The sequence below is a fragment of the Brachyistius frenatus genome, unplaced genomic scaffold (genome assembly GCF_029030835.1).
Source record: "Brachyistius frenatus isolate BFR_SWC_R1_liver_20210118 unplaced genomic scaffold, ASM2903083v1 Contig_5, whole genome shotgun sequence".
Lineage (NCBI taxonomy): Eukaryota > Metazoa > Chordata > Actinopteri > Embiotocidae > Brachyistius > Brachyistius frenatus.
Window position 1 is genome coordinate 3,695,623 of NW_027210604.1, and position 240,131 is coordinate 3,935,753.

At 43.3% G+C, this 240,131-nt stretch overlaps 4 protein-coding genes and 1 long non-coding RNA gene across 11 annotated transcripts; 1 reads left to right on the forward strand and 4 right to left on the reverse strand.

Moving 5' to 3' along the window:
- Positions 1 to 12,171: 12,171 nt before the first annotated feature.
- Positions 12,172 to 140,910, reverse strand: LOC138631948 (rap guanine nucleotide exchange factor 6-like). 7 transcript variants are annotated; one of them, XM_069717175.1, is made up of 32 exons: positions 140,663 to 140,910; positions 122,326 to 122,396; positions 121,486 to 121,542; positions 116,929 to 117,012; positions 106,461 to 106,530; positions 98,823 to 98,966; positions 61,537 to 61,668; positions 56,727 to 56,907; positions 54,409 to 54,545; positions 52,836 to 52,994; positions 51,399 to 51,551; positions 49,782 to 49,946; positions 47,876 to 47,983; positions 47,048 to 47,251; positions 46,088 to 46,196; positions 45,720 to 45,963; positions 39,918 to 40,075; positions 36,444 to 36,458; positions 32,351 to 32,591; positions 28,910 to 29,077; positions 28,505 to 28,720; positions 26,741 to 26,952; positions 25,973 to 26,096; positions 24,781 to 24,804; positions 22,946 to 23,166; positions 21,940 to 22,113; positions 21,344 to 21,490; positions 20,989 to 21,108; positions 19,040 to 19,301; positions 16,414 to 16,961; positions 14,964 to 15,320; positions 12,172 to 13,918 (listed from the first exon to the last, which is right to left on the reverse strand). In XM_069717175.1, the coding sequence occupies exons 1-32, from the start codon at positions 140,735 to 140,737 to the stop codon at positions 13,896 to 13,898; spliced, it is 5,103 nt and encodes a 1,700-aa protein (XP_069573276.1). In that variant the 5' UTR covers positions 140,738 to 140,910; the 3' UTR covers positions 12,172 to 13,895. The 7 variants fall into 7 exon arrangements, with proteins under 7 accessions (XP_069573276.1, XP_069573285.1, XP_069573292.1 ...); XM_069717184.1 differs by lacking the exon at positions 24,781 to 24,804; XM_069717191.1 differs by lacking the exons at positions 24,781 to 24,804; positions 36,444 to 36,458.
- A 1,855-nt stretch (positions 140,911 to 142,765) lies between these two features.
- Positions 142,766 to 181,866, reverse strand: fnip1 (folliculin interacting protein 1). Its single transcript, XM_069717218.1, is given in 19 exon segments — positions 142,766 to 145,218; positions 145,441 to 145,556; positions 145,707 to 145,907; positions 146,202 to 146,367; positions 146,537 to 147,900; positions 147,902 to 148,299; positions 149,350 to 149,519; positions 151,705 to 151,851; positions 156,326 to 156,411; positions 156,892 to 157,093; positions 158,175 to 158,310; positions 160,061 to 160,132; positions 162,172 to 162,255; positions 163,312 to 163,403; positions 163,743 to 163,817; positions 164,188 to 164,288; positions 164,492 to 164,629; positions 168,433 to 168,562; positions 181,656 to 181,866. Coding segments are annotated over 19 exon segments (3,849 nt in total). The 5' UTR covers positions 181,748 to 181,866; the 3' UTR covers positions 142,766 to 145,139.
- Positions 181,867 to 183,488: 1,622 nt separating this feature from the next.
- LOC138635032 (uncharacterized) lies at positions 183,489 to 183,874 on the reverse strand. The gene is made up of 3 exons (XR_011312047.1): positions 183,833 to 183,874; positions 183,670 to 183,716; positions 183,489 to 183,520 (listed from the first exon to the last, which is right to left on the reverse strand). It is a non-coding gene; the product is annotated as an uncharacterized lncRNA (long non-coding RNA).
- A 5,405-nt stretch (positions 183,875 to 189,279) lies between these two features.
- On the reverse strand, positions 189,280 to 224,102 carry acsl6 (acyl-CoA synthetase long chain family member 6). The gene is made up of 21 exons (XM_069717322.1): positions 223,886 to 224,102; positions 210,033 to 210,253; positions 208,425 to 208,539; positions 207,013 to 207,077; positions 204,888 to 204,989; positions 204,511 to 204,610; positions 203,529 to 203,707; positions 201,876 to 201,908; positions 200,574 to 200,625; positions 198,249 to 198,322; positions 198,055 to 198,132; positions 195,824 to 195,958; positions 195,350 to 195,484; positions 194,479 to 194,574; positions 193,926 to 193,998; positions 191,902 to 191,990; positions 191,463 to 191,579; positions 191,154 to 191,297; positions 190,846 to 190,947; positions 190,667 to 190,738; positions 189,280 to 190,100 (listed from the first exon to the last, which is right to left on the reverse strand). The coding sequence occupies exons 1-21, from the start codon at positions 223,929 to 223,931 to the stop codon at positions 189,960 to 189,962; spliced, it is 2,169 nt and encodes a 722-aa protein (XP_069573423.1). The 5' UTR covers positions 223,932 to 224,102; the 3' UTR covers positions 189,280 to 189,959.
- Positions 224,103 to 231,683: 7,581 nt separating this feature from the next.
- Positions 231,684 to 236,039, forward strand: irf1b (interferon regulatory factor 1b). The gene is made up of 10 exons (XM_069717726.1): positions 231,684 to 231,813; positions 232,538 to 232,630; positions 233,334 to 233,433; positions 233,533 to 233,700; positions 233,896 to 233,936; positions 234,160 to 234,292; positions 234,467 to 234,586; positions 234,740 to 234,759; positions 234,934 to 235,045; positions 235,301 to 236,039. Exons 2-10 carry the CDS (start codon positions 232,544 to 232,546, stop codon positions 235,408 to 235,410), a joined length of 891 nt encoding a protein of 296 aa, XP_069573827.1. The 5' UTR covers positions 231,684 to 231,813; positions 232,538 to 232,543; the 3' UTR covers positions 235,411 to 236,039.
- Positions 236,040 to 240,131: the final 4,092 nt, after the last annotated feature.

A 240,131-nucleotide genomic window follows, 5' to 3' on the forward strand; every position in this document is an offset into this window, starting at 1 on the left:
ACGTTCAACCGCAGCTTTGTGACTTCAGAGATATCACCAAACAGTGCCGAGAGCATGTTTGCACAAGTACTTAATGTAGTTCTGGTGGACGGAAGATCCTGAAAGCGGCGCTGAAGCAGAGGCTTGATGACCAAACGCGGGTTTTTTTTTTTTTTTTTCTACCTCAAAAGTTGTTGTCCTGAAGCCTGCCAGCTTGTTGACGCTCCCATGCTCGGCAGTAATGTGAACAAACGCGGCGGAGTTCGTTTGTTTCTCTTTTAAGTCTCAAACAAACGACTACTGGGCCAAACGCCAACTGTTTACTACTTATTATCAAACTTGGGGAAAAAAAACAGAACAGAATGTTTTAAAACACAATTCTGAATTGAATTTATTAAAACAATAAAACACTGTCAAGGCCAGCATGAAATAACAGCATAGCAAGGGCGTTTGGGAGTATCGCAGCGTAGTTACGTAAATAAATTACAAAATAAATCTAGCCTATTTGTAAGCTGCTACAGTTAGGCCTACTGAAAAAAAAAAAAAAAAGAAATTACAGTTATTATTCAAAATGTTGGTGATTACCAAGGTTTTTTTTTTTTTTGTAAAAAAACAAAACAAAAATAAAACACCCTTAATGTACAGAGTAAAATATTTGTTCTGTTGTTTGCTATTTTAACAGCAACCTTCCAAACACTTGAAGCATTGCATAGCATAACACCAGCCACATTTCCCAAGGGACCAAACAGTAATCAATGGCAGAGCCAGTGGGTAGATGTGGTCACCTACGGGACCTTAGGTTGAAGTTCTTATAAAGGCAAAGCCTTTGATGGCTGGTCATTTACCATCACTGTGTACCTCAAAGAGTGACTCCCTGCTGGAGCAACAATGAGAATATAACGCCACTGCTGTGTAGTGGTGCAAAGGTGTTTTTGTCCATGTTAAAGAGTGCGTTGGCTGACATTTATTCATTATTATGTTAGATGAGAAACAATACTGTATAATATGTCATTTTAAAGATAAGAAAATGTTTGCATTCATGTCAAACTTTGTGCTGTTATTTTTGTTAAATTGCGTGTAATGATGTGGCGACTGAGAGCTAAAGATCCACACGAGGCTCAGGGAATCGGGACATTTTTGTGACGTTTACGAGTTCGGACACAGTGGAGAATACTGCAGCAGAGGATCCCACAGCCGGAGTTCATTGAGACGAATGAGAGCCGGAGAGAGGAGTCTTTTTCTCCGTGAGGACACAGTGAATTGGCCAATTCAGGAGAGTAGAGTTTGCTTTAAAGCTGAGGCATGTTTTGACGTCCTTGATGTTTTTGTATTTTATTTTTTTGTATTTTTGTATGGGACAGCTCAAGAATCAATTTGCTGACTTCAAAGACGTGGCCAAGAAGCTTGATGCTGGAGAGAAAAATGCCAGCTTTTGCATGTTTCTCAAGAGCCCGTGGAGCTGTGAAGACGCGGAACTGTTTTCGCACACTGCGACCTTCCTTAACCGTGGACAATAGCACTGACGCCACGAGTTATATACACAGCTCAATCATCTGCTGCAGAGCCTGTAATAGTGGCCCTGATGCCAGATGATGGTTCAGCTGTCTGATGCTGTTTGTTACATGTTCACGTGGTGATTGGCGAGCTGCGAGGAGGTGCGAACTTCTTCTTCAAGCGTTCTCTTTTACGCGCGACCAAACTATTTCTGTTCCTTTTTATTTGAACAGCTGAGCGCACTATCTTTCGGGCGACGGCCTGAAAATGTCGTTTTCCCCACATTTATCTCCTCCTTCTCTGTAATGCATATCTTTTAAGTTAAAGTCAGTTTTCTTTGTGTTTCCTTGTATGTCTTGCTAGATGTTTTCTCATTTATGTATATGACCTGTTCTGTCTTTTTGAAATTCAGAGCCGCTGACAGCTTGAGATCTTATTCTATAAAGAACGGAATTCATGATTAAATAAGCAAAGAAAACACTGATAAACTGCTCAATCAGGATGTTGGTATGGTTTGATCAGATTTGATTGACAAAAGCATAGAAATATAAGGCACAAAAAAATCAGCAGCTCGCCTCAGATTTTTATTGAAATGTTGTTACATTTTGATTAGTTCAAAGAAATACTTGACGGCGTCTTTTTTTTTCTTCTTTTTTTTAAAGAAAAGATAAAAGCCACAGACTGTATATAAAAGTGGATGTAACTTCTGGGTCCTAAAAAATGAGGCTGATGAAGAAGTGCAATGAAGTGCAATACCACCACAATTGCCACTAGGGACTGGCTCCAGACAGGCTCTGGCTCCAAAAAGGCTCTGGCTCCAGAGACCCCCATTCCCCTTCCCTCATGAAATACAAATACACTTTTTCCACAAATTATCGTGGTGGTGTTAGCTAAATTCCTTCCATCCTAGTTATTACGTTTTGCCAGTCCATCTGAAAATAATCCCATCATTAATTAGAAAACATGGTTCAAAAAGCATTTTTTTTTTTTTTTTTTTTTAGAGAGAGGGGGAGGGGGGGTGATAATAGCTCCAGGCTTCATAAAAGCAGTTAACAAACCAATAGGTGACATCACTGTTGGTTGCCAGAGAAAGCTTTTAACCATAGCTGCTCCAACTTTGGTGGTCAAATTGAGTGCATGTTGGACTCCATTCGTATGAGATCATACTGTGTGATTTCAGGGCTTTTAAAAGGGTAAGATTTTTACTTTCCTATAGCATCCATAATCTGCTGTGTACATGCAGGGATTTCATATGATTGACAGTTATTACAAATATATTTACATTTACTCCACTCAGAGATGAGATTTATGGCTTCAAAGACTCACTTTAAATTCCTTTCCGAGCTACTTTAGAGCTGAGAGCGGATCGATAAAAACATTTTCCCCTCTCCGTCGTTTTTTTCCTCGCTCTTTACACTAATGCAGCTCCGTCGCCGTGTGCTGATGGTGGAATCTGTCAAAAGACATAATGACTCACATTACAGTGAGTGGGAAATGTTTTCATTTGGAACCACGATTCACCTTTTTGGACAGAAAGGGACGACTGGCAACGGTCACGGACGTCACACAGCTGCACGTCTGCACGGCCTGCTGGACTAAGTTGTAAAATGCAACGCGGCGGACTCAGTTTCAACTCAAACCTCCTTGTGAATCTGTGCAAATAATAATGAATACGTCAAATAAACTCCGGAATGGGCCTTTAATCCTGTGCATCCGAATGGGAGAGGGTCTCCTACAGTGGAGTTAAATGAAGTGCAGGATCAAAGACCTGGCCTCAGCTCAGAGGCACCGGAGGAGGGTAGACCTTCAGTCTCTTCTCCTCTTCCTCTTCCTCCACTCTCATCTGCTCCTCTCCCTCTCCCGACATCTAGTTCAAAGGAGGGGCCTCCCACTAAGTACTCCCCCTCCCCCCCCCATCACCTCTCTCATCCACTTCTCTGCGGCTTTTCCCCAGTTTCCTCAGTGGGGGGGTATTTAGATTTCCCCCTCTCTCGCTCTTACTCTTTTTCTCCCTTCATCTCTCGTTCCCTTCCTTCTCTTCTTCTTTCTCTCTGCTGCACCTTCGACCTGCCTCTCTGCTGTCTTAGACTGGAACTATGCCTCTGCAAAGATACTTGTAAAAGTCTTCAGTGACCTACACAGGTTGTGGGTGATCAGCAGTTACCCATGAATGGCACCAACCTTTACTCAGAATATATCTGAACTTATCTACTTTTTTACTATCATCCAAATCCTTTTTTTTTTTTTTTTTTTTTTGCACGAGTAATCTTATACAGGTGGCTCAGTAAGTTCCAAGACTGTTGAAAAATGTGATGTGCACCCTCTGCACATGTCCACAGAGAAATCACCACGCGCACGGCGCAGCGCTGATAAAAAAAAAAAAAAAAAAACGGAAGCAACTCTGGCGCTTATTTTGATTAAGTAATACATTTTTTAACATTTCACTATTTGAGTTATACCTTCCAGGAGCAGTCTCTGAACTTCCTGATCCACCCTCGTATTTCTGTAAAGTAGCTGTATTTTTACGTATTCTTTCCATCCAATCCAGAATCATGCGAACGCACCTGATAGTCCGCTACCACGTCAGTGTCACGTTTTGCATTGCCTAATGGTCGTATGACCCTGGTCAAAGACCACCCAGACAATGACCCTGCCGTTCAGATCAGCTATAAACACTTTTACCTTTCAATGTGATCGCACAATTCTTCATACAAAACCAGTTCTGGTCGAGCACGACCTGATTTCAGTCCCGTCAGTCCTTTTACCTCCATCCTCTTTATCTCTACTCCTTCTCTGCCATCATCTTCTAATTCTGCTTTAGTCCCATCCATTCCCCTGTCACACACACACACACACACACACACACACACACACACACACACACACACACACACACACACACACACACACACACACACACACACACACACACACACACACACACACACACAATTCAACTCCAATCTCCCTCTTCTGTCAGCATTTCCCCTCCCCTCCATTTCCCTTCACCCTTCACCAGTCTCCACTTGCTCCCTCTATAAAGGGGCAAAAAAAAAAATTCATCTGTGTCCATCCACATTTGAGTTTGTGTGTGTGTGTGTGTGTGTGTGTGTGTGTGTGTGTGTGTGTGTGTGTGTTTGTGTGTTTGTGTGTGTGCATGTTTAAGTGTGAGTAACTCATGCAGGGCGAGCAGCTACAGTTGACAGAGTAAAGTAGCTTGATGCCACTTTCAGATAATGAGCCAGGTCAAAAGGTTCAGATGAGGAGGAAAAGGTCAAGAGTTTGAGCGGGACGATCGAACAAATCCAACCTTTGCATCTACACGGAGACACACCTACGCACACGCGCACACACACGCACGCACACACACACACACACGCACGCACAGTATACACGCTCACATACTCTCATAGAAATCCCAAAACAGATACACACAGTACAGTGTATAAACAGCGCACACACAGCCTTGTGAAGCTCAGAATCACACACAAACAGTTGCTTACACTGTGTCTGTCTCTCTCACACACACACACACACACACACACACACACACACACACACACACACACACACACACACACACACACACACACACACACACACACACACACACACACACACATTTTTAGAGTGATCCTTTGCCAACCTTGCTTAAAAAGAACAAGAGATGATGTGAACTGCAGTTTACCCCAGATATGACTTCTGTGTGTGTGTGTGTGTGTGTGTGTGTGTGTGTGTGTGTGTGTGTGTGTGTGTGTGTGTGTGTGTGTGTGTGTGTGTGTGTGTGTGTGTGTGTGTGTGTGTGTGTAGATTGGAGGATGACAGGAATGGGTGCAATTTTAAATGTGACCTTGTAAATTTTTAATACAGAAGAAAAAGTGCTGCGGACGGACAGACAGGCAGACAGGCAGACAGACAGACAGACAGACAGACAGACAGACAGACAGACAGACAGACAGACAGACAGACAGACAGACAGATAGATAGATAGATAGATAGATAGATAGATAGATAGATAGATAGATAGATAGATAGATAGATAGATAGATAGATAGATACTGTAGATAGATAGATAGATGGAGGCCCTGCTTCTTCAAAGGCCTCTCATTCTGTTGGTTAAGGTAATGATACAGATGATGATGATGATGATGATGATGATGATGTTGATGAGGCACTTACGTGCGGCCCCAAACTGCTTCTTCTACAGTTAGGGAGGACAGATTAGACTCCCTAATGAATTCTGCGTCTCTCACACAAACATAACAGTTTGACACAAATTCACATACACTCAAAACTCTGCACAAAGTCAGTTAATGCACACACACACACACACACACACACACACACACACACACACACACACACACACACACACACACACACACACACACACACACACACACACACACACACACACAAAAGCAGCCATTTCAAACAACAATTAGACCTCAGCATGCAGGAGTGGCAGATCCCCTTCAGGAACTAACGTTTTATAAATTACAGGGTAAAGGGAGACTTTTACACAGAGGGCAAAGACATTGGAGAAAGATGTAATCATCACCTCCACAAAGCCTGGACTGCGTTGTTCCAACACAGACAACGTGTTGGTAATTTGCACCTTAATGGGACGGCCAACCTCTGGAGGGAAATATGCTCCCCAAATAGTCTTCTTTCACTAATCTTGCCGGAGGCCTTCGGGCATGGAGATGATGCAGAGGGTGGGCTTTTCCAAAGTTGGTTTACTCTAATGCATCACTGCCCCCTCATGGTCGTCAGTGTAACAGCAGCAGAGAACAGTCTCATGGTCATTCGAGTCAGCTCGTTTCACTTCTTTTTAAGTTTATATTTCTTTATCCTTATCTTTGGAAATAAAAAAAAAATAAATAAATAAAAAACACAGGACGGTACCTGAAGATTGTATTTGAAAATGATTTTAAAGATAGATAATAGCAACAGAAGTCCTGTCATTTCAGAAACTTATATATTAAAATGATATATTTTAGTAAAACCTCCTCCTGTTGTTTTACAATATAAGGACTTGGTATATTTTTGGTTAAGCGATTGCAGCTTTGAATGGGACTTCAATTGTGTTATAAAATATATGATATGTTATATTGTGACCGCCAGAAACGTGATTAAAAAAATGTTTTGAAGAGGACTAAATACATTTTAAACACAAGGCCTTCTAATCTTTGTTCTGTTGTGTGTTGAATTGATTGACAAGTAAAACAAAACAAAAATAGATGCACAGTTTTAGGACAATGAATAAATGCCCCCACGCTGCTGCTCTAGCAAATGAAAACACCTCGTACATAAATCGAATCTCTCCAGCGAGTTTATAGAGAGTCACGCTTGACACCCGAATGTCATAAAAAGGTAAAATGGCTGAGAATCAAAAGGAGCTCGAAGGATTTTCTGTGGCCTTTTAAACATTGGGTTACATTCTGCGGGCTTGTCAGCTCATTTATCTGCGCTTGCACTGCTGACATCGTTGAGGACAGTGAGTTGCAAGGACGCCGACCTCAACCCTTTCACGAGCTGCGGGAAGCCTTGAAGACCGGTGACGAACGGCCAGGGCGACCCTGGACGGGCGTCACCTCGACACGTGACTCCGCGCCCCTCAAACCGTCCGGCGAGCTTTTCAAAGCTTCACGGCCTCTGTGAGGAACTCCTTTTTTTTTTTTTTTTTTTAACAGGAAGAAAAACTCCCGACGGAACCGGGGTCAGAGGTCGGCGGTGATCTGGTTGGGGTGAAAGTGGGAGGTGGAGGGGGGGTGTGTGGGGGAGAGAGCGGGGTAAGAAAAGAACAGCAAAGAGAGACAACTGAACACCGGCCCGGCCAGACGCTATATTTAAATGAAACTTAAGTTTCCATAATTACGGCTTCGACACGGAGAGGCGGAGTTTGAAGCGCCGGATCGACGAACGACTCGCTCGCTTGCGCAATCGTGCGCCAAACAACACGAGAGGTTCATGACGCGGAAGGAAAAACCGACTCGCTCAAGGGCAGCGCTGAGACTGTCGCGGGTGACAGAATATTTTCTAAACTGTTTTGCTTCACGAATTTTCATTTTGACAGGAATATACTAAAAAAAAAAAAAAAAAAAAAAAAAAAAAGCCAGCCAGCCCCCCACCTTGTCGAGCGCACAACCCTCAGGTGGTAAAGTTTCCGTTTCCCCACCTCCTGCTCTCGGCTCCCGACAAAGTCACAACTTCAAAGTCAAAACAGAAGACAGGTGTGACACGCACACACACACACACACACACACACACACACACACACGCGCGCACCGTGCACGCAGGCAGCACAGTATTTCAAGACCCAAGCGTCCCCGTTTTTTCCACATTTCCTCCGCTGCCATCCAGCGGGGCTCTTTCGCCCTTTGTGATGTATAATTGAAGCCGTGTGTAATTTCTCCGACTCGTTTCCCGGCTGAATCCCACTCGGAGCTGAACTTCCACTCCTCTAGTGGCGGTGGAATATTCTCTCTGAAGTGAAAGAGACCCGCTCTTTGAACATGCTGGTTAACATGCCTCCCCCCACCACCACCACCACCCACCACCTCCCAGACCGGTCTTCATTCCGACTTTATCTCAGAAAGAAAACAAAAGCGTCTTTAAGAAGCAGGTTAGACGGTGTCAAAGAAAGTTAACCTGAACTCGCTTGAATTGGTCCGACTTTCTTTTGTCGGACTTGGACACCGGCCTTTACTGCTCGGGCCCCTTTGTTGTCTCTTAAAACTCTTTTATGGCTTATCTGATACCTCGATTTTTAATTTTTTATTATTATTATTATTATTACACCTTAAACTTCGATCTGTAGTTCCTACGCCAACTGTTGACAGGGATATTGTTTCCGGAGAAAGCCTCAGGTTCGGATTTTGGTGGTCACCATCCTGTCAATCAAACAGACACACCCCAAAAATACCTAATATCTGATTAACGACGGTATTATTTTCAGATGGACGGCCAGACAATTATTCCAAAGGAGTAACTTTACTGAACGGCACCATAATGACTCTTTATTTTTTTTTTAAATTTATTTTATATTTCATGAGGAGTTAGCGCCCTTTTTTTTTTTTTTTTTTTTTAGAGCCACCCCCTAGAGGCACTCGGTGGTATTGCGGTTCATGGCACTTCTGCATCGGCCTCATTTTTCAGACCCAAAAGCTACGTCCACTTTTACGTACAGTCTGCAGTTTCTACAATCAGCGGATACCTTTTTGTCCCTCGAAAGGGACAACGAACCCAAAAGGTTGACACGCTGCCAATTTAGTCACTTCTGGCTTTAACAGTCGGCAGACAATGACGGTTGGGTTCAGTATGGAAACACTGACAAGCCTGTTGTCTTGAAAAAAAAGAAGAAAAAGGTTCAGATGCGGTTTTACCTGCTTGCTTTAGCCATGGGACGTGCACCCGCTGCACGCACACGCACACACACACACACACCCCCTCTCCACCCCCACCCCCACTACGAGGGGTCGAGCGGCGTGGCCCCGCGTGTGACAGTAAGCCTTTAATGAGTTATAAAAGGAAGCTGACCTTGAGCGCGGCGTGACGCCCCGCGGCTCCGATCAGATCTGATATAATGCTGAAGGCAGCAGAAGGTGGCGAGAGAGAGAGAGAGAGAGAGAAGACACCCGAACGACACGAGGAGAGACTAGGCGGCCATGTCTTTTGTGTCCAGACTTATTGGACAAACGCACGAGAGCGCCACAACTCGCAAACGGAGCCGCACCGGCGCCCCTAAAATGGTAACGAAGGGGCCGATAGGACATCCTGTTCAGTCTTTCTCGACTGAAATATATATGATAATCACGCGAGTTTTTAAATGGTACATATTACCAAGACGTGTTTCGTCGATATTCAAGGTCCCTTCGAAATGAACTTGCACTTGTACACTTGCGATCCCAGAATTTTTTTTTTTTTTTAATCACAATCTGAATTTGTCAAAAACGTTTTGACTCGTGACCCAAATACACGCAAAAACAAACAGTGTTCCCGTCAACGTTAGGACGCTAACTCGGTTAATAAAGATGGTAAACTGGGAGAGAGGAAAAAAATAAATAAAAAATGACTTGCTAAATGCTAAACATGAGCCGGTTGGCACGCTGATGTTCAGCTCAACTCACCACTGTGCTAAAGGACATCGTTGTAGAGGTGCTATCATGGCTGCAGGCTCAGACTACAGTATGTTCATTGAAACGCAAAGCGCTATTATAGAGAACAAAGAAAAACATTAATTCACTGTTCGCCATCATTGTTTCCAAATTATGTTGACAAAACCATAATCCAAGTAGCAGTTTATTCACTTAAAGCATATTTTGTACCATAAATTAATTATATATGCAGTGAATCTGTAGTATACGTGGTTGAAGCTTTTTTTTTTTTTTTTAATGTTTTAGAGGCCTGAAGATAAAAGTATTAAATATTCTGCAAATCAAACACACCAACAGTCACGAATGAATACAACAGTTTAGGAGCCACCGTTAACAAAACCATAGAGACACTAACTTCTCTCTGCTTAACATTTTATTCATTTGTCCAAATTCATATCAGTAGACTCAGAGAAATAAAAGGTACTTTTTCTTTTTTTTTTTTTTTTAAACATTCTCTTAAACAAAAATAGAACAACTATTTACAATCACTCGTAAAAAATACATAAAAAGCGTACAAGCAAAATCATGTTGTCTTTCTAAAAGACATAAGTTACGACAGCTAGAAGTGAGAGACGAAAGCAAACTTTTGAAGCCACAGACCGAGTTAATACCTCTTTGTACAGATTGTGCAGCTCACTCACCACATTTAAGCTTATTGTTGTGCATTTCTGCTGTAATGCCAAAAGACGTCGACATAAAACACATTCAAATCTCTCTTATTGCATTCAAGATAACACGGCGGGAGACGAGGGGAGGGTAATTTACAGTCAGACAGAAGGGATGCCGGGTCCTCTTTCAGGTGGAGGGGGGTTCGGTGTCATTAGAAACGCTGACATGTTGTGCTCACAGTGCCAGAAGCTGCTCACTGTCGGACCCCTCTGGGAAAACATGCCTACTGTGTGTGTGCAGGAGGAGAAGAGAAGAGGGTACTACTGCCTGAAATTTAGCCCTGAAAATAACAAAAACCCTAAAAAAAAAAACCACTCAGCAATTTTGGAGTTCTTATGACGTGAGGGATTAAAGAAACTCCGATAAAACCAACATGTGCAGAGAGTCGGGAGTTTGATTTCAAAGCAGAAAACAAAACTGCTGCCTGATGTTTTGTCCTCTCGATCCATTAAAAGCAGGTCAAAAATATAACTGGACTTTCTTCTGGTTGTTGACTAAAATCCTCATTTATATAATCTTGTCAGATTATCGAAGTAGCGTACGCTGCCAGGAAAAAAAAAAATTAAAACGTTAAGAGAACGTTAATACTGATTTGTGGTTCAGAATCTGAGGAATATAGTTGTGCAAAAAAAAAAAAAAAAAAAAAAGAAAGAGGAACTGTCGGTTTCTGACGCTCAGTCCGTTTCATAGTTTCAACTATTGAGATTTGCTTTAAAAAAAAATAAAGAATAGAGACTTGGGCGAGGGTCACAGTGGATACTCATGATTCATAAAAACCTCTTTAGCAATGGAGTGAAATCCAACAGACGAGGAACAAAGGTTGATTTAAGTCCTGCTGAGTTGACGGAGGCAAACGGAGATGTTACGCACGGCATCATAGCGGAGCTTGTTCTATTCAGTTCAAACAAACAGGGATATAATAACATAAAAAAAAATTTAAAAAAAAAACTCCTTTCAATTATCCCGTCAGTCTGAATGAACTCGCCTAGAAAGCGGCCGCGAGAAACTCGCAAACCTTTCTGCAGGCAGAAGCAATCAAAGCAAAACCGCAAACTAAAGAAGGGCTTTTGTCGAGTGCGACTTCTGAGCCTTTCCTTATGTGCTGCACCCCGACACTCAAAATGGGATTTTTAAAAAGAAATTCTATGTTGATTTCGGCCTCACAAATGTAATTCCACAACACGCACACGCACGCACACGCGCACACACGCACACGCACGCCACCACATCCCAAACACAGCAGCAATTACACTCAAAGAGCAGAAATGGCACCAACAACAGAGAGTGAGGGGAGAAAACACGTCACGAACAACGACAAGAACTAAAAGAAATTCCTTTAAAGACTCCCGCCCCCCCCTCCCACCCAAAAACAAAAACAAAAACAAAAACACGAAACAGGGCGATCACGACCTCGGATCATTTCTTATAACAAAATATTCAAAAATAGCCTTTATAGAGGACTCTCTTCTCTCATCTATACATGATCAGTTAACATTAATTTATGGCAAAGAAACGACAAAAAAATATACGTATAAATTCATATATATGCCATGTATATATTAGCGATCGATCATTTCAAGTCTTTCTGTGGCAAAAAAAAAACAACAACAACATCAACAAAAACAAGACACGAGAAACATCACGGAGACAAACGGCAGAGGGAGGAGAACGTCTCATTCCAGTTACATCCCGGCCGGACTGCGGAACAAAACACAAATCAAACACGCTTTCCGTTTGAATAATGTACAAATTTTGCTTCCGTTTTTCAATACAAATAAAACAATTTTCAAGCACGTCCTTTAAATAGTCTACAAAATATACTATGGACATGGAAAGGAAGATGCGAGGCAGGCGTTCAAATATCTGCTGATTTGTTGTTTTGCTTGTTCTTTTTTTTTTTTTTTTTTTTTTTAAATAAGAGGCAGAAAATCGGGAGACGAGAGAGGTACGCTGTGAGCACATGGTCAACGTTGATGCTGCGTCTGCATATTCCTGCTGCGTTATAAACAAATTTACAAGAACCTGGAGCGTTCTACTTTTAACATTTCAGCTTGTAATTCCATAGACAACTAGTCTAATAAACACTGTAAACAAAAGCATCGGTGTAAACACTGTACTTTGTCTTTACGCACACCAACTAACGTTTTGGTGCGCGTGCGTGCGTGCGTGCGTGCGTGCGTGTGTGTGTGCGTGCGTGCGTGTGTATAATGCATGCGCATTGTGTGACCACACAGTGCTAATTTATCGTTTTATTACAGCTGCTGCGTTAAAACAACAACACGCGTTTTACTCTACGGGAAGCAGCGAAGCATTTGTTCTTCAGCTCATTAAAAAAAAAAAAAAAAAAAAAAACAAGTTACAATACAGTTTTTATAGAACATCCAGGAGGCAGCATGCCGCTAAAGTACCTCACGTCAGACTGAACGAGCAATAAGAGAGGTGGGTGGGTCGGCGGTGGAGAGCGCGACGCGTAGACACCGAAAACTGCCTGAGAGACGCTGTTTGTCCTTTTTTTTTTTTGTTGTTTTTCTTCTATAAAGCTCGGAAAAGAACAATAAGTGCTGAGCACGAAACAGATTGGCTTCCTGTTGCTTTGGGAGGTTCATTTTTCTCCTCCTCCTCCTCCGCCTGGAGGCGGGGTGGGGCTTTCCTGACCTCTGACGAGGTCAAAGGTCAAAGTATTCTAGCTGTATTATTTTTTTCTTCTTCTATTTTTTTGGGAGAGATCTGGTGCATGTAAATTTATGTCATCAGTGCCAGGGTTTAAAAGAGGCCCTTAAAAAAGAAAATCTTAATTGTTTTTTTTTTTTCTTGTTTCTTATACACCTACATTCATCTTCTTTCGAGCTGACGACAAAACTGCAAACATCACAACAAAACAACAAATACAAAATTAAAAAAAAAAAAAATCCCCACACGAGGTCAATACTAGACTTGTGTCTGCAGATTTCTGTCCCTTTGTCTGCTCTTCTTCTCTATTCTAATATTAAAACTTCGCAAAGCTCAGAGATGCAACTGAAAAGAAGGAAAAAAAATAACCACTGTACACAAAAATAAAATAGAACAAAATCACTGTACAACAGCTTAAATTGTAAAATCAAAGAGAGCTTGGAGCGCAAAATGGAGGTACATGGCGGTCTGTTTCCAAGGAGGCTGACTTCTTCTCATGCGGCATCGTTATTGTCACTCTTTCCTTCTTTTGCAATCGTCTACGTCCGTTCACTGCGATACGATTCCATCACACCGCCTGCTTTGAGTTATTAAAAAGTATCTAAAATCGTTTCTTCTTTGTTTTGTGAAATGGGTTTTTTAAAAAAGAGGAGTGTGTTGGAGGACAGAGGTCACGTGACCCCGCTGCTCACTGTTCAGGGTTACGGCCTGTGGCGACGTCACACGGTGAGGGAGGAGGAGGGGGGTGGGGGTTGTGGGCGGGGCTTGGAGAATGTGCTCTGACACGTGATGATCGCAGGCCGCTCGCTCAGTCCGAAGCCTGCCTGATCAACACAACTTGGTCCGTGTGTGTGTGTGTGTGTGTGTGTGTGTGTGCACGTGTGTGTGTGTGTGTGTGTGTGTGCGAGGGTGAGGTCGCTGTCTTTACACCGCTGACACCTGTTCATCTGGAACAGAGAAAAGAGAGGACAACAATTGGCACCAAGTCTGCATCTTTTAATGACTAAAATTCTTCTTTTTTTTTTTTTGTATATATATTTGTAATGCAGTTTCATATCCGTTTCATCATCGCACCAAATTATACTGAAATTATGATGGAAAGCCAGAAGGAACAAAACAGCCTGGAGTTAGTTATATCATATTTTGTTCTGCATTTTTTTTTTTTTTTTTTTTTACAGTGTAAAACAATAAACCCTGATAATATTATCAATAATTCATGCGACCGGGACACAGAAGAGGCAGAAAACGGATGGATACGCAAACAACCTATTGATCATTAGGAGACGATAAGCCTTTGGTTGACAGTGTTCTGATGGTGCAGACTGAAACTCCAATAAAGGGGTTAAATAGGCCCAATCCGCGGTTCCAACGATCCTGTCTTTAGTTGATAAAACATACCGCATAAATCCTGCATTCAGATAACAAGGATTTTAAATCTGCCCCCAGCAAAAAAAAAAAAGAAAATATGTATGACTTTTAATACCTTCTAGAGCCATATTTTAAAGAAAGAAACTAATTAAATAATTTTCTAGGCCTGCACACACTCTCAAATTTTTATTTTCACTAATATCGTATGTTTCTTAAACAGTTTTTTTTTTTTGCCGAATAAAAACGGCTGAAGCTGTGTTGCATTTGCAAGGTCAAACATGAAGGACACGTTGACGGTTTTCAGTAATTAAAGACATGTTTCTATTTTCTTTGTCTTCTTTTCCATGGGTCTTCAAATTGAGCAGATAATATGAATCATATCACAGTCACACATACGAATGTGCCTTTGACTTGTTCATCTTCACTGGAGTCACCGGCTATTAGAAAAACGGTGAGATTTTGTTTCATCAAAAATTCTTCAATTTTCTGTCTTCATACATTTTTTGCAAGTTTGCGATCATTCTTTGATTGGAAGAATAAACGCCTTCACTCTGCACGCTGCCATATAAACAAACTGCTATTTAAGGGAACCAACAGCGCGCGCTAACGCCGGCGGGGACGTACCATCCTCACTGTCAGCCAGATCCTGCGGTGGGAGGCAGATGCTGGGCGGTCTGGAGTGGCCCTGCGCGGAGCCGGCTGTCCGGGCGTCTTGGTGTTGGAGGTGAAGGTTACCGGCAAGCCGCCGCGCCTCGGCCAGACCGCCAGCGGCTCCGGGGCTCTGCAGGAGTTTGCTTCTCTGCAGGGCCACGCTGTAGTCCGGAGGTCTGAGGTGAGGAGGCCTGGGGAGGAGACCTCCTGGCCCACCTACTACTCCGTCTGTGAGGCCGAGATCCCCCAGAGCCAGACCCTGGTAGCCTGGAGGGGTGGGAGGGGGAGCTCGGTAACGCTCATCCTTGGCGGGGGAGGTGACACAGTACACTGGATGGATGTAGGTGCCGATCAAAAAGAAAAAGGAGGGATGGAGATGTAGGAGGGGGAAGGGAGTGAGGAAGTGATGGGGAAGGTGCCAGGAGAGGGAGGTGCGTGTGGGGGGGGGGGGGGGAGAGTTGAGTGAAAAGGGAAGAAACAAAAAGAAAATAATGGAAAAAAAATCAAATCAATGTGTTGTTCCACTAACACAACAGGCGACTGTGCATGCAACAAAACGTGTCCAAAATTAAAAGGAAAATATACAACCGATGAGATGGATGGCTGCAGCGGATACAGACAGAACTACAGTTGCAACTAATAATTCTTCTTATCATCCATTAATCTTACAAGTATTTAAAAGATGAATCGATTAATCGCTCGGTTCTTAAATCATCGGAAAATAGAAAAATAACGCCCGGCATTTTCTGATCCAACAGTCCAAAAACCTAATTTACAGCAATATGAAACAGAGGAGCAGCGAATTGTCCCATTTGATGTGATGCGGGCAGAGAATGACTCATTTCAACGATTAATCGATCATCAAATTCACTTTCTGTTCATCCACTGGTTAAAATGCTTCTGCAGCGGACGCGACACCGTCCTGACTCCTCCTCTACAAACTCTGGGTAAACCGACTCAAAAGTTTTGTCGTCACACTGCACGGTCTTAAAGTTTATCACGAAACTACAGCGGGAGAGTCAAAAGACAAATTTACACTCTTGGCTAAAGAGTTTGTTCCGTAACTCCTGTCAGATGGAGAACCAACAGCGACAACCTGGAGATCTGTTTGGGATCTGGGAGCAAAGATGTGAGAAATGCCAAAGTGCAGTATTTCTATGACACCAGCAAAAAGCTGCAGTAATTCACAGACAACCACAGCAGACTTAACTTCACTAACGGGAATTTGAATACGAAGAACGGGCGGCCGTCTTGATATTCAGCTCCAAGAGAGATTATAAGCCTGCTGTTTGCTGGGAAAGCCAATTTACCACTTTAACTATCTCGACAGACGCTCGCGCACACGCACGAAGCGACAGAGTTGACCTCCGTCACTGCCACACTTGTGCTTACAGGGAATCGAACTCGCAACCTGACCCCTCACCTATCAGGCCCTTCTCTGTGCTTGATGTCACCGTTTTGTAGGCGGGATCTGTGCTTTGCCCTCCTTCCTCGTTGGCCGGCGAGGAGGGGTGCTCCGAGGTGTTTCGCCGCTTTATCGTCCCGTAATTGCCCTCGTAGGTGTCCGACAGCGAGCTGGACGACGCCCAGCTCTGCCGCGACTGATTGGACAAGTCTGAGCTGGAGTCTCTGGAGTGGTGCCTGGCGCCGTCCTCGTTCGCCCACGCCGGACCGGCGGCCTCGACCTCGGCTATCGGCCTGCTCAGCTGCGTGTGCTTGAAGCCGCCCAGGTGCGTGTGCGGGAGGGAGAGCGGGTGGCCGTGGATGCCGTGGTCCCAGGGCCGGCAGGAGGAGGCGGGGAGGCTCTGGAAGGAGTCGTGGGAGTTGGAGGAGCAGGACGTCCAGCTGCCGCGGCCGCTGTCGGCCACAGAGTCCAGGGAGGTGTGGTCAGGGGTCAGCTCCTCCGTGGAGATGGAGGAGGTGAAGGTGGAGGCTCGCGTTACGTATCCTCGGGCCAACGATGCAGAGCTACTGTAAAAAAAATAAAAAAAAAAATTTGAAATGAGATTTTAAACTGCAGCACAGTGACAGAAAAATTATGCAAAATATTAAAGTTGAATTATGCGTGCTGTCTGCCGTGAATAATATTATCTGTTTTATGATCAGGTTTTTAGAGAACATTATAACTACTGTATTATATCCAGGTGTCAGACATCTGGATATATCTTTATTTGCTTATTTGAAATCTGAACGTGCACGACAATGTAGCATAGGAACAGATATCCAGATATCTGATCACTTCCTGAACACATCAGGCGTGAAGGTGCGTCATCGACTCAAGTAATGATCGAGTTTGTCAGTTAAAAAAAAAAAAAAAAAGAAGATGATACACAAACTCCTGGTGACGTACGGGCAGAGGCTAAAGTAGGGAGAGGTGAGTCCGACTGAACTGACGATGAAGAGAGAAGAGGGAAGAAGAAGAAGAAGAAGAAGAAGAAGAAGAAGAAGAAGAAGAAGAAGAAGAAGAAGAAGAAGAAGAGGTTCAATAACTATAAAACACTGTTGGTTGGAGGACATACGGGTCAGAGAGTCGCCAACAAAACACTAACAAGAGAAGACGAGAGAAAATAGGATGAATTTCAATGTTACACAACTTTTTCATGTTCCTGCTGTGTCACCTGTGAAATATGGTCACTGTCAAACCTTCAGCCAATCGCGTTTACGCCTCCTCGGTACACGCGCTCCTCACAAAATCACAAAACAAAACCTTGACAGCGTGATGGATCACAACGTCTGGATTAAAAAAAAAAAAAATTATACTTGAAGAAAAGTTTGTCCTCCTCGGCCGCTTTTTTTTTTTTTTTTTTTTTTAATAAACCAGCGGTTTGATTCACTGACACGGTTTTACTGGACAAACAAGTCACTCAATGAAACCGAGCCATATTTCATAAAACAGGCCGGTGTTATACGGCGAGGCTGCCGAGGTAATATAATGAAGGAGAAGGAGATGGGTTATTGCGTCGGGCGATATTTAAAGTCTGCTCTTTATGAGACAGAACGGCCTGATCATGAAGGAGCAATAAACAAACAGCAGCCGGTAAAAAAAAAAAAAAAAAAAAAAAAAAAAAACTGCGTTGTTTACTCAGTCAGATTAAAAAGCCGCCTGCGTGAAAACCGATATGTCGTTAACGGAGGAGGAGGAGGGGGAGGAGGAGGAGGAGAGAGAGAGGAGGGCAGTAAATGTGGGATACTAATAAAAACCCGCTGCGTTTTACGACTTCCTGTTCTCTGAGTTTTAATGAGGGGAGGACGTAATTGGAATCCAGCCGGGAGAGGAAATGGAAAGGTAGCAGACGGTGTGTGCGGGGTGGCGGACACAAGGTTTGTGATGACACTATACGTTCGCGTCTTGGTGGTTTCGAGGTTTGCTGAGTCGCAGCTGAGAACCGAAAATATCTGCCGTCAGGAACCTGGACCACAAACGGAGAATGTTTGATATATTTTCAAACGTCCTTCAGACGAGTTGAGCCGCTGTCAAGGTTTGTCTTCTGTTGTCACGCCGTCTGTTGACTTACGGCAAATGACTTCATTTGCCAAGGCCCGGGGGTGATGTAACAGGGATCCAGATGGAATAAACAATCAGTGTTTGTCGAAGAGAGCTTTTATACACCACAAAATATTTGTTGTCGTATAATCTAATGTTATCAAGCTGGTTAAGCCCCATTTGAAAAAGCTTTATTTCTCTAAAGCAGAGGTCTTCAACAGGGGGTCCGTGACCCCTAGGGGGTCCGTGGTAGGTACTGCAGGGGGTCGTGACATTTTTGGTTGATTAGACAATTTTTCACATGATTTTTATATCCCCCCCCCACACACACAAATTTAAATACTTTCCTTTAAATACACATTAACATGAATCCAACATATTGTAGCGAATGGATAAATGGGAGGCAGGAGATGTTATCTTTCAGTCAGAAATGCCCACATTCAGCGACACGCAGGAGTTCTGTCAATATGACTTTCAAAATACAAGCACTTAAGAATCCTGATGTTCGATGCTCTCTTCTGGACTTTAATGAATTAACCAGACCGATCAGATGAACTGAACTTGCCTTGTGCTGGGCTGGTTGTAATCCGCGTTTAAGTGCGCGTGCGTCGCTGCCGTGCTCTCGGCGACCGCAGCAGATGTTGGAGCAGTAGATGTCGCAGGAATAGTGGCAGTAGTCGTACACGTCCTGGTGCCGCTGTTGCATCGGTCTTCGGGCCCCGGAGCCGGCACCGAGTCCACCGAACAGATACTGGAGCGGGACGAGATCTCACTGTGGCTCGAGTCCGACAGGTTGTCCGCTTTACCGGCCGGCAGGAGGGTGTAACCTGGACAGAGGAGCATTTCAGATGTTGAATATGCGAAGGTGACGTAAAAGGCAGATAATTGTACAGAATAAAAAATGTGAAGGACGGAAAGCGAAAGAGAAGACTGGCAGCGTTCGACTGAAGCAGCAGCATGAATGTAGGTCATTTTACTCTGTCTGCGTGGCAATGATGGTTATAGTGGCTAAACCGCAGCAGTGCTGGTGTACCAACAGCCCACAGGTCATCTCTGTTGTACAATAACTGCACTTCAAATCACCGTGCTCCATGAAGATGACAAAACCTAAAACAAATCCAGACTAATTTGCAATCACGAGGAGACGACCCAAAGTTTGACGCAACTTCGAATCAGTCTGAAACGTACACGACTGTCCGTTAGCATTTACACGGGACAGCAGGTGGTTTTGAGAACCGAGGCCAACGTCCCTACAGAGACACTGAACTGTGTTGAAATGACTGTGAAACACACTGTCGGGGTCACAGTTTCAACTTTATGTGACAAAAACTTGCAGAACAAAATCAACTGTGACCGCAGGCGAACATGAACATGAAATCCTGCATTACACGGAAGAACGTCACACACCACAACCTACACTCATCAACAATGACATGAAATGTGAAAGTGCATTTGAAAACGAATTCAGAAAAGAATGTGTCGTGGTGACAAAAGATCCTTCATTTTGTGATGAAAATGTTAAGTTGAATATGACTCCGGCTTTGACGGTGACATATTTCGCTACATTTGGCTCCTCAGTGAAGTTGCAACACTTACATATATATATATATATATTTTTTTTACTGTTATGCTGATGAACAAACAAAAAAAAAAAAGTTGGGAGACCTCAGAGAACACACTGATATGTTTTTTTCTGTCTGATGTTACTGCCTCGTGTGCTTCTTCTTTATCTGCGCCACATCATCTCCCTTCAAATATTCAGTGAGAACTCACATTTCTGTGACTCGCGGAGGATTTGAGGCGACTGTATCTCGAGCAACACTTACTTTAGTGCTTCAAAAAAAAAATGAAATGAGTTTTCATCAGTTTGAGAAGCTAAGTCTGGCGAGGAATTCTTATCAATACCACCGTCCTCCCTAACTTCACTCTGTCAGACAGTCTTCCTCCTGCTGCGTTTGTCTCTGCACAGCCAGATGAAGGGGTTGGGGCTGACCGACCTCTTGCCTCTCTGCTCTGCCTGTTCTTGTGTCTCACTCTGAGGTGAGGAGGGTTCACTCTCTCCCGTTCCCTCCCCGCTGTTCACACGTGGCCTGACTACCACTGGCCTCTCTCTGGACTGACTCCTCTCCCTCAGTATCCTGAATGGTGACATCAGCCTGGTCCTGATGGGCGACTCTGGAGGTTTGGGTCTCACAAACTGGGGCTTGGAAAGAGGTGATAGACTCATGAGCTCCAATCTGGGAGGAGACCCAGTGTGGACCTCTGGATGCGTCCCTGTCCATCTCTGTGCTGGGCTTCCTGCTCTTTCCCTCAGTACCGTTTTCCCTGCATCTGTCTTTGCACCCTGGTCGTTCTGCTGCCCGGCTCGTCCTCGTCTTTGCTCTGAAGGAAACGGGCCTCTCTGAACCGCCTCATCCTGCGTCCTCTCCTCCTGCTCCTTCTCTCTCTCCCTGCTTCTGTCTCGGCTGTGCTGCCTGGTCATCAGTGCGATCCTCTTGTGGAGGAGAGCCCCACCTATGCCGTAGCTGCGCAGGCTGACAGTGCCGGCCTTCGTGCTGGCGTCGCTGGTCAGCGATGACGAGGATCCCGACAAGTTCATGTGGTTGGAGTTGTGGGATTTGGCCACGCCTCCCACTGGCAGAGAAAACGAAAGTCGAAGGGAGGGATGAAACAACAGGGTGGTTGGAGAGTTACAAGGTGTCTCAAAAAAAGTATATATATGAAAACATTATTAACCGTAAAATGAGGTGTCGACTCTGAATAACTCGGGAAGATTATTAGAGCTTCACTACTCAAGTCAACTCTTTATCTATCGGATAAAAAAATTTAAAAAAAACGCAGGGTGAAAAGCACAGTTCCTGTTGCAGACCTTTGCGTGGGGAGCCCTGAGGCGACACCGTGGGGCTGGAGTGAAGCGAGGAGATGGTGGAGACGGTGTCGTCAGAAGGTCTCTTTGTGCTCCACTCCTCTGATGAGTTCACTGGAGGCTTCTTCACCACCTGGGGAGAGCTGGAGTCTGAAGAGAAAAAAGAGAGAGAGAGAGAGAGAGAGAGAGAGAGAGGAGAAAAACGTGAGTTCAGAAAAGGTAACTAACCTGTAATACACAGAACAGGAAAACAAAAATCTTTTGTCACACAAATGATTGTGAATACTGTGGCTCAACTTTTATGCTGATTTTAGGTATAGCCTTCCTAACAGATTTTGTTTTAAGAAGCAGTTTGTAGGATTTAGTGGCATCTAGTGGTGAGGCTACCTAATGTAGTTAATCACCATTTTGCTGTTGTTTAACACTCAATCAATGATAATCAATGATCAACTCCACACAACACGCGGAGGGATGTACAATACAAACAGATGTAGAAAATGGGAAGATTACAACGACATACAATGAATTTCTGACTAGAAAAGAGCATTAAGAAGTAAAGCACAGCTCGACATAAATGAGTATGATGGTGATTAACTCACTCAGTATACCGATGTCCTTGGCAGTGCTCTTCTTACGTAGCGGGTTCAGCGGGACTTGGACCTGGAGGACTTGTGACACCCTGTTCTGTGTTTTTCCCGAAGGCAGAGTCGATCGCAGAGACACTGGAGACATGTCCGACTTGGTGGATCGCCTCTCACTCAAGTTCTTAGACACTGCAACCGCAGGAAGGAGACGGAAAATGGATTAAAGAGGGATGCTGGAAATGACAAACACTTCCTAGACACATCTTTACGGGCTCTTTGTTTGAACTTTTCAAAATCTACTCCACTAAATATGATTTTTTTTTTTTTTAATTGGATTATGTTTTTCATTCATCTTGAGACTTGGATCTGAACAGATACTACAGTAGATTTGTCTTAAAGAGAACAAAAGCAACAAAAGTTTCCCTTTAGCATTATGACATTCTGTTGTCACACAAAGTGTGTGGTAAATTTAAAGATTTTCCACTTCTACGTTTCCTTTAACCTCAAAGAAAAAAAATGAATATTGCGTGCTTGCTTTGTTCTACAGAGAATTTGAAGGGCACATCACAGCGGTGGTGTCTGTCAACTGATCAATCAATTCCCAACTGTAATTTCCTGCAGGACATTTGCAAACACACTAGGTGGCAGCGCAAGCCAGAAATACAAATCAGATCAGCTCTCACCCAGTGAAAAACACTTTTTATATTAAAAAAAACAATGTATTCAATTTCATTAATCCTCTATATCAAGCATTACATGTCAAACATTTAAATTAAAGACGTAATTACTTCAATAATTACAAACGTGTCTTATAAATTGAATGTTAGAGAATATGTTACTTGTTCTTCAGTTTTCAGTTTCTTAACAGGCTCATGTGCATGCGGAACTTGTACAGTGCTATAATAGTGTATAACAGGTAAGGAGCAAAGGTGTTGACTTAAGTCGTACAAATATATAACCAATTAAGCTACTTATTTAAAAGAACAGATTCAGTCGGTGAAGCGGCTTGTGTGTTACTTACATGTGTTGTAAGACGGCTCGCACTGCAGCGACATGATCTGGTGCTTCTCCTCGTCCGTCTCCACCGTCAGGTTGGAGAGGTACTGCTTCACCTTTCGGGCCATCTGAGCGTCCTCGTACAGCTTCTTGGCGTTCAGAAGGGAGCTGCGACGCACTCGCTTCTTATGAGCGCCGCCCTGCACGTCCAGCATGTTGGAGTTGGTGCTGCCCTGACTCAGAGACCTGATGAGAAGAAGAGTGGAGGAGGAAGAGTGGAGGCAGAAGAATAGTCAGGACAGAGAGGAAGAGGAGGCGAAAGGAAATGCGATGAAGTAAGAAGAGCCAGACGGACGATGGGATGCGTGTGGAATTAAAAGAGGTTACAGAAACGGTGAATTGCGTTGAAGAAGATGAAGCAGCGGAGAAGAGAATAAATAAAAGAAGATGAAGGAGGGAAGACGAAATGCACGTAGAAATACAAAGACGGGAAAACAAAAAAAAAAGGCAGATTGAGAGAGAAAAGGGAAGAACGGTAAACAACAATCAGTACCGTACACAGTAAAACAGCAACTTTCGTATCAAAAAGCGCCTCTGCTACAAAAATCTGTTCACTTGTCTGCGAGCCGGAGCAGAGCATTTTAAAACAGGACCATGCAACTGGGAGGGAGGCAGCACTCCCTGGTGTGCCATGCTATCACAGTACAGAACAGCAGAACATTCTGTCTGATGGAGGCAAAAAGGGTTAGAGGGGGAGTATGGGGGCGGGGGGCGGGGGGGAGGGGCGGGCAAAAGATGCACAGTATTCGATATGGGGAATATTATGGCGGGATGCACATATGAACAAACACCAGAACCTGAGTCAGATAGTATCTGCAAATACTTGCCACAGTTTGTTTTAACCTGCCTATATTTGACAGGGTTCAATCACATTACATGAGCTTCAGGAGTTTGCCCGTCCGTCACGGAATTGCGGCTGTTCAAATTTTGAGGACTTCTTCTTCTCTGTTGGCTTGAAAAGTTGAAAAGTGCATTTCAAAGCTGTTCACTTCCATTTCCATCACACACGGCAGACTTCGCAGGCAGGCAGGCAGGCAGGCTGCTTTCTGAACTGCTGTCAGGTTTACAAGTGAACTTTTAACCCCATCTTTTCAAGCCAACTTGGGCAAGAAGTCTGAAAAAAAAAATCTGCAAATTTGACGGCAAATAAGGCAACGCCACCTGCTTATGAAGAACCTGATATGACCAGAAGATCCAGAAGAGGCTAAATGGCTTCTTTTTTTCTTTTTTTTTACTCATTTACCTGAAATATATTCTATTAGATTACATTTTTACATTCTATGCAGCCTCTTTGGGACCGTTTCGTCTGTAAAGTTGTGCTATCTTACGTTCCAATTCTTTTTCTCCTTTGGCCCAGAAAAGAACGATATTTTATCGAATGGTGTTCATGTTTGTGATCGTGTTAGAAGCTGTACTAACAGTAAATGCCGCACAGTCTTTATCACTATCTGTCCCTGTGAAGGTCTTCAGAGCCACTTGGTAAAAACAAACACTTAGTATTGTTGGAAGCTACTATATGACTCAAACATACAGTCTCATGAACAGGGCGGACAATTAATGGGTCAATGATGGACTTTGGTATGTTTCATGTGAATGGAGCACTGCAAATGGAAGGGGTTAAACACACAGCAGCACAGGCAGACACACATGTACACTCAGGTAAAGTCAGGAGGGGGGAGGGAGGGGAAGGGCGGGGGGAACACATGCAGATCTTAATGGCGGTGGGGATGCAGGGGTGGATTAAATTTCTGCTGGTCCAGACCGAAAACAGGATGAAACCGGTCACCAGGACAAACTTACCCTAAACTCTTCCACCTCTTCTTCCTGCAAGCAAGAGGCGTGAAGATTGAAGCGTGACTTAGAGACAAGTTCAAGGGTCGGGGGGGAAGGGGGTGGGGACAGGGGGGGGGACAGGAGACAAGACTATGTAGAGGTCATGCCACCACAAACAAACAGGAAATGATTGGAGATGGGAGGACACCAGACATAGGACATCTCCCCATATCAACCTAAAGAGTGTGTGTCGTGGCCTCGTGTCGCTACGCTGAGGATTTCTATGTGTGTAACTTAAGTCATCTTGTGAGCATCTTCTCCGAGGTCTTGGGTTTGTAGTTTGAAGGGAGTGCCTGCAGGGGGCAGTCATGCACTGAAGCAGTGACAGACTGTGATAAACACACACAGACTGAGTGATGCCAACTACACACTGCGGCTGGCATCAATTCCACCTCCAGTTCCAGTCGATCCATGCCCCGTGTCCTCGGGCGGTTACATTCCAGCACAGGAACGCAATCGAAAGACCACGGGGGCCACGAATCGGACAGGAAGTGAACGGGAATTGATCGAACCAGACCTTGAGTGTGCGCCCGATCCCGTAGGTGGAGGATCGAGGTTGGCCGGTGGAGGTATGGGTGTAGTTGTTCCCTTTTTGCCAACATTTGTTTTTCGAAGTTTTTTAAAACCTAGAATCTGCTTTGCGAAACTGGAGTTTCTGCATTCTCTTTCTGAGAAGAGTCCGTTTTTGCTGCAGTCTGACTGAAGGGGAACAAGAAGAGCCGGTTTCAAAGATGCCCAATGGATTTTTTTGTTTTATCACTTGCAAAACCACAAACTGTGTGAAAATGATTTAGCTGATCCATTAACAGTAAATTACCAAAAGATTATGCAAAGAAACTAATCATTGTGTCCTCTGATGATTTCTGAGCCTCAAAAATTCACTTGCATGTACCCCTGAACAACATTTTCATTACACTCATGTATGGAGTAATTGGGCTGATAAAAAAAAAAAGACCGATTTTCCATTTTGCTACAAACTTAAAGCTTCAAAAACAATTTGATTGATACAATCACACAAATCTACACATACGGGCTTTTCATTTCACTGGTGACTTAAAAGAGCTTCAGTGAGCCTGTATTTGGGAAACTGGCTCCAACAGCAGCGGTACATCTTGGGAAGAAAAAGGTTATTAGGAGTAGTTGTGTCAGAACAACCAACCTCTGTCTGAACATGAGGGCAGGATCCATGTTGGCGGAGGTCATCCGCACCACATGTCGGATCTCCTTGGCGATCATCCTCAGCTTCTCGAAGTTCACGAGGCCGTCAACACTGGAGTCGTTGCCTGGGCGCGCAAACACAAGCAGAACCACACACACAGATGCAAGCACAAATATGAAGTGTGAAGTCAGCTGTCAACATTGTAATGGATGTAAATTATTCACATTTTTTTGGGGGGGGGGGACATTTGCAACATGCTATTTCTGGCAATATTTCTAAGTCAAATCTTCAAAGTGAAAATGTCTTTATTCTGGTCTCTTTCGTGTCATTCCTCCGGCAGATCAAAGTCACGTCTTTCTTTCATTCTCAGTCGCGCTGGGCAATTTGAGAAATTTTTTTTTTTGCAACCTGCACAATTAAACATGCTTTCTGTTTCATTCCTCATACGGCCTCAAGTCGTCTTCTTTTTTTTCTTTTCTTTTTTTTTTTTTTTTAAGAATAAAGCCCTTAAGCAGAAGTCTGTTTGGGTAGTTTTGACCTGACTCTGTGGTATGTTAACAAGGCGAAATGGGGAAGCCTTTAGCAGAAGTAAACCTCCTGAGTGGGCCTCAAATTATGCCCAGAGGAACTAGAGGACATTCAACATGAACAGAATGAAATGTCAACCTAAAAAAAAAAAAAAAAAAGGTCTTTAGGGTTTTTAAGCCCCCTTGAGACAGGACGACGTCTGAGTGGATAATTTGAGGGAGAAGAAAAAAGGTCTTCTACCTTCGTGTAAGAAGGTGAGGTCCTTCTTGATCACCGGGAACAGCGGGATGATGGGCGGCTGCATGCTCTGGCTGCTCAGCACGTTGCGGTACTTGGCCATGTTCCTGGAAGGGTCGAAGACGTCCTGCAGGTCCCCGAACAGCTTCTCGTACTTGCTGGGCAATTTCTCCCACGAGCTCCGCAGTCGAGCCACCGGTGCCAAGTTCAGCCCGCTGCGTCGGAGAGGAACGAGGGTGCAAAGGAGGACGGCGGGAAGGGAGGCAGGGAGGCAGAGATAAATAGGTTGTGGTGGGAAGAAGAAGGAAGGGGAGGGGTAGCGGGGGGAAATGAGGGAACAGGTGAATGGAAACAAGGGTAAAGAAGAAAGGAGCCTAGTTTTAGTGTCATTTGCACCATTCCTACTTTTTGAGCTAACCAAGTCCAGTGAATGAGGTCCTCCTTTTCCAGAGCAGAAAAGCCCTTGACGCAAAGTCAGTTCTGAGCAGACTCATTCAGACAGCTGATAATTATGACTGGCGCTGCATTTATTTCTGCTCCCTTCCTTTCATTATCTTGCTGGTTACTGTCCTGTCCTTTCCAAAACCTTTCTGTTTCTTTGCAGTAGCTTATCGTAAAGGTTTGCTTTCCAACCCGCTTTGGTTGGCTTGGCTTGCTCTTTATTTCTCTGCCCGGCCTCTCTATCACGTTCCCTTTTCACTAGTTTCGACACACACACACACACACACACACACACACACACACACACACACACACACACACTAACTCAGCAGCAGCCGCACCCCCGTCACCAGGCAGGTTATGCATCACAGAGCCATATGCGCGAAGACGTCCCGCTGTGAGCAGGAGTGTAACGGGACACGGAGGTCAGACACTTCTGCTCTGAAGTGCCTTTTACAGCAGCAAACAGATGTTCGACATACTGCTGAGCTCCGTATAGTGCAAGTCCAGACTGGAAGTGGACACGGGTGCTGTCTGACATAACAAGTGGACAGTTTTTTTCCTGCTGTGTGAGAGAGAGAGACACTCTCATGTATCCCCTGGTGAGTTTTTTTTATTTTTTTATTTCACTTTATTAATCCCCGAGGGGAAATTTTGTTGCTACAGCAGGGGGGCTCTCGGGGGGGGGGAGCTGCTGCAACAGGCTGCCACTAGCGCGGCGCCAGGTAACCTGACCTGAGGTGCATGTTTTTGGATGATGGGAGGAAGCCGGAGAACCCGGAGAGAACCCACGCAAGCACAGGGAGAACATGCAAACTCCGCACAGAAAGGCCCAGGACTGGATTCGAAGCCGGAACCTTTTTGCTGTGAGGCGACAATGCTAACCACCGTGCCCCCCAGTTCAAGAGAAGAGAAGGTTGTACAGCAAATGTATGTGATCAATTCAATTAATCCAAATATATTCCATATGCAGTAAAACATCTCGCAGCTCCACAGCTTCGTACATTGATATTTAAAATGTTGCTGCAGAAATGGGTGTCATCCCTTATAGCAGAACCACATTTACACCCTCAGCCAAACCACACAGGCCAGAGGGACTCAGCGATCGCAACAAACAATAAGTGTAACTGTTGCTGAGGGACTCTTATTTTAAATGCTGTAAGGCTGCAGAGGCAGGCTGGTTGTCCTGAGGATGGGGGGGGAATGAAAAGCAGCCGCCCAAGCTCATTTGGCACAAATGCTGTCAGAGGAGACGAAGCGAGTGCTGGCCGTCTTCACACAATAAGAATCCTGTCGACAGATGAGTGAAACAATGAGTCGTCGCACCTGATAATAGCGAACATGGAGTTGAAGTTCTTGCACTCTCTGCAGTGCAGGGCGATCTTGATGAAGTGTTTGATGGTCTTCATCCTCTTCAGGGCGTTGGGCTCCTTCAGGATCTCCGTGGCGACCCAGAAGGTCTCCTGGTTTATCACCTCTTCAAACTGTTTCAGGTTGCCGCTTCCCACAGAGGAGTCGAGTTTAAACAAGTCGTCCACGTACCTGAGAACCAAGAAATCGAAGTTAAGAAATAGTGTACAACAATAGAAACAGTATACCACCAAAGAAATACCAACATCCTGTGATGCTCAACACACCATCCGGTAGTTACATTTTCTCTTATTTTCCAAACTGCCAAATGAGTCATTAGGATGATGGGAAGATGCTGAAATAAAATCCTAAACCACGTACTCTGTGGACTCGATGTTCCTGAAGAGTTCAAAGTCTCTCATGGAGAGCTGGGCAGCGACCTCCATGGTGCTGAGTTGCAGCAGCGTGATCTGACTCTCTCTGAGGAGGTCCTGGGCGTCCTCATCCGAACACAGCGTCTCCGTCTCCATGTTGTTCTTCAGGTAGTACCTGCCGGTGAAGAGAACAGGTGTGGAGAGGACAAGACGGGGCACGTGGGGTTTTATTATTTACTATAAATATTGTCTCGGTGTGGAGTCGAACAAATGATGTCACGGCACGGCAGGATGAACGCAGAAGTCTCTTACGTCCCAGACTTCTCTAGCCATGATGCCGCAGAAGCCCCATGAGTATTAACAACAAAACCGACAATAATTACAAAGAGATCAGGATATGCAGGATGTAGAATACTTTGAAGGTGATATCATCTCCGTGTATTTTTAGCACAGCAGGAACTAGATCTGCAGTCTCCTCAGATGCTTTAATAAAAGCTGCAGAGGCAGACAGGTGGGTGGACAAGATCCCGTTTTTTTTTTTCCCAGTCCACTATAGCTTACTGCACACATAAACAAACCCTGATAAATCTCTTGAATGTTCCTCTCACTCACATTTCATTTTAAACACGCACATTTTCTGTCCCCAACTTTAGATTAGTTACAGGAAAAGGCAAAACTACTCCGATACGAATGGAACTGGTGGATTATAGCCATATTTTACCTTCGGGTAAAGACTGAGAGAGACAGAACGAGAGAGAGGTGACAGGTGCCGAGTGAGGAAAAGAAGAGACTTTTCTCCATAGCTTGAAATCCAAAAGGTTTCTGGGAGAGCCTTCAGCAGCAGGCCATCTCTCTTATCTCTTTCTGCGATTCGATATTTATAAATCGCGCGCACCACCCTTAAACTCTAATGGAGCTGTAATTTGGTCATCCAGGAATGAGCTTTATAGGCCTCCAGAGTTGGCAACCCTCAGGGGTGAAGTGTTGGCATAGAATAGATGGAACTCTAAATTGCCCTCCATTACTGTGCCAGAAGAGCAGCGACAGGGATCAAGCCGATTTTTACATTTAGTATAAAGACATATTTTACATTCAGGAACAGATGGCGACATTTTTGATAGCTTAAAAAGCAGAATTGAAGACTTAAAAAGTTATATTTACATATATAGATATAGATATAGGGCATTTTAGAACTTTTTGAGAATCTGCAAATGCTGAAAAAGTAGACGACGGGATAACAACGACGGAACTTCTGTAACTCCTTCAAAACAGGAAGCGAAGGGAGGAGAGAAGAGGAAAGAGGAGACGAGAAAAGAGAGGGAGACAAGACGACGGAAGAAAGAGGCGAGGGAAGGAGATAAAAGGTGACGAGAAAAGTAGTTATGAAGAGACAATGAGACGAGAAGAAGAAAGGATACAGGAAGAGAGAAGAGGAGGAGACGAGGAGAGGAGTCTAAATTAATGATGGACAAAGTGGTGCCAAATAGAACCGGGCGAAGCGAAGTCACTGGAACCAAGCCACTGTAAATGGCCGTTGGTGGTGTATGTGGGAGTGTGTATGTGGGAGTGTGTATCCGTCTGCGCGCCGGGCTTCGGATCCCCTCACTGCATCTCTATGTATTTTGGCAGTTTGAACAAGGCCGGCTATTGGCTCGGCCTGCCCCCTCCTAGGGCCTTCTGTCAATCACCAACTGCGGAGCGGGAGAGACAGCAGGGCAGAGATTTTCCTTCTGCTGCTCCCGATACATACGACTACTGCGAACTGTGCTGGATACACTCTGCAAGTACATCCTGCCGACAGGGCACAATGTATGTGTATACATGTCGAAAATACGGCCAAACATGACACTGATTATAAACCATAAATATAAACTACTATAGGATATAAAATGGAGAGAAAAGTAAGGAAATAATATGTGTTTGGTCCATACCTCTACATGAGCGTGTGTGCATCCTGTTTCCATTTGTCTAGGTTTTGTAAATGCATTATTTGAAAGTCTGAGATGCGTGCCTGTGTGTTGGACGGTGATTGTCTGCATCTAAATCTTTGTATGTGTCTGCCATGTGAGTGCGCGTATGAATAATTCCAGGCGTGCCATGCTGTCTGCAGAGGCCTCCGCCCCTGTCAGAGGATGAAAAATTCATGCTAACCTAGTTGGGAGGGGACCGATGAGGGACCTCGGGAGACGAGGAGAGAGGGAGAAAACCGAAGGGGTGGGGAGGGAAGAGAACGACGGAGGACTCATTTTAAGGCTGACTTTTACGGCTGCAGTCCAATTATCCTTCATGTTCTCCTAACTTTCATCTTAAAAGTGAAATGCGTCTGGCATCGAGAAGAGGAACAGCGACTTTCAAACCGGGAGACATCTAAAAGAAGAAAATACACCGAAGCAAAAGAATGAAATCGTACAATCAAATAAAGGCTAAGTGTCGACTTAAGTAATGCTGAAACTTCCTTTTGTGTCCACAACAAAGTTCAAATGTCTTCGTTCAAACAGAAGCTGCTGTTTCAGAATGAAACTGACTCTGACTGGACTCCTTTAGAAAATCACCGCAGTTCACTGTAACCTGCTTTTAATGAGACAAACTGCAGCTTGTTTTTCTGCTCAGAGGAGCAACTACAAATATTTCCCAGCACTTTTAATGGGTAACGCAACTTCATTTATCATTCCATTGAACTAGGACATCGTTTCTGACTTCTGTTCCTCAGCAGCTGGAGTCCTGCTGGTTTCCATTCGAGCCACGCAGCCAGACAATGCAAGGCGAATTAACTACATCACCGAATAGTGCCCTGCACACCCAGGAGCAGGACTGAGAACCACTGCTTAAGAAGAATTTAATCGATATATATACGCACTGTACATGATCAACTTTCAAGCAGATGGCAGTGAGTCTGGAGCCGCTGTGATTTTTCCTGATTTGGGAAAGATGTAGTACAGAGCTGCAAATCTATTTAGGGGATAAAACTCTCGAGAATTTGAACGAGATACTGAAAGCTGTGTTCGTGTTTGTAATTTCAACCGGCCGAGAAATAATCTGAACAGAGAAAAGGAGGTAAAGTCCCTCATGTCTCGGGGTTCTGGGCTTCTTGTCCGGCCGCTTCGGGTCATGGCTTTGGTTAAGTCATTCAGGTCTATATAAATTCTCAAATCCTTTGTTCCACTTCTAGCTGCTCTCTGTCCAAGCTTCCCCACAGCGGCTCAGATGTAAGTACGCATCCATGCCATTTTCCCTGACCTTGAAATGTTGTGGCTTCCTGCTTTATTCAAGTATTCTTGTTTGGTGTCTTGTGTACTTTTAAGTTGACAGAAACACTCGGTCTGCCACAACTGGCCTCACTTTGGAGAAGCTGCTGACCATCCATCATCTTAACGCCTCTTAAAATGCATTCTGATGAACTTTTTAAGTCAACCAGGTATTCGATTTGTGTAATGTTTGCGTTTCCTACCTGCCGTTGAGCTGAATCCGATCAGCCAGTTTAGAGAGCTGGTCCGGCAGGCGGCGCTGTTTTATCACTCCCTCCGGGCTGACTGACACCTCGCACAGGGAATAGGTTTCAGGCGCTGCCAGGAGGCCGAACTCATGGACAGTGTGGGCGACGACATCCTTGGCAGTAGTGTCCTTACTGATGATGATGTAGCAGCTCTGCTGGTCGGCCTTGAACACCCGAATGACCTGGTCAGGGATGTCTGAGAGGAAAGAGGAGAGCGGTCAGGGACTCGTCAGGGTCGGATGAGCTGAAGGTAAAAGTATGAGACAAATGCCAATAATGCAATAAACAAACTAAATGTAATGAAGCCTCTGGCACAGAGGCAGTAACTCGTAGCTATTTTTGTACCAATAATGTGGTCGTTATAAAAAGTGGGCTGTGCGCTGATTGCGGGAAGACTTTATTAATGATTTCCATATTTAATTTTCATTATTTTATCATCAATAGCTTTGAATTGAAAAGACTTCTGTCCTGTACTACTGAAGCTTCTTTGGTGTAAAAAAAAAAATGGACAAACAGTCCATTTAATTCAGTAAATGAATTCAGTCTTCACGTGAAGCCAATTTGATAAGTACTTGCATGCTGATGCCAAACAACAGCTATATACATGCTTATATATATATATATAATTCTATAAGAGCATTTAACAATAGCAACACAGACAGGAGAACACATATACAAGTTACACACGCGTACAAACACACTGAGTGGATAGTCAGTGACACTGGGGATATTTTTTTCCCAAACAACTGGATCACTGATGTCACAGATTACTCATCTTTCACAGTAAACGTAAACATTTAGAGTTCAAATCTGAGCAAGGTAGATAAACAAGGACAAATGCACCCAGACAGGATGAGGGAAAACATGCATGCATGCAAGAAGATGCAACACTCTCACTCCTCAGCACGCATGTGGGCTTCATGAGCAACCAGCCCGTCGTTAAACGTGGGATTCTTCCACACATTCATCCCGAACGGTCCCTGAATTCACTTCTTCTTCTCATGTGCCGCAATTGCAGGTTTGTTTTGAACACCATATAATAATTATATTCAAGCTCAAATTTGTGTGTATTTCTTGCACCTTTTTACTGTTTGCACATGGAATGAGAGGAACACACGTAAGGTACAACACAGCCACAAACCCAGCACCGTTTTATAAAGATGAAGGTGTGCGTCATAATTTTTGTTCTTCATGCAATAATGAGTCACTTAAATCTAAATTATTTAGCAAACCATCTCATTAACGTTCCATTTAAAAGCTCTCAATGCAAAATCAAGCCACATCATCTCTCACAATGAGTCTGTTATTTCACGTTGGGTGACATAAGGCTTTGTTTAATTTAGGCCAAAACAAATGGTGGTGGCGAGTGCAGACGATTCCCGGGGCTGCTGATGCTGGAGCAGCTGCACATGACATACACGGTGCGATGCGTGTTAAATAATGGAGACGTTCCCCCTGAGTGAAATACTGCATTAAAGATCCCCGTGTTTGAGTAAGGAAGAGGGTACGGCCCATTAGCCACAGGCAGCCGAAGAGCTTTAAAAGAAAGAGTGAGTTATAAACGCTGCGCAGCGACAAGCGGAGAGAGGGGGGAGTCCAGGCAACCAGATGAAGCTGTCATACAGCTGCGATGTGTGCGTGTGTGTGCGCGTGTGTGTGTGTGTGTGTGTGTGTGTGTGTGTGTGTGTGTGTGTGTGTGTGTGTGTGTGCGTGTGTGTTCACATTTTGTATGTGGTTTAGTTCGGTCACGTGTGGCTGCAAAAGGCTGGAAATGTTTTGAGAACATGAAGAGAAGGTGACATCCAGAACAAAATAATAATAATAAAAGGTTAGGTATTCAGGACTTTGTTCCAGTGTATGTTCATGCAAGTGCACGCACACAGATACACACACGCACGCGCACCACTTCTTTTTTAATAAGCAGAAACATGTTAAGACACAAAGTCATTACCTTCAGTCTTATTAACATGGATCTCTGATCTATCTGGGACTGCGTGTGTGTGTGTGTGCGTGTGTGTGTGTGTGTGTGTGTGTGTGTGTGTGTGTGTGTTTAGTTGACAATAGCTTGGGCACCTTTATTATCATCATTACAGCAGCAGCAACACAATGAGCACAAACAAACTGCTGAAGGCAAAGCCAATAACAATATTGTTAAAGTGAATGTTGATAATCAATCACCTCTGCTTGTATAAGGTGCTGCATTTGTGTGTGTGTGTGTGTGTGTGCAGGGGATTCAGAGCGAGTCACTTGTATTACCTAATGTGATTTTGTGGTGGTGGGGTTGGTTACATTTTGTTTTCTCTTTGCAAGTAAAATGGATGTGCCATTTTCAGATGGATGCATAAATACTTTTTTTTTTTCACTATTTTTCTATGTATATATGCACCCAAATGCTTTTTAATTTCTCCCTGCTGACTTTGTGTATCGTACATTATTACATATTTCCTTAAAAGGATACTCAGACTGATGTTTTCTGTAACTTTACATGACATTTAACATGATTTGTATAGCTTAAATGCATATTTACAGTTTGTTTTATTTACTCCTTGATTGATTTCAAAGAAAACAATCACCTCTTTGATTGATTTCAAAGAAAACAATCCGATTTTTTTTTTTTTTTGGCTTTGTTTGATGTGTTTTTTTTCGTTTGTATTTGCTGGTTCCTAGAATGAGGCCTTATTGATGTTTTGATGTTGGCGGCCTTTCTTGGAGATGAATAACCTCTTTATGGACTGTGAGCTTATTGATTTCACTCCCATGAAATATACACTTTGCAAGTCAAGTGAAATGATTACTGACTTTTATGCTGAAGATGGAGACACGCACAAAAAAGAATCAAAGACTGCATCGGAGTTTTAAGTGCAGCGTTCCCTCCTCCCTGTGAGCTGCGGCAGTCGAATTCGAATGGAGCCTCTCTGTTTGCGTGCAGCGGGTTGACTGGAAGCTAAATGCTTTGTGTCTCATTAGCTGTGATTTGTGATTGGAGTGTGGGAAGCCCTCAGATAAATAGCTGGCTATCATATCCAGGATGGGGGGGGGGGGGGGGGCTAATCATGTTTAATCCTCTGGATGAGCTGCGACCTGACCTACACACACACACAGGATGACAATCGCTGCCCACCCGACCACACAGCCAATCAATTATCGTCTTTAATAAAGCTTCATTCATTTTCATCAACACCAGAGAATTTATTCATGGACTGAAGCCAAAGTAGATGACTACACTGAGAGAAAAGAAAAAAAAAAAAAAAAAAAAGAAAAAAAAAAAAAGGAGGCTTCATGGTTTTTTGCAAACACAGCAGTAAGAGAGGCTACACACTTCCCACAAGCCTCCCCCTCCCCCTCCTCGTCTCCCTCCTTTCTACGGCGTGCCAAAGATTTTCCCAGTCACTCCATCATACAGTCGGAAGGCATAAATCACATGTGAAAGCAGCCAGAGCAGAGGAGGGCTGGGAGTGATGGCTCGAGGTCCAGAGAGGAGAGCGCAGTGGAGGAGCATGGGGTGAAATACCAGAGCTCGAATAAAGAAAATCCAATGAAAAAATGATTAGAAGGGATGTTTAATTCCTGAACGGGACTTAAACCAACAATGAATCTATCCTGCCAAGTATCGTCTCTGACAGTTTGCATGCCTCTTTGGGGTAAAAGTCAGGTTTTACCCAATAACTGTGAAGAACACACAGTAAATTTGCACGAGGTGGCACATTCGTTCGTGTTCATTTTCATCCTTACGGCTACACGGGCGTGTCGGCGTCTACGTTTCGAGTGGTGAAAACCGACGGCAATGTTTTTTTATTCTGACATCAATAGGTTCTCACAAGACCAGATGACAAGTGGAAGAAGTATGAACACACGACAAACCCACAATCTGAAGGATGCAGTTCATGGATGCAGAGATGCAAAGATTAGTGGGGGGCGGCGGGGGGGGGGGGGGGCGGCAGGGAAGCTCATGAATTAAAGAGGAACGGTATCAGGATGCGGGGGACATTTGGGAGGAACATTTCCTGAAGCACAACCAAACTGTAACATTGGAGGTATTTATACTTACAGTAGAGTCCCATGGCTTGGCAGGCAGAGAAGAAAAAGAGAAAACAAGAGTGTAATGTGAGTGAAAGAGAGTGTGGGAGGAGCACAGAGAGAAACAGTGGCTGGAAGCATCGTGACAGAAGAGAAATGGAGGGAAGACCAGTGGAGTGGCCTTAATCTGCTCATGGGGGGGGGAAACCAGAGAGGCAGAGTATGAGTCAACATGTCGACACGAGAGAATCTGTTTAAAATCACAGCAAGAGAATCGCAGGAGGAAAGACCGAGAGAGAGAGAGAGAGAGAGAGAGAGAGAGAGAGAGAGAGAGAGAGAGAGAGAGAGAGAGAGAGAGAGAGAGAGAGAGAGAGCAAGAGAGAGGACAGGACTGTGGAGAGGAGAGGAGAGGAGAGGAGAGGAGAGGAAAAGAAACAAGGACACAAAAACAAAGAAGAAAGTGAAAGTGAGAGCATGTCTTCTCTTGGAGAGACATGTATGAGAAGACACAACGTTGCTTTGCAAACAGGAGACGCTGAAGAAAGCTCTTGTCGTCTTGCTCAGCGGCAATGCAGTCGTAAAGCTCCACTTCTCTGAACTGTTTTTTTTTTTTGTTTCTTTCTATTATTTTAATTTAAAGAATTTAACAACCCAGGTTTAAAAAAAAAAAAACTACCCAATTTAAGTTTTATTTATTTTTCTTTTATCAATGCTTTCTAATTAAGTGGCACTCCTCCAATCCATGGTCAAAATATATCGTGTTTTTTTATAACCTGTCTTGAACCAGTACAACGTAATTAAGAAAAAAGTGTCCCAGCCGAGTCATGCAGCAGTAACAATGACTTATAGCAGACAAAATACATTAAACCAAACGACACAAAATAAGCCACAGAGTCAGGCTTGAACATACAGTCATGAATAACGTTTCTAATACAATCATTAAAAAAAGATTTCACATAAAAAAATAAAAAAAAAAAAACATTATCAGTGCCTTAAAACAACCCAAGAGCTTTGTAAAACCATAAAAACTAAGACCAATCCAAAAAAAAATAATCTACAGTATCACAGGCAGTGGTGATTAAACAGGCTGTTCTATCCTCTGATATTAAACCTAATGGGAAGCCAGAGGACCTAAAGGAAACGTGATCTAATGGCGGATGATTAATGTGGCACAGTTGCATGTTTTTACTCGAGTGTAACACAACCACACGTGATGTATGTGAGCCAGAAGTGTACGTGCGGGAGTGTGTAAGTGCGTGTGTGCGTCTGTCTGAGCTCAATGAAAAATGTCTGGTGGAATAAATCAGGACCGTATTCTCCGTCACCTCGCCACTTTCTCTTTCTGGTTCTCGGTTTTTACTCTCCACGCACACATAACTAACACACAAATCCACAGGGAGCGCTCCGTGTTGGTTTAAATGATTACGCGCTCAGAAACCCGTCGGACAGGAAGGGGATTTAAAAAAGTTAATTCTTGTCAGATGGACACAATTCGGCGAAAGACTTTTCAAAAAGTAAGACCCCAGGATGTGTGTGTGTGTGTGTGCGACTGTGTGCTAGAAACCTCCACAGGCTTGCTTTGAGTGTGTGAATGTGTTCCTTTGTCAGCACAAGTGACTGTTTGCCTGAACCCAGCCGGTGCGCACTAGAGCTACACTTCACCAGAGGCTGCTTTACTTTATGTTCAGCTTGTTTGCGCCTCTCGGTACTCGCCGAGTCCTTCACTCCACCGGTGGCTTTCGCGGTTTAATGAGGCCAAGGTCTCAAGTCAAGTGTGACAAACGGCTTCAGAAGAGAAGCCCTGAGCCGTGACCGAGACACCTGAAACACTCGGGCGACGGCTGCGAATGAACGGCAGGGAAACTTTTGCTTCCTTGACACCCAAAGCTCTCACAGCTGTGTTGTAAAGAAATATGATTAAAGCAATAAGATCTGTTGGATGCTTTAAGGAATTCAGGTTTTATAATAGGAAATAAGTTTGCATGAATGTGTGCTGGTTCAATCCCTTTGGGTACGATGCCGCGTTCAAACGGCTTCGTATTTGCTGTCCCATTTACCGTCCATATGAACGGGCCCGCTCGTGGTATTCACGACGTCAGAAGTTCTAATTTTCTTTAAGCCGAGTTGTGACGTGTTCGCCGACGTTTACGGAAACGGCAGAAGTCATGGAAGTTCATTTTCCGTTTGGGTGTGACGCTAATGTGGAGTCATTTTTGTCATGCAGAGTTTGTCTTTATAACTTAGATAGTAGCCAACGTCTGAGGAAGAAGTTGATCGTCCCAACGGCCTCATTTTTTTCCAGCTGTGCCTTTGCATTTCCTGCATTGTTACATCGCCGTTAGCTTGCCAAATTGTGAGCCTCTGTGGCTTTCTAGACATCGCCCGCGTTGCCAAGCAACGGCGTCTTTACGACGCAACCGCTTGAACACCGAGCATACGCCAAACACGACTTCCCGCGTTGTAACCACGAGCTCACGAGTTCCATTTGAACGCGGCATGAGGTGACGAGTTGTTTATCTCATGGTAAACGTTCAACAAAAATACAATCAATACATTTCGTGAGAAATATTGTCCTTCTGTCCCCCAAGTGTCCCTCTCTCTGGGGACAATAAGGGATGATTTTGATTTATTGATATGATCTAGAAAACAGCAGGACTGTCACCGCACAACAGGACTTTGAGACCAGATCAGACAAGCTGTAAACAAACCTGAAGTGAGTGCAACCAGCATGTCATAAATAATCCCTCATTGGAGAAAGTAAGACAGCTGTGTCCTAATTCCATTCTACACACTTCGTTCTGAGCAGGTTTTGAGTACGTGGAGTCTTCATTATTGTGTCACAGGGCTTTAAGGATGTGGAGGAGCTGCGCACAGCTGGAGACGATTAAAACAAATTGGGAATGGTGGAAAAGCAGCTTTTGTGAACATCAAACCAGAAAACCAAAAAGAAAAAAAAACAACCAGAAATGAAATCTCGGGTAAAAACATTTGGCCGTCCATTTATGAATCTGAATTCGACGTGACGTTCTGATGTTGCAGTTTGTCCTTAGTGAAAAACTGTTGATATTTTCAATGCCAACGAAAATAAACAGCACACAAAGACAATTAGCACATGGAAGCAGTATAGAACTGGGACACACTGCGTTCGCGACCACAACTACATTTGAACTAAGGGGTTGTATAGCTGTATCGGACATTTACGATACAATAATTTCACCGATTTCCATAATTATTCCTGCCCGTCATGTTTCTTTCACTATCTGACACCTTTTTTTTTTTTTTTTTTATGAGAATGTTCCAAAATCTCAGCAATTTTCTTCAACAGAAAAAAACTGAAATTTGTAAAAAAAAAAAAAAAAAAAGAAGAAGAAACGTGGAGACAGTCTTGTCCATGATGTCTAAAATCTCAACAGGCACAACAAAAAGAACACCAGCAGGAGAATATTCCACAGTTGTATCCTCACAGAAATCCCTCGATTTCACTGCGTCAACATTAGTCTCCTACCTGCGGGGTTGGAGAAGTCGAGGACGCTGGTTGCCGGCTGCAGCAGGTCGGGGCTGCTGGACGACAGGTTGCCGGGGATGGGCATGATGGCCACGCTGTGACGACACTGCTTGGTCCCCACAATGCTGTCATCCTGAGACTGACCCATGCCGCCGTCGCTAGAGAGGATATCGGGGAAGGTGCAGTGGGATAAGAGGGGAGTGGGGGGGCAGGAGGGAGTTGCGGTGGAGGAAAAGAGAATAGGAAATAAGACTTAGTCCTTGAATATTAATGTTCCTTATAGGCTTATATTTTACAGCAGTAGACATTTGTTAAAAATCTGTCGCCAGTTTTTCTCCCTTTTATATGACTTTTAAGCGCAGGTGCTATGATGAGAGCATTTCCCTTCACCTTGTAGGAATATTAAAATCACAACTCATGCAGTGGAAAAAAAACAAACCACCTGAGATTTAATCAAAATGTCTACTGCTGCAGAATCACAACACAAAATATCAATATCGTATTTATCTTTTAATATGCAGCCGTGACACCGCTGGAAGTCACCCATGAGGAGGGTTCGTGAATGGCAGGAACTGCTCAGGAGCATTCACGGATAGAGACACACATGTCCACACACACACACACACACACACACACACACACACACACACACACACACACACACACACACACACACACACACACACACACACACACACACACACACACACACACACACACACACACACACACACACACACACACAGACGATGAGACAAAGCTGGCACAACAAACAGAGGAGCACATTTGGAAGTCATGAGTGTTTCAGATCAGGTATTTTTCCATTAATTTGCAGGCATTTGTTATTTCCACATTTGTAGGTTACTTTGCCTTAAAACACATTTTTAGCTTTCTTTGAGAGAGAGGCGCCTTTCCTGGCTACTCAGCTCAGCTCAGGGATATGCAAACATCAACCTTTACGTTAACGGTCTCATTAGACCGACTGGATCTGCATACATGTGATGGAAATGGCGACTCTTGGAGGAGACAAACAAGTGATTTTTTTTAATAGTCCAGCCTCAAATGATAAATGTGAACATCTGAATATTTAATAACACAGCTGTAATAGCTTTGGGAGAGCTCCAAGAATGGCTTAATCACTTTAAAACAGGTGAATTTAAGGTAATAAAAACTCAAACTAAACTATAAACAAAAGCAATATGATTGTAAATCTGCACTTGAATGCTGTGATGGTTTAATAACGTTAAATACAGTCTCTGTCTGTCGCGTCTGACACAACGAGCTCATCTCGTTCTGCCTGCATAGCAATCGTAGTTTCCCTCCAGGTGTGTGTGTGTGTGTGTGTGTGTGTGTGTGTGTGTGTGTGTGTGTGTGTGTGTGTGTGTGTGTGTGTGTGTGTGTGTGTGTGTGTGTACAGTATATGCTGAACGCGCTGCAGTAATGCAGGGTTTCCACTAACACAGCTACGCGCTGCTGTAGCGAAGCCTCTGTAATCTTTGAATCAGCAGGCGACAGGTGCTGCAGCGACAGGACGGAGCAGAGAGAAGGAGAGGAGGGGGAAAAAAAAAAAGATGGAGGGACGGTAAAGACACACACAGACGGATAATGAACAGGCAAGAAAAGGATAGAGAAGAGGTGGATTCAATACTTTTCAGCAAGGTGAAGAAGCAGGGGAGAAAGGCGAGGGACATTTAGAAAGCAGACGATGGGGAGATTGAGACTGATAAGGATAGCGCGGAGCTCATAAGACTTCACTAAGACATTGTTAGCTCTGGGGGTGATGACTGATGTAATGATATTCATACTTTGAACAATGAAAGTCAAGGCAGAACCAATAATGTCTGATAACAAGGATGTAAAGCAGTTCTGTAGTTTGAGCCACAATCATAAGAATTAAAGTCGAACATGGATCTCTCTTGTTAAACAATAATAAACCAACTCCTCTTTGTTTTTTCTGCAACATCCCTGCAGAATATATTGGGCTTAAACTGTAACTGAGTCTCCTGAAAGACGTGCTGAACAAAACCACAGCTGCAGAGTTTGAATATGAAAATGAAGAAGAGCTTCACCTTGACTTTGTGGAAAAGTGGGATTCATGTGTTGAAGGAATTAGCATGAAACCGACAAATGTAGTTCTCCAATCATTTTGCTGAAGGTCAGCAGAGCTGCTGTGTGTGTGTGTGTGTGTGTGTGTGTGTGTGTGTGTGTGTGTGTGTGTGTGTGTGTGTGTGTGTGTGTGTGTGTGTGTGTGTGTGTGTGTGTGTGTGTGTGTGTGCATGTGTGTGTGTGTGTGTGTGCGGCTGCCTGCTGTGTTGTGTGCAGCTCTACAGATGGATACTGAATCAAATGGTTGGAAGATGGGGAGTTACGCAAGAGGTCTTACCCAAACAGGCCCCTGAAGCAGCAGAGAGACAAACGGGGAGAGAGACGGCGTTGAAAAGCGTGAAGACAAAGAAAGTAAAAAAGAAAAAACAGAAGCAGGGCTCTGCTGAAGTGATTCAGCGATACCAGTGCAGCAGTGTGCGAAAAGACAAGGCCTCTTTCACTCACGCACACTTACAGCACAACAATACAAACAAACATGTAGGTTGACAGCATACAGGACAGGTTTGCTGAAATAAATAAGCAGAAATATGTCAGAAGCAATTTAATACAGTCAGCACAGAATCATACACAACATGAGACGTCAGTAAGCAGCAGGAAGCACATGAGGATTATTAACATTCGTCCACCCCAGTTATATCAGTGAGGGGAGGGTAAACGACACAATCACCTCTCTGTAATGTAATACAGTTCAACAGCACCACAAACTCCATTAAAGCTTCTGGTCTAGAAAATGTCAGACAGCTGCATTTTGAATGCTGAGGTTTAAAGCCACAAGATATTTTGTTTACTATCACAAAAAAAACGCAGCAAAGTCAAAAAAAAAAAAAAAAAAAAAGCAAGTTAACCAAATAGGTGCCGATTCATTTTCTGTTGATGATCAATTAACTAAACGGTGCAGCTCTACTGTGCTTTGATTACGATATAAAGAGCACACTGAACAAAATATAAAAATTATGGCGAGGAATTATGCAACAATTATGCCATGCTTCTATTCATTTTATGACATTGATGTTTCTGAGTCTTCACAAAAGCTAAACGAGCACCACTTTTTCCGTCCTTCCCACAACTTCGTGGCCACCTACCAAACAGTAACAACGTTTGCCCTGATGCCATCTTTTCAATAATGTCAATCCAAAACAATCTGATTCCAGAAACTGGGGCAGAAACTAAGTTGCAGGGAGTGCAGGTTCAGATTTCAGCAGGCTCTAGGTTACAGTTTGTTAAACTGTTGTTAGGCGGCAGCATTTTACCCACAACAGTCAAATTTCCACTCATGTCATCATACACATTGGAATGACTCATAGCCTGCAGTGTTCACTTTCCAAGACGTAGCAGTGGCCGCATTAACATGGAGAGCACATCTCTCAAAACCTCATATCCTCCCCAAAGTCCTGGGACAAAAGCACATTTTCGATCTACGGACAGAACGGCGACTCCAAAAACGTTCCTCCTGTCTTTCTATCCGCTGTCCAGTCGAGTCAATAGCTCCAACTAATTTCCTGAACAGTTCCTCTTGCTGGTGGAGCAGCAGGTTGGAAGGGAGTATGAAGTAAAATGTGGATGTCACACAGGCGAACACTGGGAGGCACAAACACTTAATAACACAGTTATTATTGTGTTGCACGTCATGGGTTACGACATGTAACCGCGTCACAAAGAAGTAGAGAGGATGAAAATGGGACGTGGAGAATTATGAGGTTGATCATCGTCTCACTAAATCACCGAAGAGTTCTTGGACAAACTGACCGGTGGCTAAAACCTAAGTGTATTGCTTTCCAATCTGTGGAGTGTAAATCAACTGTGTATGAAGGTAAACGCGCGGCGCTGGATATCTTAATTTGGCAGAAAAACAACTTGTTTATTGCCAGTGTGCCCTTGTCATATAAAATCCCAGTCTGAAGTGGAGTACAATGTCAGCCAAGAGGAGAAAAAAGAAGCAGCAGCAGCAGCGACGGCGGGTTCGTTATAAGTTTGCTTGCCGGGCAACTAAACTGCATTTTAAGTTGTGAAACAAGGTTATCTGCCTTAATTTAACTGGGCAGGTGTTTCAAAAGTGAGCAAAAGCATTGAATAAAGCCTTAGTGAGAGACTGCGCCATGGCAACGGTTGTCACGGGTTGCATCCTTGTGAGAGCCAATGTGTCCTTAAAGTGGCAGTTGGTCCCGTGCGTGTGCGCGTGTGTGCATGTATTTAAAACCGCCTGATATTTTAAACTATGCTGTCCTCGAACAGCCTGTACCTTTAGTATACATGCGCACACGCACACGCACACGCACACACACACACACACACAGTGGAGAACTCCACAACATTGCCTCAAATTTTCTCCCCAGAATAGACACTGATGAATCCTGATTGACCCGAACCACCCTCCTCATCTCCAGCGACTGTAATCAGCCATCGATTCCTTCGAAGCAAAGCTTTGTTTAAATGGTGGCAACTAAAAAAAAAACAACACAAAAAAAACCCCACTAGAAGTCCCAACGCAGCGGAGAGCCTCGTGAAGCCGTGCACCGAGTCGGGTTAATGGCCGTGTGATGGCGTGTCGCGTTATGACACGGAGCACATTTCGGCTTTCATGCAAACGGCGTGACTTTGTGAGAAGTAATCACCGCCGAGCCGGAAGCTGATGGAGCGGAGACAGCGAGGGAGACAAAGCGAGAGGGCGTGGATACCCATGACAGTCTATGTGCAAGCGTGTGTGTGTGTGTGTGTGCGCGCTGGTTTACACCGAGCGAGTCGGCTCTGTAATTAACAGGACGAGAAGCTGCGTCCTCTCTCTCTCTCTCTCTCCACCACTCACACAGTAAGGAGTTAAATGAGGCCTGAGGAGGCACGAAATGATGAAATGAAATCAAGTCTGTATCGGCACGCTACGGGTGGAATATTGAATGAGCCTCATCTGAACAATCGTTCCAGATGCTGCCGGTACAATGGCTGGTTATGGATATCACTGACAGCGGTTGTCTGATGATGATGATGATCATGATGATGATGATGATGAGGCCTTTTACATTCTTGTGATTTGCCTGGAATCTCTCTACATCACAGCAGTTGAAGATAAGCGAGAGAGAAAAGTCTAAAAAGTGCAAAAGTAAGTGTCACATTTTCAGAACAAGGTTCCTTTAGCTAGAGCTTGAATTGGGATGAAGGAGTGTGAACGGCCACTTTCCAATAAATGTGACTAAGTGTGACACTTGTGTTGAAATTGGTCCATTTTCTCTCCACATACAAGCTGAAAGGGAATGTTAAAATGTGCTTCATTGTCATTTTCTGAGCTGCACGGAGGGGTTCAAGTTCAGTCTAAAAGCTAGAAAAAGTTCTACTCATGCTTCTCTACAAACAGAAACAAAACATTGGAACGGCAGTGGACTGATCCGGTCAGAGCTGGCCAACAGGCTCTAGACGATGTTTTAGATTCAAGTAAATCCACCTGAGCCCACTCATCTTATACGGCACCTTTGTAAAGCTTCCTGACATTTAATTTAGAACACGTTATGTTTATGACTAATCCCCTCCCACACCTCAGAGAAATCTGTCCAATAAATGTATTGACATGCGTGTTCCTTCTTCCTTCTGTGTGTCAGTGCACGATTTTAACGACGCATTTAGATGGAAATACTTCTAACGTATTTCATCGTCATTCAAGCACAGCTTTCTACAGCTCCAAGCAGGTGTCCGCAAACGTCCGCTTACCTGAATGGTTTGGGTGGCAGTATGCTGAAGCGCGTCTTCTCCAGCATCTTCCTGATCTTGTTTCGACCCCCTGACACAGTGTTGGCCTTCATCTTCCGGGTGCTCTTGTGGTCAGTGGGGAACTCCATGTCTCCGGGAAGGTCGGGGATGGAGAAGCGGTTGCCCTTCTTCTCCTGGATCTTGGGAATGTGAGGGCCGCCGTTCTTCTTCTCGTGCACGATCCTGCTGAGGAGCTCTTTGAAGACTGAGATGGATGGATACAGAAAGAGGAGGATGATTGGCTAGTTTCTAACACCTTTAGTTTAGTATATTTGTCTTATTTTTAATACAATTAGCAACTGTGTAAATACAAATACGACTTTATTCACCAAAGATGTTGGTTTTGACCGTGAGGGAGAGGTGTGTGTTGTTTCTCAGGATGTCGACAGCTTTGGAGAAGGAGATGTTCTCAAAGTTCTGACCATTGATCTCCATGATCTGAAACACAACAGATGAGATGACAAAAAATGAAATGACTTCCCTTCAAAACAACCAACATTTAGATCACCCTTGACTGGAATCTGAAATACAAAAATATTCTGGTTTGCCTCTCATGATACTATTCGTAACTCCGCATAGCATTACAGTAAAAAGAAAGCCCTTTCTGAATGACACAAAAAAGGAAGCGTGCAGTTTAGAGTTTCGGGTGGAAAACTTGTCATCAAACATTCATCCGCGACGTAATAAGTGTGTCAAAACAGGTTTTCCTTTTGTTATTTATAAACCCGTTAAAAAAAAAAAAGCACATCTTTGTGTGCACTGTTACTGTTGTTTAACCACGTTGTCACATGATATCCCATAAATAAGACTGCTGACCTTCCGATAACAGAACTGATCAGATCGGGTCATAAGACTTTAAAAACTGAAAACCTTGCAGTAAAAAGTGGTTAAAGGTCTGCAGTCCTGTTGGAGTCTCTACACTTCAACTAATTCACTTCATAGGGATTCCAACAAATGCAATAAACTACCCGTTAGGACGACATTGTAGCAAAACCACTGGCGGTATATAAAAGTGGACGTAGCTTCCGGGTCTCAAAACCGCTCTGAACCAGCAAAATGGCGACGGCACTGAAGTCAAACTCGAGTCTTCGTAACAGCTCTCTACAAACCAATGAGTGGTGTCACTGTTGGTTACCGCTTGAGCAAACCGCAGGTGTTTTTTTTGTTGTATATTGTGAGAAAACATGAAAGACTGCTGATTGTCTACAGCCGTCAGTATTCCAACACAGCAGTGTCCTTCCTTCCACACGGTGTTTTACCACTTGATTGTCACATTATGCCCCTCTCACCTGATCTCCCCGTTTGAGTCCGGCCTCCGCCGCCTTGCTTCCTTCTTCCACCGACTCGACAAAGATGCCGAACCCTCTCTCACTGCCGCCCTGCACGCTGAAGTAGAGCGCCGCCTCCCTGGACGCCTTCTGCAGAGTGATCTGTCTCCACTTAGCCTTGGCTGCGCATGCGATGTTCAGCAGCCTTAAATGGCCCTTCATTTTCTGACGAGGAGGGACAGATAAGAAAATTATGAATTGGAGGGGAGCGGCATTTAAATGAGCTTTCGTGTCTTAAGGTCTGCAATGTAATTTTGGATGAAAAGAAATCATTTATTTTAGAAGAGAACATAAATAATAACTGTTTGAGCTCAAATTATGATGAGACAAAATGCAGGAGTGTCATCAGCGCATCTTACTGTGATGTAGGAAGTAATTATACAGCGATACAACTTTGTATGAAGTAGTGGTGTGCAAGTTTTTGCTATGGTTATGATGATTTATGTTTTTGAAACATGCTTTCCTGCCATTTATAGAAAGACCAACATTTGTGCATGGTACAAGGACAATAACACATAATACAACGATAAGCCAATGAATTCACCCCTTTAACCGTGGAAGGAATAAGGAAAATAAGTTATTAAGATAACAGAAGGAAAATATATAAAACATTTTCAAGAAGAAACAGGTATTTGCAAAGACTCAACAGGAAAAACATACAATATAAGTTTATGGGCAACTTGGGGACTGAACAGAGCTGAGAAAAAAACTGACAACACAAAAGACGAACAGAGCTAAAAGTGAAATACACTGAATTTAAACTATGTTCAGATTGTTAGTTGACCTTACTGTGGTTTCTAGATGTTTCTCAAACTCCTCCAGGAAGCGCGTCATAGCCGGATCACCCTCGAAGTCATTGAAGTGGTTGTTAACCCACAGCAGCACTATTCTGGTTACCTGAGACACAATGACAGCTTCATTCAGCACACGGAGCTCCTGCGAGGACACATTTTCACACTTCATTTCTTAGAAGATCTTAAACTATTTGAGTGTGAGCTGCTTTGACAAGAAATCTATTGAAAGCTTGAAGAAGAAATATAATGTCGGAGAGGTCACATTTAACTACTCTGCAGGTGTTTGGAAGCTGGCGGTACACAACATTAACACTTTAGCACCCAAATGCTTGGTTACATGAGTGCTCTCCATATTAACATACCGCCAAAAACCAGCCGTGTTAAGTGTTTCTTACCAATACGCTGTACAACACTTGATGATAACTTTAATCACATGTAAATAATGCAACTCTTTCTGTCGCAAAATACAGCTCCAGGGATCAGATTTAGTTTTTTTTTTTTTTTTTTTTTATTCAGTCCTATTATAAATCTATCTCCTTTTATTGTCTGGAAGTTTGTAACACATGAGAAACAACAGGGAGGCTCTACTGCATAATAACCTGGTGCAAGGCTGCAGAGAAAACCTTTAACCCGTTGGTTGACTGCTTCATTTTGTGCCACAACAATTAGAAGAAGGAAAAAAAAGAAGAAGCAAAAGTCAATGAGCAACAATAATGTCTGCAAATTTACACTGGTGAGGACATTGTTGTAACCTTTGCAAAAGGTCAGGGCAGCACTCGATACATCAACACGGAGCATCAATCAATGTATACGCACTCCACTTTCTAGTCTTTTCTGACGCCGTCTCCTGCCCTCTCCGTACACGTTCTGTTACTCTCTGTTCGTCCTGTACAACATTAGATCCTGTTGAAGGTTATAAGCCTGAATGACAACCACATCAAGGCTATTGACAGTACAAGGCTAATCTTTGGCTGAAGCAGTTATGGACGACGGGAGTGTCAGACATGAACAAATCGGTAGGCGGCTCAAGGACAGCTGAGCTTGCTGAGCTCGTATCGATCGGCACGTGAGCACGTGAATTCCCATCAACATGCATGAATACAGAACATCAGGAGTGCTGATAAGAGCATTTAGATCATCATTTAAAACACACACTCTGTAACGGTATGAATACATGTATGTAATTTGAACTTGAAGAAGACTCAAAAATACGCTTATAACCTCCAACACTGATACACAAACCTCTTAAACATTCTCATCTCACAAAACGGCCTCCCTGACATTTCCCGTCTCCTCTCACCCCAGTGCACAAATATCTTCCTGGTGCGTGCACACGCACGCACGCACGCACACGCACGCACGCACGCACACACACGCGCACTGCAGTATTTGACACACCCATCCACACACCATGCAAACAGTTTTGACCCTGAAATAAACCTTTGCGGATGTGTGAAAAAGTGAAGACCAGATGAAATGTCCTCACAAAGACAGATGTACAAGTAGACACACACACACGCACACTGCAGTCTTTGACACACCCATCCACACACCATGCAAACAGTTTTGACCCTGAAATAAACCTTTGCGGATGTGTGAAAAAGTGAAGACCAGATGAAATGTCCTCACAAAGACAGATGTACAAGTAGACACACGCACACTGCAGTCTTTCACAAACCCCTTCCACACGTACACAAACAACCCTCAATCCAATCCTTACCCCAACATATTTCTACCCTGTACCCTAACACCAATCCTGAAATACACCTTTGAGGGTGTGAGAAAGTGAGGACCAACTAAAATGTCCCCACGAAGACAGATATACAAGTATACACACACACACACACACACACACACACACACACACACACACACACACACACACACACACACACACTGACCGTGTCCCGGAGGCTGTCAACCTTGAACCACTCCAGCAGCTTCTTTCCCACCTCCATGGGACTTGACAGGAAGGTCCTGTAGGTCAGCAGGAAGTCTTCGATGTAGGTGGGGTCCACCACCGACGGCTCCTCCACCAGGTGCATGATCAGACGCTCCGGGGTTCCCTGGGGTGAGAAAATACACACACACACACATATAAGGATACCCAGAGGAAATATATAACATACTGCACACTCATACATACACATGTAAGACAGCTGAAATCACACATTATCTATACAGACAGACACAGACACACACAGACACACACACACACACACACACACACACACACACACACACACACACACACACACACACACACACACACACACACACACACACGGTAAGAAGCCGACACAATATGCACATGCACACAACAATTTCAATAAATTATGTCGACATTAATCATAAAAGTGACAAGGACAAGTATAGAAATGCAGCTATTGAACTGAGCTGTCAGTCCCCCATCGATAACACAAAGACACACACGCACACGCACACACACGCACACACACACAATTGCTCCTTCATTACAGCAAACTAAAGGATTTATTGCAGTTGCTGTGAATTTGTATGAGAATAAAACACATGAAATATTTTGGACCACATTCTTGACTCTTATGTCTATTTTTATTCCTAAATATAAGATTGAAAGACGCACAAACTCCACTCTTCATCTTTCAGTGTGTTTGCTAATATAACCACAGCGGAGGTTCCTGAGGGGGAAATGATTCATTTGACAGGGAAGAGAAACTAGAAAGGCATCCACTTTTGTCAGACACAAAAAGAAGAAAGCCAAAAACAGAAGCGGAAACGCTAACACTTGTGAATTGACTCATCTCCACTGGATGCGTTTTGGAGCCAACAGCTTTCCTTCGGAGCGGCAGCCAAAGAGATTCATTCAGGCCCATTATCTGATCAATACCTGGCTGCCTCTGGAGAACCGGGGGGGGGAAGGATCAAAAGGCTTCGGAACGCACCGCAATGTAGCGTGCAAGACAAACACAGATAGTGCTAACGGTGCCTCTTAACGATCAACAAAGAACAGCGAGCAGCTGCACTCTAAGTACTATATCTGTGAGGGAATGGTCAATTGATAATGATGCAGTACTCAAAGCAATTCAAGGCTTCTCACTGTATTTAGTGCATAATAATGAAAAGAGAGTGAAGATGTGAATTTCTGACCTGAGAAGTTTGTCATGTTAACACAGGCTTAGGTGAGGTTAACTGAGCTTAGTAGCGTAACCTTAACCTTGGACCTTAAGCCTTCTGGGTGTCTTCCTGGGTCTCATCTTGATCAAGAGAAGTTCTTGAACAAGGTTAAATGTATTTCTCTATTGAGGCTGTTACAGAAGTACAAGGGACGCCATCTTTTGAACCTCAAAAGTCCTGCAACCCAACTTTCCTGATCTTTGTTGGAAGGCGAGGTCACAAACAAAACAGACACTTTGGGATGTGGAAAAATTTCAGCAGACGCTTCAAAGAAGCAAAAAAAATGCCCCATTGAATCCCGCTTAAACTCCGGTTTTTCTAAATCTAAACAACGCTGCTCTTGAACATTTGAGATCACCAACCTTGATGACGATGTGCCCCTTCCTGGTCCCGCTGCGATCGAGCTCCCGGTGCTCCTTCACCATCACGATCTCCCCCTCCTCCTCCACCTTGTGGGTGTTCTTCTCCACATGGTTGAGGATGCGCCAGTAGTCCTCCTGGGCGATGCACACGAACTGGTCGAGGACGACATGGGGACAGCGCGTGAACTTGTAGTAGAGCACAACACTGCACTGCACCACAGTCGGGTACTCAGACAACAGCACAGAGGAAGCATGAGGGTTGGCGGAGAGAGGCATGAGAGGGACGGACGGGTGGTGGAAGGAATGTCCAACAACACTAATCTCCCACTGAACTAAACCTGATTAAAGAAGTCTGAATTGAAGTACCTGTGGTGGCGCAAAATCCCCTAAACTAGCCATTTAGGAGAAGCATCCTTCACTACAGTTGGACACCGCAGCTAAAATAACTTCCCATTATAGCACACAGAACAGAAAGTGCTCAGACATGACTCTTTGCTCCCCTGTAGCACTGACACTTGTGCTTCTGTCTTCACTAAATCATCTGTTTCTGCATTTGCAACTTCCTGTGTATATGAAGACAGGAAATGAAGCATGCAGCGGAGGAACTGGGCAGCAAGGACAGAGGAGCTGTCACTGCTTTTACCTTTTCACATTGTAGCTCCATATTAAGACTGTATAAGAAACCAACCGAGGCTATTAGTAAACACGAACTGAGAAACCCAACACCTGATGGTTGTACATGACAAGCCTGTGACTTACTTCCCAACCAAGACTCTGCATTTTAAAGCTGCTTGAAAAGCAACATGATTTTAATTATACCAATTTAAACTTTAAAACTGAAAAGGAAGGAAAGAATGGTAAAAAAAAAAAAAAAAAAAAAAAAACTTTAGATGTGTAACTGTTTTGCTGTGTTTGCAAACCTCTAGTTTAGAAATGAAAACAATACTTTACTTTGTGAGTTTTGAACGTTGACAGATTTTGCATAATAAGGTTGAGAAAAGCAAAAATCCTGCAAATCTTCAATAAATATTTGTACAGGCAAAAATTCTGTGATATCCCCCCCAAAAATGTGTAATTATAAAGACATTTGTTTTGCAAACAGTGGCGAAACGAGATTATTTTTGCTTTCAAAATAAGAGTCAATATTGTTTCTACTTGCACCACAAGAGACCAAAAAAAAAATATATATATATATTTTTATATATATATATATTTATATATATATATATATATAATAATAATAATAATTAAAAAAATAATATATATATATATATATATATATATATTTATTTTATTTTTTTAAAGGGAACCATGTCAGACATCAAATTCCAGGTCGTCCCACAATCCTTCAGTTCACTATCACACTAAGGCTGTAAGGTTTACCAAACCTCTTTCTGTGAGCAGCTCAACAAGTGGTTTTGTTCTTCTCTTCTTTACCTGGCAGTCGTCCCCCTTGGTGCGAACTTCTCCGTGCATGTACTGCTTGTCCAGAGAGGGTGAGATGCCGAAGCTGTTGCCCATGCAGAGAGTCTCCACCCTTCCCTCGGGATGGCTGATCTCAACCGCTCCATTCAAGATCACATACCAGAGGTCCAGCTGCAGACAGATGCATGAAGAGAAACGATCCAAATCATCAAAACACGCAACATTAAACCTTTTTTTTTTGGGGGGGGGGTTTCTGCAGAGGGGTCTGCTGCTCATCGTGACGCTCGCTTATGTATCTCATTCTTGCTCTTCTTTCATGTTCTTTTCAGCGGCTGAGTCAATATACTGCACGTCCATGCATACTTAATATCTTGTAGTGTTGAAACTACTAGTAACAGGGTAGAAACTACAACTGGAGTTGGCACACAATGTCAAACCTCCACTGACTTGACTGTGGATCAGACAACAGGCTCATCGTTAGCATCACTTGGCACGGTAACATGTTTAATTGTTACATGCGCACGAATGGTAACGTAAATGCTCTAACTGGTGTGCATTGTGTGAGGCATTAGTACGACGGTGAAGAGGTATTGTGTCTCTGGTGGTGGCTTTTGAAAAGGAAATGCTGGCGGGCATAATGCAAGAAGCCACTCATCCCGCGTGTGAGCGGATGGAGGGAGGGCGAACGAGCCCTCGGGTCCCTCCGCAGCGATAACCGATATTTCCTCCTCATTGCCTTTTCATTCTCTGGCCGGTTATCACCCAGCAAATCTCCGATTCTCTCCCCTCTGTGCTTCTCACTTTCTCTCCTCAGTTTCTGTGTTTTGTTATTCCAGTCAGCCTGTCACTCTCGTTATTCCTCAGCAATCATTAAAGGTGAAGAAAGGTAATCAAACACATACATACTGAAAATAAAGGGGCATTTTTTTTTCTCTAACATTTACATAAGTATATCACTTCTTAAAGCACACAGCCTCTGAATTTATATCATTAATGTTTACAGGATCCTGCAGAGTTCTTATTCTTCAAATAAAATCACAACTGTTTTTCCCTCTTCATTGTAACTCTTGATGGCTCCCTCATGTTCCATTTCCCTCCCTCCCTGTCCTCTGAAGCACTTTACCTCTCCCTCCACTTCTGTTAGACCACTTTAGACTCTTTATTTTCCTCTCCCTCTCACACTGTTGACTTCCGAGACGAGCCGAGTGCTCCTTTTTGACCTTCAAACGGGAGTCCGCAGAGACAGTGGAGCGCAGGAGAAAATGCCAGTCAACCGCCTCGACGTGGACAGCATGGAGGCACGTACACACAGTCGATGCCGACTCTCAACAACTGCGTGTGTTCATGGTTTTGTCCCGGTGGCGTGTGCTCCCGTCCTCGGCGGTCCATTGCCGTTTATCGCCTTGTCGGTTTCGATGCCGCTTCTTGTAACCAAACAGCCGTGACGGAGCTCCCGTTTCTCAGGCATGTAACTTAATTAATTAGCTGTGTAGGGGCTCGGGGTGATTGACGGGGGCTTCTTCCCTGTAACTCGAAATCAGTTGTGTTACACACGTGTCCTTGTGAGTTAATAGTCCGTTCATACCTCCTGTTTGTCGTGCAGTATGACTGTGCCAGCCTGCTCCACCACCTCGAACACCATGACGCTGCAAAGGTCCCTCCGCACAGACATGGTCATGTTGGCGAAGGCGGGCAGCTGGTGCATGAACTCCAGCAGTTGCTCTATTGGGCACGGAAATAGAGAGAAGCAGAGAGACAAAAAAAAAAAATACCCATTAGGCTTTGTGAACCATGAAAAGATTGTGTATTGATGTAACTTGCATATCCAAAGCAATGTGTCTCAGGTGTGCGCTGTAAAACACTCATTGATTTTTCCACAGACAAACAGCAACCTTTCTATAACAATCTATGGACTTTTGAATGGTCTCTTCCGCAAGCAAACAGAGGTCACTGGACTCAAACACAAAAACAAAACTTTTAGAAAATGTTGAACTCGCCATCTGACAGGTTCAGTGTTTAGAATTTAGGGGAATCTATTGGCAGAAATGGAATACAGTATGTATAATTATGTTTTATTAGTGTGTTTAACTAAACTAAACTAAGAATTGCTCTTTCATTTTCTTAGAATTAGCCCTTCATATCAATATAGTGAGCGGGTCATCCTCTACGGAGCCCGCCATGTTCCTACAGAAGCCCGCTAGGGACAAACCAAACACTGGCTCACTGGCTTTAATGGGTTTTTTTTGCGACTTTGGTGGATGAGCATTTAGAGGAGGAGCGTTCAATTGGCTGCAATCTGCAACCTCACCACTAGAGGCCACTAAATCCCACAGACTCCTCCTCTAATGTATGAGAATCAGTGCTGTCAGCAAAACTGTATTACTCCTCTTCATTTTATAAACAACTCTGGATCTATTTCCCTCTGAATCAAACATAACACAAACACACAGATCACTTCATCTGTTAATTATTTTCATCCAGCAACACAAAGCGTCAGTGGATCAGTGAATACTATCTGTGCTTAAGAGCTTCATATCTGCAACGAAAGTGTGTTCCCTCCCTACTGCTCCTCTCTCTGCTCTGTAGCTGAGAACAGAGTGACCTACAACCACACACAGCACATCATGCTGCTCAGTTTCTCCCTTTCATCCCCCCCCTCATGATGTTATCACCTCAATTTCTTCAATTCTATTTCTTCACTTTTTAAATAGTTCAAAGCACCAGATTGTTTGGAGTTTGTCAGATGAAAAAAAAACCAAAAAAACACTGAATCATAAAGTTTAGATTTAATTTAGTACATGTTTGTTATTAAGATTGGAAACTATCACGTGACCGATCAAGAATGTAGTAAGCTGCGCAAAATAAAGCTAAACCCTTCAAAGTTGTACATGCAAAACTAAACAGGGAGGCAGTGCAATGGTTTCACTCGGGCACTAATGAAATCTATGTAAGTTGTATGGTTGAAAAAATTCTACTAAATATGTTAATGGCTCTCCTGAAAATTGGCAAAATGACTGTTTGTTATCTTTTCTGGCTTGTGACACCTTAAGACAAAGTTGCGTCTTCATGCGACCCTTCGTCGTGTTTATGGGTTGTGAGCAGTTCACCATCAGATTGATTTTTCTTTCAAAGTTTTCCAAGTTTTATTTGACTGCTTTTTAGAGACACAATCATCCAGTAATTAATGTAAAACGTCAACCTAATATTGCAAAGTAGACATGTTTTCTCCAGCTTTACTATTCTTTACACTGGCCCATCAGCCCTATGATTTATCAAGCAACACCTTGGGATGCTGTTTGTCTTAACAAACACTATGGATAGCCAACCTTGAACATCTCTGGCTGTTTATTTAGGAAAATACTTCCAGAGAGTCTCTGGATCGGATAAATGGAGCTGGCGAAACACATTTATCAAAAGTGAATTGAAGTGAGTTCATTTTCTCCCCTCAGCTCCTCGCTGCATTGTGTCTTTTCCTCTGAATGGGCTGTGACGGTGAAGGCCACGAGAAGGCCAGCCTCCCAGCAGGCACACAGCAGGCCGGGCCTTTACAACTTCTCTCAGCTCTCTGATGTGGTCACCTTCTCCTCCAGGACCCCACTGGGTCCCACTAATGAGGTCACTTCTCTGATTGCCTGCTTAAAAGTACACACTGGAAGGGCACCGGTGTTTAGAGACCACTGCGAGGGGTCCTCGTGAGAGGGGGGCATCTGTGTATCTCCCTCGTGTGTGCTTACTGAATGATTGGTGGTCTAAAAATAGCAACGACTTCTCCTTTTCATTTTACTTGAAAATATGCTATTCATTAGCTGATTTAAGAGCGCTCATGTCTGACACTGAAGACCAACAAATGATAGATTCCAAGCAAAAGCAAAAGTAAAAGCAACATAAATAACTCAGACTGACCGATGTCGTCGTCATTGCGGTCGGCCGGATCTTTTTCCAGACACTCTCGGACCAGGTCTCGGCCCAGAAGGGTGTCTGAAGCTCTCTCCAGGTCCTCATCTTCCTCCTCCTCTTCCTCACTGTCCACTGCAGCTTCCGGAAGTCCGGACAGGTCCACGTCCCCCAGCTCGCTCTCAGTGGCCTGGGGGAGAAGACGGTGAACAAAGCAGGACATTGGTTGGTCAATAACAGTACAAGGAAGAATTGTTTAACTTAGAATGACAAATTAAGTCAGTGTTTTATACATTAGTGATGAAAACGCCCCTTTTATGGATTTTTGTGAAATCTAATAGCTTTTGATGGCCATAGGGATTATCTTTCGACTTAAAACTGAATATCTCAAGCGGTGACTTGGGTATTAATATTGGGACCAATGAGCTGGCAAGGAGGACAATAACAAAACAGATTTAAAAGAAAGCAAGTAAAAAGGAGCTTTAGGACTATTCGATATCTTTACAAGACAGTTTAGAAACTGCCACAGCTATGAATTCTGTGTGATAACAGAGATATGAAAAGAGATGACACAAAAGTAATTTTGAGGAAGTCGCCACATTTAAAGTGATCATCTTTATAGTCAAATATTTCACATGATTTCAGTTTTTGACCATTAACAAGTATGAGAGAAATTTAATCTATTAAATTGTCTTTCTAACTCTACAGCTCTATTTATTTCATGAGGGTTTTTGGTGATCCATCCTTCACATAAAACACAAAGAATAACCTTGGAATGGGCAGCTGTACCTGTGACCCTGAGCCAAAACCCAGACACCAAGTCCCCGACGAACAAACAGAGGCTAACGGCCAAATATTTAAATCCAGCAGCAATAATTCATATTTCGCCATATTTCCTCCGTGCAGGGCAGACAGGTGTTTGGCAGAGAATGGTATCTAGAGGGGCTTCTAGGTCAGCTGGGAATTGAACCATCAACCCAGAGGTGAAAAGAGGAACTCTCTAGTGGTGGTGCAAGCATTGCAGGCCATCTGTCACGGTTTGCAGGTTAGGCCTAAAAGCAAAAAGAACTGACTGGCAAAAATGAGCTTCAGACCTTTGTCTGTTCTCCGAATTAATTTGTATTAATGTGTTTATTTAGGCAGAGAATTCACCTCATTTATCATCCTTACTTAATAAAAAGGTGAAAGGAAAGGGCATTGTGCTGCATTTATGGTTTAATATCATACAGGTAACAATGATGGCCACAGGTTGTGCTGACATGGATCTTGAGGACAAATTGTGTTTGTGTTAATATTTTTTTTTAGCACAGAATTAATAAATGCCTCAGCGACTGTGTGGTAGCCATAATGTGCCATTTTCATGTTGACAAAGTTCTAAAGACATTATGTTTGAAGGGAGATTAAGGTGATCAATATATCACCATCTTATACTAGTTTGTCTTAACTTTTGACAATGAGAAAAACAAATAACAATGGCTACTTCTACTGGAAGTAATATCCTGGTGTGCCTGTTTGTTTGTTTATATGTTTGTTAACTACTTTTCTTCTACATTGTATTATTTATTGCCCATAACTGGGCGATAAGCATCGGTGTCCAATGGATGGCTAATATATATTTTTTTGCATTCTTTTAAGTGTAACTTTTCTCTAAACTCCACTTTGAAGGTTCATTGTGGAATAAAGAACAAGATTAAAGTGCAGAATAAAGCCAGTATCTCTTTCACCCAGCGACATTCTCCTGTCAATACCAAATGTTCCAATGTTTTGGGAGTAGCGACTGAGTAGATCCGAGGAGATTCAGCTGGAATATATCATTTGTTGTATCTGGTGGGGAAAAAAAAGGTTCATTTCCTGGCCCACGAGATGGACTCTGCCCAGCGATGCAATCGCGTTCTGGGGTTCTACAGAGGTTTGGGACATGGCCAAAAGGCTTTATGGGTTCCTCCGAGGCAAGGGGATTAACCTAACAGTCCATCTCAAGTTCAAGCACAGGTCCACTCCTGTTTTCATAAATTAGGTTGAACAAGCCATTTAGAGGACTTTTAAAACACACCAGCTGCTCTGTCCTTTCTTGTTCCCGCTGCAGCAGATGCATTTAATTTGGTCAAAGACATGAGAGAAGACAAGCCAGACTAAATTCCGTCCAAAATAATTTAGTTTAAACGCGGTTATTTTCTAACCACTCCAATAATAAATGACTAACAAAATAAAAAAGAATGACCTGAAATAATTTCATTAAATGGACTCTTTCCTGACTTGAACAACAAAACCAAGATAAGCACAAGGCAGGAAAAAAAATACTCATGACACTAAAAAGCTGGACAACAGCCATCCCGCTGTGTAACACAATGTAAACTCTGCAAGTATATTTGTTCTTTAGCTTCATCTCTGATTTATGAATTCTTGGACATTTGTCTCATGAATTCATCATGGACTCGATGTGAAGACAGGCAAATACCAAAAGGGCTTCAGGCCTTTTTTATAGATGTCAAGAATAGGGAACACTTTATATTGTCAGTTAGAGGCTGGCATCGAGGTTGTTAAGTAGTTGCAGAAATTCTTGGCCTTCAATATAAACTTTTATGGAAAAAGGAGGGATTAAGGTAGCGGAGGAGAACTGTGGCTCAGTCCAGAGACAACAACATCTCACTATATTCTCTCTCTCGCTCTAGCTTTCCCCTCATCCACTGTCACTTTCAGAGCTTCTGAGAGCCCGATTCATTCAGAATGCAGGATGCGGCCCCTTTCAGTCCAATACCCCCGGTATCAGAACGAGTTTGAGTCAGGAGGACATTTCTCAGGGACGGGGGACATCGGATCTGCAAGAGCCACTGCATTTTACAGAGCTGTGACAGGAGAACAGAGACAGACAGGAGAAAAAATGAGGGAGGATCGTACAAGTGTTCAGGATATATAGTAGCCAAGAGATGAAAGGAAAGAATGGAAGAATTATGAGGAGTGTGGGAAAGGGCGGCAAAGTTGGGGAGTGAAGAGAAAGTTTAGGAAAGAAAGGGAGTGTGGGTAAAAAAAATTAAAAAAAAAGAAAGAAAAAAAAAACAAGGTGTGGGAGAAATCCAGAACAAAAACAGTGGGTTGCATTGACAGCTGACGACCACAGCTGAAGAAAGGTCAGCGCTTTAAGACAGCTGTAAACAAACACGGAGTCGGGTCAGTGACAAGCTGATGGGATCAGATCCGTGTGATAAATACCTAATCTGAGGATGAGAAGATCAGGTCTCTGTGTTTAACGCCTGTCCCAGGTTGACCTGATTTACATCAACCTGCATTCGCTCACAGGCAGGCCGAAGAGGGAGGACAGGTTGGGGGGCAGATTGTACGATGGGTACTGAGGTAAGGTATCAGACTATATCAGAATTATGTACGTTGTTGTTTTTTTTTTTTTAGTCAGCCAAGTTTTTTGCCTTGACAATAATTTGCGGCCATTTTCTTGGTTGTGCTTTGCCCTGTTTCTTCGCTCTTTCATGTTTCTTTCTCCTTACGTAGATATTTTTTTTGTTGAGTGCATATCTTGCTTGAGTCAACAGATTAAATATAAACTGGCACCTGATAAAATGAGGACATCAGCATCGCTAGCATTCCTCCCTGAAACAAACCTCCTCATTAGCTGTGTGGCCAGCGGTGCCCATAGATCACAGCAGCTCATCAACGAGCTCATTAGTGTGGAGCGAACAGACCGCACTGGCTCCCATGATGAACGCTAACAATGCTATCAAGCTAGCGTCAAAAATAACTTTTCCTAGCCCCCCCCTACACACACACACACACACATTCGCAAACGTGTGCAGAATGTAGTTCGTGGAGAGGAATATAACAAAGCATCCAACTGCAGCGGTGTGTAAAGAAAAGTCAAGTCTAAAGATAATGTGGAGAGGTTTTCTGGATTTATTACGACTTTTTGTGTAAAGACGGGAGATTAGAGGAGCCGAGGGATTAAAATGATTAGATGACAGGCTTATCATGTACGCTTTATACGGGCTATTGATTTGCAGCCGTTTAGATACCCTCCACTCGACGGAGGCATTACATTCCAAAGCGCATTGAGCTGATGAATGCTTCGAAATGTCAAATAAAGGTGAGGCAGATACAAGAGGGGAAAGTAAAATGTAAAGACCCCCAGGCCTGATAATGAGGAATTTTAAATTTAAGAAATAAAATGTTATACATCGAGCTGAAGGTTTTTAAAAAAAAAATGCTACTGCAGAAAAATGCTCCCATTGAAAGAAGGAAGAAATAATTTTAAAATGAAGGAATTAACATTAAAAAGAGTTCAAAGGTCAACAGGTTCCTATTGCTTCTGTTAACTGTGTATGTGTGCTTTAGAGTATATATGGTCAGGTATTTTGATATAGGGGCTGTAATTAATTTGTTAAACTTTGTGTGCTATTTATTTATATATGTTCCTCATTGCATTTTTATGCATTTTTAACTGAATTGAACCTAATTTAATAGCCCAACAAACTGATTTATTCTCAACAGTTACAAAGGAAGAAGGTATGCAGGGAAATTTAGAAAAATATATGCAACAGGGCCAATCATGATCATCTTACTCTGCAGTATATACGTCTACTAACTGAGAGACTGATTCCTGTTCTTTGGAACAAAAGTTGCGGACACAACATCAGCATCAGCACACATAACGTTAGTGAGTGGGTGCAGACAAAATGACATTTTCTGCAGTTCTTCTACTTTCAAACCCCTAAACTATATACACCGTGCACCTTTTGCATCATTTAGGTTCGCTGGTGCAATTTCAGATAAAAAGAAAAGATAAAATGATTGAAAACAATGAGGCACCCACCTGGTAAATATCTGATAGGCTGCTGCTCCCTGAATCACTGGCAATGCTGCATCCTGACTGGCTGGGAGGCATATGCATCACCTGCTGGTGGGCGTGGTCTGTTAGGTGCATCTTATTGAGGTCAGCAGGAAGCTGTTCAGACAGACAGGAAGTGGTGGTAGAGATAGAGAAGAAGATAAACAAAGAGAGAAGGCGAGAGGATATGAGTTCAACAGAGGTAAATACTCTCTCATACACACAGTTCGGCTGAGGCAAACACACACACACACACACACACACACACACACACACACACACACACACACACACACACACACACACACACACACACACACACACACACACACACACACACACACACACACACACACACACACACACACACACACACACGGGCGATGTTTCATCAGCCTGAAAGCCAAAGCTGGTTTGGCACCGTTTGACATGTCATACTCCAGGATAATTAACCTGGGGAGGATGGAACAGTAGATATTTCAGGTGGTGATGAATTATGGTCCAGACATGCAGACTGGACTGATATGATTTCTGGTAGCTGGTATGCTCTTATATTTTTGGAGTGACCGCAACAAAATGATAAAATTGTTCATCCTGGATTTTCTATTACATGGACAGCTTACATGTGAGCTATATGTGCACGCTTGTCTACACATACAGACACAACAGAAAAGAATACACAAACATCGACAGACGGAAATATATTTACATCAACCCAAACAAGCACAAAACAACACAAGGACTCACACATGCAACAACGTGACATAAAGCAGCCACAAACAAAAACAAATCTGGTCTTGGCGGTAAATGTGTTGACTTCTAGATAAGAAGACAATTTGCACAAAGCAAAGTTTGAATATCGATACAAATAAAATCCAGTTGCTTCTATTGTTATTCCATTTTCAGAAAAGTGTACACACACACACTTCAAAATCCAAATTGCTACGGGTTTAATCTCAAATAATATGAGACAAATTTGTCGAGCAGTGAAGTGACTTCTAAAAACACGAGTACCGTAGCGCTGCAGTTTCATCCGAGCAGAAGCAGACAACTTTTTGACATTTCTATCGACAAAAAAAAAAAAAAAAAAAAAAAAATGCGTGGGCCCGGCGGCGCACATCTCATCAGAATAATACCCAACCTTCAGACTAAACTATCATGCAACTTTTAGTTTGCATTAAAACTAGAACTGCTGCACCTATAAAGTCCAGCTCAAACAATAAGGACAAATCAATAAATAGCTGAAGGATGTGTGATTAAGACTAATAACCGAAGCAGGCTAAATACATAAATGATATGCTTGAACCAGTTACTACACACGTAGGTGGTTGCAGAGATGTTGCTAGATCGTTACTGTTTTGTCAGTACGCGAGTCTGTTGCTTGTGTGTGGGAAATGTTTCAGCACCATGGAGAGTGAGATGAAGTGCTTCCCCTGAGCATCGCTTTTCTATTTTGAAATAATTACGCGTGTGAATCCCAGTTACGAGTTTACTTTGTCTTTTTACACCGCCATGTAGTACAGAAACACATTTTCATCCCCGTTGTGTGAGCTGGGTGAGGAAACTAACACGTCCCACTGAAATACTCGATCCACTCTTAATTAACAGACTGATTCAGACTATCATTTAATCAAGTCCTTATTAATTCTTGGAAAGGGAATTCATAACACTGGTGGTATTATGAGAGAGATTTACATCAAGTACATACAAATGAGTCCTCAAATAGACACTCATCAGAGGGAATATAGATACACAACCAACAAAATGCTCCCTTTTTCCCCACCATGAAGACAACTACAACAAAAATAGAATAAGTCTGAAATTGTCTTCGTGAAGCGGGGAAAAGCTCAACTCGACTCTTGAAAGACTCAACGTTAAAGGGTTTAGTACCTCTGCAAAAAAAATTGTTTGTACATGCTAGATACAAGAAGCTCAACCAAAGGTCAAGTCTAGGTTTTACTCCAAAACGTATCAACATAAGGTTGGAGAAATTCAGCGTAACGATACTTTTTCCCTCTACTGTGCAGCTGTGAACAAAGGATTCTTCTGCTACACCCGTACGTGATAGACGAGGATGAAAGAAGAACTAAAAAGCATTTCTGCAAAAGATTGCTCCTGAAAACAGTATTTACTGTCTGATTGAAGACGTTAAAAAAAAAAAAAAAAAAGGGGGATTTCTAATAGAGCAAGATATCTCGGTTCCGCCTCCGTTTCCTGTGCAGGTGTCCACTCTGTCTCAAGAAGAAAGCCAGACGACCTTTACGTCTCAAGCCTTACCAGTTTGGATCGAGGCAGTGTCAGGGTGAGGGAAGACGTCCTCCTGCGACACCGGGCAAACCTACAGCACACCTCCTCCATCGCCACATCAGACAGCGCCGGCCGTCCAAACACACACATATACATTCGCTTAAAACCCCCCTCACACCGGCAGTTGCACATGCAAAGTCGCACCGAGCCAAACTGAAGCTCGGAGGCGAGCTGAGGCTGCGGGCAACCACGGTGCCAACATGCAATATTAAAGACGTTGAGTCTGGGGGTGCTTCCCTTCAGTACTCTCTTCTGATAGGCCTGTTGTACTGTACAACCTTCTCAGCACTTAACTCCCCCCCACCACCCAAACCCACAGGAAAACCCAGTATGGAGGGGTGGAGTTTCAGAAGTTCAATGGCCTGTTCTTAACGTGTGCCATATTAAAGGGGGACACTTAACTTACTAATTCATGGACACTGGATTTACACAACATCAGAAAGGCTGTCTGAAATCACTCGCTGCCATTAATCCATGTGGAATTATCAGTTTTCTCCAGACTGGACCGAGTCACCACACAGTATCGACGATTCAAAGAGGGCTTTGATTTTTATGCATGGGACACACTGCCAGCATCGCATAAGTGTGACGGCTACCTCGCTGTGCTGCTACGGCTCACTCGCCTGGTGTGTGTCCAGATTGGCAGCGCTATCTTTCCCTTGAATAATGACCACCAGTATTGGAGTAATTGAGGTCCTAACAAGTGAAGAATTGCAACCAAAAAGCAGTCAGATGATTGTTTTGTTTTGTTTTGTTTTGTTCACACTTGTTCAGAGAAAGAAAGAGAACGTGACATTCGCCTGTTAAAAGTATTGACAGAATACAATTAAAGCCTAAAGCCACGTCATCGACTTCTGCTGGGAACCATGACAAATTGGCACGACGACAAAACTCCAGACGATGTGGCGTCAACACGCATTAACATGTGCCCTGCAGTAAAGAAAGAAATAAAGATGTAACCAGTGCACGACACGACTGAATACACACATTTCTTTGTGTGTCATGAACGATATGGACGGTTGTGTAGGTGCATGCATCTGCATTATTGTAATTAGTTGTTGGCACGTTTCAGTGTCTTTACTTTGTTTATATCGTACAATACCAGCTTGAACTAGTTATTGATATTAATAGGGTTTTGTTGCAATTCATTTTGGTCGCATTAAAATGAGCGTATATATTTTATTTGAATTATTGCTTTACTATTTTAATGTGTGGACTCCCGGGGATCCATTAAAATACCAAAAATTGTCGTCTGCCAATTTTTGACACAACACAGTGCCCTCGATTTGTGTCGATTTATATTTGTACCATTAATATATGCAGCTGCACGCGGTGCTGAAGCAAAAGCAATTTAGCGAATGATTCATTATGGGTGCACAATTTTTGGACCAAACCCTGGCCAAAGGAGGAAATCAGTGTTATTAAGTGGAGAAGTAATCTATTCCCCATTTAGTCAGTTATTTTAACTGATTGCAGAGCTAAATATCAGACTTTGTTCGAGCCTCTTAGCTTTGCAGCCCCGCAGATTCAAAACCTAATCCCATATTCACAAAATCTAAAAATGCTTCACCGTAGAACTAAAGTTTGTTGAACATCTATAAAAAGAAAATAGTGCATCTGCTGCCCTGTTTCTCCATCACACCTCCCTACATTAACATTTCATGAATACATTCTGGGTCGATCTGTTTTTCTCTCTAACATTACAATTTTAATGGTGTTTAAACTGTTAAATAGCAGAACATTCACACACATAATGACTCTAGCATGAGCTTTAAGTCGTGACTGAAGGAGCGTTTAAGTGAAATCCATTTCCTATTAGGTACGACAGTGTAATGCATTGGGTGATTCACATATTGACCTGCAGACAACACGGAATCTTTTGGTGTTATTGATTAAATTACACCCAATCACGCACGTACACAAGTAGAAATTATCTTCTGTTATTGTTGACCAACACTCCTCTCTACACGTTTGTTGCGTTTCTTTGTGAATGAGAAGAGACAGAAGAAGCGAGAGGGAGGACAGAGAGTGATTGCTAATTTTTTTTTTTTACAGGTAAATACTTATTGATTTCTGTGTGATGGAGCAGTTATCAGCCAGTGATGGTGAAACTCCCACTCTTCATCCATTTAATACATTCACCAGAATTCACAAAGAGGAAGAAACTTGATGACCCGATCCAGACTGCCCTCAGTCCTTCAAAAAAAAATGCACTTAAAAAAATGTTCATAGTTTTTCAAGCCGAGCTCAAAAGAATGTGTGTATTGAAAATGCTGTTGGTCACCATAATTGCTCCTTCTGTTCATGCTGGCTATGAAAGGGAACCCATCTTAAGTGGCCGCGGACAAAATTCAATCGTCCTCCTTCTGTATAGAAATGAAATCTTCCAAATTTACAATCTCTATAACTTCCACCACAGCTCAGCATGGAAACAGGAAATGTTGTCCTAAAAACACAAACTTTTGAAACGACCTCTCACTCAGACTGTTTTAAAACACATCCTCTATTCAGATGAATACTTTCTAACGCAGAATGAGGGCTGGATTTTGTCCTGCACCACTTCCACTAAAATGATATTATAAACTATCTGGCGGATACTAAGAAGGACCACAAACTGGTTCAGTATTTATCGGCACCTGATGATTGTGTTAACAGACTCTAAATATGGTGAATCTTTCCTTCGCGGTTTATGGAAAGCATTTTGGGTTAAGGCGATAATTATACACTTAGTTTAGAGGGAGGTAAGGATTAAGATTAAGGGGTTTAGACGTGAGCTTTAATGTCTGCGTTGTGCTGTTAGAGCAGTCGAACACAAACAAATCCTCCTTTACACCCTGACTAAGACTGTATTTTGTTGTAGCTGATGGTGACGCTGATATTTTGGTCATCCAACAGCTACACTTAAGATGTGTGAAAGAACATGGGGCTTTACGAATTAAGCAATCAGCATTCTGCCCAGACTCTGCAGCAGCAGTTGCGACATTCTTCTCTTCTAACTCGCTGCTGAGCATCGCGATCGATGGGGTCTGCAGGAAAAACTATTCACTGATGACGCTGGCCGCAGTTGACTCCAGTGAAATAAATGTGTGTTGAGCCAATACTGGCAGATAACCCTGGCAGTGCAATACACACTTTTAATAGCACGGGGGGGAAAAACAAAAAAAACAAACAAAAAAGTCAAATTCCCTATTAAGGAAGTTCAGATTTGGGTTCTGATGTGCGCTTTAGAGGTTTCCGGGAAGAAGAGAGGGCGACGGCAGAGCGAAGGAGTTCATGTGTTTGTCTGAGTGTTTGAGAGAGAGAGAGAGAGAGCGATGGATGAGAGGAGAGAAGGGGGGTGTAATTGCGGAGGTCTCGTGGCTCCTATTCACACCACAGACTTAATCCTGCTCTAATCCCCCTCTTTTCCTCTCCCAGCGGGCCGAGCCGCGGGGTGGGGGCGGGGCGAGGGGGACTCCCATTCTCCTCATGCATTAAGGATGAGAGTTAGGAGATTAAATATAAATGCGCAAGGTTCCTTCGGCTGTACAATTCCATCATGTCAAACGAGCGGGGCGCAATCATGGGAGGATCGAGCAGACTGTAAATGTTATGTCGCCGTCGAACACACCGAGTTTTCACAGTGGCAATCACTCACCGGGTCAGATTAACTTCGGAGAAATGAACCTATCATCTATCATAATAAAAGGGCAGTGTAGTTTTAGTCTGCGTAAGAAGCAGCAGCCAAAGCTGGTGAGGGAAAAGGCTCGGAGCTGTCAAACCATTAAGCCGCTTTGTAGCTTGGCAGCTCATAAATGAATAATAGGCCAAAGTAAAACAGCTGGGTTGGACAATTCACTGTGACAGGAAGTAAACAGATAGTAATTTTGCAACATCACTGCTTGATGTTTATACCACCATTTTATGACGTGTGTAGATGTGTTTGTTAGTTCACTGATCATAAAAATCACCCACTAAGACAATGTAATGACTTTGTGGGTAGAGACAAATCTAAATAAGCTGCGTAGCCAGCACTTACAGAATATCATATAGTTCATTGCAGTTTCCCACTCAAGTAAGGGAGAAAAATGCATTAACCGACGTTCAAATTGCAGCTCTGCATTTTAAGCCCTCTTTATGACTGCATTTGTCTGTCAGTAGACCTACTCAAGTCCCTGAAAGCACAACAAACCAGTCCAAAAATATATATTAGGGTGATATCTTCTTTCTCCTTCTTCTATTATTGCATCCAGTTTAAACAATGAGATTAACTAGCTGTGGGCCTGAGTGCTCTGTTCCACCTATTTCCTCAGCTTATAAAGACCAGACTGGCCATTTGGCTCCACAAACCTCAGCCTGGGTTTCCCAAAAAGCATTTTTAGGTATTTTAGGTTTGAGGTACCAGAAGAGGCTACGCCATTAAAAATAAGAGACGGTCAGGAGGAGGGCGCTGTCAGCTTCAAAAAAAAAAAAAATTAAAAAAAAAGGGCTGCTGCTTTACCTTGAATCATGCTATGCTTTCATTTAGTTGGACCCCAAATTGTTTTGTTTTTTTTGCAGAGAATTCGTTTGGATGCACAGACGGCCTTTGAAGACTAAACGGCAGCAAACGCCTGAGACTTCACTAAAATACTGATAATCAGAGAGAAAGATACTTCTGCGCAGCCAGATATGAAGGCAACAACAGATACCGAGGACAAGAGGACTGGAAAGAAGTTACATCCACAGAGATGCACAACAAAATAGGACAAAGATACAAGAATGAATACATGAAGATGAATAATAAAGAGGATGAATGGCTTCGCTAAGTAATTCAAGAAAATGTGATGGAGCTGATGAATCCTGATGAGGATGATAATTAAGGCGGGTTCAACAAACAATAACACAAACATAGCTTAATGAATATTGAAAGAGAACTGTGCTGTACGTGCCAAGACAAAACAAAATGACAGCATCACAGAGATCAATGGGAAAACCTTGTTGTAGTCACAGTTAGTAAAGAGTGTACCAGAGACTTACGGCACCAGAATTTTGTGTATCCATCTGTCACTTTACTCACAAAAACATGCCAAAACCACACAGGAGAGATGCACCAGTAAAGACCAGTGCATGGCCAGATTGAACTATCCTGGTTAAAAATGACAAGTCAACCAAAAGGCACAGAAAAACACAGAAAAAAACCCCACCTTAAAATGATAAGGTACATACATAAAAGGTAATACAAAGGTTATTTTTAGATTGAGCGAGCTATTTCTGACCAAAGCAAAGATTCAGGTATCAATAATTACCCCCAGCTCATTACGACTGCCATGTTTAGCTGAAAGCACCTGCTGTACATGACTCACAACCTCACAGGAAAGCTGAGTAAATACAGCATGTTAATGGATGGTGAGGTCACTGGTGGGATATCAGACACTAACGTGGTCGGCCTGTAGGTGTCAGCAGCGACAAACTGCCTTCACTTGACCCTAGTGGTACAGCCAAGAACAACAACCGTCACTCTCAAGTAAATGAAGCACACGCATAAAACAATGATACTTTTATGAGTTGTTTTTGCTTCAGTTACACTTAAATAATGTAAATAACTCTCAAAAGTTGCAACAGCGCTGCAAGTCCTTGCTATAGTGCTATCATCGACATAAATCTTAAAAAGAAATCTCTGGAAGGGGACACATTTATGCGTCAAGAGTTTTCTAACAGCTTCTTTTTTTAAATAGAAGCTTCAGAAATAAAGGTGTTAATTGGGAGGTTGATTGCAAAGAAAGGCTTTTCCCACAATGGGTTTAGCTCATAATTACACATTAAAATGTGGAAGCCTTGGCCACAGAATGTCTTCACTGATAGCAGCTGTCGCCGTGTTAATTTAGCTCTCACAGCAGGTTGTTTAACCAGAAACCACATCACTCGCAGCAGCAGTGCATCTCTGCACAAAGGAACAATGTTGCTACTGTCTCACAGCACAAATGAGTCGTCCTCGCTTTGATGTAGCACTTAACTCGATGTCTGAACCCGATTTCTGCTGGTTTTCTCGATTCTCTGCTCTCCGACTCGCTCTGCTTCTTTGCGTCGTCGGTTATTGACTCGTCTTCCTGTCACTGTCTGTGTGACGGTTCCGCTCCCTCATTAAAACCTAGAGTCTGCGGTTCCCCCGTCTCTATTCCACTCTTAGTTTCCGGCCTCCACCTCTTTTGGTCTTCACCTTCTTTTTTCTGTCAAATTTTTGTTAGGACGTTCTCCATTCTTGCATTTCGGATCAAACATCCCTGCGCACGCGCACGCACACGCACACGCACACGCACACACATTTTGAAGCTCCAGATTTAGCCCTGCAGCGTCAGAGTAGAGCTTTGATCAATTGAGGCCACTCATGGCCTTGAATGTTGTAAGAGGTGGACCGTGTCAAGAATATGCGCTCTCTCTCACACACACACACGCACACACACACACACACACTGTATGCACCACAACAACACCTACAAAGGTACACACAACGCAAAATCACACCAACAGTCTGTTCAGAGTTTATTATGTGTAAACTGGAGGCATCTACGGGCTCCAGTCAGAGGAAATTATTTTCTCACAGCCATGCTCCACTCCATTACTGGCAAGTCCACAGACGGCTGGATTAAGATACAGTGAGGGAGGACAGATGGAGATGGGGAGAAAATAGAAGAACCTGAAGAGAATGTGAGTGACGAAGACAAAGCGAGGGAGAGAGGGGGGGGTTGGAGAAACGACGGTGAGAAAGACAAAATATGATTGAGATTGAATTGAGTGTATGTTTAAGAGTGTGTGTGTGTGTGTGTGTGTGTGTGTGTGTGTGTGTGTGTGTGTGTGTGTGTGTGTGTGTGTGTGTGTGTGTGTGTGTGTGTGTGTGTGTGTGAGAGTAAAGGTAGCAGAGAGAAAATCAGAGAATATAATGGAGATGGGAGTGATACCGAGGGGTGGAATGAGAATGAAGTGAATGTGAGCGAACAGATGAAGATAAAAAGTCTTCCAATATTCTCTTAAGAATCTAATTCTACCTCAGTCCAGACAACCATATCTCTGCGCGCGCGCGCGCGTGTGTGTGTGTGTGTGTGTGTGCGCGTGCTTGAGCGTGTGTGTGTGTGTGTGCGCACACATCATGCGTGCGAGAGTGTCTGCACCGGCTGCTGCGAGGGGAGATGTAATGAATTGAAGTTCAAATTGGAGGTGACAACTGCAAAGGCAGACATGTAACAGAGGAAGGGAAGGAGAGGGAGATGGTTGGAGTTAGCGGGGGATCACATGAGGAGATGAGGACTCAGAAACTGTCAAGCAGAGAAGCAACGCATGTGCATACACACAAACAAGCGCATGCGTTCTCTCGCTCACAACCTCTCCTGTGTTCCTTCTCTAAATCCAGGCCCTGCTTTCCAAAAAAAAAAAAAAAAAAAAAAAAAAAAACAGGCGCCAAAATCAAACTTCCACACAGACAGAGTGCATCACTGCTGCTGCTGCTTCACATTAGCTGTTAATCACTTCTGCTGCACCGCAAATTAAACTCCAGACAACACTCTCTCTCTCGTGAGAATTGCACTTGATCGCGCACCGAGAGGACTTGCTCAGAAAGTATGTTGAGTCTGAAGTCAACGTGGCGCCTCAGTTTGTTTGAACATCCTCTGTCATTAAACGCTGCGCTGATTTCAGTTTACGCTTCATGAGTCCTGCTCACCGTGTCTTCTGTGGCGCTGGAGGAAGCTTCTTAAAGGTGGAGAAAATCGCCATGACAATGTCATCAAGCTGCGTTAGAAACTGCGGGGCTGGAGTATAAAAGACGCGGGCGTTTACCAGGCTGGGAGTGACGAGTGAAAGATGATATCAGGTTGTAGGCGAGAAAGTTTGGATCGTTCTTTTCTTCATAATTTTCTCAAAAGCCCATCAGCTTTAAGGAAGTGCGCTAGTATGCAGCATCTCAAACTCAATATGATCAGAGACATTGCTGTTTTAGGAAGAAAAAAAACCCGGAATATTTCAAGTGAGGTTGTTGTCCAGCAACCGACACTTAAACTGCACAATCTTGGAAAAAGAAAATCTGTCATTGTTGCAAAAAACTGTTTCTAATTGCATGAAAATGACTTTGTATACAGCAAAAAATGTGTTAAGCAAAATATGCCGTGTAACATTTTAGATGAGACATTAAGTGTTGGAATCTGAAAGTGGGACAACTTTAAAGAAAAACTACTCTTTTTTTCCCCAAAATGAGGTGGGAATTCTGCATGGCAACAAATTACCTCGAAAACTCAGTGAAATTTGTTTTGATCTCAGTTGAGATTTGGCAGACACTGGTCTGGTTTGTGAGGTACAGGGTTCAGCAATAATTGGTTGGCAAGATCTTAGCCTGGACAGACATTGGCTGGCAAGTTTCTGCAGTGGATAAACAGCCATTAGTTGGCAGTTTGCACACTGTCCAGTGCCAGTATTGTGACAGACGGGATGCTGAATGGCACCGGCGCTGCCAGAGGCCGCTGACTTTTGCCCCAGTTGTCTGATGAAGGAAAGGACAGCACAGGAACAAGAGACAAGAAAGATAGACAGGGACGAACAGACAGGAGAGTTTGGTGAATGTGTGATGTTTCTCTGTCATTTCCTTTTAGATGAATCATCCACAGATCCTAAAATCCTGAGCACATTACTGTATTACTAAACACGGGGATTGACCCTCGAACAATGGACGGTGGACCGGTAAATGTCTGTCAGTGTTGTTGCTTTTTGGAGTACATGACCACTTTGAAATGAAAGAGTTGGACCTCATGGAAATGTCCATTATCCTGAATCAGCCGTGAGTCAGAACTATTGTATTATTTATTGAATATCTTACAGGAATCGTTAAAGAATGAGCCCCGTTAAACAAAATAATGACATATACAGAAATGTATATTGGTGAATCAAGTCGGTGTAAGTCTCAATTCTTGGTTATGAAGTCTTGTGTAAAGTCCAAATAAAAAAAAAATGTCATATCTTTTTGTGTCTGTGCTGTTGCGACCTCAAAAATGCTCCTTTCCGGCCTGCGTATTCAACACAATCGACTCCTAAAACGCAACCGAATTGCTGCTAAAAAAAAATCTTAATTTTTTCTGTCAAGCTACCAGAAACGTGAAATACAGGAAAAGATTTCAACTCCATGTAAAAACAACAGAGATGTTACATAATATATGGGTCAGTAGTAATAACACTGAATAATGTTTCAGCCTTTCTCTCTCTGTCTGAATAAACCCGGACAGTCTGGATTTCCTTGGTGAGTAATGGCTCTAAATTGGCTGCACACTCATTCATCCCACACAATCTTTACCACTCATTCAGCCGTCTCGAGGCTTAAACAGTCAAAGAAGGTAATTAGCATGGGCCGGCACCCCTGCAGAGAAAAAGTATTCTTCTCCGGAGGACTGGAAGTATTACAACCAGGCTTTAGTGGAAATTCCTTCCAGGTGGTATCCAGGGAGAGTGTTTCTATCTGTGTGTGTGTTTGTGTGTGTGGCAGCAGGTAACAGACGTTTGTCGCTGCCCAAAAGACTTGGTTATATCCGAAAGGAACATTAAACCTGTCGCAGGCCATCTGTCCTCCTCTTACGCTCGCTTTAGCACCTGGGCGAGGACAGTTTCATGGCAAACGGGGAGAGCGAAGCAGAGTCTAAAACCTTTGAGGATTACAAAACGTCTGCGCTTCAATTAACCGGGACAGTTAGGATGACAAAACACTGATGGTCATTGAACTGTCCGACGTCGCCCTCCTTTAAAAAAAGAGACGTAGTTTCCGCCACATCAGCCTTTTCTTTCTCGTCCATCTCCTCTCTTCATTTAAGGTTTTTTTTTTTTTTTTTTTTTTTTTTTTTGCTTTCATCCTGTCAGTTCTGTTCCTGAATAAAAATCTATGTTTGACTTGATTTTGGATAATTTAATGTTAACTAATGACAGAGCACCCAAATCTCCTGTCTGAGACTGTATGTGCTCTGTAGGCTGGTCAGATTTTACTGGCTAAATAAGCAACTTGTGATATACAAATAATATCTCTGTAATTAACACAATGAGAAGTAAATATCCCCATCTGTTGGTAAACAAAGTCTTGTTTCATCAGCTTATTTGTCTGTTTGCCAATACCTCGCTCTTGTTCTCTCTCTCTCTGTGTGTGTGTGTGTGTGTGTGTGTGTGTGTGTGTGTGTGTGTGTGTGTGTGTGTGTGTGTGTGTGTGTGTGTGTGTGTGTGCGCGCGCGTGTGTCTATGAGAGTGAGACTGTGTGCGACAGGAAGCTACTAGGCGTCTCTGTCTGAGCCCCTGAGGAAGGTGGGCCATGGCCAGGTCTGCCGGATACAGGAGGAAAGGCAAAACACTTGGCTTGAATACTGATACAAACACATATGCCCTTACACACACACACACACACACACACACACACACACACACACACACACACACACACACACACACACACACACACACACACACACACACACACACACACACACACACACACACACACACACACACCGTAGCACCTCCTGGCTCCCCTCTGTTAACAGATGCTTCCTGCCCTGCAGCCCAGTCCACACTGCTTCACACTCATAAACACACATACAGCGTGTCCCTGGCGCCCCTACAGGTTGACCCAGAGGCCGGTTGGAGGGGCGTCTCCATCCCGTGGTTCTACTGTGGTTGTTTTTTGTTCCACCATGTTGGACCAGTCACCTCAGCCCAAACGGAGCTAAGTGCAATTTTGGTACGACACAATACTTTTTTTTTTTTTTTAACTAAAGCTAGACTCCAGAGTCTATCAGACATGTTATGATCCTGCTTAACAAAAACTGTGCTTGACAACAAAAGGAAGTCAATGAAACTGGTAGGTATTAGCTGCTGCTAATATGACTGAACAAAAGCTATTATTTCCATTGTGGCATGAATTTCTCGTTCCATTGTTTAACGCCACGCTGCTGCCAAGATATCGCGACGAGGCGAGCTGCAGATGTGCATTTGTGTGTAAAAGGAGTTTAATGTGTTTATTAATATTCAGTGCGAAAGTGTGAACGAGGAAATGTGGTTGTCTGAAAGCAGAGGAAAAAAAAACAAAAAAAAAAACATGTAAATGTCAAGTGTGGCTCTATAGTCAACGGAAATTTGAATTCCTGCAAGTTAAAAATTGACAAAGGACCCCAATAACAAAGAACTGCTTGCGTTAGAGGTCAGTTTAGTACTTTCAAGCATGTCTGTGTAATTTAGCATTTTAGAAAAGAAGTGGCAAATTACAGTCATAGATTTAAGTGTTCCTGCATTTCCAAATGGCTTGACAGACCTTCAATTTCTCTCATCACATTGGTTTTCATACATGCATGCCACACGCTGCCCACCCCCCCCCCCCCACCTCACACTGTCTTTGTCTTTGTTGTTCTCACAAATTCACAAACAGCCAACAACACAAAAAGGCCACAGAGCAATCAGCCATCCGCCCCATCTTGTATTTATAAATGCCCTTGAAAAATATCCAGTAAAGGCTCTCTGGTTGTGCAGGCAGACGAGGGGATGTGGATCAATAGCAGCAAGATAATGGGAGCAAGTGAAATTGAGGAGGTGGGGGCCATGAGTGGTTGAAATATCAGCACTGGGATGTGTGTGCATTTGCATGTGTGTGTGTGTGGGGTGGGGGGGGTGGGGGGGTGGGGAGAAGGGTAGTAGCTCATCATGACAGCTCCAGTAGGAGGAGTCTGCATATATAAAGTGTTTGTTAGTAATTTATGTGTATGTGCATATCTACTGTGATGCCAGTATGTAGACCTACCTGTGTGTGTGTGCGTGTGCGTGTGTGTGTGTGTGTGTGTGCGTGTGTGTGTGTGTGTGTTTTTGTGCACAGAGGCCGGAGAGAGCCTCTTCCCTTTCAGGCCATTTAGCGCTGTAACGTTTGACCAGCTCGGGCGTGTAAATGCACACAGGCTCTGAGTGGGCCTTTCATTGTAAAATTTCAGCCTATCTTCGCTAATGGACAGTAATTACACCATTCAGGACGCAACACAGCGCCTTTCAGGCCACTGTGATTTTTTTTTTTTTTTTTTTTGAAACATTCAAATAGTACTGCTGGTAGCTGAGTGGTAAACTACGAAGGAAGTGAAAGCCCAATACGATTAGCTTCTTTATAATGACACAAAATGGTGTCATCATGAAATGTGTGCACGAGAAATGATTTTTTTTTTTTTACATATCATCCTGTTGAGGCCAACGTCTGAATTTCTGTAAGATGAATGACTGATTACGAGTTGTGGTAATATGCTGGAGTATGACACTTGATCAAAACCCCAAATAAATGTTTCAAAGACCCCGAACAACGCCCTTCTCAGCAATACAGTGACTGAGCAAAAGCTCCGCCAGGTTGCCGTACCAACCAGAATCAGGGGTGAAATGGTACGAAAGTCTACCCGAATGATGGTGGGATGAGCCGTTGTTGCCGGTCAACGGTTTCTGTGTAAGCTATAGCTTCCATAAGTGAATATCCTGCATAGATCAACTTCAGAACCCTTGTTACGTTTGCTTTGGAGAGCACTGGTACTCGCACGTTTCGGATTTCTCCATGGAGCTGAAACTTGAGCGGAGATCAAATATCAGAGTTTGCGTCAAACTCGGAGCAGGACGTCAGAGTCCAAGACGGGAGAAGGATTTCTCGCACGCAACAACACAGTCGTCGCTCCCCACCCTTCACCCGCCTGATACGGGACCTTCTGTAAGAGATGCCGCGTAGAAAAAGAGGAAGAAATTTAGCAACAATGTGTGCTTCTGTTTAGGAATAAATAGTAATTTATGACTTATGGGAGGTGAGTAGGGCACGGTGTGGCTTAATGCAATCCATATTGATCTTTATCACCCCTACTTCCTGTGCATATGATATCCTAGACCTCCCTCGGCATGCTAAAAGCCCCTCTTGCTCAGATTCTCTCCCTCTCTCTGTTCTCGGCCATCTCCCACTCTCTCTCTTTCTTGGTACCCCCCCCCCTCCGCTACCCATCTCTGAGCTCGAAGGCTACATTACCTTGACACCCCGCGTGAATTCTGTCAGCTCGTCTGTCAGCCTGCCTGCGGGGCCGAGGTCAGAGTAAATCTGCCGAGGCCGACGTGAAGAGGCATGTGGCATTACCTCGCCTGGCAAAGGTCGTCCGCTTAGCGCACAAAAAATGGTTCTGTCAACATATTCAGGCACCGGGGGCGCCCCGGTGCAACTATATAATACTCTTTTAATGGCGCCTGCGGTTTCCATCTGCTGATCGGATGATGCGGAGGATTACAGTACAAAGTGCATTTTGTGATCCACGGCTACTCCGACTGTAAGACCTGTTGGCCGCAGCGATTTTTTTTTTTTTTTTTTAATCAATCGAATGCTTTCTTGTAAAAAGCTCAAATCAGGGTTTGATATTTTTACTTTTCTCTTTCAGTAAAGACAACACGGGATGCAATTAACGCAACCACATCGGACTCTGTCACTATTCAAATGTCACCTTCTTTGTTACAGTAGCTAATTTGAATGTTCTGGGTCTTGTTTTACTCTGCAAAACCCATTAAGTGTAGGCCACTGGTTTTGGAAAAGCTTGTTCTGCAAAGTGTTGTTCTTTCCAAGTAATGACAGTAAAATATGTTTTACTCTGGGTTTCCAAGTATCGATTTTGCTCAAAGTGTAATTTTTCAGTTGTTTTTTTTAGAAAAAGCCAATGTTATAACATCTGCAAGGGATGATAATATTTTACTTAAACTTAGATGATGAAATTAAAAAGTTGATTTCGGGCATTTCACAAACACTCTACCTTCTAATCTTCAACAAGTTAGTTTAGTTTGCTCATTTATTTGACAGAAACAAGACATTCATTGTCATCTCTAGACGCCGAGTTTATCTTCTGAGTCAAAGGCACTACAACAAACAGAAAATGACTACTGAATGGATTTAAAATTGCTCATTATGGGAAAAGTCTCTCCAACAACGAGGACCCACCCAAAACCCCATATATGTTTGGTGCAACCAAACGATCTCGGTCATTGTTTTTGCCCATTGCTTCTGCAAATAAATCGCAACAAGCTTATCTCTGAAAAATGAAATCATTTTGCTAATTACTTGAAGTGTTATCTTCCTCCCTCAGTGGAACATCTGAACATGTGCAGCCTTTTTGAAAAGGAAAAACCCCGTGAAGCTTTGAGGTGCTCAATTCCTAATCAGACCCGTGTCGGTGTCTTGGCATGAAGCCACAGCACTGAGCAAAAGGGTCAATAGACTGTACTCAAGAATAATGAATCTCCTTATTCCACTCAATAGAGGTTCAGCAGTTTAATGTAGCCATCTATCCTTTCTGATCTGATGATGAATGGTCGACCAGTAATTGTTGCTTAAATCAAATACAACATCTAGCTGTTGAAACAGAAGTAAATCACTGAAGATAATGATTTTGTTTGGTATATTTACAAAATGTCTGCTCATTTAAATCTGCTTTGACATTACTTAAATTACTTGTAAAAAAAAAATAAAAAAAAACCATTTACTTGACAAATTACATCTTGCATGATTTTCCTGAGTTAGCGCTGGTGCAAGTGGGGAAGCTCTCATTTGAATATGCCAGATGCTTTGTCTGTCTACCTGTCCATCTGTCTGACCTGCCTCGCCTGGCTCAGCCTGCCCTGGCACTAAATCCATCATCCCCCTGTAGCTCTCCCCCACCAACGCCTCCATCACCCCATTACTATTCAATGCAGAATGGGTCCACACAAACTGATTATGCCAGCGTTTAGCAAGGCCCATTGATTGCTGAGGGAAGCAAAGGCATCAGCCTGGGTCAGCCCGAGTCTGGACCATGATGCACTCTGCCAGAGACATCCGCAGCCAAACAGGGGGGTGGAAGGGGCGAATTATTAGAATTACTTTCACCCTGAGTTATGTGCTTGTGTTGAGTGTAAATCCTCTCATCGGGAGTGTGTCACACTTTCTGTTTTTTTTTTTCAAGCAAAAACATATCTGGTTGGAAGTGACTAGTGGTGAGAAATCTTTCTAACGTGAAAAGAAGAATGAAACGATGCTCAAGTAGGAACTTTATGAATCATGTAGAAGTCTTTAACTCTGTAGTAAAGAGAGAAAAGGGTTTGATAAACCACCACCGTGCAGTTTTTTTTTTTAAAGTCCAATATTGTGTAAATTCTGACTCCCTTGTCTTTTTATTTATTTATTATGAAGCTGGTCTAGCTGCTAGATAAAAACAGTGAAAGTGTCAAAATGCTCAAAACACAAAGAAATGCACACAGACTGTATCCAACAACCGTGCCATTTGGACCTCAATAAGTTTGTGATGGTCATCAATATCAATAAGAAGATGCTTTGAGAAAAGTGTAAGTACACAAGCTGAAGAGTCAGTTACACTGTCGTTTAGTGCCACTATCACACAAAGTTGCCAACTTTAAACCAACTTTTAAAACTGCAGAGCGACCAAGTAAGAAGTTAAAAGGTACTCCACGACATCTGGAAGTTTAATAAGTCATGGGTGACATTTGGTGCAGAGGCAGGGAGTAAATGTTGGACTTGTGAGGATGCAGATGGTTTGAGAAGGAGTTGGTGTGATTTATAGGACAGGAAGGAGCAGATGAGTGAGAACACGGCCCAGCAGGGCAGCAGCAGGAGCAGCAGCAGCATCAGACTGGCAACAACAACAACAGGCCCCATTACTGATGTTTGAATAATAGATGGGGATGGAGGGAGGGGAGGGTGGAGGGAGAAGAGGTTCAGAAGTAGTTGAGGATGGAGGAGTCCCTGACTAAAAACAGATGAGGAAGGAAGGGAAAGGGGCGATTGGTATAAAAATAGAAGGAAGGAAGAGTTCAAGTTAAAAAAAAAAATGGGAGGAAAAAAAATACATGCAAGAGGCAAAAAAAAACACAGAAGCTCCAATGAAGGCAGTGGGGAGGGTCAGAGAGTTCAGCAGCACAACATTTCGACAAGTCTTCTAGCATCGGGAGGACGTAGATGGAGGTTGTGTTCCGCTGGGATGAGCAGCATGTGATTTAAAAGGGACAGTTCACCCATAAACGCAACACAATAAACCAATAAAATGTAAGCAAGCAGTTGAAAGCCTCTATAAAAAAAAAAACAACTGACTGCTTTCTTAAGAAGAGTACCCGAAAAGACCTCCCGTTTAAAAAGTCCTGAGTTGTTTATTGGAGAGGTAAATAAATCTAGACCTCCCAAGTGCTCAGTGCTTCAGACAAAAAAAAAAAAAAAAGCCCTCCTGGCCTCATAGAGCAGCTCCACTGGCCTACATTTCCCTGCCTGTCATCTGATGCCAACTTTCCAGTCGCTCAGTCAATATTTCAATAACTATCCTCTGACGTTAGAAATTAGATCAAGCAAGTATGGCATGCTATTCGGTAGGAACAGTTGCATTGAACAAAAGTACCTACATGGCAAAATAAAGTTGAGTCTGGAGGGTTCCTCTGCAAGTCGGTTAGTGAACAAGCTGTAGAAAAGACAGGAGAAGCCAGTTGGCAACTGCAGATTCCCCGTAGAGAAGTAAAACTAAATGATTCATTTGAATCAAACAACGACCTGCTCACTACCTCTGTGTCTCTGAGATCTACTGTAGTAAGCCGGCTTGTTAAGCTTTCAGAACAAATTTGCATTTAGGCAAATTAAACCTCTGACTGGTGGCAAATCTATTCGATGCAAAGCTGCACTGCTGCTGCTCGGGCTGGTGAATCATTCAAGATGACTCCAAGATCACTGCAATTAAGAATATCACCAGTCCCAGCCAGTTCAGGCCCGCCAAAACTATCCAAAGAGACTGAGTTCTGGAGAAAATAATTGGCCCTCATTCTAAGAAGGCAGTCAATTATAAAATTGTGAAAACCTCTTGTGGAATAAAAATCCCTGCTTCAGAGGCTTTTTCATACTGATTTATATTTCTGGTTCTTTCTTTTTTTTTTTTTCTTTTCTCTGTCTTTCTTTTCCCTCAATCCTCAAATCACACTCCAGAATTGCACTTCCTCCTTCTTCCCTGAGATGCCAATGACTGATTTTACATCCCTCTGCAGACCACCCTCACACTTCCACCTGACTGCAGCGGGTTTGATTGCTACTGTACCTCCAGACAGAGATCAAGCTGCCTAATGGGAGAAAAAAGGGAAACTTTAATTAACCTTTGGAAAAGGTGGGCACATCACAGACGCCAACCAATTAAGAATGAACTTCAAACAGGCAAGGCTGGATGAAACCTCAGCAGCTGTAGACGGAGGACAAATTAGCTCGACTCGTGGAGCCCATTCGTGGTCCGGTAATAACATAAAGATACACAAGTTCAAGTTTAGCTGGTGCAAAAAAACAAAAAAAAGAATGAGGAAGAACTGAAGCCTAACACTTAATTAATGCCTGAAATATTAATGAGTGTACATGGCAGCCCATTAGCAACAAGATGTATCAGATCAAAGATACAGTAAGGTTGATGTCTTTGTGTCTTCATATAGTTTAACAAGCTGAAATGATGTTGATCAGTCAGTAAAAAGTGAATTCATCTACAGCTGTTTTGATGATCGATTAGTCCTAAAAGTCATTTTTTAGCAAAAAAAAACACACACAAAAAAAACAACGCACAGACTGTCATGGGAAATTTCACTTACAAAATAAGCAAACTAAATGTCAATACTTCCATTAAATGGTGTTTACATGGCTGCACGGATGAGTTATCATGAAGTGAAATGACAAAAAAAAAAAATACAAAAATACAAAACATCCCCCAGAACTGGATTTACGAGGTTTGTATTCAGCAGCGGTGACACCAGACTCCTTGGAAGCAGAGAGCTCGATGCATCATTTGAATCACGCGAGGGATGAAGAGCAATAAAGAGGGGTAACAAGGTATTTAAGAGTTCCTTCTGTACTACATGTGGTACTGATTTAATGTGTCGTCTTAGACTGAACATCTTCTCTCTCTATCCCGTTTCATCTCAGGGGAGCTAATTATTACTTATTCTACTGAAAGCATACGCACGCACGCACACACACACACACACACGCACACACACACACACACGCACACACACGCACACACACGCACATAACAAAGACAAACATCTCTGAGGCTTTCAGCACCCAGACAGATGCTCCCGAAGAGACAGATATATAGGGATCCAGTATGCAACAGTCATTCTCCAAGAGACAACCAATGAGCCACAGCGAAGAGGTCCTGGCACGACACCACTCAGCTGATCCTTTATATTGTTCATCCATTTTGTTTTATTGTTGGGAAGAAAAAAAAAAATGGAACATGTATCAAAACAAGAAAACCCGAAAGGACACAAAGTAACATTTCATGCACTGTATTTGCATCATGAAGTTCACCACGGGCTAACTCTGGCAGATTATTCTGAGTAACTGAAAGTGGGACATCAGACTGTTAATTATACCCACAGCCGCATCATTAGCAGCTGGGGGCTGACTACTGGGAGGCAACACACAGATTAGACAGGTCAGATGCATGTATGGACAAACAGATATATAGAAAAAATTAAATAAATACAAAAAAAAAATTATATATATATATATCATTTGTCATCATGACTGCTAAGTTGTTGCACAAACCCGGTACTTCATGGTGCCTAACTTTATCTGCAGAATTTTGGCTATGGTTTTATCTATTTCATAAAACTAATATGACGATATATACACTCAAATGCTCCAAATTCCCATCCCCATCTGTGATTGTGGCTCTCCACTAAGCAAAGATATAAAAAAAAAACATAAGTGACAGGCACAGGGGCAGAGCACTGTGACTTCCGAATTTTATTTTTGGATACCATCAGATCACTTTGTTCTTTGGAGCATAAGGAGTGTTGCTGCTGAGAATAATACATCATTGGCGCAAAGCCACCCGCCCCCCCCCCCCAAAAAAAAAAAAACTCCTACGTCTTCAATAGATCAAAGCTCTTCAGTGACCGAACAGAGTACAATGCAATGTTGTACATGTATATGTGGAGTGCCATCAGGTTTACTTTCTCACATGATCAAACACTGCAAAAAAAAAAAAAAATAGGATGAATGAAGTTGGTTTTTAAACACTTTTACCAGCTTGACCTCGTTTATTTTTGGTCAATCAACGCATCTAGGTTCATTCTGTGCAGGTGATTTAAAAAAAAAAAATAATAATTAAATCGACCCTCCCTCTACAATGCAGGAAATGGAATAGGCTTGGCATGGCACCAGCAGCTGTGGATATCAGTATTTTTCACTACACAACAGTATTAAACATTCAAATTAGAGCAAGAAGAAAAGCATGCATGTGTTTCTAAACAGATAAAATAAATGTGTGTCATATGCATATGAATCAAGCTTATTTTCTTTCATCCCCACCCTATCTCTATCTTTCTCAGCAACACACACACACACGCACACGCATGCACGCACACACACACACACACACACACACACACACACACACACACACACACGCACGCACGCACGCACGCACGCACGCACGCGCACAGGCACGCACACACACACACAGAAGCGGCAGCATCCTAAGCCTGAGGCACTGGACAGAAAAGGGATTACGACATCGCTTACTTTGGAGGACCACGGCTGCAAGCAGTTGGCATAGCAACGGACCAGGAAAGCCATTTCCACAGAAGGGAGGGTGCCAGCGAGGGGAAGTTTCCCCTCGTTCACCAAGAGATGAAAAAAATAAAAAATAAATAAGTAAAAGAGGAGGGCAAAGGCTGACGCCACTCTCTTTACTGCAAGAAGAGAAGTGTCCAGAGGGCGGTTTTTTAACAGTCCTTTGTTGTATTTTAGGGGTAAATGGCAGAAGATTAGCTGGATGACTGTCAGATGTCACTATGGAAGGAGACTCAACGTCAAGACAGATCCATTCATGTCAAGCTTTCTAATAAACATTGAGTAAAAAAAAAATCCAGAGTCAAAGATACAGCCATCCAACTTAATGATCAAGTTACGTGAATTTTTCTGTTGAAAGTTCAATGTAGAAACTCATTAAGTCAGTTTTGTCTTCTTCAGGATTCACTTTACTTCTTTAAGGAAGCAGAGGTTCCTCTCCTCAATAGATGAGCCAAGGAGGGATAAAAAAAAGGGAAAAAAAAGAGGGGCTTGTCTGTGCATCTGCAGCCCCCTGGGAAGGTGCTTCTTGCCCGGCTTCCAATCCTCCAAACAATCCACTCTCACCCCAAAAAAAGACCTGGATCATTTGCCTGCAGCTGTCCACTCCACCTCATTCACTGTCTTCATCTGTCAAACTCCTTTTTCTGCCTCTATGAAACTCTTTATCGCTCTATAAAGCTCCTGCGGTGCACATGTGTGCCCTGCGGTGCAGCTCCATGGCAGGGGCCAATGATCCCGCTCCCGTACCCCGAGCTCCGAGCTCCCGTCCCCTGGTTAGCGCTCCCACCTCAAGCCGGCATTCCTCCTCCCCCTCCCGCCCTCGGAGAGAAGCTACCGTGGATAGATGCTGCGCTGTGGAGACCCAGCCGCTAATGGGAAACGGAGGAGACAGTGAGAGCGAGGGAGAGGGAGGCAGGAGAGGGGAGGAGAATCCAGCTGAAAAAGAATGACATCACCTGTGCAGCGAGAGAGCGAGAGAGAGGGAGGGAGACAGGGAAAGAGAGAGAGAGGATGGGAGGTGGCAGTGGTGAAGCGAGCAGAGGGAAACTGCATTAGATGGATTGGCTGCCGAGCAGATGTGGATGAGAGAGGGAGAGATGGACAGGGAGGGAGAATGGGAAAGACAGAGACAGAGAGGAAAGAGAGGGAGCATCTTTATTGATCCGCTGGTAACATAAAGCTGAGTGTATTGAGGCAACCCCCTCCCCTTTGTGAGTGTGCCGCATAAATTACCAAAAAGAAAAAGAGGAAGGGGGGCGGGGGGGTGCATAAATCACAGAACTCCCTATCATATACAAGGACAGACGCTGGCGGGATTTTGCCGAATGTGAACATGCGACACAATAGAACGAGACGATAATGGGTTTTCCCACTTCAAAAAAACAAACCAAAAAAAAAAAAAAACCCCGAGAGAAGATTTGCGACAAGGTAGACAACATTTGACGTACCAGAAAGACACATCAATCACAGATGAGTCGCTCTGATACGATACATCGCTGGGCAAAATACTGAGGTAATAAAGGCATCGAGCTGAGGAAGCCTGTAAACGATTTGAAGCCGATCTGGATTTGACAGGAACGACAAATAATCCTGAGTGTGGTTTATCCCACTTGAAGCATCACATGTGCGATACCACCCACGAAAGAAAGTTTGGAGTAACAGAAAAGTATCTGGAGCTGTTTTTTTTTTTCAACTTTTCCAGTCACTGGCCAAATCTTCAGCGAGCACGTATTTGAAAGGAAGATGTTTTTCTTTTGTGGAAACAAAGCTAACAGAGTTGGAAAAGTGAACGTTTTAAACGACTACTTTTACGATGCACCGAAAAGCAGACGACACAGCAGCTAAAAAGTTTTCACCAAATCATCAACGCGATGCTTAACGGGAATTGCATCCGTTTTAATGAGAGCAAATGAAGCAGAAACTCAGAAACTTTACTTAATTAACTATTAGTGAACACCTCAAGGCTAAAAAAAAATAAAATCTCTCTCTCCCAGGATAAGGTGCATTTAACTCAAAAACGAAAGTCACATTGTACATTTTTTAGATTTTTTTTTTTTCTCAGAAACAATTCCAATTTCATGACCTGAGACACAGATGGAGAATTCCTAGTGCCAACTTATCGCGTAATTTATTGACACATCTGACCAAATAAAAACGCTAAAAATGTCACTATATTATTAGTACAATGTCCTGTGTTTGTCCCTGATCTCTTACTGGTTTCATGTAGCAACTTCCTGTTCCGCAGATCGCTAAAATCTCTCAAATAACGGCTTCAAAATCAAGATTTAAACGCAGCATTTCAAATTGTTTCGGTTGCTTAGAGTTAATGTCTTTCTCCACCTCACTTTTCTGTCTTCCTCTTCATGCTCCTCCTGCATTATGCAGCCTGCACACTGTGTCGTTTGTGAAGCCGAGACAAAGATGAGCGAGCGTTGGGAAGAATTGAAAGCAGAGACAATGGGAAAGCTGTCTGGTTGTTTGAACGGCTGATTCTCCGCCTGCACAGGAGCGATGCCAGCTCCCATTACCAGACACTTCAGAGTGGGGAGGATCTTTGTCACCATCTCCCTCTCTGTGTTTCTGACCTCCCTCCCTCCCTGTTCAGTATATTCCTCCCCCTCCTCACTGTCTGTGTTTTCTACCCCTCCCTCCTTAAGATCCCCAGGGTTTGCAATCACTGCCTCTCCTTCATTGTCTCAAATTAGCTTTTTATTTTTTTATTTTATTATTATTTATGTTTTTTATCCTGCCCATCTACAGTATCCATCTCATTCTCTCTTCACGCTCCTATTTTTACTCTTTCTGCTTGCTGGTATGAACCAGGATCTCTCCCCTCAATCCTCTCTCTCCTGTGTGGGTGTGCATGTGGGGCGAAACTCACCTCCCGACTAGGAATGACATCATCTTTTTACTCTGCAGCCAATCGGATGCAAGCACATGGAGCCCTGCCTTCAGAGGAGTGTTATGTACACAAGAGAGACGGGCAGAAAAGGAGGGAAGATAGAAACAGATAAATATATAGATGGACGGACAGATAGATGACAGGATAGACAAGGACATGGAGACATAGAGAGACAGCGCGTCAAACAGAATTGAGGTGGTTGTGGACTGAAAAGATGAAACAAACACACGCGTATATAAATACACACACACACACACACACACACACACACACACACACACACACACACACACACACACACACACACACACACCCCTTTAACCCCCGCCTTTCTTCCACATGAATGAAATTACCAAACACTGAATGGATTAAAGACTCCGTGCCTAATGGAGGGGTCTGTAAGTGAGTGTATACAGTATATTTGTGTGCGCGCGTGTGCGTGTGTGTGTGTGCGTCAGAAATAAAAAGCTGTGCTCAGACAGTGTGTGTCTCTGGGTGCGCACGAGCTGCAGTGTTTTCCCTTTTGCATACGAGTATGCGCAGCACTACATCATCTCCTTTCTCTGCCGTCAAAACCCCAGCCCTAATAGACATAGACGCACACGCACACGCGCACACACACACACACGCCCGCTCGTTGCTGCAGCATTTGCCGAGTTTCTCGAAGCAATGGAAGAAGCTCACCATGAGAGTGATCATAGGGGGGGAAATAAAGTTTGGAGCTTCTTTAGTTAAACCCCCGGTGGGTTTGAAGGCACTCTGAGGAGGCGGAACAGAAATCCAGTTTCAGGCAACTGGAAGATCTTAACACAGCACATCAAATTCTCAGTTTAATATTTGGGAGCGTGCCAAGGGGAAAGAAAAAATACTCATTAATTAATAACCATTAGTTTATTTACAAACCCAAACTTTCTCAGCATTAACTGAATATTTTTGTCTTCATCAACAATTGATGGGAGACGTTAATGCGTATTAATGAGTTATCCTGTTCTATTCGTAAGACCTTTGAACAATCTTTGCCACGCACGGATGAAATTTCCATTTCTGGGAGTTTCAGATCATCAAACCAAACTAGAAATATCACCTCGTGGTTGTACGCGCCCACCAAAGACACTCACGTTTCTGTTTACGTCCACGTCTGTCCAGACTCATCATATATGTAGTGAAAAATCCCTCAATTAACAAACCTGGGACGAACATGGAGACGAACTAAAAAAACAACAACATGATGCTTCTGGCCGCGGCTGTTGCCGGCACGAAGGCTTAAAAAGATTCAATGCAGTGAAAGATGCAGGGAAGATAACACGGGAACCGGACATTAACACTGTTGTTATTGTGCTGAGACAGCGCTGATAGTTTTACAAGTCAAAAGATGCAATTTGCACACTAGGATTTTTTGTCAGAATAAACTACCTCAGACAAAGAGCCACAGGGAGACAAAAACAAACAAACAAACAAACAAAAAGAAGATTTTCGAAAAAAAGAAAATAAAAAAAAATTCTCCACACATCTTTCTTAGTCAAGAAGTATTTTTCTAAAGTAAATTCCATTTGAGAGGAAAATCGAAATTAAAATCCAAACTCTCATGGCAAATACATTTTTACCCTCAATGTAAACAGAGTACGACAGTGATTCGCAGACACCCGCAGCGATGTGGTTTCAAAACATGAAAGTTGAGAGAAATCACTCGTCTCGTCCTGCGGTGAAGACACGCACACACTTGTCTGAGTAACGTTTTTCAAAAGGGCCATTTACTGAAACTGTTCACGAAGATGTGCAAATCTGTCTGCATAACAAGGGGCCGGATACACGTCACACAGGAAACACTTCCTGGAACAGGCGGTCTGCTGTCGGGGGTGTTTGTGTGTGTCGGGTGAAGTCCGGTGAGTGTTTTACGGACAAAGAAAAAGACAGAAGAACCGCAAATAATAACCTGCGTTCAGAAAACGAACACGCAGAAACAGGGAAAGAAGGAAAAAAAAAAAAAGAAAAAGAGGAGCATTTTTTTTTAACCACAAGAAGTTAGAAAATTTAAAAAAAAAAATTCAGGCAGACAACAGACAGGAAATGGGAGCTGGCCGATGGAAAGCCGTCAGGCAGAGACATCGTACACTTTGCACTGACAAAACATACACGCAGCTTCCTCCGTGTGCGGTTGTGTGTTTGGTTTGTTGCTCACAGAAGAGTAGCAATGATCACTGCACGGGGTCCTGTCTCTCTTTCTTCATTCCACCTGATGCCACCGGGACAAATGTCCCCCATGGGACGGACGGACGGACACACACACACACACACACACACACACACACACACACACACACACACACACACACACACACACACACACACACACACACACTATCTTCTACACCCTCACATGCTTGCACAGAGTGGTCAAGTGCATTATTTGTGTGCGTCTGGCTGCTGCTCACAGCTAATCAGTTCTGCCTGGCTAATAAAAAAGAGTCAGCTGACGAAAGCCCCTGTAGCTCTGGAACAAACAGATGTGCGTACGTACGTACACACACACACACACACACACACACACACACACACACACACACACACACACACGCACGCACGCACAAACAAAACAAAGGAGTACTGAGCAGTTAAAGCCTAATATGTCTCTGATGGTCTTACAGTAATTTCAATATCAATAGACAATCCAGAATCTGACAATGTGCCTCTTTTACAACACAACTAATGAGGATAGATTAAAAAAAAAAAACAGCGCTTGTTTGGAGCGTCACACATTCTCTGCAACATCGGGGAGGGGCTTAAGTTTTGCAGCATCCTTACAGTCAGAACAGCTGGTTTGCACCTCTGCTTTTCATTTGAGAAGCTGGTACTGGTAAAAATTAAAAAAAAAAAAAAAATTGTTTTTTGTTAAATTAAAAAAAATTGCCACAGTACAAAAGCATTGGAATTATATGTCATACACTTCAATGATAAACTCCTGTTCCTCCTTGCCTGCTGTAAATATTATAACGTAGGTGACCGGCAGGGAGTAGAAAGGTGCTGACTGCAGGTGGATGTGCTGACTGCAGCCATCTGATCATACATGTGCATGCGCAGTAAGTGGCTGTGCAAGAGTGCGTCTCTGCGAGTGTCTGTCTGAAAGACAAGACAGGAATTCCTGCCATTTAAACCAGCCCTTCCCTTTCCGACTGGTCCCCGCAGAGAGAGCCCAAGAGAGAGGTTGAAGCCTGGAGGAGCTAGAGGTGCAGTCAGGAAAAAAAAAAAAAAAAAAAAAAAAGGGCAGCGAAAAGGCTTTAAAATCATACAAAATAAGTGCAACAGTGCTGTCCTATTGGAGTCCCGCTCCTGGCAAGTCGCCGACACCGATCTTTGGTTTGACATTCAACTGTACCACGGATGTAATTTTGAAACGGGCCCCCGAATGGAACTTTAAGAAAATAAAATTGAGTGTGTCTGATGTGACGCATGCAATCAAACGTCATCATCATAGGAGGAAAGAATCCGGAGGGTCAAGACCAGGGTAAAACAGATTGAAAGCAAACAAGAGGAGACAGTGAGTCAGAGACAAGCACACAAGAGGGAGAGAGAGAGAGAGAGAGAGAGAGAGAGAGAGAGAGAGAGAGAGAGAGAGAGAGAGAGAGAGAGAGAAAAAAAAGAGAAAGTCAAGTAAGAGGAGGAGACTCGGGGATGAAAAATTTAGACAAACAGGCGTAGAGGGGGTTGGGGTGAGAGGAGGAAAAAGAGCTGCCAGTAGGAATTTACAAGGTGAAGAAGAGGTAAAGGAGGAAGAGGAAAGGATGATGGTGCACATAATCCACTAGTGATAATTTCTACTGTTAAGATACTTTGTTTCTGTTCACCTGATGGGCGCCGTGTTGACAAAATGAACTGAAAGTACACAGGCTAAACTGTCTTTTAAGATGAAAATCCTGGTTTGGGCTTTGATTGGATTTGAAAACCTTTCGGCGACAATTTCTAATCCCAATGTGGGAGAACAGAAAGTGTACTTTGCGCATTAAAACATTAAAATATCATCAAGCAGAGGGCCAAAAACAGGGGAGATAAAAGGTTAAGACGGCGGGAAATAGCGGGGAGGGAGGATGATGGGCGGATAAGAGGCCCGAGGTATAAAGAAGAGGGAGGGAGGGATCGCTTGAAGGAGGAGAGGAGAGGAGAGGAGAGGAGAGGAGAGGAGAGGAGAGGAGAGGAGAGGAGAGGAGAGGAGAGGAGAGGAGAGGAGAGGAGAGGAGAGGAGAGGAGAGGAGAGGAGAGGCACCGAGCAATATGGAGAGGGAGTTCAACAAGGTTGTCATTTTAGTGCTGCTGATGTAATCCCTAAAATTAGCAGCAACAACAGCCACAGACAGTCCCCCACTGGTACACTGTGCTGCTCAGCGTACTGTACACTGCATGCACCCGTGCACATGCACACTGTCAGGATGTCTGCAGGTCGCAATTTGAAGGCCGCATTTAAGAACAATTTTAAATGTGAAACGGAGAAACAACGCTCGCAAACAACCTGTGACAGAGCTGATCTTTTTGAAATGCTCACCCGTGCGAAAAGACCAAAGAAATGTTTGCGAGATACGCAGCAAACACAAGGAAAAATACCCTGAAATAAATTTGAATGTTTGACATTCTTCTGTGAAGGAGGCATGCAGCTCAAAGAAAGCAGTCATTTACATGTTAAAAAAAAAAAAACATCAATTAGAACCGTTTTTTTTCGGGGAATATTTGCAAGCCAACGTATGAATATGTGCTTTGTGCACGGGTCACGAGTGCGGCAGGAGTCCAGCAGCAGGGCTGCAGCAACGCTGGCCGACTTGAGGTCTGTGGTTTTGTTGGCTGTTTGAAGGCACCAGTCCAAGACCGAATTGAGTATTCTGAGCCTGAGTCACAATTTGAGGAAGTAAACAAGTCATTGATTGGCACATGATCGCTGTACTCGACCCTGCCAGCTGCTCGAGTCAAAAATATTTTGGTCTAGTTTGCTTTTGTTTTTTTTTCTGCTTGTTGACGGTTAAATGATGAATAGCGCTTCCCCTTTTTTTTTTTTTTTTTTTTTTGTTTGTCTTCCCTCGCAATTGTGAAAAGGCAATTGATGGGCGCCTTGTTGACACACACGGACGACATTGAAATTGACATAAAATGCAATGAAAAAAGTTTTAGCATCTCGGATGTAATTCAAGCTATACTTGACAGGCAAAACGTGGCACTGACACGGTATCCTGTAGCGGACTGACAGGTGTGTTACATCTTTTGGCAGAATACTGATTTGCTTCGTATTCCGTTTGCCTCAGAAAAGAGGCTACAAAATGAACTTTCAAAAGGTTTTTGTTTTATCTTCGAGGCACTCATCGGTTTGTATTGAAGCAGGAGACTCGACCTCTCTGATTGTCCAATAATGTCGCGTGTTACTATTAACCCCAGTTAGATTGATGGCTTCTACCTCATCCCGCTCCCTCCCTCCCTCCATCTCCCTCGTGTCTCAACCCCTCTTGACCTTGCCTTTTCCTAACCCCATCCTCCCATTAAATCCCCCTCTGACCTTCCAACAACCTTCACCTCTCTACCTCATCCCTCCATCCCTCCATCCCCACGACCCACCACTCAGCCCTCTGCAACAACACGCCCACACATTTTTTTTTTTTTTTTCATATCCTGTCGTCCTCCATTATCCTCCAGTCCTCTTTTCACCTTCCTTTCTCGCTCCTCAACTCCTCTTCTTAGGCGTCGGTATTTTATTTTCCATTTTTAGTTCTTCCCGGTAAAATCAGTTTTGAAGGTTTATGAAGCCACTAGCTGGCAAAAAGCAAAAAAAAGGGGAGAAGACGACGTGTGAGAAATATCCAAACGATCAGCCGAGAATTGCAGTTAACATACATCTCCATCCATGTTGTTCCATCAAATCTAATCGTAATCTCAAGTCAGGTGCCATTAAATCTTTGCAGGAGAAGAGGGCTGTCACATGTGATCAAAATGACTGAAAAGCATGTAGAAAGGTTGGATATTTGGCTTTTGTGTTTGTTGGGTCTATTTGAGGAAAGTCTACTCGCCGGCCCACCCAGATCTGAGGCTATTTTTTTTGTCTCGTCAGTAAAGCAGCTTCATGCGTGTCATGATTTATTCACTAAATCTGTTTCCATTGTACTTTATGGCATTTTGCCTCAAACCATACGCCAACTCTTTCACCTCAGCCAATCGTAAAAACTTTTATTTTTAATGCGTAAAAAAGATGGGTGAAATTTTGCTGGTTATAAAACAGAAACAGACGCAAATGACTCATTTCCTTTAAGCAGAGATAAAAAAATAAAAAAAAAACTGTAAATTTTCACCAAAAAGCTGCTTTATCATGCATGTCAATTAGAGTCAGCACCTTTAAAAACTGTCCTCTTACTGCAATTACTTGACAGCTTTACAAGTCTATTAGTAGCTTATACTTTTCTGAGATTATTTGCATGAATAAAGCTAAAAAAAAAAAAAAAAAAAAAACTATCATGATCATGGCCAAATATCAAATAACAAAACAAGAATAAAAAAAACATAGCTGAATCCCTCGTCACAGATCCACCATTTTCTACACATTTTTGATCTCATGGACTTTCTTATTCTTCCCCCCCCCCTCCGCCCTTTCTTCCTGGCTCTCTTGTCCCTCCCTGGGGCCCCGCTTGGTCTTGCAGTGGCAGAACTGGCTGGAGGCCCTTGGGGGCTCCGATGGCCCCACCTGCATTCTGATAGAATGAGACCAGACGAACTCAGGAAACGGACGGGATGCATTAACACAAGCAGCCCAGAATGTTTTAATTCTGCAGGAATAGTGAACATCGAGGCAGGCATGCATTAAACTGACATAATGCATGTATTCATGTTTAAACACACAGCCCTTAAAGCCCTTAAAAAACCTACTAAAAAAGCCAGAGACGCCCAAACACTGACAAATAGTCACACGCACAGCACATGTGCCGCTTTACCGACATACAGATTTGCAAACCCACGCACGCACTAATGGCAGTAAAAAAAAAAAAAAAAATGAGGCCAGGAATATTATGGGAATGTTAGCAACTTCATCATTACATGATGCCAAGCAAAACTCTATGAAACTGGCCGAAACCACTGAGCTAATTCCAACACAATCAGCACAGGAAATTGACTTTTTCCGCAAAACACCACAGTGATTAAGCTGCGAAGATTTCCCAGACATGTTCACTGTTTAACCAGCCTGTTTTAACTTCAGCAGGCTTTCACCGGACAAAGTGGTAAGCAGAGGCACTTCCCAGAACAGGTGAGCAGAATCATCCGATGGTTCACGAACAGCAACAGAGCAGCGTCACCGCATCTCGGTGACTTTCAGATCCGAAGGCAGGATGAAAGAGGATGCGAGGTAATTTTCACATTACTCTTCACACAAAGGTTGACACGGCGATGACGAAGCACGCGTATGAGTCACGCCAATGACTTGCCCACCGCATTAGGAACGCAACCTCAGATTTAACCGGATTGTAAGCAGTAACTTGAGTAATGCCACTGCATGAGGAGCACAGGCTCATCAAATTGAGTTCAAATGATACCACCTTGGACGGCGTCACTGTGATGAACTCATTGCTAATGGATCCCGAAACAGAATATTATGAGTGGGTTTTGTTCCGGGGCAATGTCCGGTAAAAGTGGTAGACGGCCATCATGATATTACTTCATTTCATTTTGCAAGCTTTTATGTCGAGTAAACAAAATGTTAAATACAATTTAATTAAGGTCTGAGGGAAAAAAAAAAAAAAAAAGCAGGTAGATTTGTGAGAGCAAATGTTTATTTTTGACAAAACAATCTCACCTCCGGAGGCAATTAGAAGATACCTTTCACCGGACGGACGACGCGTCCTCCGCGCACAGATCAGATTTGGCAAAAATAAGGTACTAACAAGTAAACTTACAACTGTTATTTTGTACGTTACAGAGCCAAAGTAAGATACAGATGTTAAGATCTGTATCTTAACGGCGGAAGTTGTTCTGTTGCCAGAAGTTGTCAGAAAATATGACAGCAGTCCTTTTTTCAGACTTAGCGACCTAAACGGATGCACTTGCTCGTTGGTTTTTAGGAATAAGTTTGGTGCACGGACGTGATTTGTTGCTTCCTGTGCGCAGCTATTTCCAATCAGTGACTAAACACACCACCAACTGAAGATGGGCAAGTAGGACATGAGCAGCTTTCACCAGCCTCCTCCTCTCCCTCGCGGAATTTCATTAGATGTTCATTTATGGCTGATTCCTTCCATTATTAATGCAGGTTCGCACTCTTAGCTTATTTGTGTCCCAGGTTAGCCAGACAGATAAAACAAATGCTTAAGTGTTATATAGGTACAAAAACAAAAACAAAAATCCAAAAAGAAGGAGACATCAGACTTGCCTTCTGACAGGAAGTTAGCTAACCACAGCCTTTTTGCAAGAATCGCCGCGTTTCCGGCGTGACATGTTTTGGTACTCGGTTACTATGAAATAGCAGAGCGGATGCTGCTTCACGCTCCACGAGCACGTTCAGGACAAATCTAGCTCTGTACTCACAAGGCACGGGGCTTCACACAGCAACACATGAGCCCAGAATAAAATATTCAAAAGAGATCACAATTTTAAGGGGAATCCAAAGCGCAAACATCTGCGCGTCCGGAGTGTTACTGTCTCGGTCCTGAAATGAGTGAATTAAACTGCGAATTCAGCACAACTTGGACCACTGAGGCAGCAAAACATCACTCTTTGCTGATTTTATTCCAGTGTTGTGCGTACTGAACTATCCCGCGCAGATGGCTGAACCTGGATCATGTTAAATTAATGATTCCTGCGGTGCCGTGGAGTAGCACGGCTGTAAAAGCCCTCCGAGCCGGTTTCCCCTGAAAGGCAAATGAGGTGATGGGTTCATCTATCTATCTCTTTCCCCCCCCCCCCCGTAACGAGAAAGCCTGTAACCCAGAGAGGCATCTGATGTCTAAATGAAGTGAGTCTCTCTGTGTGCATCTGTGTCTGTGTCTATGCACCGTGTCCGTGTGTGTGTGTGTGTGTGTGTGTGTGTGTGTGTGTGCGTGCGTGCGTGCGTGCGCACGCGATATGAGTCATTAGTAAATCCCAGCGGTCTGTCACAGTAAGGAGAGCATGCAGAGGATCTTCTGTCTCTGGAACAGGAATCGGGTTTCTGGATCAATGACAATCAATCACAATCCTCTCCGTCATCGTTCAGCACAAGTCAAGTGAAGTTCTAACATAAATATCGATCTCATCTGGAACTCGTCATTCTCTGCCTCTGAGAATCAAGACAAATAAAAGCCGGTAGACCAAATGATTGGTGTGATTTCAAAGGTGAAGACTGTGTCTTCGTTCAAAACGAATGCTACACTTTCATTCTATTTCTGGACGTTGTTTTTTTTTTTTTCCTTCTCTTTTTGGACTCCTGTCAATTCATAGATTCAGGAACTTCATTCACTCCAGAGCAAGCCATTAAGAGTGGGAGAGATACACCAGACACTGGTACAGAGCAGCGATAATGGATTACTGATGTTATTATGGTTCAATAAGGCCACTAAATGATGTCTTCTGATCCACTGCCAGAACCACAGTTCTGTTTCCAGTGTGTGCGCACGTGTGTTTGTGTATAATAATACATTTATAGCACGTGTACTCCTGACTAATTATCATTATATGATCACAAATGGGAAACCCCCAGAACGCTTTGAAACAAAATAAATGCCACGGTGTGTCTGGTACCACAACAACGGAAGACTGTTTTTTTTTTTTTAAAGAAATTTTGTTGCTGTAATCTCTTATCAGGCACTAAATTGATCAAACAATCAATCAACTGGTAAATCAATTAAAGCATTTAAGAGAACAAACATTGCTTCATCTCCGCCGCAGCCGACACGGTACACAATCGGACGACTAATTCTGAGACGTGTTAAGTAATTATCAGGGATCGAGATACATCTCAGCATTATAAAACTAATACGACTAACCTTTAACACAACCAAGCGACAACCAACAGTGACGTCACCCGTTAGTTTTGGGGAACGGCCGTTATGAAGCCCCGAGCTCGGATGTCGGCCGCCAACCGTCTTGCTGGTTCGGGGCAGTTTGGAGATGGAGGTGACCGAATTTGGAAGAACCGGGAGGGAGCGGTGGATCTGACTCGATCCAATTGGAAACCCGACCCATACTGCGGCCCGCCCACCGAGAGCCAACCCCTAGTGGCACTCTGTGATATTGCAGTTTAAGGCGCTCCCGCATTGGCGTCATTTATCAGACCACTTTTATATGAGTCTATGAACGCTAATTTAGTTTGGTTTTACACACATATATTTGATATTCTTAATGTTTTTTGAAATATTATGGACATTGTGTACGTAAATTCTACCTGTACATTCATTATGTGACAAATAAAGATTGATTTGATTTTGATTTGACAACCACCTGATTGGGGAATAAACACAATGGGATTTTTGATGGCTCCGTCTGGTTAGACAGGAGTGAGCGGATATTGACTCGTGGCACCACAAGGAGAACCCAGAGTGGGAAAAATAAATTACACGTTTGACATGTGCTAATAATGTGACACGAATCTTGAGAAAATGATGCCATCAAGAGTCACCTTAAACCCGTTTATGTTCTGTCAAAACTTAACCAAATCCTTTTTTCATGCTAACCCGTCAGTTGCTGTTCCCAGCATGCGTCTGTTTATTCCCCTTCCTATCTGCCACCCACAGCGACAGCAGTGGCAGCCTCAAAAATGCTTTTCCCAACACTGCCTGCGTCTAAACAACAGGTGTCCGAACCAGCCACTCGCATACACAATAACGCACACACAAAACACACGCGTACGCCACACACATCCCTATAGACCTGGAACCCCTCCGAGACAAAAGGACGAAGCGCATGAGGGCACGGACGCAGGAAAACTATCGTTTCGGATTTTGCTCCTACCTTGTTGTTGACATAACCCTGAGGACGAGAGACACCGGCAGAAACATGAAAAGAGGAGAGAAACAACAAGATGCAGTCAGAATAGGAAAATATGCAAACTATGTATTCCTCCGTATGGTCGCAGGGAAATTTGTCCAGTCTTCTTAAGGAAAGTGAGCATGCAAAGGGCCCCATTCAGTCAGAATAATATGTCACAGTACTACAATCTCTTGTGCCACCGATGTTTTGTGGCCTAATGCGTCTCTTGCTCCGCCTGCCCTCCAATCTTCGTTTTCCAAGTTAAAGCGGCCCTGGAGTAATTCTCTAGATTCCCACGTCATGCACATTTGTTTTTGACCTGCTTCTGTGGAGCAGTGTTGCGCTCCCATGTCAGAGTGAATAGCCTTTCCATAATAAATGCAGTCACAGAAAGTAACGTAAAGGTGTGTGTGTGTGTGTGTGTGTGTGGGGGAGGGGAGGAGGGATTGGGCGACGCTGAAGGCTAGAAATGTAATTCTAAAAAGTGGAACAATCACCAAGAGACTGCTGAGGCAGGTAGGGTCGAGAGAGGACACTTTAAGCTCCCCATTAAGCCCCTTTGTAACGCCCGGGGAGCTTAGCGTGAGCCGGGAAAAAAGTGTGTATGTGAGTTAAGTGCAGAAGTTTTGTGTACCCATTTTTGTGTGTGTGTGTGTGTGTGTGTGTGTGTGTGTGTGTGTGTGTGTGTGTGTGTGTGTGTGTGTGTGTGTGTGTGTGTGTGTGTGTGTGTGTGTGTGTGTGTGTGTGTGTGTGCGCGCGCGCGCGCGCCTCTGTGACCAGAGTTTGTGGCAAAGCATGGCATCTGGTGATTAGTTGAAACTGTAACTGACACACTGCTGGCTCCAGTGATCATATCAGGGGGAGGGAAACGCAAGCTCACACAAAAGACACTCAGTTTTAATACTTTTTAAGCAAAAACACTGCCACTATCGACTGGCCTTCAGAGAGAGCTGGTTCATTTTCCTCAACAAAGTTCTTCATTTTTTTTCTAATATGTAGGGGACTTTATAATGTTTCCGTCGTTTCCCCTTTCTTTAACAATGACTACAAATGTTCAGTACCAATAAATATAAATTCCCAAAAAGCTTTTCCCACCTGCTTTTGTTGTCCTTGTTCTTTTAAAACTTTGTCGTCATTTTTTTTTTTTTGTTTTTTTTTAAATCTAACACTAAAGGCAAGCCTTTGATGAGACTAAAGTTCTCTGCATGACTCTGAGCTAAAAACGATCAGGATTTAACAAAGAGAAGCTGTGGACATTTTCCAACTTGTGTCATCTGCTACCGCTGAAACTGAAAGCACTCATTAATCAGGCATTCGAACGTCTTTAAATTCAACGATGATTCTAAAGACCCTCAGAAAGCAGCCACTTCCTGATACAACATGTAAAACGTAAACAGCTATACAAATCAAATTTAATTGTGTTTAGTTCAACTTCTGTTATCAGTGAAACAATTTAGGTTTAATATGTTATAACAGACGGGGTTAGCATTTTACTCTTACCGTGTTGTAGCTGCCGGGCTCTTGGCCGTCTGTGATCAGTTCCCGCTCTCCTCTGGGGTTGACCCTCCTGAAGCGCCGCCTGGACCGGCGTTGGGATCCCTCTCTTTGTAGTAACCCGTCATCCCCCTCGCTGCCGTTATCCACCTGCAATACACAGTCGAAACTCTCCTCAGAGTGGCAGCTTCTGTGGGATTTGCATCGACAACCTTCAGGTGCGTGGGGGCAGCTGGAAGACTGATCCTCACAGTTTGAGACCCGAGAGCATGGCTCAGGGCAGCTAAGTCTCAGTAGTTCAGACTTTTGGATCTCAGGAACTGCGTTCAGATTTGTAAAATCCACATTCTGGTTGTGAATTTCTGATTTCTGCTTCTTATAATCCAAGTTTTGGGGCTTGAGTTCTGCCAAATTCTGAAGGTCGGGCTCTTGATCCTTTAATGTGTTCCCTTCCTTTTCCCGTTGGTCGGCTTCGTGCCCCGGAGCGTCAGAGATCTGGCCCTGCTCTTCTTCTGGCTCCTGGTTGAACATCCAGTTCTTCCAGAGCGCAGAGAGCCGGTGCCAGCGGAGCACACTCATCCGGACTCAAGGACGGAATCAGAACAACACATAAAAGCAGGAAATACCACAGGGGAGTGGAAAAAAAAACCCAGCAGGGAAACGCTTCTACACAAAGGATGAATAGAAGCGCGGCGTCCAAATTTTAAAACAAAGTCCAAAATCCTGGGGGATCCCAAAACATGACATCCTCTGGGGGCAATCGTCCAGAATAGAAGAAAGAAAAGAACAGAATTAAATGAACAAACAAACAAATCCAGGAAAAACGAGCTCTGCGTCGGATTTCGCCTCAAATTTGCCACGAGTTGTCCTCCTCCGAGGGCCCGGGAGTTCAAGACAGAGATCAGCTGCTCGACAAGCTGCAGGCTTACAGACAGAGTTCCTCACATGCTCGCCTGCTCGCTCTCTGTCGCCGTCTGACACGCGCTCAGAGCATACACTGAGCCCACAGTTTCCGCCAGGAAACCGTAAATACACAAGTATCCTCAGCGGGCAGAAAGAAAAGAAAAACAGCACGGCACACAGATTCCGGCCATTCAATTCATTCTCCGTAGACTTGTTGTGCTGGTCTGTTGTCGCAGGAGGAATTTGTTTTCTTTCTCCATTGCATAACCTTAAGAAAATCAATAGCCTTTTTATGTCGGTAATGACTACATGAAAAAAAGAAAAAAGACTCAATCTCTTTGTTTTGCTGTAATTCTTCTTTTCTTTCCTACCGTTTTGAATATTTGTTTCTGCTCTTTTTTGTTGTCTTTAGTTGAATATGACTTTGAATATTTGTTTCTGTTGTTTTTTGTTGTCTTTAGTTGAATATGACTTTGAATATTAGTTTCTGTTTTTTGTTGTCTTTAGTTGAATATGACTTTGAATATTTGTTTCTGTTCTTTTTTGTTGTCTTTAGTTGAATATGACTTTGAATATTTGTTTCTGTTCTTTTTTGTTGTCTTTAGTTGAATATGACTTTGAATATTTGTTTCTGTTTTTTGTTGTCTTTAGTTGAATATGACTTTGAATATTAGTTTTGTGCGAGATAGAGTGGAAAATTTGCCGCAAACTACATTCCAACCCTTACTGTACTTTTATAACACCGCCAAAAACAAGATGAACAGTTGTTCAATCCAGCAGGATATCGTCTTTGTTGTCGTATTTTTCAAAACCCGCTTCCTCCATTACCCACAATGCATCCGGACTGCCAACAGTTCAGTTGGAGATCTTGCTGTCTTATGCAAGTGGTGACCAATATAACCTCAAGTTGCTCCAGCCTCAAGCAGAGATGAGGAACAAGTGAACTTCCTGCTACAAAAGATTTCATGTACTTTTTCTGAATGGTAGTCTTTCAACAGCCGACAGCTCATTAAACATTGTGCAGCTCCCTCTGGAGCAACAGAGGGCAACCGTCGCCCCCCCCCCCCCTCCCCCCATACATGCAGTTGCACTGCCGACCGATAAAACAAGAATTTGACGTGTAAAATCGTTGCAATGCCCCTTTAATTCAACTCTCCCCTACTCAACTATATTTTAAAAAGAGTATCTATCTTTTATGTCCCTTTGTGTCTGACCATATATTTATCCATTCACTTCTCTGTCGTCATTATCTTGGAATCCTGGACAAAACCTACATTTATTTTTTTTCCCCACTTGGCACCTCGTCTTGTTCTTTTGATAGATTTGTTGAGACTCTGCTATCAGCTGATAATACCTATAGTTTGAACAGTGACCTTCATCTTTGCCTGTGTCCAAAATATTGGTTGGAGTGTTTGGCACCTTTGAACAAGTGTGCCCCCCATGTTTCTGTTTGTCTGGTCAGAGTAACACTGATGTTGTTCAGAGTTCCAGTTTGTCAAGTTTTCAGTCTGCGTGTCTGAGAAGCCAAGAGAGGAATAAAATTAACCGGACGATTGAAAAAATGTTGAGCGCCATCTTTTGCCGCCTCTTTTTCAGCCTCTGTTTGACTTATCTCTAATTTCCTGCCCTTTATCTGTATGATGTCCTCTCCCTGGTTGTTTGTGACTCTTCTATCTTCCATCCCTTGAGTTGATTCATCTGATGTTGATTTGTTTTTTTGTTTTTTGTGCCTAATTCTAAAAAAAATATGCTACATGTTAGAATTATTAGAGCTACATAAACACGCCAAGTGTCCATGTATTCATTCATGTACCAAACGTGCCCTACAGTGTTTTATGTGACTTTTCCACTGGCTGGCTCAACTCATCTCTACAACTCGCCTTTGTTCCCGTTAAAACACTGCAGACCACTGACGGGTCAGACATAATTGTCCCTGGAAACTACTACAACAGTTACAGCTTTTTGGCATTCACTGGACAACTCGATGAAATGGAAAACCCGCAAAAATCAAGCTGTGGTTAACCGAGGAGGTGGAGACTTCCCTCTGTTTGGTTGCCGATGACAAGATCAAGCAAATGTGTGTCGTGTTGAAGATGACGTCACGGCAGCTTCACAAAGTGTCAAGAATATTTGACAGGCTGCACTGAGTGGGTAGCGGGGAAACAAATTTCAGAAAAGTCCCTGGGGCCGAGTTGAATGTAGTCAAGCCAAATACCACAGAGTGGAAACACGGGACTAGTGAGGTGAGACTCACTGAAACGTATTTCTCCTTTCATTCATATGTGCACAAAAAGATAAAATTGTGAGGGAAGATCTAATGTGAAATCTTGTAATCATATCCTCGGACTTTCCCATCAGCTTGAAATGTAGTGAAGCGCTTAAGATTTTGTAACAGTGTACAGCATGAACACCACAAACGGTGCTTTTGTAACTGACCATTGTGTGATTTCTCCCTCCTGTCGGTCATGTGTACTCGGAGAGCTCTTGCGTTCACAGACCCATGACCGGCCACAGAGAGTGATGAGGAGATACGACGCCCGTGTTTGTGCCAAGAGAAAAGTAGAAGCGCTGAAGAACTGTGCCGCCTGTATTCCCAAATGAAACGCGTACAACAAAACTCATGATGCTTCGAGCCAATGAAAAGCCTGGGATTATATTCCTCAAAGGTAAACATCACAAAGTAGTTTGCGTGGAGACGATCTCGCGCATCGATCAGAAAACGGCTTTAAAATAAACCATGAGAGAAAATTAAGTCAAAGATTTTCTGTCACAGTCGAAATGGGACTCAATAGGTGCAATGAGTCGAAACAGACGGGCGGACCGCCTCGTGAAAGGGAAGTTCTGCTATCACATACAGGGTAACGACTGCATTGTGGGTAGTTTTGTCATAATGGACTCTGAAACCACCGCATGAGGGATAAATCGGCTATAAACTAGTAAATAACAGTTGTAAACGGGCCCGGTATTGGTATCGATGTGTCCCTTCTCACGGTAGAAAATGGCATCTCGGCTCGTTTTAATGGACCTCATGAGACAGGGAGGGGGGTGGTTTGAATTGTACCACACTTTCATGTCTGTCCTGTGACCATATAACTATCTTTTTGTCTCGCTGAGTGTGTGTGTGTGTGTGTCTCTCCGGCTGTTCGGCTGAATATGAGTCGCTGTCTATCCCGTGACCACAATCGCTGCTTTAGAGTGACCACATTTCCTGTTTCCTCTGCGCATTTAAATAAGCGCGTGTGATTAACTTCACGTCGACTCACACGCTGGTTTACATTCCTCTCTGTCTATCTGATGGTTTCTCCTGCCAGTGTGCATCAGCAAACTTTTTTTCTCTCTCTCTCTCTCTCTCTTCTTCCCACTGCTTACTTCTTTTCATTTCCCTCCATTCCCATCACACACACACACACACACACACACACACACACACACACACACACACACACACACACACACACACACACACACACAGAGAGAGAGAAAAACAACCCCGCCCTGTCAGTCAGTGAATGTCACTCCTGTCCATCCTGTGACCGGAGTCCTGACGAAAACCACAGATTACATTCCCTCTACTATTCCCATGGCCCTAATTAGCTGTTTGGCTGCAGTGTGACTAGACCACGGTCCCTCTGCTCTTGTGGGTTTTATCTGACCGTGTGTGTGTGTGATGTGCATATTTGTGTTCCTGACAGCTTTTCTTGTCATTTTCAGTCTTCGGTGTTGCAGTTGTTAATCAAATTCCTCCATTTTCTTCCTTATTTTTCTGAAGGCGTCATTGATGATGAACACTATTTTGTACCGTACTTCCCGGAGATCATTTGTCAACCACCGTGACCAGTTCCCAAAAAAAAAAAAAACACGTGCCATGTTTTCTTTGTTCAGCTTGTCATTAAAACTCGCTTCCCAGTTTTTCTCGATTTTATTCGAAACGAGTCGCTACTGACTGAAACCGAACATGCGTCAGTTACAGCCGTGTGTCAAAAGAGCTTTCCCAAGACAGACACATCTGACAGCGAACGGAAAAGCTTTCGATCAATCCCCATCAGTGGAGGTTAAACGGCGACCATGTCACATACATGTCCGTTATCAGATGAATATTTATAAGGAATAATAGTCTGCCGTTACAACAACTAAATTCTACGCTTGGATATTAACAGCATCCTCTAAACAATCTCATTTCCCAGTGCTCAGACAAAAATGCAAATACTATGAGCCAAAAACAGACACGGCCATCGAAGCGGAGGCAGACGCAGACAAACAAGGTTCTGATGAGCTGATTCATTTGGTCTCTTTCTAACCCTCACCCCGCTCTCATCCCTCCCCCTCCTTACTGCCAACGTCTCTCTCAGGATGACACACGCAGTGCATGATTTAATTCAACGGTTTAATTCAAACCAATTTTATTCCCTCGGTCACAAACTCTTTTTCTTTTCTTTTCTTTTTTTTCTCCCCCCTAATCAAATCTACTTTATCTTTCACTCCTTCGGGCGACTGAATCAGCCGAGCTGGTTGGCTTTTTTTTTTTTTTTTCCTGCAGTGTCCTACTTCACATTCACGCAGTATCACACGATCATACCCGGAGGATCGTCGGCACCACCTCTCTCTGTAGCTACAGCCCCTGAAAGGACCCACAGGGGTAGTTTAGAAATAAGTGCCTCTCAGAAAAGAGCACCGCACTATTACAATCCCTTTTCCTTTCCAGGAAAGTTATGTCCTGGTGTCCCTGGAACAACCTGAGTGTGGTTCGCTGCCTTGAATGTTGCCGACTGCTCACACACAAGCCTCAAAGATGCGACTTCATAACTTCATCGCGGCATTAAATCACCCAGCAAAGTGAGCACTGAAATCTCGTGTCACAAGATAGAAGTCTTCCAACCGGTTTAAAAGAGATGAGGAGATAAACACTGGGTAAAAAGTAGAAATATGACTGCATGACAGTTGTTTCTTTGTCACTGCCTTGTTATCGGTTTCATTTTTCAGTCACATTTCTTGAGATGAAGAAGTGAGTAAAAGGGACTTTTAGTTCTTGAGATTAGTTGCTCCTTGATGTTTCCTGTTCACTCTTTTCTTTTAGGCTACTAATGCGCCGTTATTTAACTGCTCACTCCACACAAACTTTTTCTTTCCTTCCATCTTTCTTTGTGGTTCTTTCCTAATTTGTTTTTATACCGACTTTAATTTACATGAAAATCTTTCACATTATTGCCTCAGTTTTGAGTAAACAGAGTGACAGTTGGTCTAAGGATGATAAAGTTTCATCACTTTCCCCCAGGCTACAGTAATGGCAGTTATGTAATTCCGTACAGTCATAGCATCAGAAATGAGATTGTTTCTTTAAAAAAAAAAAAAAAAAATCTGTAGAAAAGCCAACTAACATCTGAGACTTCTCTGACCTCACTGTTAAGAGGTCAAATGTGTGCAAGGTTTGTTCTTTATTTCCTGTTTAATAGCCTCGGTGGGAATGGTCCAGGACAACGGAGAGGACAATTGGGGAGGAAACAGAAAAGGAGACAGAGATTTGTGAGCGCTGCGACATTACGGAGGCAAACCGAAACATGACATTCCTACGTGGACAATATTATTTTAAACTCGCGTTGAATAAAATACTTTAAGATATTCTAAAAGGTTCATCAGTGTCCAGATACCCAGTCTGTGCTGGCTAATTAAACTTACATTGGAAGCGAAAAGGTTTAGGAGACCCGACATGATACTTAGAATATAATGGGTTTGAAAAATAGCAAAGTGCTCTTTCTGTCACATAAAAGCTGCCAGTCGATTAAGGGTGGGTCTTTAACTTTGGCCAGCAATCTGTGTAACAGCTCTGTGACAAAGACACGCACATTTGCAGAATAAATCGCCGCTGTCCATATTGGCTTGAAAATAGAAGGAGAGATCCTGCTTTTTCCCACAAATCTTTGAAAAAAAGACTTTTGGATGGTACAAAAACACTCGCTTGTCCTCACAACTTTCTGACATCCAATCAGACGAGCTCTGTCCAACCATTTCCCTAACTTTCACCCACTTCACGCCGAAACAGAGCAGCTGTGTGGAGGTGAAGGAGCAAGCTGAGTCTGGGCCATCAAGCCATTAAACAATTTGCGGCATGCTTTTCGTGTAAACAGTTGCGCACGGCACTATGAATGCATTCCGGGTCAAGAGACGTGCACCATCATCCAAATATTCAAACAATATTGCATCTCATCCGTTTGACGGCCTGCTTTGCACCACGTCCTCAAGCGTGGCCGGCAGCCTCCAATATGGTCAGACATGTAGATGTTGTGATTTTTACACCTTCACCTTCTCCTTTCAAAAAGATGACACAGTCGTCTACATAATATGTATATAATATAGGTTGCATTCCAGTTTCAATATTGGTACAACAGACAACTTTAATGCTGAAAGAAATGGCTTCGGCAAAAAATTCACATCCTGCCAATGAAGCTCATTTGAATTTGAATTTCAGGACAGTGATACAGTGAGATGGGGTGGACACAGAGGGGGAGAACAGAGATGGGGGAGAGGGAACAAGATGAAAAGAAAGAGAGAAAAAGGACGGACATGAGAGTACAGATGAAAAAGAGGTGATGGAGACATCAAATAAAGATGGGAAAAAAAACCTGAATAATATAAAAGGGCAGAAATAGGTGAGGTGGGAGGATAAAAGGGGGGGGGGATGTTTGGGAGAGGGACAAAGACGAGACGGACTCTGAAACAAGAGAGAGAGGCAGTGTCTCAACTCACCACAATCATTTCTGATGGCTCCAAAGTGATGCATTCACAGCCTCGTCTGCCCCCCAGCTGCTTGCCAAAACTGCAGACACAGAGAGAGAGAGCGAGAGAGAGAGAGAGAGAGACAGAGAGAGCGAGAGAGAGAGAGAGAGAGAGAGCGAGAGAGCGCGAGTGAGCGCGCACACACACACACACACACACACACACAAAGTAAGTGTTAAAACAGAAACAAACGCAGGGCAGAGATGAGACCTTGCTCACACAATGACGGCAGAGCCAGGTGCATTCAATCACAGTTGGCCACCCACATACGAACACCATTATTAAATCGAATTACAATAATAGCCCAAATCACAGAGATGGCTGAGGACTAAATGCAACATGATACCGAGGGCGTGCAGACCACGTAGGCGTCATTAAACTGGAGAAGTAGCATCTGTTTTAGACAGAAGGGTACCGATAAGTACCTGAATATAAGGAACGAATGTGAACTATTTAAACGAATTTGCATCGTCACCCCAACTTCTGAGCTTTGCGCCTACTTCTCTGTTAAATGAACACTTTGAAAACGGTCACGAGAAACATTTTGGGATCGGCCGACGTCAGGTTAAAACCACGGCGTTCCCAGTTTTTTCGCACAGTGTGGGTCCGTGTGCTGCCTGACAGCTGTTGATGCAGTCAGCCGAGCTGTTGTGGCCTCCGATCGGCAGGAGGAGAGCAGCTGATGCTGCGGCGAGGCCGTGTGGGTGGGTCTGCTCCTTTCTTGTCACAAGGAGATGCTGTCTCAGTTTACTTTGAGAATAGCTTTGGTGACTGTAAACACAATGTTTGACTGAAAAATTACAATGCTGTCAAACCTCAGTGCCCGTTTACAGCTCGTGTGCAGCTTCAGTTTGACCAACAGAAATTCAAACCACATGCTGAACGGAAATAAAAACCCAGAGTGGCCCCGGTGATCACTCTCATTGTAAATGAAATATTTCAACGTGTTACTATGATCAGTGGATTGTCAGAAAAAAAAATGGTACATTTTCATGAAGTTCAATTTCTTGTTTTGACCAATCAACAGGCACAATTTCAAAGATATTCAGTTTTCGAACATACATGAAACGAGTGAAACAAGTGAAACGAATGCGAAAATACCTCGAGGTGCAATACCACTGAGGGCCACTAGGGGCTGGCTGCGAAGGAGAAAAAAAAATCTAGTCTTTTTAGTTAAAAAAAAAAGAAAGAAAGAAAAAAAGGGCATTGTATGTCAAAGGGTTCAAATAGGACTTGATGTCTTTACCCCGCTCATATTTATGCTAGTTTACAAAAGGCAATTCGGATCAGTCATCCGCTGGATCGTTCAAAGCTTCATTTTTTTTTTTTTTTTAGATATCCTGGATGCAGCACTTGTACATATTCTCCGTGTACGCCGTTGGCATGTCTGGGAGTATGTAGAGAGAGAGAGAGAAAAAAAAAAGGACATGCCGAATGTCAAAGTCAAAACAAAGTATTCAAACATATTTGAATTTGGACACCTTTCTTTGAAAATCCCCTCCCGCCCTGCTCATCTTCTGTCCATGCGTTTCCCCATGCCCCGTCTTAGGTGTGCCAGCGGTGGTGCCGCCTCTGAACAGCTCAATCAGCCTCTGAACAGCTCAATCAGCGTGCGGTGAGCCCTGAGAACAGATTTGGGCTGTAAACATGTCTCGCTCCCTTTGGCATGCTAAAAGTGGCGACTCAGCATTGTTTAAGGACTGGGAGGGGGAGTGGGGGAAGGGGGGGGTGGCTGGTTTTAATCATGGAAGCGTGCTGAGCTGGGAGAGAGCCAACTTTCACTCTCACTTCTCCTCTCCGATTGCGTTTCTCACACTTTCGTTCACACGGTCGCCTCCCTCCGGTTTACAAGCGGTCTGCTTCCCACCGTCGCTTCTCCGCCTCGCGCCTCTTCATTTTTACCCTTCACCTCCACGCTTCCACTTCATCCACTTTCTCTTCTGCTTTTTCTTCATCTACATTGCACCAGCTTTGCACATTTTTTCTTCCCTGGAAGCTCTTTTTGCTGTCCCCTGCTCCCCCTTGTTTTTCCGTTGACCCCTTCTATTCCCATCTCTCGCTTCAACGTATTCATCTTCTCCTTCCTGTTTTTCTTCCTTCGCTTCCTTTCCGATGTCCAGTCCACCGCTTCTTTTCCTTTTGTTTTATACTTTCTGCTTTTCTCTTTTCTTCCCCTCTCTCTCTCTCCTTGTCTCATCCTGCATTCCCTTTCATCCTTTTTTTTCTTCCTCTCCTCTTACCGCTCACTGTTTGCCGCTTTTTCCTCAGTCCACCCTCCACCCCCCACTCCCCCAAACACACACACACACACACACACACACACACACACACACACACACACACACACACACACACACACACACACACACACACACACACACAAGAGAGCAAACTTTCATCTCATCACATCTTTTAGTTCCAGTTTCACAGCGGCGCAGACAATACGCGACGTCAGCCTCTTGATTTCGGGCTCAGATGAAAGTCCGTCTTCATAATGTGCTCTAATGACAGAAACAATGATGAAAGCCCTTTTTTTTTTTCTTTTACATATTTCTGTATCGGACGAGCTGTTTTTGGGGGTTTTTTTTCTCCCGACAGACCGATTTTTCGGGAAACGTTAAAAGGGAACGGTTGCGAAGAGGATGTGAAATCAAAGCCTCGGAGCGTCGCCCTGAAGGAGGAATAAATACACCGCCACTGGAGTCGGAGAAAGCCACCGGTGGATGAAACGATTTTTTTTAGCTGGAAGCCTGTCCCGCCGTAGCCGAACTCGGCCTAAATTATCTGTGCGTGGATTTATTTGGACACGCCGCTGCGACTTGCACTCGGATGCGTCGTGCGTCGACATGTCCAGGCTCCCTGAATTCCCGGAGAGAAGGTGAAAGAGTTTCACCACGTCCCTGCTGATACAGCCATGCAGTTTTTATAGCAACACAATTAAGGCTAAAAGGATGACATCAGGTTTTCGAGAGGAAACTAAATTATTCACTGCACCTACAAATTATTTGACACTTTTTCGTTTCATAAAGTGCACCGGGCAGGTGAATCTAAGGACAGCAAAAGCCATTATCTTTTATATTGATTTTTCCACTTTTAATACCATTTACAGCCCTGAAAACGAAGAGGCGTCCTAAGTTAGAGAAGAGGTTGGATTTGAACTTCAACAAAGCAAAGGAATGTTAAGACAACATTCATGCCTTCAACGTGTTGTTTTTTTTTTTTGGCATTTCTTTTTCAAAATCATATCAAGATCAATTCATCCTGTGATAGTTCCTGGACCACCTCTCGGGGAAATTCTGCTTTTCTTCGCCTCCCTGCGTCGAGGTCGGAGGCAGAAAGCATTCCCACGGCTGCGAGGGGTTCACCGTCGTCCGCCAGTGACGCTGCAGCGAGGAAGACGCCGCGTCGACGCATGGGATTGAACGCCAGGTCGACCGCTTCAAATTCAGCAAATTGTCCCACGCCGCTGAAACCCTGCGTTCTTCGGATTTATCTGGCTATTTGTCAAAGTACGCAGGTTCTGTAAATATTCTGAACCGGTTTGATCAGAGAAAAAAAAAAACACAAAAAAAAAACACACACACACACACACACAAAAAGAAGCCCGTGTGAGTGAATGAATAAATGCAATGAAATGCAGTCGTCTGGGCTCGGAGTTCTCTGGGAGCCCTTAGCCTGGAGGTCATCCCGACTCTGACAGATCTCTCCACACTCCACTGAGGCGAGACGCCTGGTCCCTGTCAGTGCCGCACAACGCCTGCCAACTCCTCACTGCGTGTGCGTGCGCGTGTGTGTGTGTGTGTGTGTGTGTGTGTGCGTGCGCGTGCGCCTGTCTGCAGGGCAGCGAGACAAACAAAAGCAGAAGCAGAGTTCGCCATTGATGAAGCAGATTATGTATTTCTACTGCGCCCGAGCTCGTGTTTATTTGTGTGCCCCTTCATCTTTTCGTCTCTCGAACCCGCCGCACTCCCTCAAAAGTCCGCCGCGGAGTTGAACAATCGCTGGCCGCGGTTGAGACCTCGCTTGCACCTCGGTGATTCGGCATCTGCTCTCCCATCTCGGCGCGTTTCCTTCTTAAGGAGCGGACTTGAGGAACCCCGATGCGCCTCGCGCGGACGTGAAGCACATGTTTCAGAGCGAGTCATTTGCATGCAGTTTAGAACAAGACACGTCAAATATGCAAGCTACATTTCATATTAACTCTTCGCTACGAACAGGTCGGATATTAGCGAGCCGACGTTAGCTTCGTCAGTAAATTCAGTTAGCTCTGCAAGCGGTTATCGGGATGAAATATTTACAACAACAAAAAAAAAATAATAATAATAATCTCCCTGTTAAGAACGAGCTCAGTTAGCGGTGTGGATAACTTCACCGAGTGCTCAGTTGAGGTGGAACGAGGCTGAGCTGTACCGACGTGCACCGGCGCGTTACCACACGAAGCTCGGACCTCCTCAAGAGTATCGGACTCACGACGACGTCAATCAATATCCCGACAGCTCGGGTGGCGACGGATGAGCCGGATGTCGTGGGAATCTGCGTTTTCATACTTTCCGGAAGTTGTGAAGCAGGAAACATCCGAAACTTCTCCGATCGGACCGAAATACAGCAAAACCGACACCAGGCAAAAATCCAAAACCATCGAGATCGTGCACAGCCAGAGTATGTCAACGTATTTGAAACAACTAAATTCGTTACGTCTGCGACCTTTTTACACTTACTGTAAATAATATGCTGCTGCTACAGCAACACGTGGTCGGGAGAGCTAATAAAAAAAATTGGGGGAGGTTTTAATAAATCACCTTTCCTTGGAGATGGAAATCTCCTCCCACAGAACTGAACTGTGCTGGATTTCAGCAGGTGATGATTTCTCTCCCTTCTTTTTTTTCCTGCAGAAACAAGTTGTTGGCGGACCGGAGAACAGGTTGGTTTAGCGACGGTCCAGTGACAGCTGCAGCGCCCTGGGCAATAAACCATGACAGCCGGCGTAGAAACTCAGGCCACACACACACACACACACACACACACACACACACACACACACACACACACACACACACACACACACACACACACACACACACACACACACACACACACACACACACACACACACACACCGAGGTGTCTGGAAAAACCAGCAAAGTGCAAAATAGTCATATTTAAAAAGGGCGGTGTCTGAACGAGGGAAACAAAACGGAGCTAAAATAAATATAAAGATGTCATTTTTGCATTTGGTTGGACACCACAGCAGCGTATGGTAAGCTGTTGTGTTGTGGCAAAAGTCGGGCGAGGTTCCATTTTATTGGTATTTATTTTTTCTCCCGCCAGAATGAGCTGCGCTGGTATACTGGTGTGTGTTGTGTGACTGGTCTGGCTCCTTTGAAATGAAAGAGGTGGCAGCATTTTTTTTTTTTTTTTTTTCACGCAGGTCTACTGTGTGCAAAACAACGCCACAAATGAAGTCTCCAAATTCTGCACTTCTGGAAAAGTTTCCACTCACAAATCTGACCAGAAATGCTGCCCTGCAAAGTGGAGGCCATATTTGAATGTGGAATTTGAGTCAACAGAAAGTTTGAGGGAGTTTCACTCAAAAATCAAAACCAAACAGAGGTCCGTGCCCAATTGGCACTCACGTTTCCATGGCAATAATGACCAACAGTAAAGTAAGAAAACCACAGACCACACACACACACACACACACACACAAAATCCTACTTCTTAGTCCTCTCGGCTGTTCCTCCTCTCAGTTTTAGTGTTTTGTTGGCCAACACTGACCACTTTGACTCGCTCTCTCACACACGCACACACACACACACACACACACACACACACACACACACACACACACACACACACACACACACACACAAAAATCCTACTTCTTAGTCCTCTCGGCTGTTCCTCCTCTCAGTTTTAGTGTTTTGTTGGCCAACACTGACCACTTTGACTCGCTCGCTCGCTCACACACACACACACACACACACACGCACACACACACACACACACACACACACAACCCCGCCAGACAGAGTCCGAGGAGTAATGTAGTGGGTCATTCAGAAACATCCCGATGATCATTGAAGAGGACAAACTCCAGTGTGAGCGTGTCAGAGCAGAACAGAGCAGCATCAACAGCTGCTGCTGCTGCTTAACCTCACTGCAGTGAATTAAGGCATCCTGGTGGCTTCGAGAGAGAGAGAGAGAGATATAACCATTCACACTTCACTGCCCACCACTGCAGAGTATCTCGCTCTAATCTTTGCTTTCTTATAACACAGGAAGCTCCCAGCAGTTTTCTCGGTGTTCGGGGCTTCGAGGGAGGAAAAGAATCTGACCAATCAGTGGTAAACGCAGCGGTGATTGTATTTGTTTGACTTGTGAGGTTAACACAAGACGTACTGTACCAGAGTGTGGACAATCTTTCTCTGTGTATCCATAATATCATCAAGGACGAAAAGTTGTATTCCCCCCCCCCCCCCCCCCTCATTGTTTTGAGCTACTTTTCACTGCTCGTTAAATCATTAATTACCAGCAGCCATCGACTACAAATCGCCAGCACAAACTTTTCGTGTTTGTGTTTCTAACGAAAAGCGAGGTCTGCTTCTCGTTAAGATAATCAGCGCAGATAAAGACGGACACCACACAGGAGTCGGCGGTGTGTTTTTCAGGGCTACGGGGGCCCGGCGGCGGTGGGTTATCCTGCCACAGAGCCGTGGGGGACTTCCCCGGCTATCCACTCGGGTTTAAACGGACGGCAGGCAGGAAATGGAGCAAGCCGGGTTTGAAGAATGCAGAAAGAAAAGAGAGAGGGAGTTAATAAAAAAAAAATAATAATAAATAAATTAAAAAAATCTCTCCATGAACAAGCGTCCATTCACTGTTGCGTTACAGCGTTGTGCGTCCGGAGTGAAAGACGCAAACAAACGGGAACAGGAGAAAGAACTTTTTTTTTTTTTAAAAAAGGTTTAAGATTACGAACCAGGAACAGAAATGTTGGGGTCCTCGTCTTTGGATTCCTTGCAAGTGAAGTGATATCCAGCATATTATCCACAATGAGAAGGGGGGGGAAAGTTCATTGTTCACATAATCCAGGATTAGATCCGAGTGTGTTTGTTTTGTACTCCAGAGTGTGAACAAGTGAAAAGTTTCCTCAGAAAGCAGAAGTGGGTGACTGGCTTTGAGTTGGTCTTAAACTGAGGGAGGAGTGTGTTCTCCCTCTGTTCACTTCTGTCTGTCTGTCCACTGGCTCCAGCGAGGTGAGTGTTTGCCAGTGTGTGTGTGTGTGTACGTATGTGTGTGTGTGTGTGTGTGTGTGTGTGTGTGTGTGTGTGTGTGTGTGTGTGTGTGTGTGTGTGTGTGTGTGTGTGTGTGTGTGTGTGTGTAGTAGCCTGCTCATTTCCTGCCTGGATGTGCTTCTGGGCTCCAGGCGGGCAGGCTGCTCAGGAACACATGGCCAGCCAGCGCTTTGCCAGGGGTTCCGCATTCCTCGCACACACACACACACACACACACACACACACACACACACACACACACACACACACACACACACACACACACACACACACACACACACACACACACAACTCCCCCTATGACCCTTTCCAAGTCCCCCTGCTGCTACTAGTACTCCAAATCACAGACAGACACACACACACACACACACACACACACACACACACACACACACACACACACACACACACACACACACACACACACACACACCCTCCAGTCCTTTGCAGGGCACCAACCCCCCCCCCCTCCCTCTGTTATCAACTGACCCACACTGGAATGACACACACACACACACACACACACACACACACACACACACACACACACACACACACACACACACACACACACACACACACACACACACACACACACACACACACACACACACACACACACACACACACACACACACACACAGAGTCCAAACTGCCCTCAGGTTATTGATACTCGGCCAACAACAACAATTCTCTCGGCTACAGTTGGTCATTTGCTGCTTTGTGTTCCAGTCGATGTTGTTGTTCCTTCATCACGTAACGAGTGAAGTCAGTCATTACCACAAGCAGCTGCAGTCACGTTGTTGCTTATTTGTTTGTTTGACTTCAGTTCAGTTCTGCTTATTTAGCTGATACTTTTATCAGAAGCAATTAACAGTGAGGAGGACGAGGTGGTTATCCAGCATCGCTGACTGCAGGTTGCACACTTGATTGTTTTATTTCATGCAGCGCTACAGCAGCAACATTTAGTCTACAATTAAACATTTTATCTGCAGCTATTTTGAGAACTGTTAATTGCAAATTTTTAACAGAAAAAAATACATCATATTGATTTACAGCTTCCCTATTGCGACGATTTGCCGCTTTTCTTAGTCTTGGATGATAGTAGACCACATATCTCTGAGTTTTCAAGTGTTGGTCAGAAAAAACAAGCTGTTTCAAACCACAATGGACATTTTATTATCTTTTAACATTTTAGAGACTAAACAACTAATCAATTAATGATGTAAGTAGTTGAAAAGTGCAGAAAACTTCTCATCTTCATGATTTTTTTTTTTTTATTATTGGCCTGCTTTATTTAACTGCTTTTGGTGTTGCAATTACCCATTCACAGTAATCAATAATATTTCATGTCATTATACAAACTAATTTGGCTAATACAAGAAGTAAATCTGGTGCATATTGTACTTTTGATCTTCCAGGACCCAAAACATGTTATTCCTTTCTGGGTTTTTTTTTTTTTTTCCCAGATTTTGTAATAGTGGTCAAATGAATTGCAACTGGCTGAAAAGCAACAACTAACGCAACAAACGTGAGAAAAAAAAAGAACCAAGTCTCTATCCTGTAAAGTTATCCATAACTTTCACTTTACCTCTTTAGGGACGCGAGTCTCAAAACGTTGATTCCGTTGACAGAAGTTCCTGCTGTGAACTCTGCTAATACAACAGTGAGCGTCGTGTTGGATCGCACTTCAGCCTTCAGCAGGTAGAGTTGGCGGCCAGAAACGGAACAGAAGGTATCGGCCCCTCCTTTCCGTTTTTGGCACGTTTCAGTCCAACTATAACAACAGAGGGAGGGTAAACACGGAGCTGAGGGCTGACCTCGAGCAATTGCTGTCACGGCTTTCCCTATTACCATCAATTCCGCTGCTTAAACAGGTGCGACATTTCAGTTCAGGGTATTTTACTGGCACTCTGACTGCTCGGAGGAGGAGGAGGAGGAGGAGGAGGAAGGACTGGTAGTTTCTTACAACGGGGGTTTATTAAATCACGAAATGATCCTGAATCTCTCAAAGCTCCTCCTTCGCTGACAAAAGACAGGACGGAGCTTCTTGAATATCGAGACTTTCAAGCTTTCCGCGAGACATTGCTCGCGCCGTCGATGTGACGATAACGTCAGGATCGATATTTGAGGCATGCACTTCCTTCAAATTTGCGGCCAGACAAAAAAGCTCATTCACGAAAAGCGGTAACTTCCTGGAGTCCTGGCATCGCTGTGATCTTGGCAGGCAACCAGCGGTCGCAGGTCAGTGCACCCAGTCGAGACAACACAACCACCCGTAAAAGCGCATAGCCTGGTCTTTGTATGGATTAAATGAACCACATACAGCAGGTTTGCACGCTAACTACAACGCTATTTCCGTTTTTTTTGTTTTTTTTTATGCAAAGCTAAGCTAAAAGTTGGACTGGGCTGCACTTGACTGCATGTTCTGGGATTTAATTTAATGGTCTTTGTGAAATTTCTTGTCCGCTATGTTATTTAAATTGAAGCCTTTATGTTTACTGTGATGCAGCAGGCACTGAAGGAACTAATGAAAAAAAGTTAAAGAAAGTAAAGATTTGAGTTTTTTGGCATCATTTAAAGTATGAAAAAAATAAATAAATAAACACCCTGCAGAAGGATGTGAGACAGAAATCTGTCCAACGTGGACTTACGTTACACAAGCGAGATATACAAGTGTTGTTTTTGTGCGTTTAAGTGTACAAACACACAATTCCCTCACATGTCAGTAAACCTGTCTTTTCATACCTTACAGCTCGGTGACATGCCGTCTCCTTTGTCATGTTACAGATGAACACACACGCACACGCACACACACACACACACACACATAAACACACACGCATCCAGACTCCATCTGATGAGCTGCCAGGTTGTTGACGCTTCACGTGATGTCAAACAAATCCTACCTCTTCTCACAATACAAGACACCTCCTCGTCTAACCCCATCAAGATGTTGTTCTCTTGTTTTCTGTGTGTGTGTGTGTGTGTGTGTGTGTGTGTGTGTGTGTGTGTGTGTGTGTGTGTGTGTGTGTGTGTGTGTGTGTGTGTGTGTGTGTGTGTGTGTGTGTGTGTGTGTGTGTGTGTGTGTGTGTGTGTGTGTGTGTGTGTGTTTGTGTTTGTGTTTGTGTGTTGGTACATACCAGCACCTTGCCAGGTACATGTGCTCCTTGACGAAGACCGATCCTGAGAGCAGGATGTACCAACAGGTAGCGATGCTGTCTGGGCTGAAACAGAAAAAGACACAACACGGTGGTGTGAGAGTGCAGTCTGTGATTCATAACAACGTACAGTCGCATGTGTTTGAAAGTGCACACTGTGGGAAATGTCAGTTTGGCGCTTGCGTTACATTTCATAATTAGGAATGAATTAACTGTTGTTGTTGGGGTTGTTTTTTTGTTTTTGTTTTTTTTAAGTAAATGGGATTAATTTCTTAAATCCAGCTCACCAGTTACTTTGGGTTGCAGTTCTTTTAGGTGCAGTTTTATTTTCGAACAGTAACTTCCACACCTCCAACACATGTATCCCACAAAAAAATAGATGCTGTTTTTTAAAAACTAAATTATAAACTGAAGCACTGAACGTGCTTTTAGTTTAAATCTGTTTAATTTTGTACACTAAAGTATTAAACTGCAGCAAAAACAATAATACATTTTAAGTATAAAGACACACTAGCTTTTTGTTGGTGCACTGTTTCAGTATGTTCTGCTCTGCTTGTGTTTGTGCTGTTTTTATGAATCGGTGGGCAGGCCTGTCACAATCATTACATAATCGCCCGATCCAAATTATGTGAGCCAACTGCAATGATTTTGCATAATCGTTTCCATTCATCTGTACAAAAAACAGCTGGATGGAACTAACACAAATGCCACATTTCCATCATTATTTCCGTGACATTTTCCACCATTTGAGGTTCGCCCGGTGCTTTTAATGATGTCATCTTGTTGCGCCTCCTTCTTCTTTCGGGGTTTAAAGACATACCAGTGGAGAACAAATGTTTATCTCAAGGCGCTCAACTTCTAATGTTCGACTGACCACATTTTAATGAGCATCTACTGACATTACATTAATGGATTTAGTTGGAAAACCAGTCACCGCAGCCAATAGATGGCTCTTCTTCATGAGCTGCATGTGCATTATTAAACTATATGACAAAGGCTTAAACTACCACTGTGGTATAAAATGAATAGAAAAAGACAATTAAATCATCAACTGCAATTATTTGCATGATAATCGTCAACAAAAATGTCATGTTGGTGACAGCCCTGTTGGTGAGGTACAAGACAGTTTGTGCACCTGAGGCTGTTCTGTTCACTACGGATGGCTGGCTGTACATTTATGGCTGAATTGGGTAGCGAGAGAGAACAATTCAACACGAGCCAGACTTTGAAAAATGCAGGAGTCATGTCAAGAGAACTGAAGGGCGAGAGCTCTGAAAGAATAATATAAAGCGCTCTGGAGCTTTGAATGCAAAGTGTTGCATTTTGCATCCGCATAAATGTATTCTTAGGATATAGAACCACTATAAAAAAAAAAACGTGCTATTCCTGCAGGGTGGGTGGGGGGGGGGGGGGGGGGTCTATTAATAACCGGCAGCCACGCTAAAAGCCCCGGGACCAACAGCGCTGTCACGTAATCCGGCGTGAACGTCGCGACAGCAGCAACACGGAATTCTTTTATCTGTACACAGATTCAAACATGTGCGCTATACGACTCTCCGCAGTGTTTCATGTGCGCCGTGCGCGCTTCCCGCGTTTACCCCACGCATCAGTCTCATTAGCTGCCTAATGAGACGGGTGCTCGAGTCAGCAGCAAGCGAGGAAGCAATCACACATGAAGAGGTGAGTCGGGGGGGGGGGGGGGGGGAAACACAGTGTCTGTGCGTTTGGTTATGAATATGAAAAAAAAAAAAAAGAGACTGGGAGGAAAAGACTGAGAAAGTGTTTGAAGACTAGAGATGAGAGATGCACCATAGTGTGTGTGTGGGGGGGGGGGGGGGGGGCGGGAATAATTGGACAAAGATGGAAACATTATGATGCAGAAAACAATTTGATTTATGGATACTAATAAATTCTAGCTGCATTGAAGTATATGGGCACATGTTATTTCCATTTACTTTAACATCACATAAACAACTTTTCTAAATGGGATAGATTTCATTTGTCTACAATATTATGTAGATGTTACGCATTTATGAGGTGACTCGGTTTAACAAATAAACTGGAAATGAATGAACAACTTTTTAAACGCAGGAGTACGTTTGCTTGACGACTACAGCAGCTTAAATGGAAGCCTGCAGTTCAGAAGGAACGTTCAAATTTCTCTTCCGCGATAAATCAAACCTCTGCAAAGTTATGCGAGCAGACAACCAAAAGCTGTGCCAGAAAATTCAGATTTAAAAAAAAAAAAACGTGGCCACACACGCCGTTCAATCTGACGGTTAAATCTGTTGAAAGATTGATCAAATGATCTTTAATGGTGCATCTTTCCTGCTGGCTCCGTCTCCAACGTTCATCTTTGGTGCAGATGAATGCTGACGGGTTTTTAATATTGCAGACGTCTCCTCAGCATTCATTTACCTGGTTTCGAGGTTGGATGTATTTCATTCATCAAGCCACTTCCTCTTTTAAAAAAAAAAAAAAAACATACTGAGTTTTACGCACATTTTTCAGTCGAGTGGAACATGACGCAATAAACTTACAACACCTCAGGTGGAAATGTGAAATTGATCTGGTGGTGAAGAGAGTCAAGGAGGTTTCACCTTCCCGTGTATTGGGCCTTTCACTATATTAATATGAGTATTAGTATTTCTGGGCAATTTTTAAATGTATGTGTTTTCTTTTGAGTCTTTGTCTTCATCGTTTTTTTTTTTTCCCCAAACTCTCCGATCATAACACAAGCCAGCCTGTTTCCTCAACTGGTTTGGGGAACTCGGTTGTGCGCAACCTGATTTAAGTGGAACCTTCACTTCATGTATTGAATGTGGGGAATACGCGCCCCGACCCGCCGGGAGCCCCCCCCCCCTCCCGCCCGACGTGCACTTGTCCGAGGGCCCGCGTGTCACTGCTCGCAGTTTTAATTTGTTTATGTATTTCCTCAGCCAACCCAAATGTTGGAAGCACAAAGCTGAAACTATAGAGATGATTTTGTCATCGTGACATTATATGGGTCATTTTTCACAACTGCCCATCTCTAGTGATAAATTGATAAAAAAAAATAATAATAATAAAAAAAATTGGCAAATTACACAAAAATAATCCCGTTGATGTTTTTTGCAGTTTTCTTTATCGTTGAATGTGGCGAAGGAAAGCAGAAATCTAAACATAATTGCGTTGGGGTTTAAGTGAGGCCAACCTGACGAACTATTATTGCGGTTTCATTGGGGAGACCTTGATTGCTGTCATCTGCTGCCGGTATTGTGCGTGTGTGTGCGTGTGTGTGTGTGCGTGTGTGCGTGTGTGTGTGTGTGTGTGCGTGTGCGTGTGTGCGTGTGCGTGTAGGAGAAGGCTAATTGGACATGGCAGCCACTTCGGTCAGGGTTAAGGTACTTAGGCCTGTCCTCTGGTCGAGAGGAAGGAGAGTGTCGGGGAGAGAGATTTTTTGTTTTTTTTTTTTTGGTACGTGTTTATTTGATGCTAAATGAAACCACCGAGAGTCTAATGTGGTTCTAGTGAGCATGACAATACATCAACAGCATGCGGAGCTTCTCTCTTATCCTTTCATCTGTCTCTGTCCTCCTCCTATCTCTCACACTTCCTCCTCATCCCTCTTCCACCTCGCCTTCTCATTCCTCCTCCCCTCGGCTCATTTCTCGTCTCGCCTCCCTCCCCTTCCACCTTCTTCCCTCTTTAACATATCCGCCTCTTGTTTTCTCTCCTCCTCCGCGTATATTATTTTAATATACCTCCTTTATGGCTTTTCATTTCATTCGCTTTGAGCGAGAAAAACATATGAAATGAAAACACACACAAAAAAAAACACCTCCAGCGGAAGACTGGCTGATTCAACAGCAGCTTCGTGTCAGGTTTAACTTATAATATTTTCTCTGGCTGAACACTGAACTCGAAGTGAGGTGTTGGGTAGATATGATCATATGCCAAGCAGATGTTACCTGGCTTTAACAGATGTTCGGGATTTCTGCAAAGCCGGTCGCGGTCTATTTCAGGCCACTTTTAAGGATAGGTTTGGGAGCATCGTACTTTTTCTTCACTTCGACGAATCCCTTATTTTTCTGGGCCTTCGAGCTCCGTTGCTGTCCAAAACGCATTCAGACACGCCAGTGAGTCACATGAACATGGACACAAATACACTATTTATTCCTTTCTGATGGATATTCGCTAAACGCGACGGTGACCTTAGTAGATTATTTAATCTTTTTTTTTTTTTTTTAAAAGACGGGAGTTTCATTTTGTGTAATTTTTTTTAAAAACTTACTTTACAGATTGATTTCGGCATGTCGTCTTGGCTGAAGTCATTTGATCTTTTAAAGCGGACGTGGTCTGGCCTAATCCTCATCCCCACCGATCTCACACAACCAGTCTGCTTGACCACACACACCTAAGGAGGTTAGGACCTAGGCAGCTATAGAGTGGTAATGTTAAAGCTACTGGAGGGGAAATGCTGCAGTTCATGGAGGGGGTAATGAGGAGGGGGAGGGGGAAGGGGTGCATTTCCTGCTTAGTGTGAGAGTTGGCACTTACTAGAACAGGATGTGGTTTGCCTCATGTCTCTCATACCTGGCTGAGGTGCACATCGACCTAGAGACAGAAAGACAAAGACATTGACTTTCTCAAAACATCTCATGATATATTTCTAGCTTTTACAATCCATCACACATCCATCTCTCTTCTTTTTTTCTTTCCTCTGGAGGCACCAAATTCTCTCATTTTTGGCACCATCATTAACGCCTGTCAGCTCGGAGTGTTAAGGTGACCCGCCACTCAGTTTCTGGCTGCAGCCCAAACTACATTTCTATTTCTTCAGGCCGAGTTGCGTCTTCGATTTTGGTCCGAAGAACTCACCAGGGTTCATGCGTGCAAGTCAAATGAGCTCATAATCTGTCTTGATAATTGGATGGAGGTTCGGTAGCATATTACTGCTACAATTTATCTGTTATTTACGGAGCACGCAGTCGATTCGATGTCTGTTACAGTCTCCTCGTGTCCCTTTTGTTAACACTAAAGTTGAAATGTCATTCTTGTCACCCGCTCAAACTAATCAAACTACCGAAGGCATTCATTACTGAATGAAAGAAGAACATTTCAAAATGGTTGGGAATGAACACACGAATGTCTAAAAGAAATGTGGAGGTCCAATGAATGATGAAGCCAGGGAGGGAAAACCAATAAAAGGCATCCGCAAAGAAATTCTAAGTGCTGCATATAACAATTCATGTAGAACATAGGCCTGCAGGCTACTTTTAAAGTTCATTTGATGAAGCAATATTGTGCCTGATATCTCATTTAACAGCGAGTCGAACACAAAAGTTAGAGTTCAACACTTTTGGTTGAAAGTTTTGAAGTGAAATGAAACCGACTCACCTTAGCTGATGTTCCCGGAGGTGAGAGAGGACGTCCATGTTGTAGAGGTGGGAGTAGATGGTGTGCAGGTCCTGAGGGACGGGAAGACAATGAAATCAATATTAATGAATGTCATCCACCGGCAAAAAAATGATTACAATACATCGCCATGAACTCTCACATCCTAAGACATGGCACATGCGGTAATATATGTAGTATATACATATATATATATATATTTAGATATACACATAGTATTGTGGTTGACCTTTGCAACTGACTGGAAAGCCACTTAGCAACGTTCAAACGATAAACAGTGCACGGACACACGAGTTTGTAACATCTGCCAGCTGCTGTGGCGGCGTTAAAAGAGCGAAAGCTTCGAAAGAAAGTCAGCTCGTTGCTCGGAGCGAGTGGAACGTCTCGGCAACGTGTAAATCGCGTGCCGCGCTGCTCAACAGAAGCCGCTCGGACTGCGCCAAATACTGCCTCTCAAATTGACACCTTGGAACCAGACAAGACAGGCATACCGCTTTACGCGCGCGCGCGCGCGACGGCGGCGGGACGCGCGCGTAGATATATCCACCACCCACGGCCTTAAAATAGTGCTCTATCAGGGCCAGCTGTCAAAACATTAAGGGGATGACAGAGTGCGCGCGTGAAAGCCTCGCATAAGCATCTGTAGGATCAAACAAACAAGAGCGGCCGCTGAGGCCGCGAGGCAACTGCTTTTAACAGGTGGACTGCATGGCTGGCTCGCTCACACACACACACACACACACACACACACACACACACACACACACACACACACACACACACACACACACACACACACACACACACACACACACACACGTCGATATGTTACTAATAGACACGAGCGATATCGATCCTTTCTCAAACTCTCTGTAAAAATGTCAAACTTTTCCTTGAAAGCACAGTTTGAACGCTCGACCGGAGTCCACTGGTCGTGCCAGGAGCCAAAAGTAAAGGTCCAACTTCCCGCATTTGTAGTATGTACGTTTCCCGCATCGCTCGAGCGGTTACCTGAAACCAAAGCATTTGAAGCAAAGAAGCACTTTTAGACCAAAAAAAGAAAAAAAAAAAAAATGATCGGAGTCTGATAAAAAAAAAAAAAAGAATCTCTAACAATCCTCCCTCTTTAGGATAAAAACCAAAGCACACCTGCAGTTTAGCAAGAACGCACAAAGAAGTTAGGACATCTGCAGTGGCCTAATCTGAAACTAATAAATCAGAAAGTCCCTCGAGGACTAAAATCCTAACGTGTGCTGCATTTTCCCCGCAGCTGCGTTTGTTTACACACAGTTTAAAACAGATCGTGGATTTGCTGTTCAGTCGGTAATTTATTGTGTTTTAAGTGTTTCATGCGAAAACTAACAGCCGGAGAGAAACTCCCTGTGTACTCTTGAGGGTGCGTACCTTAAAGTGAACTCCGACACAGACGCTCCAACCTTTTTTTTTTTTGGGGGGGGGGGGAAGAAAATGATGGGATTGTATATTTAACAGCCAATATACTTTTTTTTCTCTCTCTCTCGGAGACGACGCAAAAACAAACTCTTTTTGATTTGTAAATCAATGCGTTTTTGTTGTTGTTGTTGTTGTTGTTGTGGCTTATGTTGCCTTTACATTATTTCATGCCTTTCGCGCTTCGTGCGCAGCGCCGTAAACTGCCTCGAGGTTGAGCCGCGCGACGCAAATCACGTCGCTATTTTAATGCCGCCGCGTCAAGATTGACGAACGGCGACTTTTGCGCCCGACGACATGAATTCGATCGGCGTCGTGAAACGGGAACTATTCGTTTCACGGCGGCGTAGACGCAACGACATCCTCAATGCAGCAGAGAGAGACAAAGACGAACAGCTTATTGTGAAAGAAGACTGTAGTTTCTACTGTGTGTGTGTGTGTGTGTGTGTGTGTGTGTGTGTGCGCGTGTGTGTGTGAACATGTCATGTGTGCGCTGGTAAATTGAGTCACGCAGTGGGAGCCGGCGGAAGCTGAGATCAACACTGGGTAACGGGGAGCCTTTAATGCAACGGACCAACGCACCCCCTGATGTGCTGTTAGCTCGATCTGACACAGGAAGGAAGGGCCGGGTGAAAGAGGAGGAGGAGGAGGAGGAGGAGGAGGAGGAGGAGGGAAGAGAGAGGAGAACGGTGGCAGGGGGCGGAGGGGGGGTCGGGGGTGTCCGGAGAGGAGTCAAGACAACGGAAAATACTAAGAGAAACAAGACGGGGGAGGGAGAAGGGGATCCAAACCGCAGAGGCGAGAGGCGGTATCGGGTGAATCCCGGCCCGCCGGGCCTGTCCCGCGCATTCGCTGGGAATTTGTTGCGCTGACGACCCGAGCGCCGCCTCGGCGCCAGCAACGCCAGAAAGAAACGCGACGGGAGCCGTTTGCAACGCCCGCCGCTCCGCGCCGCCGGACGCACGGTGACCGAAAGGACGAACGCTTCCCGAAGCTCGCGAGGGACAGGTCCCGCGGCGGACAATTTCAGTTCCCCGATTCCGCACCGTGCGACTCCTGCCGTGCGGCGTTGCGTTCAGGGGAATCGGAACGCGCGGCTCGTCTTTCTCCGCGGTCGCGGCGGCCCGCGCTTTCGACGCTCGCCGGTTATTTCCGCGCCTCTGGAGTATATAAATATGTACAACTTGACTCTCTCCAGATGTTTCCTGAAGAGAAACCTTATTTCCATCTCAGAGTTCAATTCTCCAGGACTTCTTAAGGAGAGCTTGACCTGGTCCGCGGGCATCAGAAGAGGGGGCGGGGCAAATACATCAAATACAACGTGTGCACGTCAGGACACCCGGCCCCGAAGGCGCTCGCTTATACGAAGGGATAAGCCCCCCCCCTCACCAAAAAAAAAATATTTGCATATACATAGATTCTGGATGTTTCAAGGAGGAAAAGGATTTTTTTTTTTTTTTTTTCCCATTCTTTCATGAATAAAAACATTTAATTTCGTCCTATCTTTTAATTAAGTCTCAACGAGGCCGTGGAGGTGTAACGCAATGACGTTCAACGGCGGCAAAATTGCACCCTTCGAACCGGGCCGTGAAGTTTATTCAACAAGTCTCTAAAACGGTTGAGACGCGGCCCCCGGGGTCATTCCCGGGGTCGCATCCGACCGCGCGGGATAGTCCGTTCGAACCAAAAGACTACACGCAAGATTATAGATGGCAGGAATGTCCGAGGGAAGGGATCTCCGCTTTGTCCTTTCAATCTGCGGTGTCCCCGAGAGAGAGAGAGAGAGAGAGAGAGAGAGAGAGAGAGAGAGAGAGAGAGAGGACGGTAACGTGGTCTCTCCGAGGACGGCGCCGATCTCTTCTCAGTGTGTACGTACGGCGCTCGGATCGTCCCTGAAACCATCCCGATGTTTTAATGGAACGGTGCCAAAGCTAAAGCCCCCTTCCCCCTCCCCTCCGGGGTCACGCACTGTCGTCCGCGTCGTCCCGCCCTCCCCAGGGGCTCGTGCGGTTTGGCCGAACGACCCCGTGTCTGATTAGGACGTCGGATGCTCAGGAGAGACATCCGTTAGCCCATCGGCCCGGCTGAGACCGCAGCATTTCATTCGGGGTCTGATGCAGACAAAAATCAAGACACTTGGAAAAAAACAACAACAAAAAAAAAACAACAACTCTGAACTATCCCAGATTTTTAGGGGTGAAATGTAAACGGCCTCGGATCGGCATTGCGATGTTAAATTATGCCTCGCTTTTTTTTTGGGGGGGGGGGGTAGACGCTTCAGCTCTAATTGCAAGTCAAAGTACTTCCAGATGGATGCTTATTAAAAAAAAAAAAAAAAAAAAAAATCAACTATATCGAAATCAAAATATTAAAGCGATATCGCGGATTTCCGTGCTTTATTTGACCCTCGACACGGCTGCAAAGCTCTTGAGCACAAAAGGGACGTCGGCTGAGAGGAGACCGTCTATCTGGGTCGGCGCCAGGTTTTCAACTAACTACAGGAAGGTCCTGAATTCAGATCCTCCGGTGAGCAAACTAATAAATGAGAGAAATGGAGCTGATCGGTGATGCACTGAGCCTGTGCTGCTTGTGTGCGTGTGCGTGCGTGTGTGTGTGTGTGTGTGTGTGTGTGCGTGTGTGTGTGTGTGTGTGTGTCTTTGTGGGAGACTCAGGTAGCTACAGTGCTGCTGCCACCTCCTGGCAGAAATATCACTCCATAAGTAACTAACTAATAGACTTTGCCCAAACAGATTGTCTACCTGCTGACACATTTAGTCTAAGAAGCAAGAATAATATTCTACCATTATGACAGCAGAAATCCAGACTGCAAGAGCACATAAATAAATAAAATATATATATATATATATATATATATATATATAAAAAAAGACCAAACGTGTTTTATTTGCTAATTTCAGGAAATTACAGCAGAAGAAAACTGACGCGAAAGCACTGTCGTACGGGAGCTGCCGTGTGACCCGTAACTGTTTATAGACTTTAAATCTAACTAATTGTCGAAGCTACTTTATCCATGTTTTACAGCAACAGCGGATTTCTGTGTGTTTTTTTTTTTTTTTTTTTTTAAATAATCGCTCCTGCAACCTTGACAGGATCCCGACGCTTCGACGCGACTCAAGTATGTCTATTACTCATCCATAAACAAGCTGCAGCGGCACAGAACCCGCAGCAGTCAAACAAAAGCAAGTTGTTGCGCTTCTGTAAAAGAGCTTCTTGTCCCACCCACCGACCGCGTTGCTCCCTTTCCCATCACGAGGCGGGCCTTTTACCAGAGAATTCCTGATATCTGGAGGTACTCCTACACGGTGATGAGCAAGCGGCGGTGAAAAAAAAAAAGAAAAAGAAAAGAACAGAAAAGCCGCTGTTGTGCAAAAAAAAAACCTGTCAACTCTGGAAGCTCTCATTTTGTCATGCTCTTGTTTGCAATCACCTCGGCGTCACTAAACCCCCCCCCCAAAAAAACAACAAAAAAAAACCGCGCAGGAGTTCACGATCCCACGGCGGCGAGGGAAAAAATAAAAAACATTTTCAGGACAAAACCAGGTCCGGTCTCCGGGCCCCTTCGTGGAGAGTTCAGTCGAACCCGTCAGCCCACGCGCCCGCCCGCCTCCACCAGAATGTACAGTATGCCGGGTCGAGCCCGTCCGCTGACAAGAGGGAGGATATTGTACAACGTGTCCATTCAAGCTGGAATGAGCAAACAGCTTGGCTGACATCCTGCCTTCAGAAACGTGAACATGATGTGGACTGCTGACCCCCCCCCCCACCCCAAGGCTCTGTGTCAATATTGTGCATAAAGCAAAACGGGGCCTAAAGCTAGAGACACAAAAAAAAAAAATGTTACCCGTTTCAATACGTCACTCCGAAAAGTCTTAAAAACAACAACAACAACAACAACGTTCGATTGAATATGGGAAAACACTCATTTGTCGATCATTTGTCAGAATAGATTAAAAGAAGAGAAGCGAATCAGGAAATATTTACAATCGCGCCTATGTCGTCGCTATTCAAGTAGAAGCTTTTTTTTCCCCAAAAAAAATACAAGTTGGATTTAAGTTATTTTTCTGTCTAGTCTTATATTTATATCATTTTTTTTAATATTCACATAATAAACTATACATCCTGCATGTTGGGGCGTTTTCGTTCTATTTCAGCTTTTGAAGCGTTTTGAATTTGACTATCAGGCTCCAGGTAAACTTGCCTGAGCTTTATTGAGGACTTGGGGAGGTCCCGTCTCGTTGTTAGTTAGTTAGTTAGTTAGTTAGTTAGTTGGCGTCCGGTCCGATAAGGAACCACAGCGGCACTTGTAAATCCTGAGAGGCTTTCTGTGCGAAGACGAGTCGGTAAAGAACATGTAATAAGAACCCGAGAGGGTTGTCAGGACTTTTAAAGGCCTTGCTTCGGCTGAAACGACTCGTTTCGAGACTCCGTTTCGAGTCGGCCGTCACATGTAGACGCTACCGAAGAAAGTTGCGCGTTTATCCATGACAGAGCAAAAAAAAAAAAAAAAAAAAAAAAACTCTGGGAAGGTTTCCGCGCCAATGAAAACGGAGGAGTTGGGTTTATTAAAAAAAAAAATTAAAAAAAGCCCGATGACGACAGCGGTGGTGCCGGTGGTGGAGCGGGTTATGGAAAACAGTGTGGGGGGGGGGGAGGGAGGAAGAGGGGCGCGTCGGCAATGACCAGGAGAAAAAAAAAAAAACTTTCAAATGGACGACTGCGGTACGTGATGCGAAGCACGCGGCGATCGAGAAGAGGGGACGCGCCTCACGGGAGATCAGTGGTCCCCCCCCCAAAAAAAAAGAACCTCTTCAGAAGGTGCTTAGTGGGAAATAGAATTTTTGTTGTTTTTTTGTTTTTAAATGAATCACTTGCCTCCTCCCGTCCCGGGGAAGGAGGCCAATCGTGCTGCAATTCTTTCTCCATTTTACGCAAAAACGTAGGAGACCGTCACCCCGCGAGCGCCGCGCCGATCATTTCCGACTCGGCGTCGAGACGTTCGCCCTCCTCGCCGCCGCTGAGGAGAGGGGCGAAGAAGCGAGTCTGGCCCGGGAAGCAGCACCAACACCAGCTGCCATCTCCTCACCGGCCAAACCAAACAGCCACACACACACACACACACACACACACACACACACACACACACACATACGCACAGAAACACTGCCACACCAAGAAATGGAAAATCTGATCCTTTTATGTAATCTTAGCTGCAGTTTCTTTTCTTTATTTTTGTTGAAATGAATAAAGCAGCAGGAGGAAGTTTCTTTTATGTCTCCGATGCACTTTTCTTTTTCTTTTTTTTTTTTTAAGTGAGAAAAGGTGTTTCTTTTTTGGGGGTTTCGCTAATGCTATTTTTTTTTTTTTTTTGCATGGCATGCTATTTCCCGGGCGGCCGAGTTGTTTTATGGCACCGCGTCCCTAACCTTTCCACAGCACAAACTTCTTCGCGGGTTAAAAGGCATTCAATGGCAGGCTTCTTTTTTTTTCTGCTCCGTGTATTCATTCATTTCACTCCTGCAAAAAAATCGCTGGGAAAATACTATTTTGAAAATGTTTTCAACGATAAAAACCAATCAGCACCGCGACGTGGAATTCACAGCGACGCCGCCCATCGTCGTTATCGGCCCGACTGCTGGACTTTGACACGCGGGGAAATGTTTTTATGTCTGCCCCGTTATAAATATATATATATATATATATATATAAAAGATGCTACAGCCGGTGCTTTGAAGTTGTAAAGATATCACGGTTTCGTCCGCGCTAATTACAACGTACCTCGCGCTCAAAACGAGCCGTTGGGTTTCAGACATTTTCAAAGAGATCCTGAACGCGCCTTTAAAAACAGTGTTTTCCACTCCCTCCTGCTCCCTCTCATTACCAACTCATTTTGAACCCATCTGTCATTGCTCCGGGCTGACGGGCGTACGAGCCTGCGCCGCCGCTACACGCTCTCGTTGACTCAGCCGCTTAAAACGCGATCCCGTCGTTGATCTGGACGATTTCCAGCTGCGAGTTTTCAGAGTTGGGACGACTGAGAGCTGGAGAGCTTTTCGTCATGTGCGGTTTAAAAATAATTTGCCCCCCCCCTCATACACACACACACACACACACACACACACACACACACACACACACACACACACACACACACACACACACACACCTCCGCCGCCGGCGGCTGCAGGAGGTCCGCGTCTCTTTTCCAGAGGATCGCAACGCGTCAACCGAACACGAGGAGCACTGAGCTCGAGGTCCAGTCGCTCGCAGCGTCCCGCCATTCACGGGGGGGGGGGGGGGGATACGAGTCTCAGAACGTTTCTGAAGCCCCCCCCGACCCCACCGTCACGGTTGCGCCGCGTCGAATCACAACAGCGGAGGCCGAAGCGCCCGCGAGATCACACCGAGTCCGCACCGGTCGGACCTCCGAAGCCACCGTCCCGGCCGGCGGACGGCCTCCTCGTCGGGGCGGGCGCGCGGTTTGGAGTTGCCGGGCGTCGCCGGGCGGACGACGCTCGAGCTCGCCCCACCGCAGATCTGGCCGCGGGAGCTTGGCGGGAAGAAACTTTCTCTCACTTACTCGACTCTCGAGCACTTGAAAGTATTCTCAGCCCCTCCAGAGAAATATATTGTCTTCCTTGAAAACTAGGAAAATACAAAAAAAAAAAAAAAAAAAAAAGGCTAATGCAGTCCAGACCACCCTAGTGAGAGAGAAATCTAGCGTCGGAGCCTGGGACAGACGAGACAGACGAGACAAGACGAGACAGAAAAAGAATGAATCCAAAGCAGTGTGAAGCAAAACCGAAGGACGTTTTGTCAACAAAAAAAAAACAAAAAAAACATCAGGCACGATTCTTTGGCTTTTCTACGCTCAACACCGGAGGTTTCTAAACGTCTCGGACCACCCGACATTGTGTACCAAACATCATTTCCCAAGAAAAACTTCCCGCTGCAGATATCAACAGTTTCTTGTTTTGTTTTTTCTCACTAGGTGAAATTCACCAGACACGGGATCGACAAACAAACCGGTCGCTACTCGTTCACCGACGACACAAGAAATGATCCAATGGTGCTGCGAGAGCGCAAAAATCGAAGCGCGGAGCTATTTGGAGATCACTCGGGGGGGGGGGGGGGGACTGAAGCCGTTGTTAACTTTCTCTACGTTCGTTATCTCCCTTCGTCTTCCTGTAAACAAATGTTCGCAGCCGATTTAAAAAACAACAAAAAAAACCTTCAATACAAAAATAATTATGCGTATTCTAAATTGCATTTCAAATTCGGCGGTATCAACTTTTTATACTTCTTTTTTTTCATGATTTAGTTTTGAGAAAATTGTCACCCTGACGATGTGATTCCCCCCCAAACCTTTAATCGTTGATTTAATTGACTCACCGCCCTCTGGTGGATTGGCGGGCGTATCGCATCAGACGTCGAGGTCGTGGTTTTATTGCGCGAAGAGTTGCTGCGAGTCGGCTGAATCAACACTATAGCAATTTTAAAGCAAATTTTTTTTTGAACTGCAGTTTCTTGTAACGATCTCAGAGCCGTGATTAAGTTGAGACGAGGGAAACTGAGGAGCTTTCCAAATCAGGTGAGGCCCGAGAAACCAATTATAGGAGAAATATTTGCATAAGTTTCTAAAGATGTTTTTAACATTTGCATACGAATGAGACATTACATGCTCAAATGACTGAACGGAGTGACTTTGAATACCGATTGAACCGGAGTGTCGCAGGAAAAGCTTTACGACGTGCGCATTTGTGCATACCGGGCCACCGTAAATGGGTCGGCCGCGGTCCAAACTGCGTCGCTGATAAGAGCGCGACGAGCGGGTAATATTTGATCCGATAGAGGTGTGCCATAATTACCGGGCGTGTCAAAGGGCTGGAGAACGGCAGCATGTACAGTACTGTTGCGCAACCTGAAGGACAAAGCCTCCTTATTAGAGCAGATGAAAGAAAAGAAATTGCCGGGACTAATGTGATAGTGAAATTAGCGAAGCAAACAACAACACACATCTTCCCGCAGGCAACTTCTTTTTTTTTTTTTGTAACTTCTGACCTAATTCTTATTTTCAAGCCTCTTTTCTTTTAACGCGGTCTCTTTTTTTTTTTTTTCTGTCACGCTGAGGGCCCCACGCGCGCTCCACCGTCCGCTGCCACGAAGCCTCAATCGTTTCAAATGACACCGCTGTAAAAAAAAAAAAGTGTTGAAGATTCGTGTAGAGTCCACAAACATGAAGAAAAAAAGAAAAGAAAAAAAAAAAATCTCTCAATTATTAGGTCACATACGCAGCAGGTAAGAGCGCCGCGTTCGAAGGAGAGCGGCCTTTTCTTTCGTCGTCGACGAGGCCTCCGCGTTTCACTGTCTAACACCGTCAAGTCGGCGAGGCGGGCGGGACGTTCCGGGGGGGGGGGGAAATCCGGCCGTCGGCGTTCCCGGCATTCCAGAGGTGAGCTTCCCACTCCGACGTCATCGCCGGCACCGACGACGCGGCCGACGCGCATTCCTCCGCGCTCAACCGGCTCGTAGGATCGCGAGCAGGTATGTGGACGAGCGACCGCGAGAACGTGAGAAAAGGCGCCGGGGAAGTTTGTGCGCAGCCCGGCCCTTCGTTTCTTGTAAGACCTGCAGGGCCGGGGGGGTGGGGGGGGGGGGGAAGGGTTCGGTCTGCGGGACGGGAAACGAAACGCCCGTTCTTCGCAACCCGACGTGCGCTCAGCACGCAGCAGACGAGCGAATCTCCAAAATAGCAGGGAAGCTGCTGCCAAAAAGGAAGACGAGACAAATTGAAAAAAAAAAAAAAAAGAAGAAGATCATGTTGGATGACGACATTTTTCTCTAAGGTGCTGAGAAAAAGAGACAAATTAAAAGCAGTTCGCTGCTTCTCCATGACAAAACCAGAACGGACTGTTTAACTTTGCCGACGACTCTCTCGGTCAACACGGCCGAGCGCGAGGAAACGTTCAAGAAACAATTCAAAAGATTCGTCGGCCCTCGTTTCATCCGGACAACACGGCAACACGCCGTTTTTTTTAAAAAGCCAGCATCTGTGACGGTACAGGGACGCGGCACGTGCAGCTCGCACATCTGGGAAGGAACCAGGAATGTTGAGCGATATATATATATATACAGATGTTTCGCAGCAGCGTACGCTGCCGTCCAGACCGCTTTTTTTTATTTGCAGAACTTAATAGAGAAAAAGATGTTTTGGGGGGGTCATTTAGACAGTTGCATTTTTCTTTTTTTTCTTTTTAAACAACAGTTATTTATAATTATTACATTTCCAATGAAGTTCACGGTTTCAAAGCACCGACGCGCGGACAATATCCGAATCCACGTCGGCCCCAGAAATCCAGTATCGGCCGGGCCTCCGAGCGCGATTCTTTTGTCAGTCCAAGCGAAAGGTCGACAACCAGGGGTCGGATGCATATTCTGCCGAGTAGCTGAATTTCACCTGCACGCGAAGGTTCCTGGACCCTCGGTAAAAAAAAAAAAAAAAAAAAAGCTCGATCGTTTTAACCCCCTCTAAAAAAAAACCTTTTCTTATACCTCGGGATCAAAGCGAGAAACGGGTCGCGGCCGCTAAATGATGCGCGGCCTCTTCCAAGAACAACAGCGAGCGAGCTGAAGCCTCGCAAGCGAGGCCTCGTCGCAACGGCCCCGGACTGCGAAAAGTTAAAGAATATGTCGGCCGCCCGGGAGGACGCGTGGGCAGGTGTTGCGTCTTTGTGTAACCTCCTGCCCGAGAGACTCCGCCAAGAACTACAAAGCGGCTTCCAAAAAAAAAAAAAAAAAAATCCCAGGAAAAACTAAAGAAAGGCAGCGCTCCAAAGAACATAAAAAAAAATAAATAAATAAAAAACCCAACAAAAAAAGGATTTAAAACTTAAGTCAAAGCATTTTCTTGCCACGTTGACTCATCGGCCGGACGCATTTAGCTTTGACGAATCTGAGGCCGCTTCCAGAGATTCCCAGAGGCATGAAAAAGGTTCGCCGGTTTGTCTATTTGCAATATTTCATGGATAACAAACTGACTTATTATTCCCCTTTCGCACAAACACAGAAGCGATTTGCGATTTGAACCCGGGGCCCAAAGAGACGCGGCAAAGATAAACAGAAACGTGTGCACGTCTAGTAAAAAAAAAAAAAAAGCGAGGGCTCCCAGCTGGCGTACGCAGAGACTGGAACAAAATCAGAAAACAGCTGTTTAGGGAGCTTCACCGGTGTTAAAAACAAAAACAAAAAATCGGGGGGGGGGGGGGGTTCCCTCGTTATGAATCCTGAATATGTAACATTAACACAACCGAGGCGATCGCAGGAATTTAAAGCACGTCCGAGGGCCGAGTATTGTTCAACGTTTTTGGATACCGCATACCAGTACAGTACTTTTTGGTTGTTTCCCCCCCCGCAGCGATATTATAAAATCAATTTTAAGAAGAAGAAAATGATATCTCACATTACGGTAGAATTATTTAGTTTCCATGCAGTTTAGCGGTGTGGGGGGGGAGGGGGAGAGTGTAAACCAGGATGTTCCCTGAACGCCTCGCGAGCCGTCGGTCGACGCCAGCCAGTCGGCCGCACACGGTTTTAGCAATGTTATGCAGCTTTCCACCAAAAAAAAAAAAAAAATTAAAAAAAATTATATATAAGGCGCTCTAATGAAAGATTTCAGTCATTGAAGGTATTGAAAATGTAGCGGCTGCACCGGCTGTAAAAATGAGAGGAGGTGAAGTCGGTATTATAATTAGACCTTAAATTATCATTTGCTGCTCAAATGGACAGAAAATGAACCAACAGCTATCTCGATAATTGAGGAATTCTTAAAGGATTTTTTGTTGTTGTTGTTGTTTTTTTTTTTCCAAAACTCTCATGAGAGTTCAGATCAGAAACGAAGAATATTTCCCGAAGAGGCAACATAAATCTTTTCTTTTGTTGTTGTTGTTGTCGTCGTCGTCTATCGTCATTTGTTCGAGCGCAGTCCGTACGCCGCACTCGAGACACGAACGCGTCGCTGGGAGTATCGCCCGCTCGGCTTTTTCTGACGGCACATTCCACACCGGTTTTGTGAGCTCGTAAAACTGCCTGAATAATAAGAGCGGTGGGGCAACAGGTTCTCGTACACGGGCTGCTTCTCGGCCTACTTCCGCTCAGAGAGAACCAAAATAGCGAGTCGAGACTGTCAACTGCTTTCACCGTCAATCATTTTCAATTCCCCCCCCCCCCCCCCCCACCCGCGTCCCGCAGCAAGTAACTTCTTCTCCGGCAAAACAAAACAACCAGACGATATCATCTCCCGTTGGCACGTTTCTAAATGTGGACCCTTTAATAGATCGTTTAATAAGAAAGCAAAAGATCAAATGGAATAAACAACCAAGTTGATCGTGCGAATTTTCAGTGCATGCAGCCGTTTAACTGCGCTACTTTTCATGGTTGTTTTTTATCTGCTCATGACTTATCTTTGTTTCTTTTTAATAATCGGTTACCGAGCGTGTGACCGCTTCGGGGCCGCGGCAACACCGACGGGGGAGTTGCAGCTCCGGCTTCGGCGCCCGTTTACCGTTCCGTCGTTTGAAACTCGCCAGGGACGAAACTGTCGCTCAGTTCGCGGCGGGCCGCTTCGGCGTAACCGCACCGACCGGCAAAACGCGTCACTATAAGTGTGTGTGTGTGTGTGTGTGTGGGGGGGGGGGGGGGCAATAAGTGAGTCACTGTAGCTACCGGGTCCAAAACAATCTGACTGCACACTCATCAGGTATAAAACAGGCCAAAGTCGTGATTGATGGCGGGGCGAGAGGACGCAAAACGAGACCAAACTACCTACATTCTCAAGAGCCGGGCTGAAGGCGGACCGTTTGGACTCACCAGCGCCTCTTAAGGCCCGGAGTGGTATTACAAGACGGGGCATAAATCTTACATATTGCGCGTTTAGATTGAAATCATCTACTGTCCATCAAAAACATGCAACCGTTACCATATTGCCCCGAGGTCCAGAGTTGCTGGTTTAATAAACATATCTTTGAAACCAACAACCACCGACCGTCCGGCGCAGACGACCGAGACCCTCGCTCTCTGAAACGCTCGAGCCGCGGGCGGTTTTTCTGCGTCCGTCTGCCTCCCGGTCCACCGGCCCTCCGGCTCAGCTCGGAGGGGAACCTTTATTGGATCCACAAGGGCAGCTTTCAGTGTGCCAGGTCAGGGGAAGGCTGTGTTTATTCACCCATTTAAAACACACACACACACACACACACACACACACACACACACACACACACACACACACACACACACACAGACTGCTCTGTATCCATTTAATTTCAGACTCGCTCTCATCCCTGCAGTTTGTTGGCACATTCAGGTTTGTTGATGTTGTTGCTGGTGTGTGTGTGTGTGTGTGTGTGTGTGTGTGTGTGTGTGTGTGTGTGTGTGTGTGTGTGTGTGTGTGAGGGAGCACGCACTGCCCCGCTGGAGTAAAATGAGCCCGAGCCGGAGGACGTCCGCTGCCGTGTCGGATCAGAAATTGACAATTGTGCCATGACGGGATGCAAATGTGGTCGGGAATAAAACAAAATAAATAAATAAATAAATCAGCTCGGCGGCGGCCCCGGCCGACAACGACGACTTGAAGCAAGACGTACATCCAATCTAAAGCGCCCCGTCTGGAAACCGAACAAGGCACCGAACACGGGACCCCGAGACAGACCGAGGCCAGATAATGTCCGCTGGACGGGAACGGGTCTGGTTCACTTTGTTGTTGTTGTTGTTGTTGTTGTTTCTATTTTCCTCCGCCGCACTTTAATAAGAAAGTTAATTTTACAACATCACGCACACGATTTGAGTCTCCGGCTGGATCCGTCTCCATCTTCTACCGAATTCACCCTTTGACCTCGTGAAAAGAAAAAAAAAAAAAAAAAAGTGCAACATCTCACTCCCGCTTTCTGTTTCGGTGTTCTGCCGACTCTCCAAAGTTTCATCTGAAGTCCTGCCCTATCTCGTTTGCCCTTTTGATTATAACGTTGCTGCAGCTCTCTCGATTGAAACATCCACCACCCCCTCACCCCCCCCCCCCCCCGGTGGAGGGAGGTATGGAGGTGGGGGGGGGGGATTAATCTCAGATCCGTCTCGTTTCCTCGTCAATCATCATGGCGTCTCACTCCGAAACCACGGTTTGTCGCGTTTTTTTTTTTTGCATTTTTGTCTCGCGAGTTTGCTTTCCCAAGGCGGTTAAAAAAAAAAAAAAAAAAAAAAGTGTACCGCCGCGACAGGAAGTGCAACCCGTTCGGTTTCACATCGACAGATGCCTCGACCGCGGGGGTCCTCCCGGCGGGGTGAGAAACTAACACCGGGCTCCTTTCTCAACGTTCTCGGCGGGGGTTCCTCAAAACACCCGCACCGAGCCTCGAGGCGACGCGTTCAGAAAAAAAAAAAAAAAGCGTCTTTTTTTTGTTTTTGTTTTTTGGCAAAAGCCAAAAATAGTCGCGGCGACAGGGATACGATGTCGACCGGTTAAATGTGTGATTTGCGCATTTTCCCTAAACTTGGGAGACCAGACCCTGAGGCCTCCGTCAGGATGACGCTGGATGTTTAACTGGTTCTCGCCTCGACTCTGTGTGAACACGCATGTTTGTTCGCATTTAAAAAAAAAAAGTGTGAATGTTAAGTACACCGAGTATTTACACGCAGGACAAACATGCCCGTCCCAGACGGTGTGTGTGTGTGTGTGTGTGTGTGTGTGTGTGTGTGTGTGTGTGTGTGTGTGTGTGTGTGTGTGTGTTGGGGCAGACCCAATTTGTTTGTCGAATAATTAGGAACCCGTGTAACTCTTTATTTCATCTTAAGAACGCCGGCGCGGACCGGACCGAACACCGCGGGGACGGCGGCCCCGGCCGCGTTTTACGGAGGTCTGCATCCGGCGGCGCACTCGCGACCGACCGATCGGACCGATCGGGCCGGCGGGCGGGCGGGCACGGCCCGAAAACGCCGGTTTTTATAATTACCGGTCTCGGGCCGCTTCATTTTCGGTCCCTTCTGAAGTCACCCCGCTTTGTTGTGTTTTATCACTGAAAACAAAATTACAGCGGAAAGGGTGTTTTAAGGTTATCGCGTACCAACGTCGTCCCCGGAGCGACACCGGACGCACACACACACACACACTTTTTGTCATTTCTCACAGTGGCCGTCGTCTCTGAAATGACTCAAACCAAGAGAAGCAATTTCAGTGTCGCCTCAGAAAAAGGTACTTCGCTGTGCGACTTCTCTTTTTTTTTTTTAAGAAAGAAGAACACGGGTGTCGTGTGGAGTTTGGGTTCAGCTCCGCCAGCCTGAAGCGTTTACTGTACGAAATGAGAAATATAACCGTGATGCAAGTTGCAGTAAACTGTAATTACTGCTCCGGGACACTGCCAAAGATAATCATTCGAGATTACTTGTGCCAAGTAGGGGGGCTGCAACCAATAATTATTTTCATTATTGATTTGAGTCCATTTTTAATTGAACGATATGTTTTTCGATCTTTCCGACGTCGACCCAAAGTGCAGCCTGAAATGTCTTGCTCGGTCTCAACCGTTTTCTGTCGGCCGACAAGAGATCTTCCGTTTTGTTTTTTAAATCACGGAGACCAGAAACCAGAAAGCGTCCTCCAGATACTCGTAGATTTTGGCTGAAAATGACGAACCAGTCGTCAAAAGGAAGCCGGCGATTCACCGATCGGCGGGCCGCGGCGGCCGCGGTCGACGCGGCAACGACGCGAAGAGGCGGGAGAAGACTTCTCGGGACCGGGACCGAACGTACGGCGCGGCGATCGAACGGAGGAGAGAGAGAGAGACACCGAAAGGTCCGGCGTCATTTCAAAATGGGCGAAGCGACCACCGAGCCCGGGCCAGGAGTCCGGGGAAAGGTCGACGAGGCGTCAGAACCCGGCCGGGCCCGAAGGCCAGCGCGTCGACGCGCCCGCGCCCGAGCACGCCTGGAAACCTTTCACGCCCGAGACGTTTCGCCGACTTCCCGTCCGGTTCAATTGTACAAATTCACCTGATTTGACCTTGAAGAAAAAAAAAAAAAAAAAAAAAAAAAAAAAAGACTCCCTGGAATATTAATCGGCACATAATTATAGTAATTACAGGGCTGCGAGAATTTACTTTCCGCGACGATCGCGGGCTCGACTGATCTGCGTGGCAGCGTTTCACCGCCGGCAAAATACTCCCAGAACGCCGGCAACCCGCCGACGGCGAAACGCCTTACGAGCGTCTCCGCCTCGTCCCGCGGGGACGGGCGGTCGTATCGGCACGTCGTCGAAGGCTCCCCTCGCTCTCGAGTCGAATGTCCGCATCGGGCAAAAGGTGAACATTTCCGACGGCGCGACGGGCCGGTTGTGTGACAGGTGTTTTTTTTTGACAGGTGCCGTTTTGTTCGTAAGTGATCCGATGAGCTGCGCGTCTCCCTCGTCCCCGATCGCCGAGAGGAATTCGCGAAGAGCCGAACCGAAAACGCGCGCGATTCGGCGACCGTCGACGCCGGATTTAAATTTTGAAAGAAGGACAGTATAAAAAAAAAAAAAGGTTAATTTATTTTTTTTTAAAAAGTGAAAAAGTGCGACTTTTCCCACTGAACCCGACAGGACGAGCTTTATTCCGTTGCTTTGTCGAGACGCCACGGATCCACGTCGCCGCTGCGTCACATGTTTGTGGACTAAACACGGCTGTTGTGATTTGTTCAGGTGAAGCACAAAAGCCCTCTGTGGAGGTGTGAAAGAGGCTTTCTGCCTCCCATACGTCCACAAACAAACACAGAGGATCAGCGCCTCAAAAAGAGGGCTTTTCACCAGCGTCGTGCAAAGCTGAAGGCTTTTTTTTTTTTTTTTTTAAACATTTTCTGCCCCCCCTCCCGCCCCCACCCACCCACACCCTTTCCCCACCTGATGGCGCTTTTTTGAAAGGAAAAAAAAAAAAAAAAAGTGCTTGCGCTTTCAAAACTATTACCAGCAGCTGAACGTGGAAGGGAGTACAGGGCGAGAGCTTTTTTATTTTTATTTTTTTGGGGGGGGGGCAGAGAGTGTAACTAAAGCAATGACAAGCCAGCTGTGTTTCCACAGCTTCATGTAGGGAGGAGGAGGCGGAGGAAAGGAGGGAGGGAGGGAGGGAGGGAGGGGAGGACGGATGGGAAAGCAGCAATGATTAAATTGAACCGGCCTCATCCAAGCAAAGGTTTACACAAACCTCTCTCTCTCCCGGGCTTTGGTGCAAAGGGCCCTCCGATGGGAAGCTGTGATGATGATGATGATGATGATGATGCGTTTTGTTTAATGAGACCGGGTCCAGGATGCGCAGCGGCGGAAAGGGTTCTCCCAGACAGAACCACGGCCAAGACCAAAAAAAAAAAAAACCAACACGTCCTGGATCCCTTCTTGTACAATTTTTTTTTTTTTGTCCTTTAAGTATTCCTAAAAAGTCTCACTTTGACGAAAACCGATTAAACCTCCCCGTAAACATTTAGACCGGGCCCCTTAGACGTGCCCCTCGAGGACCCAGCAAGGTCCGCGCACCCCACTTTGGGCACCGCAAGAACCCCTCTCATACATTCGTCCCTCGACTTTTTCATTTGCACAGACAACCTAGAAAGGCATGAAGTTCCCGAACTGTCCCACAAACGGCCTCGCATTTGTTTTTATTCTTCTTCTGTTTGTTTGTTTGTTTGTTTGTTTGTTTGTTTGCGTACTAATTAGCACGTGACTCTTGCTGAAAAGCACGTCTTTGTTGACTCCAGCGAGGTGAAAGCAAATTGTTAGCAGGGCGATGCTAATTTTTTTTTTAAAAAAAAAAAAATAAAAAAAGAGAGAAACGTTAGTTTTGTTTACCTCTGCTGTCCGCAGCGGGGGCGGCTTCTTCAAAGCCAGTTTAAAAGACGTCTCCATGGCTCCGGTCATTTTCATAACTTCCCTCCTCGGGACTTTCCGCTCCCTCTCCGGACTCTCACTTTCACGGCCCCCGGAACGAACTCACATCGCCGCGGACCGCGAGCATTGGATATGGGAGTTTACTCCGAAACGCACCAAAACCCGGGAACTCCTTCTCGCTCCTTCTGCTCCGGGAGAAGGAAGAAGAAAAAAAAGAAACACGAAAACTTCCAACCCGCTCGCTTGTTTTACCGCCCCGTCCGGAGAGGAGCAGATGCCGCCGAAAAGCGGGACAGAAAAGTCAAATCTGCGGGACGTGTTGTCTCGGTGTTTTAGACATCTTTTTTTTTTTTTTTTTTTTTTTTTGAGAAAGGAAATATCCACTTCGGTAGCTGGCGTCAGTCAGATCCAGGAGTTCAGATTTAGATCCCTCCTCCTCCTCCTCCTCCTCCTCCTTCCTCCTCCCTCCTCCTGCAGATCAGCGAGCGGAGAGTTGACGACATCTGTCCGCCCGGAGGTGGTGCTGCGTTCACAGACAGTCGGATTTTTAGACAGCGGTGGCGCGTGAAAGCCACAAGTGGCGGCTTGAACGCCGGGCTGCAACTAATTTCATTAAGTGACGTCAGTTACAAAGCTTTCGATGCCTATTAATTATTATTTATGTAAAAAAAATATGCCGTATAGTGTTTCAAATGTTTATTAGGCTCGATTTAATGGCGTTTAAAAAAAATTAAAAAAAAATCCAAGTAATACTGGGTTTTGGTAATGCAGTGTACGAGCTTTTGAAAGGAGTACTTGAACGCAGCACAGACCACTCTCTCCTGACAGGAGTAGTCGGATCTCCAGCTGCTCGAAATGCAGAATATTCAGATTACCGTAAAGCAATTAAACGCAACACCGGTCGGTTCAGAAAACGACCCAAAAGGTAACAGGTTCGTGTTTTTTGGTTGTTGTTTTTTTTTAGTTTTTAATTCTACAATTAAACTCGTTCTGCAAAGGAATAAGGACAACAAAACAACGCACTTCACCTGGTTCGAGTCAAGCTCGCACGCGTTACTGATTTCTGGCGCCACGCGAAAGAGCCACACTCACGTGGAACAAAGTGGAAATACCCTAATATTTGTCACTGCGAGGGGAAACACTGGTCAATCTGCCGCCTCTCTAATTTGCCTCTCTCAGCCGGGACACTCCTTCTCTTATTGCGTAACTGCGGCGTGTGCGCTCGGTTCATTTTACCTCCTGCGCCGCGCCGCGCCGCGGGGAGGGGTGGGGATGGGACGGGACGGGATGGGACGGGACGGGACGGGGTGGGGCGGAGTCGCCGAGGGGTTCCGGAGGGTGGTAAAATTCAAAAAGGTGGTGGGTCAGAAATGTGTGATCCAGATGTTGACCACTAGAGGTGAAACCACCACCAATCTAAACAAAAGTGCTATTGTGGTGTAGAGTTTGCATTGATTGACATATATATCTCATATATATACACACACATATATATATATATACAGCAGCGGTCTGGTCTGTTTAAAACGAGGCACGTTTGTAGCAATGGTCATTTTATAATAGATGAATTCGAATGCTTTTAGAATGAAAACGTGCAAATGAATAATAAGGAAAAGGGGGGATAGGGGAAGGAACACAAGATTCACACTGAAGTTTACCCTCCAAAAAAAAAGATTAAAAACAGGTCACAATGCTTGTGAGGAAAAGAGAAGAAACCACAGCTACTAATCTGAGATGTGAAGAAACCAAAACCAAAACCAAAAAAAAAAAAACCCGGAGCGTCTCATGTGAATCGAAGCTTTGTGGTCGGACAGAAAGCGTCTTTGTAATACGGCTTTCATCAGAATAAATGACCGTATCCTCATTGTGTGCGCCCGTTGTCCCGTTAGAACAAAAAGTAGCGAGCTTTCCGTTCCCCCCCCCCCGTCCCGTCCCGTCCCGGATCTGAATTACAGCTCTCGCGTTTCTGCTTTTTAGTGTCGGGGGAAAACACGTCCAGGAATCCCTTCCTCTTCCTCCCCACCTTCTTCTGATTCCCAGAAAAGGTCCGCGGAGAATACGATACAATTCTCAAACATCAGCATCTTTATTGCACAACATTCCCATAAAATTGGGAAGAAAAAAAAAAATAATAATAATAATAATTTGAGGAGACAATTCTTAAAAGACGTTCTGTACAAATACATGGGAAATAAACTCGAGTATGTACAGTTCCCACTGAACCGTCACGCTCACCGTGGGCGACTAAATAATTTATTCATATACAAAGAGAGTGTGGGAAAAGAAAAAAAAAAAAAAAAGCAGATATAAAGTCATACCTTTTAAACATCATGGCTGGGAGGAGGGGGGGGTTGTATAAAAATGTAGCATCTTCAATACGGTGACAAGCATGAATATATGGATTTTAAACAGCAAAATGAGCTCTCCAGAAGCCTCTTCATTAAGACTTGGGTTTTATATATTCAGGGTGCGATTTGAGTCAACAGAAAGACGCGCAAACACCGTCCGGTTGCCGGGGTTACAGTGCCAGTTAAGCCTGCTTTTTTTGTTGTTGTTGTTTTTGTTTTGTGTTTTTTTTACTGGCGATGGAACAGATTTTTCACCCGAACCGAGCCACGAAGTAGAAAACGACCGATCTAATATTAAAGTAACATTTGCAGAAAATTTTGGATTGGTCACGCTATTCCATTGAGGGGAAATTAAATCCCTCCCGCCTGCGGTCACTTTGCCATCAAGGTGCGTTTATTTGTTGGATTTGAAAAAAATAAAAATAAAAAAAAAATAAAAGCAGCGACTCGGCGTGCGAACTTTCTAATTAAATCCCCCGGCGCCGTCAACCGATGACAAAACAAACGTAATGACGAGAGGTAATGAAATAATGTCCCAGTTTTCCGGCTGCTGGTTCCCCTCTATGCCTGTCAAAAAAAAAAAAAAAACATAAATAAACCCGAAGCTGTGAAATTGACTAAACCTCCATTTTAACGCTCAGCAAATCGCACCCTGCTTATACGGCGTAACGAGCGAGATCACTTATCCGTCAATGTCAAGGAAACGTAAGAAAAAAACATGTCCTGCTAAAAGTTGTGTGTGTTTTTGGTTTGTTTGTTTGTTTGTTTTTTCTTTTTTTTTTTTCTTTTTTCTTTTTCCTTTCGAGTGCAACTGTCACAGAAACCGGCTTGAAAATTTGCGTTCGCCGTCCACGTACGCACCCGACCGGTTCCTCTCCTCCCGCCGCCGCCGCCGACAGCGGACGTAGGAAGCGTTTAAACGTGTGCGCAAAATGGTGGCCGGAGCTATAAAAGTGTGAAAATATTTCAGCATTTCGGGTTGGAAAATAGATCGTGTAGACTTTTCCGCAGTGTAAAGGGAGCCTTTCTGCGTCGCGGTCCGACGCAAAAAGAAATATGGTTTTTCTTCCGTTCTTGGATCATCTTAAGGATTTTGACAGCCCCCCCCCCTTTATTATTATTTTTTGTTGTTGTTTTTTTTGTATTTTTGTATTTTTTTTAAGAACACAGCATAGCGTCCGCACAGTTGACATTCCTTGAATTAAAACATCTTAGAAAGTTTACCTCGGGGTTTTTTGTTTTTTTTTCTTCTTATAGGGCAGCTGTAAATGCGTGTGATCCACCGCCCCCTGTTGAAGGTGTGAGGTAGTGCTGTACCTACGATAAGAATTTCAAAGCCACTTTTTAGCCATTCAAAACCAGCTTGCAGAACTGAAGATCGCGAGGCCGACCGCCTAAAAACAGCCTTTTTAAGTCGGGCGCAAATTTGACAAAAACTCAAATCTGTCAGGTTTTGTTGAGCTATTTCAGGGAAGTTTGGCTTTTGTAAACAAAAACATGAAGAGAAACAAAACGACGCAATTGGCATGAAGATTGATAATGTTCTCAGTGATATTTACCTCAAAGTAAAGTTTTTAAAATGTCCGTTCGTTTCCTTTAAACATGAAGTCCGTGACCGACCGGCTTTAAGATTGTACAGGAAAAAAAAAAAAAAAAAAAAAAAAAAGCAGTTGAAGAAACAAAATCCATTTGTAATCATACTGTGTGTAGGTATTTTAAAATGTCATTCTCACCTGGAAAAATGTAATAAAGTCTTTGGCTTTTGTGTCCAAAAATAAAAGAGTCCTGTTTTAAAAGAAACATTCAAACAACAGGAGAAGGTCATTTCAGGGATGGGAGCCTCACTCCATCTGTGGCTCTGCAGCGCCCCCCCGCGGTGCAACTTCAACATTGCGCCGACATCAGCAGCGACGGTTCGGCGTGTCGGATCCCGGCTCTGGTCCGTAAAGATGTGCGCTGCTCGGCGGGGGTAGAGGGGGGGGGGGGGGTTGGAGACCGTCGGACGGCCGGTCAGACCGTCGGGCACCGCCCGGGTCAGACCGGTCTCCTCAGGGCAGCTCGCTGCTTCGGACGCCGGCGCCGGCACAGTCTCATAGTAAGATCTGGGCAACGTAGGGGGAGTGAGTGCTGGCCACTGCTGCTAGCAGAGGGAGGTCGCTGGACTCGATTCTGCCAAAGACACCAGAGCAAAGATCAGGAGGAGGCGAGATCAAAACGGGAAAACAGAAAGTCGGAACATTTTTACTGTCCACAAACAGCACGTGGACCCTTTTAAGCGTTAATTGTGATCAATTTGGAGTAAACGGCTTCACGGCTGCTTTACACCCTCGGGGTGGGGGGGTAGGGGGAGAAGAGGGGGAGGGTAGTAGAGAGTGAAGGTTAACTGCTTACCCTAACACCATGCCCAGTTCTTTCACGTGGACTCTTGTCTGGCCCTTCAAATACTCGGCGAGCATCTTGCTCTTGAAGTAGATCTCCTGCAGGCGGTCCTCCAGGTGCATTATACACTACGGAGGGGAGAGAGACGGGACCGTTCAAACAAAAACAAAAACAAAATCCCAGCTACAGCACGCGGCTGAATGATCGGCGGCTGCAGCCCTGAAACCTATTCCGTCCGCACGGAGACGGCGGCTGAAAGACGGAGGGGAGGAACGTACAAAGTTGGGCGACAGGTGGAGTTTGTAGAGCTGGTGAGTGGACTGCAGTAAGCTGGAGACCAGGCTGGACACCAGGACCTCCTTCCCCAGCTTGCTGACGTCGGTGGCTCGTCTCTGACTGCTGGCCACCTGCACCGTCCACTTGTCCGTGTCGGCCATAATGCAGACGGCCTCCGCTATGGGCTCGTCCAGAACTGGGTGCTGCGGAGGACGAGGAGCACGTTTAAACCAATGAATGAGGCTTTTGTCCCGCGAGGCCGTCTTTAACCTGCACGTCTACTTTCGCTGCGGCCGAACAACTCGCACGGGACGCATCGGTTTTTCTATTTATTTCTAACATGAAATTGACTTTAAAAAAAAAAAAAAAAAAGGTGCAGTAACTGCTTCAAAGAGGATTCAAGAGTATTTGCATATCGAAAAAGTCAACAATTTCTGTGGGATGTACTTATTCTTCAACGTGACGGTAAAAAAAAAAACATGTTTTTGGTCCTTTACCTGAACAGCGTGGGTTAATTCAGTCATGAGGCTCTGCCGGAGCTTCTCGTCACTGGGCAGCCCGTGCAGTACAAAGTCTGGCACGTAGGTGGGGCAGTAGCCTCCAAAGAGAGACCGGCCGAAGTTGGCGATGCTCGGCTTCGAGAAGTTCTCCACCAACTTTGACCTGCAGATCAAACGCGAGAGATTTCTTCGTTTGTGTTTGAAATGATGAGGAGAGATTATTCCGCTCGCTTTTTCCTACTCGTCGACAGCCGGTTACAACCGCAACGCCTCGCCGGCGCCCTGCAAACGGGACGGGGGAGGTTAGTGTGTCAGCGCGTCCCTCTACTCACCCGGGGAACGGCACCAGCACCTCCTCCTGCCAGTCCTCCGTCTCCTCGCTCTCGCTGTCCCCCAGCGCGCTGTCCGAGCTCTCGTTGCGCGGTATTTCCCAGTCGTTGACGGGCGCCGCCTTGCGCTTTTGGTCCTCTTTGCCGTTGCCGCCTCCTTCCGGGGGGACCGGGACGGACAACGGGAGCTCCTTGTCCCGCTCGGCAGGACAGCTCCTGCAGCAGCAGGTGTCGGAGGAGTCGGCAGATCCACACCTGCACCTCCTCTGAGCATCTAGCGATGTGTTCCCCTTCCTGCTGGACCCCGCCTCTCCACCCCCCGAACCCAAACAGAGGCCCAAACCCTGACCCCTGACTGCACCCTGAAATCTGTGACCCAAAGGGTCCAGCGAGTCTCTGTGCATGCTGTCCGTGGTGCCGGCCTGTTGTTTGGCCAAATCGTCTATAGTCCTAGTTTCCACAGGGTTCTCCGGGCTAAAATACTCCTCAAAATGGTCCACAGAGTTTAGGCTCCACTCGGGCATCTTGCTGGATACCCGCTGCAGAGCCGGCGCCGCCTTGGTCTGTTTGGTTTGGTCCTCTGGTGCACTGGTGCTGCTGGTCTTCGAGTCGGCTCCCCTCTGCGAGTGCTGCGGATAAAGTTGCCCTTGGTGACGCTGCGGTTGCTGATGCAGCAGCGGCAGGTGAAGCGGATGTTTGTCCTTGAGGTGTCTCTTGTGCTTTCTGATTTCCTCCTCCATCTTCCTTCTGCGGCTCTCCGTGTCCGACTCGGGGGACATGGAGTCGCCGATGAGGAAAGTGACTTTCGTCGCCGGCTCGTCCTCCTCCGTGAGAGTCATGGGCCCCTTCGTGGTGTTTCCCGGTGCCGCTGGCACCGGCACCGCAGCGGCCGCGTTCTTATCTGGGGGCTTCTTCTCGAGCGGGATCCCCACAAGGCGCGGAGCCGGCGCCTTGACGGGCTGGTTCCCCGCTGCTGCATCCGTCCCGGCCTCCGTCCCGGGGTCTACGGTGACGGGAGGAAGGGACGGACTTGATGCGAGGGCCGCGGGTGTGGACGGAATAACGGGTTTCAGTTCGCCGTCGGTCTCCGCATCCAGCACGCAGACCTGTTCCCTGGGGGAGGCCGAGCCGACGCGCAGCACCGTCTCCAGTCGGGCCTCCGTGGCCGGCTGGCTGCTCGACTCCTTCTGCCGCTCCCCGGGTCCAGCTCCTTCAGCAGTCCTCGAAACCGGAATTGTGTCCTGGCTGTGTCCCGTCTGAAGGACACTGCTCCCGGACCCTTGACTCTCGCTGCTGTCCTCCTCCTCCTCCTCCTCCTTCGCCTCCACCTCCCTCTCCGCATCCTCCTCCTCCTCCTCCTCCTCCTCCTTCCTCCTTGGGTGGGTCCCCCGTGCTGTGCTCCACCTCATTGTCCGTGTACGTGCTGCTCTGGAGGCTGTTGTCTGAAGGGTAGCTGCTGTCGTCGGCCTCAGTCTGCTGGCCGTGGGGCCCCTGGGACAGGTAGTCCCCGCTGGGTTTGTGGACGGTGACCAGGACGTAGTCGGACTCCTCCACCTCTCCCTTCCTCAGGGAGGTGGTGATGAGGGAGCCCGGCATGACGATGGCCTCATCCTCGGCGCTGTCCAGCATGTGGGTCTCCATCAGTTCTGAGCAGCGGATGAAGTAGGTGAGGACGTAGAGGAGTCTCTGGACCAGCTCCTGTCTGCGGCCAATCACCACTGTCCTCGACAGCCGCACTGGAGACCCAATGGCCCCGTACAGGTCCCCTACTCACAGTGAAAGAGATAGAGAAAGAAAAAAAAAAGGCTATCTGTTAGATCAGGAAATCATTTTTTATATTCCGTTTGTATTTATATTTTCACAATTCTCTTACCTCAGGCAGAAGAGAAGTCATTTTTGGATACAAAAATGTGATGGGAGAAAAACAACAAACTGGTAATAATATGTTTAAACGGCTCTTTAACTAGCTGTGTACTTTTAAACAATAATGTTATTATTCATCGTATTTTTTTTTTAAGCTTTATTTCTTACTTTTCTGCCGCTTCTTTATTAATTTGACAAATGAATGCTGTGGTCTGCAGTTCTCGGTTGTAAACACTAGGTGTCACCTTTGCCTCACTTTCTAAACGCTTCCCATGTCACTTGAGGTGAAAGTATGAACTACTTGACCAACACTTGGAGGTTCCCTCTTTATGTAGGATACTTCTTTCCAAGTTCAATGCCTATAAATCAACTGCAGCTTCTCACAAATCAGAAAACTATCTATCTATATCTATATATATCTATATCTATATATAATATCTACAGATTTCCACTTGTGCAACCCGGGATTTACGTGGACAGACACACGGATACCAGTGATGCCGATACCCTCTGCTCACGTTGTTATTGAAGCTCTAGGGTTGTAACATTTTCATATGTAAATAACATATTTATCACACCTGTAATGTCTACTTTAAAGTTGAATGCTGCTACACAGATTATTTAAACCTGACAAGAGGAAATGCATAACACCAATAACACTGACAGACACACACACACACACCCCACACACACACACACACACACACTAACTAATACAGACTTAATGAAGCTGCATGTAGAGCAGACAGTCTAGTTCTAGCTTGTCTTCATGCTGGGAGGATTAACAATGACATGTTTCAGCCAAAATAAACCATCAAACACGAGTGTTACATTTGACTTCTTCTCCACCCAGGTGCCTCGACAGAATTCAAAGGAACGCCCAACCGTGTGTGTGTGTGTGTGTGTGTGTGCGTGTTTGCGTGTGTGCGTGTTTGCGTGTGCGCCTGTCTCACCTAGCTGTGCCCAGAGCGGGTTGTAAGGGTGCGTCTTCGCCAGCATGTCGACGCTCTGGGAGGAGTGTTTCTCCAGGAAGATCTTGATCGGAGGCTGTCCATTGGGCATGACGGTGGGCACCCAGGCCAGGTGATTGGTCAGGATGGCTGTCAATAACGCGGGGAGGAATCTGGAGAATACCAACCACAGGTTGGTCAGCAGAGAGCACATGAGAATCCATAGCTGCGCTGGTCACCGTCTGCCAGATATCATGGGTATTTCTCCGTCCGTTTCCCTCCCTGACCTTTTGTCGGTGAGGTCAAGTACACTCTCGCTACATGGAAAACTTTGGTCAGGCTTTTTTCTTGCCGAATTGTACACATACGCACATCCAATGCTGGCAACAGACAGATACACACACACACACACACACACACACACACACTGCATTAGCATGATTCACTTCTCACTTCTGACAAGTGTCTACTTCCCTTCCTGTCTCATGACTCAACGGTAGTCAAGTTTCATCACGTGTCAGAACGCAGTTGTGGCTGCGGCAGTCATCAAAGCCATCAGTCATGGGAATACTCAGAAACTCAGACACGATGTGATACAGTAAGATCAAAGACGCTTCATTCAGGAATCATCGACACGTAGGAGAAGGGTAGTCACCCTAACCGGCGGTGGTGGAAACAGTGACTTCAACTACGAAGCGATGCTGATAAAGAAACACAACCGGTTACCTAGGAGACAGTTTCTATTCACGGTCTACATTTAGATAGCGTGATAAGAGAACAGGTCTGAACAGTATGAAGTACGGTGGTGGTGCTTTCGTAAAAACACATTTTCTGGTCATCTTCCTCAAACATGTGCTTTAAAAAACAATGTGGGAGGCACTGTGGTGTCAATTTACATGGATTTCCTGTTGTGCATGTTTTGAATTTCCACTCTTTTTATGGACCTTCCAGCCATGGTGACTGTGATCAATCAAGTTTTAATCCAAATTTATTCTTTTTTTTTTTTTTTTTTTTGTCAGAAACGGAAAGAACCCCTTTGTCAAAATCATTAATTTAAGTCCTGTATCAAGCAGAAAGTCTTTCCAGCAGATCATTTATTCCATCACTGCCTCTCCCTTTATGTGCCTTTAGACCCGAGTGGGGTGTAGATCTTTAAGGTTGATGTGGCTTTTAAACCCTGCGGGGTTCAGAATTGATTTAACGCTGGTTTTATTTGCAGGCTTTTGAAATTATTTTTTCGATTTTTGCCTTTGCTTATACTGTTCTGCTAATTCAAATAAAAGTAACCAACCTTTATAAATAAAGATTGAATGACTGAAAAATTGAAAAAAAATAATATATATATATATATATATATATATATATATATCATTGTAAATCAAATATGTCTTCATTTTGATTTTTTTTTTTTCCAAACAGAATAAGCCAATTGTAGATGTCAACTTTTTCTATGGGAATTTATAATGAACAGATAAAAGGACGAATCAGTATTAAATAGTAATGAAAACTCAGTTGCAGCCCTCATAGTTTCAAAGTTAATGGAAGTTTACAACACACACATGATCTGATACGACATCTCTATGGAGTCAATCGGTGATCAAGAACAGAAAAACACATCTTTTAAGATATTCTTACTGTTCTTTACGGTCAACTTGATTTAATAATTCACGCAAGTTAAGTGAACGCTACTCGAATCAACTGCAATGAATATGGGTGCCATGTTCAATAAAGGCCTTGCTACCAATTCATATATGTACAATTAGTAGTGGTTTGACATGGCTTTGTAACGGCAACAATAAGCATTTAGAGACTGGCAGGGATCCACTCATTCCCAGCGCCTTTTGAGGCAGACAACTAAATGCAAAGAGGGTGAAACATTCACAGTGTGTGTGTGTGTGTGTGTGTGTGTGTGTGTGTGCATGCGTGACAAAGTGCCTTATAAAGAGTAAGAAGGGGGTTTGTGGGAGAGAGAATGAGGAGTGTGTGTGCGCGAGTCTGCATGTGCTTCTCTGTTGATAAGCTTGCCACTGAAGTACAAGCCAACAAAGATGTGGCGAGAGTAGACGTGTAACATTTTTATATCCAAGTGCTAACACGCGCGCGTTTTCCCACTTTATATCTGCGAGCTTGCTTGATTCATGCCCGCTCTCTCGCTGGCCGTGCGACTGACGAAAAGGCTACTCGTTTAGATAAGCATTGCATTTTATATCAACGTGTTTGAAAATGCATTTCACATGCTGTAGCTTCTTCAGGTCCCGGTCTACGACGCAACCTCTTAAAACTCATGACATTTGTGTGACGTGGGAGAAGTTCGCCGACTATCAGTGGACCCGGTGGGAGTACAAGCAGACACTCAACTGGTTCTTGGAGGCCTGCTCCATCAGCAGGGAGAGCTCCCTCATGAATTGACCGCAGAGCTGGTTCTTCTCCGACGCCCCGGACATCATGGTCAGCCAGACGGGCTCGGCCACACGGGGCATGGTGTAGAGGTCGCAGATGGTCATCCTGGAGATGAGGTACGGCGAGGGAGGGTGGGAGGGATGAAAGAGGGAGAGGGCATGGAGAGAGCAAATGAAAGGGGACGAGGGGAAAGAGAGAAAACAGACAGAGTGAGAACAGACATGTTATTGTCTCTCAGGGTAAACAAAAGAGATCTCAGTTCACAGAGCTTCGCTGTCTGCACTGAGGCCATGGGAGACCCTGGTGTGTGTGCGTGTGTGTGTGTGCGTGTGTGTGTGTGTGTGTGTGTGTGTGTGTGTTCGTGTGTACGTGTGTACGTATATCTATCTGTATGTGGCTCAGCTAGGCCATTTGTCCATTGAGAAGGACCGGAGTTTCCAATGGAACGTGGGGCGTGTTGGTGAGCATGTCTCGGCCGGGGGCCAAGCTTTGACACAGGGGCAGAGGGGGAATCTCTGCAGCCTGAGGAACGTGGAGAATCTGGATTTTTTTTTTTTTTTTTTTTAGTCACAGTTGAAATATGGACCGCAGCTGCCGGCCCATGGGTCATAATAGACAACATATACTCTAAGAGAGAAATTGACGTTTTTCCGAGAAGATCTAGGTGCTTTCATTCCACAGCAAACGTATGAACCGAATCCACATTGCAACTCTAATCGTCAGATAACACAGCCGGGCTAACTGTAGGAGACTCAGCCAGCCGTTATCACCTCAGGTGATCCGTCAAAAGACCTGCAGTACCTGCTCGTGAGGGATTAAAAAAAAACCGGTTCGGATTGCCTGATTCAGGCTGTAGGCACGGTTAACTCTGCCGTAAACTCACAGCCTCTTTGACCTATAAAGAACCCGGTGATAGGAGGGATGCAGACAGGCTGCATGCTGAGAGAAAACACAGGTGTCACAGTCAAAGTGACCTTCAACTACAAATCCAGTATTGGAGTGATCGAGCTATTTCAGGACGATGTGTCCCCCCCCCCCCCAAAGAAAACATGAACAGCTGAACGTTTGTACACGGTTTTACAAGTGGAAGTCCTCAGCAAAATGAAGAACTAATGAATTGAACAGCATTGTGATACAGTTGTTGCAAGTAGTTCTTTTTTTTTTTGGTTTTTTTTGGACCGAGCCCGTTAAGTAATGTAACCCTAAACCTGCGCTCGACTTTAATATCAACCGTGTGACATTTAAGAGTTCGCAGTGGTATTGTACAAAGATGCCGGATTAAGTTCGTAGACTGACTGTCCTTTAAAAATAATGAGAATTGAAAGAAAAAAAAAAACAATTAAAAAAAAAAGTGTTAAGAGGAAAAAAATATATATATATTTCATTTGATTAAACTGGTAATTTCAAATGAAGTCCCGAGGCTGTCTTTTTTTCTCACCGAGAACTGAATAATTCAATGAATCAATCAGCGATGAATCATTGAGGAACAACAACACAGCGTGTTCATAGCAGGAACCAGCATGTCAGACCTAGATGAACTTAAAGCAACTCAGAATATTCAACACGCCGCCGACTCTCTCTGCGCGTCGTCAGCAGGGTAGCAGAGATGAGCTGTCGTTTGGACGACAGCATCAAATGACCTGATAAAGCTTTATTCATTCCTGTATTTTGAACGGGTCGACTCATTGGTGGACTTTTTAAGCCCCCACTTCCCCACTACGCTGATCTCCTGAAAGCCCACCATTGGGGAGAAGTGAGAGGCTGAGGCGGTGCTAGATGAGTCGGTAAGTGTTTAGTCTCAGCCTCTCTTGCAGCAGCTGTTCAGGTGAACTATAAAGAGCACGCCTGTGATGTGAAATTAAACTGACGTCAGGCCGAGGAGTCAGATTTGAATTGCCACACTACGGAGGGCGACAATTCAAACATTTCTGACCTCATTTATGGCTTTTGGCTTCACCAAGAGGTGTTTCATAAGCCAATTTAAAAGAGCCTTACAAATATTGCAAGTCAAGCTGCTCAGTTACGATCACTAAAATGTTCTAATTCCAGTTATTACATTTTCAATTTGGGGAAGAAACAAAAAAGAGCGAACCTCGATGCAAACCGGGTGGGTGGTCTTATTAAATATATATTATAAAGTATTTCTACTTTATCGCTATTATTGAAATGTTAAGGACAAAACTAAACTGGCAGCACGCTAAACTGTGCAGCTGTAGACATTAATTGCTGTTCAGTCACCGCTCAGCTTTTTCCTTTCGTTTTAGTCCACTCTACAGTCTTGTCATTGGTTCAAAGGCTGATATCGGCTTCCACAATTTCTGGGAGCTGTCATTTGGTCCATACTTTTACCCACGGTGCTTCAGAGAAGGACACCTTATTTTTGGCGTAATGGGAATTTGATCTCTTTGTGTCTTCAGCGTTTCTCGCGTCTCGAGTCTAACTGGAAACCCTAACATAACCCCAATTTAGGCTGGTGTGACCTTTATGTACGCATGCCTCCGATAAGTGCTCAGCTTATCTTTGCCAGCATGCGTGGGTGTTTGCGCGTGCCCACCCTCCAAAACACGTCACGGCTGCGCCCGCATCGAGGAGATGCATTTCTTCCAGTTTTTTCTTGTAATGTTCCATGAAGTCAAAACCGCTGAACGGCAAAGGTAGCTATCCTTATATTTAGCTGCTGTCTGAAGGTGAGATTTTACAGATATTTTCTAAGTCCAGGGCAGTAGCGGCCCTCCTGCTGGCACTCGCATATTATTTACTATTCTGGTGCTCGCCACCAGTGTCTGCGGCAGATAGGGTTGCCACTCGGGGGGCTTGAGTTGCTGAGACTGGCTGTCAACAACAGGCATATGACTGCAGCACTGAGGGGACCTCAAACTGGGAACTGCCAGCCAGTGAGTGTATGGCAAGTGGCTGTAGTCGCGGAGACGGGCATGTGCGCACGCACGCGCACGCAAAAAAGAAGTCTGTGTTTTATGAGTATGCCAAAACTGGCAAGCATGTGCCACCCAGACATGCATGCACATACAGAAGCCTAATCAGTAGAAATGTATGATTTCATATTTCATGTCACCACAAAATTAATTCTACAGCCTTCTTGGAACTGGTGTTTCTGAAATAAAACACCCTCTTCAGGCGAGGTAGCAAGTGTGGCAGCTTCTTGCGTGCCAAACCACGAGCAAAGTCCCAACGCAAGAAGTTCTGGTTTGTACTGTGGTTACCATGCAACGTCAAAGGTTTGGTGAAAGTCAGGTAGGGAACAGATTGTTCCTCTTCTCTTTTACTCAACAAATGTTAACATCTCTTATTGGACTTTTTTTTGTGCATTTTTCTTCCTTTTTAATTCACTCTGTTACACGCGCACACTCAATGCTCACTGACATTTAACATGTGGTCTATGCAAGCTCTGCCCTTTCCCCTGCCTTTTTACTCTTTGAGTAAAAAAAAAAAATGAGGTGTTTAAATAATATATTCAAACAAGGCGGCGCTTTAGGATACAGTTATGGCAGTTATAAAACATATCAAATGTCAAATATATTCTCATTTAAACCACGCTGATAAAACGAGCGTTTCTCTTTTGTCTGCAAGCCATCACGGCCGGTCTCAAACGTTATCAGGAAAAACACCGTTTATTACCTGCTTGAATTTAGAAAAGAAGCTCTGCGAACCCACTCGTTAACAAACTCTGTTTGGAATGAAAGACACTTATGAAATCCTTCTTAGGTCGTTAAAGCTGACCACATGTTCGCGCCACAACATGAATAACACAGGATAAATATGGGCATTCGGTGACCTACATTTTGGAACATTATGACTTTGCTACCGGTGCATGAAAGGTAATAAACAAGACCAGCATTTGGGTATAATGCATGTCAAGCTTTATAAACACGGGCGAACTATTATTTTGTGATGTGAAAGATTGTTTTACGGGGAAAAAAAAAAAAAACTCCCGCAGAGTTGCAATTCTATATGGAAGACATGACACTTGCCGTGTCTTTTATAGTTTAAGAGGGTTGCGTTCATGCCTGTTTTTCCTCCTTCCTTCCCCCGCTGCAGCAGCTATTTATCTTCCAGACAGAGCAATATTTCTTTCAGGTCCTTCACCTTTCCTTTTTGCGTCTATCACATCTGCTATCTCTGCATTGCATCGTGCTGAAACGTCCTCGGAGACAGGAATAAAAATGAGTGATAGAAGTTGCAGAGGATGCTTTTGTGTCTGACTTCATGGTGCAACAACTTATAATTTAAGCGTAGCATCCATTTCCTGCAAACGGATTTTAAATGTCAAATTTTTTCCAGTTTCCATGATGTGGAGCGCTTGCTATGCACCCAGGGAGAGAATGGATGTCTGGCAGCGGTACGTAACTGAACGACACCGCTGCAGTATGCGGTGCCTCTTATTATAGGCATGAACCCTTCTTAAAAAAGTGAACTACGACCTCGGGTGTTTTTCAAAACAAAAGCATCAGCGTTTATGTAATGTTTGCGTGTTTGGCAATAAGAGAAATGAGTGTAGAAAAAGTAATTGCGCAAGATTATTTTCTGTGTCAAAGTGAGTGAGTGCGAGTCGTTGCCCAACCTGAACTCGTTGAGGCCGTCCACCATTCGGCTGTAAGCCAACGCTCTCTGGCTGGCATCAGCTGACCGCCGACTCATCTTCATAGCCTTGAGAGAGGCACAACACGCATACATTTTTAGACATTTGGCACTGAAGCTGTGAAACTAAGGAATTTGTGAGGGAGAAGACAGGGAGGGGCAGAAATGAAACTGGAGGGTAAAACTGGAAGTCATCCAGAGTTATGACAGTGCCAACAACAGACACCAATAAAAAAAAAAAAGGAACCGCAGATATACATGGCACGGCCATTGACCGGTCAACCTGACAGCAGCGTTGCTCATTACAATAGCAGTGGGTGTACGGTTTGCATTTCAGTCCTATTCATATGTCGCTGCTGTAGCACGTAGATTTCACTGGCATGCTTGTCTCCACATTGTCAATCAGGGAAGTGATTACGACTAGAAATGTCAGCCAATTGTGACCTCCCAACAAAAACAAAAAAAAACACCCAAAAAAAGGAAAATAAAACATACACAACACATCAAAACACTGATTATCTAGAACTGCAGTCTTACACATTCATTTACCTGTTCGATGGCGATTTTGAGTTTGTTCATGTGGCTTTCAAACAGAGGGAAGTGGGAGAAAAAGAAATCTTGGAAGCGGCTGTTCTCCTCGGGGTTGGGGGACAACATGAAGATGACCCCGATGGCGATCTTCTTCTTCCGAGTCACGCCGAGGCTCGGACCCCCACTTTCATCAGACATGTTGAAGCTCTCCTCCACCGACCTGATCCGACCAAAAAAAATAAATAAAAATAAGACGGAAGGAAGTGTGTAACAACCTGACACGCGAGTCTGAATCTTAGTTATTACACTAAATAAATCCTGGCATGTTCCAGCAGGTTACCATTAAATATTCTAACATTTACCCGTTTCAACACTAAGGCGCAAAAAAAAAATGCTTGCCTAGTCTCTCTTTTTTTTTTTTTTTTTTTTTTATTGTTGTAGCTGGCAAACGAGATGCTTTGCTGCTGCTGAACCGGAGCGCCTGGGAGACCGGCGCACTCAGAGGCAGACAGCTGGGTTTACAGTGACGGGCCAAAACAGCATCCCGTCCACTCACAGCAGCCCCGTGCGTTTGTGAGCGCAGTTATTAGCACATAGCAGCAGTGTGTGTCATTCCCCCAGCTGCCTGCTGAGATTCTGAGGAAGTTCGAGCAAGATAAACTTTACAAAAGCCAGACGGAGGCCCGGAACAGGGAAGAAAGATGGAGGGGCGCGAGTGATTGGGAGAAACTTTGTGTGTGACTGTCGGGGAAGCCGAGAGGAAAAACTCGTGGATCTGCCTCCCTCTTATAAACGTCATCTTATCTACTCTGTGCGATCACATGGGTGATTTAGAGTTGAAACAATTGATGCATCAGTGAATCAACCAATAAAGAAAATGTATTGGCTAGAAAATGAAAATGAAAATTTTTTAATTTTTTTTAAAAAAAAGCCAAAAGTTTAATGGTTTTAGCTTTTTTTTATTTGTGGGGATTTTCTGAGTTGTGTTTATGTTATTATAAACAAAATATCTCAGGAATGGAAAAATAAGACTTCTGAAGAAATCATTTTGGGTCATTGAAAAATGTGATGGACATTTTCACAATATTCTAACATTTTATCGGCTAATTTTCAATGAATTATTGATGGCGCTGGAGGGGGGGGGTCATCATTTGAAGCCCTAGTGTGTTTCTGCTCTCGTGTTTGCTCTTTTCTATCGCAGGATTATGCAAATGTATTTTTTTTTCTGTTACTTCTCTCCATTTGTTTGCAGTTTGGTCTTTAAACAGGCGTGTTCGCATGCACGACTGCGAGCGTCTCACCATCGGGGGAAGACGCCGTTCTCCAGGCTGGTGGTTTGACTGCGGAGCCACCGGCGCTGGTAGCTGGACGCACAGCTGCTGGTCAACGAGGAGCCGGGAGACGGGAAGGGGGTGATCAACAAGCTGCTCAGAGAAGCTACGAGGACAGACGGAGGAAGGGAGGCGAGAAGAGAAGAGATGAATAGAGAGAACAGTTCCACAAATCAAGAGAGCAGGAATGAGGAGGAGGAGGAGGAGGAGCACAGAAGGGAGCAGGGAACAGACGGAGGGAATGGTGGGTGACAGAAGACTAAAAGGACAAGTGTGAGTCAGACAACTAGTGCGTAGGGTTTCCCACTCTGAACGACTCATCGTTCACACACGCAAAGACAGAATAAATAATGACCAGAATAAAGGACAATACATGTTCTTAAATGAGACCCCAAAAAAAAAAAAAAATAACACGGGGGGGGGGGGGGGGGCAAACAAAGTGCGCACACACACACACACACACACACACACACACACACACACACATAAACAATGTATAAACACACACCCTTCTTTCTTTTTCCTAAACAAAGCCCCTAATTACATTTATAGGAGATCTAGTATCAGCTAAGAGTCACATGCTGCAGTTGTTGGACAACCTGGCTTCACACCAGGATTGGCACGATAATGACAGACAGACACACACACACACACACACACACACACACACACACACACACACACACACACACACACAGACACACACACAGACACATAAAATACAAGCCCTGATCACAAGGTTATTTACAGTCCAGGCAGCAGGCGCTGATCAATGGTCACATGAACAATTTAGACAATGTGTGGTTGGTGTGTGTGTGTGTGTGTGTGTGTGTATATGAAGAGATAAAGAGAAATAACTTCATGAATGAGAATGTGTATGTATCAGGACAAACCTGTGCTGGAGAGTTGTGAAAGGAGAGCATTTAGTAAGAAGAGTGTGGTAGCCCGGAGGAGACTGTTACAGTTGGATATGCATGTATTTGTGTATCCCTGCAGCGGGGAGGTGGAGAAAGTGGAGATGAGAGGACGCGGCTTAAATTAGAAGTTCATTTACTAGTAGCGGGTTTTCGGAGCTGCTATATTTAATTCTGTCCGAGTGACCCGTGTTTGAGCAGAAAGCGCAATTCTCCTCGTACCATTCATGCCAGAGGGACATGGCGGTGTTTGTAGAGGGGGTTGCAGGGGGACAGAAGCCAGTTTCCACCGGGGCAAGGATTCCCAGACCAGAGGCTGAGTAAACACCCAAATACCCTTTTCCACCCTGCATCATTTTCTTTTTGGATCAACGTGCTTTTCGGTGCTGAAGGATTGGCAGAGGTGAGAATTTTCTTTTTAAATCTTTCTTGCTCTGCCTTTCTCACCCCATTCAGCCTCGAGAGGAAGCACCTGTGTGTCATTTCAATGAATGGAAAACCATAAGCATGTGCGTCTTGCACGCCTCATTAGCAAGACTGCACCTTCGGCACCACCTAAAGGTTAAAGTTGCCGGAGTTTTCGCAATCGTTCAAGCTCTTGACCTTCAACAGTGAGGCTGAAGCTGGTCAACCGCTTTGATACAGAAAGCGCTTCAGAAATAGAAATACACTCATTAGCTGCATCCCTCGTGCTTTGGCCCATCAACACTGTACGAGTCAGAGATCAAAAAAACGTTTGTGGGAGCCAGCGATGTGTTTGCGGTGAAGAAGGTGACGCAAACAGAAAGTGTACTTATCCAATCATTTCCTGACACGCTCGCAATGTTTTCTGTCCATTGACAAGAATAAACATAAGCACAATTCAAAGCTCAGCTGTAGGACTGAACGCTGCGTGCGAGTGTAGGTCAATCCAGGCTTTGGCTCCTTGTCTGATTAACCTACCTGACCTGGCGATGCCGCTGTCCCGCTCGTCGTACAGACCTCGGCCAGGCATGTCCATCGGGTGACTGTGGCCTGGAGGGAAAGGAGGAGGGAGGGAGAAGAGGTGAGTACCGGACCGATGTGATTGGCAGCACGGAGCACCAGGCATGCTGAAGACGCTCTTGTCACCACAAAGTCTGAGGCTTGCCGTGCTTCCCCATTGCACAATTGAGAGGCTGATGCATCCATTGTCTGAGCTACAGTCTAAAAAAAAAATGTCAATTGGTCCCCAAAGAATTATAAAAATGCGTTTTACTTCATACAAATGTAAACCAAACCAAAACCAAAGAAGACTGCCTTGCTATTTTTTGGTCAGTGCCTGGATCAAAATTCACAAAGCACCACACAGCAGAAGACAAGATTGAACAGTTTTAAAACTGTCTATCTAAATGAAGCAGTATTCATTCAAAACAGTTTCCCATTAAAGGTGTGAAACCGAAGCAGGTGCTGGACTCATTTCTGCTGGGAAATGGACGCGACTGTTAGCGCACCCTTTTATTTTGTAACTCCAAAAATAGGAAGTGTCACAAGCAAAACAAATAAAGCCGAAAGCACTACTGTTGTAACAGACTGTTGCTCAACAACTCACTCACTGTCAGCGTCAACAACGGCTGCTACAGCTTTGATACATCTTTCTACAACAGACCCTACAGCACGGATGTCACAGAGCCTGTTTGCGTTTCCCCTTTGTCTCGACACTTCCGGGTAGAATAGGATAAATGTCAACGCACAGGGGTGTCCAAAAAAAAAAAAATCATAAATGCAGTATTGTATGCGCGGTTGAATAGAGCATAGGCTAGAAAGCATCTGACTGTCTCCGTGTGTGTTTGTGTTCCTGTGGCACGCTGTGCTTTGTGGCAAATTCCAACATTACATAACTGACAGAGCTACAGATCGTGCCAATGTAAGGATGTCCTAAACAGGATCGTGGGTAGGGACCGTGGTGCAGAGGAGCCGGGAGCCAAATTGAATGCCCGTGTCACAGTTGGTGTCAGTGATAGATGGTTGAGGATTCCCCACTGTTGCTTCCGTTGTCTGCACAACATTTAGGAAGTAGCATTGTGGTTGAAATATTACTTGGACAGGCTGAGAAAAAGTTCCACAGAGAAAGTTGACCAGCAAGTGTGGTTTTTTTTTCTTTCTTTCTTTCTTTCAACAAAGACTTCAAAGACGTTACTTCTCCACGAGCTGCTGTGCTGGAGCTGCCGAGCGGCTGTTTGACTCTGCGGGTGTGAGCAAGGATGCTCGGCAGTTTTCATGTGACTGTTAAAAGGTTTATAAGGAAAATAAAAACTTCATCTCAACAGTCCACTGCATATGAATCCTAAAAGCATTGCCCAAGTGTCACAGGCACTGTCAAAGACAACAAGTGAGTTAAGTATGTGAGTGAATGACACAAAGAGAGGCAGGAGAATAATAATAAATAAATAAATAAAACACATAATAATACTACAGCCACCGTCACCAGAGAAGCCCCATGCATTTCTACATGCATAATACACCAGCAAGCCTGGGTCAGATACTACTGAGAGATATATTTATGAATACTTTACAGGTGAAGTTTTCTTTTTGAGACTGCCAATAGCAAAACAAAGGAAAGGAAGATTTCTGAAGCCATATGTATTCACTCCATGATTTAGTAAGTGGTAGTTAACGTAGTTTAGGCCCACTGAAAATATTAAGTGAACCAGCATGACAATTAAAAGGCACATTTGCACAGTCATTTGGTGCCACCTGTATATGACTCCAAATGTTCCGAGCTGCTCAAATGGACTCTTTTAAAATAAAATATGATCTTGTTCTTGAAGAATATCAAACAAAATATTTCTGATGGAAACCCACGTCAAAGATTTATTCCTGCAGCTACTATCTGACCCAAGTTTATTTGCAGATGTGCTCTGCTGTTGCATGCTATGACTGCTGCTACCGCATCCAGTGCAAGAATCACCACAACGGCATGCAGCCACCTAGAGTCACGTCCCGTACAACCACTACGTCTACAGCCTACACACACACACACACACACGCATGCAACTGGCACTTAGCAACCACGGCCAGTTTTAAGCGCCAACCTGAAAAGAAAGAGGCGCTCTTGATGAGGCGCAGAGGGCCCTGTTCAGAGAAGGCCCGTCGAGGGCTGCAGAGCTGAGAAAATCCTGCGCAGCACAAACAAAAACATGGAAAAGAGGAACGGGAGGAAGAGGGAAAAGAGACAAAAACAAAACATGAACCATGATTAGTGAATGAGTAAGGAGGGAAGGTGGCTCTCCCTCCTTTTTTCCGTCCAGCTAGTTAGTTACAGGAGATTTTTAGTCTGGAATGAAATAATGACCGTCGTCTGTAGGTCAGACAGACAAACAAGAAAGCTGGTATCACTCACAGAAAACACGTGTAACCAATAAAGATCAAAATTATTATTATTATTATTATACATAAATTATGACAGGTTTGCAGCTATGATGTGTTAAACTAGATTCTTTTTTTGTCTTTTCTGTGAGGATGAAACAGAAAATACACACAGGGATAGAATTTGCCAACATTTCTTTGTTATTTAATTTTTGTTGTATTTGTTATACTGATCTTTGTAGTAGCAGTATTTTATTATCTATCTGACTAAAAGTCGGTCTGTAGAAACAGTATCTTTCCCCTCAAAAACTGAGTACAAGTACAGTCATCATGAGGTGCAAGGAAGCCCCAAAGGCACCCTGGCGAATACTGCCAGAAGTGTGATCGGATAATAAATACTGCTAATTTGCCAAGAAATTTCATGCCCTCCAGGCAAATTTGAAAGTTTTCCAACTGTTCAGGAGTTTAGTGTAGCGGAACAGGAGCGGCGAGCTGTTGGCAGAGTCTGTCCAGCATAGTTTGTACTCAAACAGGAATATTAAAGGGTCTTAATGTGAGAAACAACATCTGCTACAACTCTGCTGATCAACCAAGCCCTTCAATTACATAATTAACTAAAAATTTGAGTTGCAGTTGGTCTGAAGCTGTAACAACGTTGAACATTTAAATGGGTGAGTATTCCTTTGAAAATAATCTTGTTTGTGTAACTGAACATGTGGTCGTACATGCTCAACAAGTCCTTTCAAGAAGAAGGCAACTGCAGTGTCTAAAATGAAAATTTAAAAAAAAAAACATCTACTTTCAATTTCAAATTAAAACGGAAAGGAAACAAGGTGTCTTGTACTACACTGGGTTGCTATGGTTACCTATGTTCCCGAGTAGACTATTGGGTCCAGTGTTTTGTTCAGGCCTCAGGGTGTTGCTTTCCTGTCCAATGAACTCCAGGCTGTCCTGTAACCTGTGAGGGATGAAACAGAAAGCCACCAACAGAAATCCGGAGGGTTAATGAGGGGATGATTATATAACGTGTAAACACAACACTTTACACTGCACATGCAAGAGCATATATAGGAAAAGTGTTTAAATACAGAAGGGGCGGAAAACAGACGGACTTCATCGGACGTAAACAAAAAAAGAATATAGATCCTAACTGAGGTAGATGGGAGGAGGAGAGAGAGAGAGAGAGAGAAAGAAGAGCTGATAGCATATCTGCAGCTGTTGACTTATGGAATCGGCTGCCAAAGGAATACGAGCGAGACGTGTGACTGTGTGTGATGATAAGCACGTAAATGCTTACGTGTTGAGGCTGCCGTACACGCTGCCTCCCGTCCTGGCGGTGAAGACCTTACTCAGCATCAGCTGAGGCGGCGATCTGATATGACGGCAGCAGAGGGACAAAGATCGTCAGCACGTGTGCTTAGATTGGGTGCACGCTTGCGTCGTTCACGTCGAACTCCAATCGTCTCTTTTTCTACCTGATCAGTTCACAACTTCTTAGTTTATTTGTTTAGTCGTGAAAATCGGAATTAGCACTGGATAGCAAAACAAATTTAAAAAAAATAAAAAATAATGTACAATCCAGCCCTAAAAGCAATAAAAAAAAATTAAAAAAATGTCAAAGCAACAGATTTGATGTCTTCTTACAAAATAGCAAACAATCAAAAATGTGTTTCTATTTTAGGTCATAATCTGTCCTGAGGAGAGAAGCCATTTATTTTTCCTACCGTCCTCATTCTTCCTACCTGATCTGGTGGATTTTGAGCGTTGAGCCTTTGTAGCTCATGGCCACTGAACCAAACATCATTTCCCCGAGCATCACCACATCGGACGAACACCTCGAACCCTAGAGAGGAGCGCAGGTGTTGTTACCTTGAAAAAAACACTGAACTAATGAGTGTCCCTTACGTACCTAAAAGTATACACAGGTCGACCTATCTGGGTGTGTTGTGTGTGTATAGCTGCTTATGCAGCCATGCTGTGAGAGTATGGGCATGCTTACGCATAACTGCAGAGCAGTAAATACAATTTTCAGTCCACGTGCTTTACCTGGAAGCGGATGCCCTGCTCCTTGGTTTCCTTGGTTTCAGAGGTGCAGGAGGAGGAGCTGTCCAGGGAACTGCTGCTGCCTCCTGTAGGACGGAGCTGGCAGCATTTCCCGAACATCTTCACCTGGCCCTCCGTGCTCTGTGGGGTAAGAACACTATTTTAATATTACAGGCCACAACACAAGCTCATTAACTCCGCAGACTACACAAATCCCACTATTTTTTTTTTCCGCTGCTATTTTTCTTTTAAATAAAAACAAAGGAGTAACACAGTAGCAAAAGGAATGTGCAACACTTAACATTGCATGAATGCAAATGAGCTTGCAACCCTGAGATGGAGGTATCAGGACAGATGCAGATATTTAAGTACTTGGCTCTTAAAAGGTTCGAGCCCATTGATGTGGCAACGGCTTAAAGATGTGGGAATAGATAGCAAAGTCAAAAGGATTCTAATTGTAGGGTTATTCTAGTTTGGAGCCCTCTGCTAACATATATATGCCCAGACCATTTTGGACTAAAATGCAAAAAGGTCACCGACCAATCTGAAGTAAACCTTTAAATGGAAAAACATAAATGAATTCAAACTGTGTTGGTCAAAAGCCATAGAAACCCAATCCAGCAGGCACTTGTGTCAACAGCTAACTAAAAGCAATGTGAGCTCAATCAGCCTGTGTCATGTGCCTTCTTAACTTGGCAGTCTATTCAAGAGGAATGCATTTGGGAGGGGAAGAGTGGGGCGGGCGGGCGTGGGAGTGTGTGTGTGTGTGTGTGTGTGTGTGTGTGTGTGTGTGTGTGTGTGTGTGTGTGTGTGTGTGTGTGTGTGTGTGTGTGTGTGTGCGCGCGTGGGTGTGTGCGTGTGGGTGCGTGTGCTTTTCAGCAAGGCTCTGGTAACGGCTCACTTGAAACCACTGTTGCTTTCAATGTAAAAGGGAGGAAGAACGAGACGAGACGAGACAAGGAAACGCAGAAAAAAAAGAAAGAAAAATGTCGTTTTTGATTGATTATGTTGCACACGAATACAGACTGCACATTTTCAGTTTTCTCTTATTTTTATGGGTGATTTTGTAGCAGGATACACGCTGTGTTTGAGTACGCTCATGGGTGTGTGTGTGTGTGTGTGTGTGTGTGTGTGTGTGTGTGTGTGTGTGTGTGTGTGTGTGTGTGTGTGTGTGTGTGTGTGTGTGTGTGTGTCCGCTGCAGTGCAGTGTGAGGTATGTACACAGAGTCCAGCAGCATGTGACTGCCAGTCATATGACTCTTTAGAGAACTCGTGACTGAGCAGCACTGCAATCATTCCCTCCCTTTCTCTCGTTCTCTCGTTCACCCTACCCTCCCTCCTTTCCTCCCCCCTCCGCTCCCCTGCCCTCCCTCCACCACTCCAATTTCATCCCTCTCTAATTCCTGCAGCTTTCTCTCTCTTAAATGCAACCATTTCTTTTCAGGACAACTTCTCTTCCTTTTTAGCGCTCCGTTTCCAACCTTTTTTCTTTTCTTTTTTTTTTTTTCTTTCTCTATCCCAACCTCTTCCGCTCCCTTTTCTTCTCTCCGTCAGCACCGACTCTTGACTTATCCCATCTACCTCTCCTCGTGTATTTCTCGCCATATTTCTCGATTCCTCATTTTCTTTGTCCCTCTGAGCTTTGCATGTTCAGGCTGTTGATCTTTCTCAAATAAATTCCTCTGAGTGGACAAAAGCAGTCATCATGTGAGGAGCTGGCAAAGCCCTAACAATGCAGAATGCACCAAAAATACTGACATAAGCCGAGCCAACACTCGCGCACTCGCTGCACTGACCCCTCTAACTGCATTTTCCTATGCACCCTCTTACGCTGCTGTGTAAGACACACACACACACACACCGCATAACTATTGTTATTGATGATCAATATGTGGAACCAGTGCAATCCAAATGTGTTGCTTTTAATAAACCAAAGGAATGAGTTGAGAAAGTTGAGCCAACAGACAATGTCCTGATTTCAATGTCAGGGTGACACACAAGTCAGAAGGAGGCGACCGTGTGACAGCCGGGTTATGGACACGAGAATGAGACGGGGGGAACTGGCAGGCGGGAGAAGGTGAGGCAATACAGAGAGCAGACAGGAAAAAACACCTGGGCAGTAGAAAGAGAGTGCAAAGAGACACGTGAAATACACTATACATCAAGACGGAGAGGCACGATGAGAGAAAATGACTGGCAGGAGGAGGAACAGGGTCGTGCAGAGCGAGGAGAAACTGAGAGACAGCAACAGAGGGGCCAGAGGATGGTAGGAAAAAAGACTGGAGCCAAAAGAAAGAGAGCTGAGGTGGAGAGGGGATCCATGTAGGTAAAGAGAGATTTAGCACGAGGCGGTTGAGAAACCGTCTAAGTGAAGAAAGTTTGAGAGCGATTTTTCAAACCGACACCAAGATAATCAGATCAATTTAAAGCAGCAGAGGACAGTAATCAGGATATTACAGAGGGACAGATTAAAAGAGAGGCAGACAGACTGACGGGCAGGAAGCACATTTTAGAGAACGTTAATACAGATAAAGTGAGTGGAAAATTTTTGGGAGGTTGAAACCAAACCGGAGACAGATGAAGTCAGACGAGAGGCAGAAAGAGAGAGACAGAGAGAGAGAGAGAGAGAGAGAGAACAAGAAAGACAGACAGTGAGTGACACGGCTGTCATGCGAGGATGAAAGAATGCTGCTTACACATGGGCTGTCAGCTGAGGCTATTATTATTATTGGAGATAAGAGCACCAGAACAAACCGGTTGGGGTCAGACAGGAACACGCAGCAGTGTTAGGAAAATATTCGCCGTGTTATTCAAAATTAAAACAAAAAGGAGTGGTGACCATTTGCTGGGGGGGGAAAAAAAAAAAAAAAAAAAAATCAGCATGGCAGGTACATTACGGGAGAGGTCACGTACACACAGACGCAAAAGTTGGTGGTTACAAGACACGGATGACATATCTGAGAGCCAGTTTCACATCGCCCTGATAAAGACATGCTACGCTGTGATGAAACCGATTTTTATCACCGTCATCTGACTCGGTGAGATGGGTGCGCTGACATTTGACCGTCTCGTGCCCTCACTGACTCGACACCACACCAGAAGACTACTCGCTGGATGTATTGCTAGAATTTTAAGGTCACGTTTGCCTTCGGGACATCCTTGCCCTGGAAAAATGATCGTAAAACTTCGATTGCTTAAAATGAACCTTTAGATAACAAGAATTCCGTCACAACATTGGAAATTGTAGGAATGAATCGGAAAAAAAAGAAAAAAAAGCAACATTTCAATCCGTCCGTCTCAAATGGGAGACAACAACAACAAAATCTTAGTTATACACACACACACACACACAAAACAGACCCACAAACAGGACTTGCTAACAGTGGAACCAGATGCACTCCCTGCCTTTAACACTGGAAACCCTCAGGTGCTGTTCACTGAAGGGCGCCGACTTGTCCTGTAGGTTAAGGTGCGGCTCGCGTCCTCTGAACTTCGTGAATCAGGCACATGACTTGCTCGCATGTCACGCCTGTTGCGACTGTTGCTCTGTTTGTGCGCGTGTCCGCCTCTCCGCTTATCTATTCTGGCCGTCTGTGATTTCTGAAGGTCAAAGTTTCTGCACGTCAGAAAATGCCAAACGCAAGACATTAAAGCTTAAATGTTACCTGCCCTTGGAACTGAACAAAAAAAAAAAAGAAACAACGGTGTCTGTAACTAAATAGATGGAAACAGACACGTAGCTACAGAGTGCAACACATTTTCACATCATATTTCTATTTTTAAAAGGACTTCTTTAAAGTTTCAGACTTATTAATAAGACGTACAGCTACACCGAGGCATCGGTTGTCTGTTGGAAGTACAACACCTGAAGGGTTTTATTTTCAGCACACACACACACACACACACACACACACACACACACACACAACAAACATGTGACTCACGGTAATGGGGGTTTCCTCCGTGCCCCTTTTTTTGGCATTGGAGTCGAAGAGGACATTTCTGCCGCGCCTCTCGCAGTCCTGGTACACTATCAGCCTGATCTGGCCCGGATCCAGCTGGGGAAGTGGCCAGCTAAATGGAAGGGTGGATGGACAGGAGGGAGAGAAGAGAGGAAATTAGGGCATTGGTACAAATAAAGTGATAAAGCAGCACTGATCAGAAACTTAACCAATAGGAGGAGAATTTTTTTTTTTTTTTTTTTTTTAAATGAAGAAACTGGGGCTTGGCAAAATGGCCAAAATCAAATGTCATATTTTTTTTTTTTTTTACCAAATACCTCAATATCTATATTGCAACAGCACTGTAGGGATGACTGTTGGTGCGTTCAACAAACTATTTACGCAGTCCCCGACACCTTTACACCAACTTTTGCGCAAGATCTGTTCAGCTCCTCTTTAAGGCCGATACTTTGCGTAGGCAACTCATTTCATTGTGCAGCATATTAAAGTCGCGTCCGCAAGGTGTCTGCCAGACATCCATACGAGCAGAACACTGGGAAGGCTCCCGGGCATGAGGGAAAATGTAAATATGACGCACATGCAAGCTTGTAATAAACACCGTTTAAGCGGTCACTTGTCCCAGTGGGCATGGCACAGTCAGCGGAGTCCATGCCACAGCTGCCATTCATCCATCTCATAACTAAACAGTGCGTGCGTGCGTGCGTGTGTGTGTGCGTGTGTGCGTGTGCGCCTTAAGCGGACCATGACAAAACTACAACCCACCCACCACTACAGATTTACAACATAACATGCAAACACTCACTCAGCCGCTTTAAAATGAAGAACTCAACAATACCTTGTATTTACTGATCTGAATATGTTTGCCTGTGTTTAACGTTTCGTGGTTTGCCGCTCTTCCCCGTTTAAGCCACACAAGCGTCTCAGCCAGCATAACAGGCCTGCAACAGTACTGGGTGAGATGAGTCGTCTTTAATACTTCGTTGTTATTTGTTCATTACTGACAGATTAGACCATTTTTAAGTAACACAATTTCTTAAAAATAATTATGAAATACAACTTCATTGACCCCCAAATTTTTAGCTGGCACTTTGATAAAAGCTTTTCCTGGCAACCTCAGCTCCGGGGCTGCTGCTAACTAAACCCGTGCTTTCTTTTAGCTCATGTCATTAATGATGGCCATCTCGGGTAATATTGTGAAGGATGTCGTTGCATATTTACACCTCAGCGTGGGAACTAGCGGGCCGTCATTGAACTCTGGGAGTCCCCTTTGCTTTTGTGGAAACTCTGTCCCCTTGGTTGATTTAGTAGGGGCAATAAAGATGACAGAAGATTGGACTGCACGTATGACACAGGAGTTCTTGTCTGATCCGACAGATAAGATGGGTCAGGCAGATGGACACGGTGCTAAATATAGCCTTTTATTGGGGAGCAGGGAGTGTCCCTAAACACAAGTGTTTATAGTAAATGGGTTGGCGGGGAGGGGCGCAAGAGGAACAGTTAAGTCCGTTTGACTCTCCGGGCAAAACAGCGCACGCGCGAGCCCCTATTCAAAAGCAGCATTTTAAAATGCTGTTCGAGGAGCCTCGAAAGGGCGGGGAATACCCGGGTGGATGTATGGTTGCATGCACGAGTGAGCAGGGCAATGTGTATCACCCCCCCCCCCTCCCTCCCTCCCACGCATGTGAGCTTCTATTTACCAAACACCGGTGTCAAAGAGCGACCAGCATTCTTGGGAGGCAAAATGAGTCAGTCCTGCAGGGGGGAACGGGGGTGGGGGGGTGGGGGGAGTCATGTGCTGCCGCCTTCGCGTTAAGTTGTCAAACCAAAGCCACTTGGTGCTCCGAGAGGAAGAAATTCAGGAGTAACGTTTCGGGGGCTCATAAGAGCAACGTTGTACAAGGACTTGTTTCACTATTTCTACATCTTCCGGCATTCATTCCCTGGAACTCACTTTGTTTCTACTTGCCGAACGCGCTGCCTCCCAATATGGAGCACAACCACCATCAGTTTAAATTAGGCTTAATTCTTAATTGTTTTTAAACGTCCTTTTTCTTTTGCCTCATGTTTTGAGTGTTTTATGTGAAGCACTTTTGAATTGCCTTCTTGTTGAAATGCGCTATACAGATCAACTCGCCTTGCCTCGCCTTTACGCGCAGTCCACAGAGGAAGACGCATTTCACTGTGTTTGAGCCCTTGTCTTATGTTATCCGGTTGCTTTAAGTTTATCATTGTTTGTCAAATAGAAAGCCAGTCTTTGAAGTGTCCGATTAAAAAGTACAGATAAATTGGATTTAAAAAAAAAAAAAAAAAAAAAGTACCAACCTAGCCTTGGGTAATCTGGCACTGGGAGTGCAAACACTTCCAGAGTGGATTGACATTAGAGGCCGACCGCGGCTAAAACATTAAAACACAAAACACAAACAGGAAATGATAAACTACGACCAACAAGTGGCTTTTGGCATATATATATATATATATATATATATATATATATATATATATATATAAAAAGAGGAGGTGCAGGGGTTAACTTGAGGCCTGACCAATGCCTAAACTACAGACATCTTTGTCTCTGTCAAACACACAAGTTCAGAATAATATTCAGCTCATGTCTTCTGTAGCCAGGAACACTGACTCCATCTGTTCAGGAGGCTCCTTTTGGACTTGCAACAAGTTCTCTCTACAGAACCAAAACACGTGCACAATTTGTTGACACTGAGGTTTATGATGCAGCAGAATGGTGGAGTCTGGCCGTGCAGGTTTTCCTTTTTTACTGCGTAGTTCAAAGGTGAATGGTATTTCGGGAGGAATTTGGACGCGATTCTCAGGGAATAACTGTTATATTTTATCAGACTACTTCAGTGAAATGCTGTTGATTGATCAAGCCTGGGTTTGCATCCCTCCTCTGGAGTGAGACTCTTCTCGGCCAGTGAGTGACAGCGCTGTTGTTGGTCTTTTGATGTTTCGGGGTTTTTTTTTGCGAAGTCGTTAATGGAAGTTAATGTTTGGTCATTCAACAAAATAAAAAAATATGTTCGTTTTTTTTTTTTTTTTTTTCTTGGCTTGTGGCCGAGGGAAAACCCAACCTATCATCCAGCCTGAGTGCTATACAGATGACGTAATGCCTGCCTGGCCTACATAATGAGCTCAAATTGCATTGTATGGGGCCCGGTCGATATTCAGCTCATAGACTTCTGTGTAAGATTACACAGGTGTTTGTTTAAGCCCGTCACATGCCTACTTGCAACTGAACTACTGCTTCTCATGAGTGGTTTTATTATGGATTTGCGGTTGTTTTATTGTGGTTTTAATACAGTAGTAATTTCATTCAATTTCAATTCAAATATTGAATACAATTTACAATGAACAATTTACATCGCTGCTCAGTAGATAAAAGAATCCATTTAATATGCACGCATTTGTTACAAAACCAAGAGGACCTGTTGTTTACACGCAAACCTAAATGTGATTAAAACCGAAGTTCCTTTCGTTCCCTTTCGTTTTAAACATAACTATGAGAAAGACAAAGTAAGAGTAGCGAGGACGAGGGAGTAAACAAAGAAAGAAAATATATATTTCTTTTAACAGACAGCCCTTTTATAGAGAACAGCAAACACAGACTGAAAACTGTTTCCAAAAGAAGGGGTAAGGAAAAGAGAAAAACGAAAGAAAAACGAAAGCACGAATGAATGAGAAATTCCAGCTGACATTAAAACACAATGGAGAGAAACAGAATTGAACTTGGCTAATAAAAGAAAAGGTCAGTGAAAACAGAAGCTCAAACACAAAAACATCTGACAGAGACAGAAAAGCGTCCGAGAGAAAGACCAGGCAGAATGAGAGCGAAGGAGGAAGTACCACATCAGTGAGCTTGTGACAGTCACAGCGCTGACAGAGAGGGGAGTCATTCATAAAAGCAGCACATGACTCCATGACTGTTACATGCTTGTACTGCTTTGACCTCGAATGTCTGAACCAGAAGTGGTTCACACGTTTTCAGAAACCCAGGTAATAAAAAGTTATTTGTTCCCTTGAAACACTTGTTGTTAAAAAAAGAGTGCAACTGTTTTATTTGTGTCACATTTAAAAATGCAGGAAAAACAAAAACAACAACAACAAACAAGATGCATCTTTACTTTTTTTTTTGATTGATTCGCATTGTTGCTTGACGAAAGCTTGTTAAATTAGACGTTACCGATACGGATAAGACAAACTCTTTGAACTACAACTCCACCCGGACACGTCCAGATCGAACGCTTATCTTCATATCCGAAACCAGATGGCATGCTTCGCCACCAACCCGGTTACCCACGTTATATAACATGACCACAACTGAATCAATCTTAGTCATCACCACCCGACGCTAGAAACGACTGCCTCGCTGCTTCCAACTGCTTGTGTGCCGTCCGTTAAAAAAAAAAAAAAAAAAAAAAAACTTGCCAGACACTCAGGCGGAGGACAAAACTAAAAGCAACAACACAGCCGTGTTCTCCAACCTCTTTTTTTTTTTTTTTTTTTTTCACCAAACGCCACCCCTGGCCCGCTCTGGGCGTACGGAAGCGAGGTTAAATATTACCGATTCCTACCTGGGCATCATTGCGAGTCTGCCAGTCTTTCCCCCAGCCCTCTCCCTCTCCCTCTCTCTATTCCTCTCCTCTCTCCTCTCCTCTCCCAGCCAAAGCAGGGTCTAAGAATAGCGGTGAACTAAATTCACACAACAACATGAGACTATCAGGTGATCACAGGAACACTGTGTGTGCCGGACAGTGCAGAGGCAGCAACAGCAGTGAGCCCGGGCTGCAAGATGGCCAAAAAAAAAAGCGCAGTGATAAGAGGGCGACAGTGGGGATCTGTTTGTGTGTTGTTTCCGAATCCTACTCTTTTCTTTTTTTGTTGTTGTTGTTGTTCCCCCCTCTCTCTCTCTCTCTCTCTCGCTCTCTGTCTCTCTCGCTCTCTCTCGTCTTCCTTCTTTGTCCAATAAATGTAAATGTACAATTCATCCTTTTAACAAAGAAGTGTCAGAAGAAAGAGCCGGGGGGGAGAGGAGAGAGGCAGAGGGAGAGGGGAGGTGGGTGGTGGGGAGAGAGACAAAGAGCTTAAAGATGCCAGACCCTTACAAGTCAAAGTTCCCCAGATGGTGATATTCCTTTGTGATTATTTCTGGAGATCAATGGAAAGCGGTTTCAGTTTAATTAAAGCTGTCGCAGAAGTAAAGTAAGCCGGTGGGGGAGGACTGAAACGTTAGCCGTCTCGTATCTCCCATGTGATAGTAATATGTCAGCTTAATCTCAATGGGTTTCCCTGTAAGTTTATCCACAAACCGCATCGTCTGTATAGTGCGGAGGCCCAGAAATGATTTTAACGTCTAAAAACTTTCCAAACAGGAGCACATGAATCATTTCCAACAAAAAAAAAAAATTTGAATTATTTTTCACACATTGACACTAATGATCGTACTGCCAAACTTTCCTCTCTACAATACCCTACCCTCTGGAGAAAGGAGACGCGCATCACAGTTTTGGCATCGAGATATCGCAACGTGCCGCTCACACGCGTGTTTAATCATTCTAGCCTTAATATCTCGATACACAATCTCTGGGACTAGAAGCACCTGTAAGAATAATTGCGTTTATCCGAGGTTTCAACATCTCATTCTAACAAGAACTTGCTGTGCGTAGCTGAAATGCTGCTTCTCCAGTTTGTATAATTTATGACCAACTCGGTTCAATTAACCGGGTTTTTCGGACGTTATTACCACTTAAAACTCCAGTCTGTTTTTTTTTGTTTTTTTTTGTAAAGCAGCATTCGAACTCAAACAAGCCATTTTTCAATGCCCCCCCAAAAAAACAAAAAAACAAAAATATGTATTTGAATAATAAAATTCTTGGGCTTACTATTGGCTAGCAACTAATTTATCAATTAGCAGACTCTCGAGTCGGGGTCAGCCCTGGAGGACAAGGAACTGACGGAGTGCATCCAAGACGTCGGCGTTCCCAAGTTGCACTGTCGGCTGCAGACAAACGGGAGCAACGTGTCTTTAAAAATCACCGAGGAAATTAAGGCAAGCATATTCGTCAGCGGACAGCGACACAAACTTGCAACACCGGGCCAAAAAAAAAAAAGCATCTGCAGCGGCTCCTGGTCGGTGTGGGTACTGATAAAGGTCACAACAAAACAATCTAGTTTTCTTGACTGCAGCGAGTCTGACATCAGCCTATACTGACCTCAAAGAGCCCGAGCTCTCGCTCCACTGCCGCTACAAACGTGTGTGTGTGTGTGTGTGTGTGTGTGTGTGTGTGTGTGTGTGTGTGTGTGTGTGTGTGTGTGTGTGTGTGTGTGTGTGTGTGTGTGTGTGTTAGTGTTTGTCAGAGACAGTTACATAAACATCCCCCTCTGTGCAGGCTGTGTGACGTTCTTCCGGCTGCGTGTTTTTAAGGGATATTTTCTGCAGCGGACGACAGCAGAAGTTCAACGGCGTCGTGAAACAGATTTGGACCGGACGCAACTGAACTTCATAAAGTGCTAAAAGTGAGAAACATTCAAAAGATGTTTGGGGGCGGGGGGGGGGGGGTGTCGTCAGGATGTCACTGGCTGAAATTTGTATTCGGGCAACATTATGACAAAGGTCAGGAGTGAAAAGTAAAACCACTGACACTGCGTAATAGCCGACAAACAAACAAACAAACAAACAAACAAACAAACAAAACACCAAGAACCGTCTGGATGAGGCGGTTTTCCACGAGGGCAGCCGTCTCCGTCGGTGATAACCTTAGAGGTGACCCGTGTTGAGAGACCCCCCCCCTCGTCGCTGCATGGCACGTTCGACCCTGACGAACAGCTATCGCGTCCGATCTTCCGACGTCTCTGCCCTTCAGCCGAACCCGCCGCACAGACGTCCTCCAAAACGCTTAGAGGCGCTAGTACCGGCCCGAAAGTCTGCCGACTTGGCAAATTTGAAACCTTCCGCACCGAGATCGCCTCATCCGCGTAACGCTATACGGATACACGGCCGTGAAAAAAAAAAAAAAAAAAAAAGTAACCCGCAACAGAGGGGGAGCTGCTCTGTTGAATCAGATCAGAAGATCAGTCGGCGGCTATTTCGATAAATGGAATAATTGTTTTAGGGGTTTACCGAACATGCCGACAGTTTCCACTTCTCAGGTGTGAGGATTTTATGCTTGGTTTTGTTGCAAATGACGAAACTGTATTTCTTTTGGGTTTTGGACTGTTGGTCAGGAAAAAAAAAAAAAAAACAAAAAAAAAAAAAAAACAAGACATCACCTGGCGAAGTCAGACATTTTTTCACTTAAAAAAAAAAAAAAAAAATGTATTTAAAAAAAAACAAAAGGATTAAATAGTCAACTGAAATAAATATTGAATCTACTGAAAAGCCTTGAGGTCAAGTCTGATGCTTTCTACAAGGGGAAATACCATCGATGCCTCCTGTCGCAAAAGCGCTACACTTGTTGAACCAGCTGTCGTTTCCGATGAGCAGGTTCCAGTAAATAGCGACCGTCTTCAGGAGCTGGCCCACGTGTCCTAAACGCACCTGACTACCTGCACATTTGCTAGTTTCACTGCTGGCTACGTCGCATTCAGGACTTCTGCATTCCAGCAATCACATGTCAGTGACCGGGTGCGGATGCTGCAACGCCCAGGGGTTCCTGTGCTCACAAACACAACAAATTCAAACACTGACGTGTTGACTGACTCGTACAGAACGGAGGCAGAGATCATCTGAAATCTATTATTCTGCTATGTTTTCAGAGATCAAAAAGGTGTCCACGGCGATTGTAAACAACACGACAAAACACACGTTATTATGTGTGTGTGTGTGTGTGTGTGTTGTGTGCGTACACCATGACTTGGCCCTGAATCAGCAACACAGGACAGAAAGGGAATGACGGGAGTGTTTCGAGTAATGAAGCGATCCTCAAACTGAACGGGAGCGGTGGAAGCTTTGGAGAAATCAGGGTTCGTGTTGAATTCTTCTTTTCAGGTGAAAAGCAGATTTGCTCCCGTGAATATTCAAAACTGCCAAGCGTAGGGACCGAAAGTATCACGCGATAGAAATGATTGTGTGCTCGGCCTTAAAGCGGAGAGACAATACTGTCAGTGTGTGACATCACCTCCTCAACCGAGATCCCTGCCATCCCCCCCCCCGTTCTCACTCTCGCTCATTTAGGAGACTAAAAGTAGGTTAATTAGGTTATGTGACAGAGTGAACTTCTTTGGTCTGACTTTCAGGATCCCAACGGACCAACGGCTCACACTTCTGGTGAACATTCAGTGCCGCATCGCTGTGTCTGCTCCGTGCCGTTATTCACAGTTATGTGTAAGAATTTCTATTTATAAATGTATCTTCAGAGTTCAATACAAATGCAATAGAGCAGTATGAGAAGGGGAAAAAAAAAAAAAAAAATCAAAGGAAGATTAAAGCCATTTTTTTTTTTTTTAATTAAGAAAAAATAAATCTGTATTAATATAAATAACAGCTAAATATCACTTGCGTTAGGAACCGATGTTGTAAAACTGAAAACCGATTACTAAGAAACCCCAGATTTAATGGTAGATTATAATGATTCTGGTAATTGCGAAAGCTGCATAAAATTATCGACTTAACAATAAATTTGCTCGCCACGTTCGAAATATTAAAAGATTGCGTTGTGTTGGCGTGGCCATGAGCCAGTTTGTTACAGTGTAGAAAGGTCTAAGGAAAAAAAAAAAAAAAAAAAACTGGACATCAACAAACTGAGCGTTCACTCTCCTGCGACGTTGGCGACGTTGGCAGCACCTTGACCTGATATCGTCACAAAGCAGCGGGACGTGCAGGCCTGACGAGATGTTAAGCCAACATACCGGCACTCAGCAGAATGCCAATGCGAGTGTGTGATGCGTGTGCAGCTTTTACGTAAAACTATATCTTCGCCGTGACCCTGCAGTTCTGAGAAGACCGAGCGTGGCCACTTAAAATAGCCCCGACAGGAACCCGACGACAGCCGCCGTCTCTACAGAACCTTTGGCCGGTTCCGCAGCCTTCGCACGGGCACACACGGAGAAGCGAGCGGCGTCGGGCTGAAATGCACGCGCGCCGGGTGACGCCGGCGGGTTTTAGACGTGCGCGAGCGACCGGCTGCGAGAAAGCGGAAGGAGCTGTTAAGAGGTGTCATTTGAGGTCCCGTTCAGAAGAACGGGGACGCAGAAGGCAGTCGTGAGACTTGATGCAAATAAAATGGCGACGGACAGGTGAGGCGGGTTTTCGGGCCCGGCGGGCAAAGGGAGCGACGAGATTAAGGGGTCAAAGCAGGAGTGGGCTGGCGTGGGTTCAAAACTTTCGATCAACAGCAACAGGATACGACAAAGAACATGTAGAAAGCATATATTTGCCTCGAAGAATGGGAAGTCTGCATTTGTTAAGATGTGTAGTCTTTATCGAAATACACAACGGTCTCCGCTAAGGCACAGCTTTGCGCAGCCACGCGATCGTCCCGCAGACACGACAGCTTTGATTGATGGGAGCCTCGTACGACACGCCGAGTTATGAAAGTACGCAGCAGAGGAAGGACGCCATGCAATCAGACAACTGAAGACACGACTTCTCCTGAGCGATCAAGGGGAGAAAAAGAAAAAAAAAAGAAAGAAAAAAAGAGAGATCACCGCTAATAAATCGGATGCGGTGCAAAGTTTTACTCTGCAATATGCAACATGGTGCATTTTCACAGATGGCGGTGCAATCTATAATAATATCCAATAGAATTTAGTAAGACGACGTGACTTTGCATTCGATCATATTTTAAATGCGATGCAATGTTTTAGCTTTATTTCAGACTCGAGTCCAACTAACTACAAAATTAAGAAAAAAATTAAAACAAAGAAGCTTGTTTACTGAAAGAAGGCGGTCTGGGTGGATGAAATTATACATGAAGCGGTACAGTGAAATTTGCCTGCAGCAACGCGAAACGTGGAAAAATTACCCAATTTCTATAAAGCTTCAGGAAAAAAAAAAAAAAAAAATACTGATTACAAACATATCTGGTTGTAAAAGGTTGTACAAGACCGCGTGTAAAACTCCTTGCACTCGCTGGCACTCCCTCGTATGTAAATAAATCTCACCGCAAACACAGCTATATTTTACTAAGTGGCCCAGGTCAAGTAGGAGGTTTCCTTTCCAGGCTGCCAGGGCGGGGGTGGAGGCGGGGAGGTCAAAGCTCCTGGCTGACGATCAGGCCTCTGACTGGCTGCAGGATGAGCCAGAAGCTCTCGGTTGTAATGTACAGTATGCCGTCCCCGGTCAGGTGCTGCAGCCGGGGAAACAGGAGAGGCTTTTTGGGCTTTCCTCCCAGGGTCAGCTAACCAAAGTTGCCCTCTGTGGTATTCTAGCGGGCAGCGACGTGCTGCGACAGATCTTTGGCGGGGCGACGGGTTCGCAAAACAAAACTCTTTTCTTTTTTTTTTTACAATAACCTGCAAGGTTGTTTTTGTTTTTTTCTGAAATGGAACATAGTTGGATATTTGACAGTTACTCTGACAGGATTTTTGGATTGATGCCGTTGCTTGAATCTAAATGCAAATAAAAAAAATTACAAAAAAAAAAAAATTAGATGACATCGGTGCGTTACCGAATAGCAAAGCTACATCCATTGTGGATATGAAAACACTAATTTAATGTTACTGTCCCAGCTCAGGAATCGACGATGAAGTCTGCCGCACAAACTGCATAAAGACAGTGTTTTAGCACATTTAGGCTTATTTGAAGCTTCTATGATTTTAATACCTGCCCTTTTGATGTACTGTTAAATTGCATCCTCCGCTCTTCAGACTGTAGGTGCTCTTTATGTTCCTTGTTCTCCAACTTCCTCTCCTCCTGATTTCCTAACAGCCTAAATGATGGATCTCGCCTATTCCTGCTGCCTCTCAAGTGTCCTCTCCAACCGTGTCTCCTCGCAGCTCTGTCCTCGCCGCAGCATTTCATGCTTGATGAATGGGGCCGCTTACGCCAGAGGTATGAAGAGCACAGCTGACCACCGAGTTAACAGAAACGGCCTGATGCCCGCCTGTTTGCGCTGGTGTTGATGCCGACCAGCGCCCCCCCCCCACCCACCCACACACACACGTAGACGAACAGCATTTATATCACCGGGGAGCAGGACACCTTTATGGCAGCGGAACGTGCTCTGGCACAGTCACGGGCCAAAGTGCAAGCAACACCGAAAGGAGCTGAGCTTACAGGTCCGCGGGTAAATATCTCCACCCTGGTGACAAGAGTGAGAGCAACATATTCAGAGGCAAGTGTATTTAAAACTAAAAAAAAAAGAAGAGTGCTTTCCCCGTGCTGACCCTGACCCTGACCGTGTGCAGGAACATATACACAGAGGAGACTGCAAATTAACTCGGGGAGTATATGGTATCCATCAGCCAGCTCAATGATGCATTGCACAGTCAGGTTGAACGTAACCTCAGGGTGTTTCGATAAATAGGTACTTGTACGGCTTAAAACTGCTTCGTGGCATTTCATGGCTTGCTTTAGCTGCCTTGACTTCAATTCTGCACTCAATAAAATAATTTAAGACTTAAATATTATATATATTTTTTTTTTTTTACATAAGCAACATCCCGTTTTGAAACAACCGTCACCCTCCGCTCCGGATGCACCATGTCCACGATAAGCATGTCAGCATGGAGCAATAGCTGCTTTAGGTGTCGCTCCGGCCCGGTGTGACGTCAACACTTTTGTTTGATATGTCAATATGGTTCATTTATTTCAAACAGACGTGAAATGAAAGCTTTAAAAAGGTGGAAATCAAAGAGCACTGATGTTTTAAATTGATTAATAACGTTGACTCAAGTCATGTGAATATACTTCTTTTTTTTTTTGTGTGTGTGTGTGTGTGTGTGTGTGTGTGTGTGTGTGTGTGTGTGTGTGTGTGTGTGTGTGTGTGTGTGTGTGTGAATATAACATACCTGCAACCAGCACAGTGCGCATTAAAGTCAGAGCATCACTAAGTGTAAACTTGATATATATAACGGTATTTGTCGAGTTGTCACCAGACTAGACACGAGAAAACAAAAACAACAACAACAACAACAACAACAAAAAAAATCACCTTTTATAGAGAGCACTTGGCGATTATAGGAATTAGTTCAACATTGGGAGACAAGACTATGAACTATCTGTGCCACAGGAGGCGGACGCCTGGGTTTGGCGTGGATCCGCCTTGTGTTAAAGCGGGTCGACTGAAGTGGATCACATGTGCTCCGATTCAGAGCACACAGTGTCCTCCTCTGTTGTCTGACGGCACCGGCGGGAGGGTACAGTACCGTCGGCGGGACCGGGGGGGGGGGGGGGGGGAGGGGATGGAGAGGGGAGCCACTTTGCTCCCAAGTTATCGGTAGCTCAGTATAAAAGGTGCACACACACACACACACAAAAAAAGAAAGCCTGACTATGCTGCCACGGCTGACTCGTTGTCCCCCCCCCCCTCTCACCCCCTTTCGTTATCACGCAGGCTGTCTCACCAAAGACAAAAAAAAAAGGGGGGGTGGGTGGAGGGGAGACAAAGGAGGGAGATTCTGCAACTTCCAAAACCATAACAGCGACGAGCTGAGGTTTTTGGACCACGCTTTCCAGAATGAGAGAACTCATTTAACCAAACGTGCACAGGAGCAGGAATTATTGCGTAAAGGAGGAGAACAAACAAAAACAAAAACAAAAAAATAATAATAATAATAATAAAAATTTAAAAAAAAAAGTACAGGCTTTAATGAGGTAAACCGAGAAGAGACAGCGCGTGCGGTGTCTTAGCAGCTAGCGTTAGCACGTTAGCTCCACCCGCACACCAACAGGCGGACAACAACAACACGTCTGCAAACCCCCCCCCCCACCACCACCACCACCACCACCACCTACCTACCTACCCACCCCCACCCACGTTGCAGCGTTGGACTTCAAATTAAAAACCACAACAAAAAAAAACAACTCCACAGCTGCCGAAATGTAAAATGCCCACCGGGTTCAAAATAAAATAAAAGACACCTCTCTCCCCCCCAAAAAAAAAAAACTCAGGCGTGCTTACAAACACCAGCGACGAAAAACTCCCCCAAGTAGCGTGGACGACGACACGGTCCACAAACACGCGCGCATACATACACACGTATATATATATACATATATATATATATATACACGTACACATACACACAGATACCTGAAAGCTGGGTCCTCTTTGCTACATCTCGGGGGCGGCGACGAAAACGCATTTCTCTTGTTGAAAAGTTTGTGGAAGAGAGTCGGAGGCATTTTGTACCCAAAAATTTAAACGAGGTACAGAAAGTCTCCTTTTTCCTTTTCAAATCCGAGAGCAAATCTTGTTCCTTGTAACTGTCTCCATGGGTGTCAGAGTCATATGACAGGCATTAGTCACAGGAGCTGCTTGGTAACCCGTTGCATTTTTCTGATTGGCTGACCGGACCCTGCCGCTGCAACAAATTACGCGATTGGCCGGTATTTTTGGCGAGGTACCACGTGGTCATTGGATTCGCCGTGTTGATGTTTTGTTGGGAATCGTGACAGCATGAAATGTATTCACACAAATCATAAAAGTGCGCCTGCTGAGCGGCTTGACGCACCCCGGGGGGTCGGATATCCTTAAATGATCTGCATGAGAAAATGGTGAATTACAAATCCGTAAATGGAGCCTACCAAAACAAACAAACGCAGAGAGGTGTCCGACAACAAATAGCTATTTAGGAAGGCCATCAGCTGCATTTTCCTTTTATTTTACGCTATTTTTGATACTTAACCGTGTGCAAATTTGCAGAAGGAACACGTACACACACAAATATAGAAATCGAAAACCTAACAAATCTACTCTATTTTAACTTAACATTTAGCTTACATTTAGTTCATATACCAAAAAAAAAAGTGTTCAGATAAAGAAAGGAAAAGAACACACTCTAAATTTCACATTTAAAAACTCAAAAACACTAATAGTGAGACAAAGGGGGAAAAAAAGGATGGTTATTAAAGGAGATACATGCATGACATCTAGTGGTAATTTTGCATTATACACTTTCTGACAACATTTATACAAAATAAATAAGGAAATCATGGGTGTGTTTGAGTCCTTACAGTGAAGAGAAACAGTGCACTACAAGAGTATTTCTTAAACAAATACATTGAAGAACCAATTAGGAGAATTGGCTCGGCCACTAAGAGCCAAAGATAAGTAAAGCATTGCACCACAGTTTGAATATGAGCAAGCAAAGGAGGTTAAAATGCTCTTGTGTTCACAAGATTTATGCTGAGCAGGCACGTCCATAAATACCAGTCGAGTGTGCACCTTTTACTCATTCTCTTTAAATAGCATAAATACTCATTCAACTTTGTACACTGAGTCTTAACACTTTGCCTTGAGGCACATACAGACCACCCTCATATGATACTTATACACCTTTGATCCAGATTCTGGGGGGAAAAAAAAACAAAAAAACTCATATTTTTTTTACATGCAATATTTTGGCTTTTGATATCACAGGGCAGAAGGTTGTGCGTGCTTAGCAACTGTGAGAGGAAATAAAGTGGCACTTTTGAGTTTGACACAACTTTCTCTCATCTTCTGAAAGAATGCGTCTCTTTCGTTTTCATTAACAAAGTCAAAGAACTTAGCTTTCTTTAGGCTGCTTTTTACAGGTCTTTTTTGCATCACCCTCAGACATAATGTTTCCTCTTTACAGCTGATCTCGCCCGTTCTGGACGTCTCTGCATCAGACTTCACCTGCTTGGGTGGGCTGGATGACTGGAATGGCTCACTGGTGTTGTGAATGGTTAATCTGGAGGCTTGGATGTGCCTTACATTGAAGGTCTCAGCAATGAGGGGGCTTTTGAACCATACCTTCTTCTTAAACAAAATAGGCCTTCTGCTAGTGATCTAGAGAGAAAACATTGGACCTTGACTATGGCCATGATCCCTCTTCAGATTTTTTTTTCAAAATGTCTACATCATATGATAATAAAAGTAATGAATAAGTGAGTTTCTTACTTTTGGTGGGGTTTTCTTCTTGAAGGGTTTATCTACAGATTAATGATTAAAAAAAACACAAAACTACTGGTTATAATGTATTCAGTGTAAGGAATATATTTGTGTGCATTAACAGTGCTGCAAATAAGACTATTACAAGAGCTTTTGATGAAATTATGCATCTTGTTAAGTGAGACTCTACCTGATTTAACTGAATCTGTTTGTATTTTAGCTTCAGGCTCAGGTGCTCTGTGGTTAATCGATAGAGAAAAGACAGCGATTGAACCAGTTGTGTGTTCAGTATGCACCAATATCATGTAAAAGTAAAAGCGCTTGAGATTTGAAGATTCAACAGAGAAACATACCTGGTTTCATAGTTGTTTTCAGCAAGAATTGTTGAGGCATCTGCGAAATAGATTAAGTTTCTATCAGACAACTGCAGACTGTTTAAGATAAGATGCAAACACTTGGCTATCAAATTAGATCGTACTCAGTTTAGCTGTTGTTGGAAAAAACACCGTAAAATGTCATTTTGTCATAAATATGAATGCCTTTTTTTTAGTTGTAAAATACGATTTTAACGTTATTTAGGTTCAAGCATCATGAAATGCTCCCAGAATACACAATAAAGTGTGCAGTAAACTTTTACATTTTTAAAAGATTTTTCTCTCAGAATCCACCATGAACCCGCCGTGCAGAACTTGTCTTCCAATCTGCCGGTAAGAGTAATTACAAAAACCCATTTGTCACGGGTTCACTACCGATGTCATAGTTAGGCTACATCTAAAAAAAGAAAAAGAAAAAAGAAACCTTGAAATTATTTTTGATTTAAATTCATCATCAGGTGGTGTCTGAGGAGCCTGCAATACAGAATCTGCAAACTAAATTTCATACTGCATCTAATTTATGTACTCAGCACATTTGTCGCGTGAAGTGAAATGTATTCAGTTTTAAACTGAACAAAAGTAAATGTACCTATGATGTTGGAAAGGTTGGGGTGGTGATACGTGTGGATGCTCTCAGCGTGGCTCACATCCAGCAAGGTGGAGTTTTTTATGTGAAGATGAAGAGAGTCAATGTTTTCCACTGTAAAGAGGACAAACAAAGACAACAACAAAAACAACAACAATATTAGAACGGGATAACCTTGTATTGTAGTTGTGAATATACAAAAAATTAACACACACCGTGATTTTCTTTTCTGAAGATCTCCGGGGAGGGAAGACTGCTGGAAGCTGAAGAGTCAGAGGAGTAACCGTTCTCCTCCTCCTCCTCCTCCTCCTCCTCCTCTTCATCATTTTCATCTTCATCATCAGAGCTGAAAGTCGTGTCTAGCTCCATGCTAGAAGATGTGATGCTTTCCGGAGTCACTGCCAAGCTTCGCTCGTCCTTTCTACCTGGCATAACACCACCTTTGAAAGCCTGCGGGATGGGAGTCACCTGGACGGCTCGGTTACCCGCTGGCGACATTTGGCAGCCAGATCTTTTATCAGCTGGTGTGGCAGGTGAGGTGGCTTTGTGCCCAGGGTTTTCTGGAAATGCGGGGCTGCTCAGGTGTGACACAGATTTGCGGTGGACGGGCACAGAGCTGGTCTGTGTGGGTGTAATGAATAAGCAAAGGGAGAAGAGGACAACAATAATAATAATAATAATAATAAAAGGACCAATTTAAGGAAACGTTGGCACTAAAAGTCCAGAGACGAGAGAAGCTGCGTTAAACGGCGTTCCACGTCGAGGATTAAAAACATTATATTGAAAGTGAAATATAATGGCTGATTTGAGTGATAAACACTCAAAAATAGAAATTTGTTATTCATACACGGAGGAAAACATCCACCTGTTAATCAACACACTTACCCCCTGCAGGCTGGTTGGTTTGACAGTGGGGTCGTTCATCTCGTCCACTTCAGGTTCCTCTGGAAGCGCTTCATAAAGCTTGTTGGGCAAAAGTCTCCTATTGTCTGAAAGTTTTGAAGCAGGGATGTAGAGAATAATATCAAGATGGTTTTTACCTGCATTTCGACATTTCATTTTTTTTTTTTTTTAGATAAACCATAAAACTTCTTGTTTAAATTTAAAAAAAAAACATTTAGAAACAGAGGTAGGCTATTTAAAAAGTGAAATTATTTTTTTGGGGGGGGTGCTTTTTTTTTTTTTTTTTTTTTTTTAATGAAATACCTGTATTGTAAAGACTAACTGAGGAATTTAAAACAAAATCCTGTGAAATGCACAATATAGCTCAGATGTAACGTTTGCTGCTCTGGAGCTGATGTGTGTGTTTGAGTGTTTTATTTCTTACTGTTTTGTCTTCTTTGTGCTCGTTTCAGGACCGTACTGGGTAATCCACTGTCGCGACGGTGTCTGACGCGGAGCTTGTATTGATCCATCTCCAAATCAAAGTGATTTCCAGATCAAAATTCAACCCCGAGTCAACGAGCAAACAAACTTTAAACTGGCTGCAGTGCAGAAAATGCGCCAGTTAAACGTCCGAATGACGACACCGATAATCTGATAGACAAAAAAAAAAAAACAACAAAAACAACAACAACAACGTCAGTTTTTCTGATATCTTTTCGTAAAAAAAGGAAAAAAAAAAAAAACGTTTTAAACCTACTCCGTTTTTTTAATTTATTATTTTTTTTTTGCGCGTTGCTTAGCAACCGAGCACACCTGGAGAGTCAGCCTGGCAATCAGATGCTGATGACGTATGCGCGTAGGAAAGTCTAACGGAAGTTTTGTTAGGCGATGTCGATGCTTGTGATTTTGACAGGTGTCATACGTTTATATTTTAGAGACATAGATTAAAAAAAAAAAAGTAAAACATAAAACATGACAGTATTATCATGACTGCAAAGAATGTCTAAAAACAACAACAACAAAAAACAGTTTCCTTGTCTGCAGTGGTGAGAAGGAGTCTACATTTCCTAAAGTACTGCACTTTACTTGAGTGTTTTTTTGAAGTAGGCCAACTTATAGGTTACTTGAGTATTTCTCTATTCTTCTGATCCACTACATTTATAATAATTCATCTCTGGTCAAATCCATCACCTAACAATAATACCGTTGGTTGTATGTTTTCTGCTTAAATCTTTGCACTATTTTTAGTTAGTTTAATTTAATATTATTCTATTCTATTATTATATATTGTGCATTTTCATATTTGATATTTAATATTTTTTACTGTGTTATTTTTATTTCTTTACCTGTATCTATAATGCTGCTGTAGCGTAAAAAAAATTCCCCTTGTGGGATTAATAAAGTATCTATCTATCTATCTATCTATCTATCTATCTATCTATCTATCTATCTATCTATCTATCTATCTATCTATCTATCTATCTATCTATCTATCTATCTATCTATCTATCTATCTATCTATCTATCTATCTATCTATCTATCTATCAATTTCAGAGCAAAATATTGTACTTTTTACACCATTACATTTGTTTGACAGCTTGAATTACTATTTAGCCTACTTTTCAGTTAAAAATTTTATGTAAAAAAAACACATGCTACTCCTATAAAATTCTATTGATTGTTATAAACAGAAATTAAGCCTGTGATGTTGAAGCCTTTTCGCTCAAAACCTTGAGACCAATGAAAACATCGAATGGGTGCTCCTTTTCATGCTTCAGGGAATTAATGCTTTTATAAAGCTGATTGATTCCTAAAGAGTTAAAAGTTTCCAATGTATCACACGCAAAAAGCAAAGAATAGAAAATTATCAAGGCGTAAATCTGTGTCACGTTTTTTTTTCTTCTTCTTTCTTGCATCATTTGTCATCTAATGATCAGATGTATCCTGTGACCCTTTGACCCCCTAGATTTGGAACCAGTCGATGATCTTCCCTCGCTGTATATTAAAACTCCCTCTTAAGGGAGCATTTAGCTGACAATATCTATGTAATGGAGTATTTTTTTTTTATGGTGTAGTGTTGATACTGTGATCTGACATCACTGCTGGTCCGGAAAGAGGTCCAGTTTGTTTTTCATGCACCCAGACAGACACAATACTTACAAAGAAACTTTAAAAAAAATAAAACCAGCAGCTGTGAATTCACAGTAGAAAAAAAGAGAAACAACAGACTAGTTTAAAATCATTCCAGAATTTCTTTTATTTCACTGCCCTCGTCCTATTCCCCACCCGCCCTCACCCCTATTGCTGCACTCAATCATTACAAGGATATGGTGCTGATTCCATTTTACAGCAGAATAGATAAATAAATAAGTACAATTCATCGCACTACACGCAAAAAGAGAAAAAAAAAAATCCATTCAAACCATTGATTTAATAAATATGCTTACATCTAGCTGTCCTCATTTATGTACATCCGCATTGTTTATGCTTTGGGACGGTAATCAACTTAAAAAGCTTATACATTACTTCTATTGTGTAAACCCCTTCAAAAAATGTTTTCCTTCGTTGAAAAGTTGATGTTTGTTCTATTTACCTTCAGTGAGTGTAATTCATCGTCAGCTTTGCCTAAGTTATAAAGACCTGCACCTAGCAGCCGTGGCTGTCGGCAGTTGCAGACAACTTGCTATTAATGACCACAAAGAAAAACATGTCTTTTTCAAGTCAAATGCCCGTGGTCCCAGCATTGCAGGGCAAACCGCATGCATTGCCCCGAGCCCTGGTTTTGCATTATGTCTTTTGTTTTCTTTTTATCCGACATACTCTTGGTGCAAAGATGGGTGAACAAAAAAAAAAAAAAAAAAAAGAAGTTGCGATTGTGCCAAGTAGAGTGAGAGAACCTTTGATGACTGTTACACTGGGCCAGTCCTTTACATAAAGAAGGAGCATGCATGCTAATCTTCTGACCACAGCCATGTAGAGGTGACTTAATGAATGAGTGAACACATGACATGACATGTGATTTGGATGTGGCTCAGACATTGAGATGCTCTACATGGAACGTAGTGGACAGCAATGATTTCAAAGGCAGAAGTTGCTACTTTCTCAAACTCATCTTAATTCTGACCTCAAAAAGTAGGATGTATTTTTTTTTTTTTTACCCTGCATGATATCCATCTTTACACATTACAACAACGTTAATCCTTGTGTCAGATCAGGGTGGTGTTTCAGGCACTGCCTGTACTTGCCCTGCTGTGAGCAGCTTTTTGAGTGAACGGAAATCTATTGTTTACCACTGGCGATAAAGTCCATTACTATCTGACAAGGTGTCAGCATTATTACACATTTAGACAGCTTCTGGAGCTACACTATACACAAAGACATCACACTTGCTGTCGTAACACTCGTGTACAACTGTTAGGTTGTGTTTGGCTGGTAGGTTTAAACTGATGGAGGAGAAAAGAGAATGTCAGGAAAAATAGAAATGGACTGTGTTTTAGTGGAGTTTCTGTTGCCGGGGACTGAGCACATGATTTGTTTTGGTGAAAAGCAGGTAGCGAGTATGGAAGATTTCAAATGCCAGCGAAAAAACTTACAAATACACATTGTTATGTGTGTAGTATTTCCTTTTTGTAAAAATGTCTGTGTCATTTGTCACATTAAAATGAACAGACAGGGGTCTTTCATTCAAAAAAAAAAAACAGCACTTTTTGTGTCGTCAGAACAAAAGTGAGATTTTCAGCTGCCTGTTGTGGGAATGTAATGCACTGCCAAACTCCTCCATCCTGTAGTTTCAGCATATTTCAGGCAGTTGCAGCCATCTACTTTGTGTGCATCTATTAGCATCAGCTGGGTCTCCTCCATGAAAACACATCAGCTATCAACTCTTAATGTGAATTATGCCAATATTTCTTCTGTCTGCTGGTACCACTTCCTGCAACACAATCAATCCTTTAAAAAAAAAAAAAAACCTGACAGTCCATTACAAATGTCATTGCATATGTAATCAATAGTAGTGTCTCTCCAGCTTGCTATCACGCAGAAAGTTTTAACACGAAAGGCTGCCAGGGCTGCCATCAGTTCATGTCAGCTATGAGAAGCTCCTGCCATGTTCCCTACCTTAAAGCTGTTGATTAATTCCCTCAAAGTGATTGGACAGGTGATTATTTTTCATTTTGGCATGGATGACGTGTCTCCATTTCAAAAAAGAAAAAGCTTCCGCACAAGTTTTCATGAAAACCATGCTTTACATTTAGCATTGGCAAGTCTATGCTGCCCTCTGCTGGACAATACCGGAATGCAATACACAACATTTGTTTTTACTGTGGCATGGAAATTCACGTCACAAAGCAAAGAACTTATTCACTGATTACAGAATAAAAGTTAACTTACTAACTTTTAATTATGACACAGTCATTCTAAATATAAAAAGGAAATACATATGACAATGTGCATTATATTTTATTTTATTTTCTTTCTTTAGTTTGTTTTCAATTTGGGCATTTTAAATCTCCCATAGTTGGGCGAGGTTTGGTTTGCATTCCCAAAGCATGTTAAGCCTCAGGTGACACATCTTTGTCCCACTGCAGGTCACTGGTCAAAGCAGATCTTAGGATGCTTGAAGGAAAATGAGGCCTTCACATGGAGATGCTACTGTAGAGCTGATCGATCTTCCCCTTGAAGAATTCCTTCAGCTCCGGTCTCTTGGCCTTTAGTGTCGGAGTCAGGAGGCCGTTATCAATGGAGAACATCTCATTGTGGATGTAGATGTTCTTCACCTTCAAAGGGAAATTGGAAAAGAATTTAAAAAAAAGATGTCAAATGAGACCGAGATTCTTGAGAGTCTATCATCTTACTTTGTTATGTACAGTAAGTGCAGTAAAGGACAAGAATCCCGAGTTATCCCCAGTTAGTGTAATTTGAGGCAATATAATTACAGATAAGACAAAATCTTAGCATAAGACCTGTAACACAGTATTTTCTGATGTATTTATCTGTTATTAACTATTGCTCAGCCAAGGGAATAACAATCGATGTATGTTAATAATCTTGTTTAATCTGGGTAATTTTAGCTGTATTTTTTTGTACTTATAATCATAAATGTGTTTGTAATTTGCAGTATACCCACAATAGTGCTAATTAACTGCTGCAGTATAAACATTATTTACTGGCAATATCAGATCTTACACGAGATATTTCTCATACTGTGTATGGACTGTACCTTCAAGACCATTGTTATTTTACATATTGTGTAAAGATAATTAGACAAAATACAACTACAACAAGAGGCAAACCAAATATTGGCAGTTTTAATATCAAATATATACAGTAACTGTCTACCTACCTGCTCAAAAGAGTGGAGGCCACTGGCTTTGCCCAGACGCACCAAATCTTCAAGGATTGCCTTCTTCAGTTGCTGTTTGGAAAGGAAGAAAGTTATCTTTGTTATATTTCTATATTACCTTTAATATTAATGTTAACTGGAGGCTACGTTTTTTTTTTTTTAATCTATGTGCAACATACCGTGTTTTTACATAGGTCCTTGTAGGTGCCCAATATGCCTTTCTTTTTGGCCCATTCAGGCATGACTTCAGCGTCAGGAACCACAATTCCCACCAAACAGGACTAAAAAAAACAAAAAAACACACAAAATATTTAAGGAAAGGTCAAAGAATTGGGCACTAATCTAGATATACTTTAGCAAGATATAAATAGGAGCAACAAATTACATGTAGTCATTAGAGAACTATAATCTGAGTAAGAAACCTATTTCATTTTTATGTTTCTGGGACATCAAGAGGCTGCGTGCATGAGTGTGTTAGTGTCCTTACCTGCAGACTGTCTCCGTGAACATAGAGCTGTGCCACAGGTTCGCACCTGATGTAGATGTTCTCGATCTTCTCAGGGGAGATGTACTCACCCTGCGCCAACTTGAAGATGTGCTTTTTCCTGTCAACAATCTTCAGCGTGCCATTCTGCAGGCAGAGGAGGAGAGGATGAAGGAAAATATGATGAGAGGAGGAAACTGGAAAAAAAAAAAAAGTCCTCATGTAAACACTATGGTTTATTAAAAGCAACTGCTGTATGCAATAAAAGGCTTTATCATTATGACTATTATGATACAAGACTGATGTACGCACAGGCAACCATTTGCCGATGTCTCCGGTGTGGAGCCAGCCGTCCACATCCAGCGTGTCCGCCGTTCTCTCCGGGTCTTTGAGGTAGCCCTTAAACACGTTCGGTCCCTTCACACAAACCTGGATGACAAAGCACAGTGGAAAAGGGTCGAGGTCAGATGTGTATATACACACACTATGTCCTGTACAAACACTTGCACATGTATTGAAAAGGCCAAATTTTTTTTTAATAATAATGTATTATAAATTCCTCGACTTTGAGGTGCTCTGGTCATAACTTTTTAATTTTAATGTCAGGCCTTGATTCTTTTTGTGGCATTTTAAGATAATCCAGTGAAAAGTGGGGTCGTAAAATGTTAAATGAGCTAAAAGTTAGCTCTTAAAACACTCAGACATGTACATAATACAGTAGGAATGTTTCTTCCGAGATCTCTTTGCTTACCTCTCCCTCTTCTTTCGAGGCAAAGTAGTTCTTCTCAGGAACATCCACCAGTTTGATGAGGTTACACGGCAGCGGAGCCCCGACGTGACCTATTGTTCAGTACAAGAGAAACCTATTAGAAACTTAGCAACTCAACTTTTTAGATTTTCCTAATTAAATACTCAACACTGACCACATTCATATGACGTTCATATAAAACCTTCTCCATGAGGAGGCGAGACAGATTACTCCTGCACACAGTTGGTCACATTTATGAAGGGATAATGTCTGTGGAATAATATTTCGCAATAGATATACAGACTTGAAATATCAGAACTGAGCAGCAGGGAGTGATGTAACACAACAAATTGATGTTTGTGGACATGGTGAGTGTTATCTAATTACTGCCCAGCAGCTGGTTGAGGCAGATACTATAAACCTTATTGACAGGCAATAACACAACATGAATCATGCTATTCTCTCAGTGTTTCTCTCATCCATACTCACTCTTAAAAAAAAATATGTGGACATAAACAAAGGAAATACTTCTACTTTTCTGAAAATGTTTTTAAGTCAGTAATTTAACTTTTTTTGCTGTATTTGACAATATTTGAAATCACACATATTACAGACTTATGGATTTAAAAGCCTCTCCTCAATCATCAGATAAGGACCTACAGTTGGTGAGCCTTTTACAGTAAATGTAAAAAAAAGTCATGTTCTGTAATTCATATTCAAAGAAATGGAGTTTACTATGTCTGTTGTTTCCAATCACTTGGGAAAACCCACATTCAATACTGTCCCTTCTTAAATTTAAGCCAGTAACTTTTACAAAGATTAAGCTGCTCTTTTAAAGAGGCTGTTTCTGGCTGCATGTTCATGTGTACAGTAATAAAAATAAGAATAATTTAAAAAAAAAGTAATAAAAAAAAAAAGTAAAAACATAACTGAGAGATAAATAATGCTGACACTCACATTTACTAAAGCCCTGACCGTAATCACCATTACCACGACAGGAAGTGAAGAGGACTCATTCATGGGGTTTCATAAGATGAAAAGACACGCCTGCTGTTTGCCCACTGAGCCCCTTTGTAAACTGATGAAACTGATAAGGTTGATGGCGTGTTCACCAGATTCCCAGGAACATTACACTGGCTGTGAGTTTACTGTGGAAAGAACAGGGCACCATCTTTGAACAGTATAATGGTGGAATTCACCGTCATTCTCTCCACTGATACAACTTCCTACATACAACTTTTATTTCAGTAATAAAATGCAAATTCAATTAATGTACATCTGAAATAAGAAACAAAGAGGATTAAAATACTGTACATGGTTTATTGCGGTTTTATCTATATCTATAGATAATTATGTGATAAGTCTTGTCAAAGAAAGACGCTTGCCGTTAAATCCAACATAACAGCTTTAAGTCTTCATAATTGCAAAGGGATCACTTGGAAAATGACTTCAATGCCAGGATGTTTAATGCAACAAAGCAACACACTTGAGGCTAAATCCAGGCAGTTATTACAGCTTCTGGTATTTTATAATGATGTTAAAAATTACCCATCAGCTCTTACCTTTCCAGGCCTCTCCCTTTTTTCTTTTTTTTTTTCCCTTCATAAAGCTCCTGGATATGCCAGCCTCCCCCTCACTCTTGACCTGTTTTGTTTTTTTGGGTTTTTTTCCACTGATCCTTAAAATCATTTACTCGGAGCAGAGCAGATACAGCTTGAGTGTGTTGAGCGGTTACGTCTGTATGGGCCGTACTGACCCGGCACTGTAGTGCCCAGGCATAGTTCTGAGCTTACGCAGCGTCGTCAAACATTTCTGAAAGTCCGGCAGTCGAGGAGAAAACATTTGACCTCAGATGAAGTTTGCAGACACTGTGAGCTTCTTCAAGCATGGGAGTTGTTTATAACTTTAAATCGGATCGCTTTTAGACCTTTGAATGGAGCCGACAGTCAACTGAACACGCTCACTGAATTCAGAGATGTGGATCCGTATGTGTTTTCGAGGCCTGTTGCATAAACAGCGACGCTCACCTGGGGTCCAGTCTCCAGGTGTGGTGAAGGTGCAGCCAGCTGTGCACTCCGTCTGGCCGTACGCCTCGTACACCTACAAAAAAAAAAAACACAGACAGTGTTGAGAAGAGAGCCGCGTGAAGAATTCGAGTGCACCCACTTACAGCACTGTATTCAGATGTCAATGTTAAGGGTCCCATTTGAGCTTCAGACCTCGAGAATGAGGATATTTTGTCTGATTCTTTTCTTTTGCTCGTTAGCTCTCTTTTTGGTCTCTCTTCACCACTGAGGGAAACATCGGTCTCTTTAGCTGTCGTTTCACCACCTGCGTCGTTAACTGCGTCTGTCTGCTGTTGGTGCCGAGCAGTTTGTGTACTATGAATTTTTAGAGCTTTTTTTTGCTAAAAACAGCTGCGTGCTGTGACCCAGAAAGACACAATCAGAGCGCAGATTCTGATGATCATTCTCTGTAACCATGACGGTTAATGTAAAAGCAAGGGATAGGACATACAGACTTCTTTGTGTTATGTAGGGTCCTCAAAAAAATAGAAGAATGAGCACACGTGTGTCTGACCTGACATCCCAAGGCTGCTCTGAGGAATCCCAGCACACTGGGTGAGGTAGGAGCCGCTCCTGTTATAATCATCCTCAGCCTTCCTCCCAGGCTGGCCTGTGCAAAGCGAAAACACATTATTAATAAAGGGAGGTTTCTATTTTTTTGTTTGAAATAGTAAAACAAAAAACAAAAAAATGGGCTTTAATTGGTATTAAGTGTATTTGAAGCAGAATATACATTCACACAATCCAGATGAAGAAATTAGCTGAATTTTTAAGTGTAAAAAAAAAAATCTCAATAAATAATACTTAAATTATTTTTTTGTTACTTTAATCTTGCCGTTTCAATCAGGGTCACTTGAAAGATTCTGAATATGATGAACACCAAGAAGAACAACAATGAAGCACACGAGGGGGTAAATACGAGCCGTTATGATTGATACTAGTCTTATACACGTACTTTTTGTTATTGATACATTTTAAAGATTGGGTGCAGGCTTGTAGGGTGTGTGGGAACATAAAGACTGCACTTAAAAAAAATATATATATATATATATATACATATATATTTTTTACAGATTTTTCAGTGAACACTAAAAAAATAAAAAGAATGACAGTCCTGCTTTAAAGAGTGCAGTATTGAGGTGTATTTTCCTCTAACCTTCTTTAATGGATGAAATTAAGTGTGATGCTAATAAGGGTTAAAAAACAACAACAACAACAAAGTGTCTAAATGAAGCTTTGATTTCCTTCATTATGATTCATTTTTACAAACTGTCCAGTTATTTTCCCATATTGGACATATATTTGTTGTGCTGGTGTTGTTGCGTTAGTGTAACAGACATCCATAGTGGTGTATAATCCGCTTAGAGGAAGGAAACATGAATTACCTGAATCTTACTAAAGAAGATTTTGTCCCAGATGCTGTCACAGCGAATGATCCCACTGCTGACTTCAGCCCCTTTTCTTTTGGCAGCGAAGTTGAGCAACCAACGCTTCAACGGACTGTTTGCCTGGCTGAAAATCTGCAAAGGAGACAAATATAAAACACATGTTTTGGTTGGAGACAGTCCCTTCTGGTTCCAGCTGTTGAACACATGTAAATGTGTTTATGTAAATAACCCTGAATTATCAGGGAGGAGGTTGGCGCCAACCAAGAGAACAGGAACGGTCTCTCACATTGCTCCCCGTGACAACTCTCTTGCAATTTTGAGAGTTTCAATTACCGTAAATGCATTCCTGAAAAAAACAGTTGACCAAAACCACACTTATTGTCCTGAGATACGACCTTAATTGCCTCGTTGCCAGCGGATCTAACACACAGCGGTTTCTTTAAAATCCATCTCTGTGTGTGTTCACCTCACCTTGTCGTACATGCGGTTGAGCAGCCGAGGCACCACAGGGAAAATGGTCGGCCGCAGGGCCTTCATGTCATCTGGGAGGAGACGGATGTCGCCCTGATAGAAGCCGATCCGTCCTCCATGGCAGTACACCACAGACTGCAGGGACAGACACATCACACAAACAGTGAGCTCACCACTATTCTCTCATATCTTTTCAGAAAAATCTCAGCCCCATAAGGTTTTTCTTTAGGTAATTCAGAAATAAGAAGTCACATTATTACCAAAATTGATGGCAATGAATGGAAGTAAACTTAATTTTGTACAGAACTTTTTATTTAAAACAATACTACAAAGAGCAATAGTGAGAAAAAAATAAAGCATTCATTTCTAAAATTCTGAACGTGACATGATGGGTACTGAGTGTGCTGAGTGACTGCTCTATGTGGTGCAACAGATAAGAGAGAAAATGACTCATGACTCATTTCTAATTCCGGATCCTGCAGCAAGGGAGAAAAGTAAATGTGGTGCTTCTGATAACGTTTTATCAAGTCGGACTCAGATCTATGAACAACATATCAGAAAAGCAACGGGCTGATGTGCAGTTTGCAAATTTTGCTGCATGTTGGAGACTGTTGGAGGGAATTGTAGTACACAAACGGGTAATAGAAATACACCCTATACTGTGTTTTAAATAAGAATTACTGTAAACCCAGTGCCTGACCTTCCAAATCTTTTTTTCACACACCCACAATCATCTGCAGATCATGTGAAGATTGTGACACTTCCACAAACTAAACATTAACACCACACATGAGCTTTTGTAGCCGAGTAACTATGCAAGAATTGCACCATTTGTGGCAATTTCCGGTTTCTCGAGCCATCTGAGGACACGGCTAAGCATAAGGCCTGCCCTTTTTTTTTTTTCCCCCTGAACGAGACATCACTGGTGTCAGATATGGAGCGTTGTGTTTGTTGTTCAACTTGCTTCTATTGTGCGATCTCATCTGCTGCTTTCTGGGGAAGTAAGGTGGTTTCCTGTGTCTGAGACCCGCGCCGCTGACAACGCCGCTGACAACGCCGCTGACAACGCCGCTGCGCGCTACATGCAAACAAACCTGGCTGGTTCAACCTGATGCAACCCGATTGGCCGCACACACCTGAGGCACGCACATTCACACAATGCGTACCTGCACACTGTACTTATTATTCACTAAATGAAATAATTACCACGGCATTAAAGAGCATTAAAAAGGTCCAGCAGGGCAACCTTAAGGTTGACCTTAAGGTCAATTAAGGAGGCAGAAATAGCAAACTTGGAATAACTATAAGCTGATTCATAATCAATGTGTGGTTTTATGACAGAGACAGAACCTTTGATTGACAGGCAGTGACTTTAGAGATTCTCAGTAAACAACCAGCATTTACTGCCAATTTGTCTCTCTCTGAGGTCTGAATTACAAAAGCTTTGTTTGCTGTCAGAATTGAGTCAAAACTTGAATGGTAACAGCTGCGATGAAAATCAAAACCCCACAGTACATACAAACATACTGAAGGTGAAGAGCTACAAGTACGTGACAATTTCTTTCACATCAAGCTCTGTTTCTGAAATATTAGACCATATTAAACCTATTTCTTCCATCCTATTTCTGTCAGAGAACCCTGAGTTCATGGAATTGTGAACGCTCGACTGGGTTTCTGGAGGATGAAATGTGCTTGACAAACAGACCCCCAAAAGGGAAAGTATGGATGGAAACTCTTGGAAGTGTTTCTATTTCTGTAAGCATGACAACTAAATCCAAACTCTGACTAAAACTGACAAAATAAAACAACAATTCACGGTTTTAAACCGTGCCTGTCAGTCCAGAAATGGTATGCGGTCAGTAACAAGCACAGGTGTGTATGTGTGTGTGTGTGTGTGTGTGTGTGTGTGTGTGTGTGTGTGTGTGTGTGTGTGTGTGTGTGTGTGTGTGTGTGTGTGTGTGCGCTTCAGCCAAATACTTGATGCCAGATGCACACCACTTGGTGTAAATAAGGGAAATGGCTTTTAGAGATGGAAATCAAAACTCAAGAAAGGAAAGGAAAACTGAGGATAAAGTGTCTCCCTCCCTCTCGTTCTCCTGCCCACACACTAAATAATTGACGCCCACCTTCAGTGACACGCAATACACAGATCCTTCCTCTGCCCCCGCCAACATGCTGAAACTCATAAACAACTAACTATCTCATTCCTGTGGTCACCGATCCCATTTTACCTCAATGAGTCTCTCAAACATGTGAGCCAGTGGCAGGAAGGAAATGAGGCAATCATCCTGGTTGGGGAAAATGACTTTCTGCAGAACACAGACGGAAGGAAACAATCAGATGACTTTACAATGATCTTGTAACATCAGCAACTTCATGAAAATAGACGTTTTTATTAAGGAGAAAAGAAGAGAGGCTAACTCACGTCTGTTACTTTGAGGAAGCCTGAGAAATCTGCCACCACGTTCCCATGGGTGAGCATGACTCCCTTTGGGTTTCCTGCGCAAGGACACAGAAAACACACGACATTACACGAGTGAAATTCCCCTCACGTGCCCGAGGAGCACGTAGCCATCCCAGGGGAAGGAAAGTGATCTGGCACCGAGAGACATGGCCGGCTCAACGGAATTTCATCCAGATCTTACTAAAAATTTCATGTCTTGGAACCCAAGAATGATTTGCACCGACAAAGGAGCTTTTATCTTGTGTTGTTGGTATCAGGTGATGAGCAAATCAAGTGTGACACTAAAAGCAGAAAACCTAAACCAAAAACAGCCTACTGAGTGATATTATGTATAATTAGATTCAGTAGCAATGTCTGCAAATTGTTTCACTTCGCACTGCACTGATGGGCCACAGCGTGTTTGATCTGTACAAGCACATACATAAGAAACGAATTATTTCTAAACCGTAGCTATTAGCAAGTTTCCTTTACAGAAAAAGTGGGAGGTTCCCATGTTTTCCACACATGTTATCACATGTATGACATGTTTCCCATGGGAAAAATACATGTTTAACATGTGCACAACCAAATGCGGTCACATGAGTTTTTTGCACATGTGAAATTCATGTGGTTGTTCTGTCAAGGTTAATCCTGTGAGAACAAAATTGGGTATATGCAGGTTACTCTTCCTCTAAATGTACATGGTTACATAAATACTTAATCTACCAGGCTGTGTTGGCATGTGTCAATGTTATTTCAAAAATAAGTCATAATTATGTCAAAATTTAAAACATTACTTTCTCGTTGAAAAAAAAATTATTATTATTTTTTTTTGGGGGGGGGGGCATTTCCTATATAACACACTCAAATGATCTTTTTAACTCTCAGTTACTGTAATGTAATTATCCCCTTTACACACACACACACACACACACACACACACACACACACACACACACACACACACACACACACACACCAGTGACCACACAAAGTGGTCACTGGTGTGTGTGTGTGTGTGTGTGTAAAGTTTCACATGAAGCAATGCCTCTTAAAAGAAACTGTGTTCCTCTTTCCTTTTTCCAGGGCAGAGAGTTGAGCTCATGTTGGAACAGACACTGAGGGAATTCTTGAGAAATGCAGGGCAGTGTGCTGAAAGTGAAACTTAAGCTGGAGTGGCTGCAGGTCTCTCTCATTGCCAACAGGTGGCAACATTTTCCCCTTGAATGTGGGCGCAGCAGCTGGTGTCACTTGTAAAATGACACCAGTGTGTCCTCACATGACCTCCCAAGAAAGCAGCAGTGTTTCCCAGCTCACATGAATTTATGGTTGAACACCAAGACTGGGCATTTAAAGTAAAGGAGCGAGGGCGAATCTGCTGCTTTGAAGAGATCTGATTTACAGTAAATGCTCGCCTTCCTTTCTTCACACATGTATTTAATCCCCTCATAGAGAAGCTGTGTTAATGTGAATTTTAAAGTGGCACTCCTTTGTCTTGTGTTTTACCAAGACCAAAGAATCTAAATGCATTACACAGAAATGAGGATGCACAGTATTCCAGACCCATTTTTAATATGTTATCTGTATAATTATTAGAAATCTCCAGCAAGATAAGTAGGTACGCCAAGGTAAGAGTTATTAACTTGTTAAACTGCAGCTTAATGTGAAGACTATGACTGGCCTGGAAAGGAATTTTGGCGTATTATTAGCTAGTTGAACTACCCAACCTCTTGACTCATCAAAAACATTTTAGTTGACCTCTTTACACAGGCTGGTTTAGGCTGTTTTATAACTTCACCTGTAAATCCATAAACAGCAGGGAGAAGAAGTTGCATACAAAAGTCTGATTATGAGTCAGAGAGCAGGCAGTTAACTTATATAAATCACAAATATTGTTTGGATCGATGTCATTGAGGGAAAATTTACTAAATTAAGTAAGTTTAATTATAATATCTTCTTTGATGCAACACGGTGCTGTGTGGGCAACATTTTGCAAGGGGGTGCACAGATCCTTACAAAGAAGCTGTTTAACAGGAGCAAAAAAATAAAGGTTTTAATCCAACTTGTGCTTTTCTCTACCATGTTTCATCTTCTTATTTCATGTTAAAGGATGAATAATGATACTGTACGTGATCTGCTCTGCTGAAAAATTTGAGTTATTTAAGACTTAATAAAACAAATACAAAGACACTGATAGCATTCTTCACAGTTGGATGGGTCTCCAACCCCAGAGTGACTTTCGCGTGACTTCCCTGCAGCAAACACCTATTATGCATGACATTCCCACAATTTACACAACTCTCTCACCTGTTGTTCCACTAGTGAAACACACAATAGACAGGTCATCTGGTGCTGGTGGCTGTGGGGAAAAAAAAAAAAAAAAAAAAGGCATCAGTCACAAAACATAAACTTAACATGAGATGAACTTCTACTTCTCGCAGCTTCCTCAACAGCCAGCTGCACCAACGCACATAAAGGAATGCTGAATGTTTGTATATTGAGCTGCGTAGTATTTGCAGTCACTGTCCCCTTTCTCTGTCATCACACATGCAGCAGTGCCTGCAGCGTGTTGTTGTTAACATACTGTCACCAACACTGTTTCATCAAAGTGCTTTCAGTGCAGTTGCCGTTTCAAGTCAGAGTCTCTCTGGCTTTAAACAGAGAGTGAATATCACCTTGGCTGGTCAACAGCCAGTAGGCGAAGGGTTGAGCCTGACTTGTCAGTGTTCATTGTTTAACTTGTCAGCACCAGCTAAAGGTAAATCTGACAGAGCTGTCACAATACAGATATATTTAAAATATTTCAACAATGCAGGAAGCTGATGTGCTATTGTGTTTTTGTTTTTTTGAAGATACTGTCAAAAATTCTTACGTTAATCACTTGAAGGGCCTTAAATAGATTCAATTACACAGGTGCTGTTAAATCCATTGAGTTCATACTTGCACCAAAAATAAAGAGCATCATCTTCAGTTGTAATAAAAAATTAAAAAAAAGACAAAAGTCTAAAGCCCTGTTATCCTCAGTTTGTTTGCAGTAAATTGCACGGAAACCTGGGAGATTATTTTTCCAACCAAATAGTTAAAGGAGTCTTTGAGGGTTCTAGGGATAGAATTATGGTAAAAAAAACAACAACACCACAATAGTATATGTATGATAACTGTTGTACATCTGACAACACTGGCTAACATGCTCACAATGACATTGCTGATGCAATGTTGACCCAATGTTGTCCATGTTCACCAAAGCCCCTAAAACAGCACTATGATGTCCATAGTGGTCAAATTGTGTTACTGCAACTTCAGTATTTGCCCACAAAGCTTTTTTTTTTCCCACACAAAGTTATTGGAAATGGACCACTGTTATACAGTTACGCAACAAACCCTGCAAAAAGACTTTTTTTATGATCAGAATTTGATCCATTTGGTCCAATAACATTTGGGAAGTGTAGATGAGACAAATGATTACATCATTTAAGTCCATTCGTTTGTGCGGGGAGCCAAACAAGAAGTCAGCCAGATTGGCCAGCTGCACTGGCAATTTTTCTAACATGGCTAAAACTGTTGTACAGCACATCCAGCATAGCAGAACTCTGAATTAGTTGTACTCACTATAGGTTTTCTGTAGTGCTCCGTGCCCAGAGCCTGTAAAAAAAACAAAAAAAAAACCACATGTAAAATAATTATTAGTAAATTTGATGTTTGACATGTAAAAATCACTTTAAAATGACATTATAAAACATAGTTTTAGTGTGACTTCGTGTGAACAGCGTTAATGGTGTTTTCTCCATGAATTTTTTTAAATCAATGACACCATGTGAGTCTTGACCAGAGCTTTTTTTTTTTTTTTTTTTACTATTTGATAACTAAGGCTAAACATTTGCGATTATATATTGTTGGAAAGCAAACATGTTCAGAAAGACATCTCTCTCTGATTTTGTGTAAGTATTCCTGCTCAGTTTGTGTTTGCAGATCAAAGCTAAAAAAAAAAAGCATTTAGTGTCACTCTTTTCATTTCTGAGAAACCAGATGATCTGGATGTTTGTGATGCTGGTGCAGTTCAAACATCCACGAAGGTTGATCATAACAGAGGAATGATAGTTATGCAAACATGAGACTCCCAGCTAATTTCTAGGTGTTTCCATTGCTTTCTGCATTTTACGTCCTCTTTGTGCTAAACCGCTGTTTATTATTAATCATGCATAAATGTTTCTTGCAGACGTGCACACTTTGCCTTTATGATTAGGAAGTAAAACATAAAGTTGATTTTAAATTGCCCTTTGAGAATACTATCTGCTGGACTGGTTTCCCTTCTTTGTTTGTTGTGACGTAGCTAATGAAGCATTTACACTTACGGGAATGAAAAGAGGAGTCACATTACGGTAAATGTGCACATCAAAACTGACAGGTATGACAACACGTCTATTTAACTGAGGTGGGTTGTGTTTTCTGTGTGAGATTTTGGGGCTATGATGTGGCACATCGGTTGGATTCTGCTCAGCCATAGACCAACAGATAAACATCACACTCGACAACACAACAGCACACTCATCCTTTTTGTACACCAAACACATTTTTTTGATCTGACAAAATCTAATCTAAATCATCAGTTTGTTTTGACTGGCTGCACACGGCATTTCAGTTTGTGCATAGTTGAGATACTTGATTGTTACCAGGCGACGCTGCAGTCATTGCTGTAACATAAATATAATCAAATGCAGTTTAAGTACATCAATTTGGATTAATCCCTGTCAACAGTCTGAAATTGGTTATGACGTCCACATTGTGAGAAAACAATAACGTATGTTTGTCATCCACGAAGTGGGTGTGAAAGTTCTGTTCAGTGAAGTCGCCGAAGCCAGCGGAATTCAGGCAACTCAGCCGTTTAAGAAGATTTAAACAAATCTGGATTCGGCAAATTGGGTTTGCATTTAGATAAAGCTAAAGAGCAGGAAATCTTGACAATATATCAGATTCGTCTAAACGCTGCTGGAATGGAAGAAAGCACCAGATAGAGTGAGAGCACCAGTTCTTGAATCGCAGTAAACATCAGTGAAGTTCAAGTGCCATTGTAGTGTTGTTGGGAAATAGCTATTTTGAAAGAAGAGTAATTCAGACCACTTTGATTATTTTCTAGCCTCGGTAAGCACCTGACTGTTCATATATTGTACAATACACGCAACATTATTTAATACATGTTTTACATGACTTCCTCAGAGACAATTCTCCAACCGGACTGTGATTATTTTGTCCTCCACTTCATACCTCGACTTCTTGCATGGCCTGCACGTGGACGCCGCAGCTCTCGCTGTGCTCCACCAGGGCGGAGTCAAAGTCATCCATCAGGATGATTCTTCGCAGGCCGGGAGTCTCCCTTCGCTCCACGTTATCCAAAAGCACCTGAGCTTTCTCTGCTTTGTCGCAGATGACTGTGGAGATGTCGGCTGAAATGAAAGAAGCACACAAGAGCAAACGTACCCTTGTGTGAATATCAGCAAAATAAGAAATGAAAAAGAAAAAACAAACAAATGTGAAGTTGAATTTTGGTTAAATTTCTGATTTATAAGGGTTTTGAGAGAGAATGTAAGACGTCCAAAGCACGAGGATGATCTATTTGATCAACTTATGTGTTTTTAACTTGGGGCAGTACTGGCATTCTGACAGAACAAGTTCAGCTCAGTTCAAAGTCTTTGACTGCAGTTTATTTTTGTATTTCACAGCTATGATGTTTCCATTGTCTTCAGTTCTGTCATAAATTCAGTCCATTTCTTGTTGAAACACTTACATTCAGTTCAATAAAAAAAAACTGTGCTTATTTAAGTTTATCAGGTTAATGGCTCAGCAACTTCATATTGTGACTATTTCTAAGACTTTTTCAGTCTTTAAATAAGCTTTAATCCAGGAAGTAACACTGTGTATCAGGAGGTTCGCAGTCACCACCGAAGGGAGCTCCACTGCTGGAAGCTGCTGCTTGAGTCAGTCACACTCACACGAGTTGTTGTTTCCAAATCACACACACACCTTGTTCATTCAGTAAAATCTCACTATGTCATTCAATAATTTAGCAAGAGGTTTTATGGTTTGTTCTTTCAATAAGGAGGAGACCGTTTGTCAAATTTACACCTCAAACTTAAAGCTTGGCCAGTTCAGAAGAGACTGTCACTCCTGCACGTATGTGTATTTACCTGGCTGCCAGTTAGCACAGGTATGAGCTGTATGTCGGTGTGTGATAAGTGTGTGTTCTTACCGGTGTTAATGATGAACCGTATGGCATCTGCGCCTAGTGTGTCATAAAGGGGCACCACCACCATGGAGTAGGTGTAGCAAGCTAGCTCTGAGATGATCCACTACAATCAGACACAAGTCAAAGTTCAGGAGTTAGAGTTCATTCATCCACTGGAATTCTGGAGACATCCTTTTACTGATTAAAATGTTAAGAGTTAACACAAGCAACAAGAGAGGACTTCCATGTGTAAACATGTCTGTGTATCTGCAGCCTCTCTGTGAAATGGTTTACGTGCATCTTTTCAAAGCCACTCGGTGTAAAAAAGTGAAGCAGAGAAACAAGAGTTGAAGAGACAAAGCGTGGGAGAGACTAAGACTGAGACAAAAAGAGGCAGTCACCTCAGGTCTGTTCTGAGCAAACACTCCGATGAACTGGTTGGGATTGGGCTGGCAGCCTTGGTGCAGAAGGCCTGAACCCAGATGCTCCGCCCGGGCTGTCACCTACAGAAAGAGAAGATCAGACTGATTGGAACAAACCCAAATGAATGTTGCGTAAATCTTCCAAAGGAGACAGAAATTAGTCCAGTTTCATTTCCTCCGGCTTTTCATTTTCTTGGGAAATCCAGAAGTTTGACACATAACCCGTCCACATAATTTAAAAGCAGCACAGCTGCAGCTGCCAGACGCAGGAACGACTGCCAGCAAAAGAATTGCTCACTGTGTGAATGTGTAAATCAATAAGCTTATAATATTACTGCCCCATCAATTCAGCAGGAGTAGATCTGACTGTAGTTACAGTGTATTCCATTGTGTTGCTTCTGGGGCAAATGAGAAATAAAAATAAAAACATAATTCAAAGCAGTAAGCAGGCTTACTTTCATATCTTATAAGAACAGCCAGCACAATGCTTTAGTGCTTCAACCACTCTCTGTTAAAGGATGATATCAGGATACAAAAGCATCATGAAACAGAATCTATAGCTCTTGTATAAATTGTCAGGGAAAGCCAAAGGGTACCAAGCTCCATGAGATCCTTTATGATTTGTGATTTTTTTTTTTTTTTTCCATAAGAATTGATTGGTCAGGAGGTAGTTTTGATTTAGAAGTTACCGGTAAGAATTGAACTAAGGGTTGAAGCTGAAATTACCTCGTTAACCCCAAATCCTGCTTCACAGCGCCGGCCTCTGGCAATAATTTACTGGTAATTATATGAGGTTTATTTTTCACCATTCTTCAACTATAAAACAACCACAATCAAAGGCCATCCGCCCAATTTTAGGTCCATTGTCGGAAAGATCAACAGTTCCAGTCTTTGGAGAAATACATGTCCTTCGATTATGTAAGCATATGAAGTGCCAATAATCACATTTCTTAAGCTACCGTTGTTGTGAAAGACACCAGTGGAAAAAGGGATTGTTGTTGTGCTTTAACAGGAAAAGAAAGTTGCGTAATAGTTTTTGCATTTCAGTCTTGCACCTTATTTTCCACATTAAATTAACTGCTCATCGGTTCAATTACAATAGGAGACTCTAAATGGGGTTTTAAACATGTCCAGATTTGTTTGGCTGTTTAGGGAATAACAGTTGAAATAAAGAAAATCTTTCCACCCACCATTTTCTTGTAAAATGACATGATGTCACTGATAAATGTTGAGAGTGGCGTAATACTCATATTGCCTTTCTGTAGATTTCTACATCACTTGTGTGAATAAAGTTTCCATCCATCCAACCACCAGCACTTCAGGGGCTTTTCCAAACAGGTCTCCTGTGCTTGTTGGAACCTGAAACTGCTTTGAGGGACGTTGGCTTTTGTCAGCTGTTCCAGGAAGTGAATGACAGATCACTTCTATACATATCCAGCAAAACAGATTAGACCTCCAAATCTGTATACAACTGCAGAGCTGATGTTGGTCCCACATATCAATAAAGGAACCCTGCAGCTAAAGTTAAACAGCATAATATATTAAGCAAGAGCAAGGTTGTGTAGTTAAAATGTCACATTAAAGCAAAGGCGACAGACTCAGATTAAAATTTTCAAATTTGTCATCAACACTGACTTCGGATCCAGTTTTAAAAAATGAGATCATATTTTTTCACTTTTGGACATCATTTGTTTTATAGTCATATTTGCAGAGTGCAGTTCTTCAGTGGACGTTGTTGATGGTGCCATGGCGTTGTTGCTCGGCAGACTGGGTGCCACAGAGTCAGTATTAACCTACACAGTTACTTGAATGAAAAGTTTGGGCAGTTTAAAGCTCATCACATATATGATGAAAAGCGACAATGAAGTTTGGGAAACGCCTTTTCAAAAAAAAAAAAAATCGTCTTCACAGAAAATGATGTTCGGACAGATTTGAAAAAACAGTATATCTGCAAAAAATATGATCATGTCATAAACAACAGACCTTTGAATGATCACAGCTATAAAAACAACTCATAGATTCTGTTTTATTACCCTCCTCTGCAGCTAGGAAAACAACGGTTGTTGTTAGGGGGAGAAAAGATGTCCCCCTGAATGGCACTAACCTCTTTGTAGGATATCCATTTGTAAGGCTGGTTGGGGAGCCGCGAGCCTAAGCAAGGTCCATCACCTGTTGAACACACAGGGACACAGAAACTCTGTTAAACGTTTTTTCAGTGAGTTAATGCGGTATTAAGCATTATTAAGCACGTTCAAGGTTTTAAATAAGTGGGGGATTCGGACGGCTCAGGGTCAAACCTCACTGACCTGATGACCTTCTTGGTGTAAAAAAACAAAACAAAAACGGATTCACTGAATGTTGAGGCTGAAAATATTATTTTTCCACATTTCTTACGTCAGCAAGATCCTGAACAGTCTCTACTGTGTTGGCTAAAACAGTCGAGTCTTATTCAAGCTTTTCTACTTCAGAACCATCGATTAGCAGTTTTATGAGCAACTGTTTGACTCGTGTCGGTGGGAAATCTTATCGGTGTGTCACTGGAGCTCTGTTCTGATAAATATTTCTGCATCGTGACTCAGTCACTCAGCCTTAAACTCTTTAGCCGTGAGCCCTGACACTGTTACCGTTAGCAACGATGGCCATCACCTCGGCAACAGTGAGAACTCATTTTACCTCCAGCAGCACAGCAGGGATATAATTGAAGGTTTCCCAGTCAGACCACAGCATTGTCAGACTGTGTGCTATCTCTGTCCGCATGTGGGTAAGACTGTCAACAAGAAAAAAAAAGTACAGTATCGCTGCGAGTGTGCGTGTGCGCGTGCGTGTGCGTGTGTCTATCAATCTAAAATGACAAAGAAGTTAGATTAAAGCTACTGAAAGGTGCTGACATATATTTGTGTTTTATTAAACGCATGCTGTGTATATCCTGTCTTACTTGACACTTTCCGCTTTCATAAATTGTACATTTTCAGAACTAAATTGCATCTTGTGCCACAGACATTTCTTTCATAAGTTTCTCTGAAAAGTTGAAACCTGATATTGGGGTTAAGTGAATGTCTTATAATGCACAGGGCAGTACAATTTAAGTGCATTTTAATTGGAGTAATTTTGATCAAGATAAAATGGTAAAAATATAATAAATAACATATAATTTTGAACAGTGACGTGAACCTCCTCATGGACAGTTGGTATTTGATGAGTTTTACATGATTATTTTAATCACAGCTGCTTGTCTTATCATTGACTACTCTTTTCATATTTTTAGAGGTAATTCTTTGTCTGAACAAGATTACATGTAATCTTCATGTTTGTTTGTTTTTTTGCTATCTATTGATCTTGGCAAGGAGATGACTATAAAATAATCTTTCATCTCAGCAGTTACCTTTGATGACACATGAATGAAAGAAACACTGTCCGAGTCTGGTGGAACCGAGGCTGCAGCAACATGAAAAGCCTGCAGGCTCGAGTGGTATGGTATGAGTGTGCAGTTATTTTTCCACCTCTCATCCTACCCACCAGATATATGCAGGCCTCTCTGGAAAACCTCATACATCGTCCGTGCGTCGTCGTGGTAATGAGTCAGCAGTTTGGAGGGGTCACCCATCATAGATCTGCGAGCCCCATCTTCATGCTGACGCAGAGAGAAAGAAAGGAAATCCTTATAAATCATTTTCAAGACATATTCTTTCAATTGTATTTAATTCTTCCCCATCATAAAACAGTGTTGAATAAGACACCCACACCCAGAGGACAGCGAGAAGGAAATTGTCTTCCTTGTACTCCAAATGATAATCCATCTTTTTTGTCAGCTCACAAATGCCCATAAAAATATCGAAGCAACAGAGCTTGCACCAAGCTTTGTTTTGCTCCCATGAGTGAACACTGTTGATGCATTCTGGGTGATTAGAGTTCATTCTCATAAAGACGGAGAGCGGTTGAAGCAAATGCTTGTTTGCAAATGAATCATTTAGGTTAAAAAGATTAGGGAACCTGGCATGTTTTCAAACTCACATAGCACTCACACCTGTATTCCTGCTTTATTCCTGCACTATTGACAGAAGCAGGTGACGCGGTGTGTTGGATTCTAGACTCACGACTTCAAACATGTCAGGTTACCAGACATAAAAAGAAAAAAGCCCCGAAGCCACACAGACAAAGGAGTTTGGTGTTGCTTGCATAAGTTGGCAGCCTCACGTGTCACTACGACAGCTGCTGTGGGTACATGTAGAAAAAAAGGTGGGTGTGGTTTGGTTAGGATGTCGGTTAAGATCAATCAGAGCAGGGTGGAATCAAAGCATGTTTCTTCCACAGAGCATTATTATTATTATTATTATTATTAACATGTGAAAATGACAAGTTCAAGAAAAACAAACACACAACAGTCTTGCTCTCAGGGCAAAAGTAGGATGTATTTAACACAAGTGTGTGTCTTTCATGTGACTTGTGACTTGTGACTATCAATTTCTCCCACACATAGATAAAGTGTGTATGTCTTTGAAGGGTTGTTCATGAATATGTGTGTGAGTGCTTGTGTGTGTGTGTGTGTGTCAAGGTTGTAGGTTTGTTTCATGAAAGGAGTTATGTAATGACCGACGAACAAGGAACCAAACCCCACTTAAAATTACATTTAGTTTCATTTAATCACCTGATAGTTGATTATTTAGAGAACTTCTATGAGAAAAACTTTACTAAACTACATTTCGCTACCTTATCTATGATTGCCGCTCTTCTACGTCTCTTTAGAAAACCATTATAGCTAGACACTGTCACTGTGGGTGTGCGTGTGTGCGTGTGTGTGTGTGTGTGTGTGTGTGTGTGTGTGTGTGTGTGTGTGTGTGTGTGTGTGTGTGTGTGTGTGTGGAACAGCAAATAAAATCATGGGCAAATTAAAAAAAAACTAAGAAAAAAAAGCACTCCATTTCGACTTATGTAGCTTATTGCTGTGAGTACCTGATAACAGCTGAAGGTGGCCTAAATGAGTGCATCATTATTATCGAAACAGATATCGTGTTGATTTTGGTAGCTGGACAGTAACAAAGCACTTTTTGAAAACACTTTTTTGTGTGTGTTATTGCTAGCCTTTGTGAATGCAACCCTAACATTCATACATTTGTACAGTCTTACCGGCACCTCCTCGGACTGGTGCAGCAGGCTGCATGGCGGCTTGATGGGACGGGGTCTGGTGGCCAACCAGTACGCCAGCACGGCGGTCAGAGCGCCGATGCCCACCAGCGTGGAGGTCGGCAGGGAGCGGAAGAACTGTCCGAGCTCGTCCATCTCCGGTATCCTCAGGCCGCTCATCAACTCCTGGGCCTGCATCTTCTCCATCAGGGTGGAACTGAGCTCTGCAGGAAGGAGGACACTCATTCACTTGTGATTTCTAACAAAACCTTTTTAGGTGCGTGTACTTAAGAAGGAAAAGTAATTTCGGGTAGCATGCAAAAATCATTTATAGGCTTTTGTGACATAAAAAAAAGGTCAACTTTTAAAATGTATTACTTTACAGTTAACTTATACATGAGCAGGTCCAAAAAAACTTTTTTAATTTTAGCCACATTAACAAAAACTGTCTTTTTTCTAAAGATTTACTTCCTTAGGAGGAGCTTTAATCAATATCTGGTGGAATAATTGTGACTTTTAATCACAGATTTTATGTACCCTGGCATAATCAATCAATACCAAATCAATACTTTATGAAGCTAATCAGGTGTGCTGGTGGAGGTTTATAATAGTTTTGACACCAGTGCTACTGAACAACAGAAGTCAATGAGGAAACCCACATGTGCAATCTTCTCACAAGATTTCGGGGCTTTAAAGACTAAAAAAAAAGAAGAAGAAGAAGAGGGACTGAAACAGAGAAAACCACAGTCTGTCTTACGACAGTGGACTGCAGTCTAGGATAAAATTAACTGTGAGAACGTGATCAACTGTCCACAATCACTCATTACAACAACAACAAAAAAATTCACTTCCACCTTCAAACTCAAAACCAGAATGTTATTTCAAACGTCCATCTCTTTTTCTTCTTCAATTGTTATGTATTTAACCAGGAATGTCCCAATGAGATACAACATCTTTTCTTTGGGGGCAGTTTGGGTCAAAATAAGAAACATAAAAGCGACGCATTGAACCACAAAATTAGACCAAAACAAAACAGACAAAAAAAACAAAAAAAAACTGGATGAAGGGCTAATAGGAAACATGGCAAATAGTGGGGCATGTTAAAATCAACGATATTGAGCTATAAATCTGAGCCAATGTTGGCATAAAAGTCAGAAAACTATTACATAAAATGACTTGTGTTCTACCAGGGGTTTATCCTTGTGTTAAATGCAAGGACATGTTGCCGGTGTGTGAGCTAAGCACATGTTCCTCCATGCAGCATGAATTAACGTATACACCTGATAATTCATTGACTGTGACTGCAAGCAGAAGAAACAAAATATGTGATTTTTTTTTTTTTTTTTTTAATTATTTTTCACCTCATATAACGGCCTGGTGACACGTTCGCTTTGGAAACATAATTGATTCAATACAAAGGAGTGCTCGGCCCAGCGGGTGCCTCTCTGATTTCTTGAGTCATTTCATCAAATGTGTTTAAACACAGATGTGTGTGGCGGACAGGTGTTGTTTAAGGACACTGAAAAGCTGCTGTCCACAAGGTGGTAACGAAGCCTCGTTACAGGCTGGCCTAGTTGCAGATACAAACAGTCACCACGCACACGCACACGCACACACACACACACACACACACACACACACACAAAACTAAACCCTCCTACAAATTTCTCAGCCTATCAGTCTTGCCTGATAACAGTGTTTTAAGACTCCATTTGACCTCAACACTCCTCCACCCAAAAATCCAAATGACCTGAAACACACAAATTATGCTTCAAAAAAATGTGAACGAGGGGTCTTCCTCTGCACTCCTCCTCTAACTGAGTAAAAGCATCTCAGGACAGATGATCTGTACTCCAGGACTAAAACACACACTCGCCACACATGTAATGCTAATTAATGTTGAGCTACAGTGTCACACACACACACACACACACACACACATGCACACACTGTAAGATGCATTATTTAGCTGAGGGGGTGGGTGGCTGCAGTGCTGAGTGGAGGGTTTCCTTCCCTCCCCTTGGACATGAGTCAGAGACAGCACCACCTGATCAAACGAATAGCGTAGGGGCACTGCTACAGCTCACAGCCAATCAGAATCACTTCCTGTCTGTGCTCTCGATCTCGCTCTTTTTCCCTCCCACACACATGCACGCACAGCCACAAACAGAAACAGACAGTGAGGCCCATGATTATTAATATCTGAGGCCGTGGGAACACTGACATTCACCTGTTATTTTGAGAAGGACTAGTTTCTTCACTCCGCACGGGGGGGGTGGAATCACATGCAATAAAATTAAAGCAGGAAGTCAGATGCACGACTTTCAAACCAAAAACAAAAAAAGAAAAAGCATTTAATATTGTTTAAAAAAAAAAAAAAATCTTGATACACCTAAATTCTTAATTGTTAAATGAGCCTATTTACTCTACCCACATGAACAGTATGGCCTGGCATGAAAGTATATACAATCTATCAAAGCCTTTTTATGCACTGAATGGGACATACTGGAATCAACCTATAAAATATCCACGAAACGTTTTGAATGGTAAAATGTAAATTCCCCTTGATTTGCTGAAACCCTAAATTCCCATTAATATGACATGGTTTTTAGAGTGATCTATTGTAGCTCTGGTTTTATGATAATTCAAAGACCAATGACCAGTAAACACAGAGACAAACAATGAAAACTTCTTATACTGGAAAAGTAGCACCTAATATCTGTTTAAGACACTTTGACTGTCCATAATTAAAAATTCCTAGAACAAAATAACTCTTTAAGTTTGATATCTTTCAGTAGCACGCAGTAACAAATACATTTTGGTTACTTTATACTTGCCTATCAATGATAGATTGAGACACACGTGTTGAATGATTTATTACAACTGTTTCTCAAAGAAAAATATGCGTTGCTTCCTACACAGAACTACAACTGCATATCAGTGTACTATCAAGCACGTCATAAATCAGGTTAAAGTTCTGCAAAATGCTTCTTTACATCCTGAAGGACTTAACAGCAACACTGTTAAAAAAATACACTTTACCTTCACGGTCGTGAAATTAAAGATCTTTTGACATTCATGAATACCAGCACTCACATACTGTATTATTATATTCCCCAAATGGTCATGTGATCTCAGTTAACTGTAATTTCTACTTAACACAACCACAAAGAACCCATACAGACACCCAAATGGTATCAGCAAACTGCATTAGTTACAGTCATTTGCAAAGCAGCAGCACTGACAAATGACTCAATTATCACAGCCAGTCACTGCTTTGAATCAAGTCTATTGCACAATACCTCTTACTACTCTACGGTGGAGTCCCTGACGCGGCTTTCCCAAACACAGCTCGAACTCGAATCCCTGTTTCTATTCAGATAGAAACTATCACCTGTAACTGAAAAACCACAGCATCTCTATGATGTTGACTGAAAACAGTGCTGCACCCTCAAACACCGCAGCACTCCCTGGTTCTCATTATTTTTTGACTGTATTGATCACATAGTTCCTCTTTTTTTTTTTGCCCTTTTGTTTTTAATCTGTGTAGTTCCAGTAATTTTGATGGGGGACCTGAAGAGGCTTCAGTGCTGGGAAACGTTCAGGTCAAAAACATTTTGTTTTCAAAATGTCCCTTTGCGGGATCGACAAAGTCTGTCTGTCTGTCTGTCTGTCTGTCTATCTATCTATCTATCTATCTATCTATCTATCTATACTATACTAAGTAATATAAACTACTTGATAATATTTTAAAGCCTGTGTCTGGATACTGAAGCAGTTACAGAGCAAAAAGTTACTTTTGTTAAAAATGTGCTCCCCTGCTGAGTCCACAGACTCGCCCACTGTGTACAGCTGGAGTCTGTTAGATTTAATCTCTTTTAAGATATGACAAATCGAAAACATAATCTGACTCAGCTTTAAATGTTTCAGTTGGATGGGTAACTGGCAAATTAACGATGACTTAACAAGTAAAATAATTTAAAAAATTCAAAATACGAAAAGAAAACTGGAAACAGATAAGTAACACCCTAACATTTTTTTTTTTTTATCCCATTTACAAATTCTACTGCATACAGAGGCTGCGATTATTTTAAAGGAGTAATGTATTATTTGGAGAGATGCACTGTTTTGGGAAAAACCCTTATTCATGTTCTTTCTGAAACCCGAGCGTGTAGATGGACACCACTCAAACCTGTTAGGTTAAAAAAAATATACGTACCAACACTTCTATATTTTAACTAATTGACACAGAGTATGTTCTTGATTCAATTCATACGTAAATGTTAATGTGAAAATGACAATTTTAAAGTTAGGGGGCTGTGATCATTTCTTGACAAACAGCAGCCACCTGCCCTGTGTGTCAGTGCAGATCCAACTATGGAGGAAATTAGGAACGTAAACAATACAAACTGTCGTATTAAACATCTGATAAGATTCAACTCCAGCTCTTCATTAATTAACACATATGTTCTTTGTCGGACCGGTTCAAGTAAAAACAAAATACACTTTACCATTTCATGAGGGGTTGTCTGCCAGGTTCTTTCTCAGCTGAGACCTGTAACTTTCAGGGATCTCCACCGGTTGCCCAGCAACTGTTTAGATGTAAGCATGTTTTTCTACCAATTGAGCAAATAAATACATTTAAAAAAAAAAAAAAAATCATGCAATATAAGCAAACGTTAACTTCTCCAGGTAAACATATGCTCTTAAAAGAATCACGTTTTTGTGGTGTTCATTTGTCAATTTTTGAAAGCAGAAAATTTGAGCAGTAAAAAGTGAATTGACACTTAACTTTGTCGCCATAACAAAAACGTCATTCTTTTTTTTTTCTTTTGGTTTGAATTGAATACACGATACAATTTGATTCCTGTAGCTGAACACCTGCTCGCCCGCATGGAGTAGGTAATTTTATCCCATCACATGCTATACTTTCCACATCACAGCGTGTAGCCTTCATACTGTTCCATAATACAGTACAGCTGATGTATTTGAACACTTCTGACAGACAGATCAATGGCGAAGCACCAGCCAGGCGGGCAGCAGCATAACACACACAGACGAGCTCATTTCCATGTCAGCCTGTACATGTTGTTCTTCTTTTTGACATCTAAATAAAGGTTGAAGTTTTAGGTTTCTCAAGAAGACGACTGCCACATCGCTGTTCCAAATCGTGATGAGTCTTGAGGGGAGTGAGACATGTTTTAAGGGACTGAACACCGCAGATGACATGTTTATTTGCTTGCTTAGTCTATCTGTGGGTCAGCTTGCTCGCTTGATTTTGTAACTCCAAATCTTCGTTATAAATGTTTACCGCGCATGTATTTAGATCACAAGTGCGCTGTTTAGATGACCGGCTCAAGAATGTGTCAACTTTGTGTTCAGTGGCTGCAGTGACGACTGATTCACAGTGGATTAGCTGGTGTTTGAAAGGAGAGGCAGAGGACGCGAAACAGCTCTCGACTGGCTCTAAATATAGACAGACTCCATAACCCACTGACACCGCTGTGCAGAGAGCTGGAATAGAGAGAGAGGAAGAGAGCGGCTGGTTACAAAAGCATCACCGTGCACAAAAACACGCTCAATCTGGAGACACTGAAGAGGAGGAGGAGATGGAACAGGGAACCCTGGAGGCACATATGGTCGTAATAACACCAACAATAACGCAAACTACAATGAAATGTGGATTTGTGGTATTGCGATGCTATGAGAATTTTTGGTTTTTCATCATTGCGCATCATTTCAAGCAATGATTTCATCAAACTGCAAACAGTGTAACAGAATGAACCGATCATGGATTTGATTATCTTTTGAGATTTTGCACGACTGAACAGGCTGGCCAAAAGGGCCGCGGCGCCGTCCTGGACAGTCCTCTGGACTCCGCAGAGGAGGTGGGTGAGAGGAGGATGTTAGCCAAGCTGACATCGATCGTGAACAACACCTCTCACCCGCTCCATGGGACTGTGGGAGCTTTGAGCAGCTCCCTTCGGTGGCAGACTGCTGCACCCTCGGTGCAGGAAAAGAGCGCGACTGCAGGTCGTTTGTCCCGACGGCTGTCAAGACTGTTCAACGCCAGCCTAAAATAATGTAGCGCTGTATGTCATAGCACCTGACACTTTTTTTTCCCATCCCAAGTTGTATTCATAAATTTTTTTTATATATCTAGTTTGTGTGTGTGTGTGTGTGTGTGTGTGTGTGTGTGTGTGTGTGTGTGTGTGTGTGTGTGTGTGTGTGTGTGTGTGTGTGTGTGTATTTATTCATTGGTCTTACTTTTTCGAAAAAAAACAACTTTTTTTAAAAATCTATCTTATTTTTATTGTAGGTAGGTAGGTAGGTAGGTAGGTAGGTAGGTATATACTTTATTAATCCCCGAGGGGACATTTTTTTTGTATACGTATTTGTAATTTTTCTTTCTTGTAGTTGTAGAATCACACGCACAAAGCAAGCGCTTTGATTTATTCACAAAAGTATGACTTTAATCTTAAAATGACATTTCATTCTGGAAATATCATTTCAACTGTATTCTTGACATTTCAACTTTATTACCGATATGTTGACTTTTTTCTCAACATTTTGACTTTTCTCTTGAGAGGAACATTTTTAAATATCGTTCTCCTCTTTTTTCTTTTTCTTTTTTCTTAATGCGGCCTTCATACTCTGTTGAACTGGAAAGACCTGCAGCTGACTGGCTATACAGTTTCGTTAAATTAAAGTTGACACACAAATGTATGTCACCTCTATGAAGCGGCTTGAGAGGATCCCTGTTGATCTATAAATATGCAACATGTAAACGAGGGGTCATCTTAATATAGATTAGATCTCATTGGGGGACAAAACCCACTTTTTCCTGCTCATCTCGACAATACTAGGCTAACTGCTGAGGTTTATGGGCTGAGGTGAGACGACATCTGCATATAACCCATATCTGCAGATCATTTTTGGGCACCCACTTGCAGCACCTGTTTGTCAAGGCCCTGCAGCGTTAAACAAACCAATGAATGCCTGAGTACAGAAATGCTATCACTCCACATCTTCCTGCCCTGAAATAGCCCAACAGCAGCAGGAGGCTCACAGCTAGCCTGATGCCTAATTGGCCTCCAGTAGAGATGCAAACCTCTAACTGCCTGTTCTTATTTCTGGGTCTCTTTATTCTGCTCTCATCTGTATTTTCATGTTTGCTGCCAATAAAGAACAAGAGAGAGCAGGACATTATTTAATGGACAATCCGTTCAACACAGACCTCAACACCGACTTCTGATGACTCATTAAAACTTCAGTTGTAAATATTTCAGCTTGAAAAGTGATGTTAGGCCAGGAAACAGCGCAGGTTTAGGAGCTGGGCTGGAGGCAGTAAAGGTCTTGAGAACTCCTCCTGAAGAAGTAGCCCTGAATGACACAATTGGGCTTTGTCCTGTTTTCAGTCCTGTTGAATTATATACCTCTAAATGGAAAATGACATAAAAGAATGAAAAGCCTATCAAAGTCTCCTTCTTCTTTTCTAATTTAGATGACAACTGGTATCCTTTACTCAAGGTGAAATCTTGGTACAAGGTCGCACTGGAGGACGAGGAGGAGGAGAAGGAGCAGATTCAGCCTCAAGGCCACATCTATAATCAAACCCACTGAAACTAGACACACTATGAATGCCTTCAGGTTTTTCCTCAGCATCCAGAATGAATTTCTACTCACTCAAAAAGAAATTTCAAAAAAAGATTTTAATACAATTTCTTAAACAAATGGGACAATATCAGATGAGGCTGCATGCTGAAATTTGCATGATTATTTTGCATAAAAGAGGTCATCTCTCCATGACAGCCTAAAGCCCTGTTAGGTGTCCAACTCTTTGTCCCGTAGTAACCTCAGTAACACATCCCAGGGACACCCACACACAAATAGGGTACGTCCACATACAAGTCTCTGAGTCCATCCCTGTTGCTTTGCTCGAAAGATTGTTGCTTCAGCTGGTGTGACAGAAGAACAGCAGGTCAGCAGCGAACCATCAGCATGTGAACTGAAAGACTTTCCTGTTTTATGTGTGAAATAAAGAGCACATCGCGATAGCAAAGTTAAAATTCATCACCCCTGTAGCGGAAATTCTGTGGCTTTTGCAGCTCCGGCTTTTAACCAACTGACTTAAGTTTGCAGCTAAATTGCAACCATAAAGTCATAAATATTTACTTTATTGTAGGAGAGGCTGTATTTGAACTAGAATATTCTCTCCACTCTAATTTTTATTGACGTGTCATAGAAGCAGCTTAGCTGGCTTTAATTTCTGAACTCAGGTTATACTTTATGATAACGAGCACCATCTGCTACCGAAGATCTTGATTGTCGTTGAGAATTTTTTTTAAAAATTAAAAAAAAAAAAAAAAGCCTGTAAGTGTAAGTCAAATTTTTCTGTCCAACCGTAAAAACGCAGCTCAACACAATGATCCATTCAGATGATTTGATCCATTGAGATGAACACTGAGAACGTTATAACATTAACTTGTGTCGATGGGCAAAGTTTATGGCTGCATACTTCACTTCAGATTAATTTTATTTAAAAAAAAATCTTCTCACTGCTGCATTGACCGCTGAGGTTTTCTCTGAAAAAGTCCGTCACAACTCCTCATTTGACTGGGGGTCTATTTCGTGACGTTGCTTACGGCGTGCTATTTGTTGATAATTTCCTGGGATTTTCTTCAGGCTTTGCCATCAGACCATCTGCCATCTGTCTGTCAGGTTTGAAGAAGTAATAGAGACAGAGGATCAGTATCAGCTAACACTGAAATCTAATCTAAAGTGAGCTCTGTCACGACAGCGAACTGCCAAATTGATCTGATAACACAGAAGTAATAGTGAGGGGGGAATGTGGAGGAATCTTGACAAATGAAAATGCTGTGTCATCGTCAGCGCCTCATTTGGACAGAGGACATTAGCGTACTGGCTGGAGAGCCCGACAGATGTGCACAGTCAAAGCACAGAGTGGATCATATCTATTACAAAACATGTAGTGTACATACTGTGCTTGAACATCTGGATTAAAAAAAATAAACATTTGAACTTTTGGTACGTGCCAGGGCTCCATCTGAAGAGGCACGTAAAATGTAGCACTTGCAATATGGTTCAACGCAAAATAAGTGAAAGGTTTACAGCTGTTAATATCCACCCAAAAGCAAGAATATAATCAAGGTGAATTTAACTTCAGTGCACGAGTTGTAGGATCCTAAAGGCTATCAGATGATTCAAAAGGCTAAATATGCACTTTGATATTCCGAAATGCAAAATTCCCACCAAAGAATTTAATTTAACTGTGAAGAACTGACTTGAAGATGAGCTACTCGGAGCAAAGAAATTCCACAGATGTATTCACCCTCACGAAAAGATAAATATGATGCAGAAACGGCAGCCTTTTTGGCAGAGGATTTGGTGGACTTTGTTCATGTTGCATCCCACCCGGTGACTTGCCGAAAGCGCCTCTGAGTTGCTTTACCCGAGGACGTGCAAAAGGTTGGAGGAATCATCGGGCAACGACGCTTTATTCAGTCTCTTTTAGTGAGTAAATCCACACTACAAAAACTATTGATTGTCAGCTATGAAACTCTGCACCAATGCTTGTTTAAAGCAACAGCCCGTCATCTTGTCTAATGTTCCCCTCTCAGGAAGAGTCCACTTAGCGAAGATTTTGCTGCAGCGTGAGCACTTGAAAGCTATGCGGGGATGAGGGCTTGTGAATGGGCCAGCAGGACTTCCTGTGACCTCTGAGGCTTAAAGTGGAAGGAAACGCAACCCGTCGTCCTTAAGTCCCGCCCCATCGGCCCATCGGATGGCCGTCACCAATGATTAGAGTCCAGCGTGGAGAGATTACCGCCTATTAGCACAGAGGCAGATGACCAGTAGTAACCTCACTACAGCACTCTATTTAAAGAAATCCTGCTCGGGGTTTCTCTTATTGCTTTAACTCTTTCTTTTTTTTTCCCCCTCTTTTGCAGCTTCAACTTACGTCAGTGCAGCAGCGCATCTTTCTGTTTGCTCTTGCTTGCCTATTTTTGTTTTACCACGCGATGCTTAATCATCCTTGCGTAGCACCGACTTGCTCTCTCTCTCTCTCTCTCTCTCTCTCTCTCTCTCTCTCTCTCTCTCTCTCTCTCTCGCTCACTCTCTTTTAAGCACTTGCCCTTATCGGTCTCTGCCATTCCTACACTTAGACCAACATCCAGGACTCAAACTACAACCATTTTCCTGTTTCTGTCACGGAGGCATAATCATACAGCAACTGCAACATCCTGTGCAGACGAAACAACCGTTTCCCCTTCTGCACTGAGACGCAGAACAGCAGGTTAACTGCAGTTATCATTCATAAGATAAAAACAGATGAAGATACAAGGTGCTTAATAAAGCTGTATTAGGGACATACTGAGCAGAATAAACTGCTATAAATAGCGTCTACGTGGATACTGTATATATACAATAAGCAATGCAGCAGTGAGGTAAAAGTAAAAGGAGACACACAAAACAAACAAACTAAAATAATGCAAAGCAGGCGACAGATCGAAGGTGTAATTGCATTGAGGAAGGGTTAAATCAGCTGGTCTTTTAAGACAGCGGCACTTACACAGGCGTCGGAGGGAAGCAGGCAGCCGGTGAGGTGTGTCTGTGCAGCTGTGTGTGCGTGTAATGTGGGGTGTGTGTGTGTGTGTGTGTGTGTGTGTGTGTGTGTGTGTGTGTGTGTGTGTGTGTGTGTGTGTGTGTGTGTGTGTGTGTGTGTGTGTGTGTGAGTGGTCTGTCAAGGGGCATCAGGCAGGATATCACATCGCCCCATGCAAACTAGTGATTACCTTCCCACTGCCACCGGCCAGATTAAGCTGAGGCAAGCAAGAGGAGGAGAGGAAGCAGCGAGATGCGTTTCGGCCTCGTTTGAGCCCGGCTGGCTTCCGTATCACACCACCCTCCGCTCGACAGACGCTGCACTCTCTCACCACACCCACCCAACCCCTTCCTCTCCACCACTCTCTCTCTCTCTCTCTCTCTCTCTCTCTAAGACATCCTCCCACTACCTAAACATGCAGGCGCTTCTCCTCCTGCACTAAATAAAAATGACACACACACACACACACACACACACACACACACACACACACACACACACACACACACACACACACACACACACACACACACACACACACGCTGACAACAGTGACAGACAATAGGCACACATGTGTAGGCACACACATGCAAATAAACCTGAACACTGTTGACATTAAATGAGGCTGCACTCGGTCTGATTTGACTATTAAAGTGAGAGGGAAGGTTGGCTTTTAGATGCCAACCTGAGGGGTGAGGACCACCAAAGAGGCCACAACACTATTTGTTCAGGCTCCTTTTTCTACCTCGAAGATGGAAAACTTTTCATCCAAAAAGGTGCGGCTATAAACTCAACTCTGACAGGGACAATGCTGCCCATTGCTCAGAAGACATAAGGGCATGTGAGGCAGGCAGACACGGTTCAGCACTTTAAGGCTGAGCCATTACCCAGCAATAGACAATATGGGGGAATAATGTGCACTGAATGCTGAAACAGCAATGAGCCACTCAGAGGAAAGGCTGCCACGTGGCTCTGAGAGCACCCAAACCGGCTCATATTATTGATTATTATTGACACCAGGACTGAGGCTTTGTAATGTAAGGTGTACATGTGTTACATTTAATGTACCAAAATCCAAATAACAAATCCAAAATCAATTACTGTTCAGGAATTTGTCTGGGTGTGATACATCCAGCTGTATTTGCCTCATTACTGCTAAAACTGAGTGCCAGAGCTCAGAGAGACATTTATTACACAGCAGGAAAGACGTAACCTTCAACATGTATCCCGTCACAAGGTGTAGTCATGCAGTGTGACTTTAATTTGCAGGTCCTCAATTCAACAGTTCCAGCTGCCATCCCTCTAACAGTTACAGTCACGCCAAACTTAGGAGTCATACAGTGACAAATCAGTGTCCCTCTGGTGGGCATCAGATTTGGACATGAGCTACCATGCTTCAATACTAAAACATCACTGGCTGTTTCCTGCCAAAGGGTGGGGTAAAGCCACCACCATCCTTTTAATTAAATATTGAGGGAGGAAAAAGAATAGGTTTACACACCGTGCAGGGCAGATGGTGATTAAAATGAATTATTTATTCCGAGGAGCAGCAGGGTGTTGGGACGTGATGACAGGTGAGGGGTGCATGAATCCTCCCCGAGGGAACCTTTTTGGCTTCAGTTTTCAACCAACCAGTTCAGCTGGTTTTAAACAAATTTTGCCCCTCAGTTGCGACAGGGTGCGTCGGTCTTTAAATACACGACACAAGCAGCCCTGTAACAGCAGATTTTAATATCAATGCACTAGGCAAAATGCAAGCTGTTACTGGCTGGTCGTCACTTAGCAACCGCGGAGGAACAAACTGTTCAGATGTACCTATTCATGGTCAAAATTTAACTAATGATCTAGAGCAGGGATGCATTAAAAACAAAACTGACAGAATATCTAGTTTCTTTCGTTGTAAAAAAACAACAAAAAAACAATACGCCTCTGCCGCTGTGCCACATAACGCCTCTAATCGTTGACACTACTGTAAAACACAGTTTGAAACGGATTATATCTTTAAATTTAAAAAAAAAAAAGAAAAAAAAAGATCTCATCAGGCGTACTAGAGGTCAACCACCAGTCGTATCTCTGCTCGGTTTCGATGCCCCTTCAAATCGCTGTGCTAACCCAGGGTGGGGGTGGTGGCGTTCAGAGCGCACCGTGCTGTGCTCTCCAGTTTGCCGGTAGGCCGCAGGATTTCAGCACTCTTCGCTCCTGGACAGCTCCGTCCAATCAACTGCGGGCTTTTGAAGCGCGTCATCCGTCCTCATCCCTTTCCTCATCCTCCCCTCCCTCCATCCCCGAGGCATGGCGGAGGACATCACAGGCAAAATGCTGACTTTCACAACCGGCTTTCTGCCGAACCGACATGGTTTATTTCGAATAAACATGCGGGAGGCGGATATCTGTGCAGTCTGGTTTATGTACAAGCACACTGTCGGGATAATCAGGGGGAGTTCTGGCGGAGAGGCTGCTGGGAGATGCGGGCTAATAGGGTTTTTAAATGACGTGTGTCCGGTTTCTACGCACAATGTCACACGACCTTAGCAGCTGGCCGGCCTTAAATGCACAGGGTTTTTTTATTTATTTATTTATTTTGTATCCCGTTTGTCTCCTCGTGACAGCCACCCTTTCTTCAATGGCTGTATTTTCAACGTTTAAACACATATTTCCACCTGACAAATTGATTCAATTATCTCCAGAATGACTGCACGGATGCAGCCGCATTTGGCAGCTACAGTCCACATAATCGTACCCGATTAGAGCTGGTTAAACCTGACTGCATCCCTCCATGTTGCTCCGACGCGTTATGAAGAAGGGAAGCCGCGTACTGTGGCGAAAGCTCGGGGATGTTGCACGGAGGCTGAGCTAATAGGCTACACGTGTAGCGAGAGAGAGAGAGAGAGAGAAAAAAAAAAAAAAATTCAAGATGTCACCGGCGTCATTACAAAGCCCAAGCGCCGACTGCAGCAAATTGATCATCATTAAACAGTCGACGAAGCGGCTTCGGTGAAAAAAACAAAAACAAATAGAAACCCCGCACAGCCTTTGAGAAATGAAAAAGCCGGCAGCGAACGAACACGCACACACAATGCGCCTCAGCATCGTGCGAGAGACAGGTGCATCGGCTTCAGACCCAGCCCAGGTCCAGCAAAAAAAAAAATATCATAAAGATGAATGACACACACACACACACACAACAAACAAACAAACAAAAAACCCCGAAGAGATCATCCAAACTCACCTAATATAATCCAGAGCGACCCAGAGACCAAAACGAATGCGAGCATGTCTTTCTCATTGAGTCAGCTGTCCCGGCGCAGGAGCGGCTCAAAACTGCAGCATCGACTGCAGCAAGTCGCCGACAATCTGGGAGATTAAGGAGGGGAGGGTTAGGGTAGGGGGTGGGGGGCGGCGGCGGCGGCGGCAATATATCTGAGACAGAGCGCGGTGGGGGAGCCGGGCAGGGGACGACGATGTCCAGCAGGTTTCACTGTGAAGATTTGGCCTGAAAAAAAAAAAAAAAAAAAAAAGGACTCAGCGGTGTTGACTAAAGAAACAGACCGCCGGGCAGCCTATTGAAGCATCCTTTCGCCAGGGGGATCTTCCACCTTCACCTAGTTGGCTGCTGCGTAATGGCAGACACAACGGTTGAATTTGAGGCGCTTGAACGACGGACGGAGGAACCGATCGACGCCAAGGTTATTGAGGATGCAATGTCTATTTTCGATGTCAATGTATAACCTAAGCGTAATTCTTCTTTTGGCTCTCACATTTTAATGGGAACAAAAAAATCGTGCAACGCTCTTCGTCGTATCTGAAATCCCTGATCTAATTCAGAAATTCTTATTACATTAAACGTGTGCATGTGCAGTTAAACTGCTGTTACTTAAAGCTGATAACGTGTGTGTATATGAACAGGTTGGTTTTTTTTTGTTGTGTTTTTAATATTGATTTATTTCAGAGGGATATTTGGAACATCACGCCATCCCTGCAGCTTTGACACGGAGTAACTTTGCATCACGATCACGTGGTACAGTCAGACCCTCCCAATGAACTGAAGTAACCTTGAGAAAGGCCGACAAAGAGACCGACCGTGGCAGTGAGTGACAAAGACGGTCAGGTACCCACAGACAGGACAAGAAATAAGACATTTGAATGCACGTTAAAATGAGTGAATTGTTATCTGCAGCATCTTCACCCGTGAATGCATCACCAATGACTTTGGTCTTCACTGGCTGCTCTGACTTATTTGACCTTTTTTTTTTTTTCCTGCAAAATGCATTCAATTAACACCGAACTCCTTACAAGTAGCTTCAGAAGTGAATAACATGCTAACTGTCTTATTGTGTTGCCATCACTTGACTGACCTTATTAAATGGGTCACTTGTCGTAAGGACTGTGTAATCCGTCACTTGCAGCAATGCCGCCTCCCAGGTCTTCTCTCTCTACCTTGATCCTATTGCAGAGAAAACATTCAAGAGGCAAAGGACAAGTCAGCTTACCGAGACAAACGGCTATGCTGGTCATTCACGGAGGAAGTGGTCGAGCAGATACAGAAGCAGAAGTGAGAATGTCTTGTTTTTCAATCTCATGTAGTTTTTAAGTCTTGATCAAGTTAACTGTCATCTGCCAGCAGGACACAGTGAGAGTGAATGCAGTTCAGGCTGAAATAGATTCGTTTATTTATCTTGAGATGAGATCAAAGTACACGAGAGAAAAAGTAAGGTACAGAAAAAACAAACAAAAGAAACCAGCTAATAAACCTGCTAATAAATACCGTAAAATTACCAAACGTTATGTGTGATATGATATAATATGCCGTTATATTACCACAGATAAGTGAGGTTGTTGTTAATGTTAGGGATCGAAAGGAATGGAAAAAAAAAAAGAAGAAGAGAATAACTTTACACCTTCTTTCACAGGATGGTCAGAATCTGAGAGTTTCTTATGTTTCAAGTCTTGATATGTTATTTCTATCCCTGAAACGTGGTTTATTGTCCACACAACAGTACACAACAAGATTAAGACTCTGCTAACAACCACAGAGAGGTTGTATTTACGCACAGTGGTGATTTGAGTACTTTCTAAAGCATGCTGTCAGGCTCAAAACGACAATTCTTACACGCTGTTTCTAACAGCACAGTTGAAGCTGACTCTTGAAGCTTTATGGGTGCTTGAAGAGAAAGCCCTACGAAAGTACAGTATCTGTGCAGTAAAGCAAAGAGATTAAGATTAAAAAAAAAAAAAAAATGATGTTGCATGACTGTAAAGGGAATGAAAATGTATAGATTTTACTTTCATTGGTTAGAAAAACAAAATACACCTGTCTGTCCCCTGTAGTTTCTTTATCAATGTTTTAAAGACATTTTATTTTTTAACAGCACTGAATATGTAATCCTCCATGACAAGCACGGTGTTACATTGACCCAGTGACCCTTTCTCAGGAGAGTCAACACATTTTACTGCTGTCCTTTTAACCCTTGTGTTGTCCTCGGGTCAAAATGACCCGCAGCTGTGTTCAACCAAGTTCTATTTTATTTTCATAGTTTTTGGGGGATCATTGGTGACAAGGAGGCTGTGAGGATTTCTTTAAAGAATGATGACCAATGATCCCCAAAAATATAGAAATATAGAAATAAAATAGAACTTGGTTGAACACGGCTGCGGGTCATTTTGACCCGAGGACAACACGAGGGTTAAGCATTTACCATATTTTAGAGAATAAACATGATGCCTTCTAATGCAAAAATCAATTGGAATCTAATCTAAACTAATGCACTGAGATGGTGTGAAATTTTTCACAACAGTTTATTGGAAAGGGTTATTCAGGGTTAATATGATTAAGGTAGGTAGGTATTTACTTTATTAATCCCCGAGGGGAAATTTTTTCCGCTACAGCAGCATACAGAAGCAATAAGATAATAATAGAAATAATAGAATAAAATAATAGAATAGAATAGAATAATAGAAAAGCAATAAAATAGCAGTAAATAGCAGTACAAAATATAAAATATAAAATGCACAGTATATACAGTACATTATATATCTATATATATTATATACAAACAAACCAAGAAACACAGTCAACATGAATTGAATGTTAAATGTCAAGTATGCGGATGTATTTTTATTACCGAGAGTCACAGCACGATGGGACAAAGGCTGCAGGTGAAGGGAGTTGTAAAATAATATACAGTGAAGGACGGATGAAAGAATGACAGATGTTGGAGCTGGGAGTACTTTTGATCGCCTCCTCACATACTCAGGCCACATTTGAACCTTTAGCTCCCGCATCCCGGCTCCAGTCTGCATATTTCACTCGGTTCCGTTTGGTGTCACTCAGTCATAAAACCACCTGCCGATAGCACACTTTTCCAAATCTGCAACGAAAGGAACAACATTTTATCGATCTGTGTACCCGTATGTGGATGAGTGGCAATAATAATAAATATGAACAAATAAAGTGCATGAAATTAAAGCAAGACACGTCAAAAAAAATGTTAAAAGCTAAAATAACTTATTTCCATCAGGGTAATTAAGTACATCTCATAGTTTAGCGCCAGAACTAACAAGTATTTTCATTATTGATTAATCTGTTTATTATTTTCGATGTTCACTGTCTATTAATTGTCAGAATACAGTCGAAACCCTGGAGAAAGTTAAGTTTTTGCCTTTTGTTGCTTGAAAAATGACTGAAACATTATAGAAAACAATCAACAGTCACTCTTATTGACCTTGTCTCCATTGCTTTTGATCATACACAGCAGCTCAGATGTCACACATAAAGATGCTGGTCAAATTTATTGATCTAAGGGTCTTGAGGTCAAAGCAAATTTAAAGATGTTATATTGCAGAGTTTCCCAAACCAACACACAAACCCCATTTCTGCCACAAGACAGGACGAAATACAAAACACCAACAGTATCTTTCCAACGGCAAATATTTTCTTCACCTCATCTGAGGCGCAAACATTGAATGACCGCTGACTAAATATTGCCCAGTCACTGCACAAATATGATCGATACTAACCCTCAGGCCAGCTGATATGATGGAGTGTGTGAGTCATCCCTTTGTGCAGCTCTGAACAATTGCAAAGACACCACTAAATAACAACCACCTCCTACTCCTGAGGCCCCACCTCCCAGAAATATGGTACAATCAGATTAATAAACAGATCCCCATTCGTTTTCTGTCGATTGACGAACTGCTCAATTGAGTGATTTGTTCAACTCTGAATCCCATGATCACACTCGGCCTTTGTTGATTGAATGAAAAACCAAGAAGGTAAAATTGTCACAGACACTCCTATATCAATCATCAGAAACCTTTTATTGATATTTGAACTTTCTGCAAGCGGGGAGCCTGCATTTGTTTCTTAAAACACATCTCTTTTTTGTTCTTGATATTTCATCTGAATGCACTTTTGAAGCTTTGAATTTAGACAATTTAATATCCCCTGACATGTGGCGCTATTAAGTAGATTTACTTAAATATCGTATTTAAGTGTTATTTTCATTATTTCAAAATGGAGGTTTTTTTTTCTCCATTTTATTCTTTTATAGTTATACTACAATGTGGGATTCCTAAGTAAACTCTCTGTTTTCATCGCAACTTATTTTTTTGCTAATGGTTACTCTAATCGATCAGAAACTTCCACTCAGCTGTAAATTCTCAGACAAAAGTAATCTGCCTTTGATAGACTGTTCCTGTGTTATAGCTTACTAATAATTCACTGTTTGGCCTATGGGGAGATAAACTCTGCAAGCTCTTATGTCAAACACTGAACCAGCAAGCCGGTTGGGTTGAAACCTCAGGAAACAGTATTGTGTGTGATTGGCCTGAGAGCCAAAGTCTTGTTAATTCACAGTCTAAATGTTTACTCACGTCTGTTAATTTTAAGCACATGTTGTAGAACTTGCTCCTTTCTTTAACTCCCTTTCAACTCACCTTCTCTCCTCTTATTTCCTCAAGTGCAAACAAATCATCCCTCTCTTGTATTTTCTCCTTTTCTATTTGCCATCCAGATTCACAATGTAACTGTTTTTTTGTTGTTTTTTGTTGTTGTTGTTTTTTTGGAGGGGTGGGGGGGACGTCAAAGAATAAAAGTTAAAATGATGAGACAAAAATCACCTAATATTTAAAAACACTGTATTTGCTTTCCACATTTTTTCCAAAACATTTCCCGTTTCGTATGTAATATGTATGCCCAGGACTTGACTACGCACAATGCTTTGGCAAATTTTCCATGTTCGAGAAAAGAAGAAGAACAAGAAGAAGAGCAAGAAGAAGAAGAAGAAGAAGAAGATGAAAATTGCTGAGGCATGAAGTTAGGGTTGGACTTACGAAATGAACAGTTTGACGATGCATGGTAGAGCCTGCAGCCTGAAACGTAAAACAAATACACTGCTGTGGAACAAACGGTCATAAAATAGTCAATATACAACACATGTATCATAATTCAACAAAACTCTCACCAGACAAAGTGTTTTTTTGTTTTTTTGCTTGATCCATTGTCAGTGAGCTGTCAAAGCAGATGGTCCAGGGAGAGATTGAATGCTCAAGCAGCTTGTGTCATGACAAAGCCTCAAATTACTGTTTTTATCCTTGCAGGTGGCCTAAATAATCAGAGTCACTATCACGGTGCACTGGGTGCCATAAATTGTACAGGAATTTGGGCGGATAACACACTGATGTTGGACTAGAGCTGTATTTCAGGATTAGGTGAAGTAGTAAATGAAGCAGAGGTATGCAGGTCAGTCATCTTTCACCGTTATACTGTAGAAGACAGTTTTAAGATCTAAGAATTATTTAAGAAAATAAATTAAAAAAAAAAAAAAAATAGGTGTCATTCAGACTTTCAAGACATCCATTTTGAAGAGAGGTATACAAATCCTGTGTGTTTTGGATCACTTATATGATACCACAGCACAAACATCCTATAACACAGTGGCACCCGACCGTTTGGGATAATGTTCCTTTAAAAGTCCACAAGAGATATGTCAAATGGTACTTTCTGAATATTTTTAGACACTGGGAAGAGACTTTTATTTATTTTTTTTTTTTTTAATGTATCCTGTTTTAAAAATAAATAAATGAACAAAAAAAACAACACCGATATTACACGTTCTTGCCTCAGCTGCTCCAGTAAATTCCTACAATTCACATGTTTCTCTCGCAGCCTGCAGAGCTTTCTTGACAGATTTACGTGTTCAAAGAAGACAAAAAAAAAACAGGTGGGAAAATCGGGATATTAATCCCCTAAGAATCAAACTTTCTGCCTTCATTGGGAAATCCCACAGACCGACTACCGGTGAAAACTCCGCAGGAAAACTCCCCGCTATTCCTTTCCAGACGTGAGCGCGCACTCGAGCAGATGATACCAAAACCGGCGCGATGCGTGCGCGCACACACACACACACACACACACACACACACACACCGCGCGGTAAGTCCCTAGAAGGACAGCAGCGGTGTGTGCGACCGAAGTGGCTGTGCTTGTTGCCTAAATTCCCCCCCCCACCCCATGCGGTTCAATAATCACGAGCTCCAGGGTTTATCAAGTGAAGTTACCCGAGAAGACCGAGCTCTGGAAGTCGGCCTGTATTACGGTGAAATATTGCAACATCGCGTCAGTTCATTTTTTTTTTTTTTTACTGCGCTTTTTGCAGTTTCGTGCACACGTTGCCTTCAGTTCTTTGCGCTCCGCGAGCCCTTTGGAGAGGCATTGTCGCCGGTGGGAACTGCACCGTGCGTAAAGCGTTCCGGCAGTTTGTCTTACGTGTCACACCCCGCACGGCTGCTTGTTTTCCCGCGGTCACCGCTGTGCAAGCGTGCACGAGCCACAGTCAATGCAGTGAGAAAGTCTGTAACCTGGCTCCCCTACCGGCGACCGAAATTATTACATCATTTCTTGTAAATGCTCGACTTCTCCGGTCGGTGTCTGTTTATGCAGAAAGGCTGGTGCCCCGTGCACATGTTTATCATGGCAAGGTGTGTTGGACGAACTTTGGCACGAGGAGGATGAATGTGCTTATGAATCAGATTATGATAGTTTACGTGCATATATATATACATATATATATATGTATATATATATTTTATTTATTTTGTTTTTTTTAAATGAATACTTTGCACAATCTCCCACATGGTAGATCTTTAGATTATCGCCCGCATTATCGTTAATAAAGCCTAAACTCTTTGAGTTAACTACGTGCTTTGTTTAATAGAACATATAGCAATAAATACATGAACTTTTACTGTCCGATTATACTTTGTGAAACTTAAAATATTACGTTGCAATAATATTTTGCAAAGTGGTGACATTGCCTGCAAATATCGAAACGTTTTCAACGCAGACCAACTGCAACGTTTGCACGGTGGTTTGCTAAATATGAAGAAAAAACACGAGTGACATAGGATGGGTTGTTAAGTTTGACGGTATTGTCTACGTGCAGCAATCAACTGTCATAAACCCGTGTTGTTATGAACTTCCTTCTAGGCCTTTGCAGCGTGATTTCTCGGAAATACATCTACTGCTAAAAAAAGATCACACTGCGCATGCGCCACAACACGCTGTAAGAAATGTCAATCTTGTCCCTAACAACATGTTTATGTTTGAGACTCCAGCAGTTGTTCTAATGACATTTTTCGTTGAACAAGAGTAATGATCTGCAAATATGATGAATATGAAGTCCCTTTGGTTGAAAGATATTAGTTTTTATTGATTGAAGAATAATTATTTTGCTATCAATGGCAGTGATCTGCTTTTCCGACTTTTATAAGCACCGGTCATTTGAAAAAAAAAAAACAACAACAACACACATGACTTGGATGAATGTGCTATGGTAAAATCTTGCAAAAATATTCATCAAATAACCAACCATTTTTAAACTACTGTTTGCAACACAAGACTTCTCAGTCGACGAGACTTCGCAAATATTTTTGCTGAGGATACTTTTTACAGTGCGCAGCTGCCTTGCCAAGTCGGGGAAAACCCACTTCAACCCTATAAAACCTACATGGGTTATCTGAGTACAGCACAGTACCTACTCGCAAGGTCTCTCCGTGGATAACTTAAAGACGAGGAGAAGCTTCTCGGGAACAAACCCACACTTACCGGACTATTCTGGTGCATTTTCTTCTTCTCGAAGCACAGAGAAAGCAAAGTCTGTAAGTGGCTACACATTATTTTACATCTTTAAAGGATGTTTGGCGAATGCATTTTATCATATTTTATATTATTGTTGGCGGGGTCTCTCTTTCTTTCTTTTTTTTGGGGGGGGGAGAGATAAATATGATATACATGTTAAATAAATGCACATGGCGGTTACGTTACACATGGGAAGATTTTTGCATGTTTTTTTTGTTTTTTTTAAACTACTCAGATGGTTAACTTTGTGTAATTCTTGCTCATTGTGCGTGAAGTCTGACACTTACTTACTAAAAGCAATCGATACAATTAGGGGTGGAAGAGGCTTTTTTTTTTTTTTTTTTTTTTGTGCATCAGCACGTATACGATGGAAGAGTTGCGGTCTCCAAAATGTCTCCTACTGTTATAAAATCAACAATTTTATAAACAGTTGGACACGAAAATAATCTCAAATGGCTTTGCAAAGTCTTTAAAAACATTTTTTAGTTTTTTTTTAAACTCCAGTCACTAGATGGCTGTTCTGACTCTCTTTAGTATCGTTGACGCCTACGCGTAAACGCCCCCCCCCCCCCTACTCATCTTGCGTGGCCTGGCCGTGAACTCCTCTCAAGGGCGGGCCAACCAACGGGCAGCAATTCTGAACCGAGACAGACGCGGGAGTTCAGGCGCGCTCACTACTGTACTTCAAACTCAGCATTCTACATATATCTAAATACTTTCTACTCCTTTTCCTCTGTTGCTTAGACAAACATGCCTGTGTCAAGGATGAGGATGAGGCCCTGGCTGGAGAAGATGATCGAGTCCAAATCCATCGCTGGTCTGAACTGGGTGGACAAGGTGAGAGGATTTTTTTTTTTTTTTTTTTTTTTTGGTCCACTTGGGTCACATTGGATTGGTTCATGTATATGGGTTAAACTTTAAATCTGTTGTCAAATTATTGAAATGAGTCGAGGAATAGACATTTTGAAATGTATTGTAGGATTCGTCGCTGGCTTTCATGTGATAGGGAAGTGATCTCTGCAAGGCTGCACGTTATTTTGTTATCTTTAATTGTCCCGGCTGGTCGCACAATATTTGCATGTTGCTCTTAGATTAGTTTGTTTGAAGCACCAGTTGGGATGGACTTTATTGTTGTAAAGTAGAAAATAAAGTGCTTTAAGTAGACAGTTTAATGGTCAGCAAAACACTGTGCCAGACTTTTTAAATCAAGCAACCCCTGGGACTTCAAACTGGTGAAAATAGACACCAAGATACTAGCAGCTATTTTCTGATAGTGAGCAAATTTAAATTCTCTTCCTAATAACAAACTGGTTAAAAATCAAGACAGAACAAAAAAAACTGACAAAGGTGTGATTTTTTTTTTTTTTTTTATTTTTTTTTCTGCTGTGGTTACTGTGCAATTAAAATAATATTTGTACATAATTTAAGGTCGTACAAAAGAAAAAAAGTTGAATGCCGCCTCTTGCAACATTTGAACTTACTCTACAGTCAACGTGCTGCTACTCTGGTTCCAATTTGACATTTTGTTTGTGTCTTACAGGATAACACGATGTTCTCGATTCCTTGGAAGCACGCAGCTCGACACGGCTGGGAGCTGGACAAGGACGCATGTCTGTTCAAAGAGTGGGCCATCCACACAGGTGAGCAAATGTGAATAGCTGTCCAAATAGTACAGCAAATAATTCACATCTTTAGGATGAACAGTGCATTTAACGATCATCTTTAAATGCATTCTGCAGGGAAATATGTCGAGGGCCAGACTACTGACCCCAAGACATGGAAAGCCAACTTCCGCTGTGCAATGAACTCTCTGCCTGACATCGAGGAGGTGAAAGACAAGAGCGTCAACAAAGGCCACCAAGCCATGCGCGTCTTCAGGATGCTGCCTGCTACCCCAAAATCGAGAGGTGAGAAAGTTGACAGGAAGTGTATGATCACCGCTCTGCAGCATCTGCTCGCGGCTGATCTTTTTTTTTTTTCTTTTTCCATTTCAGTCATGAAATCTTTTTTTTTTTTTTTTTTTTTTTTGACAGTCGCATTTGACAAGGGTATTTCCCTTTACGACGTCTACTGACCAAACTGTTTTTATTTCCTGTGCACAGATAAGCAAGGCAAAGCAAGGGAGACAAAGCCGAGGAGGAAGGTAAATACCGTAGATGTTGTGCTGTAGTTTGTACACAGTCAGAGGCCTAGATTCAAATTGTGCCACTCTCATGCTGACCTAGATTGTGTAAAGCTGTTAACATCATCATAATGTTATTTAAATTGTATCTTAGTAGTAAAAAAAAAGACAAATAGCTGCAGTTTTCTTTGTTTTTATTGGCCAAATCTCACCGAATTTCGCTGTTTTTTTTTTGTCGCCGCAGTGCGCTCAGGTCAAGATAGAGGAAGACACGGACTACAGTGATGCGCAGTCTCCCATGGACGAGTCACTGTCAGAGGACACTATGTCCACTCAGGAAAGCACAATCGACAGCACGGTGCGGACGGAAGAGCCAGGTGAGCAAGAAAACGTTGAAGGCATTTAGCAAAAACTAGATAAAAATACAAAATGTTAAGTGTTGTTCTGATGTACATTTGAAAAGCTTAAAATGACATTCAAAGGCCTTAAATTTGCCACAATGATGTTGAAGCACTAAGTTTACTAAATACTGTTGTTTGCCATCTTTGCAGATTTCTCCTTCGTGTCTACACTTGAAGTTCCGGACTGGTCTCAGTCAGTTGAGATTGGATCTGACAGCTTTCCTTCCAGTTTCTGCCACAGATTTGAAGTTTCACCTGAGCACCACCCCGGTAAGACAATACACCCCTCCCCCCCCACACACACTAATAAATGGTTTAGGATTAGCCTAGATATAGTAAATACAAATAGATAGAATAATATCACAGCACTATTCTCATATCCACTTCTGTTTCTCTCCCTCTCTTGTTGCCGTGATTTTCCAGTATACGAAGACATTATTGAGGTAAGCATGGCTTCCAAGGTTCTACTCTTACATGCATGCATTTTTCATTGACAGGAATACCCATGTTGCCTGTTTGGCTTGTATAATACTACTCAAAACAATAAGCCTGATTGTTAAATTGACTGTTTGGTGTGGCAAAACATAGCCGTACTCAGTCTGGTGTTGCTCTTTCAGATTTGCAAGCAACTGGAGAATGACAACAACTGGAGCAGTATAGACAGCAACGGGTTCCTGAGCAATGAACTATGCAACAGTCCAGGGAGCCATTGGAGTGACTCTTCCTCAGGTAAATGCTACTAGTTGATGATGGATGAGCAAATCCTTCTGCTAAATAATACATCGAAAGGATTACTGTTCAGCTTTGAATTTAATATTACACTTAAGTGCTCAACGGCTTGTTCAAAACACGCTCGTCAGTCTTGTGGGCTCTACGCGTAGCTGGAGATGAAATTAGCATTAGTACTAGTATCAGACAATTTCCTCTAATGTATGACCTTCTTCACCTTTACTGACCTTGTTTTTTTCTTTCTTTGTTTTGCAGTCGACGAACTAGATGAGCTGCCACAATACACAACTTTGGGCTCAGAGTACACCAACCCCACAGACGACCTCTGGAACAGCTTTTGCTATCAGATCCCTCCGATGCTCTGAGGCCTGCAGGAGAGGAGAGGACAGTACTTAGACACTTTGGACTTTTAAAAAGCTCTTCCTGTCCACAATCGGAGCCCCCTTCTTCAATCTCACATCATCGACCCCTCCGGTGTTCACACCTTAAGCTAAAACCCCATCCCCCAGCATGGGCTATGCGTTTTTTTTTTTTTTTTAGCACCACTCATCTCTCTCATCCCAAGTTGTGAACGGAAGTTGAACAGTGCACTGCAATGTTAAATAACTCAGATGCTGTTCATTATCTATGTTTTTGGCTGGTTCAAAGCATTGTGGTGTTTGGCTCTTTTTGTGAAGAGGTGTAATAGCTACTTAGCTTGGGTAAAGCATTACGTTATCTTACACAACTATTAATTATTACGAGGTAGCTGATACCTCAAAACACAAATAATCTCACATTCACTGCATTCAGTGTTTATCAAATAATTATTACATAAAATGATTTTTTTTTTTTTCCCGTTATATTTGGACAGGTGAATTTCAGTTAAGGAGACAAAAACGTGTTTAACTTTTAACCTGGTGAAAGCTATTAAGCTCTACAATCTTTGCTTAAGGTAATTGTAAAAAATGTCTGTATATAGTGTTTTTTGTGTTTTTGTAAAAAAAAAATAAAATCTGTTATAAAAATATGAATGAAAGCGGATTCTTTATAATAGATACAAAAGGCAAATGAAAATGTAGGTGTGAAAATGGATGGCTTTAAGTGTTCTGCTTTCATGAAGTTAATGATTTAGCACAGCTGTTTAAGCCTCATAGTGGCAAAGATAACATCTGTGGAAGTCTCTTTGAGCAATGCACCAAAGTTAAATTAACCTCAGCAGCACTGGTCTGAAAATAATTGGAAAAAAGTCAAATTATCTGATGAATATGATAGTAAATGACTTATTAAAGCCTCGAACTGTCTTAAAATAAACAGTAAATATGTTTACTAAACTGAATAATTAAGCATACAGGTTGAAGTGTATTTAAAATTTTTGGCCATTTTAAAACTCAAAATAATTACAGAGAATTTAAGTGGCTTGTTATTGACTAACTTGTGGTATACAGTTTATTGAATAGATATAGTAAGTAGTTGCATCAGTCATTTTCCCTTCCCCCTTCTGGGATTCCCCAGTAATCGCCACATATTTTGAGGAAATAGAGTCAAAATGACCATGAACAACAGTAACTAGGAAGTAAATGGTAAATGGTCTGTACTTGTATAGCGCTTTATCACCTTTCAGTCTCAAAGCGCTTTAACATGGTTTTTCCCATTCACATACTAATGAGACAGATCACCTATGCAGGGTGCTGCTATCAGGAGCACATTCACACACAACGATGGTACACCATCGGGAGCAACTTAGGGTTCAGTGTCTTGCTCAAGGACACTTAGGCATGTGGACAGGAGGAGCTGTGGATTGAACCACCAACCTTCTGATTAGTGTGCAACCCACTCTACCGACTGAGCCACAGCCTTCCCCAAGTAAGTAAAGGCAACAACTGTGAGGAATTGAGCCCTGGATGGATTGATTTGATAAATATGTCTCCATATTTAAAAATGAACCTCTGCACTAGCTGAACACGGAAATTAAATTCTTTTCATTCATCTCGTGAACCTTTTCAGGTTTGTTTCGGTGTTTGCTGAAGACTGTGAGAAGACTTGTAAATCCACTTTACTGATGAAAATGTGATAAGAACTTGTTTCCAAACAAGGAAACTATCTGTTTTGGTTGATGGTTGCAGGGGGTTTGTGTAGACACACATTAGAGCATATTATGTCATTCTCTTTGGGGCAAATTAAGCCTTTTGAGAGGAAACCACACATTTCCTGTCAAATATTTACATTAAAGGCCAGGTTTTATGTAATCTTTAAGTATCTATGTTTGAATAAAGCTTGAATGGAGCTTTTTAGAAATTTCTTTAATAGTTTGTTTGTGCTGGTGCGTATCAGTATGATCTTACTGATAGCTTGAGAATTTGATCTCAGTGCCATTACCTTTATTTAGAAAAAGGTTACACTGAGTAGGAGACAAAACAAGTAGACCAGTATACCATTTCAGTGCTCAGACATTTCACTTTCTCTAAATAAAGTTGCATTGCATTTCAGTCATTTCCTGAAATGCCTTTCAACAACAACTAGAAAAAAGGAAACCGGGGCAAACGCACTGAACTCAAAAATAACTTGCTATGCTGATTTAACTTGCTGGTGAAGTAGTTGGTTCTCACCACACTGTAATTGCACCTACAGCTGTTTTAAAAAAAAAACACACAGCGGGGTTTGTTTTTTTTATACCTGCATTGCTTCTTGGTTTATTGGGGTTATTGCCAGTGGAGAATTAAAGATCTTTGCCTCATGTGAAACCTTTGTTGTTGTTTTTATCGGTGTATGTTGGTGCAAAGTTATGAATTTTTTTTAATGAAGCAATCTGATTTTGTAGGTGAAATAAGATTGCAGAGACGTGGTGGAAGCATCTAAATGTGATGTGCATTTCCTGAGGCCAATAGACTACATACAGTGGGTACGGAAAGTATTCAGACCCCTTTACATTTTCACTCTTTGTTTCATTACAGCCATTTTCTAAAATCAAAAAAGTTCATTTTATTTCTCATTAATGTACACTCAGCACCCCATCTTGACAGAAAAAAACAGAAATGTAGAAATTTGTGCAAATTTATTAAAAAAGAAAAACTGAAATATCACATGGTCATAAGTATTCAGACCCTTTGCTGTGACACTCATATTTAACTCACATGCTGTCCATTTCTTCTGATCCTCCTTGAGATGGTTCTACTCCTTCATTGGAATCCAGCTGTGTTTAATTAAACTGATTGGACTTGATTAGGAAAGGCACACACTTGTCTATATAAGACCTTACAGCTCACAGTGCATGTCAGAGCAAATGAGAATCATGAGGTCGAAGGAACTGTCCAAGGAGCTCAGAGACAGAATTGTGGCAAGGCACAGATCTGGCCAAGGTTACAAAATAATTTCTGCAGCACTCAAGGTTCCTAAGAGCACAGTGGCCTCCATAATCCTTAAATGGAAGAAGTTTGGGACGACCAGAACTCTTCCTAGACCTGGCCGTCCAGCCAAACTGAGCAATCGTGGGAGAAGAGCCTTGGTGAGAGAGGTAAAGAAGAACCCAAAGATCACTGTGGCTGAGCTCCAGAGATGCAGTAGGGAGATGGGAGAAAGTTCCACAAAGTCAACTATCACTGCAGCCCTCCACCAGTCGGGGCTTTATGGCAGAGTGGCCCGACGGAAGCCTCTCCTCAGTGCAAGACATATGAAAGCCCGCATAGAGTTTGCCAAAAAACACATGAAGGACTCCCAGACTATGAGAAATAAGATTCTCTGGTCTGATGAGACCCAGATTGAACTTTTTGGCGTTAATTCTAAGCGGTATGTGTGGAGAAAACCAGGCACTGCTCATCACCTGCCCAATACAATCCCAACAGTGAAACATGGTGGTGGCAGCATCATGCTATGGGGGTGTTTTTCAGCTGCAGGGACAGGACGACTGGTTGCAATTGAAGGAAAGATGAATGCGGCCAAGTACAGAGATATCCTGGAAGAAAACCTCTTCCAGAGTGCTCTGGACCTCAGACTGGGCCGAAGGTTCACCTTCCAACAAGACAATGACCCTAAGCACACAGCTAAAATAACAAAGGAGTGGCTTCGGAGCAACTCTGTGACCATTCTTGACTGGCCCAGCCAGAGCCCTGACCTAAACCCAATTGAGCATCTCTGGAGAGACCTGAAAATGGCTGTCCACCAACGTTCACCATCCAACCTGACGGAACTGGAGAGGATCTGCAAGGAAGAATGGCAGACGATCCCCAAATCCAGGTGTGAAAAGCTTGTTGCATCATTCCCAAGAAGACTCATGGCTGTACTAGCTCAAAAGGGTGCTTCTACTCAATACTGAGCAAAGGGTCTGAATACTTATGGCCATGTGATATTTCAGTTTTTCTTTTTTAATAAATTTGCACAAATTTCTACATTTCTGGTTTTTTCTGTCAAGATGGGGTGCTGAGTGTACATTAATGAGAAATAAAATGAACTTTTTTGATTTTAGCAAATGGCTGCAATGAAACAAAGAGTGAAACATTTAAAGGGGTCTGAATTCTTTCCGTACCCACTGTACCTTAACTTAAGCACTGTACTTAGAATTTTAGGTAGGACACTTGTGTCCTGGGGGAACCAGAACACAACATGAAAAGACACTCCCCTTTTTCTCTCACCCAGAAATCACAAACAACCACATATTTTAGCCCTTTAAATCTATACGCACAGTTTCTTTGGTGCACAGGTGGGGCAGAAACTAAATGAGTCCCACGAATAAATACATTTGTAACCACAAATAAACACAACAAAGCCTCACCTATTCTCTAAACTTAAAAACAGGAAAAAAAAAAGGAAGTTAGCCTCAACACATGTAGGGCCCACCATTATAGAGGTCATGGCAGATGGTGAATGTGAAGAGGAGCTGGAGGAAGCATACCTGTGGGTTGAGGCTGCAGCCAATCAGCTCACAGGAAACCTGCACACTCATTTACCGTCACACACCAGTCGAGAAAACCCACCCGCAGTCCGTTTTGCAGTACTTTTATTCAGTATTTCCATTTTATGCTACTTTAAACTTCTACGTCACTACATTTCATGGACTTTACTTTTGTCTCCACTTCATTTTCAATAGACTATTTGACATATTATATTCACT

What these genes read in the sequence shown, in the direction of transcription:
- acsl6 (XM_069717322.1), bottom strand. Translation starts at nt 223,931, where the DNA reads ATGCTCGCATTCGTTTTGGTCTCTGGGTCGCTCTGGATTATATTAG. An exon ending in GTCGCTCTGGATTATATTAG is followed by an intron (nt 210,254 to 223,885) that starts GTGAGTTTGGAT and finishes TCCTTCCTGCAG; the next exon opens with AGCTCAGTTCCACCCTGATG. An exon ending in TCAACCGCATGTACGACAAG is followed by an intron (nt 195,485 to 195,823) that starts GTGAGGTGAACA and finishes TCTCCTTTGCAG; the next exon opens with ATTTTCAGCCAGGCAAACAG.
- LOC138631948 (XM_069717158.1), bottom strand. Translation starts at nt 99,395, where the DNA reads ATGAGTGTGCTCCGCTGGCACCGGCTCTCTGCGCTCTGGAAGAACTGG. An exon ending in GCCCTCATGTTCAGACAGAG is followed by an intron (nt 24,805 to 25,972) that starts GTTGGTTGTTCT and finishes TCTTGCTTGCAG; the next exon opens with GAAGAAGAGGTGGAAGAGTT. An exon ending in CCTGCGCAGCTACGGCATAG is followed by an intron (nt 19,302 to 20,988) that starts GTGGGGCTCTCC and finishes TCCTCTGTCCAG; the next exon opens with GTTACACCCTCCTGCCGGCC.
- irf1b (XM_069717726.1), top strand. Translation starts at nt 232,544, where the DNA reads ATGCCTGTGTCAAGGATGAGGATGAGGCCCTGGCTGGAGAAGATGATC. An exon ending in TATACGAAGACATTATTGAG is followed by an intron (nt 234,760 to 234,933) that starts GTAAGCATGGCT and finishes TTGCTCTTTCAG; the next exon opens with ATTTGCAAGCAACTGGAGAA. An exon ending in TTGGAGTGACTCTTCCTCAG is followed by an intron (nt 235,046 to 235,300) that starts GTAAATGCTACT and finishes TTTGTTTTGCAG; the next exon opens with TCGACGAACTAGATGAGCTG.